This window comes from Meriones unguiculatus, chromosome 18 (assembly GCF_030254825.1).
Source record: "Meriones unguiculatus strain TT.TT164.6M chromosome 18, Bangor_MerUng_6.1, whole genome shotgun sequence".
In the NCBI taxonomy this organism is placed as follows: Eukaryota; Metazoa; Chordata; class Mammalia; order Rodentia; family Muridae; genus Meriones; species Meriones unguiculatus.
This window is the reverse complement of record NC_083365.1, coordinates 18,566,896-18,855,253: the sequence shown is the minus strand read 5'-3', so window position 1 is coordinate 18,855,253 and position 288,358 is coordinate 18,566,896. Positions and strand designations below refer to the sequence as shown.

Below are 288,358 nucleotides of genomic sequence, written 5' to 3'. Positions count from 1 at the left end.
ACATACTATTTAACCAGGGAGAAAACCTTTCCCAGATACTTCCTTTCAAGGAAGTCTGGCTGGACTGGCTGTTTTTTTGTGCTTCAGTGAGAAAGGGTATGTCTGCCATCTCCACTTCTCTACCTTTGATCTCTTATGAGTTCTGTTTTCTGTTAGAAAACAGCTGAAGCACACACAACCAAGGGTGTCTCAAGAAGGAGCTGTGGTTGAGGGGGTTGAACAAACCCTAGATTTCTTTTTATTAATATCCTTCATTTTAGAGCTGGTTTTGACAAAAGTTAAAGAGAGTTTTGGTTATATAAAAAACACCAAAACAAACAAACAAACAAACAAACACAAATCTTGCTCCTAACGTCTGTCTATCTCTGATATGCCTTAAATCCCTCTCTCATCTTCCTGAATTATGCTTCTCAAGGATAGAAAAGTTTGGTAAAGTAGCTAGGGGATAGGCCGACAGTTATCTAAAGGAGTGGTGTGTGTACCCTCAGATTTCTGAAGTCTCCCACAATACCTCATAGTCTTACACATTTTTCATTATGGCTGTGTTCCTGATTTCCTCCTAAGCTATCACCTCAAGGATTTCACACTGTATGATGTTATTTTTCTTGATGCCTTTATGACCTTTATGACAGAGTACAACAGTTTCTCTTACCTGTACCTAAATTAGTAATTGTAATTGTAATTACTAAGTAATTACAAAAATTGATTAGAGGTTTCTTATTAATGTGAGAAAACACAACTTTCTAATTTTTTGAAAGTATTCTGCCCAGTTCACAAACCCCAAGAGACCAGGAATAAACAGACTCCGCTGTAAATACATAAGGTTCTTTTTATTACAAATTACAAGCTGCAGCTTGGGCCCACACACACCCCCCGCCGAAGAGGTGGGAGCTGAACGTGCCGTGCCCAGGTTAGTTGGGTGATTTAAAGATTCTGGTCCATCCCAGCATGCCCAAGGCAGGGGCGATTCTTGCCTGGCAAGCATCTATTGGTTAAAATGCTACATTTTGAATGGATTGGCTATAGGAAAGTTCCCAGACCATTAATAACCTGGTGTCCCTCCCTAGGGGGATGGTCCAGTTTCCTAGCAACTGTATCTCTAGTGGGTGGGGAAAGAATGCAGTGGGTTGGTCCTTCCCCTCAGGGCATTACTGTACTTCTTTACCTTTTCTACCTACTTCAGGCTTTAATAACAGCTACTGATTTATCTTTTGGTCTCTCAAAAGCAGTTGACTTCTGGTTTGCAACATTCCTTGGCCCAAAGGAGAGACAAATTTTGAATGAAAGCTTCCAGAGGCCTAGCCTGTTTTGCTTTCATTTTCATTAAATTAGCCTGGGCCTGTTTTCATAACACTATGGAGGGTGGGTCGGGGGGGGGGGGGGGGGGGGAAGAGGAGCTGGATACCACTGAGACAATGCTGGGAAAAACTGAAGTTATCCTGGAAGAGATGGCAGCCATTTGACTTCCAGATTAGTCAGGGAGCCAAACCAAGATTATCCGAACTTCCCACTCAAGTCACAGCTAGCTTTCTAATATTCAGAAGCCCACCAGGAACAGGAAAAAAAAAAGTTCATAAAATCTGTAACAGATAACTAGCATGAAATGTGCTGCTTTTAAGTAAATTTGTCTCAGCTAGCTTGTTAGACAGTGGTAACTTACCTACACTATGCTCAAGTTTGTTTTGCATTAAAACTACCTTTTGTGAGTGAACAAGTCCTTCTATCTTTGACAGCTAGGTTTAATGAGAAACTGCCTTAACTTTTGGAGATAAAATTAGCATAGGTCGCGGGTAATCTAGCTTAAAAATTAAAAAAAAAATCGATCAATAGAAAAATAACCTTTAAGAAGCAAATACAAATATTATCTTTGAGGTAGATTAGCTAAGAAAACAAGATGAAAAATTTACACATAGAAAGTCATTTAAAACCAAGTATTTATCTTTTATGAATAAAAATTTTTACTTTGGCCAAGGAGAGGGTAGTAAAAAATCCAAAAGTCGATTTTTATTCAAAATGGCTTTTAAGTAGTCCTTTATTGTTATGCTAATTAAACTTGATTCATAAATAAAACATCAAGTTGAGAAGTAATTGGCAAAAATGGTCTATTAAGGAACTCTTAGGTGTCATAATTTCTCCCAGCTGGCTGAGTTCTTAATTCTATATGGTTCTTTGCCAGGCTGCAAAGTTTACTTTTATATTAATGTAACAGGCATTTGCCAAAGAAGCCTGATTAAGCTGTATCTTCATATATTTTTAAGCAAATCATCATGAGATCTACCTGCACATTTAGGATCTCAGAGCTCCCTAAATCAGAACTTCATCTTTTATTAGCATTCAGAACTTCAGAATGTTAATCTGACTGTAAAGAAAAAATATTATTTTTAGACCCTCATGTTTAAAACCAGTTACAGAAGAAAGTATTGTTCTACTTTAATCAGAATCTGAGTAGAGGTAAATGAGGTCCCATTATTTGCTCTTCTTCACCTGGATCACTCCATTTTATGCAACTGTAATTGAGATAAGCCAAAGAGAAACTCAGTAAAGGGACCAGGAATTGGTCTTATGCCCAATTCTGTTGCCAATGTAGTAAGGCAATGCAAGGATTAAGTATGTGAAGGACTGCCTTGCTGATGTTAGAATTTAAAGAAGAGGTCCACACTTGAGTGGTGCTACTCGAAGCTCTGTGAGGTTTAGAGAGGAGACCTGCCTAGCGCTAAGTCCTGGGACTAACTGCAGTCCATCCAGGGAGATCACAGTTGCAGGTGAAATGGCTGCAATCTTTCCCTGACACGGCCCCTTAGAGACGGACTTTCTCCTCAATTCCAGTGAGCAAAAACTGAAAGAGCAAAGTTGACTGCGTACTGGGCACTTCCACGTGTCCTGGGAAGCAGAAGCAAGGAAGGAGAGGTTTCTACTTCATCCTTATTTGGAAGTGCACTGTCTTTCTGCAGTGGAGGGAGATATGAAGGAAGTGTGTGAGTTCCTTTGTGCTGCCTCCCTCATATACATTTCGGTGAAGGACTCTCTTCCCAATAGAAAATACTAGGCAGGGTGGACAGAGATCTTGTACAACTTGCTTAAGATTAAACACCTAGTAAATGGAAAAGCAGGGATTCAAAACTAGTGTGATGACAAATCTCATGCTCTTCCCACTATAAACACCACAAGATACCTGAGTAGTAGTATTTTTGTGCGGTTGTTCTGTGATGGTACGAAGGTATGTAAGCCTGCACATTGACATCACTGCCTTTGGAGGACAACCTGCCTCCATCATATAAGTAATGTTTTCTAGGCTGGTGGGTCTTTTCTCAGTCCAACCATAGCCACATAGCCACACTTCTTCTGTGGGAAAACAACTTACCAAAAGCCAAAATCGAAACTGTGTGCCAGCTCACCTTGTTAGAGATGCAGGGATTTCAATAGGGGAGGAAGCAAGGAATTCTTTTTTTTTTTTTTTTTTTTTTCAATTACAGCTTTATGGAAGCTCAAAAAGCAGCCTTGCAGGCAGGAAGAATTAAAGTGTGTTTTCCAACTTTAATTCACCACTTATGGTACCACCTCAGATGCCATGTATGTGGGTTTTCTTCCGTACAAAGCAAATTACCAAAAGACAGCATATTGCTGATGCATTTTTATAATCCAACCCAAGCCAAGCCAATTTAATTACGTTGGGTCCAGTCAATTGCAAGGCAGTACAATCTAGGTCACTTCAGTGCAGTTCAGTCGTGGCATTGTTCTTGGAGAAAGTCTCAGACACCTCAAGGACAGCCCCCAGCTTCCGATGCCAACCGGCACCTCTTTGTCCCCAGGTCTTATTACTTAGATCTCAGGAAAAGATTACTTACATTTCTAGCTAATTACTGAAGGAAGTAAAAAAGAACACAGATGACAGACAGAGGAAAGATGGACAAGGATATGGCAACCGGCTTGTAGCGCAGGAGCATCTGCCACAGTGGAGTTGGGACTTGTCGTTCTCTCAGTAAATGGTGATGTGTGATGTCTTCCCCAAGCTGGAAGCTTTGTGAGCGCCATCTCTCTGAAGACTTCACTCAATGATAATTGATTGCACCAGTGACCTCTGACAATCTCAGTCCTTCTCCCCTATCCAGGGGCTGAGCTTTGGGACACTTCTGATGGTCTACATCGTGGTTTTCAGTGATCATCCCCTTCCTGAAGCTGTCTAGGGTCCTCTAGCTATTATTGCACTAGCATGCAAAAGACACGAATCATTCTAAAGATTCCAAGAAACCAGGACAAAGAACAAATGGATATTTACACAGTGCTACACATAAGCCTCCCCCAGATGAGTATGTTTTTTTTTTTTTCCAGTCCCATTAATCTTGGGGCTTGCTCAAGTGTGTTGCTGGTCAAAAATATAATAATAATGGAGCATGTAATTAGTGAGGCAAGATTTCCAAGCAGAGGAAGCTTTTAGCTTTCTCAGAAGATCATTCTCATGAAAGGGATTAAGAATAAATCTTTTGCTTCACGCAGTTCCTGTCAGTTTAAATGTACTTTCACGCATGTTCTCATTTTAAATAAACTTCTTTATTGAGCTATAATTTATGTGCCATAAAATAACTCATGTAAAGTATATAATTTGGGATTTTTGTGTGTGTAAATTCACAACTGTGAGATCATTGCCGCAAGCTAAGTTTAAAATATTTCATTATTCTAAAAATAAACAGTGTATCAGATTTAAAGTCTATTCTCAGTAAGTGGGTATTTGCAATCTTGGTTTTGCTCTTTGGGGAAAGTGTTTCTGTCAGTGCACTGTACATGTTTTGTGTGTATATGATTTCTTCTCTGCTCTCTAGACTCTCGAGAAGTAGGCACATATGGTATGTGCCTAGGAGCGAAACTGATGGACTCTGTGGACACTCTGTTTAACATTCTTTAGTGTTAACTGCGACACTCTTCCAAATCCTTCCATCAGTTTATATTACTGCTAGCAATGGGTGCAGTGAGTTGAGGGCCCTGCTTTCTCCATGGGTTCACGTGCAATGGGAACTTGTTGAGCTTTTCATTGCATTTCTGCAGTGGCTAAGGGGATTTCGTGTCTTTTCATGTGCTAAGTGCTGTTTATATATCATCTTTAGAGAAATGTTGACCCACACCCTTTGCCCATTTTTAAGTTGGGATACTTGTCCTTTTCACTACTGAGTTGCAAAGGGTTCTTTATGTGGTTCATGCCTGCTTGTCAGATGCATGCTTTTCAAATGTCTCTTTAATCGTGTGCATGGCTGTTTCACTCTCTTGAAAAGACCTTTTGCATTTATGAAAGCATTCTATTTTGGTAAGCTGCTCTGGTGGCTTTATATATTTTAATATCTTGTTTGTGTCATGCTGTGTCTCACCTCCTGACGTAATGTCTAATACTGCCTGCCTAAGGTCGTATTGCTCCTAAGGTATTTTCTGTGAGTTATGATCACAGCTTTTCCATATAGGTCATGGATGCGTTTGAGATAATTTCTTTTTGGTGGAAGGCAAGGTCGGAAGTTTACTTTTTCTGTGTGGCATGTCTATGTGTTGGTGCTCCCCTGGTTGACATGATCACACTTCTGTGATCCTGTTGTGTTGCCTGACTACTCTGGATGACCAGCTGACAACTCTCAGGGTTTAACTTTCAGTTTTGGTCTTTCTAGTGAGCTCTGGTTTTCTATATGTCTGATCTTTAGCCCAGGGTCATACTGACTTGATTTCTGTAGGTTAGTTTAAAAAGTCTTTAGGCAGAGTGCAGGGAATCTTATGAAAGAAGGGGGAGAGAGAAAGACCTAGAGGGGACAGGAGTTCCACAAGGAGAACAACAAAACAGAAAAAATCTGGACACAGGGGTGTTTTCTGGGACTGATACTCCAACCAAGGACCATTCATAAAGATAACATAGAACCCCTGCATAGACAGACCATGGCAGCTCAGTGTCCATGTGGGAACAGGGACTGTCTCTGACATAAACTTATTGGCCTGCTCTTTGTTCACCTCCCCCTCAGGGGTTAGCAGCCTTACAGGCCAGAGATGAAGACAAAGTAGCCAGTCCTGATGAGACCTGATAGACTAGGATCAGATGGAAGGGGAGGAGGACCTTCTCTGTCAGTGGACTTGGGGAGAGTCATGGGTGGAGTGGGAGGGGAAGATGGAGGGAGCTACAGGTGGGATACAAAATGAATAAACTGTAATTAATAAAAATTAAAAAAGTAAACAAACAAAAAAGTCATTAAGCTCGATTTTTAAAGGATTTGTTTAGACTATTTCAAACCCCCTGCATTTGGTTAAGAATTTCAGAATCGATTTACCAGCTTTTGACAAAGAGAAAAGCCAAGTTAAAATTTTTATGAGGATTGTGTTGGACAATATCATTATGAGGAGTATTGTCATTTTAGACAACATGTTTTCAGTCATGATCATTATCAGTCTGTGAAAGTAAATATCTTTCTACTTTATTTACAATTTTCTTAATTTCTTTCCACATTTTGCAGTTTTCTGTGGAACTGGACTTGTCTTAATTTGAGGAGCTATAATACTTTTAGACAAAATTCTATTGATTTGGAGATGAAGGAGCAGAATGCTATTTAGTCAGCTCTGGGCATCCCTACAGTCTGTGAGAAGCTCTGCGGACAGTCTTGGGCTTGAGCCTCCCTTCTCCCCATCTGCTGTGAGTCCGCCACAGCTCAGGATTCCTCTGTTTCTCCCACAAAATTATAAAATTATGAGGAACACAGATTCCTGCTTGTCAGCATGCTCAGTGACAGATGTCAAATTTTCAACTAATCACTCACAAATGTTCATTAAGATGTTTCCAGAGTGAAGTTTACTTGGCATAGATGCAAAGAATGGTTTAGACTCGCAGGCTTGCCATTGTTTGGTAAATCTTTACTCTAATTCACACAAGTTAGACTTCTCCTATCTCACATCTGTGAGTAGCCCATGTCTCTAATTAAAGCTCTACCACTTTACTGTAGTTTTAGAGGTCTGACTGGTATTTGCGCAGATCTTTAGGGAAAGGATAGAATGCCTACATTGTAGCAAGCAATTATAATAGGAACATACATTTCTCAAAGATCAAATTTACTGGAAGGCAGGCTTCCTCCAAGAGACCTCTGTGTGGTACTGTGGGATTTATCACAGCACAAGAAATACAAAGACATCTTTGAAATAACAACATCCAGCAGTAGGCCCGGAGTCCTTCATTCTCAAGGAGGAACTTTGCAGCTCTGCCTCCACTAATGAAGATCAGAGTGGCTCTTCATATACATATGAAGAGCTCACTCCTTCTGTCCGTCTGTCTCTCTCTCTGTATATATGTATGTGCATAGTATGGCAAATGTTGATATATAATTTGATCAAAATAAATAAAGCATTTGGTATCTCACATTAATAAAAATACTACACATGGTAGGTTCCCAATAAGTTAATGTAGTTAAGTTCTACATTCTTGGAAAAAGGTCAATATTCTCAGTTTTTATTTGGAAAGCAGTATTTAATGTGTAATGAAATTTAATCAAACTTTCAATAATCCAATATGCTTGCTTATTTCTGATGAAATGTTAAAATGTTATTAGAAGTTATTCTTAAACCCTTCTGAGAGTTACTCTTCTTTCCATGTCTATCACCTATCTCTCATCTTTCTAAATCTATGTATCTATGTATCTATCTATCATCTATCTACTTTCTATCTATCAATCATCTACCTATCTATCATCTATCTATATGTATATCTAGCTCTTCACATCATCTGTCTCTATACCTCTATCTACCTTGGAGCAATCAAAGAAAAAGAGGCCCCACACAATCAAATGTGTGATCTAGGGAAGTGAACAATGCATAAAGAATTCTGTTGATTGTTAGATTTTCCACACTGGTCACAGACAAGCTGTCAGTACAGAGGAACATGAGGTGACTTCCAAGGGTCCATCTGGGCGCAGTTTTGATGGGTTTGGAGGACTGCTTCTGACACAACATGTTCAGTATTCTGAGAAATTTTATTTATATTTTTATATAGATTAGAAGCTTTAAGTTGGGAAATAGTTCATCTTCTTATTACTTATACATAAACAATGCTGACTCAGTATGGAGGAGTTTGTGTTTAAAAGATTAAAAACACATCCAGATAAGGGGCACATCTATTTTAAACAGAGCACTTGTTTAATAGATTATTTACTATAATCTACGTGTCTATTCTTTTTGCCAAATTGCAAGGGAAGGTGGATATCAGGCCTCCTAAATAACCAAGATAATATACATCATATAAACATTACAACAAGATCACTTTGATATAATCAGTATTTTTATTGGGACTGATAAACACAAGATGTAAAAATAACAAAAATTTATTCTAATGAAGTACTTTGGGAAGGTATATACTGCAAAGATTCATTCACCTATTAGAAGAGAAATAGCAAAGAAAAATGAATTTAGCTTGTGAGGAACGTGTTAGTTTTGAACTTCATGTGAATAAGATGTTGGGAGTAAACAGAAAACAAAACAAAACAAAAAACCCCCAAAAAAACCCTGCAATAATAAGAAAGAAAAGGAGTCACCTGGAAGGGTGTCACCTTCAGGTCTGACACCTGTGAAAGGAGACAGGGGAGGGAGAGCCTAGATTGAAATGTAACTCTCAGAAGTACTTGGCCAGTCTGTAGCAGGCCCTAAAATGCACCAAATGTCCTTCGGGATAAAATAAATGAACTCTGAGACTGCAAAAGGTAAGATTTAAATGTTCTGGGTAAGTAGCCACCCCCCTTCCATATTCCACCACTTAAATGTTCCCTGTATAGTAGACATTTAATAACAGCAGTCACACAAGTGAGGTAATTTAACATGCGCAACCAAATGAAAGTAGGTGTTCAAATAACCTGGTGAGTTTCGTGTCACCATGTGTGTGCTCCTATTGGGTAAGGCTTGTGTATTACTGAATGACTACTTGACTTTCCTGGGCTGAGATGATTAACTAAATAGGCTAGTCTGTATAGGCACAGCTTCATTGAATCCCGCTTTTGTTTCCTATTGCGTATCTTTTGATGCTACTATCTGGGATGTCCGTAGGCACAGCTGGCACTCCCATGAGTGCACACTTGAACTATGACCCAGAAATGAAGGAGGCTCCATGTCAGGTGACACCTTAAGCAAAACAAAAACAATGGAGTTGGTTAATGTCACTGGTTTTGACCACTGGGTGGACAGTTCTGAAAGCTGCACGTGTTAAATATTGGTTGTCTGTGGTACTAGTGAACCTCTCTCATGTTTCTTTACTCAATTCTTCCATTCTTCTCACTCGATACATTCTCCTCCTTATTAATCGCCTGTGCTCAGGTTGCTGTGCCAGGACCATGCAGGCTCACTCATGAGGAGAAGACAACTATGTTTAACGGCAGCAGAATTTTAACTTTTATGGGCAGAACTATGTTGATATGGGTATAGTTTTTATGGAATGTTGTACATTTGGATATGGGACATTGCCAACACACACACACACACACACACACACACACACACACACATATGATTAACACCTTTTTAGAGGTATGAACTCACCACTAACTACCTGAGGGTCTACATGCTGGTCATTGGAAATTTAACCCAGGGCTCATTTTTATTCTGCTTTTCTTCCTGCGACTCTACAAAGCTGTAAAGCTGCATTTGTTCATAGATTTACTTTAGCCAGAAAAATGTGGGTTGAAAGCCGAAGCACCAGGTACAGCCTTTATAGGGCCTTTAAAGAATAACTATGTGTATTTGTTCCCTCTTGCCCTCGTAATTACAAAAATTATTAAGTATTGAGAAAAATACTTACCAACCTAGAGTCTTGACAAAGACCCTGAGCTGAAGCGAAGAACCGAAGCATAGTCATGGAAGAATGCTCCTTACTGGCTTGCTCTCTGTGGCTTGCTTAGCCTGCTTTCTTATATAACCCAGAACCCCCTACCTAGGGATGGCAGTAGACTGGGCCCTCATATATCAATCATTAATCAAGACAATATCCCATAGACTTGCTTACAGGATCTCAGCTGAACTTATCTCTTCTCAAATATGCCTACAATTTTATACCGTTGACAAAAACCAACCAGCATACCCGTGTTCTTGATGTGGAGATACACAGCTGGCAGCTCTTGTTGTCCTACAGAGCAACTGGTGAAAAAATTCCTTACTTATATAATATATTCTAGAGATGTGATACTAAGATTAATTATGAACCATTATATAAATGATATAAAATATGCCCTGTTAACACTTAGCTGGCAGTAGTAAATTAAATATAAGATGGATTACATTTAAGAACACAATGATGAAGAAGTTAATTTGCAAACACAAATGGCAATTTGTCTTTATTATCATTCTATCCACAACTGGACATTTGCAATTCCGCAACAGTACAAAAGCAGATAGTGCTGGCTCCTTTGAATGTAGAAAGGTAGCTTACACAATCGGCTTACAATCGAAAAGGTTGATTGTGGCTCACAATTTCAGAGGTCAGCATGCATGATTACCTCTGTTGCTTTCGAGCCTGAGGTGAGGTAGCACTTTTGGTGGCCAAGCTGTTCCCTTCACCGCCAGGAAGGGAAAGAGAACAGGCAAAGCTTGAAGTCTCACTATTTCTCTCTGGGCAGATCCCAAACGACTGGCACAGCTTCAGTCAGATCCCTTTAAAGGGCCCATAACTTCCAATAGTGCCACTCTGGGCAGCAGGTGCTTAACATGGGTCTTCAAGAAACATTCCAAACCTAAGCTACAGCATAATTCACCAGTAAATCGAAGCAAATTAAATAATGATAAAATAAGAGCAAGTGCTGTAACTCAAAATAACACTGAAGATTTAAGTACTGGATACTATTATATTTCAATGAATATGGAAAATGAGTATGTAGTTAGAGATTTGAGTTTGACCTGTGTGGTGATTTTTGCATAAACAGCTGGAGAACTATGGAGAAGAGTCTGAGTACTGATTTTTTTTTTTTTTTGACAGATTCGCAGAGAAAGCTTTGGGGATTGTTATGAATTTCTATTAAAGCTTTTTCATTTTTTTTCCAGCAAAGTAGAATGACCAACATGACAAAATAAAATGTGGTGTTTTTTTTTTTTTCCTTTTTCAAGAATATCATAAAATAACGCTTTAAAGTACAAAGCTTGTTAACTATCCCTAAAGCAGAAGAACTCAGAGCATCAGCAAAGGCATCCGGAATTACAGGACTTACGGGACGTATGAATGCGAGGCACACTGCTGAGAAGCTTGTGAACTCATCCACAGCGTGGGCACAAGCTCCTACAGGCAGACAGGCTACAGTGACAATTTCCTTGTGATGGAGACATATTGGACTTTGAAAAAGCAGTTAACGTCATGTATCTGTTGGCAAGTAATCTGCTTTTATACTTGGACATTCAGTATACGTGCGCCACTGGGAAGGAGAGGTACCTACATTTTGTCTTCTCACTAACAATCTCATTCTTGAGCCGTCATATCAGAAAGAAACCCTCCAATAATAATCAAGCTGGGAAAAGTATAGTCAGGTTAGTGTTGAGAGTCTGCCAGTCATGGTCATGGGAATGACAATGAGGCTGTGGCCCAAGTCTAAAGATGCCGATGGTGCATCCAAAATAGGATAACTCAAGGAGGGCTCATCCACAAGAAACGATTTCAAATATGTGGTGGGAAGGTGAAAGGAATATTGCAGTAACCCAGGGAAAAGGAGGGGCCTGTTCATTACGACACATTCACTTCTTGCATTGATCTTACATGAGTTTATAATGACTGCATGGACACTGTTCACACAGAACTATTGGGTGTTTGAAGATCCCTTATCAGAGCTTCTGGCTTGGATTTTCTTTGGTTGACACTGACGAGGTTGGTGAGTTCTCTTTCTACAGGCTAAAGAACTAAAAGACAGAGAAACTAGTCACAGCAAAGGGAAAGTGGAGAGGAGCTTATGGGCAAGCATTGTCAAAGACTCCTTTAACAGAGAGGTGCCCCAGGACCTCAAACTGCTGTGTGTACAGTAGTAAGTACTGATATCCTCCCAGCCCGGTGATCCCTGATTCTTGGCTGTAAGTCTTAAGCTGTCCATATATCCCTTATGTTGCAAACTCTGGGCACCTCTTTCTGTCTGTGTGCATGGAAAATAACTGTAATAGGAAGCCCTGCCCTGATACATGCCTACAGAAGGACCTACAGTGTGTGAGTATGTGTGAGTGTGTGTGGCTCCTTTTAATCTTGGTACACAGGTACATAAGCAGGTGTTCATTGGCTCGGGTGAGCCTGCCATCTCTCTCTTTCCATGTGGTATAACAGGGGAGAGAAATTCAGGGGAAGTGGAAGGCAAAACCTCAGAAAGGAGCTATTTTAGCCCTTCCCTTTATCATAGAAGCCCATGGCCACAGCCTCAATGCCATTAGTGTGGATCCTGTAATAGCCCGGCAGATATTTATGAACTTCAGAAGTATGAGTGGGTTGATGCCTGCGTCAAATAGAGGATGGAAACCAATAGATAAATGCCTGTGTTATAGCTTGTAGAATCTGTTCCCACAGGTACTTTACCAAATCCACGGTTGTCCCCAAGATACTTAACATCCACTTTTTATAGAAGTAAGTCTACTCAATGACCCATTCTTGTATTGACTTTCCTTCCTTTCTTATGTCAGTACAGACAGAGACCAGCACCTTTCTCTAAGAAAGCCGTTCCTAAGCCTTGTGCCAAAAGTGCCTGAAAGCACGAAGGGCCGTCCATGCTGGTGGAAGACATGTAACTACTTATGGAAGGATAATTGTTCCCCTGTGGGCTTAGATTACCACACATAACATTGGAGTGTCTCTACACATGCAAGGACTCCAAACCTAGAGGACGTAATCTAAACACGTATGCAGGCAGCACTGAACAGTTTGTTGGACACACATCGTGACCATCAAGTGTATCAGCTCTGAAGATCATTATCTCTCACAGTCCACAGCATCCTCCCGGACACTTCTCAGAGTTTCCAGGAAAGTAGCATTGGCTTCAAAAGTACTCATGAGCTAGGTGCTGCAGAAGACAACAGGAGTTGGTGTCCTGGTATTTTATGGATCTGGGCTAACAAGCTCTTCCTGTCACTCCTGCAAAGCTGATCTGCTTTTCTTCTTTCCCAGGAGCCTTTTATGTCCTATGGGTTTGTATACACAGTGAGCTGGCAAAGTGGATAATTTGGTGTCTTCCTCCTTTGCTCATCTTTTTATGAAACCCCTGTTAAATTCAGATGTGTAGCTGCCTTGTCTTATGTTTTCTGCTTGGCATGTTATATCAGTTACTTCTCTGTTGCTGGACTGAACAATCTAAGGAAATAATTTTCTTTTAGCTCACAGATTAAAAGTATATTCCAAAATGGCAGGAAAGGCATGGTGGCAGGACCTTGAGGAAGTTGGTCATCTTGAACTTGCACTTGGAAACTGGACAGTGATAAACGCTAATGCTCATTTAGCTCAGTTCCCCTTTTTATTCAATCTAGGAATGAATATCCAGCTCATTGAATGGTGCTGCTAGCATTTAAGGTGTTTCTTTCCACCTCCATTAACTTAATCTAGAAACTCCAAAAAAGACATACCCTGAGACATGTGTCCAAGCTGATATTAAATCTCACTGAATTGACAATCAACACATGATAACCATCACAGGTATTATATTGAATATTTTAAATAATTCAATTTTAAAAGATATTATCTTTAACATAGTTTTCTCTGGAAAATAAAATAATTTTGGTTTAAACTAAAGAACCTGTAAGGATTAGACATTTTTTGGAATATTAATAGGCATATTTATTTTAAAAATAACCAATTCTTTTATTTATTTACTTATACTCATCTGATAGTCTTAATAGATTAATTGGATACGCCAAATCTTTATTATGCACTGCTTTCTGGCTTTCTCTTGGTGAAATTTTATTTCTTCCATGTTAGTACAAAATTAAAGACATTTAAAATTATTCTTTACAATAAAGTCAATGCAGTATGTGTTTGAATGTATTGATATTTTCTTGAGAGGAAACAAAGATAATGAAATCATCTCTTCTGTCTTTTCTATACTAATGCACTTGATCTTAGTTGTTTTAAAATTGGTGATATTTTCCTAAGCGTTATTCTCACAACTGGCTTTGCATTCCATCTTCCTGTTTTCTTGCTGTGGCATCTACCTGGGTTTATCTCACAGCGCCACAGTGGAAGGGTGCTTAGTTCTTCTGCATCTCAAATGTGTGTTGTGTCCTTCCATCTGAGCAGAACTTCAGCTGTGCTAAAATGAATGCCTTTTTTTCCCCATAACTTTGATGCTTAAAGTCAATTTTCTCCGTGTTTAACGTATGTTGATAAACTATCTCATCATTTTACAAAATACATGAGAGAAAATATATATGTATAGATAGATAGATAGATAGATACATAGATAGATAGATAGATAGATAGATAGATAGATAGTACAATGAGGTTCAGTTTTAGTGATACTGATTTATTTTTATGTTACTCATTTTTTTTCATTTTCATTTTTTATATTAATTATAGTTTATTCACTTTGTATCCTAGCTATAGCCCCTTCCTTCTTCCCTCTCAATTCCACCCTCTCTCCCTCATCTCCTCCCATGCCCCTCTCCAAGTCCACTGATAGGGGAGGTTCTCCTCCCCTTCCATCTGGTCTCATCAGGACTGGCTGCATTGTCTTCTTTTGTGGTTTGGTAAGGCTACATCCCCTGAGGGAGGTGATCAAAGAGCCAGCCACTGAGTTCAACTCAATTTTTGATTACAATTTTTTTTAGAAGTGAAAAGAAATATGAATCGTGACACTGAAAATTAATATTTAACTGTGTTTTAGAAGAAATTTTAATTTTTAGAAACATTTTATGTTCACATCCACACTGAGTAAAATACACTGATTTCCCACATAACCCTGTCCATACACACATGTAGTTGTCTATGTAATCAACATCCTACAACAGAATGATGCATTTTTAAATCTGATGAGTCTGTTTGACAGCTCATTCTTAGCCCAAATCTGGATTACATGCTAGTGTTTATTTAATTTTCCTCAGCAAACTTTAATTCATATAAGCATAGGTATAATTTATATTCATAATGTATATTTCACACACACATATAGATATTCTAACATATTTTATTTAATTTATTATTCTCAATGTCAATTTATCCATTCTTGCTCCCAAACTCTAAGAACACATGTGTAAAAGCACATGCAGGCATTTAAATAAGTGTATGTAGGTTGAAGGGGCAAGATGGCGGCATCGGGAGGACTATCATTCTGAGCAGCAGCACAGCAGGATCAGCACAGTGACCAGCAATCAGAACTCTCGGCCATAAAACACAGTCATTGTGTTTCCCAGGTGAGAGGATACCCCACGGTGGGGGATTCAATCAGCTTTTAACTCACCAGGCTAAACCGCGGAAGAGATCCCGGTTCCGCCAGACGCTTGGCTGCCGGCCACCAGCACCAGCCCCAGCCCAGAGCCACAAGCCAGTGTCTCTGGTCATGGTCCCAGACTGAACCTTGGGCACCACACTATCAGAGACTGAAATTTTCAGTCGAGAGATAACCCCAGGGTACAGGACACGATTGGGACCGGCCTTAGGTCACCCAGATATCCCCTGGAAAAGACTCGGGCGGGTTCCACGGGCACCCCAGGAGCCAGCCCGGAGCCAGAGCCGGGGACCCAGGTTCCGGCACAGAGCCCTGCCTGCCTGCGCGCCTGATTCGCCGCCTGAGATAGAAACGGCGGGTCTGATCTCAGAGCACTCAGCTCACCCCCAACCTGAAAAGGTCCCCGGAAAATTACCCAGCTTAGGGAGGCACTCAGGCTCCCAAAAGTCTCAAAGGCAGACACAGGCAGTTTCTGTGCACCATACAGCTGGCAGAGACTGAGCCGCCATCACACAGCTGTGCTCCAGGCACAGGCAGCTTCTGCGGCCAGCCAGCTGGTGGACACTGAGCAGTGTGCACCAGGGCAAAAAAAGACACTGGGAGTCCATGTCTCCAGAGAATCCATGGGGAAGGAAGGAAACTGTACTGACCTAAATCACCCAATCCTTCCCTAGAAAAAGTCTAGCAGTCTAGTGGGGCCGAGGCGCCAGCACTCAGCTGTGCTCCAGACACAAGCACAAACAGTTGAGGCGCGCCTGATGTCCAACCCAACTGGGTCACAGCAGCTGATCATTAAATTTGCAACAAGAAACCCAGAAACAGGGCAGCTGCCCTCAGGACTTCCCTGGGTGAAAGGAGAACCCTCTCGACTAACAAAGACCACAATTACCACTCAGGTCTATATCCCTGAGGTGAGCAACTCCTGAAAAAACACCAACCATCCAGGGACTATACCCAAAAAGCTGAGAAGACATCCTTCAGGAAAAACCAGCTTTCTGCAAAGGGGATTCTCTCCACCACAGGATCCCCAGGAACCACCAGAAAATAACCCCAAACACCCCAAACACCTAAGATAACACAATGGGTAGAGGCCAGCGTAAAAGCTCAAGCAACAAAAGACAGAACAATATGGCATCTCCAGAACCCAGGGGCAAGTAGCCGTGGACACCCCACCATAACTGAAATCCAAGAAGATGACCTAACAAGTATGCTCATGAAGATGATAACAGAGGAAACAAATAAGATTCGTAAAGACATAGAGGAAGATAAACTCAAACAGAATATCGCCATCCGTAAAGAAATAGAGGAAGCTGCAGCCAAACAGTTTATGGCCTTTAGAAAGGAAATGCTTAAAACACTGAATGAAACGATAGAAACAGAGTTGAAGGAACTAAAAGAAAAACAGGAAAGTACAATCAGACAGGTGAAGGAAGTAAACAAAACAACTCAAGACCTGAAGATAGAATTGGAAAAATTAAAGAAAACACAAATGGAAGAAATAATGGAAAGAAAGAATCTAGGGAAGAAAACAGGAACTACAGAGGTAAGCATAACCAACAGACTACAAGAGATGGAAGAAAGAATCTCAGGTGTAGAAGATACAATGGAAGAAATCGATGTATCTGTCAAAGAAAATGTTAAATCCGAAAAATTCCTGACACAGACCGTCCAAGAAATGCAAGACAATATGAAAAGACAAAACCTAAGAATAATAGGTATAGAGGAAAAAGAAGACTCCCTTCTCCAAGGCCCAGAAAATATTTTCAACAAAATCATTGAAGAAAATTTCCCCAAGCTAAAGGAGAGGCCAATTAGAATACATGAGGCCTACAAAACACCCAACAAATTTGACCAGAAAAGAAAATCCTCCCGCCACATAATAATCAAAACAGTAAGTATACAGAACAAAGAAAAAATACTAAAAGCTGCAAGGGAAAAAGGCCAAGTAACATATAATGGCAAACCCATTAGAATCACACCTGACTTTTCAACAGAGACTATGAAAGCCAGAAGGGCCTGGATGGATATCATGCAGACCCTAAGAGAACACAGATGTCAGCCCAGGCTACTATACCCAGCAAAACTCTCAGTCCTCATAGATGGAGAAAACAAGATATTCAATGACAAAAACAAATTTCAACAATACCTACAAACAAATCCAGCATTACAGAAGACACTGGAAGGGAAAATACAACCCAAGAAAGCTAGCTACATTCAAGAAAACACAGGAAATAAATAACCTCACTTCAGTAAAACAAAAAGCAACCAAGTACACAACCTGATGACCACAGCCAACATCAAAATCAAGAAATCTAACAGCCACTGGTCATTAATCTCTCTCAACATCAATGGACTCAACTCTCCAATAAAAAGACACAGATTAACAGAATGGATACGTAAACAAAACCCAGCAATCTGTTGCATACAAGAAACACACCTAAGACACAAAGATAGACATTACCTGAGGGTAAAGGGTTGGAAGACGACTTTCCAAGCAAACGGACCCAAGAAGCAAGCAGGAGTAGCCATTCTAATATCTGATAAAATAGACTTTCAACCAAAATTAATAAAAAGAGATGGGGAAGGACACTTCATACTCATCAAGGGAAAATTCCACCAGGAAGACATCACAATCCTGAACATCTATGCCCCAAATACAAGGGCACCCACATTTGTGAAAGAAACATTGATAAAATTTAAAGCACATATAGATCCCCACACACTAATAGTGGGAGACTTCAACACCCCACTCTCAACAAAGGACAGGTCAACAAAACAGAAATTAAACAAAGAAACAATGTCTCTGACAGAGGTCATGAATCAAATGGACCTAACAGACATTTACAGAACTTTACACCCAAACACAAAAGAATTTACCTTCTTCTCAGCACCTCATGGAACCTTCTCCAAAATAGACCATATAGTGGGTCACAAAGCAAGCCTCAACAGACACAAGAAGATTGAAATAATCCCATGTATCTTGTCTGATCACCATGGAATAAAGCTGGACCTCAAAAATAACAGAAATAACAAAAAGCCTACACACACATGGAAACTGAACAACTTGTTACTAAATGACAGCTGGGTCAGGGAAGAAATAAAGAAAGAAATTAAAGTCTTTCTAGAAATCAATGAAAATGAAGACACAACATACCCGAACTTGTGGGACACAATGAAAGCAGTGCTAAGAGGAAAGTTCATAGCACTAAGTGCCTTCAAGAGGAAATTGGAGACAGCTCATTCAAGCACCCTAATGGCTCACTTAAAAACCCTAGAAAAAGAAGAAGCAGACACACCAAGAAGGAGTAGACGGCTGGAAATAATCAAACTCAGGGCTGAAATCAATCAATTGGAAACAAATAAAACAATTCAAAGAATCAATGAAACCAAGAGCTGGTTCTTTGAGAAAATCAACAAGATCGACAAACCCTTAGCCAGGCTAACTAAAAGGCAGAGAGACACCACCCAAATCAACAAAATCAGAAATGAAAAGGGAGATATAACTACAGACATTGAGGAAATCCAAACAATCATTAGGACTTACTTCAAAAGTCTATATGCCACAAAATTTGAAAATCTAAATGAAATGGACAATTTTCTTGATCGATTTGACTTACCAAAGCTGAATCAGGACCAGGTAAATCAACTAAATAGTCCTATATCCCCCAAAGAAATAGAAGCGGTCATCAAAAGTCTCCCATCCAAAAAAAAGCCCAGGACCAGATGGCTTCAGCGCAGAATTCTACCACACCTTCAAAGAAGAGCTAACACCAATTCTCTTCAAACTATTCCACAAAATAGAAACAGAAGGAATATTACCAAATTCATTCTATGAAGCCACAGTCACCTTGGTACCTAAACCTCACAAAGACTCAACAAAGAAAGAGAATTTCAGGCCAATCTCCCTTATGAACATTGATGCAAAAATACTTAATAAAATACTTGCAAACCGAATCCAAGAACACATCAAAGATATTATCCACTATGACCAAGTAGGCTTCATCCCAGGTATGCAGGGGTGGTTCAATATATGGAAATCCATCAATGTGATCCACCATATTAACAAACTGAAAGAAAAAACCACATAATAATCTCTCTAGATGCTGAAAAAGCCTTTGACAAAATCCAACATCCATTCATGTTCAAAGTATTGGAGAGATCAGGGATACAAGGCACATATCTAAACATAGTAAAGGCGATACACAGCAAGCCTATAGCCAACATCAAACTGAACGGAGAGAAACTTAAAGCAATCCCACTGAAATCAGGGACAAGACAAGGCTGCCCACTCTCTCCATATCTCTTCAACATAGTGCTGGAAGTCCTTGCTAGAGCAATAAGACAGTGGAAGGAGATCAAGGGGATGCAAATTGGAAAGGAAGAAGTCAAATTATCACTATTTGCAGATGATATGATAGTATACGTGAGTGACCCCAAAAACTCTACCAGGGAACTCCTACAGCTGATAAACACCTTCAGCAAAGTGGCCGGATACAAAATTAACTCAAAAAAATCAGTAGCCCTCCTGTATACAAAAGACAAAAGGGCTGAGAAAGAAATAGGGAAACAACACCCTTCACAATAGCCACAAATGACATAAGGTACCTCCGAGTAACCCTAACCAAGGAAGTCAAAGACTTGTACGAAAAAAATTTCAAATCTCTGAAGAAAGAATTAGAAGAAGATATGAGAAGATGGAAAGATCTCCCATGCTCATGGCTTGGCAAGATTAACATAGTAAAAATGACCATCTTACCAAAAGCAATCTACAGATTCAATGCAATGCCCATCAAATTACCAACACAATTCTTTACAGACCTGGAAAGAAAAATTCTCAACTTCATATGGAATATCAAGAAACCCAGAATTGCTAAAACAATCCTCTACAATAAAAGATCTTCCGGAGGTATCTCCATCCCTGATCTTAAGTTGTACTATAGAGCAATAGTTTTAAAAACTGCATGGTACTGGCATAGAAACAGAATGGTGGATCAATGGAACCGAACAGAGAACCCAGAAATAAACCCACACACTTATGGACACCTGATCTTTGACAAAGACGCCAAAGCCATACAATGGAATAAAGGTAGCATCTTCAACAAATGGTGCTGGTCTAACTGGATGTCTACATGTAGAAAAATGAAAATAGATCCATACTTGTCACCCTGCACAAAACTGAAGTCCAAGTGGATCAAAGACCTCAGCATAAAACCAGACACATTAAATCGGCTTAAAAAAAAGTGGGAAATACCCTAGAACTCATTGGTACAGGGGAAAACTTCCTGAACAGAACACCAACAGCACAGGCTCTAAGAGCAAGAGTCAATAAATGGGACCTCATGAAACTGAAAAGCTTCTGTAAAGCAAAGGACACCGTCATCAAAACAAAGCAACCACCTACAGATTGGGAAAGAATCTTCACCAACCCTTTATCTGACAGAGGACTCATATCCAGTATATATAAAGAACTAAAGAAGCTGAAAAGCAGCAAACCAAGCAATCCACTTAAAAAATGGGGAACAGAGCTAAACAGAGAATTCTCTGTAGAGGAATACCGAATGGCAGAGAAGCACTTAAAGAAATGCTCAACCTCACTAGCCATTAGGGAAATGCAAATCAAAACAACCCTGAGATTTCACCTTACACCCATGAGAATGGCCAAGATCAAAAACTCAAGTGACAACACATGCTGGAGAGGTTGTGGAGAAAGGGGAACCCTTCTCCACTGCTGGTGGGAATGTAAACTTGTACAACCACTCTGGAAATCAAGATCCAGCCATACCACTACTGGGCATATATCCAAAAGAGGCTCAAGTACACAAAAAGGCCATTTGCTCAACCATGTTTGTAGCAGCTTTATTTGTAATAGCCAGAAGCTGGAAACAACCCAGATGCCCCTCAACTGAAGAATGGATGCAGAAATTGTGGTACATCTACACAATGGAATATTACTCAGCAATGAAAAATAAGGAAATCATGAAATTTGCAGGTCAATGGTGGGATCTGGAAAGGATCATCCTGAGTGAGTTGTCCCAGAAGCAAAAAGACACACATGGTATATACTCACTCATATAGACATACAACATAGGACAAACCCACTAAAACCTGTGCATCTAAAGAAACTAAGCAAGAGAGAGGACCCTAACTAAAATGTCCAATCCCCATCCGGAAAGGCAAAGAGGATGGACATCAGAAGAAGAAGAAAACAGGAAACAACCTAGGAACCTACCACAGAGGGCCTCTGAAAGCCTCTGCCCTTCAGACTATCAAAGCAGATGCTGAGCCTGATGGGCAACTGTTGGGCAGAGTGAATGGAATTTTAGGTAAGAAGTGGGAAATAGTAAGAGCTGGAGAGGACAGGGTCTCCACAAGGAGAGCAACAGAACAAGAAAATTTGAACACAGGGGTCTTCCCAGAGACTCATACTCCAACCAAGGACTATTCATGGAGATAACCCAGAACCCCTGCACAGATATAGCCCAGGGCAGTTCAGAGTCCAATTGGGTTACATAGTAATGTGAAGAGGGACTGCCTCTGACATAATCTGATTGGCCTGCTCTTTGATCACCTCCCTCTGGGGGGGAGCAGCCTTACCAGGCCATAGTAGAGGACAATGCAGCCACTTTGGATGTGAACTGACAGACTAAGATCAGAAAGGAGAGGAGAACCTCCCCTATCAGTGGACTTGGGGAGTGGCATGCAAGCAGAGGGAGGAGGGAGGGTGGGATTGGGAGGGGAGGAGGGAGGGGTTTATGGGGGGATGCAGAATGAATAAAGTGTAATTGATGAAAAAAAAACAATAAGGTGGAAGGTAATTGAATAAAAAAAAAGAATAAGAAAAAAAATAAGTGTATGTAGCTAAAATTATTTTAAGTATTTACCTATTCAACCATATTTCCTGATAAAAATCACTGTTTTTTGTTTGTTTTTTTGTTTGGTTTGTTTTTGTTGTTGTTCAGTTTGGTTTGGGGTTTTTGTTATTTTTACTATTATTATTTGTTACAATTTATTCAACTTGTATCCCATCTGTGGCTTCCTCCTTCATCTCTCCCCAATTCCACCCTCCCTCCCTCTTCTTCCTCTATGCCCCTTCCCTAGTCCATTGATAGGGGAGGTCCACCTCCCATTCTATTTAACCCTGGCCTATCAGGCCTCATCAGGGCTGGCTGCATTGTCTTCTTCTGTAGCCTGGTAAGGCTACATCCCCAGAGGGAGGTAATCAAAGAGCCTGCCACTGAGTTCATACCAGAGACAGCCCCTGCTTCTCTTACTAGGGAACCCACTTAGAGACTGAGTCTGTGGGCTACATCTGAGCTGGGGTTTTAGGTCTTCTCCATGCATGGTCCTTGGTTGGTATCATTCTCTTCTCTTCAGGACCCTCAGGGTCCAGTTTTTGTTTGTTTGTTTTGATCTATTGGTCTCCTTTTGGAGTTCCTGTACCCCCCAGGTCTTTCATAAAATTCCCTGCACTCTACCCAAAGTTTGGCTATGAGTCTCAGCCTCTGCTTTGATACTTAGATCAGTAGAGTCTTTCAGAGGCTATCTGTGGAAGGCTCCTGTCCTGTTCTCTGTCTTTTGCTTTTGATGTCTATGGTGTTTATCCTTCTGAATGAGGTTTGAGCATCTTCCCTAGGGTCATCTTTGTTTAGCTTCTTTAGGAGTATAGATTTTGGTATGTTTATCCTGTATTATATGTCTAATATCCACCTATAAGTGAGTATATACCATATGTGTCTTTTTGCTTCTAGATTACCTCACTCAAGATGATCTTTTCTAGTTCCCACCATTTCCCTGTAAATTTCGTGATTTCCTTGTTTTTAATAGCTGAGTAGTATTCCATTGTGCAAATGTACCACAATTTCTGTATCTATTCCTCTGTTGAGGGACATACGGGTTGTTTCCAGATTCTGGCTATTACAAATAAAGCTGCTACAAATATGGTTGAGCAAATGTCCTTGTTGTGTACTTGAGCATATTTTGGATATATGCCTAGGAGTGGTATAACTGGATCATTAGGTAGAACTATTCCTAATTTTCTGAGAAAGCGCCAGATTGATTTCCAAAGTGGTTGTACAAGTTTACATTCCCACCAGCAATGGAAGAGGGTTCTCCTTTCTCCACATCCTCTCCAACATGTGTTGTCACTTGTATTTTTGATCTTAGCTATTCTGATGGGTGTAAAGTGAAATCTCAGGGTTTTTTTTGAATTGCATCTCTCTGATGGCTAAGGATGTTGAGCATTTCTTTAAATGGTGTTTCTCTGTCATTCAATAATCCATGTTTTAGCTCTGTACCCCATTTTAAAATTAGATTATGTGGTTTGTTGGGGTTTAAGTTCTTAAGTTCTTTTTATATTCTGGATATTAGCCCTCTCTCAGATATAGGGTTGGTGAAGATCCTTTCCCAGTCTGTAGGCTGTCATTTTGTTCTGATAACAGTGTCCTTTGCTTCCAGAAGCTTTTCAGTTTCATGAGGTCTGCATTTGTTCTTAATGTTGCTCACTTTATATATTTGGATAAATGTTAATGATATGAATTACTTCATCCCATCAACATAAGGGTCATTGTCCTAACTTTTGTGTGCTCTATCAGCAGTCCCCATCCTTGGCAATCTGTAATTTCACTTAGTCTAGACTTTTCTAGTATTCTTTTTTAGAATATTAGAGTTAGAGACACGCAGTTTACAGGTTGGTTGATTTTTCTCAGCCTGATGCATTTGGTTTCACCCATGTCTTTAATGAAATCATAGTTTTTGTGTGCTAGTAAGATTCTGTTCCCTGTACGTGTGGGGGCTACTTATCCATGTGTGTACTGAAGAACATCTCGGCCATTGATGAGTTTTGACAGTTATGAGCTGTTATAAGCTGTGTACAGGTTTTTGTACAGAAATTGCTGCTATTAAATATTAAGACACACACTAACCTGGGTTACAGAGTAAGTCTGCTTAGTTTCAAAGAAAGCATCTCCGCTCCAATAGGCTGCAGCAGAGTGTTTCACTGGCAATGAATGAGAGTCTCTTTTGCTCTTCATCCTTGGAAGCATTTGGTGTTCTTTTTTTTTTTATTATTATTAGCCAAAGGACATACTTTATTATTAGCTCCTGGGCTTTACTTCTCCTTCTCCTGTACAATTTTGGTTCCATGTAGCCACCCTGTCCAGCGGACAGCAATGAGACCCACTTTGCACCCAGCAGGGGCATCTCTGCGGATAATGGATAGCGGAGGATTTGCTGACGTGCTGGTGGTTACCATCTCCAAGGGGATGTTCCACAGGATTCATGGCCACACCCCTTACACGTGGCCAGCAGTTCCGCTTTGCCTTGTACTTGTGGCAGGCTTGTCAATTCTGCCTCCACCGGCCACGACACCCACAACAGCTCTGTTGGCCGAGGAAATGACCTTCTTGGACCCTGAAGGCAGCTTCACTCGGGTCTTCTTGGTTTCTGGGTTGTGGGAGATGACTGTGGCATAGTTTCTGGAGGCTCGTGCCAGCCTGCCCCTGTCCCCAGTCTTCTCCTCCAAACAACACACGATAGTACCCTCAAGCATGGTACCCATAGGCAAAACATGGCCGATATTCAACTGGGCCTCCTTGCCACAGTACACGAACTGTCCAGTGTGGATTCCCTCTGCAGCGATGAACAGCTCCATCCGCTTCCTAAACCGATAGGGATCATGAAAGACCACTTTCGCGAGGCGGGCGCCGCGACCAGGGTCATGAATGACGTCCTTTACGATGCCCTTAATATAGCCATGTCTCAGTGAAGTCCACAGCACGGAAGCGAGCGGCGCCCTTATGTGCTCCGGGAAGACAGAACCTGCGCCTTTCCTCTGCCCTTGGGATCACATGGCCCATGGTGGCCAGTCTGCCAGCAAGCAAGGCCCAAAGAGGAAATACGCGACGCAAAGCCGCATTGGGTGTTCTCGTTCCAGATTTTGGCCACCTCATTACATCTGTAGTTGCATTTTCTGCATTTTACATTACAATTATGTATTGTAATTTCTATTTTTTTTCTACTGAATTATCTTGTGGAACATCTTTTCATGTGCGTAGTTTTTATTTGTTTATGTTGATTGATGAAATGTCTATTAATAGCTTTGGCCTCCCTCTTATTTAGGTTGTTTGTTTGTCTCTCTTCTTCAGTTTGAAGTTTTTTTTCTTTTTTAAATTTCAAACTTCCTTTTTGGATATCAGATATGTATTTTACAAATATTTTTCCAGTTTCTAACTTGTACTTTAATTATCACAGTATTGACTTTTATAGAGCAAATTTTAAATTTTTGTATACATTTTTATTTTTAATTTTTTTAAATTTAAATTTTTATATTAATTACAGTTTATTCACTTTGTATCCCAGCTGTGGCCCCCTCCTTCATTCCTTCCTAATCCTGCTCTCACTACCTCATCTACTACCATGCCCCTTCCCAAGTCCACTGATACGGGAGGTCCCCCTCCCCTTCCATCTGACCCTAGCCTATCAGATCTCATCAGGACTGGCTGCATTGTTTTTCTCTGTGGCCTGGCAAGGCTGCTCTCCCCTCAGTGGGAGGTGATCAAAGAGCCAGCCACTGAGTTCATGTCAGAGATGGTCCTTCTTCTCCTTACTAGGAAGTTCATTTGGAGACCGAGCTGCCATGGGTAACATCTATGAAGGGGTTCTAGGTTATCTCCATGAATGATCCTTGGTTGGAGTATCAGTCACAGAAAAGACCCCTATGCCCAGATTTCTTGGTCCTGTTTGTCTCCTTGTGGAGTTCCTGTCTCTTCCAGGTCTTATTATCGCCCCCTTCTTTCATAAGATTCCCTGCACTCTGCCCAAAATTTGGCTGTGAGTCTCAGCCTCTGCTTTGATACCCTGCTGAGTAGAGTCTTTCAGAGGCTCTCTGTGGTAGGCTACTTTCCTGTTCCCTGCTTTCTGCCTCTTCCAAGGTCCATCCCCTTTGCCTTTCCGAGCGAGGATTGATCATCTTATCCAGGGACTTCTTTAAGTGTCCAGATTTTAGTATGTTTATCCTATATTATATGTCTAATATCCACTTATAAGTAAGTATAAATCATGTGTGTCTTTCTGCTTCTGGGATACATCACTCAGGATGAGCTTTTCTAGATCCCACCATTTGCCTGCAAATTTCATGATTTCCTTGGTTTTAATTGCTGAGTAGTATTCCATTGTCTAAATGAACCACACTTTCTGTATCCATTCCTCCATTGAGGGACATATGGGTTGTTTCCAGATTATGGCTATTACAAATAAAGCTGCTACGAATATGGTTGAGCAAATGTCCTTGTTGTATACTTAAGCATATTTTGGATATATGCCTAGGAGTGGTATAGCTGGATCTTGAGGAAGCACTGTTCCTAATCTCAACCTGTACAACAGAGCAATACTAATAAAAACTGCATTGTACTGACATAAAACAGAATGGTGGATCAATGGAATCAAATAGAAGACCCAAAAATAAACCCACACACCCACAGATACTTGACTTTTGACAAAGAAGCCAAAACCATAAAATGGAAAAAAAGACAGCATTTTCAACAAATGGTGCTCATCTAACTGGATGTCTACCTGTAGAAAAATGCAAATAGATCCATATATATCACCCTGCACAAAACTAAAGTCCAAGTGGATCCAAGATCTTAACATAAAACCAGACACACTAAATCTGTTAGAAGAAAAAGTGGGGAAGAGCCTAGAACTCATTAGCACAGGAGACAACTTCCTGAACAGAACATCAACAGTACAGGCTCTAAGATCAAAAATCAATAAATGGGATCTCGTGAAACTGAAAAGCTTCTATAAGCAAAGGACACTGTCATCAGAACAAAATGACAGCCTACAGACTGGAAAAGGCTCTTCATCAACCCTATATCTGATAGAGGGCTAATATCCAGAATATATAAAGAACTCAAGACGTTAAACAGCAACAAATTAAGTAATCCAATTAAAGAATGAGGTACAGAGCTAAACAGAATTCTCTGTAGAGGAATATAGAACAAGATTGAAACACTTAAAGTAATGCTCAGTGTTCTTAGTCATCAGGGAAATTCAAATCAAAACAACCCTGAGATTTCACCTTACACCCATCAGAATCAAAAACTAAAACCAAAAACTCAAGTGACAACCCATGCTAGAGAGGATGTGGAGAAAACGGAACCCACCTCCATTGCTGGTGTGAGTGTAAATTTGTACAACCACTTTGTAAATCAGTCTGGCACTTTCTCATATGTTTTTATTTTTAAAAATTTTGCTAGTTTAGTTTTTCAAGGCTCATGCCTTTGGTAGTATGCCAATGAAGCTGTTACCAAATCCAGAGTCAGTTTAATTTTATTCTATGCTATATTCTAAAAGTTTTATTGTTTCACATTGACATCTGTGATACATTTCTAAATGTCTTAACAATGTAATGTTTTTGTCCATATTCATTTCTTTGTATATGAATGTTTATGTGTTGTAGTACCAGGAATCAAACTGTTGTCTGCCTTTGCTCTGCCTTTTTGATTTGGCCACTGATTAAGATCAATTGACTATACTTACATGACTGTATCACAGTATACTCTGCTCTGTTAAAATGATTGTCTTTCTTTTGTCTAATTTCACATAGTATTAATTATTGTAGTTTTATGAGGCATGCTGCCACTGGGTAGGCTCTGCCCTCAACACTCATTTCTCTCTTTGTATCCATATTTTTAAGTACTGCTCTTTTTCTTAAACCGTCATTACTCATATGCTAGGTTTGCTTGAATGTCTGTGCGTGTATATTCTGTATTAATTTTGACAATTATTTGAGTAAGTTTGTAAGATTCAGTCAGTGTTGAATTATCGTACATTTGAATTATCTTACATACATGTCATATATGTGTATGACTTTGAACTAGACTCAGAGAAGCTGTATTAATTAGGGTATTGCTCGAGTAACAGGACTTATAGAGTGAATTTCTCTGTTTATATATGTATATATACATACATACATATTCACCACACACACGCACAGACACACACACACATATAAAGGCAATTTATTAGAATGACTTACAGGCTATAGTCCAGCTAATCCAACAGTAGCTATTTATAAATGGAAAGTCCAAGAATCCAGTGGTTGGTCAGTCTAAGAGGCTGTATGTCTCAACTGAACTTCAGTATTCACTGGAATCCGAAAGAGGTAGGCTCTAATATCAAAGATCAAACATCAAAGATCTGGATTAGAAGTAGATATTACCACTTCAAATTAAGCATAAATTCCTCACCGCTGTGCCCTCCATTTTGGGGTTTTAGTTAATTGTAGATGTAGTTGAGAGCCAAGAACAGCCATCACAGAAGCTATTATGGTCATTTGCAAGACAAATAAACAACCGGTAAAGAAAACTCATTAGCTGTCACAAAGTTACTGAAATTTAAGTTGAAGAATACAGTAAGACATGGATAAAGCCAGTATTTGTCTTAATTATATATGACCCTAATTGTGTAAGATTTTACATTGAATTCTTGCTAGAACATGTCTAAGTATGGTCTTTTACTTGGAAGTTTAGGGGATATTTTAAATTCCATAGGAATTTTCTCATCTCACAACATGGATTGCTGCAGCCATGAATCATCTGAAGGAATGGGCGGGCATGGGAGTGTTAGCAGGCCTTCTGGTGTTGGTCTCCTTGGTTTGCCTGTGGTATATATGCAAGATTAGAGTCTCACAACAGTGTGATGCAGCCATGATCATTCAGGCCTTTACAGCCATTGAAGCAGGACAGTCTCCCCAAGCATGGTTGGATACCATAAAAAGCTAAAATGTTACACTCAGGATGCGAGGCTAAGCACTGCACTCAGGGTCAGCCGCTTTGGACCCAGAGAAGAGCATGTCTGATTGCATGCGGGTTGATGCCCCAGGTCCCGCCTCTGAGAAAAAGGTATCGGACGGGTCTGATGCTCTTTGGGTGGATGACACCTAAATGAACATCTGTACAAAGTCCCAGTTTATTTCTAATATCAGAGATCAGACCTCTACTCTTGCCTGATGCGTCTAAAACAAAAAGGGGGAACTGTAGAGAGCTGCGGAATGCTATGCCTTAAAGATGGAGCTGGTTTCCGCCTTCCGCCTTCCACCTTCCCGATGGTGAGTGCTCTCTGTCAAGAACAATTCCACATTTGGCTAAGGCTGAGGATCTGGCTTGCTTCCATGTATGTGGATCTATCTGCATTGCCCCCGTGGCACGCCTGGGTTGGCTACCCAGAGGCTATTTAAGCTGTGGGCTGGCTTTCCCCGGGGTCCGAGGATTGTTCAATGTTCCTGAATAAACTGCATTGAAAAAAAGAAAAAAAAAAAAAAAAAAAAAAGAAAAGTTTGGTTCTTTTATTTTGCTATTCTTTTACTATTGTTCCTGATGATCTGTAATTATTGAAATGGGAAACAAAAAGCAGATGCCTAATTTTTTTTCTCTCACATTGGCATTCACATCGGCTTGCATCCAGGGAAAGCTTGTCAGGAATGTCTTCTATGTCATCGGTTCTATTATCTGCATGGTGAATGTTATCCTTTTCTTCTTCTTCTGATGCAGATTCAAATTATTCTATTGCACTTTAAAGTTTTTCTCATCTTACCTATTGTATTTCTAATGACTTTTGTTCCCATTCTTTGGGAGCCACAGGTTCATGCCTTTTAGTGAAGATTACAAGTATTTTTCCCCCTAAAATAATTTCCCAAGTGTTATAGAAAGTATTTTTTTTTAGGAAGTTCACTTTACTGGGGTTATAATGATATGTGCATTTGCATTACGCTTTCAATGGTTAGCGAGGGGAAGGCCTAAAGAGACATTTTTCTAGCTACACATTCATTTAAATGTGCTACACAAATTGTACACAGCCCCGCTCACCCCTGCTTGTTAGAGTCCGTTGGAAGAGAAATGGTTTTGCGAAACTTCCCTAACCAATTATGAGTGTTTTAGGATTGGTCTCTACTTTAGTTCTGTAGTCACACAAGTGACTCAATTTGGCCTTTACCACAGGGTTCCGGGGTTTGATTTACATTCAGACAAATTACAGGAAAGAAAAAAGCGAGGCTTGTGATTTTTTGATATGGCTCTTCCAGTTCAGTTTCATAATTTGTTATTTTCTTAGTGTTACAGGTTTTTACATAGTTACAAAATGATGCTTTAATAAAAACCTTTTCTGTAATGCATGGCTCATAGGAAAATGTGGTGGATTTTCTCTGAAGTAGACTTTTCATTAGGACGCCGAGACAAACTTCCTCAGTGACTTCCAGAAAGCAGCAGGACTTCCTTATTCTTGCCTTAAACATCTACTTGCTTGTTGTTCTTCTCAATTGCCCTGTAGAATGGTCCTATCCTTGCCATAATTAATTCCTCTAAAATATGATTCTGACCACTTCTGCCTTAAAAGCCTCCAGAGATGCCTTTCTATAAACAAGAGATCAACTTCTTATCTGTCCTTTAATGCCTTGAGAATGTCAACAGAATCTTTTCATGGTACATGTTTTTCTTTACAGTTTTATGAATAATGTTTTATTTAGTTCTATTTTTCATAACATATTTTCATTAGAACATATGTTCTGGTACAGTTTGCTGACAACTAATTTGAAATTAGTGGGTGTTTTTTAAGTGCTAGTGTCCTTGGTTCATACAGAATGCCTTCTATTTTTCTCTACCTTATGAATTTTGTATATTCTTAGCACATATGCAAACACCAGTTTTAGAGCGGCATGTTTGAGACCCCAAGGCCTTTCTTCTTTATTTCTTGATTCCTATGCCATCAGTTAACTTTTGGCTGAAGACTGATTTTTTTTTTCAACTTTATGAGTGTATTTTATCCTATTTGTTCAACATTCTTATAGCCAATAGGCATTTAAAAAATTCTAGTCAATACTTTTGTACTTTGGTTTCAACTATACATTGGATAGTTTTATATTCTTCACTAACAGTTGTAACCCCAAAAGTCTGTAATATATGATTAACATGTAGTCATACGTGTAGTTAGTATAGTTAGTCTTACACATTGCCCATTTAGAAATTATTATTTTTTCTTTAGAAAAGTGCTAGTTTGTCAAGTAAATATAAAACTTTCTTATTAATGGCCTTGAGAAATGGCCCAGGAGATGAGAATCAATGATTCTCAGTTGCTGTACAAATGTTCAATGCTTATCTGGATCTATAGGTAAAATGGGATCTTATAGGTAAAGTTGTCTTAGCATCCTCTAGTGGAAACTAAAACCATATCAATAAGAAACTTAATGGAAGACTGAGGATCTTAAGGTTTTTAGTAAGCACAACACCTAAATGACACATTGTTAACTTTCAAATTTAAATAGCTTTCTGCAATTGCTGTCAGGGATTTCAAGTATAGCTCACCACTTTGTGCCAATTATGAGTCCATGGATTGGGAATAGTAGCTCATCTGCTTTAGCGCCATCGAATTGGCCCCAAAATATTTTACAGAGCTATTGTTCTTTAATTATGGCAATCACAGAAGTTGTTTTGCCAAACAAGATAAAAGTAAATTAACTTTACAGAGACCATCTTGATGTGTGGAGAGGATCCAGGGCAGGTGTTGTCACAGCACTATGAAGACTGCAGAGACATCCCAAAGCTCAGAGCAAGGTGGAGATTGCGGAGATAGTCTCTTCATTTAGAGCATTAAATAAATCAGGCTAACAATAATAGTGCTTTGCAGAGGTCTTTTCCAGATCCATAATCCAGAAATGCAGTTTTTTTTCGGAGTAAGTCGCTGCTCTCCTATCTCCCTTTCCCTAACCCTCTATGATCTGCAAACCCACCAGTCTGACTCCAGTCCGGTGGCTGTGAACCCTCTTCACTCAAGTTTACATTCCCACCAACAATGGAGGAGAGTCCTCCTTTCTCCATCCTCTTCAGCATGTATTGTCACTTGAGTTTTTTACCTTAGCTATACTGATGGGTGTAAGGTAAAATCTTCTCTTTTGACTGGCTAACTATAAACTCATGGCATGAGAGCCATTTTCCTTGGTCCAGTTAAACAGATCATCCACTGTCTTTACAGGTTGTGCATCTCTTGCACTGACCTAATCTAAGGATGGCAAAATTATCACATCTGACACACAACTAAAGAAAGAAATCCATATGCCCAGGTTAAATCACAAACAACAACAACAAAAATGGCCCATCAATAGCATCAATCCCATCAAATCTTGAGTTCTATATAACTGTTCTTTAAAGAGAGCTTCCTAGATGAACTCCAGAACACAGAACCTAAAATAGCAATCAATCATAAACTATATCAAAGAATTAAAGTACTTTAAACACGACATGGACACCTAATTGAATTCCAAGATGGTAACAATAAGCTCTTGAAAGATGTCCAAGAAAACACAAATATACACCTGAATGAAATTATGAAGATAATTCAGGATTTGGAAATGTTCTATAAAATGATAGAAACATTGAAGAGAATACATTTCAAAATGAAGATAGAATTGAAAAACCCAATACAACAAGGACATTTGCTCAACTCTGTTCACAGCAGCTTTATTTGTAATAGGCAAAATCTGGAAACAACCTAGATGTCACTCAGCCAAAGAATGGATATAGAAATTGTGGTAATTTGCATAATGGAATACTACTCAGTTATTAAAAACAAGGAAATAATGACATTTGCAGGTAAATGGATGGAACTAGAAAAGATCATCCTGAGTGAGGTAGCCCAGACCCAGAAAGACACACATGGTATATACTCACTTATAAGTGGATATTAGCCATATAATACAGAATAACCACATTACAATCCTAAACCATACTAAATAACTAGAGAAGATGCTTAATTTTGAACCAGAAAGGCAAATAGAATAGACACTGAAAGTGGTTGAAGAGAGGAACAGGATGGAAGCCTACCATAGATGTCCTCTGAAAGACTCCTCCAAGGGGATCAAAGCAAATACTAAGACTTACAGCCAAACTTTGGGAAGATACTGAGAGTCCTATGGAAGAGTGGGGGGATAGAAAGACCCAGAGGGGATTGGATCTCCATAAGGAGACCAACAGAAACAGCAAATCTGGGCCCAGAAGGGTCTGCAGAGACTGATGTACCAGTCAAGGACCCTGCATGGAAAGGAACTAGACCTCTTGCTCAGATGTTGCCTAGGCAGCTCAGTCTCCTTATGTGTTCACTAGTAAGAGGATCAGGGGCTGTCTCTGACATGGACACTGTTACTTACTCTTTGATCTCTTCCTCCTGGTTAGACTGCCTTGCCAGGCCATAGAGGAAGAGGACTCAGGCAATCCTGAAGAGACTTGATAGGCTGGAGTCAGATGGTAGGGGAGGAGAACTCTGCCTTTCTGAGGAATAGGAGAGGGGGCTAGGGAGAAGATGGAGGAAGGTTGGACTAGGAGGAGCTGAGGGAGGGGGTTACAATCTAAATGTAAAGTGAATAAATTACAAAAAATAAATTAAAAAATTTAGGGGAAAGTCTTTCAAATAGAACGACTAAAAGAGTAGCGGGACTCAAACAGAAAGTAGAGGACCTTGATAAAATAAGCAAGAAAAAGTAAAAAAATAAGCAAAATAAAATTAAAAAAGCATATGAAATAGGATCACACATGAGAAGTAGGACAATAGCAAAAGACCAAATCTTTGAATTATAGGAGTAAAACGTGGAGAAGAGTATCAAAACATTGGAATAGACTAGATATTTAACAGAGTCATGGAAGAAAACTCTCCCAAAATAAGGCTAGACACCCCAATATAGAAACAATAGTACACAAAACCCCAACTAGACAAGACCAAAAAAGAATTATCTCATAGCATTCCATAGTCAAAAACTAAATATACAGAACATAGAAAAATATTGGGAGCTGCAAGAGACAAAACACAAGGAAAAACTGTGAGAATAACACCTGACTTCTTAGTGGAAACTCTGAAAGCCAGAAAAGCCTGGAGCAATAAATTCCATGTTCTAAAAGACTACAACTGCCAAACTGGATTGCTATTCCCTTCAAAACTGTCTGCTGTAGTTGAAAAAGAAAGAGAAACTTTCCATGATCCAAACAGCCTAAAAATTCTAATACTACTAGTATAACACTAAAAATATTCAACAGAATACTGAATGAAATATCCCAAACTGATGAGAAGGATAAGTACAGGCAAAAAGCTCTAAAATGAAAACAAAGGAAGCCATATCTTAATGGAAAACAAAGCAAAACTAACTATACAAGCAAGCAATGAACATCAAAGTGACTGCAAAGCACACACACTTTTCTTAGAGTGTACGGAATCTTATGAAAGAAAGGGGAGATAGAAAGACTTGGAAGGGTCTGTCTGGAGCTCCACAAGGAGAACAACAGAAACAAAAAATCTGGGCCCATGGGTCTTTTCTGAGACTGACACTGCATTCTTGGAGATAACCTGGACCCCCTGCATAGAGGTAGCCTTTGGCAGCTCAGTTTCCAAATGGGATCCCCAATAAGGGGAGCAGGGGCTGTCTCTGACATGAAATCAGTGGCTGGCTCTTTGATCACCTCCCCCTGAGGGGGGACCAGCCTGACCAGGCCACATAGGAAGACTATAAAAGACAGTACTGATGAGACTTGATAGGCTAGGATCAGATGGAAGGGGAAAAGGTCCTCCACTATAAGTGGACTGGGGAAGTGGCATGGGAGGAGATGAGGGAGGGAGGGAGAGGGCCAGATTGGGAGGGAATGAAGGTGGTGCTACAGCTGGGATACAAAGTGAATAAATTGTAATAAATAAAAAATGATATGAAATATTTTTAATTTAAAAAGGAGAACTTACTTATTTTTATTAATTACAATTTATTCACTTTGTATCCCAGCTGTAGCCACCTTCCCTTATCCCCTTCCAATCCCATCTTCCCTCCCTCATCTACTCCCATGCCCCTCACCAAGTTCACTGATAGGGGAGGTCCTCCTTCCCTTTCCTCTGACCCTAGCCTCATCAGAACTGTTTTTTATAGTCTTCCTCTGTGGCCTGGTCAGGCTGTTCTTCCCTCAGGGGGTGGTGATCAGAGAGCCAGCCACTGAGTTCACATCAGAGACAGTCCCTGTTCCCCTTACTAGGGAACCCACTTGAACACTGAGCTGCCATGGGCTACATCTGTGCAGGGGTTGTAGGTTACCTCCATGCATGGTCTTTGGTTGGAGTATCAGTCTCAGAAAAGACCCCTGGGCCCAGATTTTTTGGTTTTGTTGTTCTCCTTGTGGAGCTCCTGTCCCCTCCAGGTCTTTCTACCTTCCCCTTCTTTTATAAGATTCCCTGCACTCTGCTCAAAGTTTGGACATGAGCCTCAGCATCTGCTTTGATTCACTGCTGGGTAGAATCTTTTAGAGGCAACAGAACAAAGAAATCTGGGCCTAAGGGTCTTTTCTGAGACTGATACCGCAACGAAGGACCATGCATGGAGATAACTTAGAACCCATGCAAAGGTAAAGCCCATGACAGCTCAGTCTCCAAGTGGGTTCCCTAATAAGGGGAACAGGGACTCTCTCTGACATGAACTCAGTGGCTGGCTCTTTGATCCCATCCCCCTGAGGTGGGGGCAGCCTTACCAGGCCACAGAGGAAGACAATTCAGCCAGTCCTGATGAGACCTGATAGGCTGGGGTCAGATGGAAGGGGAGGAGGACCTCCTCTATCAGTGGATTTGGAGAGGGCCATGGGAAGAGATGAGGAAGGGAAGGTGGAATTGACAGGGAATGAAATGAAGGAGGGTGCTACAGATGGGATACAAAGGGAATAAACTGTAATGAATATAAAAATAAAAATTAAAGTAAAAAAGCAACAAATCAAGTAATCCAATTTAAAAAATGGGTACATACCTAAACAGAGAATTCCCAATATAGGAAAATCTAATGGCAGAGAAACACTTAAAGAAATACTTAACCTCCTTGATCATCAGGAAAATGCAAATAAAAGATATACACATTTTTTCAATAATAACTATCTCATCAAAAGACACAATGGCTGAATAGATTAAAAAAATCCATCTGTCTGTTGTCTACAAGAAACTTTATCTTTAGAGATAGGCACCATTTTACAATAAAAGTATAGAAAAAAGTATTTTAAACAAATGGGATCAAGAAACAAGCAAGTATTACCATTCTAATATCTGATAAAATAGACTTCAAAATGCAGCTAATCAGAAGAGACAAAGAAAGGCACTTCCTTCCAATCAAGAGCTCAACTGGTCAATAAAAACCACAGTACTCAATACGTGTTCACTGAAACTCTGGTGCACTCAATTTTATGAAAAGCATACTAATGAAATTGAAATGTAGATAACACAAACCTTGTAATTGCAGATGATTTCAGTAGCACACTTTCTCCAACAAATATGCTATCCAGACAATAAATAAATAAGTACATAAATAAGCAATAGAGAAACCTCAGTATTAAATGACATATTACATCAAATAGACCTAACAAATATCTACAGAATACTCAACCTGAACTCACAAGTTTATGCATTCTACTCAGAAGTACATGGAAACTTCTCTAAAATAGACCATATGCTGGAACACAAAACAAGCTTTAAAATATAGAAAAAACTAAAATAATCCCATGTTATCTTATCTGACCATTATGCAGTGAAATTTAAATTAACAGCAATTAAAATTCTAGCAACTGTATAATTTCAGAGAGATCAAATGACTTATTACTGAATGATGATTTTGTCAAAGAAGAGATAAAAGAAGAAATGTATAAAAGAACTAAATGGAAACAACACAGCAGTACCTCTAGGGTGTATGAAAAGGAGGTCTAAGAGCGAAGTTTCTAGCCGTAAGTAAGTACCAACATTAAAAAAAAATCAATAAGAACAAAAATAAATTACTTGATGGTCCAATTTAGGAATCTGGAAATACTACAATAAATAAACCCCAAACTCAGTAGATCCCCCAAAAATAAATCAAAGTAGAGATTAATGAAATAAGAAAAGAAAAAAAAAAAACAGTACAAAGAATCAATGAATTAAGAGCTGGTTCTTTGAGATGATAAATAAGATTTACAGACCTGTGGCCCAACTAAACAAAAGAAAGAAGAAAAGACCCAAGTTAACATAATTAGGAATGATCAGTGAAACATTATAATTGATGTCAAGGAAATACAGAATATGCTAAAGGAATGCTTAAAAAATCTGTACTTCAATAAGTTGGAAAATCTGAATGAAGTGGGTTGTTGTATTTTTTTGATTCAACCAAATGATCAAAGTTAAATTAAGAAGAGATCAACAACTTAAAGAGACCCATACCAAATGAGGAGATTGAAATAGTAATGAAAAACCTTTCAACCAAAAAAGTCCAGGCCCAGATAGATTCAAGGCAGAATTCTTCCAGACTTTCGAAGAACTACAAGCAATGCTTCTTAAATGCAAAGCAATTAGAAAAGAAGGAGGAATCCCAAACTTGTTCTCCGAAGCCAGTATCACCCTAGTACTGAACCATGTGGTGACACAACAATAACAAAAATACAGGATTACAGAGCAAAATCCCGATGAACATACATGACAAAAATCCTTAGTAAAACACTAGTGAAACAAATAAAAATTACATGATCATGTCAAAAGGTGATCATGACAAAGCCTTTGACAAAAATCCAACATACTTTCAAGTCCTAGAGAGAGTAGGGTTGGAGGAAACATACATAATAAAGGCTGGATATGATCAACCCACAACTGAAAAATCATAAATGGAGAAATCCTTAAAGGAATCTTCTAACATTAGGATCAGGAATGAGACAGGGTTTCCCACTGTCCACACTCTTTTCCACTAGCTAGAGCAATGAGAGAAGAAAGTGAAATTAAAGTGACAAAACTAGGAAAAGAATAAACCAAATTATTATTATTTATAGATGGATGACATATTATATGTAGGAAATCTCAAAATATTCTACCAGAACACATTTAGAAACAATCAACTTTTCAGCTAATGAGCACAGTATAAAATCAAGTTATGAAACTTTCTGAAATACTAACAACAAGCACTGAGAAAGAAATCATGATCCCTTTATAATCTCATCATTTACAATATCAGCAAAGACAACAAAGTATTTTAGAAAAGCCCTAACCAAGGAGATGAAAGACTTTTACAGTGCAATCTTCAAACCTCTGCAGAAAGAAATTGACAGGGACACCAGAAAATGGAAATGCATCCCATGTTCATGTGTTGATAGAAGGAAAGTGCAGTGGGGTTGGCAGAGGACATTGTCACAACAAGATATATCTCAACCTGACAGAAACCTTCAAAGCTCCAGAGGAAATATTGTGTCTCAAGTGTAAAATTGCATATTCCCATAATCTTATTCCATTCTGAGAAGAACATGCCATAACAACTATGTGAAAAAATCAATACCAGGAAGTTAGCCAAACAGGCCTCTCAAAGCAGGGTAAGAAACCTTCCATGAAGTAGTAAAAGGTCACTTATCTCTACTTCCATTGTTATAATCAAGGATGCCAGGAATCTCCTCTAAATACAACCAGGCAAATAATGGTACACAAATCTTGGTTTTTGAGAACCAGTTCCAAAACTGTCTTTTGTACTTTGAAATATTGTGTTGTCTGTAGAAGCAGTCAATATCCATAAATGTTGACTTTGTTTCTCTTATTTTCAAATCAAGGTGGGTGATTAATTAAGGCATGGGAAGCCTTTTTAAAGTACAGAGTATTAATCTGTGTCTATTTTGGGGATTACTGTCCACATAGAATTTTAGGGGAAGCCTTACTATTGAATGGAGAATCTTCCCCTGATAGGGAATTTTAGTTTGGAAAACTAATTTATGAAATAGAAACATTTATATTATATTATAGTATGAGACTACTATTTCTAAAAGTGTGAGCTTGCATACAGTATGATAAAGCAAAAACACTTGAAACATGTTTTTGACATAGCCATAGATAAAGCTTGGCACTTGTTGTTTAGAGAATTGCTTCATATTTCTTTAGCTAGTCCATGAAGGCTCACAGATAAGAATATCCTACTGTAATGTTTTGCTTAAAAGAAAGACCAGGAAGATGTAGAAAGAATCTTTGTATAAGTTCCTCACACTAAATCTTAGCAGCGATCATTAATGAGCTGGGATAATTTACGATAATTTAGTCTATACTGAACCGTCTTCCGAAATTGCTTAAGACAGAATAATTAGACTACCATACACCTATCTCACTCTGAGGAGGAATTTTGGCCCTAGATTTCTTCTGTTAGGACCACCCAGCCTGGCCATCCTATCCCAGTGATAAAGACAGAGGTCAGTATAAGTCAAAGGCGACAGAAGAATAGTTTCAGTTAAGCACACATGACTCTGTAAATAGGGCAAGGTGAGTATTATGAGTGTGAAAGACATGTATGACTAGGTTCATTTTCTTCTGGATCCATTATAGGAACAACGCAGGCAGAGCATGGGTGCCATTTCTACAGCTCTCCTCAGGCTATGCTAATCGTGCTCACTTCTCAGAACTCTTTTCTTTACCCAACTTGCTCCTGTCCCCATCCACATCCTGCAGATTTCCCCAGCAGATCCCCCGCATGAGCATACTTCTGTACTTTTCTTCATCAACAGCCAAAATGGTATTCATTCTCACGTTTTCAGGCTCCACTTTCCTTTTGTCTCCTATGAGGCTCTGGATTTGTGCTTCACAAATAAATTCTTACGGCAATTTTTAGAGGTCTCAAACTAAACGAGAAAGTTATTACCTTGTCAGAAAATGAGAAGGGTTAACACAGAAGTAGGAGAAATTGTGAGGACTAGTTCAGGCTGTTAGTCAGGTGGTTGGACTTGTCTACCAGCAGAAAAGATCCAAGTGAACTCATGGATTTGTTCTAAAGATTGTTAAACAGGGAGAAAACAGTGGTCAGTGGTTGTCTATAATTGCTTAAAATTAGGATACTTCTCTCTAAGGTAGCACACCCTAAGGTGAGTACCCCATTAAGCATTAAGATGATAAAAGGGGGAGTTAGTATGACCAGGAGAGGACAGGATCTCCACAAGGACAAAATATATCAGGGCACGGGGGTCCTCTATGAAACTGTTTCTCCAACCAAGGACCATGTATGGATATAACGTAGAACCCCTGCTCAGACGAAGCCCATGGTAGCTCAGTATCCAAGTGGGTTTCCCTAGTAAGGGGAACAGGAAATATTTCTGACATGAACTCAGTGACTGGCTCCTTTACCTCCCCCTGCCCCCTGAGGAAGGAACAGCCTTGCTAGACCACAGAGGAGGACATTGCAGCCAGTCCTGAAGATACCTCATTAGGTAGGGTCAGATGGAAGGGGAGGAGGACCTCCCCTGGCAGTGGACTTGGAAAGGGACAGGGAGGAGATGAGGAAAGGAGGGGGCTACCGCTGGGATACAAAGTAAATCACCTGTGATTAAGATTAAAAAATAAAAATAAATAAAACAAAAAAATTAAAAAATATATGGATTATGTTGCTACTTTTGGTATAAATTCCAAGTCATATTAGATTTATGGGCCTGGCTCAAGTCTTTGAGCAAACTTCTTACTGAAGTATACAGACTTCCACCTGGAAATTGTCATCCATGTCCTCTGGCAATTTCCCTTCCACATTGGGGTAAAACTTACTTTATGATTAGTTGGCTATGGCAAAAAAGCATAGAACGCAACTGTCTTACAAAACATTGACGGCAATGGTTTTGTCCTGACTCCTGCATTTTATTGGATGGGTTGTTTGAGAGGAAGCCAGATGGTATTTTGCGACAGTGCTGTGATGTCATCTGTAGATGAAGTCACTACCTAACAAATCATCAGGTGTGAGCGCAGCTCTGATTCCTTTTTCCTCCTAAAGTCTTCAGCTCACTGAAACCCTGGTCTGGCTTAATGGCAAATTCACGGAAGATCCTGGACCAGCCTGGTGGCCCTCTGACCTCTCCTGGATTAGTGTCCCTTACAAAGAATATGATTTTGTCGTTTAAGGCTCAGTTATGCAGAAACTTGATACCTAGCAGTAAGTAATTGGTGCACTGCTTGACCCATCAGCAGATGACCCTGTTTCCATGTTTTCCTTCTGTCATGGCGAAAGTCTTCTCTGTGAGAGATGGAGAGATGGCTCGGAGTGCTTGCTTCTGTTTTAGAACCCCAGAGTCCAGTTCCAAGGACCCATGCTGGACCGCTTACGTCCACCTATAACCCTAATTCCAGGGAATCTAACATCCTCTCCTGGCTTGTGTGGATACCTGCATATACAGCGCATACACAAACACAAACACACAAATAACAAAATAAACACTAAAAAAGAAATCCTCTTCCCACTAAACTCCATTCTGCCAACCATTCTTTTGCCAGCAGTTCTGGATAAAAAAGCCAGCTGCAGGAAAAAAAAAAATTTTCTTTCTCAGTGTTTGTTCAGCTTCCAATACCACTGAGGAAACAACTGTTAAATCCATTTGCAGCTTTCCTTTCTGCCAACTGGTGAAAATCCATTCTTGAGCCTGTGGCCCATGGATCCCAAATGAAGGCAGCTACTCATCATATTCTCTTCTTTCATATGGAGATTCCTAATTGTGATAGGAAAGACTGTGTCAGTGCAGTCATGATTATTGATCGTTACATTTTTCTCATTGATTCCTGGTTGCTCGGATGATTCTATAGTACACGGGTCTTTATTAAAAGAAACAAATTTACCCTCTGCCGCATACAACCACAAATCAAGGGAAAGCACTGAAGGTGAGCATCACCCTGGAGTTATATGTGAGCTCTGCGTGAATTATGATACTTGTCTTCTATTTCTGCATAACAAGGTAATATGCATAAAGTGAGACACATTAATTATAATGCTGCAGGATCACTGAGGCATAGGTTTGCTCTGTCTGAAATCACAGTATTGCTGAGATCTCTCACGACATCTTAGTCTTGGGGTTCTCTTCAAAGTCTCCTTCTATTTGTGGATCTCAGAACTTCAGTTCCAAGAGGCTGCTTGCTCTTCCCTACCATGCAGCCCTCTCCTTGCTGTGGCGGTTTGTTTCTTTATGGCTTCAAGGAAAGTATCTTCCCTTCTCTCAGATTCTTCACTCTCTTGCATAGGCCTCATTGGTTAGGCAAGCGTGTCCAAAACTTACCCCTTTGATGAGCTCAAAAATGCTTTACCAGGAGCCTTAATTATATCTGAAAAATCCTGTCATCGGTGGCAATATAGTAACTAAAGTAAAGGAGTAAAATCCTATTATTAAAAATATTTTCCTTATAACAATGGATGTGCATAGGTACATTCATTGAGAAGTGTAAACAATGGATTATGCTTCTCAATCCTTTCTTTATCTTTAGGTATGAGTGGCTACCAATCTAATATTAAGACATGTCCCTGTTGTTACCGATATTTCATTTTTTAAAGTGATACAGGTAAAGAAATTCTGAGGTGGCCACAATATTCCACAAGGCCAACATGGTGGAGACATATAATATAAAATGGAGTTGGTAGTGCCTATTATCTATCTTTGGAGTAACTTCTTAATAACCCTTATCAAGATCCAAAGGAAGTACTGGCCAGGACCTGAACAGGAAAGATCTTTGAAAACTGAGGGGTTTATTTACTGAGGAATGTGTTGCTGTGGAAGAAGATGCTCCATAGGTTTAATAATAAGAGTGTCTTATCTCCAACTTATATAACTTCAAATATAATTACTAGTAATCACTTATTGAAGGAATGATTTCCTCTACTAGGATGTTCTAGCTTAATTTCTGTTACTGAGATAAACACCAATATTAAAAGCAATTTGGTGAGGAAAGGGTTTATTCTGTCTTAGACCTCCAGGGACATGAGCTTTCATTGAGGGAACCCAGGGCAAGAAGGTAGCAACTCAAGGTAGGAGCTAGAGGGAGAAACCACAAAGGAATGTGTCTTACTAGCTTGCTTCTCCTGGCTTGTTCAGATACCATTATATATATATAAAACCTAGCCCTACTTGCCTAGGAATGATGCACCTATAGCAGTCCAGGCCCACCTACACAAATTAGCAATTAAGACAATGCCTCACCTACATGCCCACAGGCCAATGCAATTGAAACAATCTCACTCAGTAATTGTGGGATGTGCTAACTTGAAAGCTGATGCTAACTACGACAAAGAGCTTATTCTCATAAGATTTCTATGCATTTCTAATATAGAATATTCAACCAGAAATATAAAGAAAAAAATAACTGCTTAATGATTATCCCCTTCAGCTAGGATGCCAGGTTGACTTCAATGAAGTTAAGCAGTAGCATCTACTTATTTGAATTTCCAAACGGGACTCTGTATGATGAAGCTTAGTCCATTTGTTATGGTATATTAACATGAATAATGAGTGTGGTTGTTAATGTCAGCACGGGATGAGATTGATATTTGGGCTTATGATGGTGCTATGTTCTATTTTAAATATGAAGATGTAAGTAGGTAACTGTTGAGTTTCTTGTGTGCTGCTGTGATTAAAATGAGATGGACAAAGCAATTCAAGTGTTTATATTTTATCTCACAGTTCAAGACAGAGTCCATCATGATGAGAAAATCAAGGCAACAGATGCCTGAAGCAGGCAGCCATAATAACAAATGCAAACAAAGCAGCGTTTAGCTTGCTTTCTTTGCCTTCTACAGTACAGAATTCACTATCTACAGGAGTCACCACAAAGCCCTTCTCCCAGATGTTTCTACCCTGTCAAGTTGATAATTAACACTAACCATAATAATAACTCTGTCAGTTGGCACATTACAGTTGTCACATTAAGAAATGAAAACAAAGCACTTGCTCTTTGACTGATCTGACACAAAGTGAGCCTAAATTTCAATTTCCCACTTTTCTACCTGTTCCCTCTGTCTGTAGTATGGTCGCTGGCTTGTGTGTCGTCTGCATGTTGTATGTCTTATTCGTTTGTCTGTTACCTGTGAACTGCATCTGTGTGTCTGCTGAGCCTCTGAATCCATACCTGTCCCTAACAAATGGCCTTTCTCTGTAGTTACTGAACAGCACACAAAAATAGGACATGAGAAAAGAATGTGGGGATACTTTACCTTAGCAGAATTTTACAAGGGAATACATTTTACTGACCTCCAACTGACTCAGAATATCAAACATGGCAAACCGATATTGTCAACTTATATCCATGTCACCTGCAACATCCATGAATGATGTTTACCGAATAAGGTTGCTTCTAACCAGTTGGCTGCTTTAGCAATGATTATCAGAACCCACACATACACACACACTCATTGCTCTGGATCAGGGGAATGGGATATAACTGATGGTTAAAGCTTAGGTTGTAAAGAGTGATTGAATGGGAAATCCAAGGCAAAATAAGGTTGGGTATAGTGTTTTCATAAAGGCAGGTCGAACTTAAATAGACTGAGTACACAGTAGGATAAAAGTTAAGTTTATAGTCTTACATGATCTTAAGGAGTTTTTATTAACTTTGCTGTAAGCTCTGCCAAAAGTTCAGGTTTTTTTTTTGTGGGGGGGTGTCAAAAAACACTTTCATAAAAATGTATCACGGCAAGTGATAAAGATTCCCATAGTGACTGCTCATGCAACATGGGTAAAATGGAGACAGTAGAGGATGGAAGCCCATGGAAATTAGTAGCTCACCAGCTACATGTGATGTGCCAGTCCTGCTATTTTAAGAAAAGGAAGCCACACTCCATAAAACAGTGAAGTTCTACCATCAACCAAAGAGCGTGCATGGGACAGGCATAGGCCCCCTACACCTATGTAACAGATATGCAGCTTAGTCTTCATGTGGGACCCATAACAACTGGAGCGGGGGCTGCCTCTGACTCTGTTGTCTGCTTTTGGCTTCCAATCCTACAGATGGGCTGCCTTGCCTAGCCTCAAGAGGAGAAAAAGCACCCAGTTTTACTTTAAATTGATATGCCAAGGTGGGCTGATATGCATGGGAGGCCTCACCTTCTCTGAAGAGAAAGGGTGAGATTATGAGGGTAGGAAAAGAAAGGGAAGAGAGGGAACTGGGAGGAGAGGAGGGAAGGGAAGCTGCAATCAGGGTGTAAAGTAAATTAATAATAATAATAAAAATAACAATAATATGTGGAGTTCTACATAGAATTGAGCCAATCATTTTTAGATTACACATTTAGTTGATTGAAACTTTGAGAAAACACTTTCATATAGGCAACCAGTTAGAACTCAACGCAACATTCTCTAGTCCTGACACTTGCTTTTTCTTGTCTGGAAGTCACATAAGTTGGTAACAAAGGTTAATACTCAAACTCAGAGTAGAAATTACCTCTTTTTAGACATCTCTGAAATATAAAAGCAATGAAATTTTGCACTTGTTGATCTGATGAAGAGTCTGAATCTAATTCTAATGTGTGACTAGTAATTTTTCCTGACTCTTTTTAGAGAAGTCTGAGACTCATTGAAAAAACCCAGTGGAAAGAGGGCACTGAGCTATCTCTTACTGCTTGCTATGTATTTCTTCCCTAACCAACACCCCCTCCCAGCAGGGAGTATATTTGTTACAATCACTGACCTTAAAGTCCATAGTGTATATCAGGGTCCACTCATGGTGTTGGACACTCACATATTTTCTGTGATATCTATTTACATTGTAGTTCGCACAGAGCTGTTTTATTTGCTAACAAGCCTTTGTCTTCTGCTTGCTCATTTCTCCTTATTCACGTTTCCATACAATTGATATTTACCCTTTTTAGACTACCATAGCTATCACCTGCTTTCTTAGACTCAGCAGCCAACTTTGTAGGCTTTGGATTCCTGGAGACAAGCCTACAGACACACATGAGGGATTACTTAGCTTCTGAGCATGCTTGTAAAGGACTATGATGATTAGGTTAGAAGTGGGAAGACCCACACTAAAAAAGGGCAGGGCGACTTCCTGGGCTTAGGTTCTGAAGTGTATATGGAGAAGAAAGTGGGGTGGACACAAGCACTCATCACTCTCTGCTTCCTGATTGTGGTTGTGATGTAAGCAGCATCTTCAAGCTCCTCCTGCTGTCTTGACTTCTTTCCTGCCATAATGGATTATACTGTTGAACTGTGAGCAAAATTAAGCACTTTTTCCCCTTAAGTGGATTTTGTCAGGGTATTTTTAATCACAACAGGAAAAGAAACTAAGACAGTGGTGTTCATTTTTATCTCTGCTGTAGTTTTTCATAGCTTGGTAACTTAATATAGGTATGAATCATACTCTAGTGTCTATTTGTGCAAGGTGTATATACCCAAGAATATATACCTTGGTTCATTCCATGTTTCACCAATTAGGAATAAAGTTTACATGTGTCACCACAAGCAGATTTTTGAATGAAAGGTTTTGGATTTTTTGTACTAAATATTACCAAACCCGATTGCTAGGCAAGTGGTGAGATAAGCTTTAAATTTGTAGCCAATCACCAAACTGCTTTTCAAAATGGCCATTTTATTATAATGGAGAAGAGATTTCGATGGTTCACATGTTTGCTAGTGTTTATGGATGTAAACACTAATGTGGTGGTGGCTCCTTGAAGTTCTAATTTGTTTTTTTCTGATAGCTCATGATGTAGAAATTCTTTTCTTGTGCTTGTTTGCTGTATTTCTGTCTTCTGTGGTACTATCAGATAAAGCTCATTTTAAAAATCAGTTTTCTGATTGTTGAATTTTTAATAACTCTTTACATCTTTTAAGTGACATTAAGAATTATTGGAAATGCTTTCTGCAAATATTGTCTTTCATCCAAAGGCTTGTCTCTTAGTTTCTTGAAAGTGTCTTTCATGGAACAGGAATTTTACACTCAAGTGATGTCCATCTTATTAATTCTTTTCATGGCTTGTGCTGTCAGTGTTGTGTAGAAAAAGATGTCACTAAATCTAAGGTCATCTAGTTCTTCTCCATTGTTATCCTCTAGCAGTTTTATGTCTTTCAATTTTACATTTATATTTTTCTTCCTTCCATTCTGAGGAAAGTTTTGTGAAATGTACAAGGGATGTGGTGAGACCGATGGTTCTGCATGTCTAGTTGCTGTAGCGCCTTTGCTGTAAAACTGTCTTTGCTTTATTGTGTTGCCATTGCACCTTCATCAAAGATCAATTGAAATATGTGTATATTTTAGGTTGCTAATTCTGGTCCATTGATTGGTTTGTCTATTTTATCATAAGTGTCATATTGTCACTATTACTGAAGGTCGATATTGAATTACAAGTTGCATAGTATAGACCCTCCAACTTAATTATTCTTCAATATTGTATCATTTATTCTGGATCATTTTTTATTTATTCATTCATTTATTTATGTATACCATACACATGAACTTTATAGTCAGTTGTCAATAGCACGATAATGGCTGGTAGTTTGATTGAGAATGTATCAAGTTTGTAGAATAAGTTTGAAAGAACTGACATTGTAATAACATTGAGGCTCAATAACCATCAACACAGAATATCTTTTCATTTCTTTCATTCTTTTTGATTTCTTATGTCATAGTTTTATTGTTTGCCTCATGTATATTTGTACATATGAATTTCTGATATGTGCTAGTATAAATGGTGTTATGATCTGAACTTTAATTTCCAGTTGTTTATTGCTAGTGTTGGAAAACAATTGGATTTATCTGCTTGCTCAGCATCCCAATACTTATCATAGTGACTTACTTTCAGAAGTTTTCTTACATAAATAATATGTTAGGTATTAAAAAAGAAAGTTCATTTCTCACTTTCCATTTGGTCTACCATTTATTTATTTATCTGTTTAATTACACGTAAATAAGACTTATAACATGATGAAAGGGAATGGGGAGAGAAAACATCTAGAGAATAAAGTAAGTAGAAGAGAGTTTCCATTGAGGTCCATGGGCAGGTACACTTTGATATCGGTAAGGCAATATACATCCTGTCATTTTGGAGACAGTGGTGTGTTTTACTTCATACTTTAACACAATTTCTGGGGGAATCAGTTAGGGGAAGGGTTAGACTACAGAATAAGAAAAAAAATTGACAGCTACATAGGAGATAGGATTAGTGTCTAGAATATACAAAGCATCCTTGAATAGTACTAATAAAATAAACTACCCCCATTAAAAAATGAGCCACATATATGAACAGTGCCAGTGCCAAGGCTGGGGAGATTCCAAGGCCCCCAAACAGTGCAAGCTCTTTCCAGTCTCCTTGGTAACCCTCCAGAAGTACACTACTGCTGACAGCACCACGTGCCTTGCTTGAAAGGAATAGAGAAATCAAGCTGGAACCGAACTGGTATCTGCCTTTCTCCTGACCAGCTTTCAAAACATTGAAAGGTGCTATTCGGGTTGCTGCGGGAGAAAGAGGCCAACGGTTTTCCCGAGCTGTGCACTCTTAAGCACTGTAATTCAACCTTCCAGGCAAGATGGCCTCACTGCTGGAATGATGACAGCACTGTTATGGGTACAACCAACTGTTCCTTCCTTGGAAGGCCTGTTTCATAGGAAGTAATATGTGGTGGGCCCTATAAACATATTGAAATGCCCATGGCTGGACAGGCCCCCGTGGAGATTACGTTGATTAGCCAAACTGAAATAACATCAGACTGCCTTCTAAACATTTTTATGTGTATTTACTAAAACTAACAAAACCTTCCATTCCAACAAATGGTGAAGATTACAGACTTTTGGTGCTTAGGTGCTGAAAATAAAGGACCCTTGAGAGTTCAGCTTTAAACTGGCTATTTATGGCAAGCTTTCTAAGGCTCACGTAACACTGCAGAAGAGGTTGTTAGGAAGACAGTAAGAGCTGAAAGATGAGGAGAAAGAAGTATTACAAAATGCCATTTCCTAGGCCTGACACAGCCACTGTAATCATGACATTGCAGTTGCACTTGCCTGCACTGGGCCTGTCAAGAGTTCATCAGCAGGGGAGGGGCTCATAGAGCCCAGTCACTCCAAGATGAACAGGTGGTACTGATACATTCTTGGGGAGGTAGAATCATTGTCATAGGCTCTTCCACTCTTCCACTGATGAGTCCACCAAGCTCCACTGGGCAGTTCAAAACCCACATGACTCTGGGTTTTTCCAGAGTCACACAGATGACTCTGGACGAATTCATTGGGACACAAAACAAACACGACAAGCAACATGGGAAATGGATGTGTAGAAAGGACGAGGGTGGTCGACAGGGGTAGAAGGGAGGTACAAGAGTATGGGTTTAAGAGTAATCAAAGTGCATTACATCTATCTATCTATCTATCTATCTATCTATCTATCTATCTATCTATCTATCTATCTATCTACCTATCTATCTAACAATCTATCTATCTATCTATCTATCTATCTATCTATCTATCTATCTATCTATCTATCTATCATCTATATCTATCAGCTATCTCTCTATTATCTATGTTTATCTATCATCTATCTCTATATATATCATTTATCATCTATATCTATCTATTACCTATCAATATATAATCTATTATCTAAGTATATATCTATTATATGTCAATTAAAATAATTAATTAATAAAGAAAAGAAATAGAATAGAATACATTGTCTTTTCACGCGTGTTGGTTTCTCAGCCTTGTTGATTAAAATGCATTAGCTATAGGAAGGCAAAATTGATAGGAATGAGAATCACTTGTCTAGGACACACACACACACACACACACGTCAGTTCCTGCCCAAGATACAAATCCAGTTATTTCTCCCAGGTGTTATATATTTTTCACCTGGGAGACGTCTTGTTGCCATAGACAGCAAAGACAACTTCTACCGTGGAAAGCAGCAGCACTCCATCTGTGTCCCCTTGGATTCATTCTGCTGTTTCCGTGAGCCTCTCTTAGATGTGATGAGATGTTACACAAAGCCTGTGCCTGCAGCTCTTGTTCACAGAGCTGTCATTTTTTAATGCTCAAATGCACGCACAGAAAGCCAGAAATGCCTGCAAGTTTGCTCCCTGGCTTCTGTGCAGTGTTCCGCTTAGTGAGTAGAATATAAGTTACTCCTCAAGGTTTGGCCAGTGTGAGGCAGGAGACATAGACGCTCATCTTCTTGCGGTCTTCAGTGTGTCCTGGATTGGCTTCTTCTTTCTCCCTGATTTGCTTATTCCACTTCTTTTACTCATTTCTCCTGGGAAGATATTTTCTTAATAAGTTGTGTGCATAGGCATTCCTGTTTCAGAGTCTGCTTCTGGGACACACAACCTAAGGACATTGGGGAAAGTCCTATGCACTCTAGGAAGAAAGCACAAATAGAAATTTAAAATAGTCTACAATTCAATAGATTGCCTAACAGCAATGTTAAAATCAGGACCCATGACTGCAAATCAAATATAGAGAATATTTCACTGTGCGTGTTTTGGTCTCATAAATTGGTAACTGTAAATAAAATTTATAACCATAAGATGCTAATCCTGAGATATAAAATACCCCTGAGATCAAGTCAGTGACATCTGATACTGCACTCCTCCTGAGGACATGTGAGTTAGGTGCTCTTTAAAAACACAAGCTTAATCTGGAGATGTTCCAAGTACAAGGGAAACATGGAAGCTATGCAATCTCTCTTTTTGTCAGCCTTAACCCTTCTGGGTTTGGTAATGCCATACAGCTTCTCAGAAACTGGCTCTGTCAGGGGCTACAAAGAGACAAGATATCAGAGCCTTCAATAGTGTAAGAGGACTAGTTCCCAGCAGGATAAATTTACCCCATAAGAAACCTATGCAATCACTGTTCAAATGTGCTCATTCCCCATGCAAACCTTCCTGAGAAATTTGTGCCAAAGCTGTTCATTCTTCATGACTCACTCACTGGTGATGGTAGAACAGAGACCCACTGTACTGGATTTTGACTTGTTTCTCTTCGCTTTACCCCACACCCCTCACTTTTATTGCCATTGCCTCATGCTTTGAATTATACATCATATCTTATACAGTTAAATTCTGCTTTCTAGAGATGCAGACTAACATATTGATTGATTATTTCCTCGGAGGCAATCACAAGCACTCAAAACGGTTCTTAGAAAAATACTAAAGGAAAATGATTGAGTATAGAATTGTATATCAGAATTATTTAAGTATGAAGGTAGCATAGATCATTTTTTATACAGGACTGGTTTATTCCATGCTTCTCACATCCTGAAGGATGCACATGAATATTATTATCTCTCAGACTACAGGAACAAGAGTAAAAGAAAAAAAATAAACTGAATGCCTAAATACTTGCAGATAATATAATTATAAAAAGTTAACATAGTCTTAATGAAATAATTTCTGAAATATTAGACTCAAATGTAAAGAAGAAACAAGGCAATGAACCTTTCAATTAGATGACAAAGAAAGGAACTGAAGCAAAAGGACACAGTAACACACACACACACACACACACACACACACAAGAAAAACACATCAGACAGATGATGAGAAGATATTTTCTTTTTCGATATGCACTGTCACTTCATGTCTGCAATCCAGAGCACTAAGAAGGGAAGCTGACATTGATGTTAGGGATTTCTTACCAGCAGAAGCCAAACCTTTATGAAAACCGTGCAAAACCAGCCACACTGTGATTTTAGCATACTTTCATTTAGAAGCTGGATAACTAAGTGGACCCAAAAAAGGTTAGAAATGACCAGAGCAATTAACAAACATGTACCAATATAAAAGTTGATTGCACATGCAACTTCCAAAAATAGAAATTATGTCACGGTATGAATACATTGCAATTTGTTATTAGTTAGCAGAGTAGTAAAAAAAATGTTCAATGGAAATAAATAACTTTAAAATGGTTTAAGATTTGTTTAATTTTTTTTCTTAAATTCATTCAGAAATTAACAAAATAAGATTTTTTTTAAGGGCATGTTTAAGGTCACATGAAGAAGGAAAGTACATGGAATGCTATTCCTTGTTAGAAAGGAATGAAAATTAAAAAAAAAAAATATTCAACTCTAAAATATGTGTCTTTGTATGGGGTTGTTGGAGCACGAATTAAGCCAAAGTAACAATGAAAAAAAAATGAAGTAAGCATACACACACATGAACAAACAGAAGTTCCAGAACTTGAAGATACGAGGAACAAATGAATGGCCATTAAAACCATAAACACAGTCTGGGGAGATGGCTCATTTGGGAAGGCATTAGCTGCAGAAGTATGAGCCCCTGAGTTGGAGTTCCTAGCACCCACTAAAAAAGCCACATACAGCACCTGCCTGGAGGTTTGGCAGCCAGGCTAGCTGAGCCAGAGAGAGGCTATGACTCAAAAATTAAGATATGGAATAACTGACAGCTGACATGGACCCTTTTTGGAAGTTAGTTAAGGTCAGTGTGTGCTAGCAACGTTGGGTGCCGCGGTCTACCCTGAGATGGCGGAGAGGCAAATAGCAGGTGGAGAGGCAAATACAGGTCTTGGACCCATGTGCTAGAATGGCATAAAACATTGTGTGACACAAAAGCTGTGTCTTCTATGTCAAGGTGACCCGTACACATTGTGTCTGCTCCTCATTATGGGCATCTCAACTCACCTTGTATGTGGGGGATGAACAAACATGTCCACACTGGTGTAGCTTCAGGTCCTGTGGATGAGGTCAATATGTTGCTTATCATGGGCTCCATCCTCTGTAAAAAATATTGGCTGGGATTCATGACTTTCTGTGTAATTACAGATTCTAAGGAGCATCATTAGTAACTAAGTGTCTTCTTGACAGAAAAGGCTGAGCCTCCAGCAGTTTCAATGACCAGTTTTAAAGGAATATATCTTTTCAATTTACTCAAATAATTTCTGCTCACAAAGATGTAAAGCTGTCCTCTCATTGAATAAACTATCCCATTTTTATCTGCATAGGGTAAGTTTAGCTCAAAAACAAAAACAAGAATTACAGAGCTAGACAATAGAATCCTAAAGTAAAATCCATTAGTAAATTTTGATAATTTTTCAAAATGAATAAAAAGTTCATTGTTCTACCTCTAGGAAGTAATTCTACAGAAATGCCCACACAGTCCCCAGCCTGTCCTTTTCGCTGTGCTCTGCATCTGGTTTCTTCACTTGTTTGCTCAACAAACCAGGAAACAAAAACATGTTGAAAAATATCTCTATCTCACATGTTGCTGTTATGACTCATAACAATTGTCATATTTCGTTTTTATTTTTAAAAATTTACTAACTTTTTATCCTGATTGTTGCCCCTCCCTCATCTCCTCCTGGTCCCACCCTCTCTCCCTTTTCTCCCCCCTTCTCCTCCCGTAGTCCACTGAAAGGGTGAGCCCTCTTCCCCTACTATCTGGTCCTAGCCTATCAAGTCTCATCAGGACTGCCTACACCCTCTTCCTCTGTGCGCTGGCATATTTTTTAAATAAGAGAGTAAAACAATTACTGTGCCTACAAGATGTTTAGGGATAACGACAGAGCAGAGATTGAGGGAATGTCCAGCCAATGCCTGGTCCAACCTGAGACACACTCCATGAGAGACAGTCAACCCCTGACGTTATTAAGGACATTCTGCCATGCTCACAGACAGGAGCCCAGCACAGCCGAGTGGCTCCATCCAGCAGCAGGTTGAAACATACCCGAAGACTCATAGCAAAACATTGGGTGAGGTGTAGAGAGTCTTGTAGAAAAATGGGGGAAAGGATAGGAGGACCTGGAGGTGACAGGGAAAGACCAACAGTGCCCAACTAACCGGGCCCAGAAGGGTTTGTGGAGACTAAGTGCCAACCGAGGACCTAGGCGCCCTTCACAGATGCAGCAGGTGGGCAGCTCAGGGTTCCTGTGGGCTCTCTAGTAGGAGGAGTCTGGGCTGACCCTGACATGGACTCTGTTGCTGCTTTTTGATTACTCCCTCCTCCCCGCCCCCTGGTGGGGCTGCCTCACCAGGCCTCAGGGCAGGAAGATGAGCTCAGTCCTGATGTGGCTTGATGAACTGGGGTGGGTGGGTAGTGTGTGTGGGATCTCCTTTTCTGAGGAATAGGGGAGGAGGGGTGGGAGAAGATGATGGGAGGGTGGGGCCGGAAGGAGAGGAGAGGGCTACAAGCAGGATGCAAAGTGAATAAAAAATAAATAAATTTTTTAAAAAAGGATGAAATAACTACTTACATAGCAGATTTTTTTGTGCTATGTACTATAAATTACCTAGAGATTATTAAAAACCTATGGGATATTGTCCTTAGAGTCTATGTAATAATGTGCTGTTTATTCAATGGATCTTAGTATTCTCAAGCCAAGGTTTGAAGCTAAGTCTCCCTAGAAAGTAAAGGAAATTTATACATATATGTAAGGATATGTAGGTGACTAAACCACTATATATATATTGTAAACAATGAAATCAGCCTAAATGCCCACAAAAATACCATTCTTTAAATAGATCATATGATCTCTATTTTATAGAATTCCATGTAACAAATAAAGAACTTTGCAGGTATATGTACACTAAATGGGAGTTTGTATACAGGTGCATATAAATATGTTAAATATTTATTTTAATTTACTGCCGGAAAATGAAGCTGGAAGACTGATGCTTATGTTAAGGCTCTGCAACCCTGTGCATCTCTTATAATGTTTAATCTCAAAGCCTCTAACTTACAAATATTTCATTAAAAAAACCCATAGGCACTTTTAAATCCAGGTATTTTGAGACTTCAATTATACTATCAATATGTTTAAGGTGATAATTTTTTTTTGTAGTAATGTGTATTACTAGAGACTAAAGATGATGTTCTTATGAAATGGAGAATAGAATAGAAGCTGGTTATGGTTAGATATGGTAAAAGGACCTGAGGCACGGTACAGGGAGAGGAAAAGGGAAGGAGAGGAGAATAGCAAAGCACAGTTACACACCTAATGTAATTCTACTGTTCTACAGTGCAACAGGGTAGCAATAGCTACAGTTACTTACAAATTTCAAACTAGATATAGGAGAAGCATGTGATACCTTCTAATACACAGAAATGATTGAAGGCACAAAGCTACTGGTATCCTGATCTGGTCAATACACATTGCATAAAAATTTGATGGCAAATCTTGGCTGTCCACTTGACTGGATCTGAAGTAAACTGTGAGACAAGCCTCATAGAGTTTGAGATGTTTTCCTGAACAGACTAACTGAAATAGAAAAACCCACCATAAAGGTGGTGACACCTTCTGCCAAGCATTGTAGCTAAAAGGATGTCTGAGTGAAAAGCATTTGCTTTTTACCTATATTTGCATTTGAGTCTCACTGGCAAGTTCATCTGCCCTGCTGCTGTTGCTGCTGCTGCCATCCATTTATGACTTCAGAACCAGTCTCTTCAGCCTTAAGAGTCTGAATGGAATACAATGGCCTTCCAGAAAGCCTTCAGCTGTAGATCAACACTGCTGATTCACCCAGTCTCTCCAGTGTGAAGACAGCCGTGTTTGGACTATTAAGACTATATTGTGTAAGCTAATCTAAAAAATCTTATTTTATTATATGTTCTTTCTATTGGTTGTATTAATCTAAAGAGCTCCAATGCCTGAACTGAATGATAATTAGGTACTTCATAAATGAGAATGTGTTATATCCATTAAAACATTTTAAAAACTATAATAGAGCAACCTCCAGCTTCATTCTAAACGATCTTCTGTTGGTAGAATTACATCCTCCAGTGTTATATATTGCCTATGAATGTGCTCTTTTGGGATAAGACTGTCACAGGTGTCATTAATTCCGATGACTTCATAGGTGAGCAGGATGATCTCTTAACCTTAACAGCATAGGCAACTGCTATGTAGTTAATTTCAATGTGTTATTATAATGTGGATTAGCTTGGTGTGCATGTTCAGTGTTTGAAATGTGTGATTATTCTATATTACATAAAAATCAAGCCCTGTGATAGGCACATTTCAAACAATGATTCAATAATTATTTTTGATCTTGTCTTGTGCCTGAAGACACACACAGTAGAATGGCTATTAAAGATATGTCTATGTGGGTCTGGCCAGTCAACCATCAGCACTGGGAAGCCAAAGGCCCAGAGCAAGCACTTCTGTGCTCAGAACAAAGGGAACACAGGACAAAAACCGTCTTGTTCTTTCTGTGTGATTTAGCTGGGGCTCAGCATCAAGAGCTGGCTGGGGAATAAAGGCAATCAGAAAGACCTGAGACATTTACATGAGATTCTTCTGAAAAATGGAGGAGGCTGCCAGCATTCACTCAGTCCATCAAACTCCACCTTCAGACGAGTCCTGATCCTGTCTGCTTCCTCCCCTGCACAGCTGATATGCTTATGGCTGTTCCAATTTGACCACTGGTGCTGGTCAGGTTTCAGTGTCATCTAACAAGTCTCCTGTTTCCACATCTTTCCTGTAGTCCATTTTCATCACAGCAAGAGTCATTCGTTAAAGTGTGTTGCTTTTCAAAACAATCTGCTGATGTTCTAGTCTCTAGTTCAACCCAGATCTCATTAAGTGGCCAGCAAACCACTTTTTACTGTCACCTATTGCCTTCGGTTTCCTGCACCACACTCCAGCCGGGCAACCTGCTGTCTGTAGAGTCATGAAGAATCCTGACCTTCGCTGGTCCTGTTTGCAGTGCTCTACTGGCATGCATGATTTACTCACTGTCAGCATTTTACGTCTTTCTAGTGTAAATAACAGTGTTTCCCTTTTCCTCATTTCTTTGCCCGATCCACCCTGTTTACTCCATGAAACCTCACCATCTGACAAGCTTCCATTTACTTCATTACTTTAAGTGCCAAGGGATTTAGGCCTTTTGCTTAGTAAAGCTCTCTCTAAAAGATTTATTAAGCAATGTCTACGCTCAGACACTGATTGTTCTCTTAATGAAAAGGAGCAGAATGAGGGTGACAGGGATGGTTTTCATGGGCAGCCAGGACTTTCACAATGTAGGAAGTAACTGTGCTAATCGGGGAAGCTGAGACAGGGTGGCTTTGGAGGGGTATACAGCCTGCACAGCATTCCCTAGCACTGTAAAAGCTAGCCAGTGAGAAGAGAGTTTCCTGGTCTGTTCAGGACCGATTTCTCTATGTCCCAGGTGTGTGGTATATTCAGTAAATATGGGCTTAACATCTGGTTTTGATGTGCAGCCAAAAACAATGATGGTGACCTATACTGTCTTGTATGCCTCTGGGACTTCTTTGACTCATAAGGAGTTAATTTGTGCCTGGCACTGAGATCTTCATTTAATAATCCATATTTCTTAAGAGTAGCACTGTGCATTTATGCAGTATGTCTCTCTTCCAGCGCTTCTGGTCTCTATCCTGTTTGATATTCTGAATGAGCTTAAAGCGTCTTCCCTAGGGTCCCCCTTAGTGTTTAGCTTTTTTAGGTCTGCAGATGGCTGTCCTATATGACACAGCTAACATTCACTTATTAGTGAGTGTATACCATGCCTGTCTTTCTGTTCCTGGGTTACTTCACTCTGGAAGATCTCTTCTAGTTCTATCCATTTGCCTGCAAATTGCATGATTTGCTTGATTTTAATAGCAGAGTAGATTTCCATTATGTAGATGTACCACAATTTCTGTATCCATTCTTCCATTGAGGCGACATCTGGGGGATTCTGGCTATTACAAACAAATCTGCTATGAACATAGTTGAGCAAATATCCTTATTGAATGGTGGGGCATCTTTTGGGTATATGCCCAGGAGTGGTATAGCTGGATCTTGAGGTAGTTCTATTCCCAATTTTCTTAGAAAGTGCCAGACTGATTTCCAAAGTGGTTGTACAAGTTTGCACTCCCACCAGCAATGGAGGAGTGTTCCTCTTTCTCCACATCCTCTCCAGCATGTGTTGTCCCTTGAGTTTTTGATCTTATCCATTCTGACAGGTGTAAGATGGACTCTCAGAGTTGTTTTGATTTGCATTTCCCCGATGACTAAGGATGCTGAGCATTTCTTTAAGTGTTTCTCTGCCATTCAATATCCCTCTCTTGAGAATTCTCTGCTTAGCTCTGCACTCCATTTTCTAATTGGATTATTTGGTTTGTTGGTGTCTAATTTCCTGAGTTCTTTATATATTCTGGATATTAGTCCTGTACTGGATGTAGGGTTGGTGAAGAACTTTTCCCAGTCTGTAGGCTGTAGTTTTGTTCTGATGACAGTGTCCTTTGCTTTCAGAAGCTTTTCAGTTTCATGAGGTCCCATTTATTAATTGTAGATCTTAGAGCTTGAGCTGTTAGTATTCTGTTCAGGAAGTTGTGTCCTATGCCAAGGAGTTCATGGCTCTTCTCCACTTTTTCTCCAACAGATTAAGTGTGTCTGGTTTTATGTTGAGGTCGTTGATCTACTTGGACTTTAATTTTGTGCAGGGTGATAGATATAGTTCTATTTGAATTTTTCTACATGTAGACTCCCAGTTAGACCAGCACCATTTGTTGAAGGTGCTATCTTTTTTTTTCATTGTATGGTTTTGGCATCTTTGTCAAAAATCAGGTGTCTATAGATGTGTGGGTTTATTTCTGGGTCTGAAGTTGTGGCCTTGAGACTTCGCAATGCATTCTGTGGGACATTCTCACTGTTCTGGCTGAAGCAGATCCTGATCATGAGCACTTTGCTCCTCGCAGTAGAAAGAAGTTTTGCAATACATTACACTCATCAATACTTCCATGACCTTCATGAGAAAGCTCTCTAGTCCCTAGTCGCTGCTCTACCAACTTTATAAAAGATGCAGAAACCACGTAAGTCGAGTCTGCAGTGACAATGGAGATTTTTTTTTTTTTGTCAAGGACCTGCCTGATCAATGTTGACAGAACCTGGAATCTTCCAGAATAACCTTGTTATCACTCTTCTTTAGAGCCATTACACAACTGGATGCTTAAAGGATGACTTTAATGCCTTTCACAGAGTTTTAGGTCCTTTGATGTTCTTTGTGAACAACATTTTAGTCAAAATGTACTTGAGCCCCGGTTGCTTGGTGAGAAATAGGTCAGTGAGAGTCATGTTTAACATTCTTCTTTCTTCCCCTTTGGGATACAATCTGCCTTCAGACTATTTTTCACCGAGAATAAGGATTAGGGCCTCTTTATCAATGTTGTCCATATTCCCACTTCGTAAACTTTATTATCACTGCTAGAGGTGCTTCTCACAAGCTGAGTTGTAGAGCTGTTAAAAAAAAATCAAGTTCCCCAAAGCCAGGGAAAATTGAAATGTCACTCTTTACAAGGAGTTTTAGGAGAGAGACTAAGCGTTTACCAAGGTACGGACCATCCATTCAATGGCCTAGTTTAGGAACTTTTCAAAATCAATTTCAGATCTTTGCTTTATAGCCTTCATATCCCCTCAGCATCATCTGTTTTTATTAAGAAATTATGTTGGCCAAGCAAACGGGCTGAAGTGGGGTGGGCATGGGCAGGAGAAGTGGAGGGATTGTCATGGGTATGTTGTGTGGGTGCTGCCCCTGGCTGCTTGCAGCAACTCACTTCGGCTGGCTGCTGGCCTCAGTCTAGCCCACAGCCATTAAGCCTGCCTGCTGTTTGGTAGATATTTCCCTTTGTGCTCTCTGCTCTAATAACCCTCCTCAAGGCCAAATTAGATTTATATGGGAGGGGAAGTCAGCTAGAGGCTTCAGAATGACTATGCTAATTAGAAACCAAAATATAAACAGCAACTCCACATGGATGTATTAAACCAGCCTATTCTCCATAGCAAATCAAATTAAGAGAAATCCCATTATCTTGCTCAAGGTTTCTGCATTTTTAACCTCTGGCCGCCCGTTTCAGCGTTTGAGTAAAAATGAACCTACAGAGATGTTTCCTTGTACGTGTGGTCCTAAACCACAGCTTTCCCTCCCCGCTCCAAATGATAGTATTACCAAGATATTCTTGACAATCAAACCAAACTGAAAATTTAAATCCACCGTTAAATTTGAATCACTTTCTAAAGCTCTCCGTTTTGGCTATGATGCCAATCAGTGACCACAACATATTCTGAGCACCTCTCAGAAAAGCCCCACAGAACCTTCAGTGTGCACATTTGCAAATATCTGCTACAAGAAGTAGGTAAAGTGTCCCATCCATTCACCTTTGACTTTGTGCTGTTAGGCAGGGTAGGCTGTTTTTTTTTTTTTTTAAATGAACCTATTTGAGTATATCAGAAATTTCAGAAACTCAACACTGGAACTGAAACAGCTAGAATGGAAAGTCTGTCCTGCAGCCCAAAGGTAGCTAAGCAGAAAACAGAGAAGGCTGCAGTGTAGGTTTGCTCAGAGTCTTGGTGAGGAGGACCAGTCTCCACAGTCATGCTGGGATACTCCCTAATTGCCATACCCCATTACTTCTCTTCCAGGCAAACTTAAGGGGCAGGTGTGCCAGGCCTGTATGGAGGGGAGATGGACTGGCCTGCTCTCTCTCCTCTCTCTCTCTCTCTCTCTCTCTCTCTCTCTCTCTCTCTCTTAACTTGCTCTAAGAACAATGATCTTTTTTTTTTTCTCCTAGAGTTCTACATCAGCACTCTGTGCTTGGTGCACTGCTGTCCATCACAACTTATCTGGCTGTCAGGAAAGGACATACTCTAAGAAGCCAAACTCCAAGTAAATAGGAGTGTGTGGGCTTTAGGGCAGTGAAAACAGCTGTAGGGCTCTCTTGATCGAGCCCTCATGGGAGCAAACACGAGTGTAATACTACTTTACTTGATTATAAATGCAGCATATTATGATCCCATTAATTCTATTTCTTTGGATGTTTAAGCCATTCTCTTTCTCTTGGAAACAAAGTTTTACTCTGTATTTGTAAGCCAACAGCAAACCAGAAAGGAAGTCTTGAAAAAAAAAAAAACCAAAAAACCTAGAAGACTGGCACTCACAGCTAGTAAGTGCCTGGACTCTGGGGTTAAGAAGTGATGATTCTTCACTTGAACACAATATGCATTGCATCCTTTTGTGTTTACTGCTATGACTCTTATCATGTTATCTTTGCTCCGTCTAGAGAGGACCAAGAGGATGAAGTGGAGGAAGGGATTTTTAGATTGCAAAATGGCTTGCCTTACTGGTGGAGGTGGGTCTGTAAGACTCATTTGGCTACCTTTGCATACACAGGGTGGACCATTGCATTCGTTTTCTTTCTTCCTTTTTTCTTTTAAATTGTGTTCTCCTTGACAAGTTCAGTTGGGCTGAGACTTGGCCTTGACTCCATTTTTTTTTTTTTTAAACATGTGGAAACCAGTTGTAGCAAGAAACCTGCTGTCAACTTAAGGAGACTTCCGGGGATTTTGATACCTGATGACCTTACACGTTTAATCAGACCAAGTGTTCCTACCGTCTCCTCAGGTGGTCACTGATCACCCAGGCCTGTCTTCAGTGAGACTCTTGTTTATATTGGCTTAGCAAGAATCTCTTTTCCCTCTATGTCTCATCTCAGCACTTTCTTCTTTATCCACCACCCTTCCTGAAACCTCCTCTTGCCTGTAAATCCCTGTTGCCTTTACTATATTTGGATCTGAGTGCTCCTTCTTTCCTGGATTGCAAGTCAGCTCACATTGAGAGGTCCTGAATAAACTCTTACTGTTTTTACAATAAAGGAATCCCATCTTGTAATAAAAAAGTAGCTGACTGAATGAAATGTCTGATCAACATCTTAGGCCAAGACCAACTGACTAATATAGCTATTATCTACTAGCTTGCTATTATCAATATAATTACAAAGCTTCTAAAGGAATCTCAAAAAGGGTAATGCTGTTTTCCTCTAGATATAAGTGCTTCCAAAATTAAAATTAAAAATCATTAGTGAGTGCATAAAAGCATGTTGAGGCCTTCCCCTTCACAACCAAGACTCTTCACCTAGAGCCCCCTCTATATTTCCTTAAGTTTAAAGTTAAGCACATAAAAAGGACCACATTTGATCTCATGCTATCTAATATGAGACATTTGTTAATCATGAGAAAACCAAGGTGTGTTTACAGAGGAATCTCAAATGGTGGAACAGCACTTAAAGAAATGCTCAAAGTTTTTAGTAATCGGAGAAATGCACATCACAACTCTGAGATTCCATCTTACACCTGTCAGAATGGCTTAGATCAAAAACTCAAATGACAACACATGCTGGAGAGGATGTGGAGAAAGGGGAACCCTCCTCCATTGCTGGTGAGAGTGCAAACTTGTACAACCATTTTGGAAATCAATCTGGCACTTTCTAAGAAAACTGGGAATAGCCCTACCTCAAGATCCAGCTATTCCATTCCTGGCATCTACCCAAAAGATGCTCCACTATGCCACAAGGACATTTGCTCAACCATGTTCATAGCAGCTTCATTTGTAATAGCCAGAAACTGGAAACAACCTAGATGTCCCTCAACCAAAGAATGGATAAAGAAACCATGGTACATTTACACAATGGCATACTGCTCAGCCATTAAAAACAAGGAAATCATGAAATTTGCAGGCAAATGGATGGGAACTAGTGAGTTAACACAGTGAGCTAACACAGACTCAGAAAGACATGCATGGTATGTACTCACGTATAAGCAGATTTTAATTATATCGTGCCAGATGACATGCTGCAATGTACATTCGCCAAGAAGCTAAGCTTGATGGGCATTTTAGGTTTCATGTAGTCCCACTAGTTAGTGGAGTGAGGGATATCTCTGATACTGACTGTATTGCCTGCTTTTTGATCACTTCCTTCTGATTGGACTTTTCTACCAGGCCACAGGAGAGGAAGAAGAACTCAGTCCTCATAAGAATAGATGAACTGGGGTTTCTGGGTAGGGGGGCTCCCTTGTTCTGAGAAACAGGGAAGAGGGGATGCAGGAGGTAGGGTGAAAACTGGGAGGAGAGGAGGGAGGGGTCTATGTAAATTAAATTAATTAATAACAAAAAAGAATATAGGGCTTTGTTGTAAGGTGTGTATCCAGGTTGGATGAGAAGAATGATACTTGATAAAAGGATTTTGTGTCAAAAAGAAAGTAATATCTCAAAATTATTCTTTAACTTTTCAGTGGTAGGAACAATAATATCCTTAACATCCTGGGCACAGAGCACCGGATAAAGGCTTGGTGACGCACATGTAGATGTTTCTTCTTTCAATTTTATCAGTTTGCAAAATTCATGAGGTTAATAAGTATCAAAATTCTCATTACTATACCATCTCCGATAGGGATGTAGCCTGAGGGTGTAATAAACTGCTCCTATTGTTGAGGCTCCATCAAAAGGCAAGATCACACTTACCCTACATTGGAAAGACTCTGTCTCTGCATACAAGTTAGTGTAATGAAAAATATCACATACGAGGTGTTTGAAAGCTCACAATTCAAATACAGGAGCTCATTGACTTTACATATAAAGTTATAGCAGGTGGCTATTAGATCGTGAAAGAGATTCACTGCCAGCAAACTGCAATTGATCTAGTGGTAGATATACCAGGCAATTGCATCAAATAACCACATTTCTCTCTCCCTTCCTCCCTCCCTCTCTCCCCTCTCTCTTTCTCTCTCTCTCAATATCGGATGCCTTTTCAAAGCAATGCTGTTTCAAACACTTGCACAGGGCCGCTGCTACTCCTCCTGTGTATAAGGCCTATAGATCAATATTGATAGGTTATAGTAATGATCTATTTTGATTCAGGGAGCAGGAAACACGGTCCTCTTGTACTCACCTACCCAATCTCAACAAACACCTCTTCCCGTGCTTTTCTGCCTCAGACCCTGTCAGTTCACACCAGAAAACTCTATCAATATCAGATAGCCGTCAGCCACATGATTTTCTCTCCCAATGCCATTCTGTGTTAGTAAACAGATCAAGACAAGTCATTATCAGAGATTTATGTGTGGACCCATAACTGTGAAGCAGATGCACAAGGAAAATTCAGGCACAGACATTCAGAGCATTTTCCTTTAGTGAGGTACTTACTCATTAGCCTTTAGAGCAGTGAGGCCCAGAGGACACGACACTGCCTAGTCACAGACTTTCGCCTTCTAAAGCTCCAACCCTCACTGAGGAGACAGACCTCCGTCTATGAGAGGAGGGTTAGGATCTGACTCCTGTTAATGAACTGGGGTTTGTCTCAACCAGCCATGGACCCATTTCCTCAGATTGCTGTAAGCTCAGAGAGAAAGATGGAGGCTGGGACTCATGTCAGCAAACAAGCTGGAGAGGAATACTGGCCTTCTCATTAGGAAGCCTGTTTCTCAGCAAGAGGAACCACAGTCATTCCCTACCCCATTTCTTCTGCCTGGAATGTAAACGAGCTCCCTGGAAGCCACCTAGTTTCCAAATCAGAGCCTGTGGGCAAAATCCAACATATTAAAGAGACATAAGAAAAACAAAACAAAACAAAAAACGAAAACAACAATCATCACTAGTGAGCTCACCTCTGCAATTTTTACATGCGGAAAACAAACCTCCATTCATAAAGTATTCTTGACTCAATTCTCTTGAAGCAGGAAGCCTTCCCAGTTAATGAGGTAGGTAGCTGGCAGGCAGCATTCTCAGCCTGTGTTTTGTTCTTCATGGCCAGAACAGAACCTTTACATCTAGAATCTAAAGCTTTTCACTGTGCTTGGATGTCAGACTGCCCTACATCTGTAGCATCCTTATTATCAGGTGCTCAGAGGGCCTTGAGCTTGTGAGCTCCTAAGATTACAATATATAATGACTATGTTCTCATCACTACAAGGAGAAAGCTGTTCTCTCCAGGAGCTCCATGAGTTCCTATGATAGAAGGGAGGGTAAGCCCATGCTTTCCTGGTTTGCAGTAGACCACTTAAATGCTCCCCTGGGCCATGCTCCTTCCCCTCTGGCCATTTGTATCATATACTATGTATTTCCCTTCATTCTCATCCACCCACAGTTGTGCCTAATCCCCTCTCTAAAGAGTAACAGGAATACATGGATCATAACAAACGTTTAAACAGAAAATCTCATATGAATTTTTAAATTGGATTTTTTTTTGAGTTTCCACTAGGTACAAACATTTGAAATGCTAGTTTAACACTTCAGACTTAAGCCGTTAACTTGTTTGTCTGCTGTGGGTTTAAACAAGGACGGGTCTAAGAGTTTACCTTTCTTTTACTTCTCTCACATGTCTCTGACTAAGGTGACAAAGATATTAGAGGGATCTGAAAATTTCCTAACTGTTTGGACGCAAAGAACAGATTAGGTTGTCTGTGCCTACATCTCATGACTTTTCCTGGGGAGATGTAGAGAAATGTCTATTTGTCCCAGAGAAAGGGTACCATCAGACCCAAAAGAAGACTATGCATTCTGCTTAGTGAACCAATGTTTCTTGGAGTCACTTTTAGCGTGGTTGCTAATTCAAAGGCATCTACACCACTGGGTAGTCTTCTGGGCAACTCACAGAGAATTGTATTACAAAAGAGCCCGCCCAAAGGATGGGTCACCCGTAAGAAGCTATGGCATAGCTAGCTGTGTCTTCTGGTTATATTTCCGGTAGTTATATTTTTGAAAAGTCCTATCCCAATAGATTGCTGAATTCTTACTTAACTCCAGGGATGCGAGGGGCCTAGTAAGGGTGTTTTAAAGCCTAGTGAAGCTGTCTCCTCTCTCCGTGCATGGGAATGATAATAGACCTTGTTTCAGATCTTCTAAGGGTCTTGTGCCTCTAACTACAGTTGCTCTAATTTAGCGTGGCAATGACTACATCCAACCCTGAAGAAAGAGCATTCCTCAGGCAGTGGTATCCTCATGTGTCTCCCCATATTAGCTATTTTTACCATGTGGCTATATTGGTTGTAGTACCCCAAAAATATACAAAGAGACAAAAATATGAATTACCATGATTTCTGTCTCTGTTACCTCAGTACAAAGAGGTAATGACATTAATTTTATTGTTTACCTCATAATGTTAGAGCTGATAAATCAAGAAATACAGAATAAGAATTTCCACAGGATTTATTATATCTGCTGGAAAAGATGAAGAATTTACTGAATTTACTAAGGCTCTTTCATCTCCTATGAAATCTGTTAATTATAGTTACAGAAAAGATTGTAAATGTCAAAGCTTGATTTAAAAATAAATTATAACTAAGTCTTCTATGCTTTGGTTTATAGATCCAACACACAGATAATGAATGGCATTTATCATATTATGTAAATGTTCCCTTAAAACCAATTAATATGAATGGATTCTTACTAAAGTAGACAATCCTAGATTATTGAAATATTGCTGTTTGGAGGAAAGTTTTCCAAATGTTAAGGTAGCACTGCTGTCTTCTGACCTGGCTTTATCTGCTTCTTCTACAACCCTCTTAATTAGAGGTGGAAATGCCTCCTGTGACTGACCCTAGAAAACACTGCATATCCCTCTTCTGTTTCCCTTTGCCCTGTCCACATTCTAATTCTCTAACTGACCTCATTTGGATGTTCAAATTTGTCCTCCTGTGAACTCAGCTCTTGACTCTATCTCAACCATTCTGACATTTACACATGAAGGTAAAAGTCTTAAATCTTTACTCATAACCCAGATACACAGATAATCACAAAAATCATACACACACACACACACAAATGTGATGGGTAAGAATTGCCATCAAAATATCTAAGACCAAGTAGGATTGTCACAAAGATTTTCTTTTTGAAAGCAGCAATAATTTAAAGATTCTATGACAATGTTGTTTTCAGTGGGTTTTATCTTGCTCATTCTACTCAGTCCTTGGGGGAGTCTTGCAATCAGAACATCATAAATTAAAATTAGTTCTAAAACGTTAATCAAAGTAACATTTTCATGGAATTAGGGCAACTTGTGCTAAGAGATCTCAGAAAAAAAATCCTTCCTCTTCTGTTTCCTATCACTCTCTAGAGGAAGGAAGCATTAACCCTGAATGGATTCATCAGGAATTCACTTGGGCGTAGGAACGTGATGATTTCTTCTCCTTCTTTGATTCATCAGGTGGGATATTAGATCCTATTGTTGACTGACCTTAGTCCATTTGCTTCACAGATTTCCAACATAATAATCATAACCTTTCTTCAGTCAAATAAAGCTATCATTTTCACTCTCACTACGGGACATGGCTCTCCGCTGAGCCACAGTGTACCACACCTAAGACACTTCTACAATGGTCTTGTTTTTATTTTTTTTAAGATTTTTATCTTTAATTTTATTTATTTTTGGGTATGTATGTGTCTGTGCCTGTGTGAATGTAGCTGAGTTTGTGGAAGTGCCCTCTGAGACCAGAAAAGGGCATTGAGTCCCTTGGAACTATAATCACAAGCATTTGTGAGCCACCGGATGTGGGTTCAGAAGGAGCAGGAAGTGCTCTAAACTGTCGAGTCATTTCCCCAGCCTCATTTGTGTCTGTTTTATAGGAAGTATAAATTAGCTGTGCAATACCAACTTGATTTTCTTAAACACCAAGAGTTAAACTCTCTCGGTGCACTCTGTTTCTAGGTGGCTAGCTCTGGCAGGTCTTTATTCTTCAGAACCAAGCAACATAGATTACTCTCTGGGCATGACTTATCACTCATTTGGGACTTTCTCTGCTCTCCAATATTCAGGTCCTCATTCCTGGACCATATATCTTCTTGTTGTTGTCATCATTGTTTATAACCCTAGATTGATGGAATACATGCTCTGTAAGCACGCAAGGAAAGGTTTCTGTGGGGTGCATTTTAGTGACAGGCTTGAAAACCTCTTTTGCAACTTAGATTTTTCTGCACATATATATCACAAAATTAGTACAAGGAAAAGGGCAGGAGAATATCTTTTCCTTAGAATCCAGAGGGTGTTTATCTGTTTCCTTCAGATGTCCAGTACAGGTATTTCAAAAAAATTCTGATTCTTATCCTATTTTTGGTAACTTGATTGTCCCTTCTGTTGTTTAGTGATACAGTGTTCAGGTGTCTCCATTTTGTAAGAAAAATTTATTTATAAGTTTATTCATTTTTCTCACAATATAATAAGAAACTACTGCTTTCTGAACGGAATGTATTAAAATGGTGCATAAATTAAAAGAGAGAAGTTGTGAAACCAACATTACGTGCTTAGCCAAGTGCATTGGCTCAATGCTCTGCTTACTGTGTGCAATTAGGATGCTCTAGAAGATTTTGTTTACAAGTCATTCCAATATGATAAATCATGTCCTTTCACACTCCATCTCAGACAACAAAGCTGAGAAGTAAGAAATTTTAAATGTGATTAAATTTTAGTTCCAAATTTCCGTTAGATCAATGTTGTTAAGCAGAATAATTTCATTGTTTTTTTTAAATCAATGTATTAATTTGACTGTATAAATGCACAGAAAATTTTCTTTTGATGCCTGTCAAATGACATATAGTAATAGCATAGGAATATTGTCACTAAATACTAAGTGTACAGAGAAAAATCCAACATATATATTCACTATATTTTAAGATGTATGAGGAAGGAGTTTAAATGTAATTTCTCAGTCTAGTTCATGCATCATGTACAGATTTAGCGCATGGATATACGTATATTCATAAATTAGTTAATTCCAGGTTACTTCAAGTATTTTTCCTCCTGATGGGGTCCATTAAAATTTGAGAAGCAGGTCATTCTTAACACTTCTGAAAACTTTCTTCAGAGTTCTTAGTTTATGTGGATGGACTCAAACAGACAACAGTAGAGGTGGGCTAACAGGTCTATCTTATTCTGAGTCCTCCCTTAAGTGTCAGTTTTTCCATCTCTGACAAGGGGGTCATATGCAGAAGAAGCAGGGCTGAGGTATGGGGAGGTGTAACAGCCACTTCCGTGCTTTGTGTTTTCTTAGAAAGATGCAGAAGCTTTTCCCCACCTGGCATGCTCACTGCAGCACCCACAGATGCCTTAGCAGCACAGTCAGTCCTTGGGGGACTGAGGATGACCACCAGGAGACACATGCCCAGTCCAAAAAAAAAAAAAAAACATTGATGCTGATGGGAAGAACTTGGTTCTTGAAAAAGAAAAGAAAATGGATTTACTGACAAATGTCTTCTACAAACACAACTCACCTAACTTCTGAAACATTTCTTACCTGTGGATTGAAGAATTTAGAGAAAAATCTTGGCTGCTTACCAGCGAGACCTCCCAGGGAATAATCTGTTATTGTCTTAATGCTTTTGTCAAAGGAAAAGAGGCACCAAGAAGGATGGCAAAGGTAGGCATAGTTTGCGTGAAGTGCACGCCATTTGAAGAGTAAAGGACACTCGCCTGTCACCTGCTGCATAGTCCTCCCTTCACTTCAGTGCACAGAGCACAAAACAGGTTCTGGATTCTGGGGCACAGAGTTCCCACTCTAAGATCCCTCCCTACAGGCCGCGCTACAGAGAGTTAACAGCTAGCTTGGATGGAGCAGTGAGCAGCCTTCATTTCATCTTGCTACTGTTTGCCAGAGTGCAGAGTAATCTATTCCAGGCATCTGCAACTAGAGGCAAAACATGCCAATTATTTTTATTGATCTAAATCCTTCATAGGTGGGACACCTTGCCAGGGCAGCATATGGAAATTTAGATAAGGAAATGATTGCAGAGACATGGAAAGGGCTTTGCTATTTGGAAAAGGATGCGTGGGTCTTAAAGAGAAAGAGAGAGAGAGAGAAGAGGCATTTGGTATTCCAGAGCCTAAGAGCACCAAAGACAAATTATGCAGTCACCGCAATGGAAATTGATTACTAAGCCTTCCATGAGTCACATGCCTTAGGAATTAAGCACTCCAATCTATTATTGTCAGTATCCCAATGGGTCAAACTGGCTGTGAATGGGAATTTGCATTAAATTGATTTGCGTGTTTTTCTTGAACTAACATCACTCAATCAAGAGACACATTCAGACAGAGTGAGATAAGTCTGACTGAATTTGATTTGGAAAAGTGAAGGAGGAAGGGATTAACAGGCAGGATTTAAAAGCACTGGAAAGCTGGCACTCTAGGCTGCTCTGGAAAAACAAAAAACAAAAACAAAAAAAACAGGTGAGCAGTTTCCGTGACCACGTAGCATAGACAAGCAAGGAACATTTGTTTTCCAGCTCTGTAGTGTCAAGACAATCATGATCCCAGAGCGCACCCACTCATGTTGAAGGCTTCTTGTGAGATTCTAGATATGGTTCAGAAATGACAAAACACTTGCATAACGTTCGTATTTTTAGTGTACATTCACAGCAGTGATGCTCTGGACCCAGGAAAGTCACTAACTCTGAATGAAGATGGTCTTTTTTATGCAGAAAAGGGTGTGGTGTAGGTCTAACAGGCCACATGAGTAGAAAACTTATGCTGGGTGAGATTTGACCCAGATGACACTCCTTGCAAGATGAGCTGACATTCTCAATGTTTCACCATGAAGGCTCTCATAACATACACATAACCGATGGCTTAGGAAATGCATGCATTCCAAAGGCTTATGGCGGGTTTTAAAGTTGCTAGACAGATTTTGACAGGCTTTGAGAATTGGTAATATGAGATGTTTGAAGCGGTTGATGGTCAGAAAGATTCTGTTTTACTAACAAATTATTAATAAAGTAAATGAGTATTCATTTATAATTAACCACTCACACATATAAGCCGGTAAGAATTCACATAAGGTTATGTGAAGGGGAACGGGCACTAATTATTTTTATATAGTTCTTTAAAGAAGGAAAAATATAGTAAATTCCCATAGAACCTACAATAGCTTCAGATTTTTGCCTGTTCTTGTTAAATCATTCAGCTCAAGCTGCATTTTTTTTTCAGCTTCGCAAAACATCTAACTTTAAAGTATTTTTCTGTTGCTTGGGGCTGGCTCGAGGATGTGGAGGTGACCATGACAGACATGTGTTATCTGTCCTAACTGCTAGGAAGAAAATTTGAAAAAATGGATGAGTTTGCTGACCAAATAGGACCTGTGAGACTAGTGATTGGGCCCTTGTGAGTCTCTTTTCATCCCGTCTGGGCCCTGGGTTGCTATGGTAACTCTAAAGGTGTCCTCACTCTTGATTACCGCCTGCCACAAGTCTTGAGGTATCTTAGAACTTAGGTATCGGCACGTCACATGCTCTTTGTGTGATTGTCACTGCAAGACACAGCAATCGGACTGTGTCTTTAATCATGCTGCGGCTCAGTATTCACAGAGTGAGCATCTTCAGATGCTTTAAGCTGTGTCTTTTCTGGGTTTAAAAATCCAGGACATGTTTCTTAAGAGATCAATATTTTTTGTCTTAAAAGTTACTTAGTCCCTTGAACTTGACTCTCATGCAGAAGTTGGAGAAACTTTGGAGACAAGCTGTTTGCACAGTATGTGCTCTCCATTTGAAAACGTTGCCATCTGAGGGTGCTGCAATCAATAATTTCCCCCCCACGTGAATTAGAATCTTTGTCAAACTCCATTCAACTTGAACCACAGGTTCTGTTGTTGAATTCTTGTTTGACAACATAGATATTAAAACCTTAAAAATCCAATATGTCACCTGTATAAATTACCACATCATGTTCTTGTGAATATGTGGCTTAGACTGAGGGCCAGAATGATAAAAATTAGGCAGAAATTAATCAAAATAAACCAAGAATCTGTTTTCCAGAGGATATAAAAGTTTGGTCAGGAGGTAATTTTGAAAAAGTAAGATGTGTATATTAATATCACCTGTGAAACATACAGCCAAAGATTCAGGGAAAAAAAATCTAGAGCCAAAGAGAGATGACCTTGGATTGTCAGTGTTCAATAGGTCTGAGGTATGGTTTTTAGGATAACCAGAAGTGTGCAGATTCGAGGTGCAAAGTGGGAACTTGAATATTGTCAGGTGGTAAGGGTCCAGATATTGAAGGATGGGTGTGGATAGTAACACTTCCATAAAGCTTCTATTAAAATTTTGGAAATTACCTGCTTTTCGATCACTTCCCTATAGAGGGACTGCCTCACCAGGTCACTGGAGAAGAGGAAGTGCTCTGTCCTGATGTGGCTTGATGTTCTCTGGTGGGTTGTGGAGAGGGTCCCCTTTTTTAGGAGTTGGAGTGGGGGATAGGGAGAAGAGGAAGGGAAGATGGGACTGGAAGGAGAGCAGGGAGGGAACTAAGATCTGGATGTAAAGGAAATGAAAAAAAAATTGGGAAATTTTGGTCAAGGAAAAATTTGGGCTCACATATTTTCTGCCATTAGGGGGCATCAGCTGAATGTATGATGTTTCTCTAAAGCCCCTCCCCCCAACCCCCATTTCCTCTTTTCTCTGCACTCACTGTCTGACTCTGGAGAGAAGATTAAACAGCTGGTCAGTGTTTATACAGATGTCATGGTTGAGTTTCCAGTTGTATAGATTTGACCTTCAAAGTAGAGAGACACTGAAAACATGAGCTCAGTTTTATGATTCTCTTTACCTAACAGAGGCCATATTTTTAAACAATAAGATGACATAGGCTGCCTTTTAATGTATATAACATGCTGCCCCTGAAAAGTCGTGATGTTTACAAATGCAGACAGCTGTGTTTATATTTCCACCATTAACATCACAGAAGCCAAGATTTCCAATAGTAAATTCGAATTCTATAATAAAAAAGTCAGCACACAGCAATGGTCACAGTTGTACAAGAAGTGGCACCCAGATCTCCATGGAAAGCATTAAGTTGGATACAATAAGTGTTAAACCACCCAGTGCTTTTTTCCACTGATGTGGTTGAACCCTTGTCTACCAATGGTCTTCTCAAGGTAGGGCTTTAGTGAGTGTCACAGGTGGCCAGTGGAGTCTCCCAAATTCCCACAAAGTAGGAAACTCATGTAAAAGCAACCCTACCTCTTTCTTTTGATTTGCTTCAGCTGCCATGATGGGGACTCATTTCCGTCTCTGCTAGGCCCTGGGTACCTGCAGGCCAAAGGACCTGTGAGCCAACTTTAGCTTAAGATTCAATGGAATGCCAACTTTTCTTCTGCAAGAGTGCAAGTCTGTGCAATAAGACCTTTTCAGGGGTCACTGTACAAGAACTTGTAGTGAAATGCAGTATAGTCACCAAGTTAGGGTAAGTGGCTATGATCTGAGCTAAGACTTTTGCTGGGATCTTGATAGCGTGTAGTCATATACTCATACAAAGATCTGTTTGGAGTTTGCAGGGCAGGGAAGAGTGATTTAATTAAAAATACACAAAATCTTGAAAGGTGGCAGTGGCATATCACTATGACCTTCCCAAAGATATAATAATGGTTTTTGATTTGTTACCTTAGTACATGTAGGAACGGGGGGAGGGGGCACCTTTAGAAGTTTCTAATTAGCTTAGAGGGCCATAAGTTTCATAGGAGAGACCACAATTTGATTAGGAAAGTTGTGCTATGTGTTAAAAATACCAATTTCATTCATTCGTCTGGGAGGTGGAAATCAGGTCTGCGGAATGGGCTGACTATGTTAGGCATTGTTTTCATCATTGCTATGAGTACTCATGGGACCCATTGTGAAGAGAGGATTTCTCTCAGCTCACAGTTTCTATGGTTGACTGGGTCCATTTCTTGGGGTCCGAGGTGAAGCAGAGTCTCACAGTGGCAGGAATGTGATAGACTGGAGCTGTTCATTTCATGGTGGTCAGAAACAGAGTGGGAGGGAGAGAATGGGGGCGAGAACAAGGAATAAGCCTCAAGGACAGGACCTTGGGGAACTAGATGCTCCAATAGAACCCACTCCCTAAAGTTTCTACCTTCTCTGAAACACATTAACTGGGATCCAAGTCTTCAAGTAATGAACCTTTCAGGGATGTTTCATATTCAAGGTATGGTACTAACCCACTGTACTATAGACGAGTACAGGTTCCTCCATTAGGTGCCTTCATATGGCTTAGCTGTGACTGAGGGCTACCCTAATGTTTTGGTCTTCAGCTTTCATCATCAATTCATTTTGTCCTAAGATCCTCAAAATAAAGACTTTTTTCCTGATGAAGAGTTCCTCACCCCCAAATGCCCAAAAGATATTCTGGGGTAGGAGCTATTACACGGTACCTCTGTTTGGGCTTTCAGAAACCTCCATTTTTTGAGACTCAGTTAAGTTTCAATAAGTGGGGATGAAAGCCATTTAGCTTTAGAAACTATGGGTGCATTCTGACTTTTTTTTTTAAACTTTTTAATGGGATCCTCTCCTTGAGACTTGACACTTGCCAGCCGTCATTTATTTCCTTTGTTGCTGCAACTTGAGAGCCACCCCTGTTGGTTACCTGTCTACTTTGCTCCTGGGTTGACACAGTCCATGGACTTTTCTCATAGTGTCCTGTGGGTTAGGTGCCATTCTTTTCCCTTCAGTCTTTTTATTCTCACTGTGATACATTTTATCTTTTGACTTGGCTTCCATTGATTAGGGTCCTATCATACAATTATTGTGCCTGAGCAAAGTGCTAGACCTGGAAAATGGTGTCTGTAGTGGGTTTCCTTGTAAAACATAGCTTTTTTGAGAGTCTTCATCTGAAGATAGCATTGCCCATTCCAGTGTGCTTACTTCACAGTGTTTTCATGCTTTTGTTTACTGTCTTCTATAGAACCAGTAATGTTTCAACTTCTCCAGAACAAACCGTTGTCTTTTCCATATTCCGTGTAAAAAGTTTATATTTCATATAAAAATTATTTCCTGGAATTCTTTCTAAGAATCTTAGGAAATCATTACTAAGTAATAGTATTCTTATCCAGTATACACTATACTGGATATATATGGGCGTGTGATACTGTTGCTGCTATTTTTCCATGATGTTTGAGACACCTTTCACCGTTATAGTCATTTAAAATCTTTACAACTAAAATGTACATTAAGATAAAAAATTGATCATTGTGTGAAGAGTTAGGCTGGGGCGCATGTCATGGCGTGCATGTGGTGGTCAGAAGACAGCTTTGTGCTGTCAGCTCTAAATTTACATATAAAACTCAGGGTTTCTAGGCCTGTACAACAGGTATCTTTACATGCTTAATCATCTCATCAGCCCCATTTTATGTTTTAATTGACGTAATTTGTATATGTGTTTATAAGGCACAGTATGCTAATTCAACATATGTATACAGTGGGTGTGTTGGTTGGTTCTATCTGTCCACTTGTTACAACCTAGCATCATCTTGGAAAGAGTCTTAAGGAGGAATTATCTAGATCAGGTTGGTCTGTGGGCAGATCTGTGGAAGACTGCCTTGATTGTTAATATAGGAAGAACTCATACACTGTGGATGATACCTTTTCAGGGGCTGGGCCATGAGTGAAGAAAGCTAGATGATCGTAAGCATGCAAGGACTCACCATTTATTTCCTTCCTATCCTTGACTGTGGGTCTAATGTTTTAAGTTTCTGCCTTGAGTTCCCTGCAGTTGTGGACTACAACCTGGAATCATTAGCCAATAAGCCTGTGTTTATTTTACCAGGGCATTTTTATCATAGCAACATAAATGAAACTAGGACAATGGGTAATGACCAAATAAGAACAATTAACACTTCAATTTCCTCAAATATTCATCACTGCTATACATTGAGAACTCTAAGACCCTTCAGTTATTTTGAAATATATAATAAATTGCAGTAGACTATACTTATTTTGTTTTACATCTTAAAGACGAAGTGAAGAGTTTGTCAGCTCAGGAGTTTTCTGCCTCCCTTGGTCCAGCCCTTTCACAATCCACACCTGTGTACACTTTCTTGACTCCTGCTCCATACATTGGCATAGCCCCTTCCCTTGCCTTTGAGCAACACATCCTCAGCAAGACTATGTTGTCGTCTTTACTAACTGGGATAAGATCCCGTACTTCTACAAGTTTTCCAACAACAACAAAACTCCTCTGGGCCAGAAGTCATGTTCATAAGTGTTGTCAAATTATCTTATTTGAGGGACTCTATGAGAAGAAAAATAGCTGTCAACCTTTGCTTCACCATCAGCCCCTTACAGCTCTGAAGATTTGTTTACAGTTCTTGGAGAAAAGAAAGAAGAATAAGGTTCCTGTTCCTCTCCTCATTTTTAGCACCAAAATGCTCTGTGTACAGTGATTTGCTCCTGGTGTTTATGGTTGTCAGGGCCTGGAATAAAGCAGTTGTATTTGGTGACCATCATTTCTATGACATTTTGTATTTCATGACTACGTACTGACTGAGATATTGGATTAAGAGGCCTTAGTATTTCTACATGGAAAATTGTATGCTTCATAAAAGAAAATCCATGTAGAACATTGTTAAAGCAGTTTAAACAGATTTGCTTTAGGATTTCGAGATGGTTTTCTTGGTCAGTGTTTTTCTTTCTTTTATAAAGGAGATATCAATATTTATGATTACTTACACAGTAAGTCTGTACATGTGGACTAAACATTCTCTCTTTGATTTATATAAAGTGTGCATAAGCATTCTCAGACATATTCAGATGTACTGTTAGTTACACAGTTGCTCATTGTGTCATTATAAATTTTGGGCCCATGGTTTCATCCCATCATGGTGGGGAATGCACAGAGTCTGGAAGTTGAGGTAGCTAATCTTGCTGCCTCCACAAATGAGGAGGATGAATGCTAGCTCATTTCTTTCTTTATATTCAGTTCAGGACTCTAGCCCATGGGATGTTGCTGCTCATAATCAGCATGTATTTCCTACCTCAATTGACTGAATCTAGATAGACCTTTACTGACATGCCTGGAAGATTGTCTTCTGGGTGATTCTACATGCTGTCAAGTTGACAAGCAATATTAATCATACAGGTGATTATATTTAAGTTTTAATTTTGAGTGTAAACCATGTTTTCTTGTTGCAAGTCATTTGTTAAAAGTCTTAGAGTAGAGCTGGTGAGCTGGCTCAGTGGGTAAGGCAGAGCATTTGCCAGCAAGACTGATGACCTGTGTTTAACCACTGCAACTCACACAGTGGGAGGAGAGGACTGACTCCGTGTTTTCTGACTTCCCCATGTCCTCTGTGGCATGATAATCCCCTTTGCTAAATGAATCAATCAATAAAATTTTGATTAAAAACTGAAACTAACAAAAATAAGTTATAAGGAAAGAAGGATATGTTTTCCAAATCATAAATCAGTGAAATAAATTTTTCTTCCTTGGCTTGTTTCTTTGCATCTGAGTCTTCTTCAAAACAATCATGAACAAAATAAACAGCAAAAGCAAGCTAGTGGGATACACATGATTTTTAACACTCTATAGGTTATAATGCTTATTTTCTTCATAAATATTTCAGCATGTACCTCCAAGGTTGATTTATTAGATTTGCTTCAAAAATAATATGGCATTGGGGAAGTAAACAGAATATAGATGAACTAGAAGTGGCTTTGAGTTAATAAATGAAGCTGCATTGTATGGGTTCATTAAGTATAAAAGTTGGCAAATAACACAGGCTAGTTTACATTTCTTGTAGAAAGTGTCATTGATCTCTTATTTAATTTTAATTGTATTGCTGTCATCTTGGCATAGTGAATATTTGGGATTCTCTGTCTCATAAATATGTTGTTGAGAGAAAGCAGATTGGAGGAATTAAAGAGGACAAATATCAAATTTTTCTTACCTGTAAGTTTTTTCTAGATATTTTTATTAACATGCATTAATAATTAAAATTTTCTTTGTGTTTACTATTAGTTTATCAATTTGAGAAAAAACTTATATAAATATAAGGAGAAACTGACAAATATTATGTACTAATAAGATCTGACAGGACTTACTTTATTTTGAGGTTATAGTATATGTATACAAGTCTACGTATATTTTCCATTAGCAAAAAGTTATTGTCAAGGATAAATATTACATATTAATATCTGGGTACTCAGTACTTAATAACTATTTTAACATTATCTTCTTTTATTTGGCATTTGCTACAGGTATCATTTCTATCAGTTTCTTTTCATGCTGTTCCTTTTTAAGACCTTAACCAGTATTTTAGAAGATATTTAGATTCTCAGTCTTTTAAAGCTATGTTTAATTATAACACTTGGTAATTCTACTGTCTTATAGATTTTATGACCTTTTTTCACCCCTAATTATTGTCATGGCTTCTTGGATTGATTGGATCTTCTAATCCCCGTTTCCTTCAACTACTCTGGGATTTATTGATCTTCTATCTACTATTTTAGTGCGATCCTTTATTTGTTAACATGAATATTGACTTAGAGGGAGATTGATCTTAGACTTTGTATTGATTTGGTGAAGGATAGAGATGGGAAGAATTCTAAGTAACTTTCTCCAATGCCCATGTTCTTACTGATGCTTTAGTCTTTGTTCAGACCCTTTGTTAGATGCTTCTAATTCTAAGCTTTGGCATCTTTCAATGTTACCTGTATTTTATCAGCTACAGATGGCATAGCTACTCTGTGTGTGGGATGACCATGCTCAGGAGTCTAGACGTACTAGAACAATATTATTAGAAAAAATTCAACCAATGAAGAATGAGAATTGATAGATAAAGCTTTCACCTTCATAGACAACATATACATGGTATACACACACACACACACACACACACACATATATATATATTTAATTTTTTTTCTATAAGGACTCCTAAAGCACAATGGAGCTCTGGTTAACAAAGGGATGATAGCTTGGTTACAGTTACACCAAGATTCTTTATGTTATTTATGGCTATTGTAAAGGTTTTTGTTTCTCTAATTTCTTTCTCAGCCCTTTTGTCTTTTGTATACAGGAGGGCTACTGATTTTTCTTTTTAGTTAATTTTGTATCCAGCCATCTTGCTGAAGGTGTTTATTAGCTGTAGGAGTTCTCTGGTAGAATTTTTGGGGTCACTCATGTATACTATCATGTTGTCTGTTTATAGTGATAATTTGACTTCTTATTTTCCTATTTGAACCCCCTTGATCTCCTTGAACTGTCTGTCTTATTGATCTAGCAAGGAGTTCAAGTACAATGTTGAAGAGGTATAGTGAGAGTGGGCAGCCTTGCCTTGTCCCTGATTTCAGTGGGATTGATTCAAGTTTCTCTCTGTTTAGTTTGATGTTGGCTATAGGCTTGCTGTATATTGCCTTTACTGTGTTTGGGTATGTGCCTTGTATCCCTTTTGTCTCCAGGACTTTAAACATGAACCAGTGTTGGATTTTATCAAATGATTTGTCAGCATCTAAGGAGATGATCATGTGTTTTCTTGTTTGTTTGTTTGTTTGTTTTTCTTTCAGTTTGTTTATATGGTGGACTACATTGATGGATTTCTGAATACTGAACCACCCGAGCATACCTGGTATGAAGCCTACTTGGTCATGGTGGATGAGGACCTAGACCCTTCTGTTCAGATGTAGCCGGTTGTCAGCTCAGTCTCCACGTGGATCTCTGAGTGAGGGGAGCAGAGGCTGCCCCTATCCTGAACTTTCACATATGGCAGAAGAGCTGGAGTGCAAAGCACCTCTGAAGCACCTCCAGGCAGGAGAGGTTTTTTTTTTTTTTTTTTTTTTTTTTTTTTTTTTTTTTTTTTTTGTCAGGATATTTAACAATGCTAAACAAGAGCTAAGTTTCCACAAGGAAGGATTGTGCTTCATTTTTAAATAAATTATGTTAGAACAGTTTGACAGTCGGAGAATAATTGTGAAGATATCGCAGGATGTTCTCATCTGTCTTAAATCCATTTTCCCTAATAGCATCTCACATTAACTCGGATCTGTTTGTTTCGGTTAATGAACCAATTCAGATACATTAACATCAGTTAAAGTCCGTGCTTTATTCGGCGTTTCCTAGTTGCTACCTACTGTTGTTTTTCTATTATTCTCGGATTCTGACGAAGCCACCACATTGTATTTTGTTGTTCCACGTCCTCCAGCATCTCTTGTCTAGGACACTTTCTCATCATTTACCTTATTGTTGGCGAGATTTCTAGTTTTGAAAAGTACCGATCGTGTGTGTGTGTGTGTGTGTGTGTGTGTGTGTTTATATGTATTTTAAAGAATGTTATTCAATTAAGACACATGTAATATTTAACACACACTTTTGCCTGAAGTGATGCATTTCAGAAAGAAGATGGCAAAGAGAAGGGGCCCTTTCCTTGTCTTACATGATGCCCATTGTCAGCGGAACACATTATTGTAGATGCTCACTTTGAGCATGTGACTGAGACTGTGTCTGTCCCGTTTCACCCATGTACAGTGTCAGTTTTCTCCTAGTTTCTGACTTCACGAAAAAGGAATCTAAGACACCTGTTTATGGAGGGATCTTATCATAAAATCTGCTAGTTCAGGCCATACATGCTCTAGTGAGAAATAGGTTATAAACACATTTCGTTCTATTGATACAGATGCTATCCTCACTCTTACAAGCAAGACAATAAGACCTGGAAAGTTCGGTCTGTTTGCTTACCTACCCAAGGAAAAAGTGAAGTAGAGAGTACCATCTTTGAAGGCACCACCTTTTCTTTTATACCAGAGGGGAGCTAACTCAGAAGCCAAACACACAAGAAATTTATCTTACTAGTCAGAGATAATTCAACAGTTCCTTTTACAGTTTTGCCTTGACTCTTAAAGTGACATCCTTGCTGACCGGGATTTGTAGGAAACAAATATCCTACCACATTCAGTTTTTAAGTTCTGAGATCAGTTGTTTGTCCTCAGATAATAGAGGACTCCAGTAAGTCTCAGCATTCGCTGGAATGCCATTTCCAAGTCTGCAGAGACAAGGCTTCCTACTGGCCAGGCATTTCCTATGCACCCATAATTTTAAATAAATCTGATAAGCTAATACCCCAGCTGACCTTTTACTTTCAGAAAGTATTCTTCTGCCAGTTCTTTGGCAAGAGGAGCAGGGGTTACAGATGGGGAATTAGACTTCATCTACATGCTTTTCTGCTATATACCCTAAAGCTTAAGCCCAGGGGATAAATAAGCCAACAGCATTTCAAAGGATTGATCTTATCAACTGTGATAGCATGCTATGTCTATCACAATAAAGACTATTCATAGGTTCTTGTGTCTGTGATTACAAAAGACTGAACAGGGATAGAGAAGACAAGTCATGTGATTTCTGCCCCCTTCTCTTCTTACTGATATTAATGCAGACTTTTTCTCCTGCCCAGAAGCCATATACTTATTAATCTATCTCATTCCCTAGCTTTTCCTCCACTATATTGGGTTATTCTTTACATGGTGTTTTTTTTTTTCTTGGCAGGAAAATGTCCTTCTTAAGTCTCTGGCATTTTGTTTGGGAAATGAAAGCAATGACCACGGGGCCACAGGTTTCTTCCATTTCTTCCTTACAAGCAACTATAGCTGGGTCACTCTAGTCATTTCTCAGAATGCTTACAGTAACAATCCAGTTATTTCCCCGTCAATTCTGGACCTCTCCATGGACTGAGAGCCCATTCTCTGTGGTCTTTCATCAAATAGTCACATACTATATAAAATTGGCTTCTGCTACATAATTTCTACCTCAGTATCACTAACAAACGAGTATGTGCTCATCTTTTATCCCTGCACCTCCATACTGATTAGGAAGGGAAGACACAACTTTGCTTCCACAAGAATACATCAAAAACGATGTGCTTTTCAACTCTCCTCACAAAGGTACGCATCAAATTACCAAGGACATAGCTAAGCACAGCACATCAGCGCATTCCCGTAATCCCAACATTTGGGAGGCTAAGGCAGGAGCTTTAAGGCTATTCTTCAACTTTAAGGCTATTCTAGGGTATTTGGTGAGATTCTGCATATGAGACAAAGAGTACCTGAAGGCCAGTGAGTTCACCAAGAACAACTGTTTAAAGAACTAATTATTTTCTACTATGAATAAATATAATAAGGAGTATTCTCTGTCTATTAAAAACGTACATGAAACACAAACATCACAGCTCCCGTTAGGATAATGAGATTATTTCTTTAATGTTAATAAGACTCGCTTGTGCTTCAGCTATATTCAGCTTTTCATGTATTCACGTATATTTATGGTGTCATAATGATTTTATTTCAAGCCATAAATTCAACTTCTTGAAAAACTGAAAACAGCTTTTCGTGCCGGGGACCCCTGTAAGATCTTCCCTGCGGTAGACTGCAGACAGCATGGTGGACTTCTCCAGCCTTTCCCAAACCTCTGAATAAAGTTGTTCTGAAAAAAAAAAAAAAGAGAGAAAAAACTGAAAACAAAATTCTCTGCTGGTCCATGTTAGGCATCTGTGGCAGGAACTGTATTCTGTTGCCCGGATCCTTCCTAAGGTGTGTAGATCTGAATTCCAAGAACTTCCAAGAACACCGTGGGACAGAACATTCAGTCATATCCTAATGGAGTATGATACAAGGAGAGAGAGAGAGAGGCACAGCCCAAAGATCAGTTTTCAGCTGGAGAATACTAAATCAAAGCCTGCCAAATTTGAACGGATTATTAGCACATATCATGTACTGCGTGTCAGGTAGCACAGCAGCCACACCCATGTTCCTTCTCCATAGGACATTTAACCCACCCATTTTTAAAGAATGTGAATTCTTTTGTTGAGAATTTAAGTGCCAAAGACATTCCTGCTTCAAGAAAGTCTGTCTGGCAGAGAAAAATAGATCAATCAGGCCCCCAGAAATTGATTGCAAGAAGGCTGCCTGTGTGGGTGGCAAGGACAGTGCAGCAATGTTTGAAAGCATGTCCATGGAGCGGGGCCAGGATCTAGATGGGGCTAAATGCACTCTCTGCTTCCCTAACTGCACCATTGTGGGTGGTAAAGAGGAGAGCTGATCTTTTGTTCTTTTCTATGGATGAGTGGTTGAATTTTCTCTACGCTCCTGAAAAGGTCCCAGTAGGCAGCTCCATCCATAACAGTAGAAAAGGGACATAACAAACTGAACCTAACTTGTAGGTGTGGTCAAAACAGCCTTCAGAGGCTCCAGGGGAAGGTGATTTTTTTTGTTCAGGATAGAGCGATTGCCCCACCCATTGCAAAAACTTTACGTGCTCAGAACAGAAGAAGGGAAAGATGTGTTAGCCGAAGTCAAGAGCAACATTTAGTAAACTCGAAGTTGTTGATCTCTGTTTTGCGTTTCCTTTAACCTCCAAACTAAAGTCTCTAGCATATTTTATTTTATTTTTTTTGCAGTACTGTGGATTGATGCTATGTATAGCCTTGTATTTGCTAGTACTCTACCACTGAGCTATATCCTCAGGTAAACTCCTTTAACTTTTTAAAAATAAGAACTGTAGCTCTAGATACATGATTTCATCACATCGTAAAATGCCTTTCTTTATCTATAAAGATACTACACCCATATACACCAGCTACTGTATGTGAAATGACCATACCCATCCATATATCTTCACTCTTTTAGTCTGGTAGTGCATTAAATTATATCAATTGATTTTCAAATTGTGTAAAAACTATTTGCTGCTGGAATAAATTCAAGTTTTTCATATATTTACTTCATATATATGTCTGCATACTTATTTTAAATATCATTTATCATTTTCTAAACAATAAAGCTGTTGGCAGCAGCATTCTTACACTGTCTTGCTTTTTTTAATCATTCATAATACTATAATTACATTGTAACAGTATTTGTAAAACCAAAGACATCTTGAGGAAATGGACCCTAGTATAGACCTTTTATGCTCTCCAGATTTGACAAGTTTATATGTCCGGGCTGGAGAGATGGCCATTATAGGCTAGGCTCACAACCAAAAATATGTTTATATGTCAAATAAATGCTTGCTGAATTTCAAAAAAGGAAGTTTACCTAACAAATGACTTGCTATGTCTCATTGTTTAGAACCTGACAGGCAAATGTTACAGATACTCAGTGAAGCCAAGAGGACGGAATGGGCAGAATTTCTCTTAGAATGTGGTACTTTGATAATATGACACCAGCTTAATCCAGAAGTCTCAACCTGATGGCAGCTTTCCTAGGAGATGAGTGGCTCCATCACTAGGCAAATCCTTCTCTGCTTGCTCAAAGTATCCATAGATTCTTTAGACTCAGATCTCTCATTCCTCTTGATTAGTTCTCCTTCTTCATTTTTCATAATAGACACTAAACACCATTAAGTGAAGGGTGGTGTAATGTCTCTCTAAGGTAGAACCTAAATACCATACACCGTTTGTCATTTTAAGCATATAAGGCTTCATTTCCTGTGATTTTCATTGAAGAGTGCTTTTTTGGGGAAACGTGAACTTACTGAAACAGGAAGGAAGGAGACGATGGTGTGCTAACCGGCCAAATTGGGAAGAGAACAAGCTGGAAAAATAAAGTGCATGATGGGCATCAGGTGAGTCTGAACGGTTCCCACAACTCATAGGTGACACCGTGCTTATCTTTCTATGTTTATTTAGTGTTTGTATTTAGCATAGCGTCCCGAAGGGCTACCGAGACTGCAGCAAGTGGTAACACAATCGTCTCCACTACAAGGTCATGGATACTCTTATGTGTTAAGAAAAAAACCAAATAGTGGGCAATTGTTTTAGCCTTTTCCTCAGAATTGGACATGACTCTCGTCAAGTTGAGCCATAGCAGCTGTGATCGCTTGTCCTTCTCAAGATCTGATTTATCAGTAGTTGTCTTGGAGGGAAGCTCACAAGATCCTAAAAGGCCCCGCCCTTTCCCAGCATTATGTAAGAGGTAAAAAAATTTCTCCCATGGACTCGTCAGCCATGCAGCTTTGCCTAAGCTGTTCATGCTGGGGGTCAGATTCCCCAGTGTTTCAGCTGCCCCAGTAACTCTTTTTCTTTCTGGGGCAATTAATTTCCATGTTTCTCCCCAGCAAAAGTTGGCTGACCTAAACAATCATTTCTAGGATGGCTGTGAGAGGGATTCTAGAAAGAATTAGTAACTGAGTTAATAGACTAAATAACCATCTACCCTTTAAATGTGAGTTAGTGTCACTCAGTCTCCCAGGTCCCAAGAGGAGCAGAGAGACTAAAGATGTGACATTTCTTTGCATTTTCATTCATGCTTGAACAGCAGAGTTCACTTTCCACACATACTGTGGGGCCAGCTTTACCACTACGCTTTGGGCCTTGGGCTGAGCTGCACTGCCAGATCTCCTCTTTCTCAGACTTTTGGACACAGGCACACTTAAGACACTTTCCTGTTCTTTCCCTTATAGATGGCTGGTAAGGGTGGTCCTTTGACTCTGTGATGGTGCGAGCTCTTTCTCACAATAAAGCACGTGTCTGTATCTCAGGTAGATAGATATCGCATACCTGTCCATGTTACTTCTGTTTCTCTCTTGATAATTCTGTCTCATGCACATATTTTATTTATCCATATATCTGTTGATAAACACTTAGATTATTTCAATATGTTTTTGGCTCTTATGAATCTTGCCATGTGACCATGGGACAGCAGGTGCCCTAGTCTTAAGTTCTTTGGATGAACAAGCTGATGTGGTGCTACTGACAGACCACATAGATGCTTTTAATTTATCAAGACTCTTCACACTGCTTTAATAGTGATTACATAAGAATTCACATTTCCACCAACACTCTACAAAATACTCTTCCTACTCCCTTTCCTACGTTTGCTTTGGTGTTTTTGTTAATGTCATAGCATATATGAGGCAATAGTTCATTAATAGTTTTGAATTTCCTGATGGCTAGTGGTGCTTTAAATATATATTTTTTTCACATTCTGAGAGGCCATTTTGTGTGGAGGTCCTTATTATTTTAGAATGTAAAGATGAGGCATAAAACTATTTTCTATCATTCTATAGTTGCCTCTTTTTAAAATATTTTTGAGAATATAATATAATTGCCTGATTTCCCCTTCTTTTTCTTCTTTCTAACCCCCTAAATACCTCCATCCCTGTCCTGCTCTCTTTCAAATTTATGACTTCTTTTTCTTTAATTGTTTTTAAATGTGTTCATAAACATATAAATACATCCTGCTCAGTCTGTATAATGTTATTTGTATTTATATGTTTTTCAGACTGACAATTTGATATTGGATTAGCAGTTGCTATGCTCTTCCATGAGGAAGACTATTTCTCCTGCTCTCAGCATTAGTCAGATGACTGTAGTTCTTTGTATAAAGAATAAAGTCTTGGAGAAGAACCCACCCATGATCAACACTTTACTACATGAGAATACTTCCTGTCTTTATTTTAAATATTTGTCCTTGCACTCGCAGGTAAGTGTAATTCTCACTCCTCTTCAAGGCAACTTCTCTTTGCATAAGATGGAGAAAACCACAAACTAGCAAACTAAAGAGTTGTGGAGTCCAGTCCTAATTGATAGATCTACAGTACATTGTCTGTACCTAAGGCTCAGGGATCACTGTGGAAGAGGTGGCAGAAAGATTTTAAGTGCCAGAGGAAGAGAGGGTTTGTTGTGAGATTGTGACTAGTAGGAATATCAGAAGTTCCACTCCTAAAGTGGAACTTCCCAACACAATTGCCTAAACATGAGATGGATAAAGACAACAATAGACATGCCAAGGTGGACAGAAAAAGTGCAGGAAGCTTCAGTTCTACGTGAAGGACACCCAAATTAGCTATTTTTCTTTTGCTTTTATAAGACACCTTGACAAGGACAACTTATAAAAGGAAGGGTTTCTTTTGAGTTTGAAGGTTAGAGCCCATGACGGTGGAACAAAAGCATGGTAGATAGAACACCAACTCACTGTAAAGGGGGCCATCCTTAGGTGGGTGGGCCCGGGTTATATGATAATGGGAACTGGAAATGATTCCAAGAGAAAGCAAGGAAAGTAGCATTCTTCATGGCGTCTGCTTCAAGTTTCTTCCTTCCCTAATTTCCTGCCCTGACTTCTCTAACCTGAAATATAAAATAAACTCTTTCTTTCTCCATTTTCTTTTGGTTATGGTGTTTAACACAGCACCAGAAAGCAAGCTAGAATAATAGTGAAACTCATTTTACAAGACCAGCATTATCCGATACCCAAAGACATTAAAGAGAAAGAAAACCATGTGTCATTATCCCTGATAAACATAGATTCAAAAATTCCTCAAAAATACTAGAAAATTGAATTCAACAGCACATGAAAAGTAATATAAGCTGTGATTAGGTGATACTTATCCCCAGGATGCAAGGATGAGTCAACATACATAAATAAATGTGATACATTAACAGAACACAGGAAAAAACTGGCATTTTTATTACAGTAGATGCAGGAAAAGCACTTGACAAAATTCAACATCCTTTTATAATAAAAAAACACTCACCCATTTATGCACAGAGGAAAAAGCACAGAAAAACAGCTCTGGAGCATAGTGACAATCATCCATGTTGTTGATTATTAATATTTATTCTTGATTTAACTTTTAGTTATACAGCAGTTATTCCTAAACCAACTAAACCAGTATGCCCAAATCACCACACAGAGACTAGGATGTATTTAATTAACCTACAGCACAATGCTGGGCAATGATTACTCCATCCTAACCTCCCAAGCCCACATAGCTTCCTCCCATTCAGATCTCTCACATTATACTTGCTTTTAGTCACATCTTAGGTCCAGTTCATCTCTCCTGGTGGTTCCAAGTCCTCTCCTCCCCAGATCTCTGTTCCTGACTCTCCTCCCACTTGCTTCTTTCTCCTCTCCTCTGTACCAGGACGTCCCACTCTATTCTCTCCATTGGCTGGTTGTTTTATTGACGATATGGAGAACAAATGGTGGCATGCTTACACAAACTTATTGTAAGCATCACAATACAATGTCTAGATTGAAACCAGATAGTGGGGTAGAGAAATCAGCATTTGAATGAACAAGGGTAAATTGTATACATTATACAAGGACATTATACCAACACATCCATGGCAAGGGCGTCCCATAACTAATATTCAACAGTAGAGAAATGAGATTTTTTTTTCTCCTAAAATCAGGACCACCGTCTCTTTCCAGTACAGTGCTGGTAGTGATGGCTAGAAAATTTAGGCAAATAACATATATTAAAAGAATTGTGGTGGTTTGAATGATATGTGCCCCATAGCCCAGGTACTTGAATACTTGGTTCCCAGCTTGTGGCTGTTTAAGGAAGCTTTGCTGAAGGAAGTATGACACTTGGGGTGGAAATTGAGATTTCAAAAACTCACCTTAGTTCTAATTTGCTCTCTTTGTTTCCTGTTTGTATTTCAAGATGTGAGCCCTCAAATCTCAGCTGGTGCTCCAGCCACCATGCCTTTCTTCTACCAGCATGGACTCTGCCCTCTAAACCATCAAATTCAAATGCTTTCTCTGTGAGTTCAATACCAGCCTGGTTTACATAGCACATTCCAGGACAGCGAGGGCTATATAGAGAGACTGTGCCTCAATAGATAAATAAATAAATAAATGAAAAACATTAACATTACTTCTTTAATATTCATTAAAATCCAATGGTGAAATCATCAGTTCTTGAGATTTTTCTTAGAGGGATTTTTGATTACTGATTTAATGTTCTTACTTTTTTAAACTATAACATTTTTAAATTTAAAATTTTAATTTTTTTCTTTACAATTTATTCATCATATATCCTGATTGAAGCCCCCTCCCTCAACACCCCCCAGTCCCACTGTCTCTCCCTGTTCCTCCCATCCTCTTCCCCTAGCCCACTAAAAGGGGGAGTTCTCCACTATTGCTATCTGCCCATAGCTTGTTAAGTCTCATCAGGACTATCTCGATCCTCTTTCTCCGTGGCCTGGCAAGGCTGTATCATCAGGAGCGAGTGATCAAAGAGCAGTCAACTGATTTCATGATAGAGCCATCCCCTGCTCCCCTCACTCAGAGATCCACATGGAGACTGAACTGCCACATCCTCTCCTCCCATGATCCTCCGTTGGTGTATCAGTCTATGCAGGACAACCTGGCTTTCCTTACTTTTTATTCAGACTGTATTCTTCACTGAGATTCCTTGGTAGATTGTATATTTTTAAGAATTAACCATTTCTTTTAGGTGATCCATTTTGTTGGTATAAAAATTTTGACAGCAGTTTATTTGATCCTCATATTTTATGATATTGATAGAGATGAATTGTCCTCTCACTTAATGGAGTTTCTTGTTCTTGGGCTGAAAAATTGAAAGCTTTGTTCATCTTAAATAAAAACCAGAGTTACTTGGATTGTTTCTATCATTTTCCTAGTATCTGTAAGAATCTTAGTAATTTCTGACTCTTATGAATTGGAGCTTATTTTGTTTTACTTCCTTAGGATGTATCATTAGGTTGTTTTCTTGAAACCTTCCCTTTACCCTAATTTGGCATATCTCCCTACAAACTTCTGCTTTGAATACTTCCCAGACATCTTGGTAAGTTGTGTTCATTTTAGTTATTTTTTTGTATTATAATTTAGGTGTTTTTTAAAATTCACTTTAGATCTCTATTGTATCCCCCTCTCTCCTCTCCTCTGGTCCTGCCCTCACACCCTCTTCTCCCTTTCTGTCCTCCCCTTCTCTTCAGAAAAGGAGAGTCTCCCCTCCAAACCACCCCAGCACATCAAGTTGGATCAGTACTAAATGCATCTTGTTCCACGAAGGCCCCCCAAAGGAGGCCCGGATAAGAGAAAGTGATCTAAAAACAGGCAACAGAGCCCATGTCAGAGGCAGCCCTCATTCTAATTTGCTAGGGACCCTCATCAAGACGAAGCCGCCCATCAGCTACGTATGTGTAGTGGATCTAGAGCCAGTTGATGCACACTCTGGTTGGTGGTTTAGTCTCTGTGAGCTCCCATGATCCTTGATTAGTGGGTTTTCTTGTGGAGTTTTTATCCACGTCCCTCTGTCCTTCCCCCAACTCTTCCACAAAACTCCACAAGCTTGCCTAATGCTTTGCTGTGGATCTCTGCATCTGTTTCCACCTGCTGCTGGGTGAAGCTCTCAGAGAACAATTATGCTAGTCTCCTGTCTGCAAGCAGAGTAGAGTATCATCAATAGTGTCAGGGGTTGGCTCTTTCCTATTGGGTGGGTCTCTATTTGGGGACAGTCATTGTTTGGCTCTTCCCCCGATCTCTGTTCCATCTTTATCCCTGCACACCTTGTTGGCAGGGTAAATTTTGGGTCGAAGGTTTCCTGGGTGGGTTGGTCTCCTTTTGAAGCTTTTTTCAAATCTCTTTCTCATTTTACCCTTAACTTACTGGTTGTTCCAAGGTGTCGTTATTTCCCTGTATTTGTGACTTTTTCCCATTGTGCAGCTGTTAGCAATAACTGATTTCATACTATCACACTTTAAAATACTTTATATACTTTTGACATTGCAAAATTTGGGAAGAATTATTTTGTGAGTGAACATGATCTCTGCTTGTGAGCTCAATGGTCTGCTATGTGGAGAACGTGTATTCTGCTGCTGCTGGATGGAGTGTTGTGCAGGTTCCTGAAGCCCCTTTGCACAGCCACACTGAGACATCCATTTCGCCATATTTACAGGTTATTCATCCTGTTCCTAAATAATATCCACTATATTAATATATTATATCTGTCTATTAAATTATCCATTGATAGAAATTTTGGTTGTTTCTAGATTTGTGTTATTATGACAAAACTGACAGACACATCCAGGTAGAAGACTTCAGATACTTGGGCATTGGGTGACTGGATTACGTACAGGGTGGATATCTGGTTTTTCAATGAACCTTTCAGAGGAAGTATATGAGAGTAAAGGTTGCTCATTATCTCGGTCAAGACTTCAGGGCAACATCATGTGTATAATACATTTTGGGCTCAGTTAAAAATGTACTATTCTCATTTTTGTAATGTTGGACCAACAACATTAATTATGACCTGATTGGTTAGAAGTAACTTAGTACAACAGTGGTGAGAAAGATGGTTACTTCTGCTAGGTTTCATGTGGAGCAGGATGTAGTTTGAGAGAGGGAAGGAATCGGATTATCTCTCAGGTAAAAGGTTTACTAATGTCACCAAGACTGCTTCAGGGTCTAAGTGAAACGTCAGCTTTGGGGAGTAGGAGGAGTTATACTGCCAAGGTGTAGGTAGAGATACTTTGACATTGCTAAATTAGGTTAAAGGTCACTACTACATGCTCCACAGTTTGGGCTCAGAAAAGTGCCTGCACAGTCTACAGCTTAGTTGGGGTAAACAATCCGATGGGGATTCCCACAAAACAATGTGCCTGGTTGATACACATGTCGGTCAGGGGTCAGGATGTCGCTAACCCCAGGCAGAAAGTAGTCTGCATGTATGTTTGTCCTGGTTGCATTCCTTCGCAGTGGTATTCAGCCTTTCTAATGCTGTGACCCTTTAATATTGGTCCTCATGTTGTGGTGAGCCCGACCATAAAATTATTTTGTTGTTACTGTACCTTTGCTACTGTTAGTAATCACAATGTAATAGCTGATGTGTAGGATATGCAATATGTGACCCCATGGGGGTCACAGTTTGAGAACCAGTGGTTTAAGGTCTGGCTGCCTGTTTCCAGGAAGGAAAGTTCCCATCTGCGTACTATGCCTTCTGTCACCAACATTCTATTTTTACCAGCCTCCTGCTCTGGCAGGAATTAATTTTTGAAGGTGTCTAATTATCAACTGAGATAACAGAAGCTATTTTTGGAACCTCAGGAGCTTTCCATAAACTCTACAATAAAACAGTTCACACCATTGTGTTCTCTGGCTTTCCCTGAATGACAGGAACCCATTTACTTTCCGTGGGGCACCAACAGCAGCTAAAGAAAGAATTCTACTCAAGTCTAGTTGAATAAAGTGATGGTTTTACTGTAGCAAGACTATGGGTAAGGAGTTACACGCAGCATGGGTGATTCAAATTGCAGCTGCATCACTGAAAAGGCAAGGGTGGCCTGAGTCACAAATCAAGAAATCAGCTCTCCATACAGCCTGCAGGCAACTCTAGTTGGTCAGTGTCTTCCTGACAAATGTTACTGCATATGTAACCTTGGGGTGGAGCTAGTGCCCTTGTTCTAGGAACTCCCTGAGACTTGTGAGCTTTGGCTACTTCCTGAGCCTCAATAAACTTCATTCCAGCATGGAATATTTCAATTCGGAGGAAACTGCTATATTTCTGGCTACAGCTGGCTGCTCAGTCATTGATTGGGGGATCTGAAGCTGCTGACATCATAGGCCAGGCTTGCAAAGAGTACGCTTCTGCTGTGAGCACCACTTGACACCCGTAGCCTTTTGTACCGGTTTACTGGTCAGATGAAAGTCAAGTTACAAACGCACAGCCCTAAGAGTTTAAAGTTGCTTTGCTTCCTTTTTTTATTTTTTTATTTTTTGGTGAGGGTGCATGCAAGATGTGGTAACTGCTATTTTACTACCCTGGAGACATCCAGCACCACCTGGCCACTAAATCCTTATATATTCCGTCACAGGTATGTGCATGTATCCTGAAAGCACTCCTCTTTTGCCTTCTAAGCCTTCCAGTTTGCCACCTCTTACACAACCTAGCTTCTGTTGACGTGTCTATAATGGATCAATAAATTCTTTGCTCTGTTGATTATTTGTTGGCGGTGAAGATGTGCTGTCACACCTTATCGTGAATGTTGCTGTCTATCCCGAGAAAATCAGGTTTCACCCAGGGCTGTGTATTATATCTTTTCATGGGTTTGATAGAACCAAAGCACAGCGGTATGGACTGGCCGCATATAATTTATCCGTTAGCCTGCTCTAGCAAAGATACTGTCTTCAGCACAGCAAGCACAATTATGGTTTCTGCTTGGCTAAGTTTTCAGCAGTCTACAGTCATTTTGAAGATCCATCCTTTGCAGGATATAATGGGGCAGCCCATAATCTACCATGACAACTCAGGCAATCCAGCTTTGTTCAGCATGGGTGATCATGTTCCTGTGGCTTTCAAGAGCCATGTTAGCACGAAGATCGCTCTGTCCCCTGGGAACAGAGGAAACACTGTCAGGACCTTGCACCCCAATCAATCAGCTACTGCTTAGTAAGTCTTCTTATCTGGTCTTCATGACCAAGAATTCTCAGAAGCCAATCCTACAGAAGTGTCTTTGGTCAGCTAATTCTCACAACTCCCTATGCTCATCACCTCTCCAATCTTCCTCAGGCTTTCCAGGCATGTTGAAGGTGTATATTAGTCTGGGCTCTTCAGAGAAACATAAAAAAAAATGTTCTAAGTGCATATTAAAAGAGGATTTATTAGGTGTTTTACTGCATGTGGTCTGGTGTTGTCGAACAATGGCTTTCCTAACACTGGAGAATTGGTGCCTGCTTACTCCACAAGCCTGGATGCTCAGGGTCTAAATCTAGTGCTAGAAGCCTAAATAGTTTCTAAACCGTGATGGTCAGTCCATGCTGCTCAGGTTGGAAGGCTGAAGGAGCGGGGGTTTTACGTTCAGCAAAGGATGAAAATAGCAGCTGCAGCTGCAACAGCGGGATTGATAAACTCACTAGAATGCCATGAAGACAAGATGGTCAAAAGAACCGATCTTTGTCCTGGATGTCCTCATACCTGGGAGACCACCAGAAGGCTCTGCCCACATTTAGAGTGCGTCTTTCAACTTCAAATACCTTAATCCCTCACACATGCACCAGGTTTTAGTTGGTGCCAGGTAGAGTCAAGTTGACAGGCGAGAGATGAGCCATCAAGACAGCACAATTCTCACTGTGTGTTAGGGGAAGCATCTGATAGCAGGTTTCACATCCTCCATGGAGATGAGCCCATCTACACTGGAGTGAGAAGCAGCTCTAAACAGAGGGTACATTAGCTCTGAAAAGGCTGAGGGTTTGAAGAAGTCTACAGAGTCACAATTTCCAGGGACATTCACTCAGAGAGGCCTATTCCGTGTGATAAGTTTCAATCCTTCCCTAACCAGGAAAGGGTTAATGTAACTGACTTGCCTTGGTGAGCAGTTCAGTCCTCTTAGAGGTGCCAAAAATTCCGGGTCCCCGGCTTGTTCCTCTATGGTGGTTGCTCTATGCTTACACTCCCTCATTTGTGGGAGAATATTATAAGGAGGACTTTCCTGCTCCCTAACTTAGACGTCAACCATTTTCAACCGCCCTTATGTTAGCTTATTTGGGTCTGTGCCTCACTATATGCTTATCCTGTACTATATGGCTAAAATCCTCTTGTACGTGGTGTACATACTCAGTGTGTCTTTCTCGGTCTGGGGCACCTCACTCAGGATAATCTTTTCTAGTACCGTTGTGTAAATGTGCCCCAGTTTCTTTTCCCATTTTTCAGTTGAGGGACATCTAGGTTGTTTCCAGATTCTGGCTATTACAAATGAAGCTGCTATGAACATATTTGAGCAAGTGTCCTTTATGTATGGCAGAGTGTCTTTGGGGGTACAAACCCAGGACAGGGGCCTTTCACAGTAGTCCTCTGAGAGGTTCTACCCAGCAGTGCCTCAAATCAGATGCTGAAACCCACAGCCAAACATTGATTGCATAAGGAGTCTTGGCAAATAGTGGGAGGAAAGAGAAAAGGATCTGGAGGTGACAGGAACTCCAGAAGAAAAACAACAAAGCCAACTAGCCAGGACCCATTTGTTAAGACTGAAGCATCAACCAAGGACCATGCATGAACTGAATCTAGGTCCCCTACAAAGATGTAGCAGAGAGGCAGCTTAGACTTCAAGTGGGTCCTCCTGTAAGGGAAGTGGAGACTGCATCAGATACAGACTTCCTTGCTAGCTTTCCGATCAATTTCCCCTGGTGTCACTGCTTTGACAGGCCATAGGGGAAGAGTATGTGCTCGGTCCTGATGTAACTTGATAAGCTGGGATGGATTGGAAAGGGAGCTCCCCTTTTCTGAGAAAAAGGGGAGAGGGGAGGGAGAGAGAGTGGGATTGGAAGGCAAGGAGGGAGGGGGCTACAAGGATGTAAAGTAAATAAGATAAATAAATGAGATAAAAAAACAACAAAGAACCAGAGTATAAAAGCAGAGACATAAAATACAAGGAGAAAACATCTTAAGAGGAAAATAAGAGATTGGAAGATCTATGTACTTACTTATATGAATCTATGATATTAATTTACAGATAACATATGGTACTCTAATAGTAATATGTAATGTTTATGAAATTTATGTATTAACTAGTAAATAGTACAAGTCCTAACCATGAGGAGATGGGTGTATACCATTGGCACATCGGAATAGCAATACTCAAATATTAATAAAGAAAAAATTTCATGAAATCAAGATTGGAACTGTTCTTGAGAACCAAATTTAGTTTAAACATGAACTGATGATAAAATATCTACTTATACACATTTTAATCACATGGGTTCTTTTTTTTTTTTAAGTACCACAGAGTTTTATTAAAACGTTAGGGTGCCCCAAACATAACGCAGACAGTCCTTAGGGAATACAAAATATTTATACAAAATGTTTTATTTCTAAGTTTTTAAAGCATACTCTTAACACAAAATTTTAAACTCTCATCTGATAAAATTTCCTCACTAGTTATGTATTTCATTGCTGACAAAATACATGGTGCTCTAGTTACTTTTTTGTTGCTCTGATAAAACCCACTGACCTAAAGCAACTTGGAGGAAGAAAGCATTTATTTGGCTTACATTTCTGGCTCACAGTCTGTCACTGAAGGAAGCCAGGACAGGAACGTGAAGCAGAAACCATGTGGGAATCTGTTTCTTGTCTTCCTCTGTGGCTCACTCAGTCTTAGCTAGTTACAGTCTTAGCTAGCTCTCTTCCATAGCTTACGACCACCTGCCCAGAAAATACCAACACCGCACACAGGCAGCTGGGCAGAAAGTAAATAAATCACATGGGTTCTTAAAGCCCATAGACAGAGAACTTTGACTAGCTAAGTCAAGAAACACAAAGGACAGACAGACATCATTTCAGAAGGAAAGACAGATGTTATTTCAGAAGGAACTGCTGCACAGTTTGTTTTTATTTCCTCTGGGCTGCCACACAGGCAAAAGGAAATAATTGTCTTAATGTGGCATTTTCTGCTTTATATAGGATTCTTGGCCTGCAATCATTTTATCTCACAAGGAAACAGGAAGATGTTATATCAGAATTCATACATACCCACTAACACCACATATTTTGTATGTCTGGGAAAAATATTAGATGATAATCCTCAACCCACTGAGCAAGATGGAAAAGACGCAAACAGAAAGCAATGGCAAATAATGAAATGTAACACCTTTAAATTTAAATAGCTCATAGGTCATCTGAAACAAAATGAATGGCCAATAAGGGCAAGCTAAAAATGCTATTGACTGTGTCGTGAGCAACATCAGACAAATCTAGGAATCATCAGTGCATCAGAAGAGGGAGGCCGTCGTGAGATGGTAAAGTAAAAACATTTGGTAGCAAGAAAGGAAGAAGGAAATGAAACTGTTGTAGATTTTCTTGAGAACCATCTATTTGTTCTGTCAAGTTTTCTTTTTTCTTTAGAAGCAATTGTTCAGCTGTGAGAATAAAGGAGTGGCAAATAATACTTAGCTGGAAAAATAAATAATGGATACTAAATTATAACTCCAGAAAGTACCCAGGAAAGAAACAAAACGAATACAGAGTAAAGCTGAAAGAGACCACTGACTCATTCCATTAAATAAGCTAGATTCAATTTTCTCTTTGTCCATGTGTATTGCCAGACTGGATTAAGAAAATGAAACCCATTTATATACCTTTTACAAGAAATGCTTGTCAAATGACTAAGGTCAAAATAAAGACACAGGGAAAATAAATGCAAATCCAGCAAAGCCATGTTTATTGCAACATTATTTTCATAGTAAAGCTCTGGAATCAACCTAAGGGTCAACTGATGGGAAACAGGCACAAAAAATGCGCAATTATCTGCATTTTTATTTATACCCTACAAATGCAATGTTGCTTAGCCCTACTAAAGAAGATAATTCTGGCATTGTTTCAACAAGCGTCAACATGGAGAATGTTCTGCTAAATGAAATAATCTGGGCACAGAACAACAAACATTGCATTATGTTTCTTACCCATGGAATCTATAACCATGTTATGATACTCATCCATGCAACCTTTAATAAAGTCAAAGCCACAGAAAGAGACTAAGATGGTGGTCAGAGGATGGATGAGAGAAGAGAATGTTTGCTACATAGTAAATCTTTTAGTTGTGTTGAAAAAAACATTCTGGAAGTTTAATGCCTAGAATGGACTCATGGATTATAATACTCATGAATACTTAGAATTTGTTTCTACATTAGGTCTCCAAGATCTCATTCCACAGAAATATAAGTATATGAGGTGACAGAAATTTGAATGAGATTGATTCTGGTAGTTATTTCACAATATATATAAATAAAATATCACATTGAGTACTTTAAAATATCGAAATTTATTTGTCTACACTGTATCAATAAAGCTGGGGGATACAGTGTTCAAAATATAATGATCAAATTATAAAGCATGATTCATAAATCCATAAACCAACATTATAAAATAAATACACATAAAGCAAAGAATTGCTATGAATGATATTGCTTGATGTACATGTTTACAAATAAAGACTTCACTGCAACTGCCATAGATGAACAGATCAAAATATAATATGGACAAAGAAATGAATTTTTAAAGGATATTACGTAATGGCTAGAGATGTGACTTAGTTGTAGAACACGTGCATACCGCTTGTGAGACCCTGACTTTAAGCCTCCTACCAAACACACACACACACACCACAACACAATAATAAATTATATATGCTATGGGGACCATGTCTCATTTGGAAACATTTCATTCTTAGCTATATGCCAAGCTAAGACACAACCCAGTAATATTTACTGTTTACTGTGTTTATTCAAAGCTGTTGTGAGAGAAATAACATGTTCATGTGTTCTTGGTAGAGAATTCCCTGTCCTTCATTGAATCTGTGCTTTAATATAATGCTTGGGAAAATATTGAAACATTAAGGGAAAAATTGAGGACCTCATGATAACTTTGAAACACGGAATTAGAGAAGGTTTTTAGATTGTGCAGGGAAATTTTGAATGCAAGATCATTGTATTATTTGTTTTCCTCCTTGTTATGATTGAGCATGTGGCAGGAAGTGAGCTAAGGAACGAAGGGTTTCTTCTGGAACACAGCTCATCAGGACAACTGGGGCAGAAAAGAGACCTTGGAGGCAGAAACACCCAGGACTCCTCACCATGTCACGTGTGACTCAGGCTTGCAGAGCTTGTCTCTGGGTTCTCTGCCCAGGTAACAGAGTCTAGCTTGACTTCAGATGTCCACAGCTTGGTTGGTCCCTACATGATCTGTAAAAGAAATACAGCCAAAACAGCAATCATAATTTTTATTTTCATTTTTAGGAATAAAAACACAATTTTTATTTTTAGAAATAAAAAAATTACTATGTTTCACGAAAAACAAAACAAAACAAAAACAAAAACAAGGATTCTATCTAACCTTGACAACTGTGAATCTAAATGGGGAAAAATACATTTAGAAAGGCTGGCTTCAAAGACAAGCAGAGAGAGAGAGAGAGAGAGAGAGAGAGAGAGAGCTCGATTTTTGTTTTACATGAGTAAAACCGTATCATTGGATGGTACAACAGAAGGTGCCGCAAACACTAGTGAGGAATAAACTAGAACAGGATGAGAGGATTCCAAACATGCCAGGCTGCACATTGTGACTCTCTTCCCTGCTTTTCAGAAAAATCCCTTTTTATTGAAAACCCTATATAATGTTCATTAGAATCAAAAAGCGTATTCTGTGGAATGACTCAAAGGTTAGTCAAACAAACATGCATCATACATTTTTGTAATTCTAAGTTTTTTTTTTTTTAAATAACACTGTATTGTAAAACACACAGTTCTAGGGGAAAAAAATACGAGAAATGTCCAAGTTGCTAAAATGGCATGGTTATAATTTTTCTGTACATTGATCTACATTCTGATTAAAGAAGAGTCTGGGAAGCATAACTAGGTGTATATTTCTTCTTTGTGATTACATTGTGTGTGACAATTGTTGGCTAGTAAAGAGTGGCCAAGTTCAGTACCCTGAGGATATGGTACCTATAGCCAGTAAGCCAAGGGCGGAGGGGAAAGTGCTGAGGATGCTTGGTAGCGTGCACTTTGCTTTCCTAGGGAGAAAGTAATGCTGAGACTTGTGCTCATGTCCTGATGAGCCTATTGGAGCAGCTGTGGTGCCGAGAGCCATACCTGGCACCTGTGAAAGGTCAAGATTATCTATTCATATGATTTGCCCTTCATTTCTATTTATAGATGCTGATTTATCCATCTTTTTGTCTGGGACAGACCTTCACCCATGACAAATGCAGTTAAAATGCGACACACTGTAGATGAATCACTAGTTGTGGACATTTATTTTATTGGTAGACTCTGGAGACTAAATTCAAATAAGTATGCAAGCACATCTCAGGCTTTATGCAAGAGAACTCAGCTGACCTTGCCATGTTCAATTAGACAGTGTACTGTGCAGCAAAGGCAAGCGGTTCTGGCCTGAACCCATTTTGAGCACATCTGCGTCTGTCCTTCCAGAGGACAAGAGCTACAAAGAGAGAAGCAGATGAGGCATGTCATTCTAGATGAAGGCACCTCCGCGGCCAAAGAGGAGTATTACTGTAATATTGATCTTTATAGGCATGAAGTCTATCTGAGGCAGATCTGTATTCCTCTTTGTAACATACACGTAGGTTTTACCCCACACTTGAAGTATATGGATGAGTAGGAGGCTTTCCTTAGAATAAGACCCCCAAACAAGTGAACAGCTGCGACCAGTCTTTTTCACAAACTATAAATGTTCTAGGCTTCCTTAGGATACAGCAGTGCCGTACGTTATAATACGCGCATGGCTGCCCTGTTATCTGCCCGTCGCATGGTGCTGTCAACCTTCCCTCATTCTCTACAACGGGCAGTCCTAATGCCTGCTGGCTTCACAGACTCTCCTAGCTTATCCTTGATGGGAAGAGACAAAGAGGTGTGAAACTGACTGGAAAAGATCTTAGGCTTTTCTAGCAGGAGCATATTCTTGAAAGACCTGAAAGTGATAACTTTCCACATGTTTTCGCAAATATATCCGAAATACACATATATATTCCCCATTGAAGTGATGGAAAGTTTCCTCGTTATGATTTGCTAGGACAGGGAGAGCTATAAAGAAGGTGTGGATGAGAAACTACAGAAATTGTCTTGTCCCCTGGAGGTCAGTGCTGGCTAGGGGCATTGGTATCTTAAGAACGCAGTAACAGCTTCCAAGCAGAGCTCAGCAAAATATCTACTGTAGTAGCAGGACATAGGCAATAGTGAGTTGGGGAAGGGGAGGGGAAGCTTGTCAAGGTATTTGAGGAATGAGTGGAGCTGTGATAATAAAAGGCATCCAATGGCAAAAGGTCAAGTTCCATGATGCTCATTTTGCGTATGGGATTGGATGTGGCTTTCCTGTAATTCCCACATATCTGCCTCGGTAGCTCAGGGGTGACTACAAAGCACTTTGCTGTAAGATTTTCAGATTTACCATCTCAGCCTCAATTTTTTTTTTTCTCATGAGCAATGAAAATACAACCACAGGATGAACTGAAATCATTTGAATTTCAGTTAGTTCTAAGGTGCTGGTAAAATGTTATAAAGGAAATGAAGTCATTGGCAATCGCGCAATATCATGGAAAGGTGCATCTTCAGCAAAATAGACTTGGAGTCCGGGAAAGAGAAAACAGCCCAAATGACAGAATTATCGTGAGAAATGTTCATCCAGTTTAAAGAAAACAGTCTCACCTGCAATATCATCTTCTCTTGTTTGCCTTCTCACTGTCTCAGGCCCTTTGTACCCCTATCCGTGGCTGAAGATCTGCTGTGACTTTGGACAGATTTCAGATTGCTTCCAGTGTGAACATTAAGGAATGAGTCACTGTACTTCTCTCTGAAACACATTTTTGCCTTTCCTTGACTCTTTCTCTTTTGCAGATACAGATGAGATGATGTCTCATTCTAAATGAGCCCTGGATCATATAATTACCATGACTTGGGCTCTGCCTTTGGCCTTCGGAATGCCATGTTCACAACCCATGAAAAATTTGGGTGGTAATAGAACTAAGATGAAGTAGAAGGTATTAATCACCAGGTATAAATTTAATATGAATCTACAACTCATTCTTGGCTACTTAATGTATATAACTCAGCAGGGATTTCATCAAACCAAAATAGCATGTGTCTTTGAGAGAACTATCAAAGGCAATGAAGTCAGTTTACAACATTAGAGCTGAACTTCAAAAGACTCATTTTCCTAAGCAAAGAATCACAGGTCACACAATTTTGATACAGCATGTGGAGAGGGCTAAGAGAGGGCTAAGAGAGAGGGCTAAGATAACAGTAATTTTAGAACCTGGGCACGGTTACAGGAGTCTGATGATCCAGGTCAGACTGCTGAAGAAATGTTCCTGTTTTTTTGTTAAACATAGTTTTCACTCTACTGCTCTGAGGAAGTTTTCGGGGACTTTAGTCTTTCTGTGGAGAGTTCTTCTGCACATAGCCAGGCATTTAAGTACCCTCTGTACTCAGAGGTGATGGCCATCATGTGGAAGAATGATGCAGGAAACATGTTAGGCTTCTTTCAGGAGGACAAGCAGGATAAAGCTAGTCACAAACAGTAGCTACATGAGCCAACTATGAGAGAACTAGGACCAGTCCCATCTGCCTGGAACAGATTATAGATCTTAAACCAATGAAATAAAAGAATTTGTCTTTAGTTTGTAGCCTACACTTTTGTATTAGTGGATAGTTTTCATTGCTGTGAGCTTGACCAGAAGCAGTTTTAGGAAAGATGGGTTTATTTGGCTTATGAACCCATCGGGGAGAGTCCATCATTGTAAGGAAGGACAGGGACCTGGGGATTCAGCTGGTCATCTTGCACCCACAGTCAGGGAGCCCAGAACAAACAGAAAGTTGGAATAGGCTAGAAAGCCTCAAGGGCTGCCCTCAATGGGCCGCTTCCTCCAGCAAGGCTCTGGCTCTTGAATTTGCACAACCTTTCCAAAAAGCACCAAGAGCTGGGGATCAAGTGTTTAAACACACGAGCCTGTGAGGGACAGTTCACATTTAAAGCATTACTTCTCAACCTGCTTGGAAACACATTTTTTATTATCCCCTCAGCTTTTTTGTAAGTAATTGGGATAAGTGATCTAAAGCATTCTAGAATGTTTATTTTGTCCAGGAATCTATTTAGAAAACCGTATGAAACAGCATATACATACTAGAGTCCACTACCAAACACCCAAGACCTACTCACAGCCTTCAGTCTAGAGGTACTCAGAAACAGTAGGCCTCAAGCAGAGAGTTGGAAGAAGCAGGTATTTGGGCATTTTAGTCTTTTATCTAGTATGCATGTTCTCAATAGGAATAATTTAACCCCTAAAGAAGTAGAAGCTAGTTCTTTGGAAGCAGCAAGTCTCATTCTTTTTAAGTATAAAGCAATGCTATAAATAAACAAACAAACACATAATTTCTATATAGAGTTAAAATCTTATGGTTTGATATCTTGTCATACAGGTCTTTCACTTGCTTAGTCAGAGTTACACCAAGATACTTTTTATTATTTGTGGCTCTTGCGAAGGGTGTAGTTTCTCTAATTTCTTTCTTAGCCCATTTTTAATTTTTGTACAAGAGGGATACTAATTTTTTGAACTAATCTTGTAGCCAGACACTTTGCTAAAGCTGTTTAATAGCTGTAGGAGTTCTCTGGTTTAATTTTTGGGGTCGCTTATGTATACTATCATGTCATCTGCAAATAGTGATACGTTGACTTCTATCTTCCCAAATTGTATCTCCTTGGTCTGTTTTAGTTGTCTTGTTGCTCCAGGTAGAACTTCAAGTACTATATTGAAGATATAGGGAGGGAGTGGGCAGCCTTGTCTTGTCCCTGATTTTAGTGGAATTGCTTTGAGTTTCTCTTCACTTAATTTGATGTTGGCTATTGACTTGCTCTATATAGTCTTTATTATATTTAGGTATGTGCCTTGTGTCCCTGATCTCTCCAAGACTTTCATCATGAAAGGGTGTTAGATTTTGTCAAATGCTTTTTTTTTTTCATCTAATGAGATAATCATGTGATTTTTTTCTCTGAGTTTATTTATATGGTGGATTACATTGATGAGTTTTTGTATGTTGAACCATCCCTGCATCCCTGGTAGGAAGCCTACTTGATCATGGTGGATGTTGTATTTGATGTGTTCTTGGATTTGGTTTGTTAGTATTTTATTGAGTATCTTTACATTGATGTTCATGAGTGAAAGTGGTCTGAAATTCTTTCTTTGTTGAGTCCTTGTGTGGTTTAGAGTGACTGTGGTTTTGGAGAATGAGTTTGGCAATTTTCCATGTGTTTCTATTTTGTGGAATAGTTTGAGCCGTGTTGGTATTAGCTCTTAGTTGAATGTCTGGTAGAATTCTACACTAAAACTATCTCATTTTGAGCTTTGCTTGTTTAGGAGACTTTTGATGACTGCTTCTATTTCCTTAGGAGTTATAGTTCTGTTTAAACTGCATACATACTTTTGATTTAACTTTGGTAGATGAAATCTGGCAAGAAAATAATAGTTTATTAGATTTTCCAATTTTGTGGGATACACAGTTTTGAAGTAAGAGCTAATGATTTTCTTTATTTCTGCATTGTAGGTTGTTATGTCCCCCTTTTCATTTCTGATTCTGTTCATTTGAGTACTCTCCTTCTGCCTTCCAGTTAGTTTATCTAAGAGTTTGTCCGTCTTGTTGATTGTCTCAAAAAAGCCAACTCTTGGTTTCATTGATTCTTTGTTTACAATTTATTGATTCCAACCCTGAGTTTGATTATTTCCTGTCATTTACTCCTTTTTGGAATGTTTGCTTCCTTCTATTTAAGAGCTTTCAGGTGTGCTGCTATGTTAGTGGCACCGGATGTCTCAGATTTCTTTATGAAGGTGCTTAGCACTATGAACTGTCCTCTTATTCTATCTTCTTATATCTGTGGAGGCTTGCTTTGTGATCAACTCTATGATCAGTTTTGGAGAAGGTTCCAAGAGGTGCTGAGAAGAAGATATATTCTCTTGTGTTTGGGTGAAATGTTCTGTAGATGTCTGTTAGGTCCATTTGATTCATGACATTTGTTAGTTTTATTATTTCCCTTTTTAGTTTATGTCTTGATGATCTGTCTCTTGTAGTGAGTGTAGTGTTGAAATCTTCCACTATTAATATATGGGGTTGTTTAAATGATTTAAGCTTTAGTAATGTTTCTTTTATGAATGGGGGTGCCATTACATTTGATACGTAGATGTTCAGAATTGAGATGTCATCTTAGTGGATTTCCCCTTAGTGGATTTTCATGAGTATTAAGTATCCTACATTTCTTTTGATGAATTTTGGTTGAAAGTCTACTTTATTAGATACTAGAATGGCCACTCCAGCTTGCCTCTTGGGTCCATTTGCTTTAAATTTTTTTCAATCTCTTTACTCTGAGGTAAAGTCTATCTTTAGTGCTAGGTATGTTTCTTGTATGCAGCAGAATAATGGTTCCTGTTTTCACATATATTCTGTTAACCTTTTTATTAGGGGGTTGAGGCCATTGATGTTGAAAGATATTAATGGTTTGTGGTGATGTCAAATGGCCCTGGGATTTGTTGCTTGTGTTCTTACACTATATCCATTTTGTTGTCTCTGGTGTTAGCTGGTCTGGTGGTCTCTGATGGTCAGAGAGTTCAGGAATAGGTAGAGAAGGCTCTAAGTTGAATGTTGCTTGGGCCCTCACACTGGCTTCCTGGGATGACAGAAAGGTGATATGGGTCAGAGAAAGAGTACAAGTCCTTTTCCTTGCCTTGTCTTAATCAGGTCGGGTAGATCAGGAGTTAGCAGGGAGTTGGCTCCAAGCTGAATGCAGCTCTTCCAGACTTGGACCTCCATAGGATGGAGGACTATGCCTGGAGGACCTCTTGCTGACTGTGTCCTGGTGGGTCAGGCAGATCAGGCAGATTTAGCAAGGGCATTGGTGTTACTAGGTCAACCTCCACACCCAAAGGACAAACGAATGCTGGCATTATGGATTCAGATTCAGCCACAAGGCCTCTTGCTGGCCCAGCAGGCACTGAGATCCTGACACTCAGATTTGGCTTCACCATCTGGACCTAGGACCCTGGAAGTTTGTCTTGTCCAGATGATCTCTACACTGAGACCAGAAGAACCCTGGATTGGGGTTGGGGTGCTGCCTGTGGTCCAGACACTGCCCTTGGGAAAGCAGGAGTGACTCAAGGTCTGCTTGATGGAATGAAGTGCTCCTGGATGGTAATGACAGTCTCTGATCATCTGCAATTAAGATACAGTACGCCCTGGCTGCCGCCATCTTAGAAAGGCTCTTAGCTTGTGTTTTTAATGCCTCTTAAGTTAGAAATCCCTCCTCATGTCTCAATGCTGTCACTATCCTGCTTTCTTGAGAATTACCTAATGATGAATCAGTACAATTAAGCAAGGCCTTACTCATTCTGTATTAAGAATAGCTCGTTTCTTCTGGCTTCCTGATTGCTTTTCTTATTTTCAATTTTGGTGAGTCAATTTAGTTTTAAAAGTTCCAGCTAAAATTTAGTGCTGGGGCACAGATAAGGTACTGAACAAAAGCTATTCTAGTAATAACATGCAAGTGTTAACTGTGAGGTGATCCTGCTTTTAAGCACACCTGCCTTTATGCTATGGATACTTGTGTGCTCAATCTGTCCTGGATGGACGAGCCTGTGCCATACTTGTAGAACCGTCGTGCAGTCCATGTTCATTTCTTGAGTAGCTCTATCTTTTTATCTAGTTTCTGCCTTCCATTTTTTTCTAGGTTTACTAATCTGATCTCCTTCTGTGCTCTGTAAAACTGGAAGTCTCTACCCAGAGTGGTTGAAGGTTGCTGATAAAACAAATGTTTCCCATTTTAATCCAAATTAACGAAGTTGAGCCAAGCACCCTGGTTAGCTCTGTATGATGGACTGCTGAGGAATTCCCAGAGGGCCTTGCTGCCACCCAGGAAATCACAGCTTCTAACTAAATGGGAAACCGTTCAATCTGTAGTCCTTGGGTTGTCTCTGAGGCATGACAAATACCAGCTTGCCTTTCTCCCATATTTATGATCCTCTTCAATTCTGAAATTATGTCCAAAAGTATTTTAGGTCATCACAAGACAGAAACGTTTGTTAAAACAACCGTAAATTTGTTTCTCACTATGGGTGGCATTGCGTTCAAACAAGCAAACCACCTTTCACATGGCTCACAAGATCTTTACTGACACCTTTTCACTCACATGGAGGTCAGAGAATGACTCATGGGTGCCAGTTCTCTTATTCAAGATGTGGATCCTGGGCATTAAACTTTGTCTATCAGGCTTCTTTGGCAAGTGCCTTCATTAGCTAAAGCATCTCACTAGCCCTATTTAGCCTATTTGGCATTGATTTGTATTTTTCATGAATTCAACTTCATTCTTTTGCAAGTACATATCCAGTTGGCCAAAGAACATGCATTGATAACATTGCTCCTTTCCAATTGAATGACCTTGGCACATTGGTTGAAAATGATTTGGCTCTGGATATAAGGATATGTTTCTGGGATCTTTAGACCTATGCCAGACTTATTGCATCTGTCTTCACACCAAAATCAAGTTCTTTTTTTTTATTATTACTAAAATGTTGAGCTAATATAGGGAATTAGGAAATGTCTGTCTCCCACACTTTTCCAAACCTGTTTTGGCTGTTCATAGCCCTTTAAGAGTCTATGTGAATTTTAGGGTTTCTTTTCTTGCTTTGGTAAAATATGTCTTCGGGGTTAGAACAAGTTTGACCTGAGTGTCTATCACTTTAGGTAGTTATTCTGTCTTAGAGAGGTGCTGAGCTGAATGATCCTTTGGGCCAGAGGTTTAGTAATAATTACAGTGGCACCATGGGAGGGTTCTGTTATAATTTCAGCCCCTATCCTCACCCCTCCCAAAACAAAACAAGGTGTTTTTGTTGTGGTTGCTGTTTAAGGGAGGGAGAGCTTTTGCATCATAAGGAAGCAAACTTACTTAAAATGTTACCTCTTTTATGTGGCAGCGGTCATGTTTTCTTTAGGTAGGTAGATTGGGCCCAATAATGAGCTGCTCATGCTTCTTGAAAGTGATGGAGAAGTGGGGCATATGTCACTAATGCTATGTGATAAGGGTCACTATTTCTCTGGGGACAGTGGAACTTGCTGTGTAACAAACTTTTCCTAAGGAGACATAACACACAGAGACATAACACACACACACACACACAAACACACACACACACACAGAAATACTCACACATTTTCACTCTAGAAATGGAACACACAACAGGCCAAAATAACAAATGTATTGTTTAACTTGGTGAAACAATGAAATTTTATTACGGTTACTAACAGGAGTATTACAAGGAGCTGGATGAGTCAAAGGGAGCTGCATAACGCAAGAGCTTACCCCAACATGGTTGATGACTCATAAAAGCTACAACCCTGGATTTCTTTGCACAGCTTAACAGCTTTCAGGTGGCTGGCAGTCTTAATATCCCTCTTTTCTGCAGTTCTTATGGTCAGTCTCCCTACAGCAATTGTTTACTCATTTTTATATCCCTATAGTATGGGGACTCAAGAATCCAAACATTCTGTGTTTTCTCTTATATATGGATGTTAGCTTTCAAGCTTTAGATGTGAGTTTCAATCCAAATAACCACAGAGGTTAGGTACTTCTTATGGGACCATGGTAGAGAAGAGTATCCTCCAAAGAAGGGGAAATAGATTATGGTGTTATAAAAGGGTAAAGGGCAAACTAGAATGAGACTAAGTGGAGAGGGAGTGGAAGAGCAGGGTAAAGGAGGAACTATGAGAAGAGGCAAGTAACACTAAAAGCCTTTGAAAGACATTCAGAAAGCTACAACTTTAGAAACTTTCCAAAAGTATAAAGGGGTTTAAATGGAGTTACAATATAATGAAGTCAACTAGGTAGCATAAAATCCCAGTGCCAGGAACAGGCGGCATTTATTTTCAGTTATTGGTTAAAGGGGCTTAAACAGTATAGGGCATTGTCAAGGCTATTGGTTTTCCTCCACAAGCTGAGGGGAAGGCCCTGCCACTGAACACACCACTTACCTCACCAAATATAGACAAGTCAAGCTGGTACCCAACTAGAAGCTTCACCCTACTGATTGCCATTCATAATGCTGTAAGACACTAAACGTATTACTAGAGAAGAAAAGTAATCATCATTCAGCTACAAACCCAGAACCAATGAACTGTAACAGTAACCAGTCTGCAAGATATACTGTTCCAATAGTGGTGCAAATGTTATGTAACTCACCAGTTACCGTGCAGTTGGATTTGATTTCTATGGCCCACAGAGTGGAAAGGGAAAGCCTACTTCAGCAAGTTACCCTCTGCTACACACACATGCATACACACAAATACATGTAACAAATCATTTCTATAAAAGTTTGTCTTGATATTTGAGCAATTCAGTTACAATATGAGGCTCCACTTTTCACCTGTTTCCTGCTACTCCTGCTGTGTTTAAAGTTACTTCCTTTGTGCAAGCCTTGAATCCTTGAAGTTATCCTTAAGGGTTGGGATCAACTGCTTCCAAGTACCTGTTAGTGTTTATATTTTTAACCTCTCACAAATCTTGAGTGTTATTTTTGTATGTGTTCACGTGTGTGCAGGTAGTGTGTGAGTGAGTGTGTACATGTGTTTACATGCATGTAGAGACCAGAAGTCAATGCTAGATGTCTTCTGCTATTTCTCTCTCCATCTTACTTTTCAAGTTCATCATTTCTTAATGAACTTGGAGCTCCCCAATTAGTCTAGACTGTCTGTCTGGCAAGCTTAGGGCCTCCACCTGTTTACAGTCCCCCCAGTACTCGCAATCACTTTTCAGACGGAGCCATTTCCCAAAACCCATGAGCATTGTCAACACATCTGGAACAGTGAATCATTTCCAGGGGCTTTCAACTCACTTTTTCCAGATTCACTATCTATATGGTAGCCTCAGCCTTATTAAATGTATTTCTTGAATACAAATTAGAAAATCAAACCTGCTTCTAGGTTTGTGGGTTGCAAAATGAATGTTACCAGGCATTAAAATATCATTAATTCTGTTGTACATCTCCATGGTAATTCTTGGATTACAGGGAAAATTGCCAATGAGTAGTAATATCTTCAGAAGATTTTATTTCTCTTCTGAGCAGTAGATATCAACAGCGGGCTGAAAATATTCACTAAGCCATATCGAAAAGAGTTGTGTTGTCATTTTTTTTCCCATTTAAAAACAAAGGTAGAGTGGATATGTGTAATTTAGAAGAGTAAGATTTTCATGGTGGCAAATGAGAATTAACATCAAACAGCTGCAATATTCTCTGTAAGAGAGGGGCTTTTTTTTTGTAAAACCCAGACCCAGACTTCTTTCTAACTAAGAAGGTTGGAGATCACATCCATTTCTAACATAGAGCCTTTTTTTCTTATTCTGAACATGTTTTTATGGGTAGCTATCTTCATTAATTATCTGAGATACTCTGGGTACCTTGCTGCAGAGTCCATGTCAATACCTGCTGGGTCACGCTGCACTCTTATGTCCCACGAAGCTTCTTCCCTTATGTCTCACGAAGACATTTCTGCTAGTGTCAAAGCTTTCGTCTGAAGCTTCCTCACCTCCAGAGTCCCTGCCTTGCTTCAGGCTGCTTTGATTTTCACGCAGGCTCCCGAACGAAACTCTCTGCCTGTCAGCAGTTGGGCTACTGTGCTTTTTAAGCTTTTGTGTGTTCGCTCAATTAATGCTTTTAATTCCCTTTGAGAACTGTTAGAAAATGAATGTTTGGTGCTAGAGGTCTACCTTTCGGGCAGTTTGGATTTGAGCATATTTCCCTCACTAGCTTTAATCATTTTGAGCATTGATTTAATGCGGGACACGTGAGCCTCTGCCTCTTACTTGGATACTTCCAGGCCATTGTAAGGTTATTAATTGGACACATGTCATTATTGTGTTCTCAGAAAACAGGGACGTCAAAAGAGAATGGAAGTCATGGGGATTGGCTCCCTGGAGGCAAAGTCAGAAGATGTGCATTTAGTGGTCAAGTTTATTATGGGTTCATAAAGCCCCCAAACACTTAAGTTGTTACCATTAAGGTTCACTGATCACTAATCACCATAGCAGACATTATACTATTTTTCCTTAAAGTTTTTCTAGAACTACCAAAGTGTGACAGAGATCAACATTGAGTTCATACTGCCGGAAAAAAAAAAGATGGTGGTTGGTTTGCTCAGTGGCAAGCTATGAGAATGATTTCTGATCTGTAAATAGCAAAGCATTGCTAAAGTGACATAGGTCTCTGCAAGTTTTTCTCATCAGTTAGTTTTATCCCTAAGGACTTCATTGCTTGTGACATTACTGCCTCCTTTTCTAGAAATGGATTCAGGTTTGTACATTTGCTTTTTTGTTTTGTTTTGTTTTCATCTTTACTAAGTATGCTTATGTGCTCTTTTGTTTTGAATCTTGAGGATGTAACACATGGAAGGTCTGCCATTTGTATCTACAGTATAACAAATTAGGGGGCTCATTCCTGAAGAAGACTGATTCATCCTTTCTCAGAAGCCATTAATTGCCTATCTCTTAATCTGGGTATGGGTCCCAAAAATTTCCCATGCATGTTGGTAAGTCAACTGATGTTTTCATTGTCCAGGTCTTGTTTAGGCAGCCACACTGTTGAGATTTTATTGTTGTAGCTTCTCTGTAACACAGAGAAGACACAATTTTGCAGCAGATTTCCTGACTCTTAACAACATTCCTTCTCCTTCCATAATGTTGCCTGAGCCTTTAAGATATAGGGATTGTTTTGTAGATGTATCAGCTGGGAGTGGGCACTCCACGGTCTGTGATTCTCTGCATTTTGACCAATTGTGGCTCTTTGGACCGATGTCTGTCTGCTATAGAAAAGCAGCTTTTTTGAGCAGGGGTGAGAATTTTGGGTATAAATATTTAGAATGCAGTTAAGCATTTTACAGGTTTATGAATGTGGCAATAATATGTTCTCCTCTAAGATCCATGACATCACTAGGCAGGGATAGTTGGCTAGGTTTACAGTAGCAGGCATTGTTTCCCTTCTGTTGAGCTGGCATGATTTCTCTCCTAATAGCCGTTAAGTCCTATTAGACAGCTGTTAAGAGCCATATACAATCTAAAATAAAAATCCCAGGAACAGGGATGAGAAACCTCTCTTTGAGATTTTGGTCAAGAGAATCTAAACAACTCCCCAAACAATATTGGCTTGTTTGCCTCCTAGAGGTTTGAAGTAAAGTCCATATTGCTGAGACCCCACATACTTGAGACACAGCACTCGGAGCAACTGAGCTGGATCTGACCTGAAAGCTTCCTCTCTGAGGACTAGCTTTATAGTACTGACTTCCCTTCTGTTGAGCTGGCATGATTTCCATTCTTTCAAAGGATTAATATTGTCAAACCATTGGGGGTTTGTCTATTAATCAGGGAGATAGAGCTCCAGTTTTACTCACCTTATATTGTTAGCCTGTCATCATGATTTCTACCCGTTCAGAGTTCTTTGTGTCTCTATAGAAGCACATTAAAGAATAATTATTTTTAGTTCATTCTGTTATAGATCTTTTCTGTTATAACTGTACACAGAAAAAGAAGCCCTCCTTATCCTAAGGAGGAACGCTAAACTCCCATCCAACGCAGGCCAGCACGATCCCATTTTGAGGGTGTCCTCCCTCCTTGTCGCCAGCTACACCAGTACAGCAGAGAGAGGAGCACAAAGATTCAGCTGGGAGATCTTATCTCTGGACACTAGTTCCTTCCCTATCATGATGAACAGTACTGGATGTTCTGTGGACCCTCTGACAAGTAACAAGGGTTTGTCTAAGAGAAAACTGGCTTGTGCTGCCTTGGGAGTGAGCCTGGTTGAAGGTAGAGGGTGCATGTCTGGATTGAGGGATGAGTCTCTAAAGTCATCCTTTATATCTTACCTGGCCAGTGCCATGTGGGAGTAGGGGCATGGCAGGAGGAAGCCATAAGTTGTATTGGATAAAGTAAATCCGTCTGGCTAACTAGTGCTAAGGCTTGTGGTAGAAGAAGGTTCAAAGCTGTCTCAGATTAAATTTCTCTTTACCTTTTTAATACTTGTGCCTTTTTATTTTATATTTGAAATATATAATCCTGCTGGTCACAGCAAAACTACCTTCTTAGAGCAACCCAGATCCTTGACATAGAGAGCAACTTGACAAGAGCCACGCTTTTCATATGCAAGTTAATCAAACCTAAACTCACACCTGAACGCACCTCCACTAGTGGGCCTACAGGGTTCCCACACTCAGATCCCAACCACTTATTCTTTAGTGGCCAAATGCAGATGTGCTAAGCAGCTGGAATTGCTTCTCCATTTCAGAGCCTGGAGAAACTATTCCAGCCATCTGTATGTCCACACACCCTCTCTTGTTTGCCACTAAAAAGTACACAAAAGGCAGTCTTTCTAGGGTTTTCCATTACTCCCTCTTGCTTCAAGATGATGAGGTTAAAAAAGAAAAACCACTGCTTCTGGTCTCTGCTTGAAATGCATTCCTGTTGGTGACTTCTAGCACCAACGTTTCATCCCCAACTTTGCCTATGTTTCTGGTTATCCCCCAATGTAGGTGACAGGGCAAGTCCTCAACCGAGTGGAAAGGCCGGTGGTCTTGGTGCCTTCTTCTAGCTTCTCCTGCAGCCACTGAGTGCTGTGAATGTCCTTCCCTTGCCTGTGTGCTTCCTCCCCAGATCTCTCAATGCGTTTCTGATAACCTCTGGATGTTAACGTATACTACCGAGGCCACCACGCATGCCTTCCTTATGTTTATTTCTTCTTTATGGAGATTGCACCTCCCTCTAGCTTCCACGGCCAGTCTAGTCAAATACATAGCTTCATTCCCTTTCATGTGGATTGTGGTGTGAATTTGTGTGTATGTATGTTTGCACATGTGTGAGCACACATAGGATATGTCATGCACATGGAGGACTCAGGTTGACATCTAGAATCATCTTCACCCACACAAAGGAAGCACTTCAGGCTCAGCGCTGTCTAGAGGCTGAACATGTCTGGTGTGTCCTGAAGACATGATGCTGCTGGGATCATGGAGACGTTCTTGGCTTTGTTTCCTGGGAAGAAACCGGAAAAGCCCTTCAGAAGGCCAAAAAGATTCAAGTGCACAAAGCTTTGTGGCCTCTCCAATTAAGCTGCCCCAGATCTGCCTTGAGGAAAAGTAGACTAGAGCAGTGGCTACAAATCCCCCTGTTATCAGAGACTCACTGAGCATTCCTACTTTCATTCTACTAAATTCATTTAGTCCCTTTTGCTTACTTTTTTCTTAGGTTATTCTACATATTTATTGCATGATTTCTTTTTAATTTAATTAATTTAATTTCTTAGTATGTATTACAGTGATTATCTTTTAAGTCACCTTAATTTTATTTCATAGTCTGCAAAGACTTCTCTTTGACAAAATTTATATTAAATTCCTCAGTTCTTTTCAAACCTTTGTTTGCTTGCTTTATCTCAAACTCTTCCTTTGCCTGGCGAGTGCTCAGATCACAGACATGTGCCATCATACCTGTTTTATGTGGTGCTGGGCTTGAATCCAGGCTTTTGTAGGTGAGAGACAAGCATTCTGCCAACTGAGTATAGCCCCAGCTCCAAATTCCTCTTATTGATCATTTATACCCTTTGTAGTTTTAAAGAATTTGATAAATTATTTAGTTTTCATATTCATTTGTATTATTCACCTTGTCTTATTTTTTTAGTTTTTTGATTAATTATAGTCTATTCACTCTGTATCCCAGCTGTAGCCCCCTCCCTTTTTCTCTCCCAATTCCACCCTTCCTCCCTCTCCTCCCATGCCCCTTCCCAAGTCCTCTGATAGGGGAGGTACTCCTCCCCTTCCATATGACCCTAGCCTATCAGCTCTCATCAGACTAGCTGCATTGTCTTCCTCTGTGGCCTGGTAAGACTGCCTCCACCCTCAGGGGGAGGCGATCAAAGAGCCTGCCACTGAGTTCAGAGACAACCCTTGTTTCCCTTATTAGGGTACCCACTTGGACACTGAGCTGCCATGGGTTACATCTGAGCAGGGGCTCTAGTTTATCTCCATACATAGTCCTTGGTTGGAGTATCAGTCTCAAAAAAGACCCCTGTACCCAGATATTTTGATTCTGTTGCTCTCCTTGTGGAGCTCCTGTCCTTTCCATGTCTTACTACCTCCCTCTTCTTTCATAATATTCCCTGTATTCTGCCTAAACTTTGGTTATGAGTCTCAGCATCTGCTTTGATACTCTGCTGGGTAGAGTCTTTCAGAGGCCCTCTGTGGTAGGCTCCTGTACTGTTTTCTCCCTCTTCTGATGTCTGTCCCATTTGCCTTTCTGAATGAGGATTGAGCGTCTTACTCAGGGTCCTCCTTCTTGCTTAGCTTCTTTAAGTATACAGATTTTAGTATGATTATCCTATATTATATGTCTAATATCTACTTATAAGTGAGTATATACCACGTGTGTCTTTCTGCTTCTGGGATACCTCACTCAGGATGATCTTTTCTCTCAAGTGACAACACATGCTGTAGAGGATGTGGAGAAAGGAGGGAACTGTCCTCCCTTGCTGGTGGGAATGTAAACTTGTTCAACCACTTTGGCAATCAATCTGTCACTTTCTCAGAAAATTATGAATAATGCTACCTCAAGATCCAGCTATACCACTTTTAGGTATATATCCAAAATATGCTCAAGTATACAACAAGGACATTTGCTCAATGATGTTCGTAGCAGCTTTTGTTTGTAATAGCCAGAAACTGGAAACAACCCAGATGTCCCTTAACTGAGGAAAGAATACAGAAATGGTGGTACATTTACACAATGGAATACCACTCAGCAATTAAAAACAAGGAAATCATGAAATTTTCAGGCAGATGTTGGGAGCTAGAAAAGATCATCTTGTATTATTAATATTGGATTTGGAATGGACTTCTTCATCTTTATTTATTAGAATAGTGTTGCTCTTTAGCATAAGATATGGAGTAATTTAGGGTGTACAGATTTTGAAGAGTGAACTTCAGGTCTACCATAAGAAGTATTTGTAGTGAGAGACATTCTAGAACTTTAAAAGTCGCTTAAACCAGAATCGGTTCTGTTTCATTTGAAAGCATCCTTGCACACTGGTTTCAGATAGAGCTATGTTAGAAAAACACTGGGTTATATAAGACAACATACCTTCTACTAATTCAGTGCTTGTTAATATTGCATGTCCAGTATTGCCATCCTTCAATGTCAACACTTGTAGGTTGGAAGCATGAAGACAGATGGCATGTGATAAAATTTCACCAGCAGAGATTAACGCAGGAATCTGAAATCTGGAGTATTAGCAGAGCCAAGACAGTCCCATTTCAGCTGGGGGATTTTAAATAAAATCCTTTCGCTCAGAAGATTGTAAAGTTGAAGTGCTTTCAGTTGAAAGATTAGTAGACAGTGTAGGGAAAGATTGTGTCTACATTTCTCGAGGTGTAGAAAGCAGGAGAGAATGACAAGCCAGGGAACAGGGACAGTTTTGGTTTTTAGATTTGAGTTGAGCCACAGTTGCAGCCAAAATCTTCATAGTGACTAATCTGAAGCAGCCTTAGGCACCAGCATGCTGTGTCTCAGACTACTAAGGCCTTTCTGCAGATTTGGCATGCTTTCCCAGGTGTGGTTATGCTGATGCACTCAGTGAAAGCAACACATTGGTAAACAAAGGCCGGGGGAAGTCTCTCACTCTCTTCAGCTTTATCGCGAGATGATGACAAAAAGCATACGTATTCAAGGTAAAAATGTAGTATTTTCATATAAGTATGCATTGTCAAATGATTACAATTAAGCTAATTAGCATATATATCACCTCATTTACGACACTTTTTCTGAAACAGTTTAATGAAAACACTTAACAGCTAGCCTATCATCAAATTTTAAGAAAACATTAATTGTTAACTATATCATCCTACTGTGCAGTAGACCTCCAGGACTTACTCTCTGTTTTGGAGGTTCTGACACTTCAAATTCTCTCTGTAAGACAACCACTGCAGCAGTTAATATTGGCCATCAAACTTAGCATACTTTGAAGGCGGGAACCTCAGTGGAAGAATTGTTTCTATCAGACTAGCCTGTGGGGTCATTTTATTGATTACTAATTGCTGTAAGGAAGACCAAGCCCAATGTGGTAGGTACCAACCGCAGGCAAGAGGGCCTGGGTTACATAGGAAAAGTCAGTAAGCAGAACTGCTTTATTAATTCCTGCCTTGGCTTCCCTGGATAATAGGCTGTAACCTTTAAAGTGAAGTAAACCCTTTTCTTCCTTGTTGATTTTGGTCATGGTATTATATCATCATAACTAAGTGCAAACTAGGACAATCATGAACATCTTATCTTTCTGTGCCTGGCCTATTGCTCTTAACATAATGTCTTCTGAATTCATCCATGTAAGAAAGTGTCAGGGCTCACTTCTTTTTAAAATACTGAATAATGTTTAATTTTCTATACACACATAGAAACACACCCATAATGCTATCCTCTACCCTCATACTGTGAACAAGGAAGATGGGGGTACAGAAAGATATCTCTTCCAGCTCTTGATTTGAATTATTTTTGTGTTATCCCAGATGCAGATTGCTAGATTGTATAGTAGTTCTATCTCTGGGTGAGAAACTTCCATGCTGTTTTTCATAGTGGCTTGAACCATTTTGTAGTTTCAGCAACAGTGCACAAGGGTTCCAATTTATCCACATCCTCACAAACCACCACCACTTGCAATCTTTTCTTTATTTTGATAATAGCTATTGTAACAGATGTGAGATTTTTTTCATTGCATTTTTATTTATATTTCCTTTCTAATTAGTAATGTCCTATACCTTTTCATACATGTACTGTCCATCTGCATGCCTTCTTTTGATAGAAAACTTTAATTTAACTCTTAATTATAGTTATCACTGTTAGTAGGCCATCATGAAATTGATTTTTTTTTAGAAAACTTTAAACACTCCTTGAAATATATCTAAATTCAAGTTTTACACATAGCCAACTTCATGTACTTCATCTAAGTAGGTTAGAGTCTGCATTTGATGGCTTTGTCCATATATAGCATAAAAGATTCATTCACAGACAGAAGAATAATATAGTGCTTATTAGTTCTCAGAAACATCTTCAATGAGAAAATTTGTGTGCTTATTGGTTCTTTAACAGATACTAGGCCCCTCCCCCATTACATTTACACTCATCATAGCACTGTCTACTCATTTACATATCTGTGGAGACAATTATGAGGTCTTTTGTCATTTCCTTTCAGTCTATTTGATTTTATTTATTGCATATAGCTTTGGGTGCTTGGGCTTACCCTTTGTCAACACAACTCAAAGTGAAAGTTATAAATCTTCCCATTTTATGTTTCTAGATATTTTGAAACCAAATAATCTGTTTTCTTGAAGCAAAAATAGCTTAGAAGAGCATAGGTAAGAAGGTGAAATCTTGGTAAATTAAAAATATAAATTATTAGATCAATTCTTAGGTTCTAATAGTGAAGCTTTATTGAGATGTTGTGCATAACACTCAGAAAATTTTGTTCAGATAAAGGATCTCATTCTGAAACCCATTCTTACATTGGCTTTTCCTTATCATTTCTCGGTTGTCTATTATGCTATGTATTCCTAAATAAAATGTGGTTTCAAAATATGTATCTCTGCTTAAAATTTGAAGTTACATGCAGGAAATCAATTAACACAGAAATGCCACTCGAAAGCAGAAACTTGGGACCAATTGATGATAAAACGCTCCAACATTTAGATCCACTCTTTTATGCTCTAAGATGAACCAGTGAAGAAAACAACAAGCCAATCATTTGAATAGCTGATGATAGTATGCTTTCTATTTTAGTTTATTAACTTTTTTAAGTCTTTGAAAATGTTGCAAGCAAACCTTTGTCCCTGAGAGCCGTAAATACAAGATAGCCTTGAACTCCCATTTTTTTTTTTTTGTGTGTGTGTGTGTGTCCTTTGTTGAAGGATATTTGATCCCATTGTGAACTCCAAAATTGTGAACTACAAAACCCTGTTTCTTTGGTGTGGTTGAGCCCTATCACACACCTTTCATCCAAGAACTTTCTGTTTCTTGCAAACCAGTGATTATGGCATGGTTCACACAGTCCTAGTACACACTTTTAATCCAAGAGCTTTTTTTTTGTACACAGAATTTAATAAAGCTAACCCTAGGTCAAGAGGCAGAGCAAGAAACCAGCTGACAGGGATTAAAGAGTAAAAGGGACTTTGAGTTGAGGGGTATTTAAGACAGCTTGTAAAAAGAAGAAAGAGCTTTCAGTTCAGGCTTTGGCTTTAGCAACTCAGCTCCTTGGCTTTTGGGGCTTTGAGCCACCAAGCCTTTGGCTTTGAGTTTTTTGGTTTTTGTTCCTGTATTGTCAGCTGTGCTAGTGAACCTTTTGGGTTTTTTTTCCATCGAGACCTGAGCTGAGAAGGAAGGTTAGCTGGTTATTTTTTTCTGCCTCTCTGAGCTAGCAGATTTTCACCACAGCATCTGGCTCCTGAGTCTTTATTGGTAAAATAGAATGGTTAGGATTTTCATTTCTGTCTATAACAACAGTCCTTAAGATGGATATATATTCAATCACACAGAATTATCTGCAAGAATGTGCAAGAATTTGTATAATTAAGTGGGTTTAAAAACCTCATCATCAGAGCCCTGGATCTGGGCATTACATTATCAGTCATGCAAGAAATCAATTTAAGGTGTTTCTTGAAAGATTTGAGTGGGAGTATCTTCTTCTCAATCCCAACTAGAGAGAAGTTTCCTTTTGTCTCATTTGTGATCTTATTGCAATCACTAACTAATAAATATTCATTCACATATTCATCATGATAAGAATATATATAGTTATGCATAATCTTCCAGTTTGAGGGCATAGGAAAAACATAGGTCTTAGATGTCAGGAACTCTACAATCTGTTGGTCTTAGAGAAAAATTGTTAAGAGATCATTAAGAGTCTAGTGTTAGCCTTCAGTGTACTACTATTACCATGAACAAATTCTAATTTAAAACTAGCAGAATTTCAGTCTTGCTCAGTACAAGAGATAAATACATACACAATTATAGAGGTTTAATAGTACAATTAATCCATCTATGATAAATCCTGCTTATGTCCTTTTGCAAATAACTATTCCCAGAAGAAGGAAGCTGCATACAAGTAAAACTGTCCTTTTGAATGGTTCTAATGACTCAGGAGTTTCTTGGTATTTGACTTTTAATAGAACTGGATTCCTGTCACAGTATCTTCAGGGCTGTGGAAATGAAATCATCTTTGAACCAGCTGAAATTGGTTTGAGTGATATCAAGAAACATACAGAATATAATGGAACTATTTCTGGAGCAAAGGTCTACTATGTCACTGAGATCTAGAAAGGATAAGGCCAGCATCATAGTGGCTTAGTGGCCGAGAGTAAGGATGTTACAATATCCCCTCATCCTTGCGTTTAGCCCCATGGCTGGTACATAGCTACAATTGAAGCATGCTTTGTTATTGTTATTTCCAATTAAAGAAACAGATATTTTACAACACTTTCAGATTAATAATAATAATTAAATCCTACAAGCTAGAATATCATTAAGAAGAGTTTAACAAGCCTTTCAAGCAAACCGAGAATTTCAGATTTTATGTGCGGAGGCAAGAGCATACATAATTCTTTTGTTCAAGAAGCCAAAACAGCAGCAAGGAATAAAAAATCTGAACTGAATTCTGCTGGATTGGCAGTTGTCCATGATTCCTTATTTGTGAGGAAGTTTATATAAACCCTTAGATGTCTTTGCACCATTTTCAATTAAGGAACAACATTCTGGCAGGTCATTGGATTTTTTCTAAAATGGGTATATCGTTAAATGAAATTACTGAGTTTTGTACTAAGAGGTAAAAGATGAGATACCAGAAGCTCTTCTGTCCATCCCATAGAGGACGAGCAGATGGAGAGCTCTGCTTTAGAACTCAGTGAGACTAGAAGTGAACTAATGTAGAAAGCTATGCTCAAAGAGAGCACAGCTCTAACTAGCACATTGTCAGTGATGAGGAGAGTGGGTACCACTTGGACTTCGGGATGGGTCTTCACAGTGATATAGAATCCCCCGAGTTCAGAACACAAAACAGCTGTCAGTGAGCTTTCTGGGGAAAGCTTTTTAAGCTTTTCTGGAGGATTCTTTTAATGAATATCCTTGGCACATGAAAAGAGTTGATATTTTTTCTTCCTCGAACTTGTTGAGCCATCATGAGTCACAGACTAGACAAGAGAAAACAGGTAGGGGTCAGTAGGAAGCTTCATGTAAGTTGGGGGCACAGGGTAGTGTGGCCAGAATTATAGGAGGTGACACCTGCTTGCCAGTTGCTCATGTTGTGTGTACCTTGCCTCAGAAACTTGATTAGTGCGCTGTTGAATGGAAGGAAAGGAAGCACTCTGCCTGCAATGGCTGGAAATGTGGTTCACAGTGATGTGTGGAGTTTAAGACAGCTTGTCTATGCTGAATCTCCAATCTATCCAAAGGAGAAGCTCAAAATGTTGCTCATGAAATGTGAGCAACGCTAATTGATAATACTGAATCTATTCATAATACTGAAAAATACACACACACACACACACACACATATTAAATGTGTCTTTTCAAATAGCTTCTCAGTAACCGTCAAGGTTACTGAGGATACCCAGCTTCACTACTTCAAGGTTAACATTTTGATACCCAGGCTGTGGAAAGGCTTAGAGGACCTGAGGTTGGATCCCTGGAACCCACTTAAAAGCCAGGTGTGGTGGTATGTTCCCGAAACCCAGCAGATCTTCAGAGCTTTCTGGCCAGGCAGGCTACCCAAAATGATGAGTGATAGCTTCTGAAAGGCCTTGTGTCAAAATGAAATGTGAATCATGGTGAATAATTCCAAATCTATAGTCACACAGCTGGCCAGGTTAAACCCAGTGAGTCACAAAACAAAACAGAAGCACTTGAATGTGAGAATGGCATTTGCAGATAAAGGTGGGGGGATTAATAGGCGTGGAAGGGAGATAAGAGAGTTTAGGATGCAAGAGTAATTAGAATGCATTATGTGCATTTATGAAATTCTTTTTAAAATTAATTTTTTCTTAATTATGTCCTATTCACTTTGTATCCCAGCTGTAGCCCTCTCCTTCCTCCCCTCCCAATTCCACCCTCCCTCCCTCTTTTTCTCTTATGCTCCTCCCCCAGTCCACTGATAGGGAAGGTCCTCCTCCCCTTTCATTTGACCCTAGCCTATCAGGTCTCATCAGGCTGCATTGTCTTCCTCTGTGGCCTGGTAAGGCTGCTACTGCCTCAGGAGGAGGTGATCAAAGAGCCAGCCCCTGAGTTCATGAAATTCTTTTTTTTTTTTTAATTAATTACACTTTATTCACTTTGTATCCCCACCCCACCCCCTGTGCTTCCCTCTCTCCTCCCATCTCAATCTCTCCCTTCCTCCACCCTCTGCATGCATGCCCCTCCCCAAGTCCACTGATAGAGGAGGTCTTCTTTTCCTTCCTTCTGACCCTAGTCAATTAGGTCTCATCAGGAGTGGCTGCATTGTCTTCTTCTGTGGCCTGGTAAGGCTGCTCCCCCTCAGGGGGAGGTAATTAAAGAGCAGGCCAATCAGTTCATGTCAGAGACAGTCTCTGTTCCTATTATAATGGAACCTCATTATTCTAACGTCTGTGTATCATAACAAGTGAAACTGGTGACTAGAAACTAAACAGAACAGAAACTCAATTACTCTGTTAACCTTAACCTGGGGCCTCACTCCACTGTGCTGTCCCCTGGCCCTTGTTGCCTGATCCAGATGGTAGAAGGACAGACCTTCACTAGGGAGATTTGGGGAGTTACTCTTTACCTGGAGACAGACTAATCTTTAGATTCTTCATCTTCATCTCCCATCCTTTCCTGTCTCTTCTGCAACTGTGTGTGTGTGTGTGTGTGTGTGTGTATGTGAGAGAGAGAGAGAGAGAGAGAGAGAGAGAGAGAGAGAGAGAGAGAGATTCATTCTTATTTTGAACTAAAATTAGATGATAGGTAAGCTTCCCTTTCCCTTTCTAGAAGCTAAGAGGGAGACCTCACACTGAATCTAACCTCTCTAACAACCTTGGATAGAATTTGCTTATTAAGGAATTCCTCCCTCTGTTTCTTTATTTTGCTATTCTTGGCCTCCTTGCCTAGGCCACAAGTACCATCCCCTTCTCTAGGCATATGACCCTAACTAAAGTGTGTGTCTTTTCAGATGAAACTGCATAACAACCCACATTTAGTCCATGAAATATGTGGATCCCATATGGACTTGTGCCTTGACTGGGGATGGGCTTAATTGACTGTGGAGCTGAAGTTGCCAAGAACAGAAATCAATCATTTGGTTTGCTGCCATATTGGCTAGTGACCTTATTTAGATGGAGGAAATCATGTGACTTGGCTGCCATCTTTGCTAATGATATTATAAAAGGGCAAATGCCTTGTGACTTCATTTCCCTCTTGATTAATGTAACCACATGACATAAAAAAACAAAAACAAAACAAAACTTGTATCTTCCCATTTTTTTGGAGTCTGGATTATTACACTCCTGTTTATACCATACTAAGAAGCTAGAACCAGACTTCCAACTTATTTTTTCCTATTTTAAGTTTTTTTTTGTTTTGTTTTGATTTTTGACACATTGTTTTATGTAATATATTTATTGGTTTCCAGAGGGGACTTAAAAGCTGCTGGAAAAACAAACAGACCCTAACAAACCCTGATGTTTATATATATATATATATATATATCTATATATATATATAGATATACACATTAAACTTTTGTTCATAGGAAACGAATCATTGAAGACACCCTGACCTCCAAGAAATTAAAAAGCCTTAAGGCTCTGAATATATTTTTTCCTTTTTTACTCAAAGGAAGGACAAATGAACTGTTCTTATTTTTAAAAGGAGGAAGGTTAAATTTATCAGGCTGCTTACCTCCATTTTCAGACACCCACCCACACAAACACCTACACCCCCACATAACCCTCTACCCCCATATGCATACACACGTACATCCACACACACCACATCTCTCTCTCTCTCTCTCACACACACACAACTGATTGTGAGTGGAAAATTACAAGCAGTTGGTCACCTCAAGGCTAAGATCTCAAGTCAGACAGTGGTAAAGGCAGATATCTCTGTCATCTTGATCATGAGTATAGACTATCACATACCCATGGCCTTATAAAGTTTAAAGAAACCAGAGGGTGAAAATCAAATGTTATTTTCCTTGCAGCCCCCTGAAAGAAAAGAAAATATCTCCCGTCTCTTGTCCATCCCTGTTCTCAAAGCAAGACTCAGTAGATAAAACTTGTTTAAAGGTGATAAGGATGACAGGTGCCTTGGGACCAGGTAGTTGTCAGGACCCAACAGCAAGTTGTCTGTCAGCTATAAGCCACTGATTTCAATTTTATAGAGAAGTAATTTCCTCTTACTTACATGCTGCATTAGCAAATTATCCCCGTTCTGTTTAATCACCAACTGGAGATGGGATTTGGTACTCCCATTTCAGACCCAGGAACTTTTGTCTCAAAATGTCCTCCAAAACCCCTGACCAGGGACAAGCTAGTTTCTTAACTCTGTGACAAGGAAAAGGAAAATGAAATAGCCTTCAAAGTGAAAATGCTGTGCCCTAAGCACAGCTAATGGTAAACCATTGCCAACACAGCTTACCATTATTTACCTCATGATATGGAGCTGTCTATAGTTAAAGCAGTTAATGGAATGTTCAACCACAGAGACTACTTTTTGCCTCAAAGTCACTGAACCAGGAACCCCAATAATGGAGATTCTTTATATGTTTATTTCTAAGGAAGGTTGTGAACATGAATTGGAGGGTGTTTTGCTGTACACCTGCTGCCTCTCTTTGTCTGCTATTGAAGTCATTCAAAACCAAAAGCAAGGCTATGATGAATCATTCTCTGGACAGTAAAAATGATATAGAACAGGCCCCAAAAGCTGTTATTCTCAATCCTTGAGAATTAAAGAAGCTAGGAAATCTTTTCCTTGAGCCCCACCAGAAACCCTTGGCCTACTGCAATGTGGGAGTGCAGAAAGAGAAGACGATTTTTTCTTTTTGACCATTGGCTGTACACTAGTCTACCTTAGTTAAAACAAGGGAAATAAATTATTTCTATAATATGAAATTATAATCACAGGGTTAACATGTAAAGACTTGTGACTCTTTGCTTTATATTCTACCTTTTCTTGTTTCCAATAGGTATTTCTTTACTTCCATGTCTTCTTGACAGAAAGACAGTAGCAAGCCACAGTGCTTGCTAAAGTTTAGGTTTTTCTGTACGCACAGGTAAACCTAATTTGTTATATTATTCTATATATGTAGTTTGGATTCAACTTTGCTATATTCAGGAGGTTTTACGAAACACTATCTTTCAAGACAAACAACTACCATCTTCATGAATTCAGCTGTGCCTGCCTGCCCCAAACCCAATACTACTGAGCTTGCTGATTTTAATGGTTCGTTCATGGATGGAGGGGACAGAGAGGGTTATTGTACACTCACCTGAGAGTCCAGGCACACCTCCCAGATAGCAGGCAGTTCTGCCTTCCTTGTACATAGCTTGGTGGTTTTGGGGAGGAATTAGAGAATAGAGGCTAAAATGGCTAGGGAAAGGAGGCCTCACCTATGCGGTTGTGAGAAAGCCACCATGAGTACTGGGTAAAGATTTCCCAGTGTGGCTGCTCTCAGGGTGCTCCTGTCAGTAACTCCTCACTATGTCCTGTGAATAAGCCTTACGAGCTCACTGGTCCCCCAGGGTGAGTTTTGGCAAAACTAAAACTTTGATTGTCATTGAGACTTTATGAGAAGAAGATAGTCATTAACAACCTCCTCCCATCTGAAAAGTTCTCACAAAAGATGGTAAATTAGTTTATTAATGTGACAATGTCTCATAGTGTTTAAAGAAACAGTAAGATGTTGGAGTGTAAAAATAATTTTTATTAAAACGGAACTCGTGTAAAAATGTTAAAATGACTAGGTGATTTTCACAAAATGGAATGAGAGGGTAAGTAAGGTTGAAGGTTTGTAAAAGATAAGACATAGATAGGTAACAGCTTGAGAACTATATGTCTAATCAATGATTATTTTAAAGGGTTTAATTTCTGCTCAAGGTAAATATTATACATTAGTTTAAAATACCAAACTGATGCAATTTGACTCTATGTGTGTTTAGTAATGGGACTTTTAGGTCTATATTGATGATACTAACCAGGTCAGAGGGATTAAAAAGGAGAATATTTTCCTTCTTGCTCTGCAAAGGTCAACTAAGTCCCAGGGCATTGTAGGACATTTCTCAAAGTCCCCTGTAATTATGGGACTCACTTGTTCTCTTGTTCAGTGATATCATGAAGATGCCACTAAGTGGAATTTAGCCAGTGTCCAGCCTACTAAGAGGGGACTCAACACAAAGGAAAACATTTCCTCCACAATTCGAAGTGAAGCATGGGCTGCCATTAACTTACCTCAGATAGATGGATTAACTGATCAATGAAAGGCTAGAGAAACCAGAAGTTCCTCACAAGTCCAAGTACCACTGACGACCAGACCTTCAACTGAAGTGATTGATTTTGGTCATTTCAGTGGTCTTAAACACCACCTAAATGTTTACATCTTAAACATATCAGGAAAGTATAACCAGGGTTAAAATGATCAATATGTTTAATAGTCTAAAGGACTATGGTTCTCAATCATATAACAAAAATATGTAATCATATGACATTTCATTTGCATAACTGTTCCTTGCTAATGATTCTCTTCTTGATACATCACACACACACACACACAGAGAGACACATCCAAGATATAAGGCAGGATTTTGGCTCACTTTAACCCTACAGAGTCTGAAAACCCAAAAACCATACAAACCCAAATCAAACAAAAAGCCTTACAAAAAACAAAACAAAACAAACAAACAAAAGCCAGGCATATCTTTTTAAATGTCAAGGCCAAATCTAAATATAAAAGTAAAAAAAAAAACAACAAATTTTATTTAACAACTATATAACACTAACCCTTTCTGGAAGAGTCATTATCACAGGAATTGTGTGTCTTTCTTCATCCTGCTCACCCATGTTACCTGATTAACAGAGGCTAACAGCTATTGTGTTGTCAATCTCAGATTTGAAAAAAAAAAATTATTCGGGGTACCCACGTGGTGTCCCTGGACTATTGCTGGACAATCTTACAAAAAGTCTTCATGGAATTAACTGTTTTCTTTCAGATCGTCAATTATGTGCTGATGTGTGGTTGTGACCTCAACAAACCGAACAATGATTCCATTCATCTTTGGCTCCTAGTGTTCCCTAACGCTAGACATTATATCTGGTGCATTCTCAGAGGCATTTATTGCTGAGTGGGCACTGCCAATGAGGCAACTACTTTAACTGACTTCTCTAACAAAATTTCCAGACACCCTTAAGCAGGAGTCTGATGTAACAAGCAGCTAATTGCACAGTTACACTTTGAACTGTGAAACAAAATTTATGTCTGTCTAAATATAGAGAGGACTGTTTTTCTGATCTTATCCTTCAGCAGGGCTCTGGTGCATCGTCCAGCCAGCTGCATAATTACACTTCGCCTTCTCATATTATGGCACAGGAACTCTTGTATGTTTTTCTATAGCAGGAACAGGTAAAGTGCTATGGCCACTCACAAACTCCACAGAAATGTGGCTAGCTGCTTAAATTCCTTGCTTATTTCCTCTTTGAGTAGAACATACTAAAAATGGTAATGACAAAAGGGATGCACATAGGTCTATAAACTATGAATATAGTTTTACTGAAAGACTTCTAAGCAAGTATGAGTGGAGTGTTTCACTTTATTACAGATAGCTTATTTTGTTCAATTTTGCTACAAATAATAGAGAAAAATTGTTTCTTAAAAGTCATCTTTATTTATTTTTAATTAAAAAATATTCACTTTACGTCTTTGTCATAGCTCCGTCCCTCTTTTCCTCCCAGTTCTATCCTCCCTTTTTCTCCCTCCCCCTGCCCTCTTCCTAAAAAGAGGGGAGCTCCCTTTTTCCATCCAGCCTAGCTCATCAAGTTACATCAGGAATGAGCACATACTTTTCCTCTATGGCCAGGCAAGGCAGCCCTGCTGGGGAAAAGTGATCATTTCAATGAAGTCCTCACTTCTCTTATTAAAGGGCCCACATGAGGCCTAAACTGCCCATCTGTTACATCTTTGTAGGGACCTAGATTCAGTTTGTGCATGGACCTTAGTCAATGTTTCAGTCTCAGCAAGCTCCTCTGGGCACTAGTTAGTTGGCTCTGTTGGTCTTCTTGTGGAGCTCCTGTCACCTCCAGGTTGTTTTCTCTTACCTCCTACTTTTCTGTAAGATTCCCTATGCATCACATCATCCAATGTTTGGCTGTGAGTTTTAGTATCTGCTTTGAGGCACTGCTGGGTAGAGCCTCTCAAAGGACAACTCTGACAGACTTGTGTCTGCAGGTTTAGCAGAGCATCCTTCATAGTGTCAGGGGTTGGCACTCTCTGATAGGGTGGGTCTTTGGTTGGGCCAGGCATTGGTTGGGCATTCCCTCCATCTCTGTTCTGTGTGCTCTGTTGGTATCCCTGCACATCTCATAGGCAGGGTAAACTTTGGGTCAGAGTTTTTGTGGGCAGGTGATGTTCCCCTCCCTCTGCTAGGAGACTAGTCTAGTTAGAGGGTGTCCTCTTCAGTCTCTATGGTCTCTGCTACTAGGAGTCTCTGCTTGAATCCCCTCATATCCTCCCAAGAGCCTACCCTGACTTAGGTCTCCACTTTGTCACAGAGATAACCTCACCCTCCATTTTCCTTTTCTCTACAGTCCTTCTGTCGTCTCATTCTGGGTCTCCCCAGATCTGTTCTCCAACTCTCTGCACCTCCTCTCCTACATTGTTCCCTCCTAAGAGTCATTTTTAAATTCTATACATTGCTGACTTTGTAAAATGGGAGTTTGGTTCAAATATGAACTCTGGCTGAAGGTGTCCAAGGCAGGGCTGGAGAGAAGGCCCAGTGATTAATAGCATTCTTTGCTTTTGTAGAGGATTCTCAGCTGCCACACAGGATCTCAGAACCACTTCACCTCCATATCATTCAATGGTTTTGGCTTCTGTGAGTAACTGCACTCTGGCACAAATATTCCCCACATAGATAAACATTCATACACAAAATTAAAGACAAACATTAAGAAAGTATACAAGGTAAAAATAATATATATATATATATATGAACTCAAATGGGCATAAATAAGATAATATCCTGCTCTTATGCTTTCATTAGTCCTCTAATGATTTAATTCCAAATCTAAGGACAGATTACGAATCCTAACTACAGAGGACAGAAAGGACAAGAGGAACACTGTTGCTGAAACAGATGAGTCTTCAGTGGTGAAAAGGTAGGTGATAGGGGAGCTCTCTAGATCCTGTAGAACAGAGCAGGTCCTGGAAAGACTCATTAGCCTACCTGATGCCTCTTGTGAGGACTTAATTACCATCCTCCCTGCTCTCTGCTTTCCACCTTATCCTCATCTTACATATAATGCTAGACAGTATAAAAATGTGACTGTGAAAGAGTACTCTTGGATATCAGAGACATCTAGAGTTGTGTCACCCATCCCATAGTGCTCAGGATAAGATATGACAAAGAATGCATGACCTCTGCAGTAAAAACACCAAAACAAAAAACTGTTCATCTTTTTCAAGAAACAGAATCCAAGTTATAACTTAAAAGACTATGTGTTCAAATTTAGATTATATGTTTGACAAAAATAACAACACAAAATATATTTGTTCTAAAAATTAGGAGGAATTACCAAAGCTATAATCACTAAAAATGGTATTGAAGTACCAAATGACCAAGCTGAGTAGCTGTCAGCCATGTTGACTGATTCCTGAAGTGTACATCATAGAAGTGACATGGACCAGAGAGACTGTAGAAGTACCTGAGGACTAATTAGGACATCCAGAAGCAGTAGGGGGAAGTTAGGGTTCTGAAGACAGTTTGAGAGGACGTTCGTGTGGGCCTCTCAGTTTTAAAGAAAGGCCTTGATAGTTTATTCCCCATTCTGATTTGAGTGAGAAATGTCTCCCAGAGGTTCATGTGTTTGAACAATTGATTCTAGCTGGTGGCTCTGTTTGGGGGAGGTCATGAACCTTTTAGGGGATGAAGATTTGCTGGGGTTTAGACTTGAGATTTTATAGCCTGGCTCCACTTCGTGTTTTTTTTGTTGTTGTTTGTTTGTTTGTTTGTTTTTGTTATCTGACTGGTGGTTGAGACCAGGTTGTGGTTTCCTCAAGATACTCCAAACTACATACAGAGGAGGTTTTCAGGCTCTGTCTTCCATAGAAAGACTCCATTGTACAAGCTGTCTTTGACTCCCTTTTGAAGTTGGAAGATAATTCTGTGCTAGGGTGGACAGCCAAATCACAGAATCTGTGCAGCTTCCCCTTCTGCAGCACAGACTGATAAATCACTACTTCCTGGAAGTAGAATGCATGTCACCAATGTATCTAATGGGAAAATGGAGGGTACACGGACACACGGGAGTATTAGAATCACATTGGGGGAAACAGGCCCAAGAACTTATCACAGACAGCAGGCCAAGGAAAGGCTGGGGCTTCTCACTGGAGCATCAGTAAAGAGGCGCATGCTCTGCACTGCGATGCTAGCAGTCCCCACCAACCTGTCATCTGTCACCCAGAATGTGCCCCCACCAACCTGTCATCTCAACTCTGTGATCCACAGAAGCCTGACTACAGAGACAGCTGCTTCCTCCAGCTCCTTTGGGTTTCTTATCTTATCAAAACAGACTTTATTTACATTTCTATGAGCTTACCTGAGAAACTTTTTTACAACTCTGCTGATGTCTCTTTAATGACCTGTCCCACCACACACACACACACACACACACACACACACACACACACACGCACACACACACACGCACAGAGAGACACCAGTTTTCTGATTAAGGTTACATTAATATAAAGGTGAAGCCATGAATGCTAATCTGTGTTTATTTCTGTGGCATCAGATTTTTGGTTCACGAGGAGACATATGTTTACTATGTGTTGTGTGATATAAAAGTGAATATTAATAATGAAGATTGAAATAAAAGAACTTGTGTTTAATCTCAGCCAGGTGATTGACAAAATCTAGTGATCTTTTAAATAAGAAAAACCTTTTCTGTGAGTGAAAACTCAATAAAGTCAAATTGTAAGAGCCATGAAGCTGGCACCATTCTATTGGGAGCCTCTCTCTTGGTTACAGGAAGCTAATTGTTTCGCTTCTGTTGTCCCCCACTCAGGCTTCATTCTGCGTGTAACAGGAGCTCATCCTATTTGCTCCCATTAAACATTATCTAGAAATTCAGGCCAACTCAAGATGTTTTTACTAAGTAAAATAATGGCCAGAAAGGCTACTGCACTCTCAAAAACTATGGGCTCTCTTCCAAGTAGAGTGCACACACACACACAGCGATGGCACACATCATGTGTGACCTCTGGGATGTTCTGATGATCAGCTTTTGGAGAGCAGGAAACATTCTGCTTTTCTGGAGACCTCTGTCCTTAGGACTGGGACAAGAGGTTGGTATATTTAGTATGGAGAACCATTGGGTGGATGACAGGAGCTACTGAGTCAGTGGTAAGGAGGAGACCAAACCCACGAGGAAATAAAAGTAAGTCTTAGCTCACAGTGTTTTCCTGTCTAGGTGGTTGAAAGCTCAAATTATTCTGCGATAAAGATCATTCTGAGCTAAGAATAGTGCCTTACCTACAAATGTTCAGTTTTGTCAAAATAAATTCTAGGCATGATGAATGCTCTTTCTTGAGATGTAATCTCAGTTGCCTTGGAAAAGCATCTTCCTTAGCAAGCAGCCAATAGATCCCTCGCTCAACACCCCGCCTCACCCACATTTCCTTTTTCCAAAAGACTGGAGTAGGAGAAGGCAGGACTGCTTCTGGAACTTCTGACCATGTGCTTATGTTTCTAGAGATAAATTAGATTCTCTGGGCCTGAACAAGGCTCTCTCAAGCCTTTGGCAATGCACAATCTCTGCTGTGACCTAGCTTCCTCCTCCTGTGAGTCTGGAGCTGCTGGTGCCTCTGGACAGCTTTCTGATCGCTATCCACTTAGGCAGGTGCTGGGAGTTAAGCTGTATTTATTTCTGCTGCTTCAGGTTTTTGGTTCGTGACAAGATATTTTCTACTCTCTTCCTCTCCAGTGACTCCCTTGGCATGCTCTCAAGGCATTCCACCACTTCCTTCACAGGAAGCTATCTTGTTAGCTCTGGAAAGCACTCTTTTCAACAGATTTTAACCCCTTCCAGTCTCTTCTCCTGCGGCCCTAATGCGGGGGCCTCTCCATGGTAAAGCTGTTTTCTCTGTCCTCTCTTCCTTTCTGTGTGAGTCCTTGTTCCCCCGACCCTTGCTAGTCTCTAGCAAAATAGATTAGTCATAGAAGACCTTATCATCCCACCGAGGACTCTCTCTCTCTCTCTTTACTGGTGCTCTTTGCTATAAATTCTTACCACTCCCTCAGCCACTTACTAAGTCGGCAATTGTCACATATTATTCTTGCAGCACACCTGTTCTATCTCCCACAGCTTCCAGCATCATTCCCTGATACTAGTCAGCTCGTTTTTTGCCAGCCCAGTGTCTTTCCTTGATTCTGAGACTGGATTCTTGCATGACCATAGTCATATGGTCATCCTCCCACAAATAAATTGTTCTCTGTACAAAGAGCGGTATGGAGTAGGAGATTTGCATTGGTGGTTTGTTTTTTTTTTTTAATTTCCTAGGTGATTTTGATATATAGCTGAGGTCTAGAACAACCTCCTACTTCTGCTGTGGAGAGGGAATGAATGTGCTTGAGGTCATCACATCTAGGGAGCTCTAATGCACTCCATCAAATATTGGTGGCCTTTGCCCCAAATCCCTTGCTGCTTAAAAGTTATTGATCACTCTCATCTTATGGCCAGGATGTATTTCACAAGTTAATTGAACCTACGACTGGAAAAAGGTTTCCGAATTCCCCCAGGCTGATGATATTTACTGTAAAAGCAGTCTTGGGTTCTCAGACACTCTGGAGGGAGATCAGCTATTTCAGCATATGGCACAGTGGAATTGAGGGCTGTGGATTTAAAAGCCTCCAATGGTCCTGTCAGGTGGGAGTGTGATTTTAAGAAAATCACATATAGAATCTACATTCTTTATGTGGTTTGTAAACCTCTCAAGACTGGAAACTCTATTGCTAGCGGCATGATTTAATCTTCACACAAATAAATGAGTACTTTGAACCTTTGGGGTGGAACATTGTGTGACAAATTTTATTAGTCTTTTTTCAAGCTTGAGCATTACATTGACCACTTATTAACTTTCTGGGTTAGCATTCATAGAAATGAATTTATGATTTCTAGAAGGCATACAATTTTACTTGACAGTTTTTTTAATAACAAAGTACAAGATGCTGATTTTGTTGATATATATATATATATTGAGTTTAGGAAGTTTTTCATTATGAATACACACAGAGAAAGAGACAGAGAGATACAGAGATAGACAGAGAAAGAGGAAGAGAGACACAGAGAGACAGGGAGACTCTCTCTCACACACAGAAAGAGAGAGAGAACGTTTAATTTAGCTGGTGTATTTCTCGCCCATGAAAACGTCAGAAATAAAATTCAATAATGTATCAGTGAAGTGACTAAAAAAGTAATTGGCAAAACAAACAAGCAAACCAACAGGAAAACATGAGTAGGAATTTCTCCAAAGAAATTCAAATGCTACACAAATACAGGACAATGCGCTCAACAGTACTATCCATGAAGACAGAAGAAAAGAAACTTCAGTGAGGCAGCATTTCAAAAGTTACTGCGATTACTATTTTATATCTATAGTAAGTGTTGAGGGTGTGAAAAAGGGAGCCCTGTACATTGCAGGCAGAAACCCCAATTAACATTTTGGTACATCTTGACAAACTTGTGAAATTTATGTATAAATCTGAGTATTTACTTACTCTTTGCAGTCACAAAAAGGTGAGAATGTTGGCCTCATATAGAGAAAGCCTGTCATTAATATTGAGAAAGATAAATAGACCAATAATATAGGTTGGATATCTCAGAAAGCAATTTAATTGTAGGCTGACAATCTAGGACTGAAGAGGTACTCATGGCCAGAAGAATAATAATAGGGTTTTAATGGTTAGCATGGGAAGACAATTATGGTCTACAAAGAGCAAACCAGACAACAACAAAGTGAAACTGAATTATCTCTCAACCAGAGTTTCTGCAAAAGTGATCCTGTGGTAAGATGTGGGTATATATTGTTTAGAGGAGAGATGAAATTTTAGATAATAGAAAGGTGAGATGAGTAATTCTGCCTAGGAAAGAGTGAAGCATGTGTCTGGCTATGGATGTAAGAGCCTTTACAAGGCTGAAAAAGAAACGTGGTATTTGGCAGCACCATCACACATACTTGGGACCTGGGTGGAATAAGGTAGGGAAAGAAGACACACAATAAATACATAAAATTAATTGAAAAAAAAACCAATTACTTATTGTCAGGTGGTCCATGGACATGAGGAAAGCATGATGGCGGCATTCTTAATTTTAAGTTCATTTGACTACTTACTGTGAGTTCAGCAGTAATGCTAACAAAATAAAATAAGCCTTTAAAAAGAGAGAAAGAAAACACAGTAGAAAGTATACTTGAAATAGAAATATCAGATTCTCCAAATGTCATCTTACCTTTGACAGTAAAGTGATTAATCCTCTTTCTGGTACATGGCTTTGAGGCCCACATCATCTAGATATTTGGAACACTATAAAATGTCTGTTGATTAATCATATGTAATGCAATTTGAAGGAGAAAGCTCGAACCAGGTAGAATGTATCGCTAAGTTAGAATGTTTTCGGTTATTAGCATGTATTTCTGCATGCTCACTATGATATAGCCATACACACAGGCAGAATGCACTGGACAAATCCATCTGCTCTGTCTGTGTACCCTGCTTCCCAGCGTCCAATAGGCACTGCCCCTCTCTTGCTCTCTTACTTTAACTTCCAGATACAGAAAAAACAAAACAAAACAAAAAAACCCCAAACAAACCTGTAGCATGTGTCTTGCTGTGTATGGCTCACCTCCCTTAATGCAACGCTCCCCAACTCCATCCTGATTCACTGCAGAGGACACAACTTCAGTCCCATTTATGGCCAAACAATATTCTAAGTTACAGGTTTTTTTTTTATGCATTCATTTTTTGATGGGCGCCTAGGCCAATTACATCTATATATTTTCATTTCATTCTTTCTGACCCCACATTCTGTGTCTTAAATATGACAAATTGTCATAATAAACTGGGCTTGCTAGTACCCCAAATCATACTTTGAGTGAGTCATAAAGGGCAACTCTGAAGTTTTATCAGCCCTCGGATATTATTTATGAAAGACATGTTCTGTGACAGGGCAGTAAGTGTCTTTTTGCAGACATTCTTGTATGAGATCACATCATTAACAAATAAGAAAGCACGTAGTGAGCCCTCGGGCAGCTGTGATAGACAGTATTCAATCCTTGCCCAGAACACGTGTCACTTCCAGGTAGTGTAAGTCAGCGCACCTCACACAGTCAAGTGACCACGTATTCTTTTCCAAGAATGGAAAAGATATACCAGATTGATAGATTCCCTCAGATATTACTGCTTCCAGGTTGGACACTCCATGATGACGGTGTTCAGGTTAGCTTTACTGTGATGCGGTACAAATGGAGAAAGCCATGAATAATCTTTATTTTTACTACCTTTGCTACTGCATCCATAGACACACTATGTAAGCCTTGGAATAAATGAACACCATGGGGCATGACCTCTATATATGTTTAGTTTTTACATTTTTTACATTGACAGGTGACCATTAACCCCAAATGTGTACTCACACCTCATGCTTCCTCATGTTAACCTTCCCATCTCCAGAAATTCTGGTCTTTGACCTTCCTGGCTTTCTCCTTTTGGATCTTGACACTTAGATACCCTTCTTGGTGGAACCGCACAGTGTGGCCACACTGTGCTATTGTCTAATACCAACAGATAGAGCAATATATCAACGGGCTTAAGAAAAGCCCATTGTCTATCTGCCAGACATAAGGAATGCCTAATGACACCATAAGTGTCAGCTAAATTAAACGCTCCAGAAACTGAAGTGAGGGACACCTGTATCTGTGTGGTGTGTGAATTTATCTTGGAGATATATAAATAAATGGCTGTTAACCGTGAATATGTCACCAATGGCAGACCAAATAAAAGATTCTACACTGTTCAGCTTGGTGTATCAATGGGTTCAGTTGAGTTTACTTATGGGAACATGAATAAAGAGCTGCTTGCAAGAGTGTGGGCAGCTATGACCTCCTCATCTCTGTCATCACCTTCTCTTTGATGCAGGGAGATCATAAGAAACCCTCTCTGCAGTCTCATGCTGTATCTTATGTGCCACTCATGCCTCCCAAGGACTACGTGAAGTCTTTGTTGACCACCTTGCATGCACCTGAATCCTCTGGTGTCTCTGTAATATTAATGGGTCAGTGCTGTGAGAGTCCTCTATAATCAATTGTTCTGATGTCAAGAAAAATCAGTGGCCACACCGTGTCTGGAAGATGCTATTTCAAAACATCAGAACACTGCTTTGAATAGCATATTTGTTTCCCTAGGACTCTGAATATCCTGTTGTGAACATGTGATGGGCTGTTGTCCAATATTAGTACATTCTAGACATAAAATAGACCCAGATTATGACAATTACTTTGCAGATGGTCACTCAGTGTTTGCGTGGGGTTACACTGAAAATTAGCAGCCTTATACTGCACTTGGCATGAGTTGAAAGAACACTCAGTGTGTGGTAAATGTTCTGTCAAACAAGAAAGAAATCCTAAAAATGTAGACCTCTTTCATTTCGATAGCAGGTACAAAGTTGCAATACATTATCCTTTATGTTGCAGCAATGTCTGAGTGTGTCTCAAGCCTCTGAATTTGTTATTATTTCAGGATTCACAAGAAGCAGTAAGATGCTGGCAAAGAAGCAAGAGATGTGTTAGGGTGATGCCAGTGTTGAGTATGGCCCACAGGTTGTGATGTATATCTGATACTTGGAACACAAGAAGAGAAGTCAGCAGGGATTAGGCAGGATTCCAAGACTGCTGCATGCATCTAGAAGCCCTTGTCTTGACTTAATGGATGTCATGACTTGAAGTGACCTCTTGAAGCAGTCAGAGCACATTGGGTAGGAATGTTCTGACATTTGTCCTTCTATCGTACTCAGCGTTAACTAGAAACCATGTAGGGAAACATGGCTTTGGCTCAGATGAGCTGATAAAACTGATGAGCTGATAAATGTTAGACCATTGTTCTACCTAGAGTCAGGTTTCTGAAAGGGGTTCTGAATGGCATATTCTAGGTACCTTTTTAAAATATTTAAATTTTCATCAATTTTTCCAAATTACTTTCCATCTTTTTGCTTGCTTGGACCTTAGTAGCTCAGATAATTGTATATGTCATTACAATGCTGCTGGGGCTAAGTTTTTGAGCCATTAATAAGCAGGGCTTTTTAATGACCTGAAAGGCATGGAGGTGATCTAATTTCCCATGTTTTATATTGCAATGAAAAGAAGAAGAGACAAGACAGTGGAAATGTATTATTCTTTGATACAGGCATATAAAATATTTTTGGGTCTTTTTTTTCTGACGAGTATCAAGATGAATACATTGAGGAAACCAATAGTTGCTTTAAAAACAAAGACTATATTTATCTGTTGTAGCAAAGATGCTTTCCTCAGCACAGCATCCATTATTAGGGCAATCATTTGCTAAGTTTACTGCCGCCTATCACCATCTGCCATACCAGTCTGTTTGGTGCATGTCCATACTGAGGAATGAACCAGGAATATGCCTCAGACAACCATTCTGATATCTTTTAATTCTTCAAGGGCTGCACCACTCTCTATAGGTCCAGCTGGGTCGTGATATGCAATACAATTTAGTGTGTTTACAAGGGAGCAACATTCAATTGTCTCAATTCAGCCCATTTTGTTAAAAAACATGTTCTTCATCTCTACAGCGGGGAATGAGCTGAGGGGATATTCTTAGTTCGTAAGTTATACTCATCTCATTCCGGGACATGGAGCGATAACCCAGAAGGATCACTGTCTGATAAACATAAATACACTCAGCCCAGAACTCGATTTCTTCATGTATTTTCTATTTTACATTCATTGATTGAACAAGAATTAGCACCACAAAACTCCTGGTGACCTTATGTTGTGTGTTCTGTATTCACTAGTCTTTAGGTGAAAGGAATATTTCTGTTTCCCAAATGTTTTATGAATAAGTGAATGTAGCACTTTTTGCTTCTTGTTTGGTGTGATTATTTCCCACATATGTATTCCCCTTTAAGTGGTGAGTTCTGAATTTGGGAATTGGTAAAAATATGAAAAATGGGTTTGCCATTTCACATTGTATCAACTAATAACTTTCTGTTTTCCACTTCCAAACGTTTTCATTGCATGAGTCAGTAAATACTATGATCAAATTTCTCAGACCTTCTCTTCTATAAATCCCATAGTCTGTAAGTCCACAAGGAAGATCCCTATGAATCAGGACCTTTCCTGGCTATGCCATTCTTATAGCTCATCACTGTGATGATCTTCGTCTTTTCCTTGATGATTGAGGTTAAAATATGCACTGTGCTATTGTAGATATAGGTGATGAGTTGCCTCCCTGGGTTGGGTCCTCCCTGGTGGCTCAGTGAGCATGGTGTGCTTTGGTTTCCTTTAGAACCCACAGTCTGCAAGAGGGTTTTGTTTTCTAGGGTAAATTACTTTTATCTGATATTTTAATTTCTTTCTTTATCCACCATTGCAATTCTATCTTCTTTCTTTTATTTAAAAATATACCTTAAAATCTCTCTATAAAAAACCCAAATAAATAGTGGAAGAAAATTAATAAAACAGTTAAGGACATGAAAGTAGAAATAGAATCAATAAAGAAAAGTGAACTGAAGGAAGGATGGAGACTAAAATTTTAGGAAGTCAAACAGGAACCTCAGAGGCAAGCTTCATCAATAGAAATTAGGAGTGGAAAATAGAACCTCAGGAATTGAAGATACGCTAAAAGGAAGAAACACCTTGGTCAAATAAAGTGTTAAACCTAAAAAAATCCTGCCACAAACATCAAGAAAATCTGGGACATTATGAAAAGACCAAATATAAAAATAATAGGAATAGAGGAGAAGGAAACCCAGGTGAAAGACACAGAAAATATTCTCAACAAAATTATAGATGAAAATTTCTTCAGTCTAAAGAAGGAGAAGCCTAGTAAGCTACAAGAAACACACAGAACACTGAATAGAGTGGACCAGAAAAGAAACTCCCTTTGACACATGATAACAAAAATAGTAAATGTACAGAACAAAGAAAAAGTATTAAAAAATGCAAAGAAAAAAGGACCTAGTAAGATATAAAAACAGACCTATTAGAATCTTCTCAATGGAGATTCTAAGAGACAGAAAGATGTAGTCAAAACCTTACAGACCAGAGATGATAGTCCAGAATATTATACTTAACAAATCTTTGAATCACAGTAGATTGAGAAAATAAGATATTTCGTGAAAAAAAGCAATATCTACAATACAAGGCTAAGAAGGCATTAGAATGAAAAACACCAATCTAAGCATTCAGGAAAACACAAGGAATAAATATTTCCAGACCAGCAAATCAGAAGAAGAGAAACACACACACACACACACACACACACACACACACACACACACACACCAAAGAGGAGAAACACACATACACACCACCACCACCACCACAAAACAAAACAATAAAATAACCACCACAAAACAACAACAATAATAAAATAACAGGAATCAACAAACACTGCTCATTGACATCTTTCAATATCAATGGTCTCAATTCCTTCAATAAAAATAAACAGACTAACAGAATGGATGCAAAAACAGGATCCGTCTTTCTGCTGCATCCAAGAAACACAGCTTAACATCAAGAATAGATATTCACCTCAGGTAAAAGAATGGAAAAATACATTTCAAGAAAAATGATTAATAAACAATCAGGTGCATCCATTTTAATATCTGACAAAACAAACTTCAAACAAAAACAAATCAAAAGAGATAGGGAAGGATACTGCATTCTCATCAAAGGAAATACCCACCAAGCTGGTTTTGAGTTTCTTTCCATTTAGTTTGATGTTGGCTATCAGCTTGCTGTATAAAGCCTTTATTATGTTTAGGGCCTTGTAACCTTGATCACTCCAAGACTTTTATGATGAACGGGTGTTGTATTTTATCAAAGTTTTTTTTCTGCATCTAATGAGATGATCATGTGAAGGCACTTAATGCTTTGAACTTTCCTCTTAGCACTGCTTTCCTGGTGTCCCATTTTTTTTCCTTTTAGCTTGTTTACATGGTGGTTTACATTGTTGGATTTTGTATCTATGAATCTCTGAGATGAAGACTACTTGATCATTGTGGATGATGTGTTTAATGTGTTCGTGAATTCGGTCTGCACGTATCTTATTGAGCATTTTGTTTTTGCATCAATATTCATAAGGGAGATTGGTCTGAAAACTTTCTCTTTTTGTTGAGTCTTTGTGTGGTTTAGGTATCAGGGGAAGTGTGGCTTCATGTTTCTTCTGTTTCTATTTTGTGGAATGGTTTTAGGAATACTGGTGTTAGTTCTTTTATAAAAGTCTGGTAGAAGGCAGTGTTAAAACCATCTGGCCTTGGAATTTTTTTTAATTGGGAGACATTTGATGGATGCTTCTATTTTTTAGGGATTTTAGGGCTACTTAAACTGTTTACCTGCTCTTGATTTAATTTGGTAGATAAAATCTATCAAGAAAATCATCCATTTTTGTTAGGTTTTTCAATTTTGTGGAAGACAGGTTTTTGAAGTAAGACCTAATGATTCTTTGGATTTCCTCAGTGTCTGTTTGTATGCCCTCCTTTTCACTTTCAATTTTGCTACTTTAGGTACAGACATGTCTCTCTGTCTTTTAGTTAGTTTGGCTAGGGGTTTGTCTATCTTGTTGATTTTCTCAAAGAACCAACTCTTACTTTCGTTGATTCTTTGCATTGCTCTCTTTGTTTCTAATTTGTTGATTTCATACCTGATTTCTATTATTTCTGGCCATCTACTCCTCTTGGATATATTTGCTTCTTCTTCTTCTTCTTCTTCTTCTTCTTCTTCTTCTTCTTCTTCTTCTTCTTCTTCTTCTTCTTCTTCTTCTTCTTCTTCTCCTTCTTCTTCCTAAAGCTGTTAAGGGATCTAGGTGATCTGGTAAGTTGCTAATATAGGATCTCTCCAATTTCTTTTTGAAAGCATTTAATGCTATGAACTTTCCTCTTAGCCCTGCTTTCATGGTGTCCCATAAGTTTGGGTAAGTTGTGCCCTCATTTTCATTGTATTCTAGGAAGTCTTTAATTTGTTTCTTTATTTCTTCCCTCACCCAGTGATCATTGAGCACAGAGTTGTTCAGTTTCCATGAGTGTGTAGGCTTTTTGTTATTTCTGTTGTTATTGAGGTCTAGCTTTAATCCATGGTGATCTGATGAAGAACAATGAATTAATTCAATTTTCATGTATTAATTGAGATTTGCTTTGTGACTGACTACATGGTCAGTTTTGGAGAAGGTTCTGTGTGGTGCTGAGAAAAAAAGTATATTCTTTTGTGTTTGGGTGAAAAGTTCTTTAGGCATCTATTAGGTCCATTTGATTCATGACCTCTGTTAGCTTCATTATTTCTCTATTTAACTTCTGCTTGATGATCTGTCCATTGGTGAGAGTGGGGTATTAAATTCTCCCACTATTAATGTGTTGGGATCAGTGTGTGATTTAAGCTTTTATAATGTTTATTTTATGAATGCAGGTGCCCCTCTATTTAGAGCATAGATGTTTAGGATTGTGATATCATCCTGGTTGATTTTTCCTTTGATGAGAACGAGGTGTCCTTCCCCTTCTCTGTTGATTAATTTTGGTTAAAAGTCTACTTATTATTAGCTATTAGGATGGCTACTCCTGCTTGTTTCTGGCCCACACAAATTCTTGGAAAATCTTTTCCAGCTCCTTATTCTAAGGTAGTGTCTATCTTTGTTGCTGATATAGTTTACTTGGATGCAGCAAAATGTTGGATCCCGTTTCTGCAACCATTCTGTTAGCCTGTGACTTTTTATTGGAGAGTTGAGTCCATTGATGTTGATAGATATTAGTGACCAATGCCTGTTAGTTCCTTTTATCATGAAGAAGGTGGAGATAGTGTGTTTTTGTCCTTGTTTTCTTTTGGTTTTCGTGTTGTAAAATTATCTATATCCTGTGTTTTCTTGGATGTAGTTGACCTCGTTGGGTTTGATTCAAAGAAATTGTTTAAATTTAGTTTCATTATGAAATATCTTGTTTTTTCCATCTATGGTGATTGAAAATTTGCTGGGTATAGTGGTCAGTGTCGGCATCTGCATGACGTTACCCAGGCTCATCTGGCTTTCACAGTCTCTATGGAGAGGTCAGGTATGATTCTGATAGGTCTACCTTTATACATTACTCGGCCCTTTTCCTTGCCACTTTTAAAATTTATTCTTTGTTTTGTAGATTTAGTGTTTTGATTATTATGTGGCAGGAGCAATTTCTTTTCTGGTGTAAGTCTATTTGGTGTTCTGTAAGCCTCTTGTATGTTTCAGAACATCTCTTTCTTTAGGTTGGGGAATTTTCTTCAATGATTTTTTTTTAATATTTTCTGGACATTGGAGTCTGGAATCTTCTTTTTCATCTATTCCTATCATTCTTAAGTTGCTTCTTTTCATGTTGTCCTTGATTTCTTGGATGTTTTGAATCAGGAACTTTTCCATTTTAATTTCTTTTTTTGAGAAATGTATTGATTTCTTCAGTTGTAACATAAGCACCTGAGGTTCTCTCCTCCATCTCTTCTATTCTGTTAGTGATGTTTACCTCTGTGGTAGCTGATCTCTTCTCTAAGTTTTCCATCTCCAGGGTTTTCTAGGTTTTTGTTTTCTTTATTGATTCTAATTTCATTTCAGGTCTTGAACAGTTATATTCATTTCCTTCACCTGTTTATGATTTCTTGTCCGCCTTTAATGGCCTGTATTTGTTTGGTTATATTTTCCTGTATTTTTTTTGAGAGATTTGTTTGTTCCTATTTATATGCCTCTAAAAACTGCATAAACATATATTTAAGGTAATTTTCCTGTGTTTTACCTGCATTAGACTAACCATTGTTGGGGGGAGTTTCTGGTGGAGTCATGATGTCCTGGTTTTTGTTGATTGTGTTCGTACTCTGATCTTTAGTCATCTGGTTGTCCATAGCATTGGCTGTTTGTTCCTTAACCCTCCCCCTCCCAAGAACCAGCTTGATATTGGCACACACACACAACACACACACACACACACACACACACACACACACACACACACACAGAGAGAGAGAGAGAGAGAGAGAGACATATTAATCAATGGAATCAAATTGAAGATCCAATCATATATCCACACACCTATAAACATCTGATATTTGATAAAGAAGCCATAAATATACATTAGAAAAAAATAACATCTTCAACAAATGGTACTGGTCAAACTGGACAGCTGAATGTAGAAGAATCCAAACATACCCATACTTATCACCCTGTACAAATACAACTCCAAATAAATCTAAGACCTCAACATAAAAAGCAGATACACTGAACCTGATAGAAGAAAAAGTTGGGAAAATTCTTGAATTTATTGGCATAGGAAAAGACTTTCTGAACATAACATTGTGAGCATAGGCAGTAGGGTCAACAATTAATAAATGAGTCCTCATGACAAAGAAAAGATTCGGCATAGCAAAGGGCACCATTAATTGGACAAAGCAGCATCCTATAAAATGGGAAACTATTTTTAGCAACTCCTTATCCATAGAGGACTAATATCCAAAATATATGAAGAACACAAAAAAGCTAGATATCAAGAAAACAAATAACCAAATTAAAACCAGGGCACAGGTCTAAATAGAGAATTCTCAAAGTGGGAAAGTCAAACAGCTGAAAAACACTAAGAAATATTCGACATACCTAGTCATCAGGGAAATGCTAATCAGAACTGCTCTGAGATTTCATCTTACACCTGCCAGAGTGGCTAAGATCAATAAAACAAGTGACAGATCACTCAGGTGATGTAGAAGAAGTGGAACACTCATCTGTTGCTGGTGGGAGTGCAAACTTGTACACCCACTGTAGAAATCATTATGGCAGTTTCTCAGGAAGATAGGGATCTATCTACCTCAAGATCCTGCTATATGACTCTTAGGCATATATCCAAAGAATGCTTCATACCACAGAGACACTTGCTCAAACATGTTCATTTCTCTTCTATTCATAATAGCCAGAAACTGGCAACAGTCTAGATGTCCATCAAAAGAATAATGGATAAAGGACATGTAGTACATTTACATGACATTATTCCCCATCTATCAAAGAAAATCATGAAATCTGCAGGTAAATAGATAGAATTAGAAAAAAAATCCTCTTGTGTGAAGTATTCTAAATCCAGAATGACAAATACAGTATGTAGTTATTATATGTGGATATTAACTGTTAAGTTAATGATAAGCAAGGTATAATTAGTAAACCACAGAGGTTATCTATAGAATAAGGAGTGTGTGTGTGTGTGTGTGTGTGTGTGTGTGTGTGTGTGTGTAGATCTCTCTAGGAAAGGCAAATAGAAAGGGTGGATATAGAGGAATGAGTATGACTGGAACTGAAGGATCAAATGGGAGGTCAGGGAGTCAGATCTAAGGGAAAGAATATGGGCAGAGACAGCCAAAAGTTAAGGTCCATTTGAGGGGGTAATATGGCAACCTAAAACAGTATACATATATGAAGGAGATCTAAATAAAAATGCCAAATAATGAGGGAGACAGAGAGTGCCCCAGCCATCTCTTGTCACCAAATGAAACTTCTAGTATGGGTATTAGGCTATATCTAATTGAGTTGTTGGCCAGAGGGTCCTATAAGGCCTTTTCCAAGACTATAGGCTGCTTTTCATAAACTGAACACAAGGCCCCATTGCTTAAGACAACACCTAAACAATTTATTGAATATGGAGAGGTTGAACTTGTGCCTACATAGAGCCTTCACAAACCCTATGTGCTAGCTTCTTTGATACAGGAACACATTAAGCAAGGTAGCAAAGGAGAAATGTGAACACATTTGCTCTACAATGGTGTCCTACCTTAAAAATATGGCAGAGCAATAGTGGCACAAACCTAGTGGAAGTTACCAATCAATATCTGATTTGGCCTAAGACCCAGGCCTCGAGATGGAACCCATATGTGACCCTGCTTTAGTGAGAAAAACTGAGACTAGATAGCTCAGGGACCTAGAGTAAAATCAAATACTGCTGTTACTAAAACCACCACCAACAGAAGCAAAGCAAAACAAAACAGAATGTTTCAATAAAATGAAATTTTGCTATACTCATAGATCAGTGCCTTAGTTCAGCCATCATCACAGAAGATTCCTACTGCAGTAGATGGTACCAAATAATGAGACCCACACCAGACACTATGCAGAGAGTGAGCAACCTTGAAATGCTCAGCCCTAAATAGGGTGCCTCCATCAAATCTGTCCTCTTAGGGCTCAGGGGGCCCTGAATAAGAGGAGGGAGAAAGAGTTTAATGCCAGAGTTCATCATGGAGGACACCAACGAAATAAGGCAGTCCATATGAACTCATAAAGACTGAACCAGCATGAACAGGGCCTCAATGGGTCTTCACCAAAGGGTTCTCAAGCTGAAAAGAGAAGTGGAAACATGCCCCTGCCCTCAGCCCAGCAATCTCCAATTGAGATCAACTAACAAATTAAATGTACTTTTATCCAAGGGAAACTCATTGTGGAAACCAGCTGTTCTTAAGGTAGGCTTCATGCGCAGCAGTAAATGCCAGTGGAAAATGAACTCAAAACATCATCTTTCAAGGTTCCTCATCTCATAATATCATGGCAAGGCTTTTCTTGTTTTCTTTTAAAAATAAATTCTGTTATGTATTTACTCTACAGGTACCTTGCATATATATATTATACTATATGATTATATTATATCATATCATATAATTATATATATATATATATATATATATCTTCTAGTTTAGTATTTTTACAGGTTGCTTGAATGTGCGAATGAGTGGGTCTCTAAATCTGTGTCTGTTTCTTGTGACTTTCCTTGGGCTCCTTTCCTGATGTTTGTTTGTTTTGTCCTATTCTACTCATGAATTCAACTGAAATATAAGTTATTTCGGTCCAAGGGCATGCAGAAAACAGCTTCACAAACAGAGAGTTGGAAAAGTTGCCTTTTCAGGTAGTTGCGGCCGTTCTTTAACACTGCACTAAAACGCGGCAAGTGACAATCCCCGTAGTAGAGCTGTGACAGAAGATCTGAAGCAGTTTTTATGAATTTATGTTCCATTAAAATCCATTGATCTATCAAGTGCTATCCGTTACTTCTGTAGCTGCCTGTGGTCGTAAAGCACACGGTGATGATCCCTCAGAGCATTTCAGCACATCGAGGGATCAGAACTTTTAAACGCTGTTGCAGTTAACCTCATGGTATTTATCCAGTCATATTCTTTAAATGATGACAAATAACCTCATTGTAGGAAGTGTTTCAGTATCGGGAAGTCATCAAACCCAAAGTGTATGAGACAAACCCACCACAACTTTATTTCTAAATAAAACTTCAAGCTGTTATTAGATGAAAAAAATAACATTATTTTTTCTTTCAATGAAATGGAGAGCTTACTTTGGTTATTTTTCGAGAAAACAATTGTCAGACGTCTAAGTCTGAGAAGCTCCCATCTGTCTTTGGGTTGTTAATTCAAGGAAAATTTCATTTCACGAAAAGGCAGGTTCAGTTTTAAAGGAAATTATCTCAGAAGAAATTTTCCTTGTGGTAACTGTAATATTTGGTATGTTGCAAAAACTTCATGAACATTTTCTGCTTTCACATCAAAGATTAAAAAAAGAATGTATCCAACATCAGTTTTAGCAATTAATAACTTTGGCTGTTCTACTAACAATACCCATAGGAAATCTGTCCATAAAAATTAGCATGGAAAGGTATTAACACAGGTTGGTGTTATTGCCTTGATCTTCTGGTAAAGTAAAACATATGCCATTGCCTTGGTGCTGTGAACAAACAGGATTAAGGAAATAGAACAAATAAAACCCTAAAGACCAAATTTATTTTGGGGGCAGTTGTCCTTGCTGGACTGTCTGCAAGGTTTTCTGGCATCTGTAAGGACCTAGAGATGCTGATTGAGGAAGCTGCTGTGAAAACATTTCATAAGAGTAAATGCTCCACTCAGCATGGTATCAGAACTGGCTCCAGCAAGCTAGACCCAGTCGATGAGGTGAGACCCTGAAGTTACCTGAACAACTTGAGTTTTATTTGATTATATTTTATTGGAGAGAGCAAAGTCATCTGGTCACTCTAAGATTAGACTTTTTAACACCTTCTGAGCAGAGGAAGTCTGCTCTTCTCAAGCAAAGAATGTGAGGTCTTCTTCTGACCCTGACAGTTCAGAACTTTTCAGAAGCTCCCTGGTAAACTTTCTCAAAATTCATGGTCCCTTCTTCTTTGTTCAAATCCGGATTTCAACATCGGATGATGGCCAAGGCTAATAATTCAAGCTCTTCTTAACTTTTGTCATACTCATAGTTGAATTCATCCTGATTTCTAGCATTTTCTGCCCTCTGGATGAAGAAGATGAGTGTTTACAGTGCTGTAAGGGCCTTCTATCTTTCACAGCATTCTGTTAGATGATATTTGGGTAATATGGCCAGTTTTCAAGATTAAGAAAAGATAAATTAATTAGCCTGATTGTCATCTCCCTCATAAGCGTGTGTTGGAAGTGTGTGTAGCTGTTGTTTCTTCTCAGTCCACAGTAGAGAGCCTCAACATGGGATTGTGAAGTGCATCTCCATCACCATCCCTCTTCACCAATGGAAAACTTTGCCAACTGCCAGGAAATGCTGCAATTAAAGATTAGCCAATGGTCTGCTTTCTAGGATATTTAGGTTACTTCAGAAACCCAGCTTATTGACAAATTTGAGTGAAGCAAACTACTGAAGCAGATGCATAAGTAGAGAAATGAAATAAAAGAAATAAAACCAGTAAGATACAGGTAGCAAGTGGACTAAGAACATTGACAATGCACAACAAAGTTTATTGTGAAGTTTCAAGAGTCTATAAAACTTACACTAAAATAGTCAGATAGGTGTGAAGAAGCTGACACCTTTCCTTCATTGATTAAAAGTTTCATCTTAGTGAAGATGTCAAAATATAAAATTAAAAGACAATAGTAAAACCAATAATGAAAAACATGCCAATTCAAATACAAAAGCAAGACTATCATTATGTAGTGCCATACCTACTCATCAGCTTATCTTCAGATATCAGGCAGAATAACTTCAATATTTCATCAACATTCCTGAATACCAGAGAAGCATAAAATTATGTATTTTTGTTCCTGAAAGTAATTCATTGCCTACAAAGACTGCTATATCCAGCAAAGTTATCTTTAATAACTTATAAAGAAATAAAAATATTTTGATATAAACACAAATTAAGAAAGTTCATGACAAAACAAACAAACAAACAAACAAAAAACAACAACCCAGCATTGTGAAAAATTCTTGAAGGCATAGTTTGTGGTGAGAAATAAGCAGGTCAGTCTTTTAGGAACCCGTGAGAACACAGGTTAGAATAAAGACTATATTCCATGGAAATAAAACAGATGAACAATGAAGATGTCTGTTGCTTAGGAGTATCTTTCCAGGGAAATGCCACCATCTTCAGAAATTCTATCATATCTGTTTATGAAAGGTCATCAGCATAGGACCTGTTGACCTTTAATTTTTTTCTTCTACCAGAAGGTGAAAATAGGGAAGAGACATGAGGCCCTCCTCTAAGCATCCAGCCACCCCTCCTTGTCACAGAGAAGGAGCTCTGAGAACCAGAAGTATTAACATCAGGTGAGAGTTTGATAGATTCACTGTCTCGGAAATCACAGCACTTCTGAGCTGGAACCCTGATTTTATGGGATTCCAAGCCTGGGTCTATGCAAAGGTTGTTAGTGAGGCTCAGAGCTAGGCTCAGCTTCAATACTGAGAGGAAGGTCTCTCTTCGACGAATACAACTAGATAAGGGGCCAGCTTCCATAAAGCATAATGCAGGTGAGGCAATGAAGCATCTTAGATAATAACCATCACTGAACATTAAATACACCTTGATTGCTCATGTGTTAACCTCTCACTTAGCTCCTTAATTGCTAGTGACATTTTCTCCCACTAACATGTACTTTGTGTGATTTATTTACACTTACCTTACTTGACTATTTGGCAGAATATTACTAATGTATTGTTAAAGTAATAAATATAGATTTTTGTTCATTCATTCATTTGATAGGCATATAATAATCAGATGAGAGAGGGATACAAAGATGAACCTGTGTTCGAGCAACACGAGTAACACATAATGGAGAATGAACACATCACCATAGACACTGAATTACAGGGAGTCAACTTCCCACATTAAAAGCAACATGGAGGGGCAGCCATCAAGACAGGAGGATGAAAGGATGCTGGAGGGAGGTAGTTAGAAGTGGTGCCCGACCGTTACTGATGGATGAATACAGAACTTAGTAGAGGAAGAGACAGAAAAGAATGACTTAGGGGGAAGAGAACATATACTCAGAAAGAATGTGATTTCATCAAAGAATTTCAAGGACCCAGGGGCATCTATTTATCACAAGCAAGACAGAGTGAGAAGGAGAAGAAGACCGGAGAGGCAGGTGGGGCATTTCAATCCTATCTAAGGTTCGTGTAGAGTGGTTTTAATCTAAAGCTTTTATTTATTTTTTTATTAATTACACTTTACTCACTTTGTATCTCCCCATAAGCCCCTCCCTCCTCCCCTCCCTGTCCCACCCTCCCTCCCCCTTCTTTGTGCATGCCCCTCCCCAAGTCCACTGATAGGAGAGGTCCTCCTCTCCTTCCTTCTGATCTTAGTCTATCAGATCACATCAGGAATGGATGCATTGCCATCTTCTGTGGCTTGGTGAGGCTGCTTTCCCCTCAGGGGAGGTGATAGAACAGGCCTATCAGTACTACTCAGCAATGAAAAATAAGGAAATCATGAAATTTGCAGGTAAATGGTGGGACCTGGAAAGGATCATCCTGAATGAGCTGTCCCAGAAGTAGAAAGACACACATGGTATATATTCACTCATATAGACATATAACGTAGGATAAACCTACTAAAACCTGTACATCTAAAGAAACTAATTAAAAGAGAGGACCTTGACTAAAACGCTCAATCCCCATCCCGAAAGGCAAAGAGGATAGACATCAGAAGAAGAAAACAGGAAACAACCTAGGAACCTGCCACAGAGGACCTCTGAAAGGCTCTGCCCTGAAGACTATCAAAGTAGATACAGACTTATGGCCAACTGTTGGGCAAAGTGCAGGGAATCTTAGGTAAGAAGTAGGAAATAGTAAGAGCTGGAGAGGACAGGAACCCCACAAGAAGAGCAACAGAACCAGAAAATTTGAACACAGGAGTCTTCCAAGAGACTCATACTCCAACCAAGTACCAGGCATGGAATCAACCTAGAACCCCTGCACAGATGTAGCCCATGGCAGTTTAGTGTCCAAGTGGGTTACATAGTAATGGGAAGAGGGACTGCCTCTAATTTAAAGATTTTTAAACAGGGGAGAACTCCATCATTTTACCGTTGCTGGTGGAACACTGGCTGTAGAGTAGAAGCAGCATGGTGGGTGGGTGAGAATGAAAGGCCTGAAGTCAGAGAGGCCAGTGAGGAGTCTGTGTTTTTGCTGGTGAAGGTGAGCTTCTAAAATCCTGTGTCATTAGGTGATAGGGGCTTCACAGTCAGACTACAAGGAAAGGTAGAGTGATTGCCACCTGAAGACACCTACCTGTCGTTCTCCACTTTCCGAGGCAATATTGCAATGCTTAAGTGTTTCAGTTTTTACAATCCATCCATTACAGAGTATGAATGAAACAGTTAAATCCCGTATTCTACAAACATTCTGAATGATATCAAATGTCATTCATCCTACACTCTGTCAGCATTTATACCACTGATGTTTCAGCCTTCCATACAACCTTGGAAGAGTGTTGGGGTCTTATTCCAGGAGAAAAACAAAATCATTCTCCATTTCTCCATACCGAATTTATGCCATAGTAACCGCAGACTTAGAATGGGCCTGCAGTTTCAAGCTTCACATTTGCCTGGAAACCAAAATGTACACCTGCAGAAAACTGCCTGCAGGCAAGATGACAATTATGTGCTGAAGAAATCTTTCCACCAGGAAGGACTGATCTTCTCTTCCTTCTCCTGCATCGTGTCTTAAGCATCATTCCTTTCACACTGCCTACTCATCCTTCTCTCTGATCCTAGCCCAGTGGGAACTGAGAGATTGGAGGAAGAAAAAAAAATTGTTTTTCCCCCTCTGGCTTTATAGCGTGTCACGATAAAAAGGTTTAGGTGAATTAACTGAGGAAAGCACACTCTGTCAATAAGTAGAGCTAATTCACCACTTTGCAGCATGCTGAGAGACTCCCTGGGCTTGTGGTCTGTCTGTATTTGAGTAACAACCCACTCGCACTTAGAAGAGGCAGTGGGTGGGAATCAGCTGGAGAGATTCCCGTTGGACTGTTTATTCTGCTGCCAAGGAACCAAGCGTGTTTCCCCTTCAAGTCACACTCAGAATATCTGAGCCTCGTGTAGGGAGCTCAAACATTTTGACTTTTAACAAACACTTGTTGGACGGGATGCTGGTATGTAACTGAAGGTGGCTGCATTTACCTTGAATATTTTCTCCAGCCCTATACCGGAAAGATCCCTGTCTCAAGAAATAATGGGTCCATAGCAAGCTTCAAAGACCAGTGCTGAAAGGTAAACCAGATGGTTACCCAGTGCAAGCAGCCTCTGGGCTGGGATTCCCCCTGTAACAGCTGTGTGGAGCACCACTTGTAGACTTGAATGTTGATGGATGGGTTGTGCCTACTTGATAACTCAGATGCCCTGTAATTTTGTTACTCTTATGCTGTCACTGTCACATGCTTTCGTATAGCATGACAAATAGGTTCTCTCTTTCTCACTACTCCCTTCATATACTTTGAGACAGATGTTTTTCATTGTGATGACATTTCTCTTCTAGTTTAAAAGTCTTTCAATTTCTCATTAGGTATAATATGATTTCAAAGCCTGTCCCTCACCCGGGCAGTTTTACTGGACTTGCAGTTGTGTTTCTCCCTGATAAGGAGTGGGTCCTAGCAGTGAAGATTACTCTCAGGTATGACTAACCTACAGGAGCACAGCAGAACGAGTTTTGGGAAACTATATTTTCTCTACTCTTTTTGTTATTTTTGAAGCAAGAAAACAAAACATAGTGTTGCATAGGAATAGGATTATAGAGTGGAACAGATTAAATGCCATATTACATGGAGCTACTCACCCTATGTCCTGACTAGTTTTTATGTCAACCCAATACAAGCTAGATTCACCTGAGAGAAGGAACTTCCATAAGATTTGGTTGTAGGCAAGCCTGCAGGGCATTTTTTAAACTAGTAATTATATGGAAGGGCCCGCTTCATTGTGTGTGGGGTCACTGGTAGGCTGGTGGCCCTAGGTTCTGTAAGAAAGAAGGCTGTACAAGCGATGAGGAGCAAGCTAATAAACAGCACGCCTTCCATGCACTGTGTATTATGATTTGGCCACAGGCCTATTAGGGCTAGAGAGTGGAATGTGGTATTTTAGATGAGAATGGCCTCCTCCATAGGTTCATCTGTTTGAATTCTTGATCCCCAGGTGGTGGACTTATTTGGGAAGGCTTAGGAGAGAAGGACTTACAGGACCTGTGTCCCTAGGGGTGGGCTTTAAGGTTTCAAAAGCCCATGTCATTCCCAGTTAGCACTCTCTCTCTCAATAGGGGTGTAACCTTTCCGCTAAAACCCAGAACTATGCCTGTCTGCTTGCTGCCAAATTCTCCACCATAATGACCATGGACTCTACTCCTCTAAGGAAACCCTGAATTAAAGCTTTCTTTTAGAAATTGCCTTGTCATGGTGTTTCTTCATATAAATATAAAAGCAAATAATATCTTTGTCAACCATCTAATTATAATTAAAATTTATAGAACACGGTGTCAAAAATAACCATTTTTTTTTTCATTTTCTTTCCTAGTGTAGTGAGAATTTTACCTATACAAACCTTGTTCCGGTACGTAAAACAAGTCTCAGTAAGTTAAAAAGTATTCAGATTATGTCAGTTCTGTTCTCTGACTATAAAGGGACTTAATAGAAATATAAAATATGATGGCAATATAATTGTCATAGTTAGAGTGTTAGATCATGAACATGGCAAATCATTTAAATAAGAATATTTAATTGGGTTGGCTTACAGTTTCAGAAGTTTAGTCCATTGTTGTCATGGCAGGAAGCATGGCAACAAGGAGGCAAAAATGGTGCTGGAGAAAGAGCTGAGAGTTCTACATCTGGTGAGAGTTCTATATCTGGGTTTGCAGGCAGTAGGCAGAGAGCTGGCTCGAGTGTCTGTAACCTCAAAGCCCATCCCCTAGGGGTGCACTTCCTCCAACAAAGCCACACCCACTCCAAAAGGCCACACCTCCTAAGAGTGCCACTCCTGATGAGCTTATGGAGGCCATCTTTATTCAAGCCACCACAATGAAACTATTTGAAAATTAAGCATAATTCTTCTAAACATCTTGGTTCAACTAAGAAATTAATGGAGCAATTAGAAAAGTGAAGACATATGCAAGTATGATACTTAGGCAGAATAGACATTTTAGCTAAGTGTTATATAGAAAAGGGAAAAGTGATCAAGTCAGCAACCTCAGTAGGTACCTGAACAAAATAAAGGAGGAAATTAAATGGTCATGCAAAACAAAGGAAATAGTACTAGTAAGTAGAAGTCAAATAACGAACAAAAAAGAACAGTAGATAACAATCAAATGAACAAAACCAACACAATTCTAACTATTTAGCAACACATATCAGGAGAGGGGGAGGGGAGAGGGGGAGAGAGAGGGAGACAGAGACATAGGCAGAGACAGAGAGACACAGATAGAGACTGAGACAGAAAGGGGGATAGAGATGGGGTGAGGAAGAGGAAAGTGAAAGGGAAAGGGACAGGAAAGCAGTATTAGGAGAAGAGTAAAAGTTTTATGGACCAGAAAGAAACAGTAAGGGGAGACTGTGAACACCCAGCTGCTGATGCATTAATTTTAATGAAGTAAGTTTCGTGGAAGGACAAACTATTAAAGCATATTTATAATGAAACACATTCAATGAGGGCTGGAGATGGAGCTCAGTGGTAGACCACTGCCATAGTATACACAGGGCTTATATTTACATGTATGACAGTAACCAAATTTATGGCTAAATGCTTCCTACCAGATTGAGACTATTTGCTAGTGAGTTCCACAGACATTTCAGGAAGAATTTGTATACAATTTATGCCAATTATTTCACAAAACTCAAGAGGACAGCAAGTTACTAATTCTTGAGAGCTGATAACCAATAGCGATAACCCATAGTTCCAGAAGAAGAGGAGGGCATTACCCAGAAAGGAAACCATGAACCATATCTGTTGTGAAGGTAAATGCAAATTTTATTAAACATGCTTTAGCAAGTCTAACCCTGTGATGCATATAATAATAATGCATCATCATTAAAAAGGTTTTATCCCTGAAATGTAAGATTGTTTCACCATTCAGAAATAAATCATGAGAGCTTTTATTTCCGGCTCTGACATTTTCATTACAGTACTTTTGACTAGGAAAAGCTGAACAAACTGAAAAATCAATGGCTTTTCTTGGACTCACAGAAAACAGAGATTTCAGGGCAAAGTGCTCTCTTGATATTTGGAGAGACAGATGAATGCAGAAGACTTCAACTGAGAGCAGCCTAAGTGGAGAAGAGGCTGATGGTGCCAGGAACTGAGGGGAATACCACAGAGGGGTCCTGGAAGCTGAAGTCATCTTGCTTTAGATAGGATGCTTCAGGAGAGCTAACTCCAGGGCATTTGCTAGAGAAAACCCTGTTTCTGCTAGGGGAGAGGAAGGACAGAATCTTTTGCAATATGACTAGAATGTTGTGCACAAAGTCAAGTTCAGCAAACGAAAAGATGTCACCAGAGTCTTGCTGGAGATGAGGGTATGGACATTGCTCAGCTCTTGTTTCTTTAGACTTTAATATACATTTGAAGTGTGTGGAGGCGGAGATATGTGTGTTTCTGTGTGTCTATGTGTTTATGGGCCTGTGTATGTGTCTGAGCATATATGTGCAGGTACTCATGAAGACCAGAGAAGATTTCCAAACCCCTGAGATAGCTAGCCTTATAGGCAGTTGTGAACTGTCCAGTGTGGGTGCTGGGTATTGAGTTCTTGTTCTCTAGAAAAGCATGCAGTAAGTGGCTTTATGCACCAAATCATCACTGTAGTCACCTCTTTGAGGACCACATGGAGAAAACATTAGAAACACAGGTAAAGGGAAGATCCACTAGCACAGGCCATCTCAATCCTAAAGTTATATGTTTCTCCTTTTTTCATACAACCTCAAGTGTCTCAGTACTAGATTCAGTTTATGGGACAAGCAACAAGCCCAACTTTCACAGAAATTATGGCACATTTACACAATGGAATACCATTCAGCTATCAAAAACACGGAATCATGAAATTTGCAGACAAATGGATGGAACTAGAAAAGATCATCCTGAGTGAGGAGACCCAGAAGCAGGAAGACACACATGGTATATACTCACTTATAAGAGGATATTAGCCATATAATACAGGATAACTACACTACAGACCTAAAGAAGCTAAATGAAAGGGACTATGGGACTAGGGACTATGCTTAAATCTCACTCAAAGGGCAAACAAGACAGACAGCAGAAGAGGTGGAAAAGGGGGAACAGGATGGGAGCGTACTATAGCTACAATTGGGATTTAAAATGGATAAATTATAAAAAAATAAAATAGCAATAAAAAAAGAAAAAAGCAAAGTTTCCAGGGGAAACTAAAGACAGAAGGGGAGGTCAGGCATCCTGACACTAAACCATAGCAGAAGCTAGACAAGGTGTAGGTAAGGTTAACATACCTGATGCTAAAGGCCCATTCACTTTTCCACAAGCAGTGACAATGTGTGTTAACAGGCCAGCGTAAACATGGTGTGAAGAAACTTTAAGTTAGTGAAGATAGTTTTTTTGTATCATCTGACAGAATCACAAAAAATAATCATAGCTAATACAAAAATTCCAATGAATAGCATTGCATAAAATAACAGGCGGTCGTAAAAAGATGTGAAAAGACTGAGAAAGGATCATAGGACATTCCAGAAGTGAAAGCTTTCAATGGGACCTCAGTTAACTCAGGACAGAAAAAATGTCAGGGATCTTTAAGAGAGCCAGGAAAGCTCAAGTTCAGAAGACACAACGAAACATCAAACCCAAGCATCCTACATATAGACATGAAACTTGGGGAAGTGGAAGATAAAGAAAATCCCATAACCACAGAGGGGCAGAGGTGAGCAGGCCAACCATCAGAAATCAAGCACAAATTGCATCCAACACCAGCATGCCTTACAAGTAAGAGAGCAATACATCATGGGACCCTCAAAAGTCAACAGAGCTCTCTGGAAGCAGATAAATAGAAAGGTAAGCAATTGGTTTCTGAGTAAAGAAAGAGGAATAAATGAAATGGAACATTTTGGTTTTCATAGTCTAATTAATCTACCAAAAGTTATCCAAATTAGTAATGGTAATGATGTATTGGGTAATGGTACCATGTGGATAACTGGAATGAATGACAGTATTCAAAGGAGAGTCACTTGGTTTGGAGAATGGCCCAGGAAAGGTATTGTGATTCCAATGACAGGACCACACACAAGCTAACTTGTTACAGGATGTCAGGAATTCTGTAGAAGAAACAAGCAGCTAAGGGTATCTCTACCTATCTGAGGAAGGTAAAGGCAGAGGCTGGGGCCAGGGAAACTGAGCAAGCTCATCTGCCTAGCCATTGTCAGTTTTAGCCAGCAAAGAGTCTCAGGGCCAGAGTCCTCAAGAGAGCCCTGTATCTTGAGTTCTTAAAGCCACAAGGCTGTATTTTGTCATCATCTGGCAAACAAGGGGCGAAGTCTCATGTAAAATGCAAAGCAAGTTTCTTTAAATAGCTGAAAATCTACTTGTTTGCAGTATTTATTAAGTAATTGGATGTGTGTTTTTGACCCTGGTAGGCTTTTGAGCAGATGGGTCTCAGCATGTTGCGAAAGTCTGAAGACCAATATGCAAATGCTGCCTTTGACTCACTTATATCACAGTGAGGGATGGAGAGGAGAGCTGGGAGGCCTTTGTTGTAATGTACTCATACCACCTGTGAAGCTGTGTGGTGTTACTGAGTGGACCTAAATAATTTATAAATGTATATAGCAAACATTGGGGCAGATCATAATAAAACAGGCTTCATATCCACATCACTAATATAAACATAATTGACATGCTGAGATATTAGGAAAATAAGTTCTTAGAGTATGTTCAATTAAAATAAGGAAAGACAGAAAAGCAGATGATGAAAGGCAGAGAGATAAAAGGGTGTGCCAGCTGCTATTGCATAGCTGAGAACAAAGATTGATTCTAGGTCACGATTCAGTGAGTTAAATCCTCTATGTCCAGGAGTGCCTGAAGGGTCAGCTCTTATCCTAAAAGACCAGGACACACACACCACACACTTAGAGAGAGAGAGAGAGAAAGAGAGAGGAAAGAGAGAGAGAGAGAGAGAGAGAGAGAGAGAGAGAGAGAGAGAGAGAGAGATAAGATGGTCTCCTGTATGTGACTCTGGTCTTCACATACAAACTTAAAAACTATCTCTCATAACTTACTTTCTCCAGCTATGTCCCACTTCCTAAAGCTCTCAAAGCCACTGCCAGGAGCACCAGCAGCTAGGAATCAAATACGTAAACAAATGAGCCTATGGGGTACATTTCATGTTCACACTACAACAGAGCACAACAAATGGAAAATAGTTACAGGTATGGCAGGTACTCTGCCAACCATGTGAATAAGCACCACAAATGTGAGCAGTCCCGAATGATGAAATACCAAAAGATCCAAAGCCTTAATATCTATAACCTCCAAATACTCAAATCCTGAAAATATAATTTTGATAAGGTTAATAAAGTATTCTTGGTATTTATTTACACTAGTACGACATTTATTTAGAAACACGACAGAACACTGTATAGATTATTTTGGAAAATAAACTAAGTAAACTAGCATTCACATTTTTGTAAGAATAAACAAAACTCAAGAGTATAGGGAGTAGCATAGGTGTAAGTGCTTGCATGTGGATGACATATGGAGACTTATGCACCAACCAAGGACCATTCATGGAGAGAACCTAGGACTCCTCCTCAGACATAGCCTAGGCAGTTCAGGCTCCATGTGGACTCCCGAGTAAGGGGAACAGGGTCTGTCTGTGACATGGAGTTTGTTGCCTGTTCCTCAATAACTTCCCCCCCTGGTGGGGCATCCTTGCCAGACCATGGAGGAAGAGCATGCAGGTAGTCTTGATGAGACTTGATAGGCTAGGGTCAGTTGGTAGGGGCAGAGGTCTCTCCCTTTCTAAGGACTAGGGGAGGATAATAGGGAGGAAGACAGAGGGAGGGTGGGATCAGGAGGATACAAGGGATGGGGCTATGACCTAAACATAAAGTGAATAAAATTGTTTTAAAATAGAGAGAGAAAGAGAAAAGAAAACAAAAATGAAAAGCAAAAAAAATACATTCACAAAAATATACGTCAAAATGCAATAGATAAACAGGTGTTCCTGTGGCTTGTGATTGTGAGTACCTAAGTTAGAACTGCAGCTCTCTGAACAGCCTACCTTGTGAAAAAACTGTTCAACACCAATTGATCATATCTGATTAAGCTGATTCCTAATAACTGACATTTTAAGAAATTTTATCTTTCACAGACACAGATATTCAAAATGATCTCTATTCACTTACTGAGGAAATTTTAATATCCTTACATATACAAACAATGCACGCCTATAGTCTTTATATAATTCACCCTTATGGAGTTTAACTTTTGACATAAAATGCATTAGAATACTTTTAAAGTTCTTACATGATTTATTTCTCTGCTTTGGGGGATGATTCCAAGACAAAAATACAGTGGATAAACTAGAGGACAAACAAGCTAAAAGAGTGATAAAAAGGGGAAAAATTTAAAAAGTATCAATAAAAGTAAAAATTTAAAAATTGACAGAAAATCATCCCCAGAGCTAGATTACGGATAATCTCATGGAGAAAATTTGTGAGCACTTCCTGGATTTTATGACCATCAACTGCATTTTGAAGTCTTGCATCATGGTGAGTAGCTGCTATCTGATTTAGGCATGACTCCTGCGGAGAAGTTGTTCCTTCATTTGCTGCCTTGTGTGGCTCTTCCTGGGATACTTCTACGATTTGTTGCAAAGCAGCACAAGCATTTGGTGTTAGAGTTTTTCATGTTGCCATGCATTTAAGTTGTTTTGGTTTATGGCAATCCATTTGCCATGCACTTATATCCAGGCTACAGATTTGATGGCAACGGTCCCCGTGGCTGAAAAGACACATTGTGGAGTGTCTCCTTGCTGCTGTGTGCACACAACTAGTTTTGAGGCAGCCAGTAACCTGGCCAGCTTTCTCAGGAACATTTGTTCATATTTAGTTGCTCTTCTAAAAACTTATTGTTTTGTGTTTCACACTTTAAACTGATACATAAAAAAATAAAAAATTATTTTTATGAATGGATTTTCATGAATATTTTGATATACCCAAGCCCAGTATGTTAAACGTATGTGCTGTTTCAGTTATGCTACACATATCCAAAATATCAACCGTGCCTTTATGGTGTTAATGTTGGATGTATTTTCTCACCTTTCTGAGAAAAAAACATATATAAATATATATGTGTGTGTGTGTGTAGTTGTTATCAATAGTTAACGACTATCCAGTGCCACATCAAATATTCTACATAAACTATGTAGTTTGTTATTCTCACAACAATCCTTAATCCTCCCTCCTTCCTATGCCCCCTACATCTGAAAACCATCATTTTCTCCTTTCAACTTCTAGATGCTGTCATGTTCCACAGATGATTGAAAGCACACAGGAATTGTCTTTCTGTACTGTATTCTGCCTGTGTCCAGAGAGGTTGAGTGAGGCTTAATGGAAAGATAATGGACAGTTTGTTTGGTGGAGGTTTGAAAGCAGAGTAGGCAATGAGAGAAGGGATGGCTGTTAAAGAGATGAGCACCATTGAGGAAACATTTGTTGTTCTACACTGGAACAACAGGAAAGATGTGCTGAGGGCAAGGACCTACTCATCAAGGCAAATTCATTTGAAAGTAGAGAGCATTGTTTAGAATGCTCTTAACAGGATTTTCTGTTCTCGGAAGCAGCTGCCTAGGGAAGTGTTTGCCCAAGGTCAGCACACAGAGGCAGATGTGTTCCAAAAAGTACAGACATAAAGCTAACGTGTCATGGCATAGATCATGACAGTATCATCCATGTATAGCAGGCATTAAAAATGCAAGCTTGAGGGTTTGTTTTCCCTATCGCTGTAATAAAACTCAGACCAAAGCAACTGGGGGAAGAAAGGGCTTATTTTAGCTTATAGGAGATAGCCTACCATCAAGGGAAACTAAGACTGAATTTCAAGGCATAAGCTTTTAGGTAGGAACCAAAGCAAAAATCACAGAAGAATGCTGTGCAGTGGCTGTATTCCAAAGTGACCATCAGCTACCGTTCCTGTATGGGGCCATTGGAATATTTAATGAGAACATTAGGAATGCCCTGCTTTGAATCTTGACCTTTTCCTTTATTCACAGATCCCACCAATAAATCTTTTCATTTTAAAAGAGATGATCCTGGAGTTAAGTGTCTGATAGGACTGTTTGGTGTGGTAATGTTAAGACAACTTCATTCAGTATCTTCATCTTTATCTCCCTTTTCTTGCTCCCTTTCCCTTCCCCTTAGTCTGTCTTAGAAAGGAAGGTATAAAGGCAGTAGCATGAAGCAACCAGTCACATCACATCAGCCAAAGTCAGAAAGCAGCATGCAGCTTGAGAGCAACGATTCTTCTTGCTTAGCTCATTTTTTTCCCTTTTCATTCAGCTTGGAACTAAAGACCATCGAATAGTGATACCCACGTTTTTGGATGATATCGTTTAACTTAAGAGAAATCTCCCTCATAGAAAGGCAGAAAGAAAACCATCCTCTGGACTGTTCTAGATCTTGTCTAGGTGGCAATCAGTGTTAATCATCAAAACACAAATTTCAAAATTGGCAACTATATAGATGTATGGTCATTAGTTAGATTAAGTAATTGATATTTGTCTGTGACACACAGACAAATCACGTGTAATAACCTAATTCAATGAAGAACACTGACATGAATATAAAATGCATTTGAAAATATAACCCACTTGGGAGGTTTAAATAAGCACATGGGAAACTATCCACTGTCCGTAGTTAGATAAATAGTTTATACACAATGACACAAGTCCGAGAAGATCTTTATTAGCTGTAGAAACAGGACAGTGTAGGATAACCTGACTCACCAGGAAGAAGAGACTTTTCTGGGAGATTTTATATTGGGTCCATATCATGCTCTGGATTAGTCTCTGAATCAAAATGATGCCATTTTCTTAGCAAGAGCAAGATTTGGGGGTATTCTGTCAGTAAGCTAACCTTAAAAATGGAAACAAAACTGAACACTGGTAAAAGAGGTGTGTTTGCATTTCACAAAGACTTCTGCATTTCCCATGGGCCCCCTAGCTTAGGAAAGATCTTTAAAGAGAAAAAAAAAAGCACTTCACTTTTTTTTCTAGTACAAAGAGTGTGTATTATAACTTAAATTAGTGGAATAAGGAAGACAAGGACACCAACAAGTACTTTGGTGATTAAACAGTTTGCATTCAAACCAAACTGTGACATGTTTGTCTGACTGATATCCTGAATGAATATTTTTTTCTGACAAACTTTTATTCAAAGATAGTGTTTAAGAATACATTTTGTAGCCTCACTCACTGCATTCTACTACGTACTAGAACATGAGAAAATAAGTAATCCTCAAGAACATGTAGGTCAGTCAAGCAGCGATCGATGCACAAAAAGGATTAGTCCGTCAATGTGGACATGATATTGAAGTTACAGTTTTATGGATGGTCTGGGCAGGCTAGGTCACACTGGGTTGTTTTCACATAGGATCCTAAGGACATTCCATCAAGATCACCCAGTCCATCTTAAGACTGAAGGGGCAGAGCCCGGCAAAGAGTCAAAAAGGAAGCCAGTAGTTAAGACAAGCAATATTCCTGGAAACAGGCCCCAGAGCTGGAGGACATCACAAGATAAGGGACGGTGCCTACAACCAAGAAGGTCACTAACACGTTGTGGGATGAAGTTTGGCATTGAGAGTTTGTTTGGGATACAAAGGATCATTGTGACAAGGCCAAGCTCTTCTAAAAGCCCGATCAACAGCCCCTGGACTCCTCTGTTCTTTCTTTTCTGATCTGTAGAAAACAACTTGTGGCTGTCCCCTGTCCTTTGGGGACATTTTGATGTTAGCATTCTCAGAGGCCTTGTGATCACCAGAGCTGGAAGGTGTGAAGGCTTACTAGTCTATAAAGTGAGATTTCACTCCTGGCTTGGATACTGACCAGACAAATGACCTTGTTCAAAATGACAAATCTTCATAAGGTTTGCTTTGGCTTTTATTTGTTTGTAAAAAAAAAAAAAAAAAAAAAAAAAAAAAGAAATGGCAGCATCCTCTATTCAGAGAAGTTGTCATGTGAATAATTCATGAACACAGAATGTGTCTTCAGGGAGTAGTGTCTATTTTAATGCTAGATTTGTGTCAAAAATAACTTTTTGTGATTTTATCCTAGTTCTGTTTCTTAAGGGGCACTCTTACCCATTTACTAAATATTTAGATTACAGTTTTACTCTGAGAGCAATGCACTATCTACAAGTCCTAGGAGCCTTTACAACATCTTCCTTCATAGAGGGATATAAATTATAGGAGGGCTGGTCTAATCCTAGGGTTAGCATCATTGATACCTGTTCTTCTCCTTCAATAACCGATGTAAGAAGCTCAAAGAATGTAAAACAAACAAATAAAAAACAAAAACAAAATCTCAAACGCAACAGCAAAAAAAACAAGTCAGAAGCTGCTTCTCAGTGAACATACAAAATACAGCTAAATTCTCACATAATACACTCACTAACCCCAGGATAAGAATAAGCTTATTCCTGGAATATCAAACATTAAGAAAAGGGATATTGTTCTATCTGTACAAATGCCCACATTTTGAAAACAAGAAGCTTAATTAGAAGGTTATTTGCTGGTTTTCCTAAAACACACCACGCAATTTCAGCTTTCTTGTCCTTTCTCCTTCATCTTAAATTTCTAGACATGCAATCTGAGTTGAGAATATTGACACTAATGGTATTTGGGAATACCGCAGAAGAAAAGTATTGGGTTACAAGAGCCAGAGGATATTATTTAAATAATAGTTTACAGGCTTGGTGTAGTATTAAATTAAAACTCTAAAATGTTAGACTGTTTAATCTAGCTTTTTTACTTTTAAAAAGGGAATCAGATCCATAAACTTTCTCACTGTGACTATTTATTAATTTTAGATATAGATATTATATTTATTATATTATACTGATTAGTACATTTTAAATTTGTAAAGTACATGCATGATTGCTTTGTTGTTTGAGTTAATGTCTGGGCTAATCACCTGGCTGCTTCATAGCTTCATTTGAAGTGGTCAGCAACTGTTGGTTGGGTGTTTGGAAACCATCTTTGTAGTCATGAAATTAAAGTTTGAATTAAATTTCAGTAACAAGAAGAAGCATCCTTCAGGCCACTGGAGCACACTTGGAGACATTTCAAACTTTAGCCTAACACAAGCTTAAACTAAGATGGAACTCTCACCACAGGCTCCCCCAACCCAAAGGAGAGCAATCTCGGCTAAAAAGAATATTTTGATAAGATCTTCAGGATTTCAGGGCATGGCTGTATGGCTGTGACAAGAGAAAAAAGCTACCTCCACAACTTCAGATGAATCATACAACCCCTTTGAAATTATTTCTATTATGTATAATATAATGTAAAAAAAGAAAAAAGAAAAAAAGAAGAAAACCCTTCCTACAGATAAAAATTTTGAACTGTGAAAACCATCATTCTGATGTGTGAAAAAGGGAGGCAGGTTCTAAGGTAGCATTGGCACTGGAAGAAGGAATTGCATGGTGTGAGATCCCTGTGTCTTGCTAATTTTAGCCCAAGGATGTAATGAACATATATCCTGAATCTAAAAGGACTATGGAAACGTGATCTCTCTAGCATCAATAACTAAAAGACAGAATTGGAGCAAACACAGTCATTAAAAAGGGTGGGCAGAGCTCTGAAAAAGAGCCCAAAGAGGTAACAAGGATGATCTGTGGACACAGCACAGACTGCGCTCAGCTTGCAAGGGCCAGCCACTAATAGAGCTTGATATGATGTGTTATTAATTAGAAGAGAATTTTAGTGTGAGCCAGGCCAAAGTTCCTATTAGAGTAGCAGAAACAATCACGAAAACTAGATAATCTTTGCAGGAACATGCTACAATCCAGCATCTCTACAATAGCAATCCTGATATCTAGATATAAAACAGAACTTTAAAATAAAGAAAATATTACATATTTTAAAGCAAGAAAATAGATAATGAAGTCTTAGGCCGTCATATCTAATAGCTGATATTCTAGAATCTATTGGCCAAAACTATAAAGCAGCCATAGCTGTGCTCAGTGATGTAAAGGAAGAGAAACTCATACATATTAGAATTATGTAATGGGAATGTATCAGCCCAAACTGTCTGGGGCTATTTTGTCGATGTTTTCTGTGTAGAGATGGAGTTTTGTTCCTCTTAGTGTTTGTAGAATAATTGATGAGCTATAATGCCACTTAAGCTAGACTGTCTGTAAAATAAATATGTGACTCCAAGACTGGGGACTAAGGTTGAATAAATACACACATATCAAAACAGTCTTGCCTTGTACAATAGGGAATGCAACTGAATTAAAGCAGGTGATACTGGTCTAACCAGAAGTTTTACAGACATTGTCCACAGAGGCAACTAACTGATAAAGCCGAGTCCTGACACTTGTTAAGTTATCCTCCTCCTCCTTCTCTTTTCTTACTCCTCACCACTTACCTCCTCTTCCTCCTCCTCTTTCTCAACAATAACTAATAACAATGCTTGTGTGGCTTGAATATTTTGGTATAAAGTTTGGGAAAAGTACTCACATGCTGAGGGATCATTCAAGAGGGGCCTGTGTTTACAAGAATGTTTTCTCTTTACAGACAGACATAGATTAAATTGTATACATCACCACAGTCTCTCCCTTGTCGTTTTTCAGCAGCAATCCCAGTTTTGCAGAAGGAAACCAAGCTTTATGTTCCATGAAAGCAACAGTGAGCATTAGGAACTATCAGAGCATTCTGTGGTCTTCTTCTCCAGGAACCTTTCTGAAGAACTAGTTGCTCGGTGATAATTAGCAACTGGGGTGCTCCCAGCTTCACATTTCGGTGCTCCTTTCTCGTTAGAATGACAGTGGTGTGAAGATGTAGCTGTGTAATTGTGAGAAGAATAGATCTAATTTCCCCAATGTCACTGCAATATCACCTTTCAGGACTAACAGCACTGAATGATTACACATATCATTTGGTAATTGTGTTTTTATCCATTCCACATTGGGAGCTGATTTTTAAAAGTGGACATGCAATTAGATTATAAATGAACACACATCAGAAGGCAGCAATATACCAGCATTAACTCAGCTACATTTTTAACTACTGTCAGTGACAGTTTTTGTGGCTTGTCAACACTCATCAGTGATGAACATAGTCAGAGCCACAGAGCTTACTGTTTGATAATAAAAAGGGAGAAATAAATGACTGAGAATTTCTGAACTTTAGGAGAATGACCTTCCCAATCCAAGAGCTTTGCTAACTCTTGGATGTGACTTAAAATCTCACTGTGCTGGGAGAGAAAGATGAAATGTCCGGTGCTGCTGTGAGAGGCTATTCCGACAGAGGCCGAGGGAAGTGTGCTGTCAGGAGAGCCTATCATTCTGGGAAAAATAGGCACTCCAAAGTACAAATTAGTCATGTCTTATTTTGCTGGAAACATTTCAGGCTAGGAGTGCAAATTTATAAAGCCATCTGCGTTTAAACAGTAGTTTCTGAAAGTTAAATATATAGAGGTGGTGAGTATGGGATGAGAAGTTATGGCTGGAAGACCTCCTGGATACTGCTGAACTCTATCCTCTCATAATAAATTTTAATAAATACAATTATTTGGTGTCCAGTTGATGTATTATCATAGTAACTAAAGGCAAATTTGTAGAGCAGTTCTCTTCTTTGGTCTCAGTTGGGGATGATCTCAGGACATTTAAATGAGGGTACTTTTTCACATAAGAAAATGATGAAATATAATTCTGATTTTCCTATCCAATGACACATTACTTACCAACCATACTCCTAATTATAATGGTGTATGTACTCCATGAATTAGAAATGTCTGTCAATAGATACTTTCTCATTTCCAGCTTTGTTAATGAAGGTTAATCAAGTGTCCTAGTCATAATAGATCAGACTTTGCCAAACAACAGAATCTATATCAGGTCTTACAGGTTTTTATGACGTATGCTAGAACGGCTCAAACAGTGTGTGATTGCATCACATATGCAAAGTAGATGCTCTGAGTTATTAAATAAGAAATGTTGTGCTGACTACTTTTATGTCAGCTTGACATGTGCTAGAGACATTTGGGAAAAGGAAGCCTCAATTGAGAAATTGTTCCCATCAGAACTGCCTGTGGTCAACCTGTGGCGCATTTGCTTTTTAAAAATTATTTTATCTTTATTTTATTTGTGAATACAATTTGTTCATTTTATATCCTGATTGTAATCCCCTTCCTCAACTCCTCCTGGTCCCACCCTCCCTTCCTCTTCCTCCCTATCCATTTCTCTTAGTCCACTGAAAGGGGGAGTTCTCCTTCCCTGCCACCTGGCCTTAGTTTATCAAGTCTCCTATCAGGACTGCCTGGATCCTCTTCCTCTGTGGCCTGTCAAAGCATTTTCTTGATTGATGATTGACGTGTGGTGGCTCATCTCACTGAGAGCGTTGCTGCCCCCCGGGGTGATAGCTCTGGGTGCTATAAGACAGCAGGATGAGCAAGCCACGGGGCGGGGGGGGGAAGCAAATAGGCTGTGTTCCTCCGTGGTCTCCACTTTGGGTCCTGCCTCCACATCCCTGCCCTGAGTTCTTGCCCCGGCTATCCTCAGTGGTGGATTTATAAGCTGAAAGATGAAATAGACCCTTTCCCCCTCAAATTAATTTTGACTATGGTATTTATCACAGCAGTAGAAACCTAAGTGAAGTGGAAATTTCTGGTTTCTTTGGAGACTGAATTTTGTCATGTGATGTTTTGCTGTGACCCATCACGTGTGAGGGGAGCGACTTTGGCCAGCTGAGAACATCTGTGGGTGGACTTTGAGGAGAGGACGGATGTGAATAGGGCCCCATGCACAGGAGACATTGCTCTTTGGCTTGACATTGCTGTGCTGATCTTCATGCTCCCACACTTGGCTTTGCAGAGGGAAATGTTCTGGAGAACTTCCCTGGCCAATCCAACTGAATCTTTTGGCTTTTGCTGTTTCATGTTGGCCTTTGGACTGGACTGCTGGTATCCTGAGTCTGGTAACCCCCTAATGACCCATGGACCCTGATCAGCAGGAAATAGATAAAAGAAGACTATAGCCCTCTTCCTTACTAATCTCCTTCCTAAGGTTGGGGGGAGGGCAGTTAGAAGGGAGGTAAAGGTGCTTAAGAACCCTAAATAAAGTAGGTTTGGTAAAAAAAAGAAAATCTAAGCCTACACCTAAGTAAGACAAATGTCCTCCCTTCTTACAGGAATGTAGTCTATGGTCCTGGAGTATATAAGAAGCAGCCTTTCTACTGCTCTAGGTGTGGTGAGTATGGTTGAGAGATGTCAGCGAAAAGGCCCTATCTGGGAAGACGTCCTGCAAAAAACATCCACTTGGGTAGAGAATTTTATCTTCTAGATCTTGGAGAAATCAGGTTTTACTTCTCTAGAATTATCAGATAACCTCCTTTGCCCTAGACTAAGAGCTTTTCTGGAACAGAAGTCCTGCAGAGTGGAAACCTGAACAGTAATAGATGCACTTTGGTCATCTGCTCTTCTGCTAGATCTTACCAACTTTGAATTCTATTTACATGTGTTTTTGTGTGCTTGCTTCTGGAATCTCTCTCTCTCCCTTATTAAGCCAAATAGGGGTGATGGTTTTGTATCCTTTTCTGCTCATGTTGCACATCCTGGACCTTATTATGTATGATAGTCTCTAGACATACAGTAAGTATCGAAAGAATGAATAATAAACAAAGCAGCAAGCTAAGTGCTGGGAGTCAAAGGAATCATATTTGGTAGTTGCGGTATCAAACTGAATTTGTGGGATGTGGAGAGTTTTTTGAATGTATGAAGGATGAGAGCCACCACCAGGCTTTGTTCCTGTCTACAGGGAGTAGAGAGACTGGACACTGCCGAGAGAGAGCCTAGTGATCAGAGATCTCAAAATGAGGCTGTTTCTAAATTTATCTTACTTTATTCAAAGATTGAGGGAACATTTAAAGGGTATTGTTTTGGGCATGGATGGATGGTTTATGAAATCACAATGGTCATATGATATATCTAGTTCGAGATAATCTTCAGAAATACAGATCACTAATTCAACTAAATGAAGAAGTGATTTGCACAAGAAACTCGAGACTAATGATTAAATAGCATGAAGAAAACCCACTCATTCATCATTCATACATACAACTAGCCAATGATTGAATTATAATATTACATATAAAAGGTATAGACTAACCATGACTATAAATATATTGTTACTTATAGTCCACCAAATATGCTCCTAAATACGCAAAAGTTAAAAGTTAATTATATATGAGAAAAAGATGAGTGGAAGAAAGTATGAGAAACTACAAGTGAAATGCAGCCCTTAGGTTTACATCGTACATACTCACTGGTCCTTTCCGCAGAGCACCAGATGCTAATGGGTATTAAGGAATGCTGAAAGAAACCTCCAACATCCCCTGAGTTGATAATATGCAAAGTGTACCCAATGAAAACAAGACGTTCATGCAAAGGCCACGGCCAAGGACATTGGACAATGCTGTCTTCCATTGGGGAGCTCAAAGTGCATATGCTAAAGATGTCTACCGGGAGACTTATTTGCTGTTATCCTCTCCTGTGGTTTCCCATGTCCTTCATTGACGTTCAGCATCTCAGAAAGGACTGAATAAGGTCGAAAGGAGAAATAACCTAGAGAGGGAAGTTGAGAGTTTTTGTCACGGTGTGATAAGAAACTAAATTCCCTGTGAATTGTGGGAAATTAAAGATGATAAAACTCAGTCATGTGAAGCACTGCGGAGTTGAGAGGTCTCAGAAGAAAACAAATCAGTGCGTGGCCTCCCATGTAGAGATGATGAAAGGCTAAGATCTCAAATAAGGAATGGACTTGACATGCCTGGGGAGATGAAAACATCCATCAACCACCTTGCAAGGTTTCCTGTGCAAGTATTTTTGAACTATTTATGCTTCATAATGGTGTATTTATGAAGACCAGAGGTTGGACAACTCCAGCCAGTAAGACAATCCAGCCGACTCTGCTTTTTGCGTCCACACCCCAAGTTCCCTTTAACACTTTAAAAATGGTTTTTCAAAAAGAAATACAAAGTACAAAAACTCTTACACATATGCGTACCATTGCAATGCAGTGGTAACACCGAGCATTGGCAAAGAAGTCACAATAAAGTCAAAGTGGCCTCCCTAGTCTAAACTATTTCCCACTTTACCCCTTACAGATAAATAAAACACACTATTCTTTAATAAAGACAGTCTTAGAAGTAAACATCCTGGGCTTATGACTGAGGATGAACTGGTCTAACACCTACCGTAAGCCTGAAAGATTCTAGAACTGCAGCCTCAGCATTACTGCACAGAGTACTCACTTTTTTTTTTTTTTTTAAGATGGAGTCTGGAAAGAATAGTGAATTTATCTTTTAAAAATGCTTTGCTACGCTTGCAGACAGGAGCCTAACATGACTGTTGTCTAGGTGGCTCCACCCAGCAGCAGATAGAGACAAATGAAGCCAAGCATGGGACAGAGCTGAGGAGTTCTTCTGAAAGTGTTAGGGGGAAAGATGGAAGAACCTGAAGGGGACAGGAACCCCACAAGACCAACAGAGACAACTAACCCAGACCCACAGGTGCTCACAGAGGCTGAGACAGCAACTAAGGAGCATGCATGATCTGGTCCTAAGGCCCTCTGCACATATGTGGCTGATGGATGGCTTGGTCTTCATATGGGGTGCATGGTGAGTGGAGGGGGTCACTGTTTCTAACTTGGACTCTATTGCCTGCTTTTGGATTATTTGGTTCACTTTCCCCTGGCAGGGCTGCCTTGCCTGGCCTCAGCGGATGAGGATATGCTCAGTGCTGATGTGACTTGATGTACTGGGGAGGTTTGATAGGGGGTCCCCTTTTCTAGGGGAAAAGGGAGAGGGAAAGAAGAAAGGAGGGAGAGGGACACCCTTGGGGTGTAAAGTAAAAATATAAATTTTAAATTATTTTATTACTTTTGTTTTGTCTGCATGTATGTCTGTGCATTAACTGTGTGCCTCGTGCCTGTGGAGGCCAAGAAGAAGGCACTGGATCCCTTGGAACTGGAGTTACAAATGGCTATGAACCACCATGTGGGTACTGGCAATTAAAACCAACTCCTCTGGAAAGGTAGCTCTCAAGCACTGGGCTGTCTCTCTAGCCCCATTAATATTACCTTACACCAATATTTGTGACTAAGATTTTTATCACTTCCTGATATTAAAATGACCAAATCTCTGGCAAGTACTGCCTGAATTAACCACGCTCAGTGTCTTCCACAGTAATTTAAATGTGAAACATTTGTTAGAGCTACATGTAGATTATGAAAATACTTTAATAAAGAATGTAGTTGTAAAATGCTGCTATGGTCCATCTTCCTTAACGCACAGGAGGAGAGTCTAGGAATTGACTGAGTTCATAGAACTAGTTCACTGTAGATCTTGGAACTTCTAACCCCAATGCTTCCTGGGAAAGTCTTTTAATCCTGTACAAACCATTTTGATTTAATCAATCAAAGGCTTGTCAAAGTCAGGTCTTTGAAAGATACACTGGGGACTTTCAGAGTAATTTGACTGGGCTTATGATGGGTTAATCAAAACTAGGCAGATTACCTGTGGAACACATCAAAATTCATCGGCAGCAGGATTGAAAACGATTCCATATTTTGTGTCTGTTTTAGAACATCAACAACAGAAACCCATTTTGAGCAAATTGATCAGTCAATCCAATGTGGAGCAAAGTTCTGTTGAACAATACATGGGGTTGCATTTTGACAGCGCTGACCATCTGTTTCCATGTTAGGCCAATTCCTGTTGTGTCTAGAGAAGAGTCCAAAATAATTTCTGAAAGTGAACACAAAACTTTTTTTTTTTTTTTTTGAAGCAAGAGGAAAATTAAACTTTCTGATCAGATGGAAAGACACAGGCTTAGCGAGGCTCCACCTGCAAAGCTGTTCTCTGCTGAAGTTGACAAATTGGTTACTTTCATCCCTTCCAGACTGTCAATTTCAGCTGATGGGAACAGTCACATAAGCACAACAATTTCAGCCCCCGAAGCTTGTCTCCTTTGAAACTGACAGAAACTAAAATGACAGAAAGCCAGAGTGCCAGCTTCTCTGGAGGCTTCAGGAGGTGGCAATATTGACTGGCCTCCTCAGCAGGACTGGCGCTCAGGGACCCCGCTTCTGCTGGGTAGATGCTCTGGTACACCAAATTTCCCCAGATGAAGGGTGTTGCAGGGGACCAGCCTCCTCGGGCTCAGGTCTTAGAGTTAACAGTAGCTTGCAGTTAATTTAGCAAGCACAAAGCGTGGTGGTCTCTGAATCACAGAGAAGAGCTCTGGGGACTCCTGTCTAAGCAAGATGTGAATCATTTAACACTCTTGGGCTTTTGGTAAGATGTAAAGTGTTTCTAACCGGGTCTCTCTGTACTACAGAATAACCAAAGCACAGTGGCTAGCAAATGTGCAGCTAGTATTCTATATGATTCAAAATGGTGTAACCCATTGCTTTCGCTGGGAGCATATTTGGTAGCATTTAGTATCCAGTTGGGGCTTTTTCTCCCTTCATTATATGGCAATCCCAATATATATATATCTCTATATATCTATATCTATCTATCTATATATATATATATATATTTTTGTGTCTCTGTGTGTTAGTAGGCTTATAAAATAGTAGGTTTCTATATGATTTTTAAAAGGCCTTTAGTTTTAATTTTCCCTCCTCTCATTCTTTTCTATTTATTTATTTATTTGTTTATTTATTCACTTTACATTCTGATTGTAGTTCCCTCCTTCCTCTCCTCCTGTGCCCATCCTCCCTCCATCTTCTCTCTACCCCTCTATTTCTCAGATAAGGGAAGTTCCTCCGCCGACCAACCCACACCAGAACATCAAGTCGAATCAGAACTGAGTTCATCTTCTTCCCCTGTGGGTCTGCTCAGGCAGCCCCGCCAGGTGGAAATGATAGAAAGGCAGGCAACAGAGTCCATGTCAGAGACAGCTCTGTCTCCTCATTCTGGGGGTACCTATATGATGGCCAAGCTACCCACTGGCTACATATGTGTAAGGTTCCTAGGTCAAATCCATGTATAGTCTCTGGTTGGTGCAACTTAACAGCACATCATTCTTGTGCTCAGCCATCCCATCACTCTCTCCATTTAATCCTTTAGTAATAGTTTCTCCTTTATTCCTTTATGACAAAATGTCCTATTTCCTCTTCCTCCTGCCTTGTCCTTTACTAGCTACTTAACCTCTATGGGTATTCTGAATGCAACACATATATCTAAAGCTTAGAAGCTAACATTCTCTTAAGAGAGTGCATGCAGTATTTGTCTTTCTGGATCTGGGCTACCTAACTCAGGATGATTATTTCTAGATCCATCCATTTACCTGTGAGTTTCATAATTTCTTTTTTCTAAATGCACTATATTTTCATTATCCATTCATCAGATGATGGACACTTAAGTTGTTTCAAGTTTCTGCCTGTTATGACTTTAGCAGCCATGAGCACGGGTGAGCAAATATCTCTGTGGTAAGATGGAATATCTTTTTTAGGTACATTCTCAGCAGTGGTATAGATAGATCTTATGGTAGATCAACTTTCAGCTTTTTGAGGAACCTCTACATTGATTTCCACCATGCTTGTACAAGTTTGTACTCCCACAAACAGTGAATAAGTGTTACTTTTATCTTACATGCTCATGAACATCTGCTGTCATCTGATTTATTAATGTTGGCCACTCTGACTGGAGTGAGATAAAATCTCAATGTATTTTTAATTTGAATTTCCCTGACAACTAAAAATGTTGAACATTTAAAAAATGTTACAGTCATTTGTGTTTCATCTTATGGGACTAATTTGTTTTTGTATCCCATTTATTCAATATTATGTTATTCTCTTGATGTTCAGATTTTGAGTTTTTGTATATTCTAGATACTAATCCTCTGTCTCTTGTAATTCAGTGTAGAATTTTTTAGGCATGACAGAAAATATGATGTTTCTAAAGAATGCTCTACCATTGAAAAACCAATTCACATCAAAAGGAACGTGTCCAATCATTCTGAAAAAAAAAAAAAAATAAGTGACCACAGCCTGGTCATGCTGAATATTTTTTTCTGAATAAAATGTTGCAACACAGTTGAGGTCACATGAATTTTTATAGGGACACACAAAAGTGTTAAATCGAGGCATTTTCCAGCATATTGGTGGAAACACCAGATAGGTGTGTTGCAGCAAAGCAAGAAGCATTCTGCTAAATGTTTTAGAAATTACTTGATGGCATTCTTCTACGTTGGTCCGGCAGAACCTAACAATCTATTAATACCTTCCAGAGCTTTTACATGCTAATTGAAAGAAAGTTAGGTCAGACACAGAGGCAGGTGAGGAACAGCTATTAGGGGTATTAAAGATAGCCCAAGAGAATGTTCAGCTTACCAATACTCCACACTAACAGTTTTATCAACCAACTAGCCTAATAATAATAATAATAATAATAATAATAATTTATTACAATGTATTTACTTTGTATCACTACTGTAGCCCCCTCCCTCATCTCCTCTTGTCATGGTTATTGTTGTTTGTTTTCTTTTGAAACTTCATAATTCTAAAGAACATATGTATATATATATACATATATATGTATATTTATATATATGTATATATATACATATATGTATATTTATATATATAGAAAATAGTCTATATTTTGGATCTTTCTTAGTCCTCTTCTCTCTTTATATTTTGTCTTCTTCCTTCCTTTATCTTTATTTCCCCATATATTTGTTTTGCATCTGCTGATGTGTGTGTGTGTGTCTGTGCGCGCGCGCACACGCGCACGCGAATGCATTCATAGGCTAGAAGTCAATGTCTGGTAATTTCTTTGACTGCTCTCCATTTTATTTACAGAAGCAGGCTCTCTCTCTTAATGAACCCAGAGCTCTAAGACTCTCTTTTTCTTACTAGCCAGCTTGATGGAGGGAACCTGTCTGCGTCTCCTTAGAGATGGTATTACTGATGGCTGCCATGTCTGCTTGACTCTTATGTGGATACTGAAGATCTGAACTTCCATGGCAAATGCTTTATCTACTGAGCAATCTCTCAAATTCTTCTTGCTTCTAAGATGACCTGAGCCACCATGTGACAGGTATTTTGCTAAATGCTGAAGATACAATAGTAACCATGATATACCTACCTTTTTTCTTCTCATCTCTTATGTTCCTTTACATTTTAGTATAGATTTTATACACTAAATAAAAATTATTCAGAAATGCTTTTTTGAAAAGCACTGTGCATAAAAACATGAAGATATTTTTTGAGACAGAACAAAAATTAGATTAGAAGATGAAGATGCCTAGATTAGAAGATGAAGACAGCTAGGCTTGACTCCTGAACCTGTTAACATGTGTGGACATGAGCTTGACTTACAAGGCTTTAATACAAATGTCAGCTTAGCTTAACCTCCCATTCCCTAATGATTACACATAATGAGTGAGAGAGCTAGCCTTAATTTTTTTTTTCAGTTTAGGTGTAAAATAGAAAATCAAGCCAGCCATTTCTTCATCACAGCCAAAGTTAGTGAACAGTACAGCAGTCTGACTAATTATGTAAAGATCTGGAAAGAGCAAATCTTAGCAATCTTACAAGCCTTCAAAAGCATTCTTTTATTTTTAAATTATGTGTGTTTATGTTATGTATTTTTGAGTGGGTACATTTGAGTGCAGGTGCCACAAAGGTCAAAAGAGGACATTAGATCCTTTGGACATGGAACAGCTGTAAGTAAGCTCCTCTAGATGCGTGCTGGATCTGAATTCATGTTTTCTGCCAGAACAGCCAGTGCTATTAACTGCTGAGCCATTTCTCCAGCTTCAATAACATAATTTTAAACTTTCCTTTTATTTGAAGCTAATTTAAGATTTCACATTGTTCTGGTTTGGTTCTCCGTTGTTGTGATAAAGACAATGGGCAACAAGCAACTTGGAAAGGGTTTATTTCCTCTTATAGTTCTCATTCTATCATGAATGGAAGTCAGAGTGGGAACGCAAGGCAAGAATCTGGAGTCAGGAACTGAAGCAGAGACCATGGAGGAACACTGCTAATGGATTTCTCTCCATGCCTTGCTCAACCTACTTTCTTATGTAACAAAGAACAACATGACCAGAGGTGGCACTGCCCATGATGGATGAAACCCTCCCACATCAATCATTAATCAAGACAATACCCCATAGACTTGACTACACGCCAATTTGATGGGGGGAATTTTCTATTTTTTTCTTTATTAATTACACTTTATTCACTTTTTATTCCCCCTGTGGTTCTCTCCCTCCTCCCATTCCCTCCCTTCCTTCACCCTCTGCATGCCTGCCCCTCCCCAAGTCCACTGATAGGGGAGGACTTCTTTTCCTTCCTTCTGATCCTAGTCAATTAGGTCTCATCAGAAGTGGCTGCAATGTCCTCTTCTGTGGCCTGGTAATGCTGCTACATCTGTGCAGGGGTCTTAGGTTATCTCCATGCATAGTCCTTGGTTGGAATATCAGTCTCAGAAAAGACCCCTGTGTTCAGATTTTTTGGTTCTGTTGCTCTCCTGTCTTCTCCAGATCTTACTGCTTCCCACTTCTTTCCTAAGATTCCCTGGTCTCTGCCCAAAGATTGCCCATAAGTTTCAGCATCTACATTGATAGTTTGCAGGGCAGAGCTTTTCAGATGTCCTCTGTGTCAGGCTCCTGACTTGTTTCCTCTTTTCTCCTTCTTCTGATGTCCAGCCTCTTTGCCTTTCTGGATAGGAATTGAGCATTTTAGCAAGAGTCCTCCCTCTTGATTAGTTTCTTTAGGTGTACAGATTTTAGTAGGTTTATCCTTTCTTATATGTCTATATGAGTGAGTATATACCATGTACATTTTCTGCCTCTGGGATAGCTCACTCAGGATGATCTTTTCCAGATCCCACCATTTACCTGCAAATTTCATGATTTCCTTGTTTTTTTATTGCTGAGTAATATTCCATTATGTAGATATACCACAATTTGTGCATCCATTCCTCCACTGAGGGGCATCTGGCCTGTTTCCAGCTTCTGGCTACTACAAATAAGACTGCTACAAACATGGTTGAGCAAATGTCCTTATTGTGTACTAGAGAATCTCTTGGATATATGCCTAGGAGTGGTATAGATGGATCTTGAGGAAGCATTATTCCTAGCTGTCTGAGAAAGAACCAGATTGCTTTCCAGAGGGTTGTACAAGTTTACATTCCCACCAGCAGTGGAGGAGGGTTCCCCTTTCTGTACAACCTCTCCACCATGTGTTGTCTCTTGAGTTTTTGATATAAGCCTTTCTGATGGGTGTAAGGTCAAATCTTAGGGTCGTTTTGATTTGCATTTCCCTCATGGCTAATAAGGTTTAACATTTCTTTAAGTGTTTCTCTGCCATTTGATATTCCTCTGCAGAGAATTCTCTGTTTAGCTATGTACCCCATTTTTTAATTGGATTACTTGATTTTTTGCTGTTTAACTTCTTTAGTTCTTTATATATACTGGATTTTAGCCCTTTGTCAGATATAGGGTTGGTGAAGATTCTTTCCCAATCTGTAGGCTGTCGTTTTGTTCTGAGGACAGTGTCCTTTGCTTTACAGAAGCTTTTCAGTTTTATGAGGTCCCATTTATTGAATGTTGCTCTTAGAACCTGTGCTGTTGGTGTTCTGTTCAGGAAGTTGTCTCCTGTGCCAATGAGTTCAAGGGTCTTCCACATTTTTCTTCTAAGCAGTTTAGTGTGTCTGATTTTATGTTGAGGTCTTTGATCCACTTGGACTTTAGTTTTGTGCAGGGTAATAAGTATGGATCTATTTGCATTTTTCTATATGTAGACATCCAATTAGACCAGCACCATTTGTTGAAGATGCTGTCTTTTTTCCATTGAATGGATTTGGCATCTTTGTCAAAAATCAAGTGTCCATAAGTGTGTGGATTTATGTAAGGGTCTTCTATTCCATTCCATTGATCCACCAGTCTGTTTCTATGCTAGTACCATGCAGTTTTTAGTATTGTTGCTCTATAGTACAGCTTGATATCAGGGATGGAGATACTTACTGTAGATCTTTCACTGTAGAGAACTGTTTTAACAATTCTGGGTTTCTTGTTGTTCCATATGAAGGTGAGAATTTTTCTTTCAAGGTCTGTAAAGAATTGTGTTGGTAATTTGATGGGAATTGCATTGAATCTGTAGATTGCTTTTGGTAAAATGGCCATTTTTACTGTATTAATCCTGCTAAGCCATGAGCATGGGACATCTTTCCATCTTCTGATATCTCCTTCTAATTCTTTCTTCAGAGACTGGAATTTTTTTTTCATACAAGTCTTTGACTTGCTTGGTTAGATTCACACCAAGGTACTTTATGTCCTTTCTGGCTATTGTGAAGGGTGTTGTTTCCCTAATTTCTTTCTCAGGCCTTTTGTCTTTTGTATACAGGAGGGCTACTGATTTTTTTGAATTAATTTTGTATCCAGCCACTTTGCTGTAGGTCTTAATCAGCTGTGGGAGTTCACTGGTAGAATTTTTGGGGTCAATCAGGTATCGGTGAGTTCCCAGAGAGCAGGGCTCCATGAGTGGGCAGACTGGGCAGGAGATGCCTCTAATGTGCAGATGCCCCCTCACAGGAGCTTGGAACAGATTCACAGCCAGTACAGAGTGGGGGGAATTTTCTTAATTGAGATTTTTTTTTTTTTAAATTTCCAGCTGACCTTAGATTGTGTGAAGTTGACAAAAAATGTTAGTCAACACAGACAGGTTAATAATAGAGAACAGGCTTACAAAACAATTTGACATAGAAGGTAGAGGAGGGAAAGGAGAAGGAAGAGGCAGAGAAGAAATAAGAGAAGAGGGAGAGGGGGAAAGGGGGAAGGAGGAGGAAAAGGAGGAGGAGAAGAAAAAGAAGAAAAGTAAAATAAGAAGGATGACAAATTAGGACAAAGAAGAGGAGGAGGGGGATTTTAATGGTAGAAAAGAAGAAAGAGAAAACAAAATTAAAGCTAAAAAGGAAAAGAGAAGCCATGAGATGCACTAGAAAAGGAAGCAGCTGACAGGTGACAAAGTCCTGGAGTACAAGTGGTTGCTATCCTGGATTTAATGCTGTGTAAGCTGGCCCACTGATTCAGGCTTTTGATTCACTATTTGGCATGTTTCCTTCTAGAGCAGAGGGAGGACTATGTTCTTATGGTCTTTATGAGAATCTCATTTGTTTTAGAGCTAATTTGTTACCTTGAGAATTATCTTCATCAGTGTCTTCTTCCATCCCCCACCCCGAGACCCTGTGGCCCTTGGTCATCTTAATGTATTCACAGCATCTGTAGCCGAATAATTTATTCATGGACTGAAATCTCATATCCCAGTGTGGGGTAAAGAAATATTTGCTTGGTCATTCACATTCTGTTAAGCCAAGGTATTGTAGGCAGCACCACTGACAGCTGTGTTTCCCCACACAACTTTTGGAGTTGTGTACCGTAAGCCATTTTATCAAAAAGCCACGGGTAGCAGTCTGTGAGGACGTACAGGGAATCATCTAATGGGCAGAAAGTACCTGCTCCGACACATTAATTCCCTTTGCTGTCAGCCTGCATCATTGTAGAGCATGCATGATGGGAAGCAAGGTCCCGTCACACCACAGCACCTGCTGCTCTCCAGCTGCCGAGTGCAATGACTCCTTTGATTGCCCATTTTTCAGCCTAATGGCTTATTCCTTTTCTCTTTGTAAAGTTTTTACATTTTTTATTGTGATTGTAATCATCATTTAAAAATGTTCTCATCTCTGTCGGGCAAACTGAGAGCGCTGTTAAAGAATAGCATTATAAATAGTATTCTAATCCTTGTCCAAATTGAGATCACTCCAAATGCCGCATTTCAGTGTTTAGTCTGATAAAGTTGTCATGGCGATAATGTCTCCTGAGAGTAAAAGAGCCATGTGCATGTTTGATGAAAGGAAATAGCTCAGATGGTAAACAAACTGGTAAATATTGGACTTGGGGAACATTATACTGGCCATATTTTTGTTTTGCTTTTTGCTTAGTATTCTTGCTGTGTGGTGTTATGCTTGCTTGGTTATTGGAAATAGCCTGATGATTCACACACACCCATTTTTATTTCGTTTGAAGATTTATATTGTTAAAATCTCTTGGAATAGGTATTGGCAGTGTTCCCAAACTGGCTTTTGGATTCTGTCTGAAGCTGTGTTGATTTCCCTGCATTAGTCAGAACAGTAGATCATTATTACGTATTGAACATCTGTCAAAATGGCACTAACAATTATCAGAAACATTCCCTTCCATGAAGATTTAGATTTGAGCACTTGAGAAGAATTTTCTACAAATCTAAGTCAATAGTACCATTTTTACTCAAGTCAAGAAACAAAATGAGAGCCTTTAATTAACGTGATGGAAACGACAGGCAGGATATATTTGAGTAATGTAAATGAGGAAAGTTAACTGTTTTCTGAAAGCTCAGTCAGAGCCAACTCAATTCCCTAAGTCTTAGGCCAAAGAGAGAGCCAGAGTGTCCTCTGATAGAAAAGTGACTCCTAAGATTAACAGGAGTCTGGATGTATTCTTTGCTATTGGTGTAATAGATTATCTCCAGGAGGAAATGCATGTAATCTGTATTTTCATATGTGACATTGAATTGATCGGTCAAGTGTAACTCTGGGATATTGGGCTACAAGGTAGGAGGAGCTCATGCTTCCCATAGGAAAAAAATTTAAAAAGAACACCATTCTGAGCTATGGGAATGAAAACAAAAATAGCAAGGGAGTCCTGGGAGAAAAGTATGAGGATATACTTCATTAAAAAGGCTTATTTGTGGGTCACATGGACTACTAATTATGTTCAGGGAGGTAACCAGCAACAGGGAGCCTGTGTAAGCCAGGGGTTCATCAGTGTCCACACAGTCCCAGGCACAATGTCTTAGAGAATGCTGAAAGGCAGAACCATGCCTACAAACACATCATAGCTGAGATTTTCTAAAAGCCATCACACTCTGAGGCCGGAGTGTGTTAGATAAAGCAATATTAAAATGGCTCAAAACATAGAACAAATGAATTGCCTTATCCTCTTTGCAAACATCTTACTTTTTAGATGCTGTATTTTTAAGATAGTGTTTCAAGTGCTGTAAGAAATAGAATGAAGTGTTCATACATTCCTAGAAAGGGAGCTGGAAAGTACACAAAGAAAGCACACACATGCACACACACAGGATTCAAGGAACTAAGTACAGGAGAGAGTAAATTGAAGTCTCATGTATTCAGCCTGGCCTACTTGATTCTAATATTCTTAGAGTAGAGGGACCACTCTCAGTTACCTGCCACATAGGCTTTGGGAATCTAGGCAGCATCTGCCCGACTAGATGCAAGAAGGCATAATTAAGTAAAAAGCTAGTGGAGAGTCAAAGACTGAAAAAGATGTGATTAAAAATTAAACATTTTTAAGTGGAATGTGTGAATGCAAACTCATTTCTCAAACAACAGAGCAATAGCGGCCATCAGGAGCACCCTTGAACAACACATCAACACCCCCTCTCCCCAAGTAAGCATGAAGGAAAGAAGAGCAGGTAGAGGATGGGAAAGTGGGGAGTCGGGGAGGGACATGAGGAAGTCCTGTTTTCTACTTGGAACTATTTTCACAGGCTGGCCTACTTAGTTGTAATGGATTGATGTTATCATAAGTCCCCTTGCCATAAAAGGATTTGCATAAATCCACCAATGGCAAATTCATATGTGCTAACTAAGAGAATCCAAATTATAAAGAACCAGAATATTCCAGCACTAAAATTACTTTCATTCAAAACAGTTTTGCGCTTCTTTGCAAGAAATATTTGTCTTGCCTATGAAGAAAGAACACATGGCAACTGCTTCCAGGATGGTTTACACACTAACGGAGACAGTAGATGACAAAGGCTCCACACGTTTATGATGCAAACACACATGCCTTGACACTGAGGCTGCAAATGACAGTTTTATCTTCTCGCTGAACAATACCTCCCATCTCTTCCCCTACCTGTTAAATTCCTCTGCTCTTGATAAAGATGCTTTAGAGAGGAGTAGAAGTTGTGAAAAAGGAACACCCGTGTGATTTTCACACCTGAGCCCAGGGCAGCCCGGTAGTCTCCTTTGATTCATGCATGCTTTGCCCTCTGCAGTGACCGAGGCGTGAAGTCAGTGTAAGTCTGAGCTTTTAGAGGCACATTCCGTGTCATGAAGAGACTTGGTAATTAGGAAGGCTAGACAAAGTTTTATTTTCCCTCCCCTCTCCCTAATTTTGAAGGTAACTAGCCCACGCATAACAGTCTGGCAAGGCCACATTTCGGGTCGTTAAGACACGTAACACAAAAGGCAGAGAGTAGAGTAATCTCGAATAGACAAAGACACGGATGGGTCCACTGCGGCATCCCGGCAAAGGGCTGCTGGCTGGACACGCTTCAGGTTCTTCCGGAGGCTGAACAGAAATTGAACCCTTGGCTCTGCTCCCATCAGATGTCAGGAGAGTGAAAGAAAGGAGGGTACTTCCGGCAGGGCAAGGGGTCACGCGGAAATCACAGGTGCACTTCCGCATTAATGATGCAGGCGACTGACAAAGGACGTCTCACCTTTTAGCTATGCTGCGCGTTCCTCCCTTGCAGTATGTTCTCCTCCAGTGTGACGTATTGATCTAGCAGCGGCGCCTTGGAGAAGTGGCAGCTTGGCCTCGAGCAAGAAGCTCATTCACCATCAGAAAAATCCACTGAATTATTAACGGCACCCACACTCATACAGCATGCCCAAACGGAGTATTTCTAAGTGGAAAACATTTGAAAGAACGATAGAGTATTTTTTTTTTTTTAATTAGGGAAAAAGGAGATGATTCAGTGGGGAAAGGCCGTTGTTGCCCAAGCGTGACAGCCTGAGTTCAATCCTCGGTACCTACATGAAGGTGACTCCATGAAGCTGCTCTGACCGCCACAGTGCACCATCGTATCCTCACCCCAAACACGTATCATTCACTCAGAACCATAATAAAAATACCCATAAATCATCAATTTGAAACATTGCATAGCTGCCTTGAAGAGGTCTTCATCAAGACTTAAACCTGAGTGAGATTTCTTTCTTTACACTGTTGGGATTATTTGGACTCATCAAACCCTGTGTGTCTCAACTTTCTGCAGACTTTTAATCATTTCCAAAACTATTCCTCCCTCAACATCTTCTTTGTTTCTTCTGAAACTTCAGCTTGGCATATATCAGCACATTTCACTCTGTCGTCAGTATTTGTTAATCTTTCCTCAGATTTTGTACTGCAAGCATTGTCTTTTATTCTAAATAACTTATCCAGATCTAAATTCATTGCACTGACAAAATTTTTTAATTAAATTTTTATTTTTTAATATTAATTACAGTTTATTTACTTTGTATCCTAGCTGTAGCCCCCTCCCTCATTCTCTCCCAATCCTACCTTTCCTCCCTCATCTCCTCCCTGTCCCTCTTTAAGTTCACTGATAGGGGAGGTTCTCCTCTCCTTCCATCTGACCCTCGCTTATCAGGTCTCTTCAGGACTGGCTCAATGTCTTCCTCTATGGCCTAGCAAGGCTGCTCCTCTCTCGGGAGTTGGGGAGGTGTCAAAGAGCCAGCCACTGAGTTTATGTCAGAGACAGTCCCTGTTCCCCTTACTAAGGAACCCACTTGGATACTGAGCTGCCATGGGCTACGTCTGAGCAGGGGTTCTAGGTTATATCCGTACATGGTCCTTGGTTGGAGAAATAGTCTCAGAAAAGACCCCTGTGCCCAGATATATTTGATCCTTGTGGAGCTCCTGTTCTCTCCATGTCTTACTAACTCCCCCTTCTTTCATATGATTCCCTGCACTCTGCCCAAGGTTTGGTTATGCATCACTGCATCTGCTTTGAAGATGTCCCTCAGCGGAGGAATGAATACAGAAATTGTGGTACATTTACACAATGGGATACTACTTAGCAATTAAAAACAAGGAAATCATGAAATCTGCAGGCAAATGGTGGATCTAGAAAAGATCATCCTGAGTGAGTTATCCCAGAAGCAGAAAGACACATGGTATATACTCACTTATAAGTGGATACCAGACCTATAAGATAGGATAAACATACTAAAATCTGCACACCTAAAGAAGCTCACCAAGAAGAGGACCCGGGGTAAGATGATCAATCCTCACTTAGAAAGACAAACGCAATGGACACTGGAAGTAGGAGAAAACAAGTAACCGGACCTACTATAGAGGGCCTCTGAAAGACTTTACCTAGCAGTGTATCAGAGCAGATGCTGAGACTCACAAATTTTTTTTTAAATCATTTGTACCTGATCAATGAATTGGCCCATTGTTTCTGTTTTATTTCAGCAAATATATTTTTATTTCTAGTAATGTCACTTTACTTTTACACTTTTAAAATTTACCTCCCCTCCCTCTCTCTGATGTGTGTGCATGTGTGTGTGTGTGTGTGTGTGTGTATTTGTTGGGTCAGAGAACAACTTGCAGAAATCTACTCTCTCCTCTCTCTTTCTCTCTCTCTAGGTTCTGATGATGAAACCCTGATGGTCAGTATCGTTGGCAACCACTTTTACCCTCTGAGACAACTAGGCCTTTCACAGCTATTTGCGTGATTCTTAGAATTCTTTGTCTCCCATTCTTGATTCCAAACTTCCTCCTTTTTTAGAGGAGTTGTCCATTATTTCTTATTTTTTTATAGTCTCTCTCCACACCCCAACCCCGCTCCTTTTGGAAAGAGGGATTCTGATGCTTTCTGTTTCTAGTTTCTGGTTGGCAGTTTCTCATGGAGTGTTGTGATATTTGACTCCAGGTGTGTATTTCCTAGAACTTTATTTGGAGGAATTGTGTAAGGACAAGTTTGGCGTTGAGAGTCTCCAGAGGGGAGTAGCCTTTGCTTCTGATATTGGCTAGGACATTTCGAACCTATATCTCAAATAACTTAGGTTTCTCGGCTTGAGGTTTTTCTAACCATAAATATTTTTGAATATTTGGTTACACATTCTCAAGGAAAATCTGTTTATCAGCCTCTTGTTGTTCCCCATCAGAGCACAGTGGGGGTCTCCTCTTACCTTTGTACTCTGATGATAGTGTGCACCTTTGGGCCTCTACTTTAATGTGTGGGTTTCCATTGTATTTTTCTCAGGTGGATTTGTGTTTTATTTTCTCTCTCCCCAGGGGGACGGCCTTAGGCAGCTGTCAAATCAGAATCTCAAGGTCACCAGGATTTGACAGATGCCAGTGGAAAGCAATGCTGGCCAGCTGACTCTGTTTTGGTATCTGAACGATTAGAAAGAAAGTCAAATGTTTAGCTACTTCATTCCTTTCAGCAGGGTGATTATGAGAAGAGCTAAGAAAGCCCATACCTTGTCAGAGTCAGAGGTCAAATCAGGAGCCAGCTCTTAGATTCACTTCCCATTATGTCAAAAGAGCTCTGTTTAATACCTGCAAGGATTATTGCAGTAGCAAATGAAAATACCCACCCAAGTTATGGCTATTACAAATAAAGCTGCTACAAACATGGTTGAGCAAATGTCCTTATTGTGTACTTGAGCAAATTTTGGGTATATACCTAGCAGTGGTATAGCTGGGTCTTGAGGAAGCACAAATCGGATGTCCTTTGGAAGTATGACAAGAGTCTACCGCAGACGGCATCTGAAAGACTCTACCTAGCAGTGTTTCAAAGCAGATACTAAGACTCATGACCAAACCTTCGGCAGAGTACAGGGAATCATATGAAAGAAGGGGAGTTAGAATGATGTGGAAAGGATAGGAGCTCCACAAGGACTAAATATATCTGGGCACAGGGTCTTTTCTGAGACTGACACTCAACCAAAGACCATGAATGGATATAACCCAGAACCTCTGCTCAGATGTAGCCGTGGTAGCTCAATAACCAATTGCTTTCCCATAGTAAGGGGAACAAGGATTATTTTTAACAGGAACTCAATGACAGGCTCTTTGACCTCCCCATCCCCCAAGGGAGGAGCAGTCCTGTTAGGCCACAGAGGAGGACTTTGCAGCCAGTCCTGAAGCTACCTGATAAAACAGGGTCAAATGAAAGGGGAGGAGGTCCTTCCCTATCAGTGGACTTGGAAAGAGGCAGGGAGAAGGTGAGGGAAGGAGGGTGGAATTGGGGAGGGAAATAGGGAGTGGGATACAGCTGGGATACAGAGTTAATAAAATGTAACTAATAAGAAAAATAAAATAAAATAATTAAAAACTACCCACCCATTCCTTCAGGGTCAGGTACTGGAAGTTACCACCCCGACTGGTCTATTATTTTATTTAAAGCTTTTGACTGGGCTGCCAAGACAGCTGAGCAAACACCACTTATGTCTAGATTATCCACCTGAGCTTGATCCCCTGGATCCTGGAAGGAGAGGAGCAACTTTGAATGTTGTTTTCTGACCTCTGATCACGTTTTCCATGGCATGCCACCCCACCACACGCACATCTACACACTATAAATAGATAAAAATATGATGAAAGTTTAAAATATTTTATAGACATTCCTCACACTTGTTAAGTTAAAAGGATCACATTAACTTACACGTCATCAATGAGAACAGCAATGCTTTGTTTACTCAATACTGGTGTTACTGTCAACTTTTTTTTTTTCAGTTTGAAAGTGGAGATGTCTTTAAATGAAAAAGAACTCTGAGTATCTTAAAAGTTAATTTTGATAAAATGGTAAAGTTTCAAAAATTCTGTTTTCTAAGTAGGCGTGCTTATACATATAATTACAGTGTTGGAAGCCCTGAGGGTTGCATTTTCAGTTTGACAGATTATAGAATCATCTGGTACATGGGCCTTTGGGCATGCCTGTAGGAGATACTTGGTTATGTTATGTGATGTAGGAAGACACATATTTTTGAAATGTTTTATTTTTGTCATGTTCACACGCCACCGTTCTCCCTCACTCCTCATTACCTAGCTCTCATTCATCCTACCCTCCCCATTGTAAGTTCTTTTTTCCTTAAGAATTCACCAAGTCCGATTTGTGCTGCCAGTATACACATCGGCACAAGGCCACACACTAGGACAGAGTTGACATCCTGAGGTATAACCTTGAAGAAAAACCAAGAACCACCTTGGTTGTGAGCAGGACCATTCCTGGACGGGAGATCCTGGACTGGAGAGAAATGGAGGAAGGACAGGAGCTGAGCAGAAGTTTGCATTCATGAGTCTTTGCTTTCTGCTTTGTGGAAATGATATGGTCCGGGGTAACCAGATGCTTTGAGTGCCTGCTGTCTTTATCTCCCTACTGTGATGAACTGTACCTCTCACTGTCAGCCAAAATGAGCCCCGTTTCCCTTAAGTTGTTTGTGTTCAGGTTGTTCTTTAAAAAGTAGTTTTAATTATTTATTTGTATGGGTGTGTTGACTGCATGTGTCTCTGTACCATGTATGCCTGGTGTCCATGACATGATGACCAGAAAAAGGTTGCTGGATCCCCTCGTACTGGAGTTACAGTGAGAGCTGTCATATAGGTGCTTGGCATTAAACATGGGTCTTCTGGAAAATAATCCAGTGCTCTTAACCACTGAGCCAATTCTCTAGCCCTTTAGGGTGTTTGATCACAGCAACAGAACTGAAACCAACACAGCAGCAAACAGAGGGAGGTTTATCTACTGAGTGTCAACTTGACAGTTGTGCAGTCGCTGGTTCTTGACAGTTTCTCTGTCCCTCTTCTCTCCCTGACTAACCCTCCACCCCACACCATCATTTTAGGGAATCTTTCCATTTGTGGGATACACCTTACACTGACAATATCTTCGGGGGCATGGCATGCTGCCCAGCACCCCCACATCAATCCTGGGTAATTTCCTTTAGTTTATTCATCCTGGGAACAAATCAATGTATTAATTGCTTTAGTTCTTAATTCTTCACATTAACAGAAAAGGGAAACCCTCATTTTCAAAAGCTCTTTTGTACCACTGGGTGTGTGTGTGTGTGGGGGGGTGTTTTTGCTGTTATCTGTAAAATAAAAACACTGTGCATAGATGCTAGTCTCAGAGTATAGAAACCTAGCAATCAATCCCTACCCTGATTGTTTTTTGTTGTTGTTGTTGTTTTGTTGTTTTAGAATAGCTATGAACATGGGAGATCTTTCCATCTTCTGATATATTCTTCTAATTCTTCCTTCAGAGACTGGAAATTTTTTTCATACAAGTCTTTGACTTGCTTGGTTGGATTCACACCAAGGTACTTTATGTCCTCTGTGGCTATTGTGAAGGGTGTTGTTTCCCTAATTTCTTTCTCAGCCCTTTTGTGTTTTGTATACAGGAGGGCTACTGATTTTTTTGAATTAATTTTGTATCCAGCCACTTTGCTGTAGATGTTAATCAGCTGTAGGAGTTCCCTGGTAGAATTTTTGGGATCACTCAGGTATACTATCATATCATCTGTGATACTTTGACTTCATCCTTTCCAATTTGTATCCCCTTGATCTCCTTCAATTGTCTTATTGCTCTAGCAAGGACTTCAAGAACAATGTTGAAGAGATACGGAGAGAGTGAGCAGCCTTGCACCCATCAGAATGGCCAAGATCAAAAACTCAAGAGGCAACACATGCTGGAGAGGTTGTAAAGAAAGGGGAACCCTCCTCCACTGCTGGTGGGAATGTAAACTTGTACAACCACTCTGGAAAGCAATCTGGTGCTTTCTCAGACAACTAGGAATAGCGCTTCCTCAAAATCCAGCTATACCACTCCTAGGCATATATCCAAGGGATTTTCAAGTACACAATAAGGACATTTGTTCAACCATGTTTGTAGCAGCCTTATTTTTAATAGCCAGAAGCTGGAAACAGCCCAGATGCCCCTCAGTGGAGGAATGGAAGCATAAATTGTGTTATATCTACACAATGGAATATTACTCAGTAATAAAAAACAAGGAAATCATGAAATTTGCAGGTGAATGGTAGGATCTGAAAAAGATCATCCTGAGTGAGCTATCCGAGAAGCAGAAAATGCACATGGTATATACTCAGTCATATAGACATGTAATATAGGATAAACCTACTAAAATCTGTACACCTAAAGAAATTAATCAAGAGGAAGGACTCTTGCTAAAATGTTAAATTCCTATCCAGAAAGGCAAAGAGACTGGACATCAGAAGAAGGAGAAAAGAGAGAGCAAGAAAGGAGCCTGACACAGAGGACCTCTGAAAAGCTCTGCCCTGCAGACTATCAATGTAGATGCTGAGACTTATGGGCAACTTTTGGGCAGAGTGCAGGGAATCTTATGAAAGAAGGGGGAAACAGCAAGATCTGGAGAGGACAGGAACTCCACAAGGAGAGCAACAGAACCAAAAAATCTGAGCACAGCGGTCTTTCCTGAGACTGATACTCCAACCAAGGTCTATGCATGGAGATAACCTAAGACCCCTGCACAGATGTAGCCCATGGCAGTTCAGTATCCCAATGGGTTCCATTGTAATAGGAACAGGGACTGTCTCTAACATGAACTGATTGGCCTGCTCTTTAATTACCTCCCCCTGAGGGGGAAGCAGCATTGCCAGGCCACAGAAGAAGACAATGCAACCACTCCTGATGAGACCTAATTGACTAGGATCAGAAGGAAGGAAAAGAAGACCTCCCCTCTCAGTGGACTTGGGGAGGGGCACGCATGGAGAGGGTGGAAGAAGGGAAGAATTGGGATGGGAGGAGGGAGGAAACCACAGGGGGGATACAGAACAAGGTTGCTGCTGTCCTGTTTGCTCCATTAGCACGTGTAGTTTCAGCTTCCCAACAGCCTGGCCCACCTACATCACCTCAACACTGTCTACTTAAGACTCAAATGGGTTAAGTGCCCATCTTTGCCCCATCTCCCACATGACTGGCATCTTGGAAAGCAACCCAAACCCCAGTCTTGATGGGAGGGGTTCTGATGAAGACCTCTGAGAGAGCTCCTGCCTGAAGCTCTGGATTCTTGGTTTCCCTAACGTGATTGGTTTCAAATTAGCAGCTGCCTGCCTGGGTTTGCTTTCTTTGTGCCCTTTTGCAGTGGGAGAGTCAGTTTGAAGAATGATACAGGAGTTTGCAGCAGGTACCAAGAGAGCTGCCATGATGCCTAGCACCACTCTTTGAAATCATCACCATTCACTGTTTAAATTGTTCTTGTTCCCAGAACACCTGAAGTGGTTTCTTTGTGATATTCTGACAAATTAACTTGAAATTTTAATGAGGCACGTTGGAAGTGGAGGGTTGAGTGAAGGTGGGCCCTGGAGATGCAGCTTGCATCAGGCCTTCATTTGAGAGAGGGAGGCAGCATTTACAGTGCTCCTAAAGTGGCAGATGCTCTGGAGACAGAGAAGAAAGTCCTTCAGGAGCAACTGAAATGCTTTAGAGAAAAATTAAATTGTTTATTGTTTTCCAGAACAGTATTTATTCCACATTGAGGTGGACAAAAAAAAAGTTGATAAATTTTCAGGAAAATGAATGCACCGTTAGGTGGTTAGGTGAATTAATTCATGCCTTAGAAAGATGAAAAGCAGATGGTTATTCTATGCCATTCCTGAATTTTATACGATATATAACATCATGTATGTGTATATGACATCAGAGTTGGAAATGTGCAGAGGAGCAGAAGACCTAATAGGAAGAGGACAGAAAACTAAGAGTGAAATGTGTTTAATCTATGATATATGCATGTGTGAAATATCCTTACTTACCTGATATCATGAACACATAAAATGAAATTTCAAAAATTAAAATAAAAACCAATGTTTATACAAAAGCATTATCAAAATACATTATGGATATACACACACACACACACACACATATATATATATATATATGGCCCAAATAATCCCATTATTCTATACAATGAGTGCTTTAACTCAAGAGAAGGAACAACTCAATAGTAACTGGAACACTAATTGATATTAATTTACCAGTTATTCTCCTTTTAAAAGTCAAACGCTACTATCCAGAAGATCTGCATCTCAAGAGGAAAAATATGGAGTTTGATCATTAGTAGAATCTTGTTTTATTTGCTGATAGCCTGTTGCTCCTTAAGCTCCTCTATGGCTGGGTCTTGACTGTTACATTGTATCACAGTTCAGGACGAAGGTTATTGCTTCACATCCAACCTTGGGAACGTGATAGGGCCCAATAACAAACTGCAGCATCAGAAAGCACAGACTCGGACCGTCTTCAGGTGGCAGTTGGCCTCTGGGTGATAGGACTCCTCATGTGGCTCGGACAGTTGTGCTGTAGCTAAATGCATTAAGAGGGTCAAGTGGATTTCCAAAGTGGTTCATATCGGCTAATTTCCATTTCCTCTTCCTCTTCATCACTTTGTCATACTTTTTATTTAAATCTTGAAGAGGATGAAATATTTTCTAGGGAAGTATACAACGTGGAAGATGGCAATATAGATTCTAACATGTTTCCTATAGGAAAGCCCATAGAATACCCCACTTAGAGCCATGGAAAGAGGATTAGCTCAATAAAGCAAAATCTCACGTGTGGCACTTGGTAGCTGTGTTATCTGGAAATGTTTCTTCCTTTGTAAATGAGAGGGGTCTCTCAAGATTCCCGTCACTTACCTATGTACAGAAGCATGGCCACAGTCAAACTTATTGGAGGATCCTGTCCATAGGAAACTATGCTGAGAACAATTTAAGATACTTTCTTTTTTATTTTTAAAATTTTTTTATTGTTTTATTAATTACAGTTTATTCACTTTGTATCTGAGCTGTAGCCTCCTACCTAGACTCCTCCCAATTCCATCCTCCCTCCCTTATCTTCTCCCATGCCCCTCCCCAAGTCCACTGATAGGGGAGGTCCTCCTCCCCTTCCCTCTGATCCTAATCTATCAGGTCTCATCAGGAGTGGCTGCATTGTCTTCTTCTGTGGCCTGGTAAAGCTGCATCTCCCTCAGGGGGAGGTGATCAAAGAGCAGGCCCCTGAATTCATGTCAGAGATATGACATGACATGTTCCCATTACTAGGGAACCTACTTGGACACTAAGCTGCCAGGGGCTACATCTTTGCAGGGTACTAAGTTATCTCCATACATGGTCCTTGGTTGGAGTATCAGTCTCAGAAAGAACCCCTGTGCCCAGATTTTTTTTTCTCTCCTTGTGGAGCTCCTGTCCCCTCTAGATCTTTCTATCTCCCCCTTCTTTTCATAAGATTCCCTGCACTCTGTCCAAAGTTTGGCTATGAGTCTCAGCCTCTGTTTTGATACCCTGCAGGGTAGAGTCTTTCAGAGTCCCTCTATAGTAGGCTCCTGTCCTATTCCCTGTTTTCTACCTCTTCTGATGTCCATCCCATTTGCCTTTCTGAATGAGGATTGAGCATCCTACCCAGGGTCCTCCTTCTTTCTTTTAAAAGTGTCATCAATTCTTTTTTTAATTTTTATTTTATTTTTATTAATTACAGTTTATTCACTTTGTATCCCATCTATAGCCCCTGTCTTCAGTCCCTCCCCATCCTACCCTCCCTCCGTCTTCTTCTCCTATGCCCCTCCCCTAGTCCAATGATAGGGGAGGTCCTCCTCCCCTTCCATATGACCCTAATCTATCAGGTGTCATCAGGACTGGCATCATTGTCTTCCTTTGTGGCCTGGTAAGGCTACTCCCCACTCAGGGGGAGGTGGACAAAGAGCCAGCCCATGAGTTCATGTCAGAGACAGTCCCTGTTTGTATTGCTGGGGAACCTTCTTGGACACTGAGCTGCCATGGACTACATCTGTTTGGGGGTTGGAGATTATCTCCATGCATGGTCCTTGGTTGGAGTATCAGTCTCACAAAAGAACCCTGTGGCCAAATTTTTTGATTCTGTTGCTCTCTTTGTGGCACTCCTGTCCTCTCTAGGTTTTTCTATCTCCTCCTTCTTTCATAAGATTCTCTACACCCTGCCCTGCTGGCTATGGGTCTCAGCATACATTTTGATACCCTGCTGGGTAGAGTCTTTCAGAGGCCTTCTGTGATAATCAATTCTTAAATTATTATCCTTTTAGGCATTTGGAAAACTTGTATTTCATACTTATACTACTTTCACATTAAGAAAAAGGCCTAAGGTCATAAGTTCTCAAATTTTTTTCCTCAAAAGCAATGACACCACACCTAAAATATTTCTGATGAAAACTGATTCAGCTTCAAAGGCTGGCAAGCTGAAGGGGTGACAGTGAAACTATCTGCTTCTATGAAACCTAAAGGAAGCATTTGAAGACAGAATATATAGTTACAACCCTGTGCCCTCTACCTCGGCATTTATTTTACAAAAATGCATTTTATCTTAATTGTCAGAAAAATACAAGTTCCTAGTTTTACCTCTGTTCTCCAGAGTTTAGGTTCACTGTTGGACTCAGAAAGGTCTTTTGAAAGTATTAAATTAGAGCTTTTTACTCCCACATTAAAATCCTCCAAGGATTTTTCTTGTACTTCAGATAAAAAGTCAAGGTCTCAGGAAAAGCCAACCAACGTGACCAGGGTATCTGCTAATTCTCTCACTCATCTCTCCCACCCTCACCCTGCACATTGCCTTATAGCCAAGATTCCTCTAAACATCCCACTGCTGTGGTCATTCTGGCTACAGATGGTTGCAGAGTTGGTGCCTTCTCCTGCATATGGCACCATTACAGACCACCACTGATCACACCATGAGGTCAAGCCTTCCTTCTGGGCCATCTCCCTGCTTTCCCTCCAGGTCTCATGTCCCCTGTGATGTTTGATTCAGAGGGCAATAATAATTTTAATAATAAATTTAATAATAATTTAATAATAAATCTTAAGCTTGTCCTTGCCTGGAAACTCTGTAGAGGCAGACACTTGCGTAAGTTTATGAATGAATAACACCCCAGGTCTGGAGAGCCATGTCTGAAGCACCGAAGGAGTTGAATGGTTATTTTCTGAATTAATGAAGGACAGGAAGCTTTAAAAGCACAGGATGAGTGACAGATGAATGTTCTATACTGTTCAACAAAACAATGCCTTTATACAGCAAGCTAAATCACAATCACACGGGGAATTTAAAACAAAAACAACAACAAGAAAACACATTAATTAATGGAAAAAGCTTAAGCACATTCATCAGTAAGGGCTTTGTGAAATGACTAAGGCCTAAGACTATGGGCCCAAGGGGCATTTGCCACACACAGTAAGCACTGCTTCCCTAGCAAACTGCTCTTCGCAGATTATGGGTAGCGACTAGGTCAGGTTTTACCCTTTATCCTAGTAGGTAGAAACTGCCAACAGAAATTATGACCTTCTATAAACTGCTGTGGCACACACAATAGGACTGACGGCAAAATATGGTGCAGGTGATGGAGATTGAAGAGTTAAGGCAAGATTGGCAGATTGGGCCAACCCTGCTTTTTGGTTTGCAAGGACGTGTGCCTGCCTGTGATTGATCCCAGCTCTGAGACCCACAGTGAATGACACACAATATCCAGCTTTCACCAGAAGTTCACTCTGTCAGCCAAGGTGACTATGGGAAATGCTGTGAAAGGGGAGCCTGCTCTGGATTTTGGATTTTCCATTCCTGGAAAAAAAAATGATGCTCAGTGGTGGAAACTACTTCAGATTATAATAAATAAGGAGTCCATTAGCTCCTTCTCCTTGGGTAGTCTTACTTAGTGGGCATGCTGCCATAAGGAGGCACCTTTGCTCTCTAACCCAGTTCTCTCCTTATCACCCTTACAGACTTGAAGACCATGATGCTTGGGTGTTGCTTTCTTCATTCTCAAAGCTCTTTGAACGCCGTCGGAACCCACACAGTTGCTTCTCATAGCCTATTGATGGGTTGCTTTATAAGCTAGACCATTTATTTTTTTCTATCTTTTCAGCCAAAGTGCCTCGGGTTTGGTTCCCAGTCTCCACAATATCAAGAAAGAACTGAGAAAGCAGAAGTGAAGAAGGGAGGGGACAAATTGATGTCAGTGACATCCCTTGAGGATTCTCTTGCATGAGGACTCTCTTGCATTTAGAGATCAGGCACATTTTTTTTCTTTCTTTCTTGGTGAAAGCTTTCTTTCTCTCTCTCCTTTTATAAACTGTTCTAAAAATGCTAATGAGACAAGTTTCAAAAAATTGACAGTAATGGAAAACGTGAACGTTTCAATGATAACTAAAGAGAAAGGAATTATTTCACTCATCTTAATCTTTCTGGGGAGAAGGAAAAAAATGAGTAAAAAAAATGTGAAACAGCTGGCAATTGAAGCCTTGGGATTCCCAAATCTTCTTCTTTGTTCTCCCAAATGAACAAGGTTTAAGTTTCCTTCCCTAGAAAGTCAATCTAAAGTCCAGCCTGACTTTTCAAACTGAAACCTTAAGGGACTTTTAACACTGTAGCTTCCAACCAGAAAGGTCTCTTCTTAAAGTGAAAATTCTTTTCAGGCTAATGATGAGATCATTTGACAAGACAGGAAGGAGGGAGAATGGCGCAGCAAGGTTAAGTTCTCAGCTGTGTCACTGCAATGCCAGCTGCAGAGAGAAACACTGGCCACTTTTCCCTCTGTAGGTAACTTTGCTGTAATGTCTTCATGGGGAAGAGAAGATGGGTGCTGTTTTTTTGTTGTTGTTGTTGTTGAAATCAGTCCTAATCCCACAAAGATGATTTAACAATAAATCTCACAGAGTACAGAATTTACAGAATGGGAGTTATTATTTCAGTGATGTATAGGATCACTGATGCCCGTAGGATTTTCCCAAGCCACAAGGGTCCCCCAGCACACCTGGGCTTGCTCTGATAGTCTAGGTGTCTACCTGATAAGGTTTCATTTCCTGAAGAAATGGAGAGAGGGAGGAAAGGAGAGAGGGAGAGATGTTGGGGGAGCAAGAAGTAGTCAGTTAAAGTGCTAAAGAAGGTTTGTTAGCTGGACAAAACTGTTTAGGATGGTTCTATGAACAGCTCTTTAGAGTCGCTCCATGTGGTCTCTTTTAGCAGTGAGTTCCCTTAAGGTGAGAGTCCTGAGTTACCAGCTCTGGGTGACAACATATATGCAGTTCTTTGAAAGAAGTTACCTGGAGCTGGAAGACAGAGACAAGCCTCTGGACTGAAGGAGAGTGGAGCACACTGGACTCAAGCCTTAATACTTCCAAATTTAGATGTTCATGGGTGTTCATGATGGAAAGAGACAGAGTGGAGGCAGGAAATAAAAAGTTTTATTCTGGAACTGCATTTGTGTTTTCTGGAGTAGAGTGGCAGTATCAGAAAGATGTATGGCTGAATTTTGAATTCTGAAAAAGAGTAATTGTGAGCTGTTGTTCATTTATATTTGGGGCCCACAGAACTTCAAAGAAACTGTGAGGTTTGGGTGTCCCTATTTATTCAGAGAAGTATATTGCTTAAATTATGGTTGTTAGAGTCAAACTGGGTGGGTTGCAAACCCAGCTCTGATCCTGACAGGACAAGTTGGCTGAGTCCTCTGTCCTTTCCATCAACAGAGAAGGGATGACAACGAAAGTAATGGTATGGTCATGGGATCCTTCCTAATTTTGCTGGTCAAGCAGTAAGCATTGCCAGTACAACTGTAATCAGATAAAGCTCAGGCTGGTTTTTCTAGAGTCTGATGTTGCAGGATGTTAATGGTAACTTTCTGTGACATCATCCATCAGCAGCTTAACAAATTAGGATGGAAACGACACCGTGCCGTAGAGTTTGCAATTTTCTGTATATTTTCCCCAAATTGATCCCCACGGTCATTGTGATAAAGACTCATCCCTTTTGTCTTTTTGTAGACAAGGCAATTTGGCATACGGAAGGGAGGTGACTGTTCAAGGTTGCACGAGGAGTTAGCAGCAACACGGAGGACTGTTACAGTTCCCTACTTCAGCGCACACACCTCCCACACACAGGAGATAAATGCTCTTATAATTAGACTATTGGCATATTATAAGTAGTGTAACTAATTTATCAAGGAAAAGCTGAGGGATCTCAAAACAACACTGTGGGTCCCTGAAGCATTATCAAGTGAGCCTCCGTCTGACTACTATTCAATCACTATACAGGTCTGCTCTCCAGTCACTTGTTAGCTATAGAGTCCAAGGCGTGTTTTGTACAAATCCAAGCTGAGCTAAACAGCTTCCTGGAGGGCTTCTAGAAATAATTGTTCACAGACTGTATTCAACAGTTTTAAATGGTAAACGTGGTGGTTTCAATAGGTGCCCCCCAGAGATTCATGTGGTTGGCCACAGGGAGTGGCACTAATAGGAGGTATAGCCTTGTTGGAGTAGGCGTGGCCTTGTTGGAAGTTCTGTGTTACTGTGGTGGCAGGCTTCGAGGTCTTATAGGCTCAAGCAAAGCCCAGTGTGACACTCTATCCAGCACCATGTCTGCCAGTATGTTTCCATGCTTCTTGCCAGGATGATAATGGACTAAACATCTGAAACTGTAAGCCAACCCCAATTAACTGTTTTCCTTTATAAGTGTTACCTTGGTTATGGCATCTGTTTATAATAGAAATCCTAAGACAGTGGAAGAGACAAACTACAGAGTTAAAGGACTTGCTTGTGTCTTGTCTTGAGGACCTGAGCATGTAGTGACACCAAGTCCTTTGGTCCAGCCCAGAACTGGACCTAGAGGATGGGTTGGGGACCCTATTGTCATCGGAAGGATTTACTCATTGTTCCCCAAAGGATTCCAGACTTCCTCTTTGCAATTTGCCTTATTGGTCATTCAAGAGCCATTTTCCCAATCATCAATGGCTTGACTGCTAACTATCATGTAAACTTAGATTAACTTATTTGTGATAGTTTATCAGTTCCTATAAACTGTGTATAAACCTTCCGAGGTAGCCAATGTGTACTTAAGACTTTTGGGAAAGTATACTGACATCAGCTCCGGTATCCATCAATCCTTCTATTTAAATACCATTCATTTGTAGCATCAATTTGGGTCTCTGATCATTAGCCACTATTTGCTAGAAAACACTTTTCTCAGTACTCCCCAAAGCTCCTGGTCTTTCTACTGGAGTGGCCTTGTCCTTGATGCAGGGAAACAGTAACAGCTGAGCAATTCGATTCCCTGCGTTAATTTGCATCTCCTTTTCAGATAAGCCATGGTTTTAATTTCTTCCTTGCAATCCAGATTCCATCTATGATGCCTGGATGCAAAATAAATCCTTGAGAAGTTAATCCACTTCTTCCCAAGATTATTCCTTGAAGGTAAAGGACCATAAACACCACTGGTTATCTTGTAACATTCAACATTTTTGGATAGTGCCAGAAGTGTATCTGTGGCCACATCCAAAGCTCCACTAACTTCAGTAGAATGCATTAAATCATCAGTACTTAGTTTTGATTTTTCTGCTTGCTTGGTGCCTCCTGGCTGGCCAAGGGAAGATGACCTGTATTGTTCATTGCTGGGCCTTGAGCCGACAGGCCCCTTCATTAGTTTCCTGATAGCAAGAGGTTACCTTGTATGCCTCTTTGGACTTACTATGTTTTCTATTGCCACAGTGGCTACAAAACTCCGGAAGCTTTTGCACTCCATTGCAGCCAGAAACTATTTGTTCTCTTCTATGAATACCATTTTCTTCAGAGTCAATGCACCTACTATTTTGAATTCTGAAGCTTCCAGTCTTACAGTTTCTCTGAAAATGCTCAAATTCACTGTAATTATAACACTGAGCTTGAGATTTCTAGCTACAGCTTGTCCAATGATATTGGCATTATGCTCCTGAGAGCCAATATCAGTTGTCTCTCTTATCCATTTGTCTATTGGGGCTTCTTCTGCTTTTAATGATCTAATTGCTCTCTTAATTCAATATTTGAATTTTCAAATGCCAAGATCTCTATCAATGACTCTGGTTTCAGGATTTCGTATCGTTCTATTATTAGTGGAAGTCAATCTCTGTAAGAATTCAGTGAAGACTTCTCCAGGGCATTGTATTACTTTAGTAAAAAAGGTAGGTTTTTCTTTTTTTTTTTCCTCCTGGTTCTTCAACCATGTCTCATGCTCTTAAAACTGGGTTAGATGATCAATCTTCACTCAGAAAGCAAACAGGATGGACATTGGAGGAGGTAGAAAACAGGCAACAGGACAGGAACCTACCACAGAGGGCCTCTGAAAGACTCTACCCAGCAGGGAATCACAACAGATGCTGAGACTCATAGCCAAACTTTGGGCAGAGTGCAGGTAATCTTATGAAAGAAAGGGGAGATAGACCTGCAGGGAACAGGAGCTCCACAAAGAGAGCAACAGAACCAAGAAATCTGGGCCCAGTAGTCTTTTTTGAGACTGATAGTCTAACCAAGGACCATGCATGGAGATAACCTATAACCCCTGCACAGATGTAGCCCCTGGCAGCTCAGTCTCCAAGTGGTTTCCTGAGTAATGGGAACAGGAACTGTCTCTGACATGAACTGATTGGCCTACTCTTTAATTACTTCCCCCCAAGGGGGAAGCAGCATTGCCAGGCGACAGAAGAAGACAATGCAGCCAGCCTGATGAGAGATGATAGGTTAGAATCAGAGGGAAGGGGAGGAGGACCTCCTCTATCAGTGGACTTGGGGGGGGCATGGGAGGAGAACATAGAGGAAAGGTGGGGTTGGGAGGGGATGACGGAGGGGCTACAGCTTAGATACAAAGTGAATAAACTGTAATTAATAATAAATAAATAAATTTTAAAAATCTGAATAGTGACGCTGTTCAAGTATGACATTATCAGAATGGATTTGCTCTTGTAAATCAGCATAATGTCCTTTACCAAGCAGTTGGTCTATAACAACATTTATCTCCTTTCCTTTATTATGCCGTTCCATTTTCATGGCTTCATCCTTCTAGCAACCATGGCAATTGCTGACCAGCTTCTGGAACACCTGACACCAAATTCTTCCAATCATGGAGAATAAGTCTGTTTTGTATAGCCCACTTATTTAAAACTTGTTCAATGAATGATGAATGCATCCCATTAAAATAGAGTCTGAAAATACCTTAAAATAGGGTCTTTAAATTTTTTTAAATCTAGTATATCTATTGGATGCCACTTCGTCTCATCATAAGCTCCATCACCATCATTAGCAGGTATATGCTGCACAAAGACTGGAAAGGCTAATGGCACCTGTATAGGCCTAGGCAACTCCTCTGGTGATGCCCTTGGCTTCACAGTAACCCAATTACCCTTTCTAGCCCCGTGCCTTACGTGCCTTACAGTGGTGCTCTGGGCACCTGGTAGCAACAGGTCATAGAGCAGGGGGCGGCTGCCCTCCCGCCTAGTTTGCTTTCATCATGTGGGAAATTCCCTGTGTTGGACACCAAGCCTGAACCCTGTCGTTCTCCTCTCATTGGCTCCTTTTGCTTTCCAAGTGCACCAGCCTCTATTCTCCAACTCTCTAGATGCATAGCCAGCTCTGTAATCCTTTCCAACACCAGACAAGTGAGTGAACCTTCTGAGTTTTTGGCTTTCCTTCCAATCTTTTTCAAAATGATATAAATGAAGACGACAAAGCAAAACCAGAAAACCCCCTCTAGGAGCAAGGCAGGAGACCACCCAGCAACAAAAGCTGTTAGTTTGCCAACCTCTTTAAACAACATTGCCAACCTATCAAAACCTGGCGATTCCTCCACTGCATTAGAAGCCAAGTTACCCACTCTGCCATAGCCACAGCTGGGTTACATGTAGGCTTAGGTTTTTCACCAAATCTACTTTATTTAGGATTCTTAAACACCTTTTCCTACCTTCCAATCTCCCTAACCTTAGATAGGAGATTAGTAGGGGAAAGGGCTATAAACCTCTCTTACCTACTTTCTGCTGATTAGGGTAGATGAGTCTTTAGGGGATTACCAAACTCAGTTATCAAGATACAGGCAGTCCAGTCCACAGACCAACACCAAGCAGCAACATGGTTCAGAAGATCTGGATAAGTCAGCAAAAGCCACAAACTCAGCTGGATTGCCCCAAGCTGTCCGGAACTTTTCTCTCTTTGAAGCCAAGGGTTGCAGCAGGAAGATCAGTGCAGTGATGTTGATCCAAAAAACGATGTCTCACCCTGAATGGGCCTCTATAAGTCTCCTCTCCTCAGAGTGCACCCACAGAAAATTCTCAGCTGTCCAAAGTCACCCCCCTCGCACGAGAGAGCTCACAGCAAAACATCACGCGCACTTTCACAAGCCAGCCTCCAGTAAAACACCAGGTGCCCAGATTGCAGCAAAATATCACATGACAAAAACGAGTCTTCAAGGAAACCAGAAATTTCCACTTCACTACCACTCTTCAGATCAGCCTCAAACTTTGCCTACCTAGCTAGAGACCATATTTACAGTACCTACGTCTTCCTCCCCACCATGAAGAACTGCTTTTCTATATGACTTGAAATGCTTTCAGCTTTAACTGCTGCACATTTTCTTTTCAGAGACACACTTAGTTCTTTCTATAGAACCATCTTTTTCCCAGTGAGCCAGGAACATGTCCTCTCTTCTTTGTATTCCTCACAGCTCCTCAAAGTATGCCCTGCACTGACTAGGAGCACGGCATATGCGATTAATTCATTATATGTTAAAAGATAAATTGCACACACATAACAACTCTATGCGTGGTTTAAATTAGAAGGCCAGAACACCTCATTCAGCAAAAATAAAGTTTCAGAAAATTAAAAAGCACCTATACTGGGTAGCATTTTTTTTTTCTCGTATTTTCTTACTGTTCCTTCTGGTATTCTATACCTGAATCCTACCTCTTGTTTGAGGACCTCTACGTAGCCATGATACAAAGAGGATATGTGAGATATTGTCAAGTAACACTGCTACCTAATAAATAATAGCATAAGTGATGAATTACCTTGTAATATCTACCTTCTAGGATGATCATTCAAAAAGAAAACTACGGGAGAGGACAGAAAGGAAAATGTTCTTGTCACTTTTCTTTCACATTTCTCCTCAGGCAGTTTCTAATGGGTGTGCTGTGAGGAGGAAGAACAGGGGTATGCTGACATGGGGCTCGGTTAGTCTCCGATGAGAAGTCCACTTAGCAGGGAACAGAACTCATGTCATGGAAAACCCCAGTCCACATAAAACGCTATCCACAAAAGATGATCTTTTGTTCTGGTAAGAATAGGCATGTGGGGAATGGGGACACAAGGTGAACTCTCAACAATGAAAAGAATCTGAGGTTGGGCAAGAACTGTGCCTTGTGATGGACAGAGACAAGCTTTGTTTCTCTGTGTCACTAGAACACCTATGTGGAAAGCCTCCTCACAAGCATATTCCTAGGACAGAGTCTGTTGCGACCCGCGTAATCGTCTCGCCAGCAAGAACTCACGCGGACAACAGGAGCCTTTTGCAGCAAGCTTTATTGCAATCAAGCGATGAAAGGAGGAAGACCCCAGCCCCGAAGTGGCACTGTTTATATAAGCCCTGCTCGCACCAGAGTGGTGTGAGATGACGTATCATCCCCTGATTGGCTGCTCACCCATCACCCCATATGACGCCCCGGGCTGGGCAGTGACTTGGTGCACCTTCGCCTTAGTGCATGTGCAACTCCACGTGTTTACCAGGATGAGAGCCGGATGCCAGCGCCATCTTGTAATGGCTACTTTACTCTGGGCTCTCTACAAGAGTCCAGGCCTTCAAGTCTGCAGCGTTTACCTGACGTGCGTATAGGAAGTCTTTTCTAAGTCTCAGTTTCTGCATGGTCTGGGCCATTGTGTGTGTGTGTGTGTGTGTGTGTGTGTGTGTGTGTATGTGTGTATGCATGCCTGCTCATGTATAAGCATGAATGAGAGCATGTGCCATGCTCATATACAGGCAGCACAATACACTGCCATAGTTTAACTTGCTGTAAGTGTATAATCCCTCAAAAACTTATTATTGAATATTATTTCTATGAATCAGAATGAGCATGTCTTGCTCAGTTGACAAAGTGCTTCCTGAACAAGCATGACTTCAAGAGTTTGAGTCCCTGTATCCTATGTAAAAGCCAAGCATGGCAGCCTGCCTGTAATCTCAGCCCTCAGGAAGCAGAGACAAGGGATTCTAGGGAAAAATGGTTAGTTAGAGGAAATGTATTTGGTAAACTGAGTCCAGCAAGAGTGTGTAGTGGTGGCTTAGTGGTGGTAGTGACAGTCACATTAGTGCTTAGAATATTGAGGCCTGAGAAACCTAAGCTGTCACATTACAGAGACACCTGACGCTTTCACTGCTTCTCCATTAGTCTGAGGAACAACACGCAAAATAGTGAGTGGCTGCAGGAAAGGTGGATGGTGGGAAAAGACAGTGGAGTGCAACAGTATACAGCAGATAAAAAGTTGGAGAAACAGAACATTGAACTTAAGATCTGGAAAAGAAGTGGGTTCTAACACGGGAAGCTAGATAAAGCAGCAAGAGAGGGAATGGCAAACCCTACAGTCGAGTTCTAAGTAAAGGAGAAAAGACAACCCCAGTGCTATCCATGGCCACACAGTCTGGTACTCTGCAAAAATACAGCCTGAAACGAGGTAACTACCATCTGTGCAGAAAGAGATCCTGCCAAAGAGGCCCTGCACTTCCCACCTCATTCCCCGGGGCTATGGTGGTGCGCCATCTTGAAAGAGGTCTTATGGTCAAACCTTTCAGTCACAGGAAGCAGAATTGTGTGGATTTTTGTGCCCGCAAGACTCCAGCCTTCTCCCATCTCCAACAGCTAAACAAACAATCATCCCGAGAATCACCATGAGCTCAGGAATCTCATGTGGTGTGGGCATCCACTGGGGGCGTTGGTCTAAATGATGGAAAGTTCAGGTACTGATGAAGAGGGAAGTTGTGGATGTGAAAATAGGAACTGCAGCACAAGCTCTGTGGAGAGAGGTAGCACCTGTGAGTGAACACGTGTGCAGCCAACGGACTTAAAAGGACAGACTAACAGACTCCAGTAGAAGCTGGAGCGGGGCAGGGGGGGTTCTTTTTTTTCCCCACTTTTATTTTTAAAAAGAACAGAAGAATAATAAAATAGAGTATTAAATAAGAGAAAATAGATGACACAGTTCATTATCATGGAAATCAAGCTTCCATAGACTGTTTTTAGCTTATATAATTTCTTTTTTTGAGGTTATTTTTTGTTTGTTTATTTATTATCTATTACAGTTTATTCACTTTGTATCCTAGCCGTAGCTCCCTCCCTCTTCTCCTCTCAGGCCCACCCGCCCTCCTTCTTCTCTCCCTATGTCCCTCCCTTAGTCCAATGATATGGGAGGCCCTAGTTTCTTAAAAGCCAGTAAAGAGCAGACATATTTCAAAACTCAAGGATAAATAATCACTGACCAAAATTATTATACGCAGAAAAAGTATCCTTTAAAATTTATGCACAAAGACCTTCTAAGAAAAGCACAAATTTAAAATCAGGAACAACATGAGAGTCTTCACTCTCTTACTCAACATACTCACGTGTGTCCAGCTTGCAGCCTGCAGGCACGTGGCTGAACATGGGTGTAAATGTGGCCTAACCACAGATCATAAACTTACTTACAATATTCTGAGATATTGAAAGGATGCTCTTAGTAGTGTAACCTCTAAGATACATACTTTGTCAATGACAAGGTTGTATCACTCTATCAAAATGTCAGATATCCCTGAAGAGTGCTTGAAGTGTTAGTTAAAGCAAGAAGGCAAGAAAAAAGAAATACAGAGAATTAAACTGTGAAAGGAAGAAGTGAAACTATCACTGCTGTAAAATGACATAATTCTATGCTTAAACGACGATGTTTTATAAAAGACCACTACATCTGATAAGCACTTTAACCATAGTAACAAAACATAAACCCAACACACAAAAACCTGTGGCTTTTCTACACACCAACAATGAACACACTAAAACAGATGTTGGAAAACCACCATGTTCACAACAGTCTCAAAACTAAAAATAGAGGGAAACTAAATAAAACAAACAAACATTTAAAGTCACAACTTTAGGAGGCCGAAGTTTGGGAAGAAACTTGCTATGTGTTTGAGGGTAACCTGGGCTACACAGGATGACCATGTTCCTAAAAAGAGAGAGAGAGAGAGAGAGAGAGAGAGAGAGAGAGAGAGAGAGAGAGAGAGAGAGAAAAGAAAAGATCATAACAATGACTTTTTGGGGGAAGGGAAGAATGATTATGCCCTGGTTATAGTAATGTAAATTAGTTCAGCTGCTATAGAAACCAGAATAGAAGTCCCTCACAAAACTAAAAATAGAACTAACATACGAAACCAGCTCTTGTGTGGGTAGCCAAGAGCTTGCTCTTGACACAGCTGCGTGCCCATGTTTATCCTGGCACAATTTTAAATTGCCAAGTCATGCAATCAGCCTAGGCACTGAAGGGATGAAAGTATCTACTCTTAAGTAACTGAATATTTAAGATTTTTATTTGTAAGAGTCTGGCATTGTAACATTTAGCCATTAAAATGGCTGAATTTAAATAAATTTACCATATAAAAGGTATGTTTGAAAACGTTTGAACTGACTTTCATTTGTGCCTTCCAACTCTTCTTTCTACCTCTGGGTTGTTCTGTCTCTATAACCCATCCAGGCCGATTGTCCCAAGAGGCTCCCATACCTGTGTGTTATTCTCACATTTCATCCTAGCTCTAGCCTGGTGCTGTGGTCTGAATGTATAGGACTATCCAAATCTTTTTAAATCATTAGCCCCCAAACTATGGTATCTATGGCCGGGGCTTTTTGGAAATGATCAAATACAAGAACAGAATCCTTGTATGTGCGATGAATAAGAGAGAACCTTGGGGAACTAACCAGTTTCTTCTGGCATGTAAAGACACAGCTACACTTTATAAATTAGACAAGTGGCCTTCATCAGACACAGCTTTTGCCAGTGCCTTGACCTTGCACTGCTGGTCTCATGATTATAGGGAGTGAACTTCTCTTCCTCATAAGCCACTTAGTCTGTGGGAGTTTTTCACAGAGGGTCTGAAGGTCTTGGGTACCTAACCTGGCTCATAGGTAGGTCTCTGTCACAGTTATTTTTGGAAATGGGGGTCTCTGGGCCTCGGGAAAGAGAGGTAAGTGTCTTGCTGGGAGGTCTCCTTTTACAGAGCAGTAACAGCTTGTTCTTAATATTTAATACATCCCACTTCCTGGGTTACACGTTTAGTCCAAAGCAGTCATAAAACTACAAAACTTAGAGGCTGGAGAGATCACTCAGGGGTTAGAGCACTTACTGCTCTTCCGAGGAGAAAGAGTTCAATCTCCAGCAACCACCTCAGTAACTCACAACCGCCTCTAAGTCCAGTTCCAGGGGATCTAAGACACTCATCTGGATTCTTCGGGCACCTCACTCATGTGCATCCCTCCCCTCCACGTACATACACACACAATTGAAAAAAAAAAAAAAAAAAAACAGAAACAATAAAATCTTTAAACACTGCAGGTCCATCAAAGCACCTATGAATAAAAAGAACCAAAGGGAGAAAAAAAAAAAAGATTTTGCTCAGAGTTTCCAGCAAAACAAACCCTTTCAAAGTCTCAGGGAGGGTCTCACTCTGAGGTCTATCCTAATGATTTCATACGGTTGCATGAAAAAGAAAGTCTTCCTGTCAAACAACTATAGGTCATCGTCATCGAGGCAAGGGAAGCAGGGAATGCCATCATCTCCACCACCACTACAAAGACACACTCTCTCTCTCTCTCACACACACACACACACTGCAGCCAAAATGTAAGAAGTGAGGTGTAGGCGTCACTGCAAACATTTTGTGAGGAAGTGCCCACAGAGCTGTGAGAGATGTGCTCTCTGCTCTCGCTTGTCAACCTCAGCTCCACAGTCACTTAGAATAAGGAACTGCTTACTCAAGGCTTCAGGGCCTGTCCCTGGTGGATTGAATGAAAATGGTCCCCACAGGCTCATAGGGAGTGGCACTACTAGAGATGTGACCTTGTTGGAGGAAGTGTGTCATTAGGGGTGAGCTCTGAGGTTTCAAGTGCTCAAGCCAAACCCAGTGACACACATCCTTCAACAAGGTCACACCTCCTATTCGTGAAACTCCCCACAAGCCATCTGGGAATTAAACATAATTTACATAGGAAAGATAGAGAAAAGTCTTTGGTATTTAGCTTCAGCTATTGGTAGAGGATGGTCAGCTGACTGTTCTCACTTCAGGTTAAGTCATGAGTCTTTGCTTACTAGACACATCATGACGGTTGACAGCCACTCTGCTGGCTGACCTGTGCAGCTAGGTCTTTGCTAGTGAATTCCTTTAAGGAAGAGACTGCAAAGTAGACAAAGCTTACTACTAACAAAATCGCCCTCTTCCCCACATATGTGAAATAAGTGCATTGCTTTTTCCTTTTCAAGGAGTTTATGGGGAAACGCTGCAGAAAAGGTAGCTAGGGAGTAAGAAAAACACACTGCCAAAGTTAATGGTTCACGGAGTCCTAAAGTGGAAAGGAGGTTGCTAGCCAGCCTTGACCCATTAGAGATAAAGCTTGATTTTTTTTGTCTTAGGAATTGAATCTGTTGTGCCCTTTCCTGTGCCATGCACTGCTGAAGCTATTGGGAATTGGCTCTCCTACCTGCCCATCAGGTGTTTTGCTTGTTTTGTTTTGTATTTGTTTGAGGACCTTTATCAGGGCTGCAGTGTCAAATAAAGGTCTGAACTTTCGAAGATCTGAAGAAGTTTGAGGAGAAGGCTGTGAGTCAGTGATCTCAGCCATGCAAAGAGACCCATGTACAGTATGTGTGCGTGTGTGTGTGTGTGTGTGTGTGTGTGTGTGTGTGTGTGTGTGTGTTTAGTAAGGGCAGAACAAGAAAACTGCAGTTTCCCCACATTTTTCTTCTTGGTAGTCAGGTTGCCCTTGTGGCCACCTCAGCACTATACTTTAGTAAGTCAAATTGTGCCTCTATCCAACTGCCCTTAAAAATACCATACTCAGCTTTATTTGAATGTTAAATAACATTCGGGGGCTATGACTTTGTCTTATCTCTCATCTACTGAGAGAAAGTGTGTGGATTCTCAAATGGTGAAGCCAATAGCAGCAGCTGACACTTACTCTCTACTAGGCCTTCTGCTAAGCATTTTATCTGTGAGGTAGCTTTTATTTTTAATCTTCATTTTACAAAGATCAGAAAGCGGTTAGTTTATGGGAGCAGCTAGTAAATGCAGAACAAAATGTCAGCCTAGGAAGTTGGTGTTCAACACTGGTTCTTTCCATACATACATGACCGCAAGGTCCTCTCTTCTGGAGTTGTCCCTCTGTACCTGGCCTTTACATCAGCCTGTCACCACCCTCCAGTCTCCTGTCTCCAGATTCACTAACTACTTAGCTTCCTTTTGTTAATAACTCATAGTCAACACAGCATGCAGAGATATTTTTAACATGTCTCCCTAGTCAGCTTTTTTTTTTAAATCTGTAGAACATGATTGCAATACTTTTTATCTTCTGTGAATATTAGGAGGAATAAGAAAAAAAATATATATATATGTAAGTGCCTTTGCAGAGTTCCTAGTAGAACTGCTGACGAAAATAGCATGGAAATAATATTAGTCACATTTAGTGAATGTGAACACTTAACATAAATAGCTAGACGACTTGGCACGAGAAATGCCACTAGTGGCCTGTAGGCTCACTGATAGAGCTGGTAGTTAAGAACACTTAAAACACAATTTCCCTTCTATCACCTGCTCCCATAGCTGGGTCTGCCCCACCTTCTGTTCCTGGTTGGTGGCTATTCTGCATTTTCTGTTAATTTGAGCAAGGGCGATAAATCACATTTCCTGCTACATCATTCTCGGGCTTATCTTGTGTTCATCATCACCATTAGACTTGGAGTAGTACAGTATAGTCTAGTGTAGAGGAGGAAGGTAGAAAGGCTTTCAACAGTTCCCAGATTGCTAATTCTGTTGAAGGAAAGCAGGTGGGGATAGAGCAGTGACCGAATGCAGGGAAGGAAGCTGTGAAAGATGCTTAGTTAGATGGCAGAGGAACCCAGGCACTGGGGTTCTCCAACTGGCTTGTTCTGCTAATGCTGTATCTGCTATATCCAGATTCTATGAGAGCTCATGTCTCTTACTCTTTTCATCATCATCATCACCACCACCACCACCACCACCACCACCACCACTACCAGCAGCAGCAGTAACAACAGCAGCATTTTCTCTGCTTGGTCCCTTCTTTTGTGTACCAGAAGGTTATAGTCAGCATACTATCATTTTCTTTTTAAGTTCTCCAGCTGGCTGGCCTAGGCTGTCACTCATCTTGCTTCTCTTTCTGTGTGGTCCAGGAAAGGCTGTGGATAAAACTTTGCACACTTGCGCACAGTGGGGTGTTCAGTAAACAGTCACCAGAATGAGATTTATTCCTGCCCAGAAAGAACATCCCATGTGGGAGTAGGAGAGGTCACAGCAGGCAAGACTTGGAGTTAAGCCATGCAGCACAGGCCTGAGCAAAACGGAGTGCCGTGTTGTACTTTCTCTGGAAAGGACATCCAGGCAATGCTCTATGTTACTTTAAATAATGTGTGTTGCTGGAAGGGGGTCTAGAGTAAGGAAGGTTTTTGCCTGGGGCGAACCTTTGTTTTCACCTTAAAAATAATAAGCAACCTTTTCATGTGAAAAAGAAAAAAAAATGACTGCCTCATATACAATGTTAACGCTTAAGAGATTAAAAAAAACCCCATTTTCTTATTCATATGCATACAGCTGTTCATATAGTCCTTGGTAGCTTAAATGCAAGAGGAACTCAGAATAACAGAGTTGAAATCCGATGCAATGCCTAATTAAAAATACAAATTTGAAGTTGCTAGAGCTCTCCCAGCCGAGCAGAGTAAGCAGAAGAGGGGAGAAAAGGTAGGGTGAAGTCACATAGAGAACTGAAAGGCTCCTGTGTGCTACAGGAAGCACGGAAGAGTCTGGCTTCAAGGGAGGAAGGGATCTGTGATGGGGCAGAAGTGCAATCATGGGAGCAATCAAGGGATATCTAGCAGGACTTGGGTTTTATTCCCAAGGACCGGACTGTTTCTAATTAAAGGAAATACACCTGGCACATATTTACGGAGCACCCACTTTGCACAAGCATGTGAAGTATTATCCACACTGAAACAGAAGAAAGATGAGAGGCAATCTAGGTCGGCAAGGTGGAGATTTAACATAATGTGTTGAAGCAAAGAAAATGACATATGCCCAGTGCGACTTACCGGTACCCAAGAGAAAGAACCAAGTAGGGGAGTTGAGGAGTGCTGCTGAAGAATGGGATGAAAAAGATTAGAGTTGAGGAGAGAGACACGATTTCCATGGAATCTGGGCACAGCCTACTCAGCATTAGCAGGACAAGCCAATTGGGAAACGCAGCTGTACCACGTGTGCTCTTGGCTCTGCTGGTCTCACCCATCCAAACATCCAACATCTGAGTCTGCTGCACAGAAGCAGCTGACCTGAGGACAGGAGTGTGAGAGCATGACGTTGAGGACAGTGGCGAGACAGCAACTAGACAGGGCCATTTGTCCTCTGTGTCCCCGCATGAAGATTCAATGCCAAGCACAGAGGTGGTCTGAACAGCGCAGGGGAAGAGGGTGGCCTGAGCAGCTTGAAGAACTGATCAAAGGACATTAGGCACAAAGCAGATCTCTTTTTGACTGGGATTTTTCTGGGGACGTTTTGTGAAAACTGATTATTATTATTATTATTATTTAAAAATTACAACGTATCCTTTACTATTGTCTGTATATGACCGCCTTTTAGTTCACTGCTTGATTATGCTTTACAGTCCAGCAAAGGCACTCTTCGTATTCAGTGCTATCACTAGGGATGCTGCTGAAATACAAGCCATTAGGACCACCCTCAGACAGTTATATTCGGCTCAACTAGAGTGGGGCCTAGGGAACAAGCTCTCTTGAAATCCTTCCGGCTGGGCTGCAGGCACTGGTTAGCCAAATGGGCTTCTCTTTCATCTTTAAAACATGCCCCCAGAGTTTCCCTCCTCGGAGCTTTTGTGAATTTCAAGGTTAGAAGCAAAACTCTGTTAGGGGCTGTTCACTTTCTGGATTTGAAAGGAAACGGTAAGAGGGTGGCGGACGTCCAGCTGACCTTGCCTGTTTGATCTGCTGCCTCCCCAAAAGTGCTCGGGGTCATCAGCATCAGCCAAGGGCAGATGTAAACACTGTACTGACAGCTGCCATGAGAGGGCAGCAGAGAGCTGGCAAGCTTTTCTCCGCCGGGCAGAGGGACAGAGGGGCTGGACAATCCTTGGCAGAAGCTGACTGAGAAAATGTTGAGCCTTTACAGGGAGCAAAGGATGTAGTCGTCTTGCTCCGCAAATATCCAAAATCGGAGCCATCACTCAAACGAGAAACTGCGATCCACTGGGGATTAGACAAGGAGGCTCAGTTTTAAACAGGAGCAATGGACATGCGCTCTTAGATGCTGGTGGAAATCTCCAACAGCAAGCCAGTTTGTGGGGTGAAGCTGGGTCTTATAACTGCTCACGGGACCCATACTCCGGAGAGTCTTTTGCCTAGATTCAAACCCAAATCAAGAGGAAAAGTCTTTATCTAAGAGCTGAGCAAGTCCTTCAACCTAGAGAAACACATGAACCGTGTAGAGGGGGAAACAGGGGAGAGACAGGGTTACTGGGAGCTGCTGATATCACCACAAGGCTTCAGGAACAGGTCTAAGAAGGCCAGGGCAGACACATGGGTGGCGTGTGGGTTGAGGAATACAGGAAGTCTTTCGCAGGTAAGCACAGGACCAGAAACTTCGCAGGTAGCACCCCACCCGGAGACAGTAAGGTCTCAAGGTAAGTTGGCAAAAGTTTGAGGATTCCAGACTGCTTTGGGTTGGTAGTGCTGATCTGATGCGGCTTTCGACTGACATTTCCAGAACGTTCTCTGGCTTCTCGCTGCTTCAGGTGTGGGTGCAGACCTGAGTCTCCACACCACTGGGGAGCTTATTACAGTGTTGATCCTTGGGTCCTGCCTCAGACCCACAGAATCAGAATTTGCATTTTAACAAGATCCCCAGGTGATTCATATGCATATATGCATATTAAAGTTTGAAAATTCGAGGCTAGCATCCAGTCCAGATAGGATCTGATGCCACTGAGGTTCCGGAGGATTAATAAGGACACTTTGGAACATGGAACTGAAGGGGGATAGATGCATTTGAGCGACACTAAGTGTCTATGTTACTAATATGTATATTTGTTATATGTATATTTTGTTATATCCTATTTCATTTCTCATAGTTAGGTACAAAATCAATGAGCTGGTGTCTTTCTTTCTTTCTTTCTTTTTTTGTTTCAGAGACCTGTATTAGGGAAAGTTGTGTCCTATTTCAGTTTGAAGAAGCGTGTGGCTCAAAATCAACATTATTAAAAAAATACAAGACTTTTTGAAAGGTTGTCACTTCTGTGCTCTGACTCATATCTCCCAAAAGTAGGCTGTTTGTTTCCATTTCTTCTTTTTTCTTTAACTGAAAAAAATTTGAGTACAATGTGTTCTGATAAAGTTTTTTCCCTCCCTCAACTCCTCCCAGATCCTCACCATCTTCCCACTGATCCAAATTCACATCCTACCTCTCTTTCTGTTTCAAAGCAGACACTAAGACTCATAATGAGACCCTCGGCAGAGTGCAGGGAATCATATGAAAGAAGGGGAGTTAGTATGATATGGAAAGGATAGGAGCTCTACAAGGACTAAATATATCCGGGCACAGGGTCTTTTCTGAGACTGACACTCAACCAAGGACCATGTATGGATATAACCTAGAACTTCTGCTCGGATGTAGCCGTGGTAGCTCAGTAACAAAGTAGTTTCCCAAAGTAGGAGAACAAGGACTATTTCTAACAGGACCTCAATGGCAGGCTCTTTGATTTCCCCACTCCCCCCAGGGGAGGAGCAGTCCTGTTAGGCCACAGAGGAGGACCTGTTAGGCCAGCCCTGAAGATACCTGATAAAACAGGGTCAAATGAAAGGGGAGGAGGTCCTCCCCTATCAGTAGATTTGGAAAGGGGCAAGGAGGAGACCAGGGAGGGAGTGTGGGGTTGGGGAGGGAATGAGGGAGCAGGATACAGCTGGGACACAGAGTTAACAAAATGTAACTAATAAGAAAAATAAAATTTAAAAAAGGATTTAAAACTGAATTAAATACAATTACTGAGCCAAAAAAAGTCTATGCTTAATAAAAGGAAAAATTATAACTAAAAAAATGTGTTTGGTGCCTGTGTGTATTTGGTCCTCAGCTGATGATCCTCTTTGGGAAGGGTGGAGAAGCTCAAGGATGTGGAACCTTGCTTGAAGAAGTGAGTGCCTGGGGGTGGGTTTTGAAGTCTATGGCCCAGTACCATTTCCTACTCAGTCTTTGCTTCCTGCCAGTGGGAGCAATGGCACCATCTGACTTCCTGACCTTGCTGTGACCGTGCCGTGATGACTATGTTCCCTCCTCGAACCGTAGGCTGAAGTAAACACTCCCATCCCATCTTGTGAAGTTTTGTTTTTGTTTTTGTTTTTGTCACAATGAAGAGAAACACAGCTAAGACACTAGATGATTGCAATAGACTCTTGGAACTCATTGGAACTTTTATCACAAAACAGTTTATGCTTGTGTTAGTTTCTTGACAGTGTTTAAACGTAATTCATCAATTCATCCAGAATGCTTAGAGCAGCGTAATGTTATTTTTTCCTATAACTTTGGAGGTCCAAAATCAATTTCACTGGACTACAGTGGTGATGCCAGCAGGCCTTCTTCGTGGAGCGTTACAGGGTAATCCTGGTCTGCATCTCTTTGCCTTTGGTGGGCTGTTGCTAGCATCACTGTGCCTTTCATGGCTCTTGGCCAACTCCTCTATCCTTGAGGTCAATTGCTTGGGACCTTTACTCAGACACGCAATGTCAAATGCCCCCTTGTTCAGTCACATTTGGCAAAGCCACTTTTTCCATATAAAACGACTTTCACAGGTTCTAAAGATAAGGGCCCAGTTACTATCTGGTAGCCATTGTTTAGACAATCATAAGCTTTAAAATGTAATGTTCATTAGTAAATTATAAAATATGTTTTCCCACTGATTAAAAGAGTACATATTTGGGGCTGGACTCACTTCAGGCAGCACACACTGCCTGCAACCCCAGCTCCAGGGTACCCAGTCTCATTTTCTGGCTTCTGGGAGCACTGCAATCTCTTGCACACCTCCCCATAGGTAGGTGAGGTGCTAATGATATAACTACGGGACATTTTGTATCTTTAAAGACAACTTAGAAGTGATCTGGCCCACTCTTGTTTACTTATATGACTGATTAAATTTCAAAAGACAATAGCAGTAGGCCCAGAGCCACAATTTTACTTATTATTTAATCAACGAAAATTCCTAGGTCAGTTACCATGCACCAAGGTTATAAAATGGAACAACAGGAGAAAGGAGGAAATCAAGAAAGGTGAGCATGGACTTAAGGAGAAGGTACCCTAATATTTACACTGGAAGCCAGGTTTCCCGAATTCAGTCACAAATGATCTGCAAGTTACAGAGGAGGGTTATAAGCCTAGTGCTATCAATCCATTATTGATAAAGCAGAAATAGCATTGTGCACATGTACAGATTAAAAAAATATAGAGATTCAGACACTCTGGTTTTCAGACTAGCGGTCTGTTAGTTTCCCTAGAGGGAAGCTCTCCCGTGGTCACATGGTAACCCATGACCAGCCAAGCCCTTTGGGAAGCAGCAGAACGGCAGTGAGCCAGTTCCCTGTGCTCCGTCGGGCATCCTCCAGGGAGATGTACTGAAGCTGATGGATGGGACTGGAGACAGGGTGAAAGGAGCACTTCTCACACATGGAGCACCAATTTGCCAGAGCCAGAAGAGCTGAATTGTCTGTTCCCCAAAGGGTTTGAGGCTGAGCGAATGATGCCATTAACTCTCTCCATATGCACCCCATACATATTTTTGTCCATATGTCTGTCAATTTGATGCTCGCTACTGCATGTCAAGCTCATTCAAAATCATTTCTTTGCAGCTCTCAGAATAAAATGCTTGGGTACAATATGATCACGGTGACAAAAAGCTGTAAAGCTCTGAGTCATCTTTCTTATGTTAATTAAAGTCATAATCCTGTCGTCTCAAGCTTAAATGAGGAATATATATATATATATATCAAAATACTTCAGATATAAAGCAATTCCTTAGAGCTTGTTTTTCTAAGCTAAATGGAAATTAAACATCTTTTCACAATAACAAAAAGACATCCGGTTAGCTTCTCAAAATCATTAGGAAAATATGAAAATGCAAGTTATTTACCTTTGTCTGGGGTGGACATTGCAGGCTCCCCTGTTTTGCTATTTATTTATTTATTTATTTATTTATTTATTTATTTATTTATTTATTTTTAATTGTGGGGAAGGGTGTTGGCTACTTAGCCTGCTTCCTACTTTCACTGGAAGGCCTATTTTCAGGAAGAAAGCTGTCTGGCCTCTCCTTGCACAGACGAAAACCGTGATGGCTTGCTGGCACTGGGCTCTAAAGACCTTGGTTAAACATGCAGGGCTGAGGTATGAGGAGGAGGAAGAGGGATATGGGCCTCCATTCCCACACAAATGCTCTGAATGTGTCTCTTTTAGTGTGGCCATCCTCTGACCACTTCACCCCTCCCACAACTTGTCCCAACTCCCAGGTGACCCATAATCAGTACCTTAAAGGAGGAACATGTGGTTCTCTACTCTCGCCATGGTCTCTAATCTTGTCACAAGCTGTTCCAGCATCTTCTTAGCCCTTTTGCTTTCATGTTAATTGCCTGCTTTGTAGGTCAATACCAGTAGAGTTTGCTAGTTACCATCTCTTCTCCTTGTTTTAGAACTCTGAATTCTCTTGGAGGCCTTATACATTCCCCTAAGTAAGAGAAGCCCCAAAGGATAAAAGCAACATAGAAAATAAAATATCAATATATTACTAATCTACAGAAATACAAAGAAGTATTAACCGGAGGACCAAATTTTAGAATATTAATGCTAGCTGAGCTACATGATTCTTGAGTGTGACTCTGTAGTTTTCAAATGTCTTGTTAGCAAGGAACCAAGAAAGAAAAGATCTGTGTCATCGAAGTATTGTGTCATTCCTCTCTGTTACTGTAGGGCAGAATGTGGAAAGACAAAGTTCAGGGCCTTCTTGGTCATTGCAATGGGTCAGGATCAGATAGGTATTAACAAGAAGTTTGTTGGATTAAAGAGAACTTGATTCGGTAAATAAGATGCCCCATGGCCAGCCCCAATTAAGGTTACCATGTATTAATGTGCATAAATGGCTAAATGGATCCTTTATCACCCTTTAGATTGATTACATTTGATTAAGGGCTTCCTTAAAAGCTATTCTTTCACAATGAAATTTAAATGAGTGCTGGTTTTCATTGACTGATGTAGAAGGGTCACCCTATGAATTGATTAGGCAATGCAGCATTGTGACTTTGGGATTCCAGTTGTGATGGACCCCTGGAGCCCTGCTTCATAAATCAGTGAGTAGGGATGGTGATGACAATATTCTTTTGCTATTTTTTGTGCTATAGGCGCTCTGTGAGAGGGAGTGACCATTCCATACCAATTGGTGAATTCACTGCTCATCTGATTTTTTTCTTTCAAAGGTGTCTTTCTCAGCCATGAGGCCATTTCCTCCCTTGAGTTTGTTGCAAATCTTATGTTTTTATGCCTATGTCATAAAATGGCAAGAGAGGGTGGGGATGGTTGAAAAGCAACTGGCCTGATTGGGTATAGTCAGAGTGTTATGGCTGTAGATGGTTGAATTCTTAGAAATGCCAATTAAAATGCAAGTTTACTATCAGTGAAATCTGTATCTATTGAGTCTGATTTTTTTTTAAAAAACAAAAAACCTACTTCAAAATAATCTTTTATTCATAGTGTTTCATATATATAAATGTGTGTATACATGCATACAAGTACATATCTGTTCTAAATCATTCCAAAAGTAAATAAAAGCTTCAGTGTAATAAATATGAAATAAAGACAGTCCCCTTGTGTACAGAGAGAGAGATAGGGAGAAAGACAGACAGAGAGAGAGAGAGACAGAGAAAGACTGTTTGGCTGTGTGTGTACTTTAAGTAGATTCTCACTGTGTAACCAGGCTTCCCTAAAGTTCTCCACCTTTGTGCCTTTATATCTCACGTGCTAAATTAAGGATATGCCCTGCTGTGTAGATCCTGATCTGGGCTTTTTCTTTGTTTCTCTAGAGCAGTGGTTCTTAACCTGAGGTCCACAACCTCTCTAGGGGGTTGAACAACCCTTTCACAGGGGTTACCTGAGACCACTGAGAAACACAAATGTTTACATTATGATTCATAACAGTAAAAAATTACAGTTATGAAGTAGCAACAAAAATAATTTTACGGTTGGGGCTCAGCACAACAGGAGGAACTGTATTAAAGGGTCGCAGTGTGAAGAAGGTTGGGAATCACAGCTCTAGAGCTTTGGATGTAGCTGTTCTTACCTAGACAGCTCAGGAAGAGCAGAGCAAACAAAGCAAGTGGTACAGCCCTGAAGCTCACAGAAACAAGTGTGAGCTCAGAAATCCTGAGGGAATACGGGTTAAAGGGAAGACTATCCACCCAATGTGCTCTTCAGGGAGGGAATCGACTTAGGGTTTCTTCATCAGGAGAAGAGAATTGTCTTGGGTTTAGGAAGACAATCAGCTCCATGCTTGTGTTTGGTGCTGGGTGTTGGCTTCTCCACATGACCTTTGCAGAAGGCTCTGTGTTTTCCACAGGCAGCCTGGTGTGCAGCAGGCGCTTCCTCAAACACTGTTAAAAGAATCAATAAGCTAATAAATGCAAAGAGCTTAGAACCATGCCTGACTCGTCGCATGCAATAAATGTTAGCTCTTATTACTTTTGTGCCCTTTATCTTTAACTGACATTTTGTCAAAACTTTCTTTAGAAAGGTCAGCTGTTGGTATTAGGAATTTTCTCTCAGAGCTGCATCGTGTCATTCGCCTCCCATCCACCCTGGGTTTATGCTGCTCTCCGGGTCTTGCTTCCCATTTTGAGATCTCCTGTGTGATTTTCAGCTATTCCAAGTATGGTATTTTTCCAAACTTCAAACAAGCCCTTGCCATTAGAAAAATAATGATGGTAAACATTTACCGCATTTGAAGCACCATGATTTCTGCGGATTAATAGTCGACACGGACTTTTGCACCTACTCCTCAAGGAATATGACCTATAAGACAAAAACATGCCATTTGGATTAACCGTGGTGGCTTGGAACAAATTAAGTATGATAAGACAAGCTAAAAATTCAGACAAAATGAGAGATAATTAAAATGATAAGGATGGAGTAAAACAAAAGATTAAGGAAATTTAAAGTAATTGAGCTATGCTGACGGAGAGAACATCGAGACGTTAATAGTATTATGAGCACTTGACAGATGAAAAGCTTGAAGGAGCATGCTGGTATTTTGGCAGAGACCACCCACTTACCAATGGCTGGGTCAGGGCAGGATGAGGGGACTGGCCTTCAAGCTGGTTATTAACATCTCCTGCTATACTTACAATTCGCTACTACCTTTGCTTTCCTTTAGGAAATAGGAGCTCCCGCCCCAACACAAGACTGGGAACTCATGAGAAATGTTGTCACTGGCTTCTCAACAACTTGATAAGATTTACTGTGAAAAGTACAATTTTTTTTCCAATAGTCTACTTAGCTGTGGTCACAAATTGCTTCTCTAGTATTGGCTCTTGCTGATTGGCCTCTCTGTGATGTACCTGTCAGTTGCCTCTTTTTAACATCAACGGTTTCACTCCTAGAAGAGAATAAATCTCACATGTTTAAGTTTCTGTTGGAGCCTGGAATATTCTAGGACATTTGAATATCCTGGATAGTTGGAGACTATCATGGCAGAGCCTTTCCTGGCTGCTCCACCCCCATGCACACATTTAAGAACTAGTCTTTGTATTTCCAACTGGAGTCTCCTTGTTTGTAAAGACTTCGTGAACTTGAAGTTAGAACTACTGGCTGGCATTATGATGCTACTATGTCAAGTAGCTGAAGAAACCCAGTTACTAGAAATGATGCTATTCTTCCCAAGAACAAAGGCTTCAGAGTTCTACACCAGGGTTTTTGCCAGGGTTTTCATTCTTGGTGGTGGATGATGAAGTGAAGCCTGGAAACCTTAGGAGGAAATCTGGCAGAGGGAATGCTCCAAGCTGACAGGCCAGACTGCCCCACAGGTTAACCCCAAGGACTGTGCATTGTTTCTTTCTCTGAAAAGAGCCCTTTTGAGTGAATCCATCAGCCTTGATCTATCTTCCTAGAATCCCCTTTAAGTTGGCTTATGTACTTTAAACTTCTTTAATCTTTTCTGTTTCATTATCTTTTCTACTCTATCTTATCTAGTCTGAATTTTTAGTTTGCTCTTTCATCTTGTTGATTTTGCAGCGTGTTATCACCTTTTATCTAAATTGTATGGATTTGCTTTGTATGTGGATTTCACTTTTATATGTACTTTGTCTTTACTGGCAAGAGAAAGGCTGGGCAGCTGAGGGCAGTGGCTGAGTGAGCCCAGAACCAACAACTGGGTTCTTTGTTCTTTTGGACTTATCATTAAATATCCTTCAAGTTTTTCACTGTATACTTGTTCTCCCCCCCCCAATTCCAATTTAAAAATATCTAGTTATTTAAATAGCTTCATTTGTTAGCTTCATTTTCTCTTATTCTACCCTTTCTCTAGTATAATATTTATTTCTAATACAGGTCATTTTGAGTCAGAACAGTCCTGTCTCCCCAAGTATAGCTCAAACTTTTTAACAGCTTCCTGATTAAAATCTACAGTATCTTCTTCTTCCTTTTTTTTTAAGCTGCTAACTATTGACTAGGACTTTCATACAAAGCACAGGTTGTCAGGAGAAAACCAGGTAAAATACCCCCCACCCCGGGCCACGTTTGATAGTCCTCTGACTTCTTGAGTGTTCTTCATCCCTTTCCAAGGGGCTCTGCTTTGAAATAAACCTCACTGTCATCCTCAGTGCACTGAGGTAATGTGGTAATTCTTCACTCCAGCTGAAGTGTCTGTGCTGAGTCCCCCTTACCCCTGACACACCCAGTCTCCAGCTCATGGTCTCATCTTCAATTACTATAGTTACAAAGGTATGCATGTGTGTGTCTCTGTGTGGTTGTTTTTGTGTATGTGTTGGTGCATAGGCCTAGCATGTGCCTGTGTGTGGTTGTGTGTCTATGTGTGTGCCCTTCAGTGATTGTCATTGGCTGTGTGTACATGTCATATGTTTAGGGCTGACCATGTGGGATTGGTTAACCTATCAAGAGATAGGAGAAAAGCATCCTTCCTCTCTCAGCAGAAATTGATTGCCTGGAGTATCTTTTCATTTAACTTTTCTTGAAACACATTCCTCTTCTCAAGTGTCTGAAATGTTCCCCAACATCGATGGAATAAAATCCCCACTTCTCGGTTCAGGATTCGATGACCTTGGGCTGTCCTCAGCATCATCCTATGAATGCGTCTCTTTCATTAGCTGAGGCAGTCAAATGGAAGGATTGACCTTCTCCACTTATGGCTCAGATATCCCCATGGCTACTTCTGTGTCCATATTCTTTGTGGGCATCTTTAAATATGGTCTTTCTCCATCTGTAAATGTCTACAACACATCATTTTGAAATTCACTTTCTTATCACGACTTCCTGATGTGACATTAACTAGCATTTTCATGATCTTACCTGAAGAAATTCTATGTGTGGAACGAAGTTGGGCTTTGTCTTAAACAGACCAGGGTTCAGAGGTTGGCTTGTATCATATCTGGCCTGAGGTAAGATATGTAGCCTTTCCATGCCTATACATTTGAACTCAGTGAATCACCTCACAGCCTCACATTTTAATACAGGCTTAAGCATGAGGGTTAAGAGAAAGACAGGACCTCAGAAAGAAGTAAGATGGCTGAGAGTATGGGTGTGGGCTTTTCTCTACAGTACTCTTGTCTAGGATTTTGATGGGTTTGAAGCTATTACCTTTGAAGTTTGGCTCAGGATCCCAATGAGACCACCAGGTAGCTCAGAGGGGCTGTTGACAGAATGGCAAATCTCTAGATTCAAAGAGGCAGGCTCCCCACTGAAAACAAAGTTAACAGTTTTGCTTGAGTTACTTAGAAATGATCTGAAGGAATGAAGAATGCCCTGCCCAAGGTCATATATATTCAGACATGAACCCTAGCTCATTTGGATTTTAAAACAAAACAGTTGTATTTAAAAGCAATGGCATTTCTGTGCCAGCAGCCTTTCCACAAATGCTGCTTGAGCTGGACTTCGTGTTCCTCAACTGGTGGTAGATGTCACCCAGACCCCGGGGGAAGGACTCTTTCCCTTCCCAGGTCCCCATAAATTATCTTGCCTTCGGATCATCTTGAAAACAAATATGTTTTTACCATTATCATTTTATAATTGCAAGTTATTTGCATCTGATGTACTTTCAAACTATATATACATAGTTTGAAATATATATATATATATAGTATCTGAAATAAATTAAAAATATGTGGCAATATATCCTCCCGACACTTAGGAGATTCGGGTGCAAGGATATTCAAGTTTGAGGTCAGCTGTGGCTACACAGGGAATTCCTGTTTCTAATCCAACAACAAAATACCCATAAAATATTATGTTAAAGCAGCCTTGAAAACATGTTAAGTAAGGAAGCAATTTTAACACGTGCAAGGAATTGAGGAAAGGGTGCTTCCTAAGACAGATAAAGAAAGGACACCAGTTAACAGCAGGCTGTGGAATAGATACATTTACCAGCACAAGAAAATAAGGATAATTTTTACCTGATTATGCCAGCTTTAGCATGCGAGCTGTGTCATCAAAGGGATCCAGCAGGAAGGTGCAAATTGAGGAACAGAGCCCTCCCAGCTAGCAGAGCTGCCTGGAGCTGAAAAGGCACAGGGAAGATTGGAGTTGCATTTCAAGTAAAGACTATTTTTACCACAAAATCACACCTCTCTCTGATCTGTCCATGTTACTGCCACTTGAGTAAACAGATTGGAAGGGACAGCAGCAGACTTTGAAAAGCATTTATTCCTTGCTGGACATATTGAACAAAATGCAGATTTCATTACTTTTCTCCTGTAGGAAATGGAGGACCAGAAGGACTCTCAGCTTCCTCAGCAAAGGGAACAGAGGGACGAGGGAGCTGAGAGAAGAGAGAAATGGGCACAATGGTGTAATGGTACAGGCAGTGGCCATGTGATGAACATGAAAGGTTGTTTTATTATCATATAAGATATATGCATATATATATATACATTATCACTGTGATATATGTGTATATATGTATGTGACATGTGTGTATAGAGTGCAAGGTAATTTCATGAAAGCTATTTATACACATATGCACATATGTTCACATATTACTTATACACATATGTGCATATATACATATGTAACTTTCATTTCATAGGAATCTTACATACCTAAAGCACTTTTCGAAGTAGGTGTTATTTTGATACAGAAACTGTAGCACGGGGTGGTTTGGTATCTTAAATAGGCCAGTCCTGAGCGGCACAGACCTGGGCAGATTTCTGAGATCACTTTGATGGCATTTTGCAGTCCCTGAAACATCTAGCAGATTGAAACCATGTGAAATTTACTGCTGTCATATATTCAGAAATACTCTTCTTGAACATTTACGTTTAATTACCATTGTGTGGGTTGGGCTTTTGATTGATTGTGCCTAAATTGCACATGTTGTCTGTAACTATTCTATGTTTAACTTTTGCTCGTCATCTGAGTCTAGTTCATGTAAACAGTCACGTCACTAGGCTGCTCTTTGTGCTGGAGGACAGAAACACCCAAGGGATCTGGTTTTGGTTAGGCTTCTGGGACGTTGGGGTTTTCAACGGGCTCAAACAATAATGAGCAATGCAGCAGTTGGCCCTGCAGCAAGAGGCGCTGAATTTTAAGGACCGGGGGAGTGTTGCCTCTGGTTAATGCATTGTGCTAGCTCAGCAGTCCCTAGCTGGTGCTAGATGAAAACACCCATATATCTGTAACCGGACAAGTGGTGAAAAGGGCCAGAAAGGGGAGGGCAGGAGCAGGCAGGGAAACTGTGTGAAGAATAGGGAGAGCAGCCAAGACTCTTGGGAGGAAAGAAGCTGGCCTGTGGGACCCACGAGGACAGCACTGCTGTGCGTACAGGGTTCTTATATCTTTGTCTCTGATTGGCAGAGTGGACAGGCGCCTCTGGACCTGCTGTTTGGTCTCTGCGCCCCTAGCTCTAGGCAAATTGTTTTTGAGTGGAGTCACACCCGTCATACACATACCAATGGAGCGAACATATCATATGTTCTTTAAAAATTGAATAATTCATTCTCTTTTGGATTGGTGTCATTAATTTTAATGTTTGTCTCTGATAGAACAAACATCCTCCATCTTCATTATGCTGAAAGGCAGTTCTTCCAACTGCTCTCAAAAGCACGTATCCATTTATGTTTTCAATTTACTTTGTGCTATTTTTCAAAAAGTCGGGTCAAGACCTAATTTCTAAAGCAATCTTAAGAGTGTTTTATTGTTCACCAGTGACTTACATGATTAAGGAATCCATCAGGATTTTCTTTGTTGTTGTTCTTTCTATAGCCTCGGTGCCAATATCTCATCCTCTGTGGTTTGTAGTTCAGCATCTTGAATAAAATTTTCTGACAAGAAATGGGTGTTATACTTTAGCAAATGGCAGCTCCATTCCAACAGTGGCATAATTTCTTAGAATTTGTGCTTTCTTATTGCGAACTTCAATCATTTAAATATCAACGGCATTCAAACCCTTGCCAAATACCATCTCCCTCAGATGTAAGGTACTGTGGTTTCTTTCAACCAAAGCAGTGGGACCCTGATGCTTCAAAAACATCCCAACAGTTTATCGAGACGTAAAAGGAACAGAGAAGTTGATACAGGAGTTATCAGAACACTGAAGAGACAATTTGTTAACACCATTATAGAAGTCACTGGATGGGAAAAAGGAAGACAGAACATGGCAGAGCCGCATATCCCTCTGCCTTAGATGCCAATAAAGAGTAATTCAGTCCAAGACATATGAAATGAAAATTTTTTAAAGTCCCCGGTTTGTTGACTCCCACAGACTTGACTGCAGGTTTAGGAGGGAAGGCTCTTGAAAGAACTGGAAATAGGCAAAGCAGTTCTCTTTAAAATAAATGACATCATCTACTAGGGGTGATGGTGATACCAGGACAGGCAGAATAAGGATTGACTGTAGCACTGCCCTCCATAGAAGGCATGTCCTATAACTACACTGATTTAGAAAATGCCAAGAATGTGTCCCCAAGAGAGCAGACAGCCATGAAAGGTGGGTCGAGCAGACCACAAGACCTGTCCTATACACCCAGAGTTTCTCTGAGCTGTTGTTCTAGATCATACAATGAAATCGCCAACACAATTATGAAATACAACATTTCAAATACGCCAACACAATTATGAAATACAACATTTCAAATATTCCAAAGTGTCTGCAAATGAAACCTAGGCTGTATAATTTTAAGTCAACAGTTACCTACCCGAACTGACATTCAGGAATAGTTCTTGGATTGTGGTAATTATATGCTTACGATAAAAAGACCCAGGGAGAAAGGTTGAGTGTTAAATATATCTATCAGCAAGTGTAATTTGGTCGTGCATTTTATAATACATTTTAGATGAAATAGATTAAGAGGGATTTCCTCTAATGAGCAAGACATCTTACAAATAAAAAAGTAAATTGGGAAGATAAATGTTTAGTATTTAAGTACAAGTCCAGTTACATAGGGATATTCATTAAAAATATCTATCAAATATGTTTGCTTTTCATGCATATATTCATTTACATATGCATTAATTTATTTTTTTCAAACCGTTTAATGAATGTTTCAGCTAGTTGATGTAAAAATATATTACAATTTGAGAAATTATAATTTTTTCAAAAACTACAACCAGTGAAATATGAAGCGGAGGAAATGTTCCTGGAATTAAAATTTTAAAAAGTGATTTGGGTGCCAGGGCACAGTGCCTACGGTGAAGCCTGTTGACCCGAGTTCAAGCTCCAAGGACCTTACGATGGTGGGAGAAAACTAGGCTCTGTAGGTTGTGCTCTGACCGCCACAGACTCACTCTAACATGTGTGTGCCTCTTCACTGCTTACCAACTAACTAGCTAGCTGAGTGAGTGAGTGAGTGATTTAGGGTTTTCTAAGTGGCTACACAAGAAAGATGACTGTATGATCATGTAACTTTTATTCAGAGGGCAGAAAAACACCGTGTTCCTTTCTAAGAAGAAGCACTTTTATTTATTTTTTTTCTTTTTGGACATTGCTTTGAGTTGTTTCTTGACATACACATCGCTTCCAGTAGTGTAGTGATAGGGTGAGGATATTGTTTAATGCCATTAACTACATAAACACAGTAAATGCACTACTAATTTGTATATATACACAAATTATATCGATATTATATATACATGTATATATGTATGTCTACACAAATTAGTATGCATTTACGGTGTTTATGTAGTTAATAGTCTTTAACAATGTATACACACACATATGTGTATATATTACAAAGAATAAGCTGGAACCTGAATCTTCTCCTCACACCCAGCCCCAGTGATGTCCATAACCTGTGGAGGAAACAGGCCTGTTGATAAACTGTTAAACATGTGGCTGAAGTGAGTCTCCCTGAGGGGAAATGTGGGGGGGACTTGAGGTTTCCGTGCTGCTCAATCAAGTGAGCCTACTGTTCAGCTCACGTGTGTGTGTGTGTGTGTGTGTGTGTGTGTGTGTGTGTGTAACACCACTTCACTTCTATCTCCACATCCTGTGCAGAGGGCAAGGGGACGACAGACCCGATTCTTAGCTGCGTTAGCACAATCTTCCCGCTGTCAGTGTGGCTTCTGTGTGCCCCTCTGCTGTTATTCCTACTTGGTTGCACTAGCCATTTCCCCAGACAGACAGGATACAAAGTCTTTGTAGTAGGTTTGGAGATGTTCTATCTTCTGCTAGCAGTCTAGAACTTAATTCCTGAGATATTAACTTAGCTACTATTAAAATATCTTACAGGAAATAGAAAAGGAGGGAGAAAGTAGTTAACCCATGTACAAATTTGTTGATGTGAAAACAAAGAGGGAGCTATTAAGTAGCCGTTGTTATTTCTGCCACTGGTGACACGATGGTAGCTAGTATTTAAAAATATCTTCTAGTATCCTTTCTGTGTTCCTTTTATTCTTAGCAAGTACCACAGCACACAGTGGTTGCTTTTCTGGCTAGGTGACCTGAGCTTTCATTCCAGCAAAGTATAGGCCGTTCCGGTCTAACTGTGGAGGGATTGTTGTAATTCAGTGTTACCTTTTATCATAGGATATATATTATTACAATGGTCTATGGTTCATTGCCAAAGGCAACAGTCTAACTTTGCCCTTCAACGTCAACATCAATCAGGTTTTCTGACAGGGTAACCCCTCTCTTAGATTACTGATTCATTGGTGAGAGAAGCCCAGAGTAGCCTTAGGGCAATATCAGATTCCAGTTTTAATGGAAATGTGTGTGTGTTCTGTAGGAGCAGTCTGTCTTCAAGCCCTACAGTCTATCAGGGGACGAAGACCTAGGAGGTTTGGGGAAGACTTTTTGTTTCCTCATCTCTAAGGATGAGAGGAACCACTTCATTTTAACCCTTAGCTTCCTTAGGAATAACGGAATGGATGTCAACATTTTGCTCTTTAGCATGATGGATTTAAAACTGACATATATTAAGGTAAATTGAACTTAGTGGATATTTTGATGGAATTTTACAGATGTATACACTTCCTTGCATCCAAGCTATGTACCTACCACTTTCATTTCCAGAGACGTTCTCTCATGCATTTTACCTGCCAACTCCTTTGACCCTTGACCCAGAGCACCAATCAACTTTATGTCAACATAGATTACAGCTGCATTTTCTGTAATCTGTTAGAAATAAGTCATAGATTATTTATTGTTTTGTATCTGGCCTTTCCCACTGAGGATCATTTATCAAAGCTAATAGTTCATGGTCTTTATGCTACATCTAAAGTCCATTTTCATTTCAGTATTTCTCTGTACTCACACAAAGTACATTTGTCTTTTTTTCTCCTCTGTGAATGTACTTATCCTACATCTCATTGTAAGAAAAGTTTTTATTTCCTATCATAAGTAAGTATCTAGGGTTGGGAATTCTGAGTTATGTATTCATTTGGTTTTATGAGAAGCTGCCAATTTTTATGATAAAAACTGTTATTTTTATATTCTTGCAAAAGTAAAGAGCATCTCTGCTGTTCTTTGTCTTCACTGGACTTGTTATTAGTCTTCCTAGTTTTACCCATCTTAATGGGTAAACAATATACAGCGATTATGGTTGAATTTTACATGTTTCTAGTGATTGATCATATTGACTATATCTCCTTATACTTGTTATTTGCATATTTCCCTTTTTAAGTATCAGTTTAACTATTTTGCCCATTTTAAGTTTGTTTGCTTTCTTACTGAGGTAAAAAGACCATTCATTTTATTTATGAGCCTTTTGATATATGTGGATTGTAATTATTTCCCCAATTTTTTGATTTCTTAATTTGAAAAGTATGAAATGCAGAAGATTGTAAGTTTTCAAGGTTGCTGAAGTTATCAAATTTGTTATCTAATTATTGCTTATTTAATAATTTTCCTATTCTGATACTGCAAGGACTCCCCTACTCTCCCAAAGTGTTAGAATTTCTGTTTCGTATTATTTTTTTTCTCTTAGAAAACATTTATGTCTACTGTGAGGCAAAGATTTGCATTTGATTTATTTTTTTTTTCTGAAAATGTGATCATTATAGTAGTTATATATCTTGTGGCTGGGGGGAAATAGCCAACAAAAGTTACTCAAATTAGGCTCACAGTTCAAGGGGAGACGGTCCATCCATTATGCCAGGGCAAGCATAGCAGCAGGAGTGTGAAGTGTCTTCACACATGGCATGTGTACTTAGAAAGCAGAGAGAGGAGTGCTGGGGCTCAGCTCTATGCCTCATGTATTAGTCTGAGAACCATGGGGCACATCAGATGGTGTGGTTCATGTTCTTAGTGAATCTCCCTTCTTCTGGAAGTGCAGTGGTCACTAGAGGTGTTTTAATTAAACATCTTGTTGAAAAGACTTTCCTTTCATTGTTTTGTCTATTACTAACAGCTAGCTCCAATGTTGTCTTTACTGTAACTGTCTTTTGTTTTAGTTTTGAATCTAGTTCATCTTTGGATTTAAAGCTCATTTCTTTAATGTGGGCAAAATGAAGTAAGGATACTTGTCTCTTAATTTAAATGCTTAATGTGACAATTAAAATAATAATACCATTTACAAACCTAAAGTAAAAAAAAATAAAGAAATTAGGTATGATTGTAAAGTGAAGTCTGTAATATAAGAGCTATAAGCTATTATTGAGAAAAACACAAGTATGGAAATAAATAGAAAAATGTAGATGTGCATGTAATATAATTCAGCCTAAATCAAGTGCATTTCTATGTATGCATGTGAGTGTGTGTGTGTACTTAAAGCAAACAATTTTGAAGTGGGAATTTTTTTTTACCTCATTGTTGAAGTTAAGGTTACTCTTGATTTGATGAAACACTTTGGACAAAACAACTTGTAGAGGAAAGCTTTTATTTTGTTTCTCTTCAAAATTGCTGTTCACCATTGAAGGAAGTCAGGGTAGGAACTCAAACAAGGCAGGAACCTGGAGGCAGGGAATGATACAGAGGCTATGGAAGAATGCTGCTCACTGGCTTGCTTCACATGGCTTGCTCAACCTTCTTTTCTCTAAGGACCACCCATTAGTGGCCTCATAAAGTCCTTAAGCTCCCCTCTTCGACTTCCCAAGCCAAGCCCCCATTGTCTGCCTTGCTCCCAGTATTCTTAGCTTCTTAGTTCCTACAGAACAGCTCATCCAATTCTCAACACTTGATGGCTTTTCTAGCCAAAATTTCAAAGTCCAAAACCTGATAGCAAATTCAACCACATTCTCATAGAAATATCCCCACTCTGATGTGACAGGTGTATAATGGCTTTGAAATCTGGACACAGTTTGTCAGATTCATAGACCTATGTTATCTCTAGTGTATGATACTTCATTTATATATCTTCCTCTTGTTCCTAAATATTGCCTACTTATATCTTGTTGGGTGAAATATGCAGCCGGATCAGTTGGTTTGCACCCATTTCATTGGCCTAGCCCAAATTCCTCCTGAAGGCTATATGCTTTTAGCTAAGTAGGAGTAATGACAAAATCAAGTGTACATTATACCACAAGTTTATTAATACCAGCCTTTGGCAGGATCCCATCTCCTCACAGAATCATTTGATGAGGAAAATAAGAGTGACACCAGCAGACATGAGAAAGATAGGTAACAACTGTAACTTGAGCTCACTGTCTTAAGTCTGTTTCCACACAGAACAGTGTGGAATCTTCCTAGCAGGCTTGGTTAATCGATGAAGATGGCTGGATGGGCTGAAGAAATGGCATCCTACCGTGAAGGTAATGTGGCGCGATGTAAGTGAAACTGTAGCACAAAGGACAGCGCTAAACATGAGAAGAAAAATTAAACTTAGCAACAAAACATGAAGGAGCAGATGAGCTGAGCTCATCTGAGATTGAGGAGACATTTCAGGTTTCATTAAGAAGTCATTACTAAGGGATAACTACTGATTTAAGGAAACCCCAGACCGACGAAAGTGTAGTAAGGGTTCATAGCTCTGAGACTAAATATATTCTGAAAAGTAGAATGAAGGATTTATTCACGGGGAGAGAAGCATGTGCTTCCTATAGACATACGTGTTGACAGCCTTTCATTTCTTACCCTTAAAGTAGTATCTGATTCAGAACAACCTCTCTAATACTTGAGCACAAGGAATAGCTCTCAACAGTCCCTGACTTCTGAATGTACTGTCGGTGGAGCAATCTATCATAAGACGCCCTTAAAATGAAAACTGTGTTGGACTATGCTGAGATCCGCAGTGGTGAAACATTACCTACGAATATCTAAGAACCTTATGGAAGGCTTCAGGTAGTCTCATCTCAAAAAACTGAAGAAAAACATTTTTAACTCTTTATTATTTGTGCATGTGCTACTGTTCAGGTCTCAGTGCTGCTGGAAGGCAGGTGTACCCCATATGTTAGGTCATAAATCTATCTTATTCAGTTCTGGGACAATCCAGTGTTAGCAGGAGATTTCAGAAGCATTATGCCAGCAAGAGGAGTTGGGCATGGGAGCATCAGTATGGATCCCAGTAACGGATATGACGCTACTCTTAAGCAACTTGCATAACCATGCTTGGATTCATATTAGGACTCCTCTAGCCTGTATGACTATGAGCTAAGAACAAGTGGGTGCTGGTAAAAACTGCCAGGTCCTGTCATGAGCTGCATACTACAGAAATCCAGGAAGGACCCTGGGTCATCAATGAAGAAATCAACATTAGTGGTAACTCTTTGTGTGTTCCTCAAATAACTTAAGTCCTGAAAAGTACAGTAAAGGAGAAAGATGGGGAATGAAAACAAGACTTCCTGCGAACTCTGGTCTCTATGTGAGAAAACAAAAACATGATTTTTTGCATTCATCAATATAGAGAACTCTGCAAAGCCCCATACTCACAGAAGCTGTGACTGTGCCTCCTAACTGAGAGTGTAAAGGAGGAGGTGAGGCAAGCCTAAGGAATGCAGTGAAAGCTGGTCAGTCTGAGAGCCAATGGACTGGAAAGCTTTATTGCTTCCCACCCATACAGGACAACGATAATGGTAACCCTAAGGCTGCAAAACCCTTTATGAACCATCGATGGACGATTAAATTATTTTCAGTATAGTTTAGGTTTGAGATTATTATTGCATTTTAAGCTTAGACAATTGAGCATCAAAACATGATATACATTATATATTGCTAGTAAGGAACTGTGATGAGCTACCATACACCATCTTCTGATTATTTGTAAATAAAATTAGGGTAACAGATAAACATTTGCTTCCAGAAACATCTGCACAAGAATCACTTATGCATATTGAATAATCACCATGACTTCTAATGGGAGGGAGAGGAAAGCAGCTAAGTAAGTGCTCATGCAAAATGGGTGTGTAAAAAGTTAAGTACATGTTGCAGGAAGCGTGGAGGTAAGTTCATGCACAGGAAATGCGGGGAGAGGAGGCAGCCTCTCAGAAAAAGAGATGGGGTAATTTCATTTTTTAATTTTTTTTTATTTTATTTTAATCACAGGTCATTCACTTGTATCCCAGCCGTAGACCCCTTCCTCTTTCCCTCTCAATGCCACCCTCCCTCCTTCATCTCCTCCCTGCTCTCTTCCAAGTCCACTGATAGGGGAGGTCCTCCTCCCCTTCCATCTAACCCTAGCCAAGACTGCTGCAATGGCAATGTCCTTATCTGTGGCCTAGTATGGCTGCTCCTCCCTTGGGGGGAGTGTAGGGGGAGATCAATGAGCCAGTCACTGAGTTCATATCAGAAATAATCCTTGAGCCCCATACTAGGGAACCCACTTGGATACTGAGCTACCATGGGCTACATCTGAGCAGGGATTTTAGGTTATATAAATGCATGGTTCTTTGTTGGAGAAACAGTCTCATAGAAGACCCCTGTACCCTGATATATTTGGTGCTTGTGGGGCTCCCTGACTCCTCTAGGTCATACCCCCTTCTTTCATATGATTCCCTGCCAGACTCTGCTGAAGGTTTGCTTATGAGTCTCAGCATCTGCTTTGATACACTGCTAGGTAGAGTCTTCCAGATGCCCTCTGTGGTAGGCTCCTGTCCTGTTTCTTGTTTTCTCCTACTTCCAATGTCTATCCCCTTTGTCTTTCTAGGTGAGGATTGATCATCTCACCCTCTTTCTTGTTTATCTTCTTTAGGTGTACAGATTTTAGTATGTTTATCTTATCTTATAGGTCTAGTACCCACTTATAAGTGAGTATATGCCATGTGTGCCTTTCTCCTCCTGTGATACCTCACTCAGGATGATCTTTTCTAGATCCCATTATTTGCCTGCAAAGTTCATGATTTCCTTGTTTTTCATTGCTGAGTAGTATTCCATTGTGTAAAAGTACCACAATTTCTGTATCCATTCCTCCGTTGATGGACATCTGGGTCATTTGGATTATTTCCAGGTTCTGACTAATTACAAATAAAGCTGCTACAAACATGGTTGTACAAATGTCCTTGTTGTGTACTTGACCATCTTTTGGATATATGCCTAGGAGTGGTATAGCTGGATCTTGAGGAAGCACTATTCTTAATTGTCTGAGAAAACACCAAATTGATTTCCAAAGTGGTTGTACAAGTTTACATTTCCACCAGCAATGGAGGAGAGATCACCTATCTTTGAACACCAACTTGTAGCTTTAAGCAAGCATTGCTTTAGCTGCCAAATCTGAAGGTAGAAACATGTCAGCTAAACTGTTGGAGATAATAAGCAGATTAAATGAAATAATGATATAAGCCATTTAGAATACTACCCAGCATAAACAATTTGCTCAAAAAAAAAAATAAATGCTAAGTTCCTGCATTTCTATCAGGACTTTTTCCCTAAGAAAAATATATGTGAGTTTATTTGCATTTTAGCTATCCTCATTTAATACCAAATAGGGCCCTCAAACTGACATGGCTGAAGGCATGACCTGGCTCATTGTTAAGCTATATTCTATTTGATTCTCCTGTTGACTATATCTCCAGTATTTTCAGAAGTGTGTGTCCACATTGTTCTTCTCATATTACATGGCAGATATATTAGGCATGTGAATATTTTATATGAATGCACACTCAATAAATGCAGGAATATAATTGTAAGTGGGGTTTAAGGTCATAAACACCAGTAGAATACAATTGGGAATCAGGGAAGGAAATGTAGCATGAAAGTCGGGCTTACTTGTTGACATTACTTTAAAGCGTCTTTCCTCTATTTGCAGAGCACAAAGCTTAGAGAAGGCAGATTTCCTACAGTGGTCCTTTATTGCTTTTGAACATCCCCTAACCTCTGCTATTTTGCCTTCACCTCTTTGTACCAAAACAGAACAACATATGTCAAAGAAAGAAGACAGTTCTCTCTATATCATGAAGCAATCTGAACATCCCCTGGCTTTTATCCCATTGAAAAAAAGAGGTGACATTCTTTGGAAAGACGCCTGAAAGATGCAGTCACTTTATTTTACAGGAGAAGAAGGGGGTAGGCATTGATGGATGGATGATTAAAATGTCTGAAAAAATATCCAGGTAATAGAAGTGACAGGTAATAAGGGTTCAAGGCAGTAGAAATCATGGAGAGGGATCAGCATTGCTAGCATACTCACTCAGGAAATATGTCAGCAAGCCAACTTTACAAATTACATTCAAAGTATGTAATTGATGTCATAGAAACAGTCTAGACTAGCCTATCATGAGTATTATCACTTACCTACAGGGTATGTAGACAAGAGCTGCAAGGGAATGAGACTATAGAGACTGTATATGAAAATATAACAGGCTTTTAGCCAAAAATTACTAAATTAGGTTCCTTCTCAATGGTCAATTGTCTGACCAGCTGGATTTTTATTTGATTTTTTAATCTGCTGTTATATTCAACTTTTAGAAATGAAGAGCTTTCTTTTTTAATGACCAATTTGGCTCCTTTGTATAATGAACAAAGCCAGCAGGAACTGGTGACCTGCACACATGAAAGCACTCTATAACTGACAGAGGGGAGCAGGAGGCATAGTCCCTGCCATCGGATACAGCAGTATGTGACACTGTTCCAAGGCAGAAGAGAACAAACATCTACTCATATCACTAGGGAAACTGATGACAAAGGGACTGATGTCCAATCGTGAAACAATGTGCTTGATTTTGGCTACTTAGAGGAGTGAGTGCTGAGTTGCCTACAGGAATATGGCGGAGGGGAAATGACTCAAAGACAGCTGCATGAAGGTTTCACACTTCATGGGTGACAGCTCACAGAAGCTGGACCCGGAGCACATGACACAGTCTGCAAGCCATTTAACAGGTGGAGAGTGTCTCCTCCAGGTAGCTCAGTTGGGCTGAGCCTTCTGCAGGCAGCTTGGCTGATCTTCTAGGCAATGTGGTGGGTCTCTGCATATTCTAGGAGGCTGTGCTAGTCTGAGAATCTCAGAAGTCTCTATGGTTTACATGATCTTGAGGAGGAAGGGTTCTGGTGAAGTTGGCCAGTTTCTGCGAATTCTTGAAGCTAATTTGAGTTGTTCATGTCATGTCTTAAGGAGGTTCTGGCAGTAGTACCCTGGTATAACTTCTGGTTGTTTCACCTCCCTGTAAACATTGACTCTTAAGATACTTCCCCTTCAGGATGGAAGGAGTTTATAAAAGCGTTTAATCAGGAAACTGCACAACTGGATCAATGCAATATGGAAGCAGAGGACTGAGGTGTGCTTACTGGCCTCAGTTCAAGAGTGTATGCTTCATTGTCTCCGAGTTGGTTATATGATGAGTGATTAACAGAGGTTTTATTCTTTTTAATTTTAATTTTTAAAATTGATATATAATTACATAGTTTCCTCCTTCATCTTTCTTCCTCCAAACCCTCCTTTATCATATCCTTGCTTCCTCTCAAATACATGGTTTTCTTTTCTTTAATTGCTATTGCTACATATATGTATAAACACATGAAATGTACATAAAACCTTGTTCTTATTTACTCATTTTTATTATTTATTATAATTTATTAACTTTGTATCCTGGCTGTGGCTCCCTCCTTCTTTTCTTCACAATCATTCCCTCCCTCCCTCCCTCCTTTCCTTCTATGCCCCTCCCTTAGTCTGCTGATAAGGGAGGTCCTCCTCCCCTTCTATCTGACCCTAGCATATCAGGTCTCATCAAGACTGATGTCTTATTTACTCTTCATGTAGAAAGATTTTGATAAATTTCTCAGTAGAAGGGAAACTTAGAAGTCAAGATATTTCTAACAAGCTGGTAGCCTATGTGGAAAATTTGGTAAAATGTTAATTTCTAAATAACTGAAAGTAACTTAAATTTCAGAAATTTAAAGAAGTTTTTATTGTCTGGAAAGTTCTTCTCACTTAAAATTCTCTCAAATATGTTAATGTACAAAACATTTGCATCATGTTTTTCAATTGGCTTTTCATGTTTAGGATTAAAATCATAGCCCACACAAGAAGGTAGCAGCAGGCATGTACATATGTGTGCTGCTTGGGTCAAGGATATTCTTTGTGAAGGGGAAAGTAGGCATATCAGATTTTTGTTTTTTCCAATGAGGGTATTCAAATGTAATACTTTATATGTGTATTAAAAGTTCAGAAAGAAAGTTCAAAAAATTTCAGGGCCTTATGATTTTAGCACAGAAAATGTACTAGACTTTCAAAAAAAAAAAAAAGCTAATACCAATACTCCTCAAACTATTCCATAAAATAGAAACTGAAGGAATATTGCCAAACTCATTCTATGAGGCCTCAATCACTCTGATATCCAACAAAGACAGAAAATTTCAAACCAAATTTCCTCATGAACATTGATGCAAAAATTCTCAATAAAATATTCACAAACCAAATCCAAGATCACGATCACCCACCATGATCAAGTAGGCTTCATTGCAGGGATGCAGGGTTGCTTCAATATACAACAATCCATCAACTTAATCTACCATATAAGCAAACTAAAAAAAGAAAATACTGAAGCCTTTGACAAATCTAACACCCTTTTACGATAAAAGTTTTAGAGAGATAAGGGTTACAAGGCCCATACCTAAACATAATAAAAGCAATAAAGAGCAAACTGATAGCCAACATCACATTAAATGGAGAGAAACTCAAAGCAGTTCTACCAGATTCAAAGACAAGGCTGCCTCCTCTCTCCATATCTTTTCAATAAAGTAGTTGAAGTTCTAACTCCAGCAATAAGACAACTAAACAAGATCAAGGAGATACAAATTGAAAGGGAAGATGTCAAAATACCATATTAGCAGATGATATGATAGTATACATAAGTGACTGCCAAAATTCTATCAGAGATCTCCTACAGCTGATAAACAACTTCAGCAAAGTGGCTGGATACAAAATTAGCTCAAAAAAATCAGAAGCCCTCCTGTATACAAACAACAAACAGGTTGATAAAGAAATCAGGGAAACAACACCCTTCACAAGAGCCACAAATAATAATATAAAGTATTTTGGTGTAACTCTAACTAAGCAAATGAAAGACATATATGACAATAGCTTTAAGTCCCTGAAGAAATAAATTGAAGAAGATATCAGAAGATAGAAAAATCTCCCATGCTTATGGATCAGTAGGATTAACATAGTAGAAACAGCCATCTTACCAAAAACAATCTATAGATTCAATGCAATTCCTATCAAAACACTAACATAATTCTTTATAGACCTTGAAAGAACAATTCTCAAGTTCATATGACAAAAACAGAAAACCAAGAATAGCTAAAACAATCCTATACAATAAAAGAACTTCTGAAGGTATCTGCATCCTTGACTTCAAGCTATACTACAGAGTGATAATAATAAAAACTACATAGTACTGGCATATAAACAGACTGGTAGATCAGTGGAATCAATTCAAATACCCAGACATAAACCCATAACCCGTGGACACTTGATTTTTGATAAAAAAAGACAAAATTATAAAATGGAAAAATGAAAGTATTTCCAACAAATGGTGCCAGTCTAACTGGATGTTCACATGTAGAAAAATGCAAATTGATCCATATTTTTCATCCTGCACAAAACTCAAGTCCAAGTAGATCAAACCCCTCAACATAAAATCAGAAAAATTAAATCTATTAGGAGAGAAAGTGGGGAAGAGCCTTGAGCTCATTGGCACAGGAGACAACTTTATGAATAGAATACCAACAGCTCAAGCTCTAAAATCAACATTTAATAAACAATATCTCATGAAACTAAAAACATTTTCAAGGAAAAGGACATTGAAAATATAACAAAATAACAGCCCACAGATTGGGAAAAGATTTTCACCAACCTGACATCCCACAGAGGACTAATATCTAAAATGAATAAAAAATGTTGGTATAATATTCTTGTGGAATGAATACAAGTTACCCTCATTCATTCAAATGCTGATTTCTCTATCCCACTGTCTGGCTTCAGTCTGGACATTGCATTGTGATATTTATTCTGAGCATTACCTGTCTCAAGTCTGTGTAAGCATGACACTATTTGTTCTTTTTATTTTCAATAAAAGAACCAGTTAATGCTGTGCAATGGAGAGAATAGGGTGGGATATCCTGGTCAGAGGAGAGGAGAAAGAAGTGAGTGGGAGGAGCAGGGATCAGCAGAAGAGGACTTGGAATCATGAGGAGAGTTGAATCAGACCTAAGATATGACTAAAAACAAGTAAAACGTTGGAAATTCTGAATAGGAGGTAGCTATGCAGGCTTGGAGGTTTAGGATGGAGTAATTATTGCCCAGCTTTGTGCTCTAGGTTAATTAAATAAATCTTAATCTCTGTGTGGTGATCTGGGTATACAGATAGTTTAGGAGTAACCACTATTTAAGTAAAAGATAAATCAACAATAAATATTAATAACCTACAACAAAAAAGTCAAGAAATTAAACACCAACCAACCATATAATCCAAATAAAAATGGGGTACAAAGTTAAACATAGAATTTTCAACAGAGGAATATCAAATAGCAGAGAAACACTTAAAGAAATGTTCAACATCCTTAGTCATCAGGGGAATGCACATCACTGAGATTCCATCTTACACCTATCAAAATGGCTAAGATAAAAAACTCAAGTGACAGCACATGCTAGTGAGGATGAAGTGAAAGGAGAACACGCTTCCATTTTTGGTGGTAGTGCAAACTTGTACAACCACTTTGGAAATCAGTCTGACAATATCTTAGAAAATTGGTAATAGCTCAAGACCCAGCTTTACCACTCCTGAGCATATACCTAAAAGGATATACATATACACACAAGAATGTTTTCTCAACTATGTTCATAGCAGCTCTATTCAAAATAGCCAGAAGCTGGAGACAACCCAGATGTCCCTCAACTGACAAATGGATAAAGAAATTGTGGTACATTTACACAATGGAATACTACCCAGCTATTTAAAAAAAAAAGAAAGAAAGAAAGGAAATCATGAAATTTGCAGTCAAATGGATGGAACTGAAAAAGGTCATCCTGAGTGAGGGAACCCAGACCCAGAAAGACATACAGGGTATGGACTGAAATATAAGCAGATATTAACTACTATATAGGATAACCATACTGTAATTAAGAGACCCAAAGAAGCTACAAAACAAAGAAGGCCAAAAGGAGGATGCTCAAATCTCACACAGAAGGGGAACAGAATAGTCCGAAGAAGTGGTCAAAGACAGGGAACAGAATAGGAGAAGAAACACTGAGGGAACTGAGGATGGGGATCAGATGTAGAGAGAGCAGGGACAAGAGATGTAAAGTCAATACTTAATTAAATTTAAAAAATGTAATAAAAATAACAGTTAGTGAAAATGTCATGAATTTGGAGGGAGGAAATGGAAAGAATTGATATAACTATATCATAATCTCAAAAGTAAAATAAATAATGAAGATTTTAAAAGAATAAAAAAAGTTCGGAAACTAGAAATTGTTAGCCTATTAATCAGCAAATCTCTGTGTAACAACCTAGTAGCTTGGGGAAAAATAGTGGAAAATTATATACTTGATAAAAGCTGATATCTGAAAAAAAAAAAACAGATGCAGTTAAACCTAGACAAATACCTGAGCAGACATTTTTATTAAGGAGGAAATACTCAACATTGCTTATTATCAAGGAAATGCAAATGAAAACTGCAATCACGTGCCTTCTCATATGGATTGGAATGGTGAGTCTCCAAAGCACCAGTTGTCCAAGATGGAGAGGAAAGAGTTCTGGGCACTGCTAGTAAAAGTGTAAAGCAGTGACAGTGTGGGAAGCAGTTTGGAGATCTTTAAATACTTCAACATGAAACTTGTAAGTATGTATCCAAAGCTTGCAAATCAGTCTGGGAATGGAGGCACACACCTGCCCTTCCAGCATTGGAGGCAGGAAGATCACCACAAAGTTAAAGTTTGCCAGAGATTTCTAGGTGAGCCACAGATACGTAGTGAGACTCCATCTCATAAACAAACAAACAAACAAAGAAGAAGAAAAATGAAATCCATGTTCTTGAGAAATGTCTTCACTTTCATAATAATTAATGCACTCTTCACAGCAGCAAAGATAACACATGGCCGTTGGCTAGAGAAAAATACATGATGCGATATAGATATAAAAAGGAATGCCATTTGTCCTTTAAAAAGAAGAAAGTTCTGTCTTTCATAGCAGCAGTTGTAGGGCTGGGGGGTATTATGCTGAGTGAAATAAGCCAAGTGATGATGATAAGTACTGTCATCTCCCTTATGCCTGCAACCTAAAAACATGTTCCTTTTATAAAACAGGAAGTGGCAGCTAGAGAGGGCTCTGAATGGAGGAGGGGTGTCTGTTGTTGCTTCTGTGTCCGTGGCGAACAGATGTTTGTTCACCTGGGAAGACTGTCTCAATATGCTGGAGACATGCCTCTGAGCATGAGCTATGTTATGGAGGAATGGAGGAAGGAAATCTCACCCCAGCTGATATCCTCAGTCTTAGACTGAGTGGAAAGGAGAAAGTGGGCTGAGTACTCATTTTCATCTCTGTTGGCTCCCTGACTGTGAATACAAGTCTGAGCAGCTACATCAAACCCCTTCTGTTATGACTTCCCTTCTGTGGTGTAGTGTACCTTCAAGTGGTTGAGTCAAAATTCACCTTTCCTTTCTTTAGTTGCTTTTTTTAGGACATTTTATTACAGCAACAGGAAAAAACAAACAAACAAACAAACAAAAAACTAGTCTTGGGCATGTGGTTGCTCTTCACTAAATTTGTTCATAAAGATTGGTATTAGTTCAGGAGCAATGACTCAGCGGTTAAGGGTTGTCTCTGAAAGACAACCCAGGTTGGCTTCTCAGCATCCATATGACTCAAAACAACCTGAAACTCCACTTCTGGTGGGTCTCATGTCAATTTCTGGAATCTATGAGCAACCAGCACATCGGTAATAGACACACTCACACAGACACATAAAATAACTATGAATTGAAATTAAATATCTCTTTTCCAGGGCAATGTTTACAGAAACCCATGAAAGAATTTCTTGGGTTTAACATTTACGATATTAGAAATCAACATAAAGAAATTTGTCCTGTGTCTAAATCAAGAGGGGAGACTCTTATTAAAATCCCATATAATTTCTCCTGAGAACCAGCCTGAGACACCTTCAGTGAGTGGGCAGGCTTCTCAGGACAGGGAAGTCATGATGGTGGAGCAACATCAGGAGCTCTTGCTCTTTGTGAACAGGCCATCTTATAAGAGAGAGGAAAAAGGCTTGCTTATCTCACTGTTGATTTTACAAGATTTAGTATTGAAACTGAAGTGAATTAAGTGTGGAGCGAAAGGGTACAGTGCAAAGGATATGATCTTGAAGGCATTTGTATAAAATGGAGCATCACAGGGAAAAAAAGCCTTTCTCAAACTGTGAATGGGTTTCCCCAGCCAGCCAACGGCAGGGCTCAGGGGAAGGTTTTCCTTCTGCCTGCCTGCTTTCCTATCTCATGCAGCCCAGTTATGCAGCAGCTACCTGGCACCCACATTATTTACCTACAACATCAGGGGAGGATTTATTGCAGACAAGATATTGTCATATTTTTCTTAGGGTCTTTCACAAGGACATCTGAGGTGATGAGTTCCTCATTTCTTAGCCCAGGACAGACCATTTAATGACGAGTTCTTCAAAGCAAAAGCAGTTTTGTTGCAACTTTCTCTTTTATAAAACCATGTAGGCAAAGAAGCGTTATTGCTGACTTTTGGATCTAAATATATTCTAGATTTTGAATGGAAATTGATGACAATTCTATTTCGAGCTGAGAATTCATTTCCGGGCCTACAAAAGTGACACTTTTTGGTTCATTTTATATGGAGCCAAAAGAATTGTCCTTAGTATTTGCAAGCTGTTTTCTTTCTTTTTCTTTTCTTTCTTTTTTTTTTTTTTTTTTTTGTAAATTCATGGTCTGATGAAAATGATTCAGAAGCTAGGAGATGTGAGAAGAATTCCCCTTTCTATCATTTACTCCACGCGAAACTTGGGAAATGATTTAAATTTTTCTGAGCTTACTTTCTCCACCTGTGAAGTAGGGTAAAAGAGTGTGTTAATTTGCTGCTCACACTTTAAACAATCTCTCATCAGGGAGAAGGCTCCAAAAAAGGTGGCTAGTGTGTAGAAATTTGATAAATGCTTTATGTAAACTCAAATTTCAGAGCCACTAAACACTTTAAGGAACATCTATAAGTGTGGGGTAAAATAAATAAATAAATAAATAACAAGCCATCTTTTCTCCATTTTTAACATCTGTCCATGTTAAGAACCATTGGCTCTAGCATGTGATACTAACCTCCAGCCCTTTTCCTAGCCACGTAGTTTCTTCACAAGGTAGATGTGTCTGAATTTCTGAAATATTGATATTGATGCCCACGGCTAGTATCTTACCTGTTTCTAGGTGATGGGCTACCTTGCTCTGGATGGTTGTCTGCCTTAGGAGATACCATGATAACTAAACCAACATAAAAACATGATTTCTACTAGGCAAGTCTGTAGTATAAAAACCAGATACAGGGCCCCTGGTGTGACCGCTCAGTGGGCAAATGTCCTTGCCACCAAGTGGCCTGAGTTCAACTCTCAGAACGCATACAAAGAATGAGAGAACTGGATGACTCCTTCAGTTGTCCTCTGACCTTCACATATGCGCCTTGGTGCTTATGTACCTTGGCACGCAAGAGTTCCCCCAGACCAACATACACAAATTAATAGGGAAAAAAACTGATAAAATATATGAATTCAATGGAAGTTTTAGTAGCTCCATGTTTTTTTATTGTTGTTGTTGTTTCAAAAATAAACTGTTCCATGTATTCTTTAAATAGAAATCTAATTATTCCAACCATCTAAAAACTCCCGGGTTTGTGCAGCTGTAAAGAACACATCTGTCACAAAGACAAGGCATGCATGCTCTGCTCTCCAGTCATGACATGAAAACATTTCAAATTGCTGGCCAGGTCCTCGGGAACAGGAAAGGGGCTTTGCATTCAGCATGTGGCTTTGACTCTTCCAAGTAAATCTTTATTATAAAGATACCCAGTGTGTGAAAGAAAAGCCTGTGCTTATTTCTGCAATTGTACAGTAGCAATTACCTACTGAAGCCAAAGAGGTTTATTTCTGTACACTTTCATTTCACGGTAATCAGATTTGAGCAAGATTCTGTTACTCTGCATATTCTTTCCCTGGGTTGCTAGGTAGGAGCTGTGGCTAACATTGGTCTCACCTAAAACATGGTAGCAAAACTGCTTCAAGAAATGTAACCCCACCAAAACAAAACAAAACAAAACAAAACAAAACAAAACAAAACAAAACAAAAAAAAGGCCACTCACAGAGTAGAGGACAGTCAGCCATTTAAAATACAATGACAACTCTCTGAGTTTGCATTTAACAGAAGAACTGCAGGCTTTATGATGTCCTACTATCTGTCATAATTACTGTTTTCATTCCTTAAACGCCTCCCTGGATTATGATGAATGTCCCTGGGCCCCGTCTTTGTATGTGAGGGTCTGGGTCCACTCCTCGTCACTGAAAACAAACACCAGAGTAAACGTCCCCATATGACTCTACCTTGTACGGTCCTCCAGCACTGATATTTTCAATCTGAAGTTCATGCTCCCTGTGGACACATTCCTACTCAGGGTGTGTGAAGATGTGCATGGCCTCTTGGCTTCTATTTAGTCCGTGATACCAACACCATGCGTGTGTGTTTAGTTTTACTGTTTGTAGACATGGCCGGAATAATTTGACACGGAGTCCAGCATCCAAGTATTCAGACCACTTCTTAGTTCCTACTGTGGAGTGTAGGACATTGTCTAGTAGGACGGTTTAGAATACCCCTGCACACACAGATGAAGGGACCTCAGCCCCAGAGAATCTCTTCCAAGAAGCGAGCGAGGTACAGACATAGGAGTGGACAGAGCAGAAAAGGGGGAAAAAATCTCTGAAAGCCAAATATCAAAACCAAAATCAAAGACGAAGAATAAAAGCCAGCCAGATGCCATACACCTGCCATGCCATTATGAAGGAAGCACAAGCACAGAGGCTGCAGATTCAAGGCCAGACTGGGTTCTTCAGTAAGGACCTGAAGAAACAAAAGCTGAAGCAGCAGTGATGACTCCTTAGACGTGCTTGATGTGAAGGCATGAGGACCTGAGTTCAACCCCCAGATTCCGTGTAAAGAGCAAAATGTGGTGCCATCTGTCTGTAATCCCAAAGTTGGGAGCCAGAGACAGGAGGACTCTGGATCTCACTGGTCAGCCAGTCTAACCAATTCAGCAAAGGCTCTTTCTCAAAAAATAAGGCGAAACAATTGAGGAAGACATTTGAAGTTGACTTCTAGCCTACAAATGTGTGTGTGTGTGTGTGTGTGTGTGTGTTTGGGTGTGTATCTGTGCTTGCCCATGCATGCACATGCACACACACACACACATACACACCAAGCAAAAAAAAAAAAAGTAGGTTTATAAACTTCATCCCTGTAAAGTCTTATAAACTTTCTACCTTACATGTGTTTGCATCACTACAGTTTGCACAAAAATTTAATGGTTAAAAGTTTGGTTTCTTATAAAAATGTAGCTGTCACTTTCATGAGTAAGGGTTACTTCAAAAATCCTAAGTCAGAGCACACAAGGGATGATAAACCCAAACCTTCAAAGCCCAGTGGGGTTGAGATGTTTTCCACCTTGTGCCTCCTGCATGTCCTAGGGGTATCACTGAAGGCAGCAGCGGGAGGATGTTTCAGTCTGGGCTGTCCTTCACGCCTTCACTGCAGGATGCACACGCGGTAACCTTGCCCTGTAATGGTTCTGCCATCACAAGCTGCTCTTCACATTAGTCCTGTAGCAGAAGGTGGGGTCTATAACCGATTGAGGTAAGTAAACTGAGAACAGGCTGAAGTGGACAGAAAGGAGGGAAAGGAGACTCTTGTCAGTCTAAATAGAGTAGCATCTGGCCAAACTCTTCCACAGTGACAATTCTGGAATGTGCCCAGGCCAGCAGGCAGCCCTAGGGAAATTCTTTTCTTTCCTTCTTCAAGATGGTTCTCCAGTGTTGTGCCTTTACCCTAACAAAATGACTAATAAAATACACTTATCACATCTCATTATTGAAAACAATATATATATATATATATTTACATTGGCCAACTGAAATTATAATTAAAATTGCAAAGAGCTTCTGGGTAAATAGCGCCAAGGTTTCAAGGGGCTGTTCCAGAGAGGACGGATACCTCATGATTTAGATTTTATGAGTAATTTTCCTAGGCCATGTGGCACCAAAAAATATCATCCGCCACAGACCTTCCTCTGATTTCCACTTAGGTCTAATGGTTGAATAATCATGGCTCATAAGTTTATCTCTGCTACCAGTCCCAGCAGACAGTTTATTAGTAGATTCCGCAGGCTGCAGGGCTGTCATCTGTGGTTATAGCGATTGTCTGTTTTAAATACCACAGCTGTTGGTGTTTGTATTTATTTATTCATGATTTCATTCCTGCCTCGCCCACATTTCTGATGCTCAAAGGCAGGCTATTTTGCTTTACTCTTTGAATTGTGAAAGGCCACTGTGACAGCCTCTAGCCCAGGCTGTGGAGTGTCACACAGGGTCCCATGGTGCTGAACAAAAAGCCATGTCTTCCTGAGTCAGGCAGAGCTCTTTATGAGAGCAGGGCCTGCTGTTGGGCTTTCTCCGGCAATGAGTGGCAGGCATGAATGGGATCCTATCAGGGCTCTACGCCAGTGAGACCCCTCTTCATGTGTTTCTTGGCCATGAGAGCAGAACCCCTATGAGAAATGCAAATGCCCAGGCCTCCACTCTGTTCCACAGCAAGGCAGCACTGTGAACAGACATAGGAAGCACTGTCATGGTCAGTTTCTATATTCAGCGGAGGAGAGAGTCTGCTCACAATGCATAGCACCTTCATTGAGTCGGAGGGGCATAAGATTGCATCGAGTAGACAAAATTATTTCATTTGTCTTCAGAAAGGCATGGTGACTCAGGGTGGATAGCAGATATAAAAATAAAATTCGAGGCTGAGGCAAACATTCCCAGTCTCCTGACTCCTGATTCAGCTCCACCATGGCCCTTGTGGTCTTGTAATTTCAGCATAATCTAGAATTAGGTAGGGGCTGTTGCTGCTGCTTAGAGAGCTAATTTGGGAAATCTGGACATGTCTTGACTACCAAAACTCTGCTCTTCTCGGGTTAGGAAATATACCCTGCTCCCAATATTCCTCAAGTAAGTAAAACAGCACCCTTCCTGAAAGGTCGGGACAAGTATGGCGTTTTAGACTTTATGAGTTAAGCTCATGCCCAAGACCTATGGTTACACGGTGAAAATACAAACTCAGTTTGAAAAGTAAATAGCTAATCTCAGTTATTTCCTATGAGAGGACTTGGGCCCATCGAAAGAAGGAAGAAGAAGTGTAAGAAGGATGGCACAGGGAATAAAAGGTGCTGGTCATGCAAGCCTGGTCACCAAGTTCAATCCTTTAGAACTTACGTAAAGGTGGAAGGAGAGAAATGCCTCCCCCCATTGTCCTCTGGCCTCTGCAGGTGTACCCTTGAATGCATTCCCACTCTAACAACGAAGAAAAGAAATGCATGGCGTCTCACCTATTTCCTAGTACCACTTCCTTGTACTGGCAAGAGGAAGCCATACTCCATGGAGACACTAGTCTCATTCATACCATCAACTACTCTGTTCATTCATGCACTGGTAAAGCAGCAGTAAGAGTCAGGGAGCTGGCAAATGGTGGGCGCCAGGACTGTGGATGATTGTAGTTTTGCTGACACTTCGCTAATCTCTCTCTCAAAATAACAGGGGAATTATAGCAATATAAGGAGAAACAAATCCTCTTGCCTGCCCCAAAGACAGACCCTGGAATTAGTTTGAAATCAGAAGACAATGTGCTTTATGATCAGGTGAGGTGACCTTCCCAGCATCTGTGATGAGACATTTCAGCATCGGCATCATGTTTTTTTTTTTTCTCATGTGGATCAGTTATTGCTTTGCAGAGTCTGCCCCCTTCCAAAGCTCTACGAGGTTATAGGCTGTGTGCTTATGTGGTACCCTAAGGCCAAAACAGTCTCACTGTAGCCATCATAGGAATGTAACACACACATGCACACACACAAATGCACATACACACACTCACACAGACATACATACACAAACAGAGACACATACAACTCATGCAGATGCACATACGTACTCACACAGACACAAATGCATATACATACACACGAAGACAGACACATTCACACACATCCATCAGTATCAGTAACCGTGTAAACACACAGTAACACAGATAAACACACATACACATACCCATACCCTATTCACACAAATACACATACACACACAGACACTCATGCACACACCAACCCATATACACACATTCACACATGAAAAAAACATACAGTAAGATATACATACATACATACATACATACATACAACACACATCACATGCTTTCACATGGGTGCACACATAAACACACAAATGCACACTATACACAGAGCTGCACATGCACACACACAGAGAGACACACATTTACATGTTTATGCACATAAACAGAAACATGGATACATACACAAAATTAACATAGCAAACATGGATGCCATTTTATTGTGAACTTCTTTGCTCAGAAATGCTTATTAAGCTTTTGGCACACAATGCTGCCTGCCTACGAGTGAATGATGGCCAATATTTATACATTTAAACTATTTGTTGAGTCTATTATCTACTCTTGTTGGCTGCACTTTAATACACTTGGCATCTAACTAATTTTCATCGTGGTAATGTGTATTCCCGGAAATCGTGACAGCCACTCCTCAAAGATCTCTGCATCCTCTTCAGCAACCACAAGGCCTGGTGCCCACAGGGCAGCCAATGTGAGCTCAAAATATTGAAGCCAAACAAACTCTGGCTCAAGGGTCGGCTGGGACTCTGCATTTCACTTGAGGAAGCTCTCTGTAAAGGCTCACCAGAGGATCCATGCAGCATGGCTGTTGCTACTACGTTTCTTTCTTTCACTGCTGTACTGACCCTTATCACTAGACTGAGCTTTAGACGGACATGTCAGGTGAGCTTGAACCCTAGGGTTAGCAACCTGTTTCTCTGCAGGCAGATGCCTGAGGTTTATGGTCAAACCTCTCTTCATACAAACACCTCCATTAACACTGAATCCTGTTTCCCCTTTCAACCCCCCTCCTTTCTGACGCTGCTCTTCTTTTCTGGCTCAGCTCTCATCTCATGCCATTCTAATCCACCATAATTAGAATGTAAATTCTATGAGAACAAAAAAGTCAGTCTCTCACTGATTTCACAATTTACCAGTAATGCTCGGGAATCTGTGCTAAATAAGTAAATGTCTATTGTGTGCCAAAACCTATTATGTCCCTCAAACTGCCAAGACACACATACTTTCTTACAGTTTAGTCAAAGAGATATGCAATTAACATGAAAATAAACCCAACACATAAACAACCATGGAAAAAATCTTACAAAAATGCAATTGAGTAGAATTTAGTAATTATTTTATTTGTGGCATTTTGTGAGCTGCTTTTTTGCACCATTACACTTCTGTTGTTCAGCAGGTACTGTAAGGCAGCTGTGTCATGTGCCCTGTCATCTCTGAGGAACATCTGAATTTCCTGTGTCCCACACCCAACAGACAGACTGCTGCTTGACGGTGTGACGATTTCCAGGGGGTATCCTTCTATACTTTTTTCTTCCGCGTCTCATTGCAACCTTCAGAACTCAGACGTATGTTCTCCCTGTTTTGACTCTGAGCAACAGCGAGCGTCTAAGGCAGATTCTGTAAATTCAAGCAACGGTTCTGAGAGACTGCAACATGAGGCTGCTGTCAGCGCCAGCCAGCACCTTCCCGTTCATTTTTCTTTCTTTTGGTTTGGGTCCAGCATTTTGGGCCATTCTCTCACCATACAGTCAAAAAGCTGGCCTTGTCTCAAGCTTCACAGTGCTCCACCACACCTACCACCCATCCTCCAGGTAATCTTAACAGGACTTTTGTTTCCTTACCGCACAGTTTGCTGCCCTGTGGATGCTATACCACTTCCTTCAATTCACCGGACATTTATCCTTTAGTAATTATGAAGCAGGACAGTCCCACACATCTGTAAAAAAAAAAATGTATGGATGAAATTTGTAACGTAGAAGGGGTGATGGTGTCAATCTTTAGACACGGTAGAATGTGTGGGGTTTCTGTGCACATTCAGGCACGTGTTTCATTTAAAATAAATGTTTGTTTTAGAGGAGCATTAAATTTAATTGTAAGAATGGCTCTTAGGCTTACAAGATGCCCTAAACTATTTCCTCCAACATCAGTCTTGCATTATGATGCTGAGGATAGCCCAGGGGACTCCTACCTGGTTTTCCTAATGTTTTATGTAATTACGGTGAGGTGAGTATTACTATTAATAAATCAATACCGGCATATTATTATTATCAACTAAAGTTCATATAGCCAAATACTTAATTCTCTTCACCACATTTCTCTTTCATTTCTTCTGTTACGGTATCCAAAGGCTACATTAGTTGTCATGTCTTTTCTGGCTCAGTTTGGCTGGGACTTCCTTGATTTGAATGGTTACGACAGTTTTGAGAATACTGTTTAGATATTTTAGTGAATGCCTCTCAACTGGTATTTGTATGTTTGAGTGTTATTAGACTGAGGTCTAGGGTAAGAGTACCCTGGAGGTGAAAGGCTGTTGGCATCGTAACTCAAGGGCATGTCCTATCCTGACTTACTGCTGGTGTTTACTTTACCTGCCTCCGTGGGGTTTTGTTTTCAGCCCTACCCACTCCCCCACCCACACACGGGAGTCCGTTGATGTTTTTAATGCATTCATGAGCAAATGGATCATGTAGACATTTTCTTCTATCTTCTGGTTGGAGGCAGGGCTAGCCAGGAATCCATAAGAAGCAGGCCCTGGTGCTGTCTGTGCCTCTGTACTCAGCCAATGAGCCAGTGAGGACCTGGGGCAGGTCTTGGTGTGCCTCGGGACACTTCCGTATTGCTCCTGCTCCACGTGTGCCTGACTACCAGGCTGTCATCGGAGGCTCCACTCCTGCTGCACTCCGATCATTCATTGTCTCCAAGTCCATTCTTTTTTTTTTTAATTTTTATCGATTACACTTTATTCACTTTGTAACCCCCCCCCCGTGGTTCCCTCCCTCCTCCCGTCCCAATCTCTCCCTTCCTCCACGCTCTGCATGCATGCCCCTCCTCAAGTCCACTGAGAGGGGAGGTCTTCTTTTCCCTCCTTCTGATCCTAGTCAATTAGGTCTCATCAGGAGGGGCTGCATTGTCTTCTTCTGTGGCCTGGTAAGGCGGCTTCCTCCTCAGGGGGAGGTGATTAAAGAGCAGGCCAATCAGTTCATGTGGGAGAGACAGTCCCTGTTCCTATTACAATGGAACCCACTTGGATACTGAACTGCCATGGGATACATCTGTGCAGGGGTTCTAGGTTATCTCCATGCATAGTCTTTGGTTGGAGTATCAGTCTCAGGAAAGACCCCTGTGCTCAGCTACTCATATAGACATATAATATAGGATAACCCTACTAAAATCTGTACACCTAAAGAAACTAATCAAGAGGGAGGACTCTTGCCAAAAGTACTCAATTCCTATCCAGAAAGGCAAAGAGGATGGACATCAGAAGGAGAAAAGAGGGAACAAGTCAGGACCCTGACACAGAGGTCCTCTGAAAGGCTCTGTCCTGAAGACTTTCAATGCATATGCTGAGACTTATGGGCAACCTTTGGGCAGAGTGCAGGGAATCTTAGGAAAGAAGTGGGAAACAGTAAGATGTGGAGAGGACAGGAACTGCACAAGGAGAGCAACAGAACCAAGTTCATTCTTCAGATTTGGGCTTTGTTTTCCATGCTTAAGAGGGAACCGTTGAGGACTGCTCGTATGTATGTGGATTTAGGGCTGACTATTTGGCATTAGATAGACAGACAATTTGGGGGCTCATCCCCAGGGAAGGTTGATTCCCCCTCCTAGGTAGAATTCATTGCCTGTAGTTCTTCATGTAGAGGTGGGGCCTTGTGAGATTTCCATCATCCACATTAGTATGGCAACTGATGTCATCACTCATATCTTGTTTAGATGGCCACACTTACAATTTGAAGGGTGAAGCCTCCCTTCTAGAACACACCATCTTGCAGCAGACAGGCTCTTCCAGTTTTTCTCCCCACATTCCAAGATGTTTCCTGAGCCTTAAATGTAAGGTTTGTGTTGTAAATGTACCAACCGGGGCGGAGAAGCCTGTGGTGAGTTGTTCTCTGCATTTTGACCAGTTGTGGCTTTCTTCGATGGGTTCCTGCTGCACAGAAGGAGCTTCTTTGATGAAGGATGGAAAGCCCACATTAGTTGGGCATAGTGATAAACATTTAGAGTGAAGTTAGAAATTATTCTTGCTAAGGGCAGCGGCAGTATTAGGTTTTACCACAGTTCCCATGGCCTAGGCTGTGGGCTAGGTTGACCTTAGTAGGCATATATTCTGTCTTATTGAGTGGATCTTATGTTTAATTAGACAGCTGTTGATTTACTAACAAAGTTCATTTTAGAACACATCAACAGAACCTAAATATGAGCTGATGTGATTATTTTTTTTTGGGCGGGGGTTCACAGTTTCTGAATAATATGACTGAATGCCCTAGAACACAAGGTAATGTAATTAATAACACATGCCCAGTCTTCCAAATTAAAGCACTGAGAGGAAGGCTTTAGAATGCCTGGAAATTTTTTTAATATAGTTCATGAGGTTCTGATCTTATCATTTTAAGAACAGTATTGAACTAAGAAACAGAATCTGGGTGCTATCCAGAAGAAATGAGAGAATAAGAACAATGTGATCAGAGGGCTGAAAAGGGGGATTTTTAGTTAGGGAGAGCCTGAAGAGAGGTCTAATGAAAATTCTGATCTGTATATATAAAATTATGGGGCAGTTACCTATGTTTAGCTAATGTCAGCTTCACCAAGGAAAAGGAACAGTTGTCAAAGTATCTTGACTCAGTCATTAAGAACATGCAATAGTTTATGGTATACTTGTCATTTGTTATCACTTCTGGGATGGACCATAGCCAAGAGAGAAAAGCCACATAGATTGCTAGCAAAGGCCCCTGAAATAGATGGAACCAAAGAATCGCCAGTGTGCAGACAGTGTTCTCTATATTGCAGCCACTCAGTTTAATTGGTACCACAGACAACAATGAGGATGGCATCTATGCATGCCAAGTAAATTCTCTGACACTCAGCCTCATACCCCTTACTTGAACCCTTTATAATTGATATGAGAGCCATAATGTATAGATCATTGTCCTTTCTTTTATTCTGTGGTGGTGCCCAAGTCATTTGCTTTTTGTTCCTGTACACTATTAGGAGTGAATGGAGACATTCCGCTGAACTTCTGAAGATCGAATCCATGAAGTTGGCACAGCAACTTCAGCTAATAGAAGGCGGCCACACCAATGAATGGGAAAATATTCTTACTCTATTGAAATATGTTGCTTTTTCATGTGTGGTGAGTACTTTCGGATCTTTTTTGTCATTGGATCAAGTAGTTACTATTTGGAAAATTAACATCCTGAAGGATATTATACTATATCTTCAAGTTGGCTGGCAACAGATAAATGAATATTGTAATAATAGCATTTATTTCTAGTAAATTTGGGGTCTTTTAATATGTAGATAAAATAATGATGATGAAAATACCTGCTTTCTTCAGTCAGGACAGGCACAATACAGCTAGGTTTTCTTACTGCTAACTCCAACCAAATTTCTTCATTCCAATCCATTCTTGGATTTCACTTCTATTTCTTTACTGTTTCAAAGTTTGACATAAGTTTTTTTTCATGAATTCTTCTCCTGAGGCAGCCTAGTGCCATAATTTATGCTTTCACTCTCTAAAAGGTACTTGCCTGTCTGTCTGCCTTCCTCTTCTCCTCCCATGTTTGAGCTTCCTTACCTTCCTCCCTCCCTCTTTCTTAAACTTTATGAAACTATTTTACAAACTGTGAAATCAAAAGAAATGATGTACTGGCACTGGACACATTATATGATGTAACACAGCAGATCCACCATGCTTGACATACATTAAAACTAAGCATTTCTAAGAAAACAACGGAATTTTAGGTAAGAACTGGGAAATAGAGCTGGAGAGGACAGGGTCTCCACAAGGAGAGCAACAGAACAAGAAAATTTGAACATAGGGAACTTCCCAGAGACTCATACTCCAACCAAGGACTATTCATGGAGATAACCTAGAACCCCTGCACAGATGTAGCCCAGGGCAGTTTAGAGTCCAATTGGGTTACATAGTAATGTGAAGAGGGACTGCCTCCGACATAATCTGATTGGCCTGCTCTTTGATCACTTCCCTCTGGGGGGGGAGCAGCCTTACCAGGCCACAGTAGAGGACAATACAGCCACTTTTGATGTGAACTGACAGACTAAGATCAGAAAGGAGAGGAGAACCTCCCCTATTAGTGGACTTGGGGAGTGGCATGCAAGCAGAGGGAGGAGGAAGGGTGGGATTGGGATGGGAGGAGGGAGGGGCTTATGGGGGGATGCAGAATGAATAAAGTGTAATTGATGAAAAATTTAAGAAAAAAGGGAAAAAAGTAATTTAAGAACCTTAAATGACTTTCAAAATTGGAGGAAAACATGGAGTTAGTCAATTGGCATGGAGCACGTCTCGCCCCTGGGGGCAAGGGTCTCCTGAACCTACTCAGACCTCGGACACCACCACTGCTAGTTCTAGAACTGAAGCAGGATGTTCCAACGAGGGGTTAAGGCTTCTCATAATATTTCCTATAAGCCCACACCTGTTTGTCTATATCCCCCATTTTTATTCATTATTAGCCAGATAGAGCCAAATAATTGTGGTAATGATACTTGCTTTTTTGCCCAATGCTGGAATGCTAGTAAAGTTAGGTATGCCCTGGTTACTCGCATGCCTCACTGGGTGCCTATGCCCATTGATGCCCCTCACGCTATGACTCTCTTCAGACAGAAAAGGGATCTTGGAACTACAGCCACCATTGTTACTACCATCTCATTGACGGCTGTTGGAGCTACCACCAGGGCATTAGCCATGAGTCATACTGGGCAGACTGCTCAGACCCTGAATAATCATTTAGCCAATGTAGCTCATGCCTTAGTTGTACATAAAGGAATTAATGCTCAACTAAAAGGAAGCTTGATGGTGTTCAATCAGAGGATTGACCTCGTGCAGGAGCAAATTGATACCCTATGGCAAATCGCTCAACTTGGCTGTCAATGAAAGTATGCTGGACTTTGTGTCACTAGCATACAACATGAGAATTTTTCCTGCGCTGCAAATCTGTCTAAACAATTGTTGAGCTATATTTTAGGTAATTGGACTGGAGAATTCGATACTACGATGGAGCAGCTGAGAGTGGCCATTGTCACAGTAAATTCTACCGGAGTGGACGCAGGACTAGCCACAGGATTATCAACATGGATTGCTGCAGCCATGAATCATCTGAAGGAATGGGCGGGCATGGGAGTGTTAGCAGGCCTTCTGGTGTTGGTCTCCTTGGTTTGCCTGTGGTATATATGCAAGATTAGAGTCTCACAACAGTGTGATGCAGTCATGATCATTCAGGCCTTTACAGCCATTGAAGCAGGACAGTCTCCCCAAGCATGGTTGGATACCATAAAAAGCTAAAATGATACGCTCAGGATGCGAGGCTAAGCACTGCACTCAGGGTCAGCCGCTTTGGACCCAGAGAAGAGCATGTCTGATTGCATGCGGGTTGATGCCCCAGGTCCCGCCTCTGAGAAAAAGGTATCAGACGGGTCTGATGCTCTTTGGGTGGATGACACCTAAATGAACATCTGTACAAAGTCCCAATTTATTTCTAATATCAGAGATCAGACCTCTACTCTTGCCTGATGCGTCTAAAACAAAAAGGGGGAACTGTAGAGAGCTGCGTAACACTGTGCCTTAAAGATGGAGCTGGTTTCCGCCTTCCACCTTCCCGATGGTGAGTGCTCTCTGTCACGAACAACTCCACATTTGGCTAAGGCCGAGGATCTGGCTTGCTTCCATGTATGTGGACCTATCTGCATTGCCCCCGTGGCACGCCTGGCTTGGCTACCCAGAGGCTATTTAAGCTGTGGGCTGGCTTTACCCGGGGTCTGAGGATTCTGTTTATTGTTCCTGAATAAACTGCATTGAAAAAAAAAAAAAAAAAAAAAAAAAGAAAACAGCTGAGTTTTAAAATGTGAACATCTTTTTTTCAACTCTGTCACACTATTATTTTCTTTAATAAATATTTTTAAGCATGTGCTATGTTGCAAACTTTGTGTGTGTTGGAATACAACAGATCATCTGAAATAAAGAAAAATAATGATGAATGGAAAGGCGTGGCTTCATGTATCCATAGATTTCACAGTGAATCAAGATGCTTCATTGATTTAGTAACAGCATTTCAAAGAAAATAGGCATTACTATTAAACTACTTGTTAATTTTAAGATATCTTCTGGGTTTAGTGATGTGATAATATGTACCTTGCACAAATACCGTGTAATGGTTGTTCCACTACAAATTGTAAGAATAGTCTATATTTGAAGATAATTATCTTGAGCTTTTCTTTGGCTTTCACTGTTCTAGTCTCTAAAAACTTTCTCTTCAGCGGCCCTTATGGGCTGCGATCAACCCTGAAGTTCTCTTGCTTCAACTCTAGCCACGTATTGTGTTGCTTCTGTGGGAGACTTGACTTGACAATGAAATGGAAAGAGGTGCAGCCTAGAGACTGAGTCAGTTTCATCCAGTTACATAATCACTAGAGCATATCTTCTATTATATAGCCTAGGAGTTAAGAGGACAGTCCTGAGAGTTATTTTTGGTTACACTCAGCAAACATGAACAGACATGGATGAACTTGTCATTATTCTACATTCTATTACCTTCTTTTCCCTCTCTCACTCAAGGTACATATCCAAAGCTTCTATTTGTAGGTTTCATTGTTTCCACAAAATTATTCTTTCATATCTTCTAAATATTTGCCTACCCTGGTGATTAAATACAGAGGTGTGCAAAATCCAAGTGGAGACTATTAGGAAGTTTCTAATGGAAGGCCAGAAATCACAAGGCCATCAGTGTGTGTTTATGCCTTATGGATTTCATTCATGATTTCATGGCTGTCATGCTACTCTCAGCTCATGGCTGGACACCCTGTTGGTTAATCAGGCCAGGGGCAGCTGCATGTTCTCCTTGGTCATACCTCAATAAGGCTGACAAGTGGATCTGTCTAATTTTGAGCTCCAGCAGAGCCAACAGCAAACCTATAAAAGCCACTGTAATTCTGTCTTTACTGCAAGTTCCCCAGATGGTTGAACCACACTTACCTGCAAACACTTTGCACAGTACATTCAGGACTACTGGCTGACTTCTGGAAAGTCAGTTCTGTAACAATTTGCAGGACATTTAAAGTTGACGTCCTTGCTATGTACTAAAGTAGTGGGTATGTAAAAATGCAGAACTCGTTGTTGATATTATAATTAGCCCTATAGCATGGGACTTAGAAAGGTGGCTCAGAGGTTAAGACCACTGGCTGCTCTTCCAGAAGACCCAGGGTTTAATTTCCAAAACCTACATGGGAGTTCACGATCACTTGTAACTCCATTTCCAAGGGAGCCAATGCCCTTTTCTGGCTTCCCTAGGCACTGCATGCACATAGTACACCAACAAAATGCCAGCAAATACCCACACATATAAAGCAAAAATAAATAAATCCTTAGATAGATAGATAGATAGATAGATAGATAGATAGATAGATAGATAGATTTTGGTTGCTCAGTTCATTTGGACTTCGAATTACTAATCTGGTATCTTAAAACAACGCCTAAGTTTACTAATATTTATTGTGGATTTTTTTTTTAAAAAGTGGGATACCAGCATAATGGTTTTATTTATTTTCTTAGAACATTCATGTTGGGGAAACTGAGCTAATAGGTCTGGCACAAGATACTTTACAGATTATATTTTCTTTTTTACTTCTTCATACTCATTCCATACATCTTTATAAAGGCCACATAAGTGGGAAAGTTATATGTGAGAGAAATTTAGGACAGTGATGTTGTTGAGCGAAATTGTGACTTAATTGTTCATTTACCTGAGGCTACATAACAACTTATCTATATCATTTGATAATGTCATTTTAGAGTCTCTGTGACTATCTAATGGTATACTGTCTTTAAAGTTCTCAGAAACATCATTAGTGTTGGATTCCATGATTGGATGGCTATGCGATTTAGAGATCATTGTCTGTGTAAATTTCAATAACTATTTTATTTCAAACCTGAAGTCTTTTCACAAGTCCAGAGGGTATCTGAAAAAGATGTCTGACTCTTAGATTCAGAGTCAAGACTTTTTCTGAAGAAGCAAGCTATTTATGTGGATTTATAAATAAATCTGAAGCTTAAAGATTATTTAAAAACTACTCTCTAAAGTAGCTGTGTTTAACTTGTTAAACATTTGAGACATTTGGCAATTAGTATCAAAGAAAGGTAGATCTGAAGAAAGTCAAGTGCTTAATGTGGAAGTGTCAGCTCTTCTGCAGTGGCTGCCCTGCCTTCCCTCACAACGATGCATACTAAATGTTCAGAAGAGGCTCGAGGCAGCTGTGTGTATCTCACTGCTACAAATCTCCCACATTCCCCTTGCCTATGGGAGCCACTGTTAATTACCTCTCTGCTTGCGTCACTCTATACTATGCTACAACCCAGGCATAGTATCTGTGGTACCGCGGAGGACAAGTTTGGTTTCTTCAGGGTTGTGGGTTTTCCAAGGAAATAAATACAATTTCTTTCTTCCCACAGGCTATGCCTGCAATTGAGATGAATTGTCTACACTGAATAGCGATACCTATACAATGATCTAATGGTCCAGACGAATGGGTATGATTATAGCCGTAGTTGACTGAGACTATTGCAAGAGCATAAACTTTTCTTTATTTATAAATTTTACAAGTAAAACAATAAAAATTGCATGTCCATATGTAATCAAGAACCAATCAGTAACGAACAACAATATTGACTGTTAGACCAAGCTAGAAGAAATCTCCTCTTAAGTATAATAGAACAAGCCTTTTTGTATTATTAGTGTTAATAATCATTGCTTAAGATGATTCTGGCTGTACTTCTTATATTTGGTGAAATAATTAATTCTCAAAAATTCCTAGAGTAAAAAGCCACTCTGTGAAGACAAAGTTTAATACTTCAAAGCTTTCTTAATATTCAGTTCTTGTGTCTTCTTGTTTCTCTGAGGGGAAGAATCTATGAAGATGCCCTAGCTTAAATTCATTAATTGTGGAAAGTATAAACTAACTGGAAACCCAACCACTCTACAATGGTACTCTGTGTTCTTCAATCACTTGTGAGTCTCTGTATTTACTGATGCCTTCCGCACAAAGAGTTTCTAGGATGGAAACTGAGGTCTGTATTAATCTATGGGATAAAGACAAAATTGAAGGCAATTTAACTCTATGTACATTTAGTAAAGTAACAGCAATAGGCTCCTTACTAGAGCTTCTGACCTCCCTAACCACGAGTCCCTGTCTGGGTTTCAAACAACAGAGTAGAAGAAATGACAGAAAGTTTGTTAGAACAAGAAATTGGGAGGACTGCCTCTGAGTCAGAATCTTCTGGACGTAAAGACGTGCTGTAAAACGGGGTTTATAGGAAAAACACTGACGTCAAATTGCCTTTGCTTGAGTCCCAAGTCTATCACTTTTGAGTTGTATAACTTCGGAAAAGTTGCTAATCTTGTTGTTTCAGTTTCTTGTAAAGTAGTGATCATCAAAGCTTAGCTCATTGGGTCTTGGTAATCCATTAAGTGATATAGACAGACAGAATGCTTGCAATATACACCTGCCGGTTAGTAAACACTAGCAAATATTATCTGTTTGTGTTATTACTCAGTATTTTACAGTGACTACAGCAGTTTTATATGGGCAAATCAATCCGTCAAGAAGCTGGAGAGCCAAAATGTAGTGTGAAATCTGAAGGTCAGGAAGATTGGGAAGTGGAAAAGGCAGAGTTTTCAGTCTTGAGACCAAAGCTTGTAAAACTCGACAGCTCAGTTAGAAAGGACCCAAGAAGGCCGTCTTCTTGTGTGGAGGTCAGGGTTGTTGTATTTTGCACTTGAAATGTCTGAAGTCTTTCCATACTTAAGAGGGAATATTCTGCATTTAGTATATCAATTTCAATGTTAATGCCATCGAAAACTACCTGTACAAACACTCAAAACCAAATTCAGTCATATATTTTAGCATTATGTGGTTCAAACAAATGACAAATGAAAGTAGCCATATTGTTTATAGATTTATAATGATACGTGTTATTTGATATATCTTATTCACATACACGTGTGTAATGCATGCAAGCTATTATATACACATTTTAATATTACATGAATGACCTGGTACTCAAAATCTTAGAATATATATATATGATCAATTCACACTTGTTTTTCTTTCTAGATTAGTTGATCTCCACCACTAATGGCTGTGTACTATTGGCACTTAACTGCTTTATCTATACAACAAAGAAAATAACTATATTAGATTGTTGTGATAAATAGAGAAGTTGTAGTATTTTAAAGTACAATAATAATTATATTAAAATAATTCTGTCATGATTATTTAAATTCAGAGTCTAATTCCTTCTTCTACTGAAATGTTTCTGCTACTTTCCTACTTTCTTTTTTTAAAGATATATATAGATATATATATTATTTTTAATTGTGTGTTACCTAAGATTAATAAGACAAAGAAGATTGTTTAATGCTTAATGTTGTATTAGTGCAAATTAAAGCCAAATGTTCTTGTGGTGCTTTGTAGGAATATGCTACAATTTGCCATAAATTTGAATAAAATGAGCAATCTATATGTAAGTGAATAACCCCAAGGGATACAATAGATAAGCATAACATATGAGTTCAGGTGCTTATGGAGGCCAGAAAAGTGTTTCTCGTGCCCCAAGAGCTGGAGTTACAAGTTGTTATGAGCTACCTGAACTACAAGAGCAGTATGTACTTCTAACTGTTGAGCCATCTTTCCTGCCCTAACTTTATAGCTTTATTAGCTGGATTCATATACTTCTATATGTTCTTTGACACAGCTTAAGATGGAAATTCTGTGGGTAAGTTATTCTCGGTCTTAATGGTTTTAAATGTTCTTGAATATGCACTTTTAAACATTACTATCATCTTTATCATCATAACTGCTACCATCATCTCTATCATCACTACCTGAGATCTTTTCCATTATCACCATCATTATTATCCTGTGTAACATATTGTAAATTCTATTTGTTAAATATATGCACAAATCAGAAGTGAAACAAATATTTTCTATATATTCAAAAAGAGAAAAAAATAACACATCAATCAATGTACTCAATATCTGAGCTTGGTTTTGTTTGACTCACATCAATATTACTGCATATTAATTACTTAAGACTAATAAGAGCGAGAAGATTGTTTAATTCTTAATGATGTATTAATGTAAACGAAAGCCAATGTTCTCATGGCATGTAGTAGGCACATTTAATTTTCTATTAGTTCACGTAAAGAAGAGTAATGTATAAGTAAATCACCCCAAGGCACACAGTAGATAAGGGGTACAGGAGTCAACAGGCTGCCACAGTAACTAACACCATCTTGTTTTGAGTGGAGATGAATTTTCAACACACACAGAATCCATCACATTCACTTTTGCTGATTTGAATTATTTAAATTTATCATTTGAATTTATTTTGTGAATCACTTTTAGGAATTGTACACAAGATAATAAGCATAACAATATGTACTGAACATTGAGTTCACGTATACAAATATTTAAGAACAATGTTAATAAAATAACTCTGTCTCCACGTGGGTTCCCTAGTAAGGGGAACAGGGACTGTCTTTGACATAGACAATGTAGCCATTCTTGATGAGACATAATAGGCTGGGGTCAGATGGAAGGAGAGGAGGACCTCCCCTATCAGTGTACTTGGGGAGGGCCATGGCAGGAGAAGAGCAAGGGAGGGTGAGATTGGGAGGAGTTGAGGGAGGGGGATACAGCTGGGATACAAAGGGAATAAACTGTAATTAACAAAATAATTAAAAAAAATAAAAAACAATAACTTTGGACCAGGATTTCATGAGACATGTTTTCTTGTCTAAAAGAAGCAATGCATTACTTGGAAGTATATGAGCACCATACGATCCAAGTACTTATTCAGTAGAACTTTATTTGAGAACACCTGGCTGGTGTGGAGGTTTGGGTGTGTGTGCCCTCAGAAACATCACAGCAACGTGGCCAAGCCCAACACATCGAAGTTAATCTGTAATGCAGGCTGCAGTCCAGCTGGTACACTCTGCTGCTATGAGTGATGAACTCTATTTTTAGTCCTAATTTATTTGGCATGCAGAGGAAGAGCTTTCATGGGAACAACACAATGACTCATGTCCTGCGCTGCCCAGTTCTTCTAAGAGCTAACATGTGAGCGTGCACCTTTGCTGGCCTGAGACACTTGGTAATTGCTTGTTCCCCCCTTCTCCCTTGTCCATTTGTGAGAACTCTCTTGAATAAATAATGAGTAGCCTCTTTTTTTCCTTACCCCAACAACTTAGACTCATAATTAGAATTTGCTACTTCTTTTAATACATTCAATTATCTGCTGATTCAAGCATCTTTAGGTCAGATGCATTAGAAAACAGCTAATTATGCCCTTTCCCATGGGTAAGAAAATCTTTAAATTTAATTAAAAGACCTTAACTCAACTCCTTCACATTAGGGTCTACTTCCCAATGGATTTTTTACAGGGTGACTTAAAGAGCCAAACTCAACATTAAAATTAGCAACAGTTATTATGTGTTGCTTCTCATTTGAAATAGAAACATTTCTGTTAATGAATACTTCCATTCTTCTTGTTTCCTCTCAATCATACCCTTTCATTAATGTTTTAAAATTATTTCCTTTATTCTTTACATTATTATTATTAACAATTTTTCATATCCCAGTTGTAGCCCCCTCCCTCATCATCTCCTGGTCCCACCCTCCCTCCCCTTTTTCCCTATCCTTCTTCCCTACTACACAGTTAAGGGAGGTCTTCCTTCCCTACTATCTGACCCTAGTCAATCAGGTCCCATCAAGACTGCCTGGATCCTCTTCTTCTGTGGGCAGGCTAGGTCACCCCACCATGGAAAAGTGATCAAATAGCAGGCAACCCAACTCATGTCAGAGATTGTTTCTTCTCCTCTTACTAGGGAGCACTCATAGAGAATGAGCTGTCTGTGGGTTACATCTGAGCAAGGGGTCTATGTCTTTGGTTATGCAGAGTTTCTTTCCTAATGTGAAATAGAGAACATAAGGAACATATTTATCCAAAGCAAACCAGTGATCTGTTACTTACTTCTATGAAAGTGTTATTTGAATCAAGAGATTTGCTCTCATTCTACACTTTACTTAAAGTTTAACTCTGCATTTCACAAAAACTCAAAAAGAAGGAGACAAGAACCATGCCCCAAAAGTGTAGTCATTTGAGAGAAATAATATTTGCTACTAAGGTGTTCTTTTTTAAAATTTAATTTTATTTTATTATATACACTTTATTCACTTTGTATCCCCCATAAGCTCCTCCCTCCTCCTCTCCCGGTCCCACCTGCCCTTTGCCTTCTTCACGCATGCCCTTCCCAAGTCAACTGCTAGAGGAGGTCCTCCTCTCCTTCCTTCTGAACTTAGTCTATCAGATCACATCAGGAGTGGTTGCATTGTCATCTTCTGTGGCCTGGTAAGGCTGATCCCCCCTCAGGGGGAGGTGATCAAAAAGCAGGCCAATCAGATTATGTCAGAGGCAGTCCCTCTTCCCATTACTATGTAACCCACTTGGACACTAAACTGTCATGGGATACATCTGTGTAGGGGTTCTAGGTTATCTTCATGCCTGGTACTTGGTTGAAGTATGAGTCTCTGGGAAGACCCCTGTGTTCAAATCTTCTAGTTCTGTTGTTCTCCTGTGGGCTTCCTGTCCTCTCCAGCTCTTACTATTTCCCACTTCTTACATAAGATTCCATGCACTCTGCCCAACAATTGGCCATAAGTCACAGCATCTGCTTTGATAGTCTGCAGGGCAGAGACTTTCAGAGGCCCTCTGTGGCAGGTTCCCAACTTGTTTCCTGTTTTCTTCTTCTTCTGATGTCCATCCTCTGCCTTTCAGGATGGGGATTGAGCATTTTAGTCAGGGTCCTCTCTCTTGCTTAGTTTCTTTAGATGTACAGATTTTAGTAGGTTTATCCTATGTTATACATCTATATGAGTGAGTATATATTGTGGGTGTCTTTCTGTTTCTGGGACAGCTCACTCAGGATGATTCTTTCCAGGTCCCACCATTTACCTGCAAATTTCATGATTTCCTTATTTTTCATTGCAGAGTAATACTCCATTGTGTAGATGTACCACAATTTCTGCATCGATTCTTCAGTTGAGGGGCATCTGGGCTGTTTCCAGCTTCTGGCTACTACATATAAAGCTGCTACAAACATGGTTGAGCAAATGTCCTTATTGTGTACTTGAGCCTCTTTTGGATATATGCCTAGGAGTGGTATGGCTGGATCTTGAGGAAGTGCTATTCCTAGTTGTCTGAGAAAGTGCCAGATTGATTTCCAGAGTGGTTGTAAAAATTTACATTTCCACCAGCAGTGGAGGAGGGTTCTCCATTCTCCACAATCTCTCCAGCATGTGTTGTCACTTGAGTTTTTCATCTTGGCCATTCTGATGAGTGTAAGGTGAAATCTCAGGGTTGTTTTGATTTGCATTTCCCTAATGGCTAATGACATTGAGCATCTCTTTAAGTGTTTCTCTGCCATTCCATATTCCTCTACAGAGAATTCTCTGGTTAGCTCTGTTCCCCATTTTTTAATTGGATTACTTGGTTTGCTGCTTTTCAGCTTCTTTAATTCTTTATATATACTGGATATTAGCCCTCTGTCAGATATAGGTTGGTGAAGTTTCTTTCCCAATCTGTAGGCAGTCGTTTTGTTTTGATGACCATATCCTTTGCTTTACAGAAGCTTTTCAGTTTCATGAGGTCCCAGTTATTGGTTGTTGCTCTTAGAGCCTGTGCTGTTGGTTTTCTGTTCAGGAAGTTGTCTCCTATATAAATGAGTTCTAGGGTCTTCCCCACTTTTTCTTCTAACCTATTTAATGGGTCTGGTTTTATGTTGAGGTCTTTTATCCACTTGGGCTTTAGTTTTAATAAGTATGGATCTATTTGCATTTTTCTACATGTAGACATCCAGTTAGACCAGCACCATTTGTTGAAGATGCTGTTGTATTTTCCATTGTATGGTTTTGGCATCTTTGTCAAAGATCTAGTGTTCTTATGTGTGTGCGTGTATTTCTGGGTCTTCAGTTTGGTTCCACTGATCCACCATTCTGCTTCTATTCCAGAACCATGAAGTTTTTTATAACTGTTGCTCTATAGTACAGCATAAGATCAGGGGTGGAGATACCTCCAGAAGATATTTTATTGTAGAGGATTGTCTTAGCAATTCTGGGTTTCTTGTTATTCCATATGACGTTATGAATTTTTCTTTCCAGGTCTGTAAAGAATTGTGTTGGTAATTTGATGGGAATTGCATTGAATCTGTAGATTGCATTTGGTAAGATGGCCATTTTTACTATGTTAATCCTGCCTAGCCATGAGCATGGCAGATCTTTCCATCTTCTCATATCTTCTTCTAATTCTTTCTTCAGAGACTTGAAATTTTTTTTCATACAAGACTTTGACTTGCTTGGTTAGGGTTACACCAAGGTAGTTTATGTCATTTGTGGCTATTGTGAAGGGTGTTGTTTCCCTAATTTCTTTTTCAGCTCTTTTGTCTTTTGTATACAGGAGGGCTACTATTTATTTTTTACTTAATTTTGTATCCAGCCACTTTGCTGAAGGTGTTTATCAGCTGTAGGAGTTCCCTGGTAGAGTTTTTGGGGTCACTCACGTATACTATCATATCTGCAAATAGTGATAATTTGAATTCTTCCTTTCCAATTTGTATCCCCTTGATCTCCTTCAATTGTCTTATTGCTCTAGCAGGGACATCCAGAACTATGTTGAAGAGATATGGAGAGAGTGGGCAGCCTTTCCTTGGCCCTGATTTCAGTGGGATTGCTTTATGTTTCTCTCCATTTAGTTTGATATTGGCTATAAGCTTACTGTATATTGCCTTTACTATGTTTCGATATGTGCCTTGTAGCCCTGATCTCTCCAATACTTTACACATGAATGGATGTTGGATTTTGTCAAATGCTTTTTCAACATCTAGGGAGATTATCATGTGGTCTTTTTCTTTCAGTTTCTTAATATGGTGGATCGCATTGATGGATTTCCATATACTGAACCACCCTTGCATGCCTGGGATGAAGCCTACTTGGTCATAGTAGATGATATCTTTGATGTGTTCTTGTATCCGGGTTGCAAGTATTTTGTTGAGTATTTTTGCATCAATGTTCATAAGGGTGATTGGCCTGAAATTCTCTTTCCTTGTTGGGTCTTTATGAGGTTTAGTTACCAAGGTGACTGTGGCTTCATAGAATGAGTTTGGTAATGTTCCTCTGTTTTTATTTTGTGGAATAGTTTGAGGAGAAATGGAGTTAGCTGTTCTTTGAAGGTCTGCTAGAATTCTGCACTGAAACCATCTGTTCCTGGGGTTTTTTTTGGATGGGAGACTTTCGATGACCACTTCTATTTCCTTGGGGAATATATCACTATTTAATTGATTTACCTGATCCTGATTCAGCGTTCATAAGTGGAATCAATGAAGAAAATTGTCCATTTCATTTAGATTTTCAAGTTTTGTGACATATAGACTTTTGAAGTAAGTCCTAATGATTGTTTGGATTTCTTCAGTGTCTGTAGTTATGTCCTCCTTTTCATTTCTGATTTTGTTGATTTGGATGGTGTCTCTCTGCCTTTTAGTTAGCTTGACTAACCAGCTTTTGCTTTCATTGATTGTTTGAATTGTTTTATTTGTCTCTAATTGATTGATTTCAGCCCTGAGATTGATAATTTCCAGCCGTCTACTCCTTTTTGGTGTGTCTGCTTCTTTTTCTAGAGTTTTTTGGTGAGCCATTAAGTTGCTTGAATGAGCTGTCTCGAATTTCTTCTCAAAGGCACTTAGTGCTATGAACTTTCCTCTCAGCACTGCTTTCATTGTGTCCTACAAGTTTGGGTATGCTGTGTCTTCATTTTCATTGAGTTCTAGGAAGACTTTAATTTCTTTCTTCATTTCTTCCTTAACCCAGCTGTCATTTATTAGCAAGTTGTTCAGTTTCCATGTGTGTGTAGGCTTTTTGCTATTTCTGTTTTTGTTGAGGTCCAGCTTTATTCCATAGTGATCAGACAGGATACAAGGAATTATATCAATCTTTTTGTATCTGTTGAGGCTTGCTTTGTGACTAACTATGTGGTCTATTTTGGAGAAGGTTCCACGAGGTGCTGAGAAGAAGGTAAATACTTTTGTGTTTGGGTTTAAGGTTCTGTAAATGTCTGTTAGGTCCATTTGATTCATGACATCTGTTAGAGACATTGTTTCTTTGTTTAATTTCTGTTTTGTTGACCTGTCCTTTGTTGAGAGTGGAGTGTTGAAGTTTCCCACTATTAGTGTGTGGGGATCTATGTGTGGTTTAAATTTTATCAATGTTTCTTTTACAAATGTATTTGGGGCATAGATGTTCAGGATTGTGATGTCTTCCTGGTAGAATTTTCCCTTGAGGAGTATGAAGTGTCCTTCCCCATCTCTTTTTATTAATTTTGGTTGAAAGTCTATTTTATCAGATATTAGAATGGCTACTCCTGCTTGCTTCTCGGGTCCATTTGCTTAGAAAGCAGTCTTCCAACTCTTTACCCTCAGGTAATGGCTACCTTTGTGACTTAGGTGTGTTTCTTGTATGCAACAGATTGCTAGGTTTTGTTTCCACATCCATTCTGTTAGTCTGTGTCTTTTCATTGGAGAATTGAGTCCATTGATGTTGAGAGAGATTAATGACTAGTGGCTGTTAGATCCTTTGATTTTGATGTTGGCTGTGGTCATAAGGTTGTGTGCTTGTTTGCTTTTTGTTCTACTGTAGTTAGGTTAATTATTTCCTGTGTTTTCTTGAAAGTAGCTAGTTTTCTTGGATTGTATTTTCCCTTCTAGTGTCTTTTGTAATGCTGGATTTGTGTGTAGGTATTATTGAAATTAGTTTTTGTCATTGAATATCTTGTTTTCTCCATCTATGAGGACTGAGAGTTTTGCTGGGTATAGTAGCCTGGGTTGACATCTGTGTTCTCTTAGGGTCTGCATGATATTTGTCCAGGTCCTTCTGGCTTTCATAGTCTCTGTTGAAAATTCAGGTGTGATTCTAATGGGTTTGCCATTATATGTTATTTGGGCTTTTTCCCTTGCAGCTTTTAGTATTTTTTCTTTGTTCTGTATACTTACTGTTTTGATTATTATGTGGCAGGAGGATTTTCTTTTCTGGTGTAATTTATTGGGTGTTATGTAGACCTCTTCTTATTGGCTTCTCTTTTAAGGTAGGGACATTTTCTTCAATGATTTTTTTGAAAATATTTTCTGGGCCTTGGAGCAGGGAATCTTCTTTTTTCTCTATTCCTATTATTGTTAGGTTTTGTCGTTTTATGTTGTCTTTAAATTCTTAGACGGTCTGTGTCAGGAATTTTTTAGATTTAACATTTTCTTTGATAGATACATCTATTTTTTCCATTGTATTTTCCACACCTGAGATTCTTTCTTCCATCTCTTCTAGTCTATTGGTTATGCTTACCTCTGTAGTTCCTGTTTTTTTCCCTAAGTTCTTTTTCTCCACAATTTCCTCTATTTGTGTTTTCTTTAATTTTTCCAATTCTATGTTCAGATTTTGGCCTGTTTTGTTGATTTCCTTCACCTGTCTGACTGTATTTTCCTTTAATTCTTTCAGCTGTTTGTTTGAACACTCCTCTGTTTCTTTTATTTCTTTCAGTGATTTAAGCATTTCCTCTCTAAAGGCCACAAACTGTTTGGCTGCAACTTTCTGTATTTCTTCACGGATAGTCATAATCTGTTTTTCTTTATCTTCTATTTCTTAATGGATGGCCATAATCTGTTTGTTTTTATCTTCCTCTATTTCTTTACTGATGGCCATAATCTGTTTGAGTTTATCTTCCTCTAGGTCTTTATGCATTTTATTTGTTTCCTCTGTTATCTTCTTCATGATCATAGATGTTAGGTCATCTTCTTGAATTTCAGTTATGCTGGGGTGTCCAGGGCTACTTGCCCCTGGATAACTGGGTTCTGGAGATGCCATATTTCTCTGTCTTTTGTTGGTTGAGCTTTTACGCTGGCCTCTACTTATTGGGCTATCTTAGTTGTTTGGAGTTAGTTTCTCGTGGTTCCTAGAATCCTGTGTTGGAGAGAACCCCCTTGGCAGGAAGATGTTTTTTTTCCTGAAGGAAGCCTTCTCAGCTTTTTGGCTATAGTCATTGGATGTGTTTTTCAGGAGTTGCAGCTGCTTACCTCAGACATAGAGGCCTGAGTGTTAACTGTGGTCCTTGTTAGTCAAGAGGGCTCTCCTCTCACCTGGAGAAGTCCTGAAGACAGGTTCCCTGCTTCTGGGTTTCTTGCTGCAAATTTTGTGATCTGCTGCTGTAACCTGTGTGTCTGTGGTTTGGTGGTTTGGTCAGTCTTGTTAGGGATAACTGGTTGTCCCTTGGAGTAGTATCTGGGGGTTGATCTCGGGGATTCCAGGCTTTTGTTGGTCTGAGGTTGGGGCTCTGTGCCCCAGTACCCAAGCGTAATCTGTGACGGGTGGGTCCCACTCTCCTGGTAACAACAGGCTATCTGGTGCACAGAAGGTCCCTGGGTTGGGCCAGTCTGCGGGACCTTTTCCACGGATATACTGGGTGGCCTAAGTTCATCCCCTGTGCTTCATTCCCTATGAGGATTTCTCTGACAGTGACTCCAAGTCTCTGGTGCTAGGTGGCGCACTCACAGCTCTGTCTGTGTCAAGGAGCTGGGTGCGCAGCAACTGTCTGTGCTTGAACTGGGTGCCCAGTTCAGTGATGGTGGCTTGTACCTGTTGGTCTGTGAGATCTTTTTCCAGGGAAAGACTGGGTGACCCAAGTCAGTGCCATTTCCTTCCTTCCCTATGGGGTTTTCTCCTGACAGGGAGTCCCAGTCTCTATTGCCCTGGGGCACACAGGCGGCTGGAGCCCATTTCAGTGATGGCGGCTGGTACCTGCTGGTCTGTGAGACTTTTTCCAGGGAAAGACTGGGTGACCCGTGGCCAGTCCCATTGCCTTCCTTCCCTGTGTGGTTTTCTCACGACTGGCACTCTCCGTCTCTGTTCCTGATGTTTTTGTGCCCACTGATCTGCCTGTGAAGGTCATCAGGACACGCAGGCATGTGGCTCTAGTCTGGCGACCTAGTGCCTGTGCGACCCGGGCTCTCTTCCGGGTTCTGGCTGGGTGACCTGAGAGTGGACCCGACTGGTTCCCACGCCATGGGGGTTTCCTCTCACCTGGGAAACACGATTGCTCTTTTTTTAGGGCCTAGAGTTCAGTCTCTTGGTCGCTGTAGGGAAAATGTTGTCCTGCTCCTCAGACGCAGTGTTCTCCTGGCGCCATCATCTTGTTCCCCCTAAGGTGTTCTGAAAAGTTTGGCTATGACCTGCATCATAAAGGGAAGTTGAGCTGCTACCTTAGAGACCCAGAACACCTAGGGCCCAATTCATGCACCACAGTAGTAGGAGGTTGGTGCTATTCTTTTTTTTTTTTTTTTCTCAATGCAGTTTATTCAGGAACATTGAACAGTCCTCGGACCCCGGGGAAAGCCAGCCCACAGCTTAAATAGCCTCTGGGTAGCCAACCCAGGCGTGCCACGGAGGCAATGCAGATAGGTCCACATACATGGAAGCAAGCCAGATCCTCGGCCTTAGCCAAATGTGGAGTTGTTCGTGACAGAGAGCACTCACCATCGGGAAGGTGGAAGGCGGAAACCAGCTCCATCTTTAAGGCATAGCATTCCGCAGCTCTCTACAGTTCCCCCTTTTTGTTTTAGACGCATCAGGCAAGAGTAGAGGTCTGATCTCTGATATTAGAAATAAATTGGGACTTTGTACAGATGTTCATTTAGGTGTCATCCACCCAAAGATGGTGCTATTCTTATAGCTAAACAAGCCTCAGAAAGGCCATACTGCAAGTAAAATGTGATGTTGAAGAATTCAGACTATTGACTGCTTCTGTCTCTTAAAGGGTGTGAGGGCAGGAGCCAAGGAAGGAGTCACCTTCTTCACTGCTCTTCTGACTCCTTGCAGCTTAGCCCACTATCTGGAAATCTCCCACCTTCATTCAGTAACTGTGGAATAATTTAATGCTAGGTGTTTCGAGTGGGGTATACTGGGGGGAGCCCCTGATAAGATGAGGAATGGTTGCGGAAGAAAACCTCAGTGACATTGTGTAATTCCCAGTGTTTGAGGCCCACTGTTCTTCACACAACTGTTAGGGGTCAGTGTCTTGGCTTTACATAAAATCAAAGAGTTTCCATGTCAGTCTCATTATTCCAATCTAAATCTCTTCCATTTCTTATCCACAGTGTTTTCAGAAAGCCAGTGTCCTCCTCAAATGTTTTGGTGAATACAGGAAGATGGTATGAGAAATTTGTGAGGGGTACAGTTTGTGCACCCCTCTTTCTAGCTGCTGCTATTGGACACATTCACTCTCCATGATCTAGCTAGGTGTTAGGTGAGGCTAGATCAGGGAGCATATGGCCTTTATTGTCTCCCCTAGATATTTGACATGTTTTCTTATTCTCTTCAATGAATTCCAAGAATTTTGCCATACTTCAAGTTAATTTATGATGAAAAAAGCTTTTGCAATTGGCTACACTTTACTGAGTTAAAATTATCCATTTCTATATCCATAAAATGTTGTACCAGTCTAGCAGTATGCCAGCTCATAGAGCATGGAGGAGAAACAAAGACGAAATAAACACCCACCCCAGGATTCCAAGGACTTGTTTGTACCATACTAAGTGTCATACCATGCATTGGTGGCAGCTGAATATTGAGACAGAAATGATAAACTATGTGAAAATATTTAGAATAAGTTACCACACCAGGGAAATGTGATGGTTAAGTTGGATCCAGAAAATAATCATTTCATTAGGCAGAGGAGTAGAAGACATTGTAAAAAAATAGCAAGGGGGTGTGAAGTACAGTAATATTTTCAAACATGGCAAAGATATCAGTGAAGTTATGCACAATTACGTATGTGAAGAAAAAGGTTGGAAGAGAATGTTGGAAATGTAGGCCAGACCCAAATGAATGAGATTCTTAGTTACCCTGCTAAAAGTTAAACAATAGCGTCATTTAAAAAAAATATTTGCTTTTTTTTCGTTTGTTTGTTTTCATTCTCAAGTGAGTACATAATATAAAACATCTAGAGCATTTTAATTTATCTCATTGGCAGGAAAGCAAGCTTTCATCTTGCCTGTCATAACTAACTTCCAAAAAGAAATTCTCTCATTCCCCAATAGGATTAATTTTGCACATTATTTCCATTGGAAATGAATATTTCACTTTTTACTTTTTAAGTTTTCTGGGAAGAAAAGATAGATCTGATCATAAATTTTAAAAAGTTGAATTTTGTTTTTGTACAACACACTATGGCAGAAAAGATAAAAATGAATTGAGGGCAAAGTGCATTTCTCTTTTCCCCTCTTGAAGTATTTTAATACAGTCATAATTTTCTCATCATTGTACACCAATATACCATGCGAGTTTCTGATTTGACAGGGTCATTTTCTCATGTTGTTTGCCCTGACTTTGTTGACACAAGCTCTTCCCCAAGCTTTCAGTTCCAAATCTAGTATTTTACTCTTCAGACTCCACAGCAAATCATGGCTTATCTGTTAAAATGTGTCTTATCAGAGACTCCAAACAAAGGGTTTAAGACAAAATGCAAGGAAGCAATGAATTAAGAGTGTTCTCAGCAAAACCCTGTTAGACACCAGAGAAGTATTGCAACAAAAAGGATGGTGCTGAGCCATGTTCCAGCACCACCTTGGCCCTGTGTGGCTCTCTGAGGTATAAATTGTTTCTCTAATTTGTCTTACCACTGTGCAACAAAGAGGAGCTTTCAGACTGTCTTCTGGATACAACATTGGTTATTGCTTTCTCTCAGGAGGGAGATTCTGGCTGTGCCAACTGTTGGATGTGCCTGTTTCTCTGTGTCTGCAGGCAAAGTGGCTCAAGTATCTATCATGTAGCTCAAGGTCAGTCCTGCGGAGGCTGTTGCAGATGGAATCCAGAAGAAGCAGAGCCCAGGTTAGCTGCGGAGAGACACACAAAATGGTGTACACGGAAAAGGATCTGAACGATTCAGTTACCATGCCCAATGGAATACAGTGTTCTTCTCCTGCTCACACCTTAGAGATGCGCTCTCTAAAATTCCCTTGTGAGCATGGAAAGATGGCTTAGCAGGCAAAGGCACTTGTCCCCAAGTCTGACTATCTGAGTTTGATTCCTGGCACCCACATGTTGGAAGCAGAGAACATACTCCTGTGAGTTGTCCTCTAGCCACAAATGCTATATTGAACATACACATGCACCCACCCCCCCACACACACATTCACACATGCACACACACATATACTCAGGCACACACATGCATGCACACATGAACACACACATGTGAATGCACACACACACACACACTCACACACACTCTCACATGTACTTGCTCGCAAACACATACACACACTCTCACATGCTTTCTCTCCCAATATACACTTAAGGTTCAAAATGATACCACTGAGTGCTATGGGAGATTCAAAGGTAAAATTAATACATCTATGCATGGATTTCTTCCTGTGTGTATATCATTTCATTTTTTTTCTAAAGTAAAATGAAAATATTGAAAATACCATGTTGTTTATGTATATAATTTTCCTTTATTTTTTCTCTTGCCGAGAGTAAAACAAAGGCAATAGCTCTGTACTGTGGCCTGAGAAGAAAATTGATCAGGAGCATCCAGACATTTGTTAATAGCTGACTTCCATATACCTTCTAACTAATTTTCTCACCTTGATGTTTTATGCTTTGGAGATTTGAAGCTCTGGCTTCTTAGTCTTTATTCAAACAGTTTTGTTTGGATCACTGAAGGAGAGCTCTTAGAACCATCTGATGTTCTGTGTTAAACTATCTGCTTATCAACTGTCAACTTTAAAAGAAGAGGGAGTCCTGCACAGCGATGTGATGTTTCATAATGTTTAATCTCTGTGCTTCCGTAGCTCTGCTATGAGCAGGCATTGTCTCTTAAGTGTACATGCTTAATATGAGGAACTAGAATATCAGAAACAAGTTACAGGTATTACAAGTATATGATTTTGAGTAAGTTTCCCATGGAATTCTAAGCAGCCTAGAGGAAATTGCCACTTCTTATTCAATAGAATGTAAAGTCGGCACGGTAAGCAAAGTTTCCAGGACGCAGAAGGTGGCACAGTTGGTAAAGCAGTTGCTATGGAAGCATGAGAATCAGAGTTCTGGTCCCAAGAGTCCACGTTAAAGCTCAGTAGAGGAAAATATGGAACATCAGTGCTTGGGCAGATCCCTGGAGCTCATTGGTCAGTCGATCTAGCCAATTGACAAGCTCAAGGTTGCTCAAGGTTCAGAGATATAAGACATCTCAACAAATGGGGTAGATAATAACAGAGGAAGCTACCTGGAAATGATCCACATGCATGTGTTCATATGAACACACACCTGAACATGTATGTCACACAGGTGTGCATGTACACACACACACACACATACTTCTAAAGTTACCAGTAAAAGTGTTTTTGAGACCTGAGACCATACTAGAAATAGACAAAATAACAGTAATCACAAAATACCATCTTGGCACCAAGTAAGGAAAGAAAAGAGGCAAATGGGTTGTCATTTTACCTTTGTACAAGTCTAACATCAGATTTTAGGAAGAAAACAGCAATCCCCTGTGACTCTTCGTAAGACGGGCATTTATATGGATATAATGAGCAAAGCAAGAATGATTTCCAGATAAATCTTACCAGTCAAACTTTCCTCATGTTGGAGGAAAGGGAAGGGAAGGAGAGCTACTCTGGATTGGCATCTGCTACCAACCACCTGATCACTTAGTTTGGAAAAAAATAGCATGGCATCTACCAGGGGAAGTCTATCTTGTTGAGATGCACACAATTCATCCTTGATATCATGACACTGGCTTTGAGCTTTGTCAGCAGCTATTAAAGAATAGTGGAAGACAAATAAACAACAGTCACAAAGAGAGTCATCCTGTCAGTGTGAATGCTGACTGCTTTCCCAAGAAAGTTTTTGGCTTACTGTTCATATTGGAACCATGGTTCTGTTTCTAGCCTACCTTGAGATGTCCTTCCATTCTCCACAAAACCTTCCAGACACAAGTTTGCCAGCTTTTCTTATCTGGGTAAAAATCATTAACACAGTCCATACTTCCTTCAAGAAAAAGTAGGTCATCAGATTTCATTCACTCTTTAGCCTCATGAGGAGGTGTGGCTGTTCTTGGTTGTCAATTTGACTATATCTGGAATCAACTACGATCCGGAAATGGAGGGCACACCTGTGATCTGGATCGTGAGTCTGGATAACCAGGGCTTTTGAGCTGGATCTTGAGGCAGAAAGATATACCTTCTGGACCACAACTTCTTCTGGAAGCCTATATAAGGACCATGGAAAAAGAACGATTCTGTTCTTAGTGTATTGACCTCACTCGCCTTGCTAGCACATTCATTCCTTCATGGCATGAGAGCCTGCTTCTTCAAGATTCCAGCCTATAGAGAAGACCAGCCTTACGGTCTGAGCAACTACTAGATTCTTGGAATTTCTATTCACACAAGCGTTGTTGAACTGGTCTGAATCCTGCAAGCCATTCCAATAAATTTCCATATATATATGACTAATACAGGAAGAATATTTTTTTTATCCTTCAAAGATAGGCTAGTTGCTTCATTTATTACAAAACACGTTCACCGAGGGGGGACCCAAGATGGCGGCGACCAGCGCGCACCATATTCAGAGCAACTGAAACTCCGAACTGGTGAGTCGAGGGGCTGTTGAACGCAAAACAACTGTAGGAGGAGTACGGGGTGAAGGGAGACAAACCCTGATCTGAGTCCAACAGGACACAGGTCAACCGCGGACATCTTCGTGGACTTTTCCTGCGGAATCGATTCCGGGACACTTCCCTGTATCTGGTTGGCAAAAGCAGAGGCGGAGGTGGCCAAGCCTTCAGTGGCAGCAGAGGAGGCGGAGGTATACAGCTGCCAACAGGGAAACTGCATCGGAGTTACCGGAGTGACTGAGTTACCGGAGTGACTGAGTTACCGGAGTGACTGAGTTACCGGAGTGACTGAGTTACCGGAGTGACTGGAACTAGCAGCTGAAGCAGAGGAGGCACCCCGCAGTGCACACAGCTTGCCTGCACACAGTGCTGCCTGCTCTAAGCACAGATCTCCCTCCTTGATATTTGAGTGTGGGAACACTCAAACCCCGACATTTCCCGCACGACCTCCGATCACCAGCCTTGCCTGAGGGGGAAGAAGCAGAGGAAGCACATAGCCCTTCCCAACTCACAGAGCAGAGCCCAGCCTGCTGTGCTCACAGCTTCTAGCACAGAACACAGGACTGGGCACACAGAACCCACAACAGAGTACTTGTCCTGCCTGCAGCGTCAGCCACAGACCTCAGAATCCAGCCTGCAGAGCCCTCCACAGACTGGAGACCATTGGATATTCAGGAAACCTGTATAGGCGCTTTGTGCCCGCAATCTGTGCTTGCTAACTGTGCCAGCATCCACATCCCCTCTTATGCTTGCTCCCAACCCCCATATCCCAAGCACCTACACTCTCTAGCACGCACCTTCAAGACGCAAGCACGCACACATACCACCCCCCCACCCCCCACAATAACGAATCTGCTCCAGCAGTTTTCCTCCCTTAGGTACAAAAACATAAGCATCAACACACACTCTCAAACCACTGGACCTGCCTGATCTTTCTGAAGAATACTTCAGAGACCAGAGAAAGACAGTTCCAGTCTGAAGTTCAGACTCAAGGAAAAAACAGTGAAGATCTCATATGAGCAAATGCCCAACTGTAGGCATAAGAACTCACCCAACAAAAATCAGGACAACATGGACCCATCAGCAACCCCCAAATTCAATGGATATTTTAATTCAGCGGAAACACAGGTTAATGACTTTAAAGCTATGCTTATGCAGTTATTAGAGGAACAAAAAGAGGAAATGAACAGAGCTCTCAAAGAAATACAGAAGACTATAACTGCCCATGTACAGAACAATTAGAGACATATAGAAAAGACACAAACAAACAAAAAAAAAATAGGAGCTACATTCACTCAGATGAAAGAAATGGTGCAAAGAATGAAAACAGAACTAGAATATATAAAGATAACACAAACAGAGAAAACCCTGGAACTGGAGACCTTAGAGAAAAGACCAGGAACCACAAAGGTAAGCATCACCAATAGAATACAAGAGATGGAAGAGAGAATCTCAGGTGCTGAAGATACACTGGCTGAAACTGATTCCTCCCTCAAAGAAAAGGTAAAATCAGAAAAGTTCCAAACACAAAACATACAAGAAATCAAGGACGCCATGAAAAGACAAAACCTAAGAATAATAGGGAAAAAGACTCCAGGCTCCAAGGACCAAAAACATTTTTAAGAAAATCATAGAAGAAAATTTTCCCAACTTAAAGAAAGAGATGTCCATAAACATACAAGAAGCCTACCGAACACCAAATAGACTAGACCAGAAAAGAAATGCTTCACGTCACATCATAGTCAAAACCCTAAACCTACAAAACAAAGAAAAAATATTAAAGGCAACAAGGGAAAAAGGTCAAGTAACATATGAAGGTAGACCAATCAGAATCACACCAGACTTCTCATCAGAAACTATGAAAGCCAGAAGGGCCTGGGCAGAGGTCATGCAATCTTTAAAGGAACACAGATGCCAACCCAGACTACTACACCCAGCAAGCTTTCAATCAACCTAGATGGATAAAACAAAATATTCCATGATAAAACCAAATTTAAACAATATCTACACAACAACCCAGCCCTACAGAAGATACTAGAAGGAAAACTCCAATCCAATAACAACACCACCACCAAAGAAAATATAGGATACAGATAATTTCCCCAAAAAAAATAAAGTAAAAAAAAGCAATGAATCATAGTAAGACCACCAACTGCACAATAAAAGGAAATAACAGTCATTGGTCACTATTATCTATCAATATAAATGGTCTCAACTCTCCTACTAAAAAGACACAGAATAACAGAATGGTTGCAGAAACAGTATCCAGCATTGTGCTGCATCCAAGAAACACACCTATGCAAAAAAGATAAACACTACCTCCAAGTAATGGGCTGGAAAAATGTTTTTCAAGCAAATGGACCCAGAAAAGAAGTGGGGCTAGCAATCCTAATATCTAATAAAACAGACTTTCAACCAAAATTAATCAAAAAAGATGGAAAGGAACACTTCCTTCTCACCAAAGGAAAATTCCAAAAGGAGGACATCTCAATTTTGAACATCTATGCCCCAAATACAAGATCACCCACATTTGTAAATGAAACATTATTAAAGTTGAAATCACACATTGATCCCAACACCTTAATAGTGGGAGACTTCAACACTCCACTCTCACCAAGGGACAGGTCAACTTGTCAGAAGCAAAACAGGGAAACAAGGGCACTTACATAGGCCCTAAATCAAATGGACCTAATAGATGTCTATAGAACTTTCCACCTCAAATCAAAAGAGTATACCTTTTTTTCAGCATCTCATGGAACCTTCTCCAAAATAGACCACATAGTTGGTCACAGAGCAAACCTCAGCAAATACAAGAAGATTGAAATAATCCCTTGTATCCTATCTGACCATCATGGTCTAAAGCTGGACCTCAACCACAACAGAAACAGCAAAAAGCCTGCACATACATGGAAACTGAACAAATCACTACTCAATGACTGCTTGGTAGGGAAAAAATAAAGAAAGAAATTAAAGACTTCCTAGAATTTAATGAAAATGAAAGCACAACATACCCAAATTTATGGGACACATTGAAGACAGTGCTAAGAGGAAAGCTCATAGCACTAAGTGCCTACAAGAAGAAATTTGAAACATCACATACAAACAACTTAATGGCCCAACTTAACGCTCTAGAAAAAAAAAAAAGAAGCAAATTCACCCAAGATGAGCAGACAGCTGGAAATAATCAAACTCAGGGCTGAAATCAATCAATTAGAAACAAATAAAACTCTTCAAAGAATCAATGAAACCAAGAGCTGGTTCTTTGAGAAAACCAACAAGAAAAATAAACCTTTAAGCCAAACTAACTAAAAGGCAGAGAGAAACTATCCAAATCAGCAAAATCAGAAATAAAAAGGGGGACATAACTACAGACAGTGAGGATATCCAAACAATCATTAGGTCTTACTACAAAATCCTGTATGCCACAAAATTCGAAAATCTGAAAGAAATGGACAATTTTATAGATAGAATCCATGTAACAAAATTAAGTCAAGATCAGGTAGAAAGATTGAATAGTCCAGATTCCCCAAGGAAATTGAAGAAGTCATCAAGAGTCTCCCTTCCAAAAAAAGCTCTGGGCTAGATGGATTCAGTGCAGAATTCTACCAGACCTTCAAAGAAGTGCTAAGTCCAATTCTCTCCAAAATATTCCACAAAATAGAAACAGAAGGAACATTACCAAACTCATTCCTCTGAAGCCACAGTCACCTTGATTCCTAAACCACACAAAGACCCAACAAAAAAAGAGAACTTCAGACCTATCTCTCTTATGAACATTGATGCAAAAATACTCAATAAAATCCTTGCAACCCGAATCCAAGAACACATCAAAGATATTATCCACCATGACCAAGTAGGCTTCATCCCAGGCATGCAAGGGTGGTTCAACATATGGAAATCCATCAATGTCATCCACCACATAAACAAACTGAAGGAGAAATGCCACATGATCATCTCCTTAGATGCGGAATAAGCATTTGACAAAGTCCAACACCCATTCATGTTTAAAGTCTTAGAGCGATCAGGGATACTAGGCACATACCTAAACATAGTAAAGGCAATATATTGCAAGTCTATAGCCAACATCACACTCAATGGAGAGAAACTTAACGCAATCCCACTGAAATCAGGGATAAGACAAGGCTGCGCACTCTCTCCATATCTTTTCAACATAGTACTTGAAGTCCTAGCCAGAGCAATAAGACAACTAAAGGAGGTCAAATTGGAAAGGAAGAGGTCAAAGAGTCACTATTCTCAGATGATATGATAGTCTACATGAGCGACCCCCAAAATTCAACCAGAGAACTCCTTCAGCTGATAAGTACCTTCAGCAAAGTGGCAGGATACAAAATCAACTAAAAAAAATCAGAAGCCCTCCTGTATACCAAAGAAAAAAAAGGCCAAGAAAGAAATCAGGGAAACAAGACCCTTCACAATAGCCACTAATAACATAAAGTACTCTAACCAAGCAAGTGAAAGACCTGTTTGAAAAAAAAACTTTAAGTCTCTGAAGAAAGAAATTTAAGAAGATATCAGAAGATAGAATGATCTCCCATGCTCATGGATTGGTAGGATTAACATTGTGAAAATGGCCATCTTACCAAAAGCAATCTACAGATTCAATGCAATTCCCATCAAAATACCAACTCAGTACTTACAGACCTTGAAAGAAAGATGCTCAGCTTCTTATGGAGAAACAAAAAACCCAGAATTCCCAAACGATCCTGTACAACAACAGATAATCTGGAGATATCTCCATCCTCAATCTCAAGCTGTATTACAGAGCAAGAGTAATCAAAACTGCATGGTATTGGCATAGAAACAGAAAGGAGGATCAATGGAACCGAACAGAATATCCAGAAATATACCCACACACTTATGAACACTTGATTTTTTACAAAGAAGCCAAAATCATTCAATGGAAAAAAGACAGCATCTTCAACAAAAGGTGCTGGTTTAACTTGATGTCTACATGCAGAAAAATGAAAATAGATCCATATTTATCACCCTGCACAAAACTAAAGTCCAAGTGGATCAAAGACCTCAACATAAAACCAGGTACTCTAAATCTGTTAGAAGAAAAAGTGGGGAACAGCCTAGAACTCACTGGCACGGGAGACAACATCCTGAACAGAACACCAACAGCACAAGCTCTGAGAGCAACAATCAATAAATGAGACCTCATGAAACTGAAAAGCTTCTATAAAGCAAAAGACACTGTTGTCAGAACAAAGCGACAGCCTACAGTTTGGGAAAGGATCTTCACCAACCCTACATCTGAGAACTTAAGAATTTAAAATGCAACAAATCAAGTAATTCAATTAAAAAATGGGGCACAGGGTTAAATAGAGAACTCTCTGTAGAGGATTGTAAAATGACAGAGAAAGACTTATAGAGATGCTCAACATCCTTAGCCATTAGGGAGATGCAAATCAAAATGACCCTGAGATTTCACCTTACACCCATCCGAATGACTAAGACCAAAAACTCAAGTGACAACACATGCTGGATAGAATGTGGAGAAAGGGGAACCCTCCTACATTGCTGGTGGGAATGCTAACTTGTACAACCACATTGGAAATCAATCTGGCGCTTTCTCAGACAAATAGGAATAGTGATTCCTCAAGATCCAGCTATACCACTGCTAGGCATATATTCAATAAGATGCTCAAGTATACAACAAGAACATTTTTTCAATCATGTTTATAACAGCTTTATTTATAATAGGAAGAACCTCAGTTGAGGAATGGATACAGAAATTGTGGCACTTTTAGACAATGGAATACTACTCAGCAATTAAAAGCGAGGAAATTATGAAATTTGCAGACAAATGGTGGGACCTAGAATTGATCATCCTGAGTGAGGTATCCCAAAATCAGAAAGACACACATGGTATATATTCACTTATATAGACCTATAAGATAGGATAAATATACTGAAATCTATACACCTAAAGAAGATAAACAAGAAAGAGGACTCTGGGTAAGATGACCAATCCTCACTTAGAAAGACAAATGGGATGGACATTGAATGTAGGAGAAAACAAGTAACAGGACAGGAGCCTACAGCACAGGGCCTCTGAAAGTCTCTACCTAGCAGTGTATCAAAGCAGATGCTGACACTCATAATCAAACCTTGTGCAGAGTGCAGGGAATCATATGAAAGAAGGGGGAGTTAGTAAGATCTGGAGAGTACAGGAGTGCCACAAGTACAAAATATATCAGGGCACAGGGGTCTTTCATGAGACTGTTTCTCCAACCAAGGACCATGTATGGATATAACCTAGAACCCTGCTCGGATAAGGCCATGGTAGCTCAGTGTCCAAAGGTGTTCTCTAATAAGGGGAACAGGGGAACAGGGACTATTTCTGACATGAACTCAATGGCGAGCTCTTCGACCTCCCCCCCCAAGGAGGAGCAGCCTTGCTAGGTCACAGAAGAAGACATTGCAGCCAGGCTTGAAGAGACTTGATAAGCTAGGGTCAGATGGAAGGGGAGGCGGTCCTCCCCTATTAGTGGACTTGGAAAGGGGCAGGGAGAAGATGAGAGAGAGAGGGTTGGATTGGGAGGGAAGGGGGGAGGGGGGCTACGGCTGGGATACAAAGTAAACAACCTGTGATTAATATAAAAAATAAATAAATTAAAAAAAACATGTTCACCAAACAAGGACCATGCATGGAGAGGACCTAGACTGCTGCTCAGATGCATCAGATAGGCAGTTCAGTCTTCATGTGTGTTGCCTAATAAGGGAAGCAGGGGTTATCTCTGACATGGACTCTGTCACCCTCTCTTTGATCACTTCCTCCTGGTGGTGTGGCCTTTCTAGGCAACAGAGGAGTGGGATCCAGATATTCCTAATGAGACTTGATAGGCGAAGGTCAGATGGTAGGGAAGAAGATCTAGAGGAAGGAGATAGAAGGAAAGAGTGAGGGAGGATGGGAACAGGAGAAGACAAGGGAAGGGTCTACAATCAGGATAAAAATGGATAAATTATTAAAAAATTTAAAATTTTTAAAAAGTGAAAAAAAAATAATCCAAAGAAATTGAAAGGACCGTTTTGCCATCACACATTATACCATTCCACTGCAATTCTCGGAGGAGAGTTCAAAATACGGTTTTGTGTGCCTTGGCTGCCTTATGGTGAGTCACAGTGGTTAAGAATTGCCAGCTCTCCCCTCAATCCTTCAGAATTAACTCTGGTCAAGTTACTTAACCTTTCTGAACTCCAGTCTCTTTGTCAGTACCGTGAAGAAAATACATACTCAGCTAGTAGAGTTATTGTAGGTACAAATACGGAGTTAATAAAGTGACTAACAGAGTACAGTTCTATGCAGATCACTCAACCAGCTATGATTTTGCTATTATTCTGAGCTTCCCAAATATCAAGACAATTGTAGCATAAGAGGATAATGAATCCAGTCCCCTTCCTCACAATCTTGACATTCTTATTTCTTTTCTTCCCATGGCTCTGGATAATGGCAAACTATGCCTAAGTGCCCACCATGATTATGGAGTAATAGAAACTCTAGTCTCTATGCCATCCAATCATTACATTTATGTATGCATTTAACACTGCTGAATCCTGAATGATGGTTAATGTCTATAGCAGAAAAGGGCCATTAGGAAATTTGTGAGTTTGAATGCCACTTAGCTTTATTGACAGAAATAATCAGTGAGAGTGTAAGTAATTGATTCAAATTAATGCAATGGATGCCAGATGTATTGGGGCTATCTGGGCCTGACAGCCAGGCATGTGCCCTACCCAACTCTTCTACTTTCTGGTAACCAGGAAGCATAAAAAGAGGGTAGTGTTCTTTTTTTTTACATTGCTTCTCTGTTTTCCAGAGTCAGTTTTATAAAGAATTAGCTTTGGGATATTATTAATGGCTCATATGTGAAAATGGCTTCTATGGTTAATGAGATTCATGAAATACAGTTTACTTTTTTCCCGGTGTTAAGCAGAATTACTTACTGAAAGACTGCTCAGAAACCATTTAATTATTTATAGTTGAAATCTAAAAGAGCTAGAGCAGTGCTATCCAATAGAAATGTTGCCTGAGTCATATGTCCACTAAGATTTTTGCAGAAGCAGATTAATAGACACATTTGCTTTAATAATACAGCTTCTTAACATATCAACATAGTATCATTCTAATATATAATCAGCATAAAAATTGAGTCATTTTACATGTTCCTCTACAATGTGGTCGATGTCTAGTGTGTAGTGTAAGTTTACAGCATCTTAATTTCACCTACGGGTATTTCCTGTACTTGGTGGCCGGGAAGCAAGAGTGGCTACCACAGGACAGTGCAAAAGTAGATCACAGTTTTCCAGAGTTGATTGCTTTTTCTGGTGATGGGTTGGTGGGTTATAGTCTATGTAGTTTGAAAATCAGTAATCTATGAACAAGAGGGATGCAAGAGGAAGAAGGGAGGAAACTGCTATGAGGTGGTGACCTGAGCAAACATGACACTTGTGTGATCACTGTTGTAGATATTAACTGAACATCACCATGTCTCTTATTTACCAATGTGGAGTATCAGAGTGACACTCAGCAGGATTGAAGATGAGAGGAAAATAGGAAGCTTGACCTATAACACTAGCAAGAATAGAGGAGAGTGGATGCTACTTGGTGCAAGAGTGTATTAAGCCGAGGAACCATCTCCAAAGTTCTACTACTCCAACACAACGAGCTCAAAGCAGTTCCCTCAAAATTTATCTAGACTGGAGGGAACACTAGAAAAAGAAAGGATTCAACTCTCAGAATACTCTATCCTGAGTCATTCCTCAGCATTTCTTTGGAGCGCAATAGATGAGGGTTGTTTGGAAGTTATTCTGTGCTTTGCATCTCATCTTGGGATTTCTTTGTTTTCAGCATGAAGAAGTGCAGCCCCAGGTATTTTTCCAACATGCTACAGTACCCAGATGACTGTCTTGGCCATACATTGCACTTCCTAGAGAAACAGAGTTCAGTGTTTACCTCTTAAAGCAAGTGAAGTTTGGTTTCAAGACCATAGAGGCTTCATGAGCAAAGACTGAAACAGGTTCACACACTCTATAGGTTCCTAAAGCAAACATTTTTCTGTTGCAAACTTTGAGATTTAGCAAGGCAAAATCCTATTCTCAAAAATTGTTCAAGGAGCTTGGGCTTAAAGTTGAAGAGCAGAGAAGGAAGAAGGAAGAACAGGGTGATCAGAAACATAATATGTATACTATTATGCATAGAAACACTGATAGAACTAGATTTAATTATTCTTTCATCTACCTTTATTTCACTCTTGAAGATCAATATGCTTGTTATCTTCTTAAGCAGCAATGATTGCTACAATCTAAACATAAATTTAATCATGTGGTGCCATCCCAGTGTTGATAGACTCTGTCAAAGACATCGCCTATTATAATTATTTTCTTAATCATTCACCATGAAAGAAACACTCCAGGCAACAATAAAACCCAACTTAATCACTAGAAACAATATCAATTCAACAAATGGATCTTATTAGATAGCCATTTAGGGAAAAAAGTGAAGCTCATTTCCCAATATTTTAATTTTCTGCTAAATTTCAAATTGTGTTTACATACAAAATTGAGCTATTGGCACATTTTATATAAATGTTTAATTGAAAACTGTCATGAAGATTGTTATTAAAACTGATTCCCAATGGGACATAGGCAAATTTCTGTCAGAAATCAAGATTAGTTTATTAAGTTTTGAAAACACAACTGTGTATTAGTGCTACAAATGAGTTCAGAGCACAAATATGGATGATATTAAATACATTACAATGCTAGGAGATAAACAATTGTTAGAAATTGACAGTTTAGGTACCTGCCTGAAGTCCTTTAGATCTAAAAGTTTTGAGATGAAACTCAGCTCAAGTGCTAAATGAAGAGTTTTGGGCTGGAGAAATAGCTCAGGGGTTAAGAGCAATGCAGGGACTCACAACCATACTTTGAACAGAGCACAGGGAGTCTTATGGATGAAGGGGAATATAGAACCACCTGGAAGGGTCCGGAGACCCATAAGGAGACCAACAGAGGCAAAAAAATTCTCCGCCCATGGGGGGACTGCAAAGACTGATGCATCAATGAAGACCATGCAGAGAGAGAACCTAGACCCCCTGCTCAGTCTTTATAGACAGCTCGGTCTTCATGTGGGTTCCCTAGTGAGGGGAGAAGAGACAGTCTCTGACATGAACTCAGCACTTCTCTCAATTGGGGCGACTTAGCCAGCCCACAGATGAAGAGGAGCCATGAAGTCCTGATGGGTCCTGATAAGCTAGGGTCAGACAGTAGGAGAAGAGGACTTCCCCTATCAGTGGACTAGGTCGAAGGAATAGGGGAGGGAGAAGGAGGGATGGTGGGATGGAAAGGGGAGAGATGAGGGAGAGGGCTACAACCAAAATAAAAGTGAAAAATTTGTAAATAACAGTAATTATGATGATGATGATAAAGAGTTGGGGCGGTTGCTAATCTCACCCAGAGATTCACTCCCCATACCTTTGTCTGGCAACATGATTTTGCAGTACAAATAGTGGCAAACTGGGTGTGTTTGTATCAATTACAAAATAAGAGCTTTAGAGATGACCCAGTGGTTCACAGCACTTGCTACTGTTGTAGAAGATACAGGTCTTGTTCCCAATACACACAGTGGCTTGAAGCCATTCATAACTTTAGTTCCAGGATATCCAATGCACTCTTCTGACCTATAAGAACATTATGCATCCACATAGTATACTTGCATAAATTCAGGGAAAACACTCATACAAGTAAAATAAGTAGATCATTTTTTTTTTAAAAATCACATGCAGTACTGCCATGTTATTTCTGGAAATTGGTAGTGCGCACAAATATTCTGTGTGTACATGTGTGTTTATATGTGTCTACATGTTTGCTTTTTATGTAGAAATAAATTTACATCTATAGAATGAGGAGTTCAAATATGTTTTTTACCAATAAATAAAATGAATAGATTTCTTTGGAGGAAAGACTGCATGTTTGGTAAAAATAGAAGCTGCTATAGGCTAGGGTCAAAGAGAAGGGGAGGAGGACCTCTCCTATCAGTGGACTAGGGAAGGGTCATGGGGGAGAAGAGGGAGGGTGGGACTGGGAGGAGACAAGGGAAGTGGCCACAGCCTGGATACAAATGGAATAAATTGTAATGAATGATAATCATTAAATAGATGCATAAGTAGGTAGATAGATAGATAGATAGATAGATAGATAGATAGATAGATAAGCAGGTGAAAAAAGAATAGAAGCTGCTAATGTTAATATCAAGATAATCATTCAAAAATTATCCTTAAATTTCTATAAATTCATGATAAAGTTAGGTACGATTCTGGGTTCCTTTCCAAAGAACTGATGAAAAGATTTCAGATTAAAATGACATCAGAAGAAGCTGTAAAGAATGCAGGGCACTGAGTATGTACACCAGGAAAAGATGCTTTCCCTTCCATAGCTGTCTCTCCTGTCAGTATGTCTCTCTGCAGCAAGAAGCTTTTCAGTTTTGTGAGGCAGCACTTGCCAATTGTTCGTCTTATTTTCTATGCTTCCAGGCTGTTATTCAGAATATCCTTACCTTGGATGTATTCAAAGTGTACTTCCCCCTCTTTCTTCTAGAAATTTCAGTTTCAAGTCTGACATTGTGCTCTTTGACCCACTTGAGCTTAATTTTTCTGCAGGATGAAAGAAAAGGCTCTTGTGCCATTCCTTTATGTAGTGATATCTAGTTACCCCAGTATTGTTTGTTGGGGTCCTCATTTCCATTTAGTTGATCAGTGTTGGTACCACACTGTTTTAATTATTACATTTCTGTTATATAGCTTGCAATCAGGGAGGTCATATCTCCAGATTGATTGATTGTTGTTGTTTTTATCTGTCCATCTGTCTGTATCTATCTATCTATCTATCTATCTATCTACCTATCTATCTATCTATCTATCTATCTATCTATCCATCCATCCATCCATTTATTGGCTCTTGGAGTATTTTGTGCTTCCATATGAATTTCAAAATCTTTATTTTAGTTTGAGGTTTTCTTGGGAATTTTGATTGCAATTTCATTGAATCTCTAGATTGAGTGTAATCAGTCCATGAGCATGGGGAGTCTTTCTATCTTCTAGTATCTTCATTGCTTTCCTTCCTCAGTGTTTTAATGTTTTAATTATAGTAATCTTTCACTTCCTTGTTTAGGCTTGCCCCATCCGTATTTCTTCTGGAGGATACAAGGCATTAAGTCAGTGATGGCTGCCAATCCTAAAGCATTCATTTCTGCAAGCACAACACTTATCAAGCAATACATGTATGTGTTTTCAACATTTATGACTGATAATTGTTGAAAGGGTCACTTTTGACCTGTTTTTGTTGTCAGGAAGTTATTATCATAATACATACACAAACACATGCATTGTTCTTTGGGTCAAGGAAATGGAAGATAACACAACTTCATATGAAATCTACGAATTATCTTAGGTTGTAAGAGCTGACCACATGAGAAGTCCAAGCAAGGTGAGTAAGGCTGGGTGTCACACTGGTCTCTGAAAGGCAAGCAAAGCAAGCAGGCTGGATACAGACCAGAACTTTAGTCCTTAACTCTTGAGTGAACTAACGCTGTTTTTATTAACTCAGCTGTCACAGAAGTTCCAGTATCTTCAAATGTAAAAGTATTTTCATAAAATTATATACACACATACACATAAAAATACATCAATATTAAAGAAGGCATTTTAAATTTGGAAGTGTGATATGGGAGACATTGGAAGAGGAGGAGGGACAGGCATAACGTAGATTCCATGCTCATTATGATTAAAATTATTAAATCAAAATAATTAATATCTGGAACATTCTAAAATACCCCCTCCTCAAAATGGAGAAAGCAGTTGAACCAGAAAAAAAGTACAACTACAGATTTAAGATCCTGTCTGCTATTCTCGTTTTTAAATCATGCCTCTCTGAGAGTATCGAACACACACACACATGCATACACACGCACACACGCACACACACACACACACACGCATGGATGCACACTTGAAAATATGAAGAGGACTGATGAAGATAGATTCTGTAGTGATTAAAGCAAATCTTTCCACTGACCAAAATGAGAATTTTTTTTAAATGATCATGAAATGAGATTTATCACTAAGTTCGTTTAGCTTATGTCCTTGCTCTTCACTGGTTTTCCAGCTTTTTTGCCTTTGAAAAAGGTTTTAGCATTCAAAGCCTTTACCCTGTAGAATTCTCTGGCTCTTCTGCACATCTCTCACAGGTGTGGCAGTGACATATTACTGCTTCTCGAGAGGGCTGTCTTCTAGACTCATTCATTATGTGCTTGTGCCACTTTACGAGTTTTAAATCATTTTAATCTTTGGAATTGTGTCTATCCTTTTGTTCCAGAAAACAAGACAAAAGTTTGCCTCAACGATGAGAAAAAGAAAACAGAAACAAAACCAAAAAAAAAAAAAAAAAAAAACAAAACACACAAACAAACATTTCTTCAGTTTTTTATGTCTACAAGTATATAACATAGAAAATAAATCCATCTTCAAAATTCTGTTCCATGATAATACACATAGCTTTTTTTTTTTTCAATGCAGATTATTCAGGAACCTTGAACAATCCTCGGACCCTGGGGAAAGCCAGCCCACAGCTTAAATAGCCTCTGGGTAGCCAACCCAGGCGTGCCACGTGGGCAATGCAGATAGGTCCACATACATGGAAGCAAGCCAGATCGTCAGCCTTAGCCAAATGTGGAATTGTTCGTGACAGAGAGCACTCACCATTGGGAAGGTGGAAGGCAGAAACCAGCTCCATCTTTAAGGCATAGCATTCCGCAGCTCTCTACAGTTCCCCCTTTTTGTTTTAGACGCATCAGGCAAGAGTAGAGGTCTGATCTCTGATATTAGAAATAAATTGGGACTTTGTACCGATGTTCATTTAGGTGTCATCCACCCAAAGAGCATCAGACCCGTCTGATACCTTTTTCTCAGAGGCGGGACCTGGGGCATCAACCCGCATGCAATCAGACATGCTCTTCTCTGGGTCGAAAGCGGCTGACCCTGAGTGCAGTGCTTAGCCTCGCATCCTGAGCGTATCATTTTAGCTTTTTATGGTATCCAACCATGCTTGGGGAGAATGTCCTGCTTCAATGGCTGTAAAGGCCTGAATGATCATGGCTGCATCACACTGTTGTGAGACTCTAATCTTGCATATATACCACAGGCAAACCAAGGAGACCCACACCAGAAGGCCTGCTAATGCTCCCATGCCCGCCCATTCCTTCAGATGATTCATGGCTGCAGCAATCCATGTTGATAATCCTGTGGCTAGTCCTGCGTCCACTCTGGTAGAATTTACTGTGACAATGGCCACTCTCAGCTGCTCCGTTGTAGTATCGAATTCTCCAGTCCAATTACCTAAAATATAGCTCGACAATTGTTTAGACAGATTTGCAGCACAGGAAAAATTCTCATGTTGTATGCTAGTGAGACAAAGTCCAGCATACTTTCATTGACAGCCAGGTTGAGCGATTTGCCATAGGGTATCAATTTGCTCCTGCAAGAGGTCAATCCTCTGATTGAACACCATCAAGCTTCCTTTTAGTTGAGCATTAATTCCTTTATGTACAACTAAGGCATGAACTACATTGTGAGTCATACTGGGCAGACTGTTCAGACCCTGGATAATACACATAGCTTTTAAGAAGATATTATGACTCTTACTTAGGACCATATAAAGTATAAATATCTTGGCCCTTATTTTTTCTTCTATTTAAAAAAAAGTACCTAGATATATTTGACAAATGATATCTCCAAATACAGCTTCTAGAATCACAGAAACTACAAGACGGTGCTTCATATTAGATATTCTGACCATCATATCGCATTGTAAATCCTCAAGTTTTGCTTGCTATTTGGGTATAAATTAGAAAGAGCCTGGCAGGACGACTCATTGGGTAATGTTGTTTCTTGTTTCTGTTGGCGATGATGACCTAGGTTCAATCCCCAAGACCTACACATTAGAAGGGGGAAACTTACCACACACACATACACACACACACACACACACACACACACACACACAGAGAGAGAGACAGACACTATAAACATTTTAAATGTCTATGATATTGCTGAGGGTTAGGTCTGTTGGTATTTTTCTTATTTGTTTAACACTTGGTTTTCGTTGAGGGATAGCCCTGATTTGTGGCATTTGCTGGTTCTGTGGGGTGA

General features: G+C 39.9%; 1 long non-coding RNA gene and 1 pseudogene across 1 annotated transcript; both read right to left on the bottom strand.

Moving 5' to 3' along the window:
- Positions 1–24,486: 24,486 nt before the first annotated feature.
- Positions 24,487–39,938, bottom strand: LOC110544037 (large ribosomal subunit protein uL2-like; annotated as a pseudogene).
- Positions 39,939–81,876: 41,938 nt separating this feature from the next.
- On the bottom strand, positions 81,877–209,042 carry LOC132649046 (uncharacterized). Its single transcript, XR_009587467.1, has 3 exons — positions 208,936–209,042; positions 97,965–98,073; positions 81,877–82,081 (listed from the first exon to the last, which is right to left on the bottom strand). It is a non-coding gene; the product is annotated as an uncharacterized LOC132649046 (long non-coding RNA).
- Between the last annotated feature and the right edge of the window lie 79,316 nt (positions 209,043–288,358).